Source organism: Anser brachyrhynchus (genome assembly GCF_964034855.1).
Source record: "Anser brachyrhynchus genome assembly, chromosome: 17".
Classification (NCBI taxonomy): Eukaryota; Metazoa; Chordata; class Aves; order Anseriformes; family Anatidae; genus Anser; species Anser brachyrhynchus.
In genome coordinates, this window is record NC_137710.1 from 16,028,989 (window position 1) to 16,315,626 (window position 286,638).

At 45.9% G+C, this 286,638-nt stretch overlaps 3 protein-coding genes and 5 long non-coding RNA genes across 14 annotated transcripts; 4 read left to right on the forward strand and 4 right to left on the reverse strand.

Annotated features, from left to right (window-relative positions):
* The first annotated feature begins 503 nt into the window (after nt 1–503).
* MORC2 (MORC family CW-type zinc finger 2) lies at nt 504–51,844 on the forward strand. Of its 4 annotated transcripts, none has more exons than XR_013940376.1 (26): nt 504–763; nt 6,359–6,412; nt 8,541–8,575; nt 9,073–9,141; nt 15,653–15,743; nt 17,488–17,596; nt 18,846–19,005; nt 19,088–19,199; nt 20,527–20,652; nt 27,748–27,827; nt 32,760–32,842; nt 33,772–33,857; nt 37,265–37,405; nt 37,940–38,094; nt 38,245–38,373; nt 39,618–39,723; nt 43,810–43,942; nt 44,281–44,355; nt 44,479–44,859; nt 45,256–45,396; nt 45,490–45,544; nt 46,337–46,431; nt 46,827–47,018; nt 47,118–47,211; nt 49,994–50,182; nt 50,897–51,844. XR_013940376.1 is itself a non-coding variant. In XM_080559622.1 (26 exons), the coding sequence occupies exons 1-26, from the start codon at nt 696–698 to the stop codon at nt 50,963–50,965; spliced, it is 3,075 nt and encodes a 1,024-aa protein (XP_080415748.1). In that variant the 5' UTR covers nt 507–695; the 3' UTR covers nt 50,966–51,844. The 4 variants fall into 4 exon arrangements, 3 of the variants coding, with proteins under 3 accessions (XP_080415748.1, XP_080415749.1, XP_080415750.1); XM_080559622.1 differs by having other exon boundaries at nt 507–763; nt 46,337–46,478; XM_080559623.1 differs by lacking the exon at nt 504–763 and adding an exon at nt 832–2,711 and having other exon boundaries at nt 46,337–46,478.
* An 11,076-nt stretch (nt 51,845–62,920) lies between these two features.
* LOC308179491 (apelin receptor A-like) lies at nt 62,921–64,375 on the reverse strand. The gene has a single exon (XM_080559732.1). It carries the CDS (start codon nt 64,244–64,246, stop codon nt 63,170–63,172), a length of 1,077 nt encoding a protein of 358 aa, XP_080415858.1. The 5' UTR covers nt 64,247–64,375; the 3' UTR covers nt 62,921–63,169.
* A 3,886-nt stretch (nt 64,376–68,261) lies between these two features.
* On the forward strand, nt 68,262–189,534 carry MAJIN (membrane anchored junction protein). Its single transcript, XM_080559625.1, has 21 exons — nt 68,262–72,764; nt 78,541–78,598; nt 78,710–78,861; nt 81,150–82,011; nt 82,516–84,054; nt 84,401–84,523; nt 88,201–88,246; nt 89,952–90,027; nt 93,475–93,600; nt 96,163–96,194; nt 97,008–97,117; nt 106,844–106,867; nt 109,607–109,679; nt 111,584–111,728; nt 113,975–114,047; nt 128,659–128,863; nt 139,103–139,197; nt 175,283–175,363; nt 179,233–179,442; nt 186,606–186,970; nt 187,865–189,534. The coding sequence occupies exons 5-16, from the start codon at nt 83,975–83,977 to the stop codon at nt 128,693–128,695; spliced, it is 945 nt and encodes a 314-aa protein (XP_080415751.1). The 5' UTR covers nt 68,262–72,764; nt 78,541–78,598; nt 78,710–78,861; nt 81,150–82,011; nt 82,516–83,974; the 3' UTR covers nt 128,696–128,863; nt 139,103–139,197; nt 175,283–175,363; nt 179,233–179,442; nt 186,606–186,970; nt 187,865–189,534.
* On the reverse strand, nt 122,749–129,912 carry LOC308179454. Its single transcript, XR_013940382.1, has 2 exons — nt 129,043–129,912; nt 122,749–123,004 (listed from the first exon to the last, which is right to left on the reverse strand). It is a non-coding gene; the product is annotated as an uncharacterized lncRNA (long non-coding RNA).
* LOC308179452 lies at nt 146,428–153,981 on the reverse strand. Of its 4 annotated transcripts, none has more exons than XR_013940377.1 (3): nt 151,737–153,981; nt 147,622–149,985; nt 146,428–146,749 (listed from the first exon to the last, which is right to left on the reverse strand). It is a non-coding gene; the product is annotated as an uncharacterized lncRNA (long non-coding RNA). The 4 variants fall into 4 exon arrangements; XR_013940378.1 differs by having other exon boundaries at nt 147,622–150,682; nt 151,557–153,981; XR_013940379.1 differs by having other exon boundaries at nt 147,622–148,497; nt 149,360–153,981.
* A 49,192-nt stretch (nt 189,535–238,726) lies between the features above and the next one.
* On the forward strand, nt 238,727–239,582 carry LOC308179686. The gene is made up of 2 exons (XR_013940488.1): nt 238,727–239,132; nt 239,241–239,582. It is a non-coding gene; the product is annotated as an uncharacterized lncRNA (long non-coding RNA).
* A 2,683-nt stretch (nt 239,583–242,265) lies between these two features.
* LOC308179684 lies at nt 242,266–264,456 on the reverse strand. The gene is made up of 6 exons (XR_013940486.1): nt 264,090–264,456; nt 263,545–263,712; nt 263,062–263,206; nt 258,677–261,312; nt 247,582–247,689; nt 242,266–246,745 (listed from the first exon to the last, which is right to left on the reverse strand). It is a non-coding gene; the product is annotated as an uncharacterized lncRNA (long non-coding RNA).
* On the forward strand, nt 255,344–263,506 carry LOC308179685. The gene is made up of 3 exons (XR_013940487.1): nt 255,344–255,479; nt 256,422–261,308; nt 262,008–263,506. It is a non-coding gene; the product is annotated as an uncharacterized lncRNA (long non-coding RNA).
* Nucleotides 264,457–286,638: the final 22,182 nt, after the last annotated feature.

Consider the following 286,638-nt stretch of genomic DNA (forward strand, 5'->3'; position numbering starts at 1 on the left):
GAGGCCGGCCCCGCCGCCGCCGTTTGCCCACCGTCCCGGAGGGGTTGCCGCGAGCCGCGGGTCCCGGCGCCGGGCAGCCGCCGAAGCGCGCCCGCCCTTCAGGCAGGCCGCAGCGGCTGCTGCCGATCCCCGCGAGGCGCTCCCTGCTCCCGGCGCGAGGCGGCGGAAGCGCTCGGCCAGAGGCCGGGCCGGCAGCGGGGCCGCCACTGGAGCACGGCCGGGGCCGGGGCCGGGGCCGGGGCCGGGGCCGGGGCCGGGGCCGGGGCCGCACACGCCCGCCCCCGCGCCGCCCGCCCTGCGCCCGCGCCTCTCACTGGCCGAGGCCGCCCGTCACGCGGCCGTGAGGAAGCCGCGGCGGCCCCCGCCATGGCTCCTTCGTCACGCGCCGCGGCCTGCCCAAGGGGCGGGCAGCGCGCCGGCCCCGCCCCGCGGGGGGGGTGGCTGCGGGAGGCGGCGGAGGCGGCGGCGGCGGTGGCGGAGGGGCGCGGTCGTGACCGCGGCGGAGACAAAGCGGGGGCGGCGGGGCGGGGAGCGGTGCCCGGCACCATCGGCCGGTGGCCGCGGCCCTGCGGGGTCCGTGCGCATGGCGCCGGCCTCCCGGCGAGGGCGGTGACCGGCGTGGGGGGGGGGGGGGGAGGTGGCGGGCGGGGAGGCCTCGAGGGCACGCGGAGCGCGGCCCGGGCGCGGCCGCCGCCATGTCGTGTGTCAATTACAGCAGCCTGAACCGGGCGCAGCTCACCTTCGAGTACCTGCACACCAACTCGTGAGTACCGGGCTGCGCCGCCATGGGCCTCAGCTGCCGCCTCGCCGTCGCGGCGGCGGGCGCGGGGCCGCCGGCACGGCGGCGGCGGGGCGGGCTCCCGGCGCAGCCCGTTGGAGGCCGCGCCTCAACCGCGCTGCGGCGCCCCGGGGCAGGTAAGTGCGGCTGCGGGCGGCCGAGGCCCGGAGGAGCAGAGCGCAGAGCCCGGGGCGCCTTCGTGAGCAGCTCTGCGGCTCGGTCGTCCGCACGCCCCGAAGCAGAGCTGCGTCTTTAACTTAGACGGTCTGCGGTTTTAGACGGGAACCGGACGGCGCAGGTCTCCTGAGAGGAACGCGATGGGGGGAAGGAGGGCATAGCCTCTAGATCTGCCTTACTTTTGCATCTGCATCTGTCTCCCTTTGGAGGAACCTTGTGTTTCCGTTGACTGTCATGGCTGTCATCTTTCCGTGGCATCTCATTTCATTCATGCCTGAATGTCTTGTGGAAATACATTTCAAGCAGGATTATGAGAATCTTCAGATGGGCTTTTTGAAGTAGCTGTGACTTTTTTCACTGTAGAGTCCCCGATACAAAATCTCCTGGGAAGAGACAAAATTTCACCGACTTTAAAATTTATTGCTTCTGAATGCATATCTAGAAAATGAGAAGTGCCACTGGGAACGGCTGCTTAACATGGTTAAGCATCCACCTGAGACGTGCCTGTTGGAAAAAAAAACCCACAAAACACAACAATATTGTTGTGTCATAAACAGAAGAGCTTAAAGAAAGAGCTTGCTTTGGCCAAAGTGTCTTGGAGAAGAAACGTGAACCACATTTGGCATCTCTTCATTTTGATCAACTGATGACCAGTGTCAGGTTGTCTTCTAATGTTTTGTGGAAGAGTTGACTCTTAATGTTACCATCAGTAGAAGAAGATATCAAGTGCCACCTCATCTCTTGCATGCTTTTTTCAATGTGTGAAGGCAAGTGTAGAACGAGGGGCCTCAGTGGTCTGCAGCATTCTAAGGACTACTAATGCACAAAACTGGTCAGCTTGGTTTTGAAGCAGATCTGACTGTTTTTGTTGGTAATGCAAGGTATGGCTACAAGAACAACTACTCGGACAAATCTCACATGTGCCAAGAACGTTATCAAATTCTTTTCGCTATCAGGAAAGTAAGGGGTTCTGCACAAAAGAGTAAGATAGCAACAGCCTGATGTCACCCTTGGTTCCACGTCCAGTGGTTTTGCTCTCTGGTTTGGCCTGTAGCAGTTGCACGTGAAGCAAGCAGTCTGGTGCCTGAAGATGATAAGATATTGAGTCAAGTTCCTGGTGCTGTTGCTGCCTTGTGAAATTCTCATGTCTGGTTGTGGAAGGCATATATTTGTATGTATTAGAAAGCTCTGACATTGCTCTGGTGGTGGCTTGTATTTGCCAGTAGGACAACAGGATTGGCTGTGCTTCATAAGAAGATAAAGTCGGTGCCACAGAAAAGACCGACAGTGTTGTTCCTGCCCTAAAGTAATAAAGTCACTTAGTATTGCCACTGTACTTCCTGTCCTGCATACGCTGCTGGTCTACTTGTAGTGTGCTGCATTATAAAATTGTTAGGAGGAGTTGGAGGCTAACGATCATGAATAAGCCAAAGCCAGGGCTTTTCATCCACTGTGAGCGAAGAGCCTTCTGAGATCATGGAGATCAGCGCGTAAGCCAATACTTCCCTAAGAAGAGCAGTGGAAAACAATGGAAATACTTTTTAAAATCAAAACCAAACAAACAGAAAATAAACAGCTTCTATCTTTACCCAACAAGCCAACCAACAAAAATAACCAACCCAACATACAACAACCTAAGAACAGCATAGGGTTTTTGATAATGGAGGCTTGTCTTTCAGACTATTGTTGCTCTCTGAGGAAAACCATACCATCTCAAATTTTGCTGCAGTGTCAAAAGATGTTTCATAACATGGAGGTAGAATTTCTTTAAGTTGTAGTTTAAAGTCAGCCATCAGTGTTGAGCAGCAGAAGGAAACCATGACTTGTATTTGTTCCTTTTTTAGGCTCTTTGAAGGAGAGATAAGTTGTGATATACCTAAGGGTATGCTCCGAAGTGCATTTCAGGAGCCAGTTTATCTGGTCCTCAAACTTGAGGACTTACAGCTGATATTTTGAATGCTTTCTTAATGCTTCCATGCGTCATGGCAAATTTCACGGGATGTACCTGAAGCACTTCAGTTGCTTTTTTATTTAGTTCTCAAATAACACTGATGTTATTCCAAGTGCTTTTATGGAACTTGAATAATTGAGCGATGTGAAAGTTCTTGTATATGTGCTATAATGAAAGCCTGAGAGCATAAGCACATGAAAATTACCAGTGTATTGTCTTTATGGTGACTTCCCAAAGCTACCTACCTGTCTTAACAATGATTGGGATTTTTTCCTTGAAAATGAGATGCTGCCACTTTAAGATGCTTCCAGGGCTATTCATTGAGATGATAACAAAAATGCATCTCATCTCAGCCAACTTTTTTTGTATATTTTGAATATTTGTAATGCACGATCGAAGGAGCTTGTTAAAATCTGAAGAGCGGAAATTGTCTTCAAACAGTGTTGTATAGAAAGAGTTAACTTGTGATTGAACTTGAGTTTTTTTTTTTTCTGTAACTAGAATTCCCCTGTTAAATACAGCTTGAGTAGAAGTTCACTCAGATGAAAAGATTTCAAAATAACTGAATGGTGGACTTGAGGAATACTAGTAATAGACAAACAACATCTCCCCACCCCTCAAGCCCTCAGGTTTCTTCTTGTGGATGTTCTGTATTCTGGCTTGAAACAATGTAGTAACAAGAGGATAGCTCTTGTTTCTGACACAGATGCCAAACTTCCAACTTAAATATTTTCCCAGATGTGTCCTCCTTCAGAACAAACATAAAGTCTTACATCTTTCATTAGTTATTAGGTACTTGTCTGACTATGTAGGATTGGAAGTCCAGCTGGGTTCAAACAGGAACGATTCTTGAACTCAGAACATAAGCTGCCTTTTTTTTTTTTTCCTTCCCACCCCTTGGTATGCTACTCTAATTGGTTTGTAGACATGCTTGAAATTGGTCATGTTTTATGGAGTTGTCTGACTTGACTTTTGTAACCCATATTTGAATAAATATACTGGCAGCCTTAGATGTCCCTGTTCTGTTGTTCCTTGCCCAGTTTGGCCTCCTGCATGGATGGAGCTGTATTGAATGAAAGGTAGAAGTTGTAAGAGGGTTCAAAGTCAACCCACTTATGCCAAGTTTTCACTGAGGCTGCAGATTTTAATAATGCTTTCTTCCTGACTCCCCATGTTTCATTTAATCAGTCTTATGACCAGTAATGGTTGTATTTCTAGTGCTTTGATTGAGGTTGATATTGCCTCTGATGATGATGATCTAGCTTACGCTTAAGTATGTCCAGGTTATGTACAAGCTTGTACAGCCTCAATTTTACCAACAGCTTAGCGTATGTTTTTGAAACTTATGTTGCAATAAAATAATCCTTTTTTTTTTTTTTTTTCCCCAGAAGGTGGGGAGAGGATTGCTACCAGTTGATAATGATGGATGTTAGGTATTTTAGGCACACTTGATTGTAAGGCGAGATCATGGTTTTTGTTAGGCCAAGCAGTACGTGTGACTTTAATTAGATATTGACAAGATAATTCAGGACATTTCAGGAGTCTTAGTGTTGAGATTAATATACCTTAATACAAGGTAATTATAGTGTATACACGTTTTTGTTAGTGGTAAATAGCTTGAATTGATTTCGCTTGCTTGTAGCAAGGTTTCACTTTACCTGGTCAGCACAAGAGATTCCATTTTTGGTAGGTGTTTAAGTTGGGTATGGTGTCGTGTCATGCTATTTAGAAATAATTTTTTCTCTTGCGTTTCTTATCTTCCGATGATTTTTCAGCTATTTTGTTCCAATATCTTTCTTTGGAAATCCTTGTTAACATTTTTCCTTGATTTTAAGTATTCTTTAAATTGTAGAGTGAAAGCTGTTTACGAAGTATAGTTACTAGCGCTACTGTATCCATTTGTTTGTGTTTTTTCCCCTGACACAGGTTAATTTTAAATGTGTTTCTGGAACGCTGATTTGTAGAGTTAAACTAAATGATAGGGAGCACTTGAAATATGTGCACAGGAAATCCTGCTCAAATGAAGGAGTACCAGGTCTGAGCTTCTGATAAAGCTTTTTGACTGGTATGATGGTCTTTAGAACACTCTTTCCATTCTGTCACCTGTTTCTTTATGGACAAGTGGAAGCTTAGAGAGATGGAAAGCTCCCTTCTTGTAGTTCTAGCGATAACTTTGAAAACTGATGTATTTTATCTCAACTTGGAGCTACATTGATGGGTTAGAGTTCATGACGTTGAAGATGAATATGAAAATTTGTTTTGTAATTATTGACATCCTGGACAGCCATATATTTTATGTGCAGGAAGTACCTTTGTACCTGTTCTTCTAAAGCTGAAAATCTGATTTTTAGGTATAATTTGTTTGGCCTTTTTGTGTAGTAGTGAAAACAGGTTGTATGTGAAGAGGTTTCATGCAAACTGAAATATGTAGATAAAAACATCTTCTGAGGGCTATGTCTCTTCATCAGCCATTCTAGAGAAAAAATAAACTGCATAAATCCTTGTTGGGTAGATTAAATTATTTGGTTCAACAAGATCAACTGTTTCTTCAGGTATTGTAGCTGCAGTTAATATTGGGGTAGATACGTCTCATCTACATGTGAAATAATTGTTGGATTTTGAAAATGCGTCAAGAAGTTGGGCTTTCAGTGGAGATACTACATTAATGTTGGGGGCAACATATTGGAATCATTTTACTAGCTCTAATGTTTCCTCACTGTGGTTTTTTTTTTTTTTCCAAGGTTAAGGTACATAACTAAAGCCTTTTTAATGGGTGCTGCTCATAAAATGTGGTAATTAAAAGGCTAGAAGCTAAACATAGCTTTCGTGACTGTGCTAGTGGCAGCTGTCTGGGTGATTTTAGCATTGAGTTTGGAAGGTGGTGTGGTACAGTGGTAGCAGAAGACTGTCTTTTTTCTGAACTAGGAGCAGCTGCATTTATTGGAAGTCTACCAGGATCTGGAAATTTCTTCATGTTAGAAATAACTTTTGCTATGTGAATATGTGCATGGTAGAGACGGACCTTATCTGTAATATTAATCTGTCCTTATTTTACATATAGACACTGTTTAGTTGCCACAAAGAGACTTGGCAATGTGGTGAATAATTGAGGATTTATATGAATTGTTTTCTTGTTCATAGGCAATGACTTGTTCACAGGTCACTAACTTTCTCTGCTATGTCTGTTAAGAATGCGTGAGTTTACCACGCGATGTTTTTCAGAACATAAAGAGAATCAGGTTTGCTGAAACAGACTCTCCATTGGGCAGCATTTCTGCTGAGCATCTGCTCCCAGCAGATAGTAAAACACTAATTTTTAGTCTTGTGTCAGTAGAAGGCATTGGTATTGTAGACATATGATTTGACTTGTTTAAAATATGTTTGAGATTAGTGTTTATTTAAAGGTCTCTCTTCCGTGTCAGTGTAACCCTGCTGATTCTGTTTTTTTGCAGAACTACCCACGAGTTCTTATTTGGTGCCCTTGCTGAACTTGTGGATAATGCCAGGTATGTTTCTGAGACTGCCTAATTCCCAAGGGAGATTCAGTAAAGATTTAATTAGTCTGTCTGTTTAGGAGATCTTGAGCAATTTTCACTTCTAGTAGACTTTAAGAAAAACAAAAATAGAAAACCTCATTATAGCTTAGTGTAAATGTCAATAGCAGATTATGTAAACCATTAAGGTTGGAAAAGACAAGATCATCTGGTCCAATCATCACCCTACTACTACTGTCACCCACTAAAGCGTGTCCCTGAGTACCACGTCCAATCATCACCCTACTACTACTGTCTCCCACTAAAGCGTGTCCCTGAGTACCACGTCCAACCTTTCTTTAAACACCCCCAGGGACAGCGATGCCACCACTTCCCGGGGCAACCTATCCCTATGCCTGACCACTCTGAGAAGAAATGTCTCCTATTTTACAACCTAAACCTCCCCTGGCGCAACTTGAGGCCATTCCCTTTTGTCCTATCACTAGTTACCTGCAAGAAGAGGCTGACCTCCAGCTCCCTATAGCTTCTTTTCAGGTAGTTGCAGAGAGCAATAAGGTCTCCCCTGAGCCTCCTCTTCTCCAGACCAAACAACCCCAGTTCCCTCAGCTGCTCCTCACAGGGCTTGTCTTCCAGGTCCTTCACCAGCTTTGTAACCCTTCTCTGAATGTGTTCCAGGGCCTCGATTTTTTTTTTTTTTTTTTTTGTAGTGAGGGGCCCAAAACTGAACACAGTGTGTTTCAGTTGGTCCTCTTATACTGCCACATTTGACCCCTAAAAAACAAAGTAGTATTCCCAACAAGGTAAGTTTGAATCAATCACAGAATAACTAACGTTAGAAGGGAAATTGTTAGAACACTTTTTTTTTTTTTTAAGGAAAAAGTAACTCTCCCTTTTTGTTTAAAGAAATTGGTAAAATAATAATTACTGGAGTTGGGACTTTAAGATCCTTCAATAATCTTTGGCTCCTGGTAGTTATAGGATGAAAATGAAATCAGAAGTGGGATGTTGAAAAATAGAGCAAGAACAAGTAGAGCAATTGTGAAAATTGAGAGAGTTGGTACTTGGAAATTAGAGGTTTTAGGCCACATCTCTCATATTGCAGTCTATAGCTGCATACCAAGCCTTGCATATTTATTCCTTCAGCTTCATCAAATATTATGATGTGATATTGTGGAAATATTTTGAGATTACTTTCTATCAAGCATGAATTGTCACACTATGCAGTTAGTAATGTAAGGAGCTGAACTGAAAAATTTCTTTGGAAAAAGTCTTCGTAGGAAGCTAGCCAGGACTCTGTGCCTATGTATTGAACTGTGTTTTAACTCAGATCAGCAGCTGTTGCTGTTTTCACTTTTTCTACAACATAATGTAGCTTATTTTAGACTGAGGCTTTTTTTCTTTTCAAACTTCTTATCTCTCTTTTCCCAGAGGAGGAATTGTGCTTATACGTTGTTAGCCTTCTGGGAAAAGTAGTTTTACTTGACTAGAGATACAAGGATGAAATAAAGTGACTTGGCATTTAGGAAGTAGGGTTTTATTGCAATAGCACAACTGCACTCTTCTGATCAGTAAACCAAAGATATGTGAAGGTCTATATTGCACATAGCAAAAAATAAAATAAAATAAAAAAATTGGTGTGAGAAGCAGGCAATAGTGCTATATGTGCTACTTTTTCCAATATAGAGGACAGAGCATATGAATGCCTTTAATTAAATGATCTTTTAATGACAGTTTCCTATGACAAACGTGAATGTATTTGGATGGACTTTTATGCAGAAGTTACTAAGCTTTTCATAGGCAGCTTGACAGAAAAAATTTAGGTGTTGATTGCATACAGGAAGGAGCTCAGAAATGTGCTTTTTTTTTTTTTTCCTTAGCATGACTTTTGTTAAAAAGTCAGTGATATTCACTGTAACTAAGTTTAATTATGTATAGTAGCAATGTTTTTCATTTGAGTTTGGGTTCAAATAGGCAAAAACTGGAACAATGTGTTTCTTACCTGTACGTTAGTGCTGCCTGCTAGGCCTCTGGACTTTGATCTGTGCAGTTGGTTCATCTTGGAAACTATTGCATGTGTCTGCCTTTTAGCTTCATTTCTATTTGACGTTTGAATACTGACTGTGTTTTTATTGCTTTGTAGAGATGCAGATGCCACAAGAATAGACATTTATACTGGTAAGTCACTCCTGTTGCTTCATTGCATGTCATCAGCCAAGTCACAAGTTAAAACTTGGATTTAGACCGCAAATGTGTGTTGCGACTGGTAGAATAAGAGTGAAGGTGTTTATGCCTGTTGGTTTTTGTCGTGTGCCCCGATGTCTGTTAACTTTCAAAAAGTAGTGCCATTACAAGTGACTCAGACAAGTATGCTAGATCAGTTTTCAGCTGAGGTTAGATAACAAAGTGAACAGCAATTTGTACTGGGTGTTTAGGAAACCTGCTTTTACAATACACTGTTGTAGCATATATTTACATAGAAGTTAAAGTGTAGGAGAAATTAGTCATTCTGTTATTTAAAAAAAAAAAAGGTGCCTTTTTTAGAGCATAGCTGTACTAAGTTTATGGAAGTCTAGTTTATTGCGTTACTTTTCTCATGAACACTGTTTAGTTTGATTCCATTTTATGAAGCTCAAATTTCTGTATGGGAGTATTGAATAATTCTTCTCTCATAGAACAACGAGAAGACCTGAGAGGTGGATTCATGCTGTGTTTTTTGGATGATGGAACTGGAATGGATTCAAGTAAGTGACACAAGTTACGTTTATATTTTCAAGATGAGGTTTCATTTTATGGCTGAAACTGAATTAACAGCTTGGTCCTGTTGAAAGAGGGAAGTTTTGTGCCTGGGTATGTGTTCCTGCCTCTTCACTGTCACGCTGTATCACTTATCAAACTCTTCACCTCTTCAGTTTGCAGAAAACTTAAGAAAATTGTTGTGCTGCATCATAGAGATGAGTCAGCCTGGTCTGTAATTTTCCAGCATACCAAAGTTGGCCTTGGGGCTGGAGGGAGAATAATGTAGCCAGAAAAGGGAAAAGGTTTCTGAGCATGTTAGGGGCCGCTGAGTGATTAGTTTATCTTGTCTCTAGTATGAAAGTGTGCCATGACAAAAATTTCAAGCTTGACTTTGAAAGCATTTTTCTGTTCTTTCATCATTATCATTGTGGTAGTGATCAATATTTGATAATATAATATCTTAGGAGCATGAGAAGAATATAATAAATGCAAGTCTGCCTCATCATAAGAACTGATGTAAATCACTGTTGGATCTAGCAGAAGTAAAGCCTTCTTGCAATGCTTTAGCATCGTTGAACGGTACTGTTAATCCACACCACCTTCTTTGCATCTTGAAGATGGCAGCTCCTGCTTTGAGGAGCTCTCTGCTTGGCAACGTTTGTACTTAAACTGCAGCCTTCCTATCTTATGCTGTAGAGTCAAAAAACCTTCAAAATATTTGAGGATTCAGTGTCATCATAGTACAGATAATTTTTAAAAAGCAGTGCATCTCGCAGGGAAATATGAAGATCATAGCACTGGTTCAAAAGTTAAGCTTTTTCATGGGAGACTAAATATGAGTCAATTAGAAAACCAAACTCTAGATCTTATGTTGCATATCTCAGGTTGAGATTTCTCATATTATCAGTGGTGTCATTGCTGAGGATACTTAGATTTGAGAAATTTAACCTACTGTTTGGACTCAAGGTGTTGCAAGATTTTAATGACTCAAAAACTGTTTGTAGATTGAAGTATTATAACTAATTTAGGAAGTAATCTGTAATTCTATTATCTAAATGACAGAAGCAAATGAGTCTTTAACTTGCTTTTTATACCAGCTCTAGTAAGCTTAAGCTATATTTTGAAGTTTGGGAGCTCAAAAGTGCTTTCGTTTTACTGGATGCAGTTAACTACTAAAGTCTTGATTACTTTTTAGATCTTGTATTTCTTCAAATATTATGTATTCAAGGCATACTTTGGTGAAAAACAGTGTTTAAATGTATTTGGGATTCTGGCACTCTTTAAAAGCACACATACATGCTTTTGCGCGTAGTCAATGACACTTAGAGGACCAGTGTCAGAAGAGTGGCCTGCATATTTCTAAGGGTAAGTGTGTCTACAGGCTTGTTAGCACACTGAAGTTTCCTCTTGTGTTGATGGATTTTTGAAATAAATCTTGGGTCTCTATAGGAACTTGTATGAAACTGGTTCCTCAATAACTAGCTGTGCTCAGTCATTTCACTTAGATAGTTGGTTTGTATCTGTAGTTGTTAAGGTAATGAAAGATCTCAGAGCTTCTTCCCCGTTTTCCACTGTCCCAAGGAAAAGTTGACTGGAAATAATCTTGCTTTAAGCTGATTACCTACACGCAATAAGAAAGATACTTTGGATGTGAGATGTTTGTTTGAATATGTTGTCGTTAGATGGAGTACTTGTAGTAGAAATAATGTGAATACAGAGGGTGATTGTATGGAGAAGGCAAGAAGGATGACTTTCTGTACTCAGGTTGTATGCTTAACTGGAGGACTCAAAAATACAGGAGGACCTTTCTCAAAGGTCCTAATGCCAGAGGCTTTCCTGAGGAGCCCTGAGGCTGCAGATGAAGTCAGAATAAAGGGGTAGTTTGCCTTGGTTGATGAGGGCTGGGTTAAGGACCAATTAAGCAAGCTGGACTTCTGTAAGTCCATGGATCCTGATGGGACGCATCTGCGGGTGCTGAGGGAGCTGATGGAAGTCATTGCTAGACCCCTCTCCATCTTTGGTAAGTCATGGGCATTGGGAGAGGTGCCTGAGGACTGGAGAAAGCAAATGTCATTCTGGCCTTCAAAAAGGGCAAGAAAGAGGACCCGGGTAACTATAGACTGGTCAGCTAAACCTCCATCCCTGGTAAGGGGATGGAACAACTTATCCTTGGCATTGTCTCTAGTCATATCAAGGATAAGAGGGTCATTAGGGGCAGTCAACAAGGCTTCACCAAGAGGAAGTTGTGCCTGACCAACCTGATAGCCTTCTATGAGGATATAACTGGGTGGATAGATGACGGAAAGGCAGTGGACGTGGTTTATCTTGATATCTGTAAAGCCTTTGACACTGTCTTCCACAGCATCCTCACAGCTAAACCGAGGAAGTGTGGTCTGGATGATCGAGTAGTGAGGTGGACTGTAAACGGGCTGAAGGGAAGAAGCCAGAGAGTTGTGGTCAATGGGATGGAGTCGAGTGGGAGTCCTGTATCTCGTGGAGTCCCTCAAGGGTCGGTACTGGGACCAGTGTTGTTTAATATAGTCATCAGTGACTCGGATGAGGGAATGGAGCGCGCCGTCAGCAAGTTTGCTGATGACACAAAACTGGGAGGAGTGGCTGACACACCGGAAGGCCGTGCTGCCATCCAGCAGGACCTCAGCAGGCTGGAGAGGTGGGCGGGGAGAAACTTACTGAAATATAACGAGGGCAAGTGTAGAGTCCTGCATCAGGGCAAGAACAACCCCAGACACCAGCATAAGTTGGGGACTGCCCTGCTGGAGAGCAGTGAAGGGGAGAGGGACCTAGAGTCCTGGTGGACAGCGGGATGACCATGAGCCAGCACTGTGCCCTTGTGACCAAGAAGGCCGATGGCATCCTGGGGTGTATCAGAAGGGGTGTGGTTAGTAGGTCGAGAGAGGTTCTCCTCCTCCTCTACACTGCCCTGGTGACAGAACATCTGGAATAGTGCATCCAGTTGCGGGCCCCTCAGTTCAAGGACAGGGAACCGCTTGAGAGAGTCCAGCGCAGAGCCATGAAGGTGATTAAGGGAGTGGAGCATCTCCCTTACGAGGAAAGGCTGAGGGAGCTGGGTCTCTTTAGCTTGGAGGAGACTGAGGGGTGACCTTATTAACGTTTATAAATGTGTAAAGGGTGAGTGTCAGGAGGACGGAGCCAGACTCTTCTCTGTGACGCCCAATGATAGCACAAGGAGCAATGGGTGCAAGCTGGAACATAGGAGGTTCTGCTTAAATATGAGACAAACTTTTTTACGGTGAGGGTGACAGAACACTGGAACAGGCTGCCCAGAGGGGTTGTGGAGTCTCCTTCTCTGGAGACTTTCAAAACCTGCCTGGATGTGTTCCTGTGTGACCTGATCGAGTTGTTCCAGCTCTGGCAGGGGGATTGGACTAGATGATGTTTCAAGGCCCCTTCCAATCCCTAACATTCTGTGAAAGGGTGAAGCCAGGTCTGTCTGCAGTGACTGCCTTTTCGTAGAATTATAGAATGTTTTGGGTTGGAAGGGACCTCAAAGATCACCTAGTTCCAACCCCCCAGCCATGTGCTGGGAAACCTTCCAGTAGATCATATTGTTCAAAGCCCCATCCAACCTGGCTTAAAACAGTTCCAGGGATGGGGCACCCATAGCTTCTCTGGACTTCCTGTTCTAGTAAATCATCGTGAAGAATTTCTTCTGAATACCTGATCTAAGCTTGTTGTTGTTTTCTGTTTTTGTTTTTTAAAGACCATTACCCCTTGTTCTATTACTACACTCCTTAATAAAAGAGTCGTCTCCCCAGGTGATGCAAGCCACTTTGCAGATACTGTTTTGTTGCTACTTGCACTGACATGATGCATCTCAAACAACAGTCCCAGAGAAGCAGTGGGGAGGTCTGGTTTGTGAGCGATAGTTGGTGAGCTCTGTGCCAGACAGCATGCCTACTGTAATAGCATGTCATTCAGAAGGGTTTTCTGTTGCTGTCCTGGAGGAACAACACTCCAGAATTAAACAGCTCTATCCCCCAGTTCTATATCCCAGCTGTTTGATGTTTCTTATTAGGATTTTTTTTTTAATTTAGAATTATAGAATCACCTAGGTTGGAAAACACCTCCAAGATCAAGTACGAATCTTTACTTAGCACTGCTAAGTCTTCTAATAACCATGTCCCTAAGCACCACATCTACCTCTATTTTGAATACCTCCAGGGATGGTGACTCAACCACTTCCCTGAGCAGCCTGTTCCAACACCTCACAACACTTTCAGTGAAGAAATTTTTCCTAATATCCAACCTAGACCTCCCCTAGTGCAACTTGAGGCCATTTCCTCTTGTTGCATCACTTCTTGCTTGGAAGAAGAGGCCAATACCCACCCTACTACAACCTTCTTTGAGATAATTGTAGAGAGTGATAAGGTCTCCCCGAGCCACTTTTTCTCTACAGCACCAGTTCCCTCAACGACTCCTCGCAAGACTTGTTCTCTAGACCCTTTACCAGCTCTGTTGCCCATCTGTGGACACACTCCAGCACCTCAATGTCCTTCTTGTAGTGAGGGGCCCAAAACTCAATGCAGTATTCAAGGTGCAGCCTCACCAGAGCTGAATACAGAGGGACGATCACTTCCATAGTCCTGCTGGCAACACTATTTCTGATACAAGCCAGGATGCTGTTGGCCTTCTTTGCAACCTGAGCACACTGCTGGCTCATATTTACCTGGCTATCAACCAATACCTCCAGATCGCTTTCTACCATGCAGCTTTCTAGCCGCTTTTCCCCCCGGCCTGTGGCATTGCATGGGGTTGTTGTACTCCTAGTGCAAGACCTGATTCCTTTTCTTGAGCTTTGAATATCAATCTGCCCTCTTCACTGAATTCCTTCAGATTGTTTTTTTTTTTTTTCTTGTCTGTTTGGCATAGATCACGTCAACCCTCTTTTTGTTGCCAGGGAGTTTATTTTTAAAGTCTAGTAACTCTGAGACACAACAAAATGCACACAGTGTGACTAAAATAGTTATAAGTGAAACTCCCTCTAGAGCCTTAACTAAAAATTTGGAAAACAATAAATTATACCTTGGTTTTTGGGAGGAGGGTAAAGACTAAGTCTCTCCCAAAGACAAACTGTAGCAGAGAGGGAAGCTCCCTCACCCTTCAGGAGTCCCTTCTTCTGGGCATTGTTTATCCTTCTCTTCCCAAGAAGAATCACCTTTTTAGGGTGGCTTTAGGTCTCCAACCCTGAATGATAAACCATATGTTCACCTTTTCTGAGTGAGGAAATGCTTCAGGCAATTACTCCTTTCCTTTTTTAGACTTCTGAATTTTTTCTTAAAAATAGCTGTTGATACAACTCTTAGTATAGCAAAGGGGGGGGGGCAGTAATATTCTCTTCTTATAATATCCCATATACCCCTGTCTGACTAGGCTTGAAAACTAACACAATAGTAATAATAAAAAAGTCCAGATCTCCAAATATGAGAGAATCTTATGTTTGCTTTGGCTGGCAAGAAAACACCCTAGTAGGCTGAGGAAAGGGAAGAAGTACTGCAATCCTGTCAAAAGTTGTGTTTGAAATAGTTGTCCCCTCCTCCCTTGCAGCTTGTATGTGCATTGAGGGCAGTAATTGTTGTTAGCCTTCCTGTTTGAATGATTGTTCCTGTTAAGGCACTTTGTGTTCCCTCATCTCTGGAATTGTATTTAATTTTTCCCAGTAAATTCTATGGTGAAACGATTGCTATCTCTTGGCAGAAGGGAGTACAATTGTTCTGTCCTATGGATGATATTAAAAGGCTTTATACCTTGAACAATGGAAAGGCTTGAACTAAAAATGACAGACCCTCTCATCTGTAAAACTATCATATCCTTTTGTTTTGTCCTGTGCCAATAAAATGCTCTGACTTCCTGTGGTAGTTGCTAGTACTACTTTTATACTCGTAGCTGTCTTGCTGTCAGTTGTCCAGGAATCTGCTGCAAAAAAATAGCTTTTGTCTTACTAGTGCAGTAATTGGTGGTAGTGTTCAGCTCAACTCCATAAAGAAAATGTACTCAGTTTATTCTGAATTCAAGACCTTTCTGTATTAGTGACTTATGCCCGAGTACCAGGGGTTTTGAGTCTGTGGTGTTAGTAGAACCAGAGCTGCAGTGTCCCAGGGTTGGATTTTGGTTTATTTATGAGCACATTGGTAATTGTGGTTAACACAACAGATCATCTTGTTGACTTCTTTTTTTGTAAAAAGAGAACATCTTTACCCAGTTCAGATGGGGTACTGGTCTAGTCTGAAACTTAAAACTCCTTTTGTCAGCGTAACAGCATCTGTACAAAACTTCCGATGTCAGTGCCATTGACCAGTGTAGTTCTTATGGGGCTGGATGGCAGAGCTTCAGGGCAAGACCTTGGCTTGGACTTCAGGCCTCTTCCTTGCAGCAGTCTTTCTGTGCTATTTAAATACAAACTTATTCATCATTGTAATATGTGCCTCTGTGTATATTAAAACAAACTTTGGATTTGCTACCTGTCTCTCATTCCAGATGAAGCTGCCAGTGTTATTCAATTTGGTAAATCAGCCAAGCGATCACCGGAGTCAACTCAAATTGGGCAGTATGGGAACGGCTTGAAATCGTAGGTATTAAAAGCTAGCTTCGTGAGATTATGGAGGTTAGAGATGAGATAGCAAACGTATTTTTTGCTTGGAGGTGTGTATCTTTTTACCAGAAAAACGCTTGGAGATGAAATCTAAAGAAAGATACCGTGTTTTGGTGTGCAGGAACTCTATGAACAGAATGAGTAGAGAAGCGTGTTCAAACTGATGACAATGTCTTCCATTATATTTAAGTGATTCAGGGGAATGGATCAGGTGGAAAAAATGAAAGCAGGAAAAAAAACGACCTTAATATGTCAATATCATACAAATAGTAAAATCAAAACAAAATAGTGCTGCAGCCTTTCTCTAGGAAGGTTGTCTGGTGGTGAGGCACTGGAACCGGTTGCCCAGAGAGATTGTGGATGCCCCATCCCTGGAGGTGTTCAAGACCAGGTTAGATGAGGTCCTGAGCAACCTGATCAGTGGGTGGCGTCCCTGCCTATGGCGGGGGGGTGGAACTAGATGATCCTTGAGGTCCCTTCCAACCTAGGCCATTCTATGATTCTATGAATTGCACAGAGATGAAGGGGAATGATGGTAGGAATGAGGGGAGGGGTGGGATTTAAGTGACAGATGAACAGAAGTAAATCTTGCTGATTGGAACAGATTTGATATGAAAGAGAAAAACCATTCACAACTGTAAAACCTGTTTGAGAAAGTTGGAGGACTTTTATAGATTACTCTGATTGTCTGTTCTGCCTTATGCTTCTGGTCTCCATGTGGTTTGTTGATGTATGTTCATCCTAGTGGGAGAATCTGTGTGATTCAATAGATATCTGGGGGAGAATAGAAATCAGGGTGGGTTGAAAGGGGTCTTGAGATATCATCAATCCATCTTCAGTGTAGGACAGATCTCAGATTCTACCTGTGCTCTTCCAGGGCAGAACTCTCACCTGTTCTTAAACTTGAGTGAGGGGCATACTATATTGCAGCTAGGAATTGCAGACTGAAGCCTAAATGTGCAAAGGAGATGTTTGCTATTACATTGGTCTAATCTAAAGAGAAATAAACCGACAGAACCCCTGATCCAGCTTTTGATGAAATGTTAATTTTTCTCTGTTGAGGGTTTTTGGAGGAGTTGGCTGATAGGATAAAAGAGAATATTGGGAAGGAAGGTCTTAATGGGAATATGAGAGTTAGGAGGAGGAGGACTGTCCTTTTTGTGATAGCTAGCTGATAAGTTGAATTGCTGAGTTGCTAATGTTCCTGTCACATTGGAAAATATATTGTCTCCCAGAAACTTGTCTACTGCTATTCATTTGTGTGTACAGCGAAATGAAGGCTGCATTCATTATCTCACTGACTTACATTTCTGCTCATATATTTGAAGGTTATTATCACATCTCACTGTTGTCAACTTTTTCAGATTTAGAAACAAAACCTTTGTTTTAAACTTTCTTCATAGTATGAGTTTGGAAAGCTCCATTTTGCACTTTTTAATTGTGATTAGTGTTAATCTTTTAGGGAAAGAATTTAGAGAGCTCCATTTCTTCCTGTGAAAATGTCCAGATTTAGATGTTTTTTTGGAAGGAATGATGGAGAGAGGGTAGCTGCTGTTTAAGCCTTTTTACCCATCTTAATCTGTTTTTGGTGTCTCATACTCGAACATAGTGGAATGAAAACATAACTTGGTCTGTTTTTAAAGAATTAGCGTAAATTGTGCTAATTTGCTGAAACGTATTGATCATCAAGTATAACATGCTGCCTGAAATCTGTCTCCAGGGGTTCCATGCGGATTGGGAAAGACTTTATCCTTTTCACAAAGAAAAACAACACCATGACTTGCCTTCTCTTGTCACGGACATTCCATGAGGAAGAAGGCATTGATGAGGTTTGTACATAAAATATTGTAACGAAGTAATATGGTGAATACTGTCTCATCTGAACTTCACCCAGCTCTTGAAGGAGAGAGTCTGTGTCAGTATGGATTTCCACTATGTTTTGTTCAGTGTATGGTTTTCTCTTGGGGATACACTGGTAGGGGATCTGCAAAGTCATGACTGATTTTTCCTTTTGGTTTTAAATCTGTTCAAGAGGTCTCTCTAAACTACTGTGGGTTTGTAGGGCTTAGTATCACTTGATGTTGCTTATGCTGAGCTCAGGCTATGTCCAGACTTTCTTGTGTTTTCCTTTCCCACAAAATCTGATTTTGAGATGTATTTAAATTTATTGTTCATATTTGATTATCTGTAGAGAATTAAAGGTATGATTGAAGATGCTCCCCATAGGTCAGAAACTCCAGATGCATCTCTTTGCATCTCTTTAAGTCATAAATCAGTATGGTTCTAACTATTGAGAACTTGTATATCTTTAACAGATAGTTCAGATACCATTCTGTATCTGAACTCTTAACACGGAAGTATTTTTGTGCTCATGTGCAAGTATTTTTAAGGCATAGCCAATAATGAGAAGTTATGTTTTCGCACTGGGATAGTATGTAAGGATTTTCCATTTTGATAGTGGAGGGAGCTGTACAGCAAAGCTGTTGAGGGAGCAGTGCTTGTTAGTGGCTAGCTAGCAGCAATGTAGTTCCCATAGTGCCTCTGGAGCTAGAAGTTTTGGTTTGAGCTTACTTCTAAAATAAGGAGAGGACTTGCTGTCCTTGATACACAGTTGCAGTCTGTAATTCTATCTTTGTTCATGTTCTAAACAACACAAAGCTAATCTTGTTAGAATCCTACCAAGAAGAAAAAATGAAATCAGAAAAATAAGCGAAGAACAATTCTTCAGTTCAAGAGAAGAGTTGAGCACAGAGGTTGATGCTTTTTTTTTTAAGAAGCAAAACTTGTGTTTTTTTTTTTTTTTACTGTTAGATGAAAGTTATTACAAGAGGTAAAAATGATGTTGGTTGTGTTAACATTGAGCAGCCAAAACCACACAGATTACTTTGAAATGGTTTCATATAAGACTAGATGTTCTAGAAAAGTAACTTGGAGGCTGGAAAAGAAAGGTCCTTGAGCATTTGACAGTTGTGCAAACCGCTGACAAGTTAGGAAGGGCTACTGCTCAACCTCGTTTCACGTAAATGGCTGACTGGAGTGGGTAGGTCTGAATTGCTCCTGGTGTAATGCTATTTGCAGGTCATTGTTCCACTGCCCACCTGGAATGCACAGAGCCGAGAGCCTGTGACTGACAACATGGAGAAGTTTGCTATTGAGACAGAGCTCATCTACAAGTATTCCCCTTTCAAATCAGAACAGCAAGTGATGGAGCAGTTCAATAAGATCCGTGGTGAGAAAGGTATGTATCTCTGGTGCTGGTCATGGGCAAGGAATTTGAGGGTTTGGGTGGGATTCACCTGATCAACTTCTTGCTTGCTTAGGCACCTTGGTGATCATATTTAACCTCAAGCTAATGGATAATGGAGAACCAGAGCTGGATGTGACTTCTGACCTCCAAGATATTCAGATGGCAGAAACACCCCCAGAGGGAACGTAAGTATGACTGATGTTACAGGCCCTTGGATTCTGATCTAACTATATTTTGGGGTTTAGCTATATGCTGTGTGCATATGTTTGTTTTCTTCAAAGCTTCTCTTTCTGTGGTGAGTAGGAGAATTTAGACGTTCTTTAGTTCTTCAGCAATTTGGAGTTCATGCATGTAAATAGCTCACAGATGTTATGCTTGTGTGTTTGTTGTGAATTTCTGCCTTGACTCGTCTCAGCTTAGTCAAAGCAGCAAACTCAATACCCTTCTTTAATTATCTGTATTAAGGGGAGGAAGCCCTCAGCTATAGGTTTAATTTTCTACAGTCAAAGATATTTTTGTCAGGATGGCAGCTGGTAATGACTCTGTGCCACTGTCAAACTGATGTTCAATTTGATTAAATGAACGGCAACAAAATATTCTGTGCAGGTCAGCCTCGTTGACCTGCACTGCGCATGCTGCTGAGCTTTCATGATTACCACTGATGAATGGAAGGAGCTGCTTCTTCCATGTGATGCTATTTCTGTGTTTGTTCAGTGCAGTTTCTGTTGGAGCATGCTCCTAACTAACTCAAGGGCAAGAGAATGCGATAGCAAGCGGGGCAGTTAGTGTTAAGTGGTCCAGTTCATAGATTTGACTTTTATTATCTAATTGTATTCAGAACAGCCTTTTCAAGCTACAGTAATGTGTACAGTAACAGCATTTATGGTAGTGTTTTGTAACAGAATTTAAAGTACACAGCTTGGTAGGAAATCACTGCAGAAGACAGGCTGAAAAAGTAAAAGAAGAACTTCATTTAATTTACCTGAAGGGTGATTAAAATGGAAAGAACCTCATTCTCTTTGTTGAGAGGTAGGTTATATCTTTGGCATGTTTTGGAGAAGATGCCTGTGAGATGACATGGTAACACAACTGAATGAGGTGTGAATCCTGCTGAATAGGTGCCAGGATATGTCACAGGATAGTGAAAAGTAGTGTGGGGAGGTGATTCTGTTGGTCATTTGGAACCTGGGTAGCAGTTTCTTGGGAAATAAGAATCTTACAAATGTTTTCAACAGAGAAACTTGTTCATTTGGTTTGGGTAGAGGACGAGACTATGACAGTAGTATGTGATGGCTGTTTTTTAAGCAGAGAATAATTAAGGGGAAAAATTGTGAAGGAAAGAGGAGGGACAAGGATGAGCACTCTGACAAATAAGACATTGGTTATTCGGGTGGTAAGTTGATGGGGTCATCTTTGAGGTATGTGGATATAATAGGGAGAATGTCTCCAGGTAGTCCTGCAGTGAAATGCTGAACAAACTGATTAATATCTGTAAACATCCATCTATTACAGAAAGCCTGAGCGCCGTTCCTTCCGTGCCTACGCTGCTGTGCTCTATATTGATCCTAGAATGAGGATATTCATAAACGGACACAAAGTACAAACCAAGCGACTTTCCTGCTGCTTGTACAAGCCAAGGTAAGTGTTAGACTGGAAGTCTGCATATGTGTGCAGGAGTTTCCTTACAGAAGAGGTTTAGCATTTTGCTCTCTGTGTGTATCCTGCATAACTCCATGTTAAAGCCACAGAAACAGATCACAAGATTATAGGATGTGGGGTTGACATCATGGAAAAACAGGAAGATAATGGAAAATCTAATGCTTTTGTAAATCAAAAGTAGCTTGTGCAATTTGTCTCCCTTTAAAAGTAAACACAGAATCATAGAATGGTTTGAGTTGGAAGGGACCTCAAAGACCACCTAGTTCCAACCCTCCTGCCATGTTCAGGGACGCCTCCTACTAGACCAGGTTGCTCAAAGCCCCATCCAACCTGGCCTTAAACTCTTCCAGGGATGGGGCATCCACAGCTTCTCTGGTCAACCTGTACCAGTTGCCTCACCATCCTCATAGTAAAGAATTTCTTCCAAATATCTAATTTAAACCTACCTTTTTTTTTTGCTTGTTTAAAACCATTACCCCTTGTGCTATCAGTACACTCCCTGACAAAGAGTTCCTCACCAGCTTCCTTGTAGGCCCCTTTTAGGTACTGGAAGGTTGCCATAAGGTTGCCCCAGACCCTTCTCTTCTCCAGGCTGAACAGCCCCAGCTCCCTCAGCCTGTCTTCATAGGAGAGGTGCTCCATCCCTCTGATCATCTGGCCTTTCTCTGGACTTGCTCCAACAGGTGCACGTCCTTCTTGTGCTAGGGGCCCCAGAGCTGAACACCCTACTCCAGGTTGGGGTCTCATGAGAGCAGAGCAGAGGGGGACAATCACTACCCTCACCCTGCTGGCCACGCTGCTTTTGATGCAGCCCAGGATATAGTTGGCTTTCTGGGCTGAAAGCACGCATTGCTGGCTCATGGTGAGCTTCCCGTCAACCAGCACCCCCAGGTCCTTCTCCTTAGGGCTGCTCTCAGTCCATTCTCCGCAATAACACCGGACCCAATACTGACCCCTGAGGAATGCCACTTGTCACTGGTTTCCAGCTGGACATTTTGCTGTTGACCGCAACTCTCTGAATGTGACCATCCAGCCAAGTTCCTTACCCACCAAGTGGTTCATCCATCAAATCCATGTCTCTTCAATTTAGAGACAAAGATGTCATGCAGGACAGTGTCAAATGCTTTGTACAAGTCTAGGCAGATGATATCAATTGCTCTTCTCTTATCCACCAGTGCTATCATCCCATCTATGGTGATTTGTGAGGTGTGATTTGCCCTTAGTGAAGCAATGTTGGCTGTTGCCTGTCAAGCTCATACTTACTCAGCTTCTTAAATTAAAATTTGGAAAGTGGTATCAAACTTCACAGAAGTCACAGGAGATTGCATCCCTTGCTCTCCCCTTGTCAAAATAGTCAGTCGTTTCATTTTCAGAGGCAGTCAATTTGGTACAGCATGACTTGACACTGTAAATCGTGGTTCGCTGGGTTGAGAGTATCTTGCATGTGCTACTTCATCAATTGCCACAGTCCAAAACAGTACTATGCAAGGGAAAGCAAAAGAGGGCACAAGTTTTTATCTCATCAGAGACCAGCTTCTTGCAAGACTCAAAGACAGGATGTCCTCACTACGTATTTTTTGCCAGCATTGTAATGACAATACTGGCATACCAACTCACTCCAGATGTTGATCTGCTTCAGTATCTTCTTTTTGCAAATGGTCAGTAGTCGATTCCTGAGGAGGGGTAAGACTGATTCAGTTCCATCCAAAGCCACTGGACTGTTTTCTGTTGAAAAGAGTCACTGTTTAGACAATTTAGGCATCAGCTATTCTGGATCCCTATCACCAATTCTGTACAATTCTCTCTCTGCTCTTCTTTTTTTTTTTTCATTTTTTTTCTTGGGAATAACATATTGCTATGTGGCAGCTGGAAAGACATTTACATTTAAAATACCCACTTCTGCAGTTCAGAAGCAAAGACTCCAAACAAGGCTGCCTTATAGAACACAGTGTAGATCTTTGTGGACATGGGGCAATTATAGCCTTTCTTGAAGAAAATGTCCAAACTGCTTTCTTCTTGTATCGTGCTCCTAATGCCAGGCATGGATTCCAGAAGCTGCATGTCCATTGGGATGACACATTAAAACTTTCATTGTGGGAGCCAGTACAGCCCTTCTGGTAGGCATCCACCTTATGCCATGGACAGGCTGTGAAAATTGATCTCTTACCTTCAGACACCTTAGTAGAGCCTATTTTCTCTCAGGTGGCTTGCTCTTGAGGGGCCTGCTTAAGGAAAAACAATAGATTAGTCTTTTCTTAGATTGTAGTTACTGTTTTTACATCTATTGGGGATTTTTATTTCTACCAACCTGCTGAAAAGGTGCTTGTGCCCTGGATTTTCCCTTTAGAGTTGAAGCCAGAGGTCATGGATCCCCATTTATTTACTGGGTTTTGAGTGTTCTGTAGTTTAACACTGCTTTCCTGAACTTACAAAATGACTCTGGTTTGTATAGGTGCACAAAGGGGGCGCATACCAATGTTAAGGCATTCCTTTAGAGTTCAGTTAATGCTGCAGTGCAGCTCTGTGCTTCAGCATAGCTGTTTGTTGTAGTGCTTGTCCAGTCTATGCCAGATTAGTATTGTACTTTTTTGGTCCAGCAAACAAATGTGTAGCAGGTAGTGAAGGTTCTCCTGGATGACAGCCCAAAGAGATGGTTTGCTGTGTGTTTATATGTAAGGGCTATTTGCTCATCTTTGGGGAAGAGTCATGATGCCTGATTGTTAATTTTATGTCCTGATTAAAGGCTAGTGAACTACTGTGTTGCAATGGCATTCATCCATTAGCATAAACACACATCTATCCATTTATATTCCTGGATTTATAAGAAAGTCCGTTATAAACCAGCTTGCCATGCAAAGAGCATTACTTGATGCTGATCTAAGGAGTGACTCCTGAGTGTAGTCTTTTTACATCCCTCTTGGTGAACTTCTGGCTAGGTGTTCTTCTGTTTGAAGTGATCATTTTATGCTTTACATCAGGTCTTGGTAGGTACAGCATTCTGCTTGCAAGATCTGCTTAGGAAGATTGTCTTCAGGAGGCAGTGTGTTCTCTCCTGTTTGTAGGATTGCAAGTCAGCTTGTCTTCATCTCTGAAGGAAAAGCATTTAACAGTGGCTTGTCTGCAGGTTAATTTTTTGGTGTTAGAGAACAAAGAATGGAGATTTGTCACCGGATTTAGCGTGTTTAAATGCCTTTACTGTGTAAATCCAGGTTTTACTGCCGTTACAGTGTTCTTCATCAGGAATAACAGCTTGTCTCTTGAGCAGGACACTTATTGTCCTTTTGTCACTGTTCTTTCTGGAAGCTATGTTTCTGTGGGTTGTATAGTCAATTACTAATACGACCTTACTGTTCAGGTGAAAGGATATCCAAGATATCCAGGATATCCAAGACCATGGAGGAAGTAGTTTCTCTTCCCAGAAGAGCTCCAGTTATCTTCTACCTTTTGCTAGAGATCAGTGAAAGGCTTAGAATCATAGAATCATAGAATATCCTGAGTTGGAAGGGACCCATAAGGATCATCAAGTTCAACTCCTGGCACCACACAGGTCTACCCAAAAGTTTAGACTGTGTGACTAAGTGCACAGTTCAATCGCTTCTTAAATTCAGACAGGCTTGGTGCAGTGACTCCTGGGGAGCCTGTTCCAGTGCGACCACCCTCTCAGTGAAGAACCTCTTCCTGATGTCCAGCCTAAACTTCCCCTGCCTCGGCTTAACACTGTTCCCATGGGTCCTATCACTGGTGATAACAGAGAATAGGTCACCTGCTTCTCCACTCCCCCTCGCGAGGAAGCTGTAGACTGCGATGAGGTCTCCCCTCAGCCTCCTCTTCTCCAGGCTGAACAGGCCAAGTGACCTCAGCCGCTCCTCGTACGTCTTCCCCTCTAGGCCCTTCACCATCTTCGTTGGCCTTCTCTGGACACTCTGCAACAGTTTAATGTCCTTTTTGTACTGTGGTGCCCACAACTGCACACAGTACTCGAGGTGAGGCCGCACCAGCATGGAGCAGAGCAGGACAACCACTTCCCTCGACCGACTAGCAATGCCGTGCTTGATGCACCCCAGGCTATGGTTGGCCCTCCTGGCTGCCAGGGCACACTGCTGGCTCATATTCAACTTGCTGTCAACCACAACCCCCAGATCCTTCTCTGCGGGGCTGCTCTCCAGCGTCTCATTGCCCAGTCTGTATGTATAGCCAGGGTTGCCCCACCCCAGGTGCAGGACCCAGCACTCGCTCTCATTAAATTTCACGCGGTTGGTGATTGCCCAGCTCTCCAATCTGTCCAGAGCTCTCTGCAAGGCCTTTCCACCCTCAGCCAAGTCTGCAACTCCTCCAAGTTCGGTGTCATCAGCAAATTTGCTCAAAACATCTTCTAGTCCTACATCCAAATCATTTATAAAAACATTGAAGAGGACTGGCCCTAAAATGGAGCCTTGAGGGACCCCACTAGTGACCATCCGCCAGCCTGATGTGGCCCCATTTACCACAACCCTTTGAGCCCTGCCCGTCAGCCAATTGCTCACCCATCACATGATGTTTTTGTTTAGCTGTTATGCTGGACATTTTGTCCAGTAGGATCCTATGGGAAACCATGTCAAAAGCTTCGCTGAAGCCCAAAAAGATCACATCAGCTGGTTTCCCTTGGTCGACTAGATGGGTGATCTTATCATAAAAGGAAATCAAATTTGTTAGGCAGGACCTACCCCTCATGAACCCAGGTGGGCTGGGACCAACTGGGACCAACTTCTCAAAACCTTTCGGGAGCCTGTAATGTCCAGGAGTCAGGAGCAGGCTGGTTTTGTGCAAATCATTCAGCAGCATTTGTAGGCATGATACCACAGTACCAGACTCCCTGGAAGCTGCTTTCATCTCTTAAAGGGTTACTTCATCTGCTTCCTCCCACAGTTGCTGTTGGAACTTGTTCAGCAGTGCAGGCTGTACAGCTAGAAGTAGGCAGGCAGTTTTGCATGTCAGTTTGTATGGAAGCCGTTCGAATGGCCAGTGATCACAGCAGACATCTGGTGTTGGTGGCTGCAGTAGTAGTGTGTGCTGTTTTGCTTTCTTTGGCTGTTACTGTGAACCAGGTGTTACTGAACCATGTGCAAGGAGTTTACTTTTATGAGGGCACTCTAGGATGATTGTAGAGAACCTTTTGAAGACGGCTGAATATGTTTTGCTATCATATCATCTGGATTTCTTGTCTATCGGTCTTACATATGTCTTTGCTAGATATGATGTTCCAGACCATTTAAATGTCGGCTTTCCTGGCTGTGGCCAAAGTCATTTGGCATTGGAAACTAAAGTGAAACATAATGGCTGGCTGGTTTCTTCTTTCTTGAAATGGTTAGTCTCTGGGACAGTTTATCTGGAACCAGATCTGAGTTCCAGTGGTCCTTGGTTTGCTTTTGGTATATTGAACACTCCTGCAGGCACCTGAAGCTCGTACGGGGAGTAGGACTAGGGAGGAGGGCATAGAGTTGGGATGACATCCTTCACTGCCTCTCTGGGTTGTTCCACAGCTGTGCTCTGTGTGTCCTGTTGGAAAGGTGAGGTGTACCTCACTTTCTAAAGCAGTCTGTCTGTGGTCATGCTCAGGTACTTCTCTGTCTTAAGAGCTGCGTGTGTTGAGATAATTCAGCTTCACCCTGTTCCCTCCCACCCAGCAAAGTAAGGCAGGATGTGGATGAGGTAATGTAATTACGCCAGCATGTTGAAGGTAGTTCTGGTTTTGAGAGTATGTTCTGACTCTTTGCTTCAGGTAGCTTAAATTACCTTTTAAGTGGATTTGAAGAGACTGTGCCACACAAAACCTTATCTGCATCTCCTGGTTATTGGGTGATTTTCTGGAAGAGTTAGTGTGCGTCTGCTTTATCTGCAATGAGGAGGTCCTTATGAGTAGCAGCGAAGGAGTTTACTAGATGCAGAAATGTATTTAAGTGGACTGTGCTTGTGTTTTGAGTTTACTGGATTTGAGAATAAAGGATTTCTGTTAGACTGTTTCTGACATCTGAGCACATAGGTGCTAACCCACAAAAACATATATAACCAATCTTTTTCATCTGTGCAAGGTGATTTCTCATGGATCTTGATAGACTATATTTCACTTGGGGGAATCTTATCTCATTGGGACTTAAATGTGCTTCTTCCTACTTTAATGAGCTGGTCAATCAAGCTCTAAGTCCTTACATTTTCCCATATGTAAAAACAGCATTTTTGTGGCTTTTACTTTTGGCTAAATGCTGGAGAGTTTTTTTTTTTTTTTTTTTTCCCCTCCATAAAAATGTATTTTAGACAGGATTTTCCTTTGGATACTTCCAAAACCTTATGTCCAAGGTGGCTTGAGTTCTTGCAGGCTCTGATCATCCTTGGTGTCATCTCTTTCCCCAGTTATACATCTCTACGTAGAAGTGACGCATACTCATGAGCTTTTGCCTCTTTTACTCTGCAATAGTCATAGTTAGATTGCAATCTGCATTTGGCATTTTATGCTACAGGGAAGGTAAAACAAGTCACTGCAAATCAAACACACTTTACAAGGTTGTGAGTCACATGTGTAGCATATGGTAATGTCCTGAAATTTTGAAGCTGCAGCTTGAAGCTGTGTTCATACAATTCCTATACTACTTAAAGGCTTTGAGCTAGCCCTGCTTAGAGACGTGAACTGTGAAACTGCATGTGTAGATGGCCATTTGCAGGAGAAAGGAAGGGGTGTTTATGTAGAATGGGAGGTTTTGGAGAAGTTTTATAAATATGTTCCGTCCTCTTTTTCACTTCTGAACTTGTTCCCCTTAACCTGGGGATTTCTTCCAAGAATATGGCATATGTTGCACCTCCACTGGATAATGTAGAAGGGGGTATTGTGGTTGCAGCTACAGCTAAAACATCTCTGACTTAAAGGCATGTCCTAAGTACTCCCCAAAATGCGCAGTTACTGATATGTAAACTTCCTTCATTTATTCAGTCTGTTGAAAAAAGTAGAGTAGAATGTGAAGATCTTATTCTCCAGGAATACAGTGATGAAATCTTGGTTTGACCTTACTGCTGAGATTGCTAATTAAGTTTTGATCATCACAGGATGTACAAATATACTTCAAATCGTTTCAAGACCCGTGCAGAGCAAGAGGTGAAGAAAGCAGAGCATATGGCAAGGATAGGTGAGTCTTTGGGTTCTGCATGCACATCCTGATTTTGCTGTAGCAAAAGAAAGGAATAAAAGAGGCTATTTTGCTGGATATGACCTGGATTGCTTGTTTCTGTGATCACGGTGGTTGCTCAGGCAGTTAGTTATTACAGTGATTACAGGCAATTGAGACTTGCTTCCATGCAATGGAGGAAATTTACATAATTCCCTAATACCACTTCCTATAGGGAATACAGGTACAGAATAACCCTTTAAATGCACAGCTCTCTGCTTGCTCCACCTGAAGCCTCGCCTACTTGTTATCCCATTGTTCTGCTCTCGCCTTTTTGCATATCTTTAGCTTTTTAGTTCTCTTCTCCCTCTGTTTCTTTCTTCTAGAGGCAATTGTTCGAACACAGATTTTTATTCTCTCACCTGATATATAGTGATTGATCTGGGTGTTGATTTTTTTTTTCTTGCTTCAAGACTACCTTTTGTGCATTTAGTCTGCCCTTCTTATTATGTCTTGTCCTCAGGAGAAACCAGATTTGACAGTATTGGACATTCAGGATATAGAAATAACATAAACATGTATATAGCGTGTATCTTTGTTAAATTTCATAAATTTAGCATACAAATCAGTCATCCCAACCCATGTTGGGGAAAACCCATAGTGAACAAGGAATCTTGAACTTGTACGACATGTTAACCTATGTTTTCTGGTTTCTTAAATAAACTTGATGTTGCAGTGACCTCTCCCTTCATAAGAGCTGCTCTAGGTACATTACATGGGATCAGATCAGATATGGATCGCTGTCAGAAAATGACAGTGCCACATTCAACCTCTGTAGCCATAAAGGGCAGTGCAATTTTGACAATGCCAAAAGCAATAAAAGGAAATTATGTAAATTGCTGTGTTTCCTCTTCTTCCTTTTTTCCTTCTACAGTCTGACATGAAAGACTGGCAATTATAGGGTTTAAGCAATTTATCCTGTGCCTCAGTCCTCATAGATGAATTTATTTTTTAGTTTGCGTCCTATAGACAATGCAGGTGTTCAGCATACACTTGTGTTCTGTTCAGAAAGGTACAAGTATCGTGATTTGGTAAGATTTCTTTTTTGCAGCAGTCCATGAGGCCGTCATGTTGTTTAAAAAGTCATCTTTCGAGTCTTGACAGTGAAGAATGTTGCCATTCAGTGTCCCAGTGCCAAGAACGGATACCATTACTGAAACGGCTATTGGCATGTAAATGTAAGCTTCATCACCAGAGCTAGCTCCCTGTCCCCAATAGTGAGGTGGGTGCTGAACAAAGGGCTTTGAACATGGTGGTGAAAGCTCAAGGCAGACATCAGATTATGTAATCAGTTCTTACGGAAAACAAAGCTTTCAGGACTAAAACATTCTTGTAGCATTCACCTCAGCTTCAATGGCATAGATCTTGTTTCTTTGCTTTTAGGAAAATCAGTTTCATCTATAGTGTACTATTTAATACATAGTGCTCTTTTTCTGCTGCTGATAGAGAAGACTAATTTCTCCTTATTTTCAGCATATGATTTCTCTGAGGATGCACACCACTCTTAACAGGGATCTTCACTAGGGAAAGATTTATGTTTTTCTCTTTCTTAACTAGAGGTGCATTGTGAGAAATAGCGGGTCCCAGCTGAGCTAACCCCTGATTTCAGTGTGCCGTGGCTGCCTATTAGGGATGCATTGGAATCCATCATACTGTAGATCTCTACTAAGGGACTGATAAGACTTTGATAAATAACTACTGCCCCCTTCCACAAAACCTACCAAAACTAACCAAACAACAAAAATATATAAATAAAGGCAACTATGATTGTTAATGACATGGCTTTAGGAATTGGTATCCCAAAAGAATCATAGACCAGGAGTGAGACGTGCTTGTATTTTAGATGAGGGAAAAACACTCCTTATTCCCTGAGAATCAACTTTTCCTGCTTCTTGTGATAAGCTATAGCATCCAGATCTCTTAGTGAGCAGAAGGACCTCTTCAGCTGTTCCAGAACACAAGTACCATGCCTGGTAAAGATCGTTACAAAAGGCTGTCAGCTGCTTTCTCTGCATTTCTGAGTGGAGATTAAGTACTGCATTGAGACATCTAGGTATTGCCATTGCCTAGTTTCAAGAAATCATTTTACGAAGTTTGAAAAGCAACCAAACAGAAAAGGTAAAGAGTTATGCAGGTACCCAATACTTAGTCATTGAGCTATATTCCACACTTAGTATTACTCTAGAGTATTTTAGAGTGTTCAGTGAGTTGACTGGCAGTAACATTGGTGTGCTGTTCCATGTCTGTTGTCCCCTTGATGGACACGAATGCCAATTCTAGCTTCTACATGCTTTTCTGTCAGGCTTAGGACATGTGTTTTTGCGTGTTAGGGCCTCAACGCTCAGACTCGTAATTGAATCATTCCCTGTGAAATGTGTCTTCTCAGCTGTCACTGCTTTAGTAGAACAGGTCTGACCTGTGCCCTTACAGACATCGTTGTGTTCTTCCCTTTAGACTCAGTTGTGTTTAGTTTGCCAGCTTCTATGATACAAGCTTTGATATAAACAGAATACATAAATGCATGTAAGTGTTTCAAACTGTCTCCAAAGTCTGTTTTTATGCTTAGCCAAGCTGTCTCTTTGGGTGATTAAGTCTGTCACACAGTGCAGTTAAGCTGTTGCTTGCTTGGTAAGCTACTGTGAACCTCTGTGCTTTTCTGTGAACTGGTGTAATGGCTTGGTAGTCTCTAAGAGACAATTGCAATTGTGTGATCTCTTGCCTCATCTCACGTATCTCATCTAAATCTTAGGCTAAGTTGCTACTCCACTGTTTCATTTTCTTGTTTTGAGTATCTTACAAGGCAGAGCCTATCTCCCTGTTGGGAAAACGGGGAGAGAAGTGGCTTATACAGTGTGCTGAAACTTATTGCCAGCCTCCTGTTACTGGGGCACAGGCCTGCTGCTCGTCTTACTGTGAGATGCACCATTCCTCAGTGCATACTGGTTTTATTTCCAAATCATGTCTATGCTTGCCAGTATGTGCCATTCTTAACAAGTGCTTTGCTTTTTCTTCTAGTGATCTTGCACATAAATATTTCCACACATACTTTTTTTTCTATACCTGTCTATTTCTGGTAGAAGTATCTACAATTCATAAAGGCTGCAGCGTCACTTAGTCTGCTCTCGGAAATTTCTGCTCTTGGAAGCTGACACAGGGAGTATTGCAGTAATATCAGTCTTGCATCAACAGCTGCAATGTCAGACTGAGATTGGCGGTGCTTTCAGTACAGGTGGCAGCTGGAGCTGGAGGCTCTAACTTTCCCTGTACAAGTAAGGCATTACTTGTCAGTACACGTTTACCATGACCTCATAGTGTATGGGTTGGAGAAAGTTTATGTGCTCAAAACAAATAGTTCTTCGTCAATACAGTTGTAAGCACAACAGCCTTCTAACCTGAGAGGATATAGTGGAGAATTGTGTATTGTATATTAGAGGGTTGAATTGTATATTATGTATTAGAGGATTGTAGCCAATGTGCTTTTGGATGGGAGAGCATGCAGATGCAAGATATGGGTTGCTAATTGCGATGGCTTTACCTTGCTGGGCAGCTAAACTCCACCAGAACTACTCTCTCATTACCCATCCTCAGAAGAAGAGGAGGAGAAGAAAGTGTGCTGGAAAGAAAACAAAACAAAACAAACAAAAAACCTCAGGTGTTGAGATAAGAATGATTTAATTAAAGAGAAGAGGAAGAAGGAAAAAAATACAACAAGCAAAGGCTGCACGAAAGCACAGAGGGAAAAATAATTATTCTCTACTCTTCCCATCAACAAGCAATGTTTGCCCACATCCTGGGAAGCAGGGCCTCAAAATGTATATTGGTTGTTTGGGAGGACAGATATCTTCATAATGAGAGCCCCCTTTTCTCCTTCCGCTTTCCTAGCTTTTATTGCTGAGTCCCATCAAATGTATGGAATGTCTCTTTGCTCGGTTTAGGTCAGCTGCCCTGGTGATGTCCCCTCCCCACTTCTTGCCTACCACCAGAATATTGGCTTCTGGAGGTTTGGAGAGAAACTTGGTGCTGTGCCAGTACTGCTCAGTAATAGACAAAACACTGGTGAAATATCAGGGCTGTTCTAGCTGCAAGTGCAGAGCACAGCAGTATATGGGCCACTGCAGGGAAAGTTAACTCCATCCCAGCCAGACCCAGTACACTAATTTAACAAAGCTGCTTGTGTTTCCATTTTAGGAAGGAATTTCTCTGCTGAAAATGAAATTTTTGGAATGAATGTAAAGTGATATAGGATGGCGTTTACCAATTGCCAGATAGTCTTGGTGGTAGTATGGAAGAGAGGCAGGAAGGGAAATTTCTTTTAAGTGATGAACATTGGGCATGTAAAGAAAATCAGACATAGTGGTAGGTTTTCTTTGTCCTATTTTGTGTATAGCACAGATATTTTTTTTTCTCCAGGCAAAACTTAGTGAATATCAAAGATGCACACATTTCCAGGATTATTGCCACAAAACAAAAACTGAGTTCAGATTTGAAAAAGAATTACAAAGAGGTAATTTACTTGTGGAGCCAATGAAAAGGCAATGTGTGAGTTTCTCAGCTTTCGCACTTTCTGTGCAGACCAGGCAGGGACACTTATATCCTTATTCTTTCCAGTTCCTCACTAACTTTCATGCAGATCCTTCCCATAAATGTACTTTGGCAGAGTTTAGTGCTGCCATTATGCCAGTATTGACTGTGACTGCTGATCAAGTTTAAGATGGCTTGTCAATGGTATCCTCTCATATGTAAGATTTTCTTCTGTACCTTTTTATGCTACTTTTTCATCTCTCCGTTGTATATGTTAATCCTGTCTTTGGAAATCTCTTACCTCAGGTGAATGCCCGATGATAAGATGTCTGTACTAAACGGTTAATACTGTTCTTTCTCCTTGTGTTTTAGCGGAGGAGAAGGCTCGAGAAGCAGAGAGTAAAGCTCGTGCACTTGAGCTGCGCCTCGGGGGGGATCTTACACGGGAGTCTAGGGTGAGACTTCTATCGTTCCAACAAGTTGGATTTTAAGTATTGAGGGGGAAGGTTGAGAACTGTGCTTTTGGAGCAGAGAACTGGCTGATTAGCATCTCCTTTTAGCACTTTGGTATGTGAAGCAGGTGGTGAATTCTGTTGGAGATAAGTTGTCAGCAGTGTTCAGTCCCGGGCAATTGTGTGGTGTCGTCACCACAGGACATGCTTAAACGTGTATATTTTCCAGTCTGAGCGAGAAGCATGCTGACATTCCCATGCATACTGCATACACTATCAGGTGGGAAGGCGATGCCTTGTTTGAGTTTTACTGTGAAGGTGCTATATTTTATGTTCTCTGAAGAGTCCGGGTGAATGTTAAGTATTTGAACAGAAGTAAAATTGTTTTTTTTGGCTATTCTCTCTTATTGCCCTTGCAGTTTGCTCTTAAGTTTTCTCAAGCTGTTGCTAGAGAGTTCTTTGTTTCCTTCTGAATGGTACCTTGTGAAGCCACAGCTCCCGTGCTGAGACTGGGGGCTTTTTGAAAGGTGGGTAAGGCCTAGGCCTAGCCAGCACCTAGGTAGAAAGAGGATTTGTGGGAAGTGCCAGCAGGTGATATTAGCATAAAATTACTTTCCTTACTAATGACATCTAATGTGGGGAAAAAAAAAAAAGCATTTGAGTAGTCTATCTATTTTCATTTTGTGTCCAACCCTTTACCCTGTGGTTAGTTACATTAGACATTTAGTTGCATTTGGATGTTTTCTTCCAAGCAGCTGTGTAGCTACTTAACCAAGGCAGCAACTGGTGCTACCCTAAATGTTTTGGTGTGCTAATTATTGTCCTCCACAGCTGGTGAATTCTTTGAGATCTTTTGAAGGGGAAAAAATGTAGAAGTGAGTTAATTTCATGAATTTCACAGCAGAGTTTCACTGTGAAATACCTATTGGCAGGTGACATTACGTCAAGTCCAGAACTCTGCAATAACCATGCGCCGGGAGGCTGATGTAAAGAAAAGGATTAAGGACGCAAAGCAGCGGTGAGTAAAAGGCAGTTGAAAGCTCTGATCTTCTCAGCCTGTTCACTCCACATGCTCTGAGTGTTTCTTCTGCTTTACTTCATGTGGTGGAGCGAGCAGTTCAGCTCAAAGCTTAAATATCTGTGAGTATCCTATATGTCCTGGCTGTTTAACCGCAAGTTTGCTCTTCTGGTTGCTTCTGCTATTCCCATCTTGCTGAAAGAAGTATTTAAATTTGGCTTTTTTGTTGTGGTTGGTTGGTTATTTTGGAGATATTTACCTGGTTTTCACATAAGCTTTTTTCATTGCTTTGCTTATCTGTTTTTCATTTGCAGGTAAGATTCAGGGAAATACACAAGTGTTAGCAAGTAACAGTGGAAATGGCTTTTAGAGTTGTAGGGTGTCTCCTAAAAGCTTGTTGAATTCTGTTGTAGTCTCTGCCATGAAATCCTCAAGATATTGTTGCAACTTAGCTCTGGTTACAATTAAAGTTATTATTTAACCACAGGAATATTTCTCTTTGTATATCAGTTCTCTGCAAATTTGTCATACGCATTTGACAAAAATGAAGATTTTCCGACCTAGTTTGACTTGCATGTTAATTTTCCATCCCAGACTTGTTGCCAGAGATGAATCTAATGTATTTGAAGATCTTAAATTAATAAATGTTTTTAATTCAGGAGTAGTAGAGCTGTGATCTGAAGAATGCAGAAACTCTATAGAGAAGCCATTTTCTTCAGCTTCTATGTAATTTTCTGTGTACAGCTTGTCTTTTTACAGCGTCTCTTAATTCTTGGTTTTGACAACATCAGCGTATGAAGTAAAATTTTGTGAATGGGCTAGCCTTTCTTTCAATGGGCAAAATAATTTTTGCTTTTAAAGAGCTGAGCAACAAATATAGAACTTAAAACACAGAAGTTAGCTTCTCTGTAGTGATTAGTTGGAAATGAGAAATTCCATATTTTCTTCAGTAACTTTCTTCTTTAGTCAGAGAAAGCTGTAGTCAGGTTTCAAATATGTGATGATGAAGAAAAACTATATTACAGTTAGCAAACAACAGACAAAAACCCCTTTTCTCCTGATGCCAGTATAGGCTTGCTTGTTCTTTTCCTGAGCAAGAATTACCAAGTGTGCAGTCAGCTCTAGAGTAGCATATAGCATCTTTTATATACCTGCATACATCACTGGAAATAAGAGACAGTTTAGAGGGTCAGGCTTTTCCATAACCTTACACTTAATCCAGGAAACAGAACAAACTCCTGAAAAATGTGTATACTCCCAAAGCCTGTGTAAGGTCCAGTTACAAATCCAGCAGACAGGACAGATACAAGAGCCCTAATAATAAAAGGTAATTGGCTGGGCTTTAGACAACCACTTAGTTTTCCATGATTTGAATCATACTTTGACTTCTTGTGCTCTCTAATAAAAATGAGGAGATGTCCTTCCTAGTTTGTAGGAGCGCATACTTTTTCACTTGAAATTCAAGGCCCTACATCCTTTTCAGAAGATAGAAAATTAATCCCTGAGATAAGAGTGAGGGGTCTGCTGTTTTGCCACACCCATTTGTGTTCTCAAATCACAGTTGTCCACCTGGATGAACTGAGACCAAAATGGTAATAATGCTGTAGCTCTGCTTCTCTGTTGATAATGTTCAGAACATCTTTTGGCAAATGTTTAGTTTTACAGTTTTTGAAAGCTCCTATTCTGGGTGTTTTTCTAGTAGCTCATTTTAGATTGTCATCTACTAAAAATGATCTCTGAGTCTGTAGTTACCTGTAAAATGAGTGATTGTGTCATGGTTAGAGAAGTATGCTTTTGATAACGGAACAGGTATTCTCTGTCTGTTATCTAAAAACATTGTTGTAAACCAGCACATCAGTTCTGCTGAACCAAGCGTACCTTTTTAAAACATTGCTGTCTGCTTCATATGTAACGTGGAAGTCTGCAAACACCTCTGATGGCTTTGCTTTGAAACAAGGGGAATCTCAAAAGCTGACAGTAGAGTAGGAGAGAGATTGCTGATACCAGCTTTGGACCATGTTAGACTCTCGTGTCCCATTTAGGGCCCTTGTGGGAGCTTCCATTCAAAGGAAGGGGTGTTACAGGTTATGTATACATTTGCGTGAGGAGAAGGGTGACCTCAAGAAAACAGAAAAGGGGCAAGAAATGTGATGCTTAAAAGTTAAGATAGTCTTTTAGTTGTGTATTATTACTGCATAGTGCTCATGAATGCACAGCTCAGGTTCTCTTAGTATCTGATGGTAGTAGTAGACAGTTAAGAGATCTTTAAGACTTTAAACTTCAAAGAATTCCAAGTATCTTCAACTAACCACTTAGAGAAGCCAAATGACTTAAGTGAGACAATGCACATTAGTGCTTAAAAATTTGATGAGTGGAGGAAAAATAGGGGAGATCAAAAATCAGAGGAATGGGTAGGACAGTGGTGTAGACTATGCCTTTTAATTGTTAAAAAATTTGGCCTTGTTTGATACCTTCAGCCTGAAACAGGTATCCTCATTATGAGAAACAATCAGTGTGGTTTTCATGAAAGCTGTGGAATCCATTTAAGTTAGTCTTCGAAGACCAATAATTCTGTTAAATAAAGAGGTTTTGTTTGATTTTACAACACTGATAAATCTCTTGAGGCTTTCTGCATCACAGGAAATACAATTCATGATAATCAAAGATTCAGATTCAGAAAATCTGTATGTGCTCACAAAGGTAGTTGACGCCAACTTCTGTTGAAGTCATCACAATAAGATAGAAACCATGCAAATTGCTATCCTGTCATTTCCAGGCAAAAAAAAGTCCACTTTGGCTGTGTTGTATTCTCCAGCTTTCGAGCTTTGAGTAACATTATAATAACATTATTTGAATTTGAATAACACTATAAAATTCGTAATTACAAGAACTTTCCAAGAATCTGAATATCAAAACTGTAGTTTTGTATTAAAATCTTAATTTTCATGCTTGATTTAGCATTTATTTCCATCTAGAAGGTACAAACCAAAATCACATAAAGGACCAGTCTGTGCCTAACAGTACGTTCAGAAGACTCAACTGCAATTTCTTTCAAAAAGTGGATCTGAAATAAAAACCAAAATCCATTCCTATAGGAGAAAACGTATCCAAATGAATAATTAAATTGCCTCAACAGATACTGTCCAGCCTAAATTGATGTCTGTATTGCAAAGTCATTTTTTTTAATTTGTCTTCAGTTGTAATGTGATTCAGTATAATGTTTCAACAAAAACATTTTTTTTTTGTTAGAAATAGCTGAATATAGGGCAAGTTTTTAGCAAAACCTTAATGCTCAAAGGTGCTGGAATTTTCATGCCCTTTGTCTAATAATGAATAATTAGCAAATAATTTTGATTCCAAAATCTTTATTTTTAATATTTCAAAGGTTCTGTTTCATTCTTTTACAGGGCATTGAAGGAACCAAAAGAACTGAATTTTATTTTTGGTGTGAATATTGAGCAGCGTGAATTGGATGGCATGTTCATTTATAACTGCAGTCGGCTGATAAAGATGTATGAGAAGGTGGGCCCACAGCTGGAGGGTGGCATGTGAGTTTTTGGAGATTTTTCAGCAATAGTTTACTTAAGTCTGGCATGTTCCCACACATAACTTTGGCCTTGCTATAATCGTTCTTCATGAGCGTGAGACCTTTTCATTTTATCAACCTTCAGTTTGGATTCTGGCAAATAAAACGTATTTTTATATTTCTCAGTATTTCCCTAGCTTCCCAATTTAAAAAAAATTCTTTTTTATGACCACAAATTTTGGTCATACCTAGAGCAGTATGAGGCTCTTATGCTTGGTGTTGATGTTTGGGGCTAACAGATGAATACTGGTAGCAATACTACTTCATTCTAGGGACAGGGAGAATAGGTCTTGAAAGCAAATACAAATATTTGAGCCCACCTTACTTTTTTCAGAATACCAGCTCTGAGTATCAAGTCCGATTTAGAAAGCTAGTAAGTTCAGAATAGTACTACTGCAGGAACATGTGTGTCTGTAATCCACTATTTTCAATATTGCTTGTCTGAACACTGACCTAGTAGTTTAATGATGTTCATAACTGTATGTTCCTCTTTCAGGGCATGTGGTGGAGTAGTAGGTGTAGTGGATGTGCCCTATTTGGTTCTGGAACCAACCCATAATAAACAAGACTTTGCTGATGCCAAAGAATATCGACACTTGTTGAAGGCCATGGGAGAGCATTTAGCTCAGTATTGGAAAGATGTAGCTATAGGTAATAAAGCTTCACCAGCTGCTTTTACCAGCTGCTGGAAGGGGAGACTTTGGTGGCTGGAAAGGAGCTGAGGGGGAGGACAACCAAGACTGAAGGTGGTGATTTTTGTGATAATAGCTCCATACTGAATGGGGGCTTCTTGTTTTCCAGCCCAGAGGGGTATCATCAAGTTCTGGGATGAATTTGGTTATTTGTCAGCAAATTGGAACCAGCCTCCATCTAGTGAACTGCGCTACAAACGCCGAAGAGCCATGGAGATTCCTACCACGATTCAGTGTGGTGCGTCTGACCAGGCTGCAATCAGGAGGCTGGTCCTCCCTGGGAAAGGGCGAGAGGGAGGGAAATCCTGTCTGCAGTTGGGGAGCAGCTAAATGGGTAGGAGCTTTGAGGTGACCTCCTCTATCATTGCTCCCTTCTGGGGCTTGTCTCCTTTTGTGAGTTGCCCTTGCTTGCATCTGCTGGCACACTTTTAAACATCTTAAAGTAAGGTTTCTTTCCTGCACAGTCTTCAGGTTCTTCTTCAGGTGCACTTACAGAATGGGACTGGTGTGGTCAGTAGCAGAATTGAGAATGGGCTTCAAAACGTCACGTGAACTGGAACTGACCAAAGCCACCCATCCCAACAATGGGATAAGATCCAAAACTTTTTCCAATAGGCAATGGAAAGTAGTCAAATAACTCTTACTCTGATGCACTGGTCTGTAAAATGGCTCTAGGTATCATCACAGAAAGGAACCATTTACAGTCAGCTTTTAAACTTAATGCAGATTTTCTTTTGTGCACTCACGAATGGTTCTGGCTAAGCCCTTGTTACAGCTGGAAGAAGGGAGATCTCAATATAAGCACTTTCTCTTTTGATAGAGGGCCATCAAACTTCCCGTATAGGAGGAGCTTTCCTATTGTTCTTCTTGACCTTTTCTGTTGACATCTGCCAGGGCCTGTGAAGCCTTTCCAGAGACTGATTTAAGAATACTTGCCTTTTCTTAGCAAAATGTGATTTTTAAGATGTTGATTTTCTGGTAGTCCAATAATGTTCTGGAAACCAAATCTAGTACATCTGGCTCATCTAAAATGTATTCAATTATTATCTAATTTTAGTGGATACATCTCCTAGGTGTTGGGTGTTGTGTGTTGATACCAGTAAGGGAAAGCCTGCCTTCTGAGATGAGCGGTGATTTCAGGACAGGCTGTTCAGTTTCATTTGTAAGTGCTATCATTACAGCAGTGAATGTGAAATGCTCTAGTAGTAGTTCATGCTAGGCTTTATCAGATTATTGTTATGGTTGCTTTGTTTACCAGATTTGAGGTCATCTTCAAAGTACTTTGTGAACATGGAGCAAAAATTGACTTAGTATATCTTGTTTGTTTCTTTTTTTGCCACTGGTCTTAATTGCCATTGGATATACTTAGGAAACTGGTGTGGTCCTTGGACTTTAAATAGGCTTGAGAAGTGCTATGGGGTAAAATCTGATTTTATGGCTTAAGATGTGTATTTCTGACTTGCAAAGTGTTTACCTTAACAGATGTGTGTCTGAAGTGGCGAACACTCCCATTCCAGATGAGTTCAGTGGAGAAGAATTACCCTGATAGCTGGGTATGCTCTATGAACCCTGATCCTGAACAAGACAGGTAAGAATCGGTTAATATAAAGAATTTTCTGTGGTGTGCCTTATTTGCACTTTTTTTTTCCCAGTCATGGATTCTTTGAGAACTATTGGAAGGATAGACAGTAATTCTATACCTGTATGATACACCTGTAAGCTGTGCTCAGAGTCTGTGAATGCGTAATGATGGCATACCTATTTGGAGTTGACACATGGATGGACATGGCAAATGTATTGTGTACCCTCAGCCAGTTTGCTGATGACACAAAACTGGAAGGGTGGATCATATGCTGCAAGAAGGGCAAAGTTTCCCCCCTCCTGTTGGGTGGGGTGGGGGTGGAGGTTCAGGAGAGGGGACAGCCTGAGTCACCAGGACATATTGGGAGAGCCCAGCTGAAAACATCTCTGCAGAAAAAGACCTTGTGGTCCTCGTGGGCACCAAGCTGAGCATGCTTATGCTCAGCAATGTGCCCTTGTGGTAAAGATGTCAAACGGTGTCCTAGGCTGCATCTGGAGGAGTGTTGCTGGCAAGTACAGGGAGGTTGATGAGGTGAGGTACTAATGAGGTCAGTCTTAGCAGTCTTAGAGTACTGTGTCTGGTGCTGGGCTGCCCAGTACAAGAGACATGCACATACTGGAGAGAGTCCAGTGACGTACCACAAAATGAAAGGATTGGAGCACCTCTGCTGTGAGGAAACTCAGAGGGCTGGGACTGTTCAGCCTGGAGAAGAGGAGGCTCAGAGGTGATCTCACTAATAATTTATACGTACCTGAGGAGAGGTGAAAAAAGGATAGGGCCAGGCTCTTTTCAGTGGTGCCCAGTGCCTGGACAGGAGGCAATGTGCACAAACTGAAACAGAAGCTTCCCCTTGAATATCAGGAAATTCAAGGTCACTCACCATGACAGTGATAGTAGGCATAGGTTGTTCAGAGAGACTTTGGAGTTTGCCTCCTTGAAGTATTCAAAAGCTGTCTAGACATGGCATTGGGCAACCCGTTCTAGGTGTTCCTGCTTGAGCAGGGGTGTTGGACCAGATGGTCTTGAGAAAGTCCTTTCTAATGTCAGCCATTCTGTGATTCTGTGAAATTTAGTTCCTTTGTAGTTTTTCTGCACTGCTATTGGAGATATGATTGTAGCTATAGTTTATGCATGTTAGCTTTAATATAGGTAGCAACTGAAGAATAGTCCTAAGTGGAGGCCGGGAGCAGCATGGGTTCAGTGCTCAGTCTTTTCAGGTGTCTCTATTGCTACTGTTGCTCCAACTCATTAGGCACATAAGCTGGAGCAACACCTCTGAGTTGCAGTGAACACAAGAATGGCATTTTGTGCACTTGAGGGAGCAGCGCTTTGATTCATATACCAAAGGTGTGTTTCATGATTATAAGATTAAGCAGAGTTCACTACTTTGAATAAGAAAAATGATTGCTCTAGGCTTCTCCTTTCTGTCTGTGGAGAAAGACTGCTAGAATTTGATTCTTATCCTTGTTGTATAATGAGAGAAGCTGATTAGGCTGTAATTCAGATGCCTTGGTTTAGTGTTTTAAATACAAATGAATCCAGGTAGAATCTGTTAATTGGAATCAAAACCTTAATATATCCATAACCAGAAAAGCTACAAAAAGTGTTTATGTTGATATTGGGAAAATACTGATTTTCTAGCTTCTTCTTTTTGGCACTTGTCATTTGAAAAATATGGGAGATAACATCCCTATAGCTCTGTGTGTTCATGCTGTGATGTAGTTGTAATGGGGGCTGTTTCACGGAGGATGGATGTCCTTAGATGAAACTCCTGGGGGCAGAGACAAATCTGCAAGACCAACAAGAGGCTGCCACATCTCCAGCACCCCAGGTCAAAGCAGTAGCATGGCTGGGAATGTATTCCCAGTAGACAGACACAGATATACCGCACATGGCTGGCTATACAGCTCAACACAGGCAGACACTCTCAGCACTCAGACACAAACACAAAGCACACCAGTAACCTCATCCTGTTCTTTCTCCTCTGATCAGGATGAGGACCATCTGTATCTGCTGCCCCCTGCAGCCTGTCTTGATAGTTACTTGCAGTGGGATATATGGGGCCTGAACTCCCACAGACCCCCTCGTGTGGACATATGTAGCAATCACCCCCCTGAAACACACACACACTTGCACACTATACACCCCACAGTTTTCCACCTTGGACACACTGTCCACTCAGTAGCAGATCCTGGATCTTTGCTCTTCACTGGTGTCTCCTGCCTAGAGACTCCCACACCTCTACCTACAATCCCACACCCCTCTGCAGCAGTTGGTCAGGACTCCCCGTTCCCTCCAGTAAGCATTCCTTCTGAGGTCTTGCTCCCAGGCCAGCTCACCTCCTTGTTGGCACGTCTGGCCCAACGTTTGCTGTGGAGCACACGTTGCCTTGCACACCTGCACTTGCTGCAGCTGGTACACCCCAGGCACGCGGGCCCCTCTGAGCTGTGGTCCCACTTGAGCTGCTGGCACTCAGACCCCCATACACACACATGCACACAGAATAGAGCCCCTCACTCAAGAAAATAGCCAGAAATGGAGTTTAATGTGAAGATGGGACGGTGCTGATCAGGTGCAGGGCATGGCCGGACATGTGTACTGACCAGCCTCCTCTTTACATGACAACGATCCTTATTATCCTTTTATCTCTTTGTTTTCCCATGTTTATTCCTCCCAAAATCATCTGAATCCCCTCCTTACCCTGCCTTTGGTTTCTCCCCTTGATCCAAAAGATGCTTTGGAGAGCTATTCCCATTGACTGGACACTGGGGCTGAGGCTGCCCTTGGACAGCCCTGCCAGAGCCCAAATGGGGTGCCTGTTCCTCTAAATATTTAATCTGGGTTCCTTGAAGTGCGTTTGGGACTCCGTGCATGTGGGCATGGGCCTTGGAAGGGCTGGTGACTCCTGTGATGGCCTGAGAGTAGCCAAAGCAAGGGTGTTATTCAGGTTTCCCCCACACTTGCCTTTGTGCTCTTTTGCCTATGTGCAGACAAGCTCTTTTATCAATTAACCTGACAGAAATATGAATTAATAATAAATGAAACTTCTTATTTGCAGTATGTTGAAAATTTGGAATGGTGTGGCTGCACATTATATGAAAACGTGTTGGAATTTCAGTTGGAGCATGAGTTGGAATTCTTTTCTTTTCCACAGGGTGCACATGTCCTGTATCCAGGGGGGTGGGAAAGAGCAGGCAAGACTCCTTGGAGAGGTGATCCAAACTTCTGGTCATTTCACCTTCTTTGAAAGAAATCTCCCTCTGGAGGGATAAATAACTCGAATATTTTTGTATTGAGTAGGCTCACTTGCCCTTTCTATCAGTGAGTGCCATTGTGTCCTTTTACATGAGACAGGTTTTCTGTCTGAGAACTCCTTTGCCTTTGTTGGTGCCAGTAGAAAGCAGGGTGTGCTTGCAGTCCCTGTATTTTTGACCTTGCCTTCCAAGTGCTCTACTGTCCGATGTTTCTTCCCGTTTTCTTGTGTCATGGATTTGGACACCCTTACTGCTGTATTTTGGCTCCATCCCCCAGCTATTCTGTTCCAGGTATTTGCATGGTCTGAGGGATGACCGAGGATTTGGGAAGCACTGCTGTTGCCAGCATGGGTCAGGGGCCTCCAGCTTGTGTGCCATGAGGATTGCTGCCTTCGTGTAGATCATGGTGATCATCCTGTAGCTAGCGTCTAACTTGGATCACTTTCCTACAGCCTTTGCACTCCCCAAGAACCTATATCACAAGTCTCTCTCAGGGCAAGCTAGAAAGAGGTCCTTGGTATGGTGATGCAGTCAAATTGTTACCTGTCTTTGTATTGACCTGTCAGTTCCTAAACTTTGTTTACTATGGCTCCAGGGCTCTGAACTGGTAATTCCCAGTGTAAATGGCTTGTTTTTTATTGGTTGTGGTTTTGATCCTTAAATCATATATGTGTTTCCTAAGGAGAAAACAGCTTTCTTTGGGATTGTGGCCACTGCAAAAAGGAAAGGGGGGTTTACTGCTGCACTGGGAATGGGACACAGGGATGGTGCTGTGTGGGAGAGATGGTGCAGGTTCTGCTGTCTTTGTTGAGGTTGTCTTACATTTCTTTGGTCCTAGATGTGAAGCTGCAGAGCAGAAGCAGAAAGTACCACTAGGAACTCTGAAGAAAGACTTGAAATCACAAGAGGAAAAGCAGAAACAACTGACAGAGAAAATCCGCCAGCAGCAGGAAAAACTGGAAGCTCTGCAGGTAAATTGGAAGGTCTCCTGCTAAGCATAGCAGGCTTTCAGGGACTTCCTAGTGCAAGCAGATGATGCTGAGAATGAAGTCTGTCTCAGCCTGTAATAGCACATATGCCATGTGGCATTCATGGGGTAGGGGTTGTTTTATTAAACAAGCATCTTAGATTGCATTTCCTGTTAGGAGGATGTGGGTGACTGCTGGATTCTAGGTCTTGAAAGACAGCAGAAAACATCTGCTTTGCAATTACTGATTTTTAAACTGGAAGACTGTTTGCTAGTATGGGTTCATGCAGGTTCTGACAGCTTTCAAAAATAAATTTTCTGATTTTTTTCATTTTTTAATAGAAAACCACTCCAATTCGATCTCAAGCTGACTTGAAAAAACTGCCTCTGGAAGTGACTACACGGCCTGCAGGGGAGGTAAACGGGATACCACTGTAGGCTTTGTACTCTCCTGTGTTATCCTAAACTGTTATTGAAAAGCAGAACCTGATTTTTTTTTGTCTCCTCTCTCTGTACCCTAATTTGTTTTGGAACACCCAGTCACTGACTCGACTTCAGCGCCCCCGATCTCCTCCTTTACCTGATGTAATTAAGAATGCTCCCAGCAGACCACCACCAGCTACGCCTCTTCCCAGGTCTGTCAGTCAGCTGAAAAAGAGCTCTCCAGCTTGGCCAACTGTTAGTTCTCCTAAACTGGCAAGCATTCTCTGCAAGGAGGAGGCCAGTACTTCCAGGACACACCACCATACTGTGACAGCTGGAAAGTCTAACAGCACTTCAAAAACTCTTGCCAAAACAGCTGCAACAACAAAAGCATCCACTGCTGTCCTGCAGAGCCCCAAAAGCCCACGTGAGATACCCAGCTCAAAAACTGCCAAGGCGCCAGCAGTAAAGAAATCTGCCACTATCAAATGCCCACAGGTGAGATTCAATGGGATGAAAACTATCCTTACCTACTTTTCTGCATAACCCATATTTCTCTGTCATGTGGGATTTGTGCTTCATTCTCTGCATAGGACAAGGTAACTCCTATTTTATTCTTGGCTTACAGTGCCATTCTACACCTCTAATAAAGGCTTGTATCATCTTTTTCCTGTTAGACCAGACTATTTCTCCGGACAAAAAAAAAGTGTGGAATGGTAGGCTTGAGGACTTATGTTATCATATGGCACCCTCTAAAGCCTTCTTGAAAAACCGATTAAGGTATCAAATGAAGATAGTGGGTGCTGAGCTTTTTTAAAATTTTAAATACTTCTGTAAAAAAGATTGTTTGGTAGCATACTTGAATTATAGCTAGTGCTTTTTTGCTTCCTGCAGGCCTCCACAACCCGGAAGAGGACCTTATATACCACAGAGGAGGTGTCTGAGGAGGAAGGGGAGTATAAGAAGGAGAAGACAAAACGGGGCAAATTTGTGGCAGTGAAAGAGGAGAAGGATTCCAGTGAGGTTGTGGTAGAGGTGAGAGTGCACTGGAGTGCACTGGTTTCCCCAGCAGAAGATATTTGTCAAGTGTTTATAATTTTTGAGCTAATCTGAGCTCTCTGCTTACAGCTCACAGATAGTGCAGGAGAAGAAGAACTAGCAGAACTGAAGAAAGCTCAGAAAGGTGAGAAATGAACCCATGAACTCTTTTCCAGTATATAACATAATGAAAAAGAGCTCTTGCAGAACTAGATTCATTGGTTAAACATGTCATTTTGTTAATGAGCTTTTTAAAACAAAAATTCGTGTAAATTTGGATACCAGACCATGAGATGACTCTAAGTGAAACAAAATTTCAGGACCCCTTGATTGGACAGGAGGCAATTATGGTGTAGGAAGACCCATAATCTGAGAGCTGCATCATCTTAACTGTTGTGCTGTTTGGCTGCATAGTGTAGATGGATGTCATGCTCATCCTTCCTAGTTGAAAGGATCATGTAGTTATATCAGCAGAGAAATACTGAGGGTGTTATCTAGACGTGCTGCGCTACTGTGAAAGGAGAGGGGCAGAGAGACCTGTAAGAAAAATTATAGCCAGGATGGTGTTGTACCTCTGCCAGAGCAGTTAATTTCTGCAGCTTGTTCCCGAGGAGCTCTATGGAAAGCAACCCACTGGGAACCCATAGCAAATCATCCTAGTCCAGTACAAGCCAGAACAGCATGCGTCAAACAGCCCAGAGTACAAGAGAAACAGTATCTGAGAATGCCATATCATTTCCTTGCATATTAATGTTTCTAAGTAGGAGTTGAACTGTGTGAATGTGGTGTTTTTATGGTTCATGTACCACTTGAAAGAATTGTCACAGCTGTAGGTTTGCTCACAGATGAGGGTGGCTGTCGTCTCTAATGACCACACAGAAGGTGCCCTCCTGCATCTGAATGTTTGCAAACATCTTTACTGTCGTCTTCCCTTCAGATAAAGGGCTGCATGTGGAAGTGCGTGTAAACAAGGAGTGGTTCACAGGCCGTGTCACAGCTGTGGAAATGGGCAAGCATGCAGTACGCTGGAAGGTGAAGTTTGATTATGTTCCTACAGACACCACACCAAGAGATCGCTGGTAACTATCTTCAGCTACTAGATTTTGGAGGCTTGTTCTGCTTTCAGGAGAAAGACCTTGTTTTACTTACACAGATGCTGAAGATAAAAATATGTTGTTGTCATATCAGGGAGAGTGTGTGTGCTCAGGACTGTCCATCTGCTTTTTAAAGAATGAATGCAACACACTCAGTACAGTCTGCTCATCACTTCAGTGTGACCTTCCTGTGGAGGCAGCTCTTGTGTAATCTAGAAGTCTCAGTGACAGATGTGTACAGGTTCTGATGAAGCTAACAGTATTTCAGATATGGCTGATATAAGAAAAAAACATATGTATCCCCTTCCCCCCCCCCTTTTTTTTTGTCTTCAGGGTAGAGAAGGGCAGTGAGGATGTGAGACTGATGAAGCCTCCGTCTCCAGAGTATCAGACTCCAGATACACAGCAGGAAGAGGGGGTTGTTGTGGCTGAACCTTCTACCTCAGACTGTGTCAGAATTGAGCCAGACACCACTGGACCTAGCAGTAACCAAGAAACAGTAGACTTGCTAGTTCAAATCCTTCGGTGGGTTCACAGTGCTTCTTGTGAGCTGCTGCAGCCTGATTGAGATTGAGATTGAAGGACTAAAGCAAACTCTGGCTTTGCTTTTTCTTTCCTGCATAGGAATTGTTTGCGATACTTCTTGCCTCCAAATTTTCCTGTTTCCAAGAAGGAGCTGAGTTCCATGAGTTCAGAAGGGTTGCTGGCATTTCCCTTGGTGAGTTCAGTACATCTAGAAAAAAGTTTTTTTTTGTTTTTATTTCACTACACATTCCATTCTTATGGCGAGCCTGCATCCTATGGAAGTTATTTGTATCCTTAGCATGATTAATGTAGTGGAGAAAAAAAATGAGAGTTCTTGAAGTGTGCCTCAGTCTTTCTGAGAGAAGATTTTGATGAGGATTTTTTTATTACCATACATCTGTGTGAGAACCCTATTGGCTGCTACAGTCTGGAGTTCTTGTCCATTGCTGTTAAGCTTTTAAGAAGAGAGGCCAGGTTAGAGATGCATAGAAATGAAATGTAGGCACATCTGTTAGTTATGCCCCAGTCTTAAAAGTCCAACTTATGCAGAGAAAATCTGAAAAATAAGAACGTGGATGCCAGCGCTCCTTGTACTTCTCCAGATGACCAGGCTCACAAAAATAGAGCAGAGTTTAAAGATTCACAGACCACCTGTGATGCTTCTTAAGGCTCTTGGTGTTCCTTCCATTTAAGAATGGAGGAATTCTGGGAAGGAATGTATGGAATTCTGCGTAGGGGTCAGTATTTCTTGATGTATGTACTCATTTACCTGGACTTGTGCAAAGCATTTGACATTGTCCCCCATGATATCATTGTCCTTAAATTGGAGAGACATTAATTTGACAGATGGACCACCCTGTGGGTAAGGATGGTTGTGCTAAAAGAGTTTGTGGTCAATGGCTCAGTGTTGAGGTGGAGATCAGTAACGAGTGCTGTTCCTCAGGGGTCAGGATTGGTACTGGCACTATTTAATATCTTTGTTGGTAACATGGACAGTGAGATTGAGTGTGCTCTCAGCAGGTTTGTTGATGACACCAAGCTGTGCGGTGCAGTCAACACACTGGAGGGAAGGGATGTCATCCATAGGGACCTGGACAGGCCTGAGAGGTGGGCCCACAAGAACTTCATGAATTTCAACAAGGCCAAGTACAAAGTCCTGCATCTGGGTCAGGGCAATCTCAAGCACAGATACAGGCTGGGCGGAGAATGAATTGGGAGCAGCTCTCATTGGATTGAGAAGGACCTGGGGGGATGGTTGACAAGCTCCACGTAAGCCAGCAATGTGTGCTTGCAGCCCAGAAAGTCGACCGTATCCTGGGCTGCACTGAAATCGGCATGGTCAGCAGGGTGAGGGAGGTGATTCTACCCCTCTCTTCTGCTCTCATGTGCTCCCTGTGTTCAGCTCTGGGGCCCCCAGCACAAGAAGGACACAGAAGTATTAGAACAAGTCCAGAGGAGGGCCCCAAAGATGATGAAAGGGCTGGAGCACCTCTCCTACAAAGACAGGCTGAGAGAGTAGGGGTTGATTCAGCTTGGAGAAAAGAAGGCTCTGGGGAGACCTTAGAGCGTCATTGCAGTACCTAAAGGGGGACTACTGCAAAGCTGGGGAGGGACTCCTAGGGAGCTTAGTGAATTGACAAGGAGTAATGATGATAAACTAAAAAGGTAGATTTAGATTAGCTATAAGGAAGAAATTCTTTACTCAGAAGGGGGTGAGGCACTGGAACAGGTTGCCTGGTGAAGTTGTGGATGCCCCATCCCTGGAAGTGTTCAAGGCCAAGTTGGATGAGGCTTTGAGCAACCTGATTTAGTGGGAGGTGTCCCTGCCCATGGCAGGGACATTGGAAATAAATGATCTTTGAGGTCCCTTCCAACCTAAACCATTCTATGGTTCTGTGATTCTATGTACTAAAGCTGAGAAGACATGCTGAAATTCTCTCCAAGTGTCCCACCAGCAGGCTAGCTGAAGAAATAATACATTGTTAACTGTTCTGCTTGTTATGAGTCAGTGCTTCTCTGAGCTGCAGCACTGTGTTATGTTCAAGAAATACTTCATAAGCTCTGCAGGTTTTGCCTTTCGCCTTAGTTTGAATGACTGGAAGAATGCCCCCACGGAATAACTATGTAGATTTCCTTCCCTGACCCAAAGGCATAAAATCTCTGAACAATTTCAGAAGTGGTGGGAGTAAACCAGCAGGGATGAAGTCTTCTGCTACCCAGCCTGTCTTCCCTTTGGTGTCTGAGCCTGCACCAGCGTCTGTGTAGCAATGCGGGCTGAAGTGTGGAGAACTGGATTCTCTGACTTGTCTCTTCTCTGACATACAGACAAAGAGCTTTGCAGTAGGAGTCTGTAGGTGACAAAAACCACCTAAAAAAGACAATGTCAAAAACCACTGTTTATATGATAGTCTCCAATGTGTCCTACTCCCTCACTCACAAGGCGTGTACTTCAGTGTCTCTTCCTCTTTCTGTCAATTCAGTTTTATGTGAGTCATGTGTGTCATGCTGCTTCCATGTAACAAGTTGGTGTTGCCTGGAATGTTCTGTGAGAGTTGACATCCCATCCTCACAGTAATAAGCTGTGCTGTCCAAGTGGTCTGTACAGATGAAATTAACTGCATATGGAGGCTGTCAGATCTATCTACAGTGTAACTTGCTTTTAGGCTTTTTAAAATCTTGCATCTTTAGTCTGAATTCATTCTGCTTTTTTTGCATTTCTGGTCTTGGAGGAATGTGAAGACTTGTGATTTTTTTTTTTTTTTTTTGCTGCATGCAGTAGGCAAATCATATATAAATGTGAACATGATAACGAATGCAGCCAGAGAACACAGAGGAGTGCTGTTCAGCTTGTGCTGTTCAGTCACAGTATGTTTGTAGCTGGATTCTTCTAGAAGCTGCAGGTGCTGTGGTTTTCTTTACAGCTGGTGCTTTTTTTTTTTTTAAGGTACCATCTGTTGTTTTTTTGTCTTCTACAGAAAGAATATTTCAAACAGTATGAAGTGGGTCTGCAGAACCTGTGCAATTCATATCAGACACGTGCTGATGCCCGGGCCAAAGCCTGTGAAGAAAGCCTGCGCAACTCAGAGAGAAAGCTGAAGGAGACAGAGGAGAAACTGCAGAAGCTGAGGACTAACATTATGGCTTTGCTGCAGAAAGTGCAGGAGGTAGGTGAGGAAGGGGTGTGAAACCAGAACAGCACCACAAGTAGCAACCTTCACCAGACCAAGGCCAGTTCAGGCACCTGAGATGTTTTAGTCTACGATTTAGCTGTGCTTCGGTTCTTACTCAGTTTGGTTCAACTTGGGCCCAGACTGTCAGAAGCTACTAAGTGCCGCTGTTGCTGCCCACCTTTCAGGATCTAGGCCTTAGTGGCCGTGAGGAGTGTTAACTTTTGTAGTTGGAATCTTCGTGTTGTGTACATAGCACACAGTTTTTATTAGTTTCTGCTTTGTGCTATTAAACATGGCACTGCAGGATTTTCTGTCCTATTCTTGTGCAGGAAGCTGGTGTTAGATTCTGAATCTCTTGTATAGAAATGCAAGGCTTTAAACAATACTTCAAATAAAAAAACTTTGATTAAATATATTAAATATACTATCAAATATTAAAACATTATTTAATGTAATATAATGTTAAAAATACTAATACTTTTAAAGTCTGCCAGGCTCTGAGAAGGGAAGTTGGCAATGCTTTCACAGCAGATGTCTGCAGCTGTGCACTCCTGGAGAGTGCTGGCAGGCAAGATGCAAAGGATGATCAGGACAAATGTTGCAGAGGATGCTGTGCTGCCGTACAAGGAGGCATTTTGTTTTATTCATTCTTGCACTGCTCTTCAAGATTTACTTTTTCACTAGTATTTCTTGTGCTTCTGGTTTCAGGACATTGACATTAATACAGATGATGAACTGGATGCATATATCGAGGACTTGATCACAAAAGGAGACTGAATGACCCCATTATACATCCAGGGAAGTGCAGAGGAGCTGGTTTCTTCTACGGAGATGTGGATTCCTGCAGTGGAGGACTATGACAGCTGAGAGGAGAGGGTTTTTAGACAGTACTTCCTTTGTATTGGTGTACAACTCGTTCTTGTGACTTTACATGAAAAAGACATTCGTGCTTTTGGCAGGAAAGTTTTTAACATTGTAGTTCTTTGAATCTATTACTTTTGTTTATAAATATTTATTTTTAAAAGAAATGGGAACTGTGCCTGGTATGATGGGAGGGTTGCTGTATGTTTTTAGTGAGGTTAACATGTGGGTACCCATTTTCGCATCTGGGGCATATGCTAAACCTGAAAGACCAGAATATCATGCCTAGCACATTGTCTCTAATAAGAATCTGACAGCAAATTAAAATTAGGTCTTGAGTTGTGGAAGAAGTCAGGACTCTGACTTCCAAGATGCTGACCTGGGGTGAGAGAAATCCAAGCTAGGAACCTGAGCAACACAGAGGAGATCAAAACAGTCTCTGTGGGAGCATGGGTAGAAGGGATGAAATCTTGAGGGTTCTGGCAAAGCTATGTGTGGGGGTAGGGGATTGGCATTTGCCAGTGCAATGAGGTTGCTCAATAAGTCTCTGTAAGTAGGTGGAGTTGTCATGATGCTAACAGCTCAGAGGGTGAAAATACTTTTAAAAGAGTGTGGCCTCGTAGGTGACTCTCAATGGATTGTGATCATTAGAGAGAGAAAGCTGGAGTTCAGATTGCTTTCTAGCAGTCACCTTTTTCCACATTTTTGTTTCTGTTTCTTTGAGACGTAACTGGAATGGCAGAAGAACAACTTGACCAGCTGAAAATAAACTGACCCTCTGTTCTGTTGTCACTCCCTCAGGTTTGTGTTGCTTTGCTCCAATTGCTCTTCCAGGTAATTTTAATTAGAGTGCTGTAATTTGGAGCCCTGCACTGATGAATTGCATCTGGCCATGGGTCAGCAACAAGGACAGTGTTTTTCCAACTTCCTTCCAGCTAGAGGCTGCACTACAGCTCCTAGTAGACCACTTGTGGCACAGATGACTTGGTTTGAGTTCATTGGTTAGCCATCGTCTCAGGTCTGCTAGGACAGGATGCCTATGAACTCAGTGCTCAGAAAACTGAAATCTACAGCCTAGTGGCTTAAAGAACACAGTGTGACCAAGATGTTCTCACCCTCAGGAACACCAAATGAAATGGGCCTTTGGAGTTGTTCTGATGGCTGAATGTGTAACAGATGTTGTAGAGAAAAAAAAATTAAACATCTGTTGCACGAAAAATCTCAAGCAGTACTAATATATAGTACTAGACAACTCCTCTAAGTTTTACATACCACAGGAAAAAAAAAGCAGAAGAGGAGGTAGATATACTTATTTGCCTGCATTTCAGGTCAAGAAAGCATATTACAAGAATAGCATACAATTTGAGACTGATCAGTTTCTTTCAGAATGTGTGGACCCTACTTCTTAGTATAAATGAAGGTAAGAAGCATCCCCCCAACTACTCTACACATTCCTGGGTGGAGGGGCAACATTCCTGAAATGCAGGAGCAAGCTCATGGTAAAGCAGTGGACGTGGTGTATCTTGATTTCAGTAAAGCCTTTGACACTGTCTTCCACAGCATCCTCACAGCTAAACCGAGGAAGTGTGGTCTGGATGATCGAGTAGTGAGGTGGGCTGTAAACGGGCTGAAGGGAAGAAGCCAGAGAGTTGTGGTCAATGGGATGGAGTCGAGTGGGAGTCCTGTATCTCGTGGAGTCCCTCAAGGGTCGGTACTGGGACCAGTGTTGTTTAATATAGTCATCAGTGACTCGGATGAGGGAATGGAGCGCGCCGTCAGCAAGTTTGCTGATGACACAAAACTGGGAGGAGTGGCTGACACACCGGAAGGCCGTGCTGCCATCCAGCAGGACCTCAGCAGGCTGGAGAGGTGGGCGGGGAGAAACTTACTGAAATATAACGAGGGCAAGTGTAGAGTCCTGCATCAGGGCAAGAACAACCCCAGACACCAGCATAAGTTGGGGACTGCCCTGCTGGAGAGCAGTGAAGGGGAGAGGGACCTAGGGTCCTGGTGGACAGCGGGATGACCATGAGCCAGCACTGTGCCCTTGTGACCAAGAAGGCCGATGGCATCCTGGGGTGTATCAGAAGGGGTGTGGTTAGTAGGTCGAGAGAGGTTCTCCTCCTCCTCTACACTGCCCTGGTGACAGAACATCTGGAATAGTGCATCCAGTTGCGGGCCCCTCAGTTCAAGGACAGGGAACCGCTTGAGAGAGTCCATCGCAGAGCCACGAAGGTGATTAAGGGAGTGGAGCATCTCCCTTACGAGGAAAGGCTGAGGGAGCTGGGTCTCTTTAGCTTGGAGGAGACTGAGGGGTGACCTTATTAACGTTTATAAATGTGTAAAGGGTGAGTGTCAGGAGGACGGAGCCAGGCTTTTCTCTGTGACACCCAATGATAGGACAAGGAGCAATGGGTGCAAACTGGAACATAGGAGGTTCTGCTTAAATATGAGACAAAACATTTTTACGGTGAGGGTGACAGAACAACTGGAACAGGCTGCCCAGAGGGGTTGTGGAGTCTCCTTCTCTGGAGACTTTCAAAACCTGCCTGGATGTGTTCCTGTGTGACCTGATCGAGTTGTTCCAGCTCTGGCAGGGGGATTGGACTAGATGATGTTTCAAGGCCCCTTCCAATCCCTAACATTCTGTGACTCTGTGGTATTGGAGGTTAATTGCAGTTTATTGGTTAATTGCAGTTGCACACTGGTACATCAGGTGATGTTTTGTAGAGCCTGAATATTATGTTAAGGTCAAAAGAAATCATGTCCTTTTCAGGTGACCAGCAGGAATTCCAAACTAGATTTCATTAAAATACAGCTCAAAGATGATGCAGCTTGCAATCTTTATTTCATAACACCAGGGGGTATGCCAGTGTGGAACCTATAGTCCTCACATGTTTCTTAAGCTTCATGAAACAGTTTGATCCCCTACTCTTCCTCTCTCCTCCTGTTAGGAAGGTGTTACACAATTTTATTCCTCTGTTCTCTGGGAACATCTCTTTTACAGTTTTAACTTCTCTTAAGGCATTTCATCTTTTTGTTCTCACACCAAATATTTTTGATTGAGTTATATTTCTTCCCTGGAGTTACTTTCAACAGTGCAACTGATGTGTAACTGTCCCCTCTCAATTTCAATGTTGCTAGGAAAAGGAAGGCAAGAGTGCTTTTTTTCATTAGCTTTTAAGTGCTAATCAAAACCATTCTCAAAACCTTTCTGCTCATCCTTCTCTGCATCTGTTTAGAATATTTTTTTAATAACCTTGGTAACTAGACCTATGTAGAGCATTTGATTTTTACTAATGCCTTTAGAAAACAGGAACGAAGTCTAAATAACCTTCTGCTCCAAGCAGGATGTACTCAAAAGCTGTATCAATTGTTCAAGGCCTTCTCTGTCTGTCCTCATAATGTTCAAGGCCTTCTCTGTCTGCCCTCATAAAATCTTCAAGGGTAGAGGTTGCACCAGTTTTCTGCATCACATACCTTTCCAGTGATGGTGGTCTACCTTTGCATCTAACAAGTCTGTCCCTGTCTGTCCCTGCTGGACCGATGGGCTGAGGTCAACTGCATGAAGTTCAACAAGGCCAAGTGCCGGGTCCTGCATCTGGGGCGTAACAACCCCAAGCAGAGCTACAGGCTGGGAGATGAGTGGCTGGAAAGCTGCCTGGCAGAGAAGGACCTGGGAGTATTGGTTGATAGCTGAATATGAGCCAGCAGTGTGCTCAGGTGGCCAAGAAGGCCAACAACATCCTGGCCTGCATAAGAAACAGTGTGGCCAGCAGGTCCAGGGAGGTGATTGTCCCCCTGTACTCGGCTCTGGTGAGGCTGCACCTCGAGTACTGTGTTCAGTTTTGGGCCCCTCGCTACAAGAAGGACATGGAGGTGCTCGAGAGAGTCCAGAGAAGGGCGACCAAGCTGGTGAGGGGTCTGGAGAACAAGTCTTAGGAGGAGCGGCTGAGGGAGCTGGGATTGTTCAGTCTGGAGAAGAGGAGGCTCAGGGGTAACCTTATCGCTCTCTACAGGTACCTTAAAGGAGGCTGTAGCGAGGTGGGGGTTGGTCTATTCTCCCACGTGCCTGGTGACAGGACAAGGGGGAATGGGCTAAAGTTGCGCCAGGGGAGGTTTAGGTTGGATGTTAGGAAGTACTTCTTTACTGAAAGGGTTATTAAGCATTGGAATGGGCTGCCCAGGGAGGTGGTTGAGTCACCATCCCTGGAGGTCTTTAAAAGGCGTTTAGATGTAGCCCTTAGTGATATGGTTTAGTGTAAGACTTGTTAGTGTTAGGGCAGAGGTTGGACAAGAAGATCTTAGAGGTCTCTTCCAACCTAGACGATTCTGTGATTCTGTTGCAGCTTTGGAGGCTTACTGCTGCCTATTGAAAATATCTCACCTGCTGCAGCCTAGGCAGCTAGACTTTGCTGCATTTAATCATGTTGTTATCATATGTATGTTCAGTTCCCTCAGTCTTCTTGGCTTTCAGCTGAGTCTTTTCTACAGCAGGAATACTTAGAAGTATATGAGTTGTATTTTGTACAACATCCTTCCTCTTTATAAGGCCACCTCCCTCTTTGTAAGACTAACTTTGTGCCCATAATTGCAGTCAACCATTTGGGAAATTATTCCCACAGCTGTCACCTAGAGTCTTCATAGCATACGTATTTCTATCAGTAAAGTTGCAAATTCATATATTTAATAATGAAGCAGGAAAATAACTTTTTAAACATGAATTTTGGTGGTGTGTGTGTTTTTTTTTTAACAGTTATTGCTCCAGGTCAGTTTTGCCTTAAGAGGCAAAAGAAAAGACCACAGCAGAAGGAAAAACCTGAGTGAGCATCTAAGGGAGCTCCTTTACAGGGGCAGCACTGTTTGGGTGGTGTTTCTTCAGCATCCTGCAAAGCTTCCTAGCCCATGCAAGTGCCAGTAAGGGTTTTGCACACAGCCTTGTTCCACTAAGAGCTGTGGTCCCTGTGAGTGGAGCAGAGCTGGGTCTCTGCACAGAATAACTGTCAGCTGCCTCTTCCTCTTCATCAGTGTTGTGTTGTATTGTAATCCCCTTCCTACTCTTAAATGAGCATTTATACAGGGCCTTCGAGCAGTCCATCTTCATACCTACCTACTGTAGTGCACAGTGCTGGGGAGCTCCTGTCAGCAGAACTTTAATTGTCCTTGCTGCTTCCCTTGCTGAAATGTCAGGCTTATCTTGGAATCTGAAGTCTCTGTCAGTCATCCTCAGGCTCATAAAGATTCACTCAGTGCTTTGCAGAGAGTCCTTGCAGCTTGGACTTGCCAACTCTGAGTTGTGTGTAGGTATGTGCAGTACTGTGTGTGCAGCCCCTCATTGTTTTTGAAGTTCTGTGTATCGCTACTGTTCCTTAAGTAGAGGCTTGAACCTCCATGTTGCCAGCAGCAGATACAGGGTTTGATTTACCGTAATAGGATCACCATCTTCCCTTTTTTTTGTTTGTTTTTGCAAGTGCTTCACGCTGCCTGCAGCAAGTACTGGCTGGGCTGGGTTTTGGGGATGCAGTTTGCTTTCAGCTATCTTTCAGGACTATTCCTTCTCACCCAGTGAGGTATACGAGTCTCTTCTTCTCTTTCTGCTGTTGCCTTACTGAAAAGGCATAGGAAATGTCTGCCAAGAGTCTTCCTGGCCTCTACCAGGTTATCTTAATCTACTCAGAGTAGCCAGTTTTCTTGAAAATCCCTCTCAACAAGATCTTAATTTGTTTGTGGTCCCAGGGTCCTGTTCACATGTGACTTGCACTTGACCAGTTCCTTCTATGTGGGGTGAGATCTGACAGGCAGACACCTCTTGGATGATCTTACTATATCCACTTTCATAAGCAAAGCTGCACCGGCACAGCAGGATTGGGGAGACCTTCTAATCCTGCACTTGGTCCATGGGCCATCCTTGTGCTTTCAAGAAAAGTAGCTGAGGGAAATGTTCCAAGAATTTCTTCCACACCCAGTGGGAGTCCTGGAGGCCTCTAGGTACCTGCAACCTTGGTAGAATGAGGGGTCAGGTTCATGGGGATTTCAGGGAGCCTGGGTTGTGTGTCCAGGGCGCCCTGCAATTTCATTGTGCGTAGAAACCAGGCACTTTGGGCTGCTCCAGCCCTCAAATGTTTCCTCTTTCCCCAAGGTGGCAGTTTTCTGTGCAGAACAAATCATGACATCACCATGCCCTCATCCTTCCAGGAGCCCTATGTCTCTGAGTCCTACCACTGTGGTAGCCCAACAAGGTGAGGGGGACAGGGCTGGGGGTAATAAGGCCCTTCTAAGGATGATGTTGTTACTAAATCCTATGAGCAAAGTAGCTGGTGTATCAGGCTGTGTAAAGTACTGGGTGCTGCAGAGCCCATCACTCTCAGGGGGAAGGTGGTAGCCAGACTGCCAGTGTCACAAGCAACTGGGACTTCAAACAAACAAACAAAACAACCATACATAGGAAGCCCTGTCTCAGCCTGGAAGAAGGGAGAGTGTCCAGAATGTTTGCATAGTGGGTTGAACCCACAACCCTTGTTTTTGCTGTCTTACCCTTCCTGAGAAGAGTGTGGAAGGCAAGGGGGGGGGGGGGGGCGGGATCCAGGCTGCTGGAGGGAAGGAGCAGCTCTGTGTGACCCTGTGCCCCATGGCCTCATGCAGGTACTAGTTTGGGCCCTAGCCTGGCTGTGCTGCATGGGGCTGCAGGGAGCTTGTGTAGAGTCAGTACTGCCAGGCTAGCTCCAGTTGCTTGTGGCCACAGCTGACCACAATCTGTGGCTTTGGCCTTGCTTGCCAAGGAAAGCAGGGGCAGCTCTGTGTGGTGCTGCAGGTCTGGGGTTCACATGCCCTCCCTACCCAGTGTGGCTCCAGTACTGGGGCCATTCCCCTTCCACTTCCCCCGAGCCTCGGTTTGCCAGGCTGAAAGGAAGCTGCCAGCTCAGCTGCCAGGTGGGGACTGCAGGCTGGGAGCCTCTGAGCAGGCACTGCCACAAGCTCATGAAGTGTCACATTGTCTGCACGGGGGCTGCCAGCGCCTGGGAACGTGGGCACGTGTGGATGTGCCAGCCCCTGGTGCTGCCCTGTCTCCAGGGAAACGTCTCATGATGGTAGAGGCATCCCCAGCCACTGCTGGGGCACCCCCAGCCTGACCTTGGCTCAGTTGGCTCCGCAGTGTTTGTCTGGGAGAAAAGAGAATGAAGTCTTCCTTTTCCTGGCAGCCATCAGCTCCTGCTGCAGCTGCCTGGAATTGGCTCCCTTGTCATGAAAGGGTCAGTTTGGCAGCTGCCCCAGAGGAGAGAAGGGAACCACTGAGCATCACCACAAGCCCTGGGCCAAGGTACTGCAAGGCCCAGGGCTGCCACCTTGCTGTGGGTGAGCACACACAGGGCCCTTGTCACAGCTACCAGAGCGGCTGACAGCTTCTCACCTGCCGTGCGGTCTTCTGGCAGGATCAGTGTCTTTGGCCCCACAGGGAGCAGGGCAGCCTGTGCCCAGCCCAGCTGCTCTGGTTGGCCCCGGGAGGGCCAGGAGCTATTGTGGTGGGGCATGTTCCTGCTGCCAGTGCACCCCAACTGCAGCACTGTGGCTGCTGGGGCGCACACTCTGGCTGTGGCCCCCCCTCCTTGGGACTCCACGTGCCCTTATCCTTCAGGGCCACATCACCCCTTGTTTCCTCTCAATTGCCTCTGCCCCTCTTGTCCTTTCCCTGGCTCTACCTGCCTTGTGCAAGCCGCTGCCCCATCATATCTGAGCCAGGGGACAGCCAGAGTAGGATGGGTTGGTTTTTAATCTTCCTCCACCCTGCAGTTCTTGTGCGAGCACAGGAGGTTTCTCACATCCACAATTGTAGTGGGTTTATGTGGCAAGGTTTTGGTAGCAGAGGGCCATAGGGGTGGCTTCTGTGATAAGAATCTAGAAGCTGCCCCATGTTAGGTAAGGGTCCTGCTGCTGAGCCAATAAGTGATGTTGTCTGCACCTCTGTGAGAGCAGATTTAAGACAGGGGAAAAAAAAAAAAACAAAAACAAACAATGCTGCTACACAGCAGCTGGGAGAGTGAGAGGAGTGAGAAACAGCCTTGCCAGGTGCCAAGGTCAGTGAAGAAGGAGGAGGAGAGGTGCTCCAGGCACCAGAGCAGAAGTCCCCTGTGGCCTGTGGTGATGACTGGTGAAGCAGGTTGTCCCCCTGCAGTCCATGGAGTACCATGGTGGAGCAGGGTTCCATCCTGCAGCCTGTGGAGGAGACCACAGTGGAGCAAGTGGACCTGCACTGACAGAGGCTGCGGCCTGTGGAGGACCCCTGCTGGAGCAGGCCCCGGGCTGGAGCTGCAGCCCGTGGAGAGGAGCCCACACAGGAGCAGGGGGTCTGGGGGGAGCTGCTGCCCGTGGGGGGCCCGTGCTGGAGCAGTTTGCTCCTGATGGATGGACCCCGTGGTACGGAGCCGTGTGGGAGCAGTTCTTGAAGAGCTGCTGCTTGTGGGCAGCCCCCACAGGATCAGTTCTGGAAGGATGACATCCTGTGGGAGGGACCCCACAGCACAGGGGAAGAGAGTGACTGAGAAGCAGCAGCAGAGACGAAGTGCTATAGACTGACCGCAGCCCCCATTCCCCTCTTCCCCTGCGCCACTTGGGGGGAGGAGGTGGAAGAGGGTGGATGGGGAAAGGCATTTTTGGTTTCTTTCATTTTTTTCTCACTTCTGTAGCTTGTTAGTAAGATTTATTGCCTATTACTATCTCCCTACTCTGAGTCTGTTTTGCCAGTCACAATAATTGTTGAGCGATCTCCCCGTCCTTACCTCAACCCTTGAGCCCTTTGCATCATATTTTCTCCCCCTTTCCCTTTGAGGAGGGGGAGTGAGAGAGTGGCTGTGGTTGAGCTCGGCTGCCCACCCAAGTAAAACCACCACACCCTTGCACCCACCACCAGCCAAGCTCCCTCCCTGGAGCATGATGGCACAGGGACGTTCTTTTGGGGTGCCAGGGGAGGCAGCTGCAGAATGACTTTTCCCATGGTATGACTGAGCGTTCACCACAGGGAGTGGTGCTGGGGTGAGCCCTCTTCCTACGGGTCACCTCCTTCTCCCTTGTGTGTTTTGGCCCAGCTCCAAGCTGGTCCTCCCACCTCTTACCTCCTTCTCACTTGCATGAGCAGCTGCTGTTGTTCCTTTGGTTTACATGGGACTATGGACTGGTGACCTTCTGCTCACAGCAGCCCTCCACTCGTCAGTGCTACCCAGCTTCATTTGGGTGCAGTGGCAGCTGGAGAGGGGAGCTGCTCTGTGCAGCAGCATGGGCAAGACCAGCTTGCTGCCTCTGTGTTTCCTCCAAATCCATCTTGAAGCTCCAAACCAGATATTGCCCAGTGAGCCTGAGCAGCTGGAGCACGTTTAGAGGCTGGATGGAGTGCCCAGCTCTTCACCCTGGCCGTAGCTCCCACTCTTCCCCCATGAGCAGTGGGAGTCTCTGTACTCATCTTCCGAGTACAGAGCAGTAGATGTGCATGGAGCAGAAATCCTGGAAAAACACCAAGCTGTCTCTGCTCCTTCTCCCCCCAAGGGGCTTTCACCCTGGAGCAGCAGGGAAGGCACGTGTCCTCACTGGTGTGGTCACCCCTTAGCCTGGAGGGTGGTGAGGGTGAGAGCAGAGCCTGCTCTGCTCAACTGTACCAGCACAGGACGTGGGCCCTAGCCACAGGTTTGGCGTTGAGCTGGTGCTTTGGGAGCAGGCACAGTGCCAGTGAGCAGGGGCTGGTGGATGGTGAGCACCTTTTGTGCCAGGATGAGGTACAAACAGCGAGGCTTCTTGGGAGGGCCTTGGGATAGAATGAGTGACCAACATGGATGTGAGCATGTGGGGCCACCTTGCTGCAGCCAGGGGCCTTGGCTTTTGCCAGGACACAGGAGATGCCTGAGGCCCTGAGGGACAGTAGGGCACTGTGCTATGAGCCCTTCCCTCTTTTCCAGTCTTCCTTCCCAAGGAACGCAGTGCCTCATAGCAAGGCCAGCTCCTGCCCTGCCACCCCCATTGCCACCAACTCCTCTCTGCTGCACTCATGCTGAGGAGGGAGGCTGCAAAGGTCTGCATCAGGTGCCTACTGAGTCCTGGACTGCCCTCTGTGACTTAAACGCTTCCTCAAGACATCTTACTAACAGAATTCATGCTCTCCTTTGTATGGTCTGGAGCCATGCCCCGTGGCTGCCCTGGCAGGTCCTAGGCTGTCACCTCCCCATGGAGCAGGGGCATGTGGCTGCAGGGGCCTAGGGCCTTGCTCTCCACACCTGCATCCACTCTATGCTGGTGCCCAGGCTGGCACAGGGCATGGAGAGGAGTGGGAAGACCATGCTGCTGGAGCCAGCAGCTGTCCCAGGGGAAGCAGCAGCACAAACTGCTAGAGAAGTAACCTTTTACTTGGTTCTGGGGGACAGACAGTGCTTACAGCCTGCATTTTGCTGCCCTGATGTCCCATGATAAGCGGGTCTGAGGACCTCCTGCTTACATCATGTCGTGTTCTTCCCAATGCTCCTCCATTCCCTCTGGGAGCACAGCTCTGAGGTGGGACAGCATACCACCCAAACAGACTATGCAGGTCTCACTTCAGTCTGGGCTTGGTACGCTGCATCTGCAGAGGTGTGTGTGTGTGTGTGTGCTGAGACAGAGTGAGAACAAAAACACAGAAGGTTTTGCAGAGCCTGGGCTTGGAGGAGAGGACATCCACCCTTCCATGCATATGGTGCCATGAAGGGGGGTCTTGTCCACTCACTTCAGACCCAGCTTTCTCTCTGGTGCAAGTTCTCCAGTGAGAGAGCATCCCTACACTGCAGTCTTGGCTGTCGCTGTTCCATCTCCCTAAGAGGCACCATCAGCAGCTGCACCCTCTGAGAAGCTCATCCCTAAAAGGCAGCCATCAGCCATTTGACACCACAAAAGGGCTGCCCTTTCCCAGCAGGAAAGAGGTAACTAGTCTGTGGCATTCCAAAAGTGAAACCTCAGTACAGCCCAAAGAAAGACATGCCCATGCTTATGGTAGTGCAGCAAGTGTAACTCCTGCCCAGTGCAAGCTCCCCAAAGACTCTGTGCCACCTGCTTGGCATCAATTCAACATGCAGACACCCAGAGGCCCTGGTGTAACCCCTTGGATGTGGAAAGTGTTTTCTTAGAGGAAAACACTTCCACTAATATGTTGCACCCAGGGAAATGCTGGCTCATCTGGGTTCAAGGAAAACACACTGAACTCCTGCTCATGGCAGGCTGGGCCCAACAGACTGCAGACCCCCCTCTGGGATGACCATACCCTGGAGACAGCAGCACACCCATGTCCTCAGCCACCAGTCCAGACACAATCTTTGACAGCCCTTTGAAGCTCAAGGAGCTTCTGTGGTGGGGAGAAGAGCTGAGCCTCCAGCCATGGCAGTGCACAGATGACACGAGCCCAGGATAGACCAGGCCAGATGGGCCCAGGACCTGGCTTGGAAGGAAAGCAAGACAGCGGGGACAGTGACTGGACGGCTGTGAGAGCAGTCATTTGGAAAGGTGACAGCTGCCATGCCAGACACCCCTCGCCGAGGGGAACCACCGGGGAAGGGGGCACGTCCCTGCCTCACTGTTAACCCCGCGGGCGATGGCTGCAGCGGCCTGCTGCAGGGACAAACAGGACAATCAGTCCCGGGACAAACAGGCGGCAGCGGCACGACCAGCGCGGTGGCCTGCGCACAGCGGCCGTGCCCGTGCTGTGCAGAGCGGCCTGAAGCATCCCCACGCACGGCAGCGGCCCCGCTGGGACACACCGGCTGCAGGGGACGCCCCCGGCCAGGAACGCATGGCCCGAGCCCCGCGCGGAGCAGCCTCAGCAGCCGGCACCGTACGGGGGCCGGTGGGGGAAGGCTGGCGGAGCTCCCAAGGCGACCCGAGGCCCCCGGCGCGGGGCCCCGACCGCCCCGGTCTCAACCCTCCCTCGGGAGCTCCGGGGCCGCTGCCTGCGGGGAGCGGAGGGGGAAGCAGCCGGGAGCTGCGGGATGCCGGGCAGGACGCGCGGCGCCGGGGCACCGCCCGCCAACCCGCCCCTTCGGGCGGAGCCGAACGAAGAACGGAGCAGGCTACGACCGCGGAACGGGCGTTTATTGGGGAGCGGCGGGGCCGCGGCAGCTACACCTTGGTGCCCCCCGAAGGCACCTCGGAGCGCTGAGTCTGGCCGCTGAGCGTGGAGGAGGCGGCGGCGGGCGGGCGGCGCGCCCCGCGCAGCCCCAGCAGCAGGCGGCACTGGGCGCGGAACCGCCCGTCGATGAAGGCGTAGAGCAGCGGGTTGAGGCAGCTGTTGAGGTAGGCGAGGCAGGTAGCGTAGGGGTGCAGGCGGGAGATGAGGCCGAGCAGCGCGCACGGCAGCTCCAGCAGCCCGGCGGCGGCCAGCACGAAGAGGCTCTTGAGCAGGTGGAAGGGCAGCCAGCAGCCGGCGAAGACGGCCACCAGCGCGGCGATGAGCCGCAGCAGCCGCCGCCGCGCCGCCGCCTCGGCGCGGCGCGGGCGCAGGTGGCGGCGAACGGCGGCGCCCACGCAGCAGTAGCAGACGGCCATCAGCAGCAGCGGCGCCGCGAAGCCCAGCGCCGTGGTGCCCAGGCTGAGCGCCGCCGCCGCCCGCGCCGCGCCGCCCAGCTCCAGGTCGCAGAGCGTGCGGTTGCGCGGCCCGCGCCGCGCCTCGCGCAGCAGCAGCGCGGGGAGCGCCGCCGCCGCCGCCGCCGCCCAGAGCGCCGCCAGCGGGCCCAGCGCGGCGGCGGGGCGGCGCGGGGCGGCGCGGGGCGGCGGCGCGGCGCGGGCCACGGCGCGGTAGCGCTCGGCGCTGAGGCCGCCCAGGCAGAAGGCGGAGGCGAACATGTTGAGCAGCACCAGGTAGCTGCTGAGCTTGCAGAGCGCCGCGCCGAAGGGCCAGTGGAAGCGCAGCGCCGTGTAGGCGGCCCAGAGCGGCAGCGTCACCACGAAGGCCAGGTCGGCCAGCGCCAGGTTCCCGATGTAGGCGTCGGCGGAGCGGCGCTTGGCCCGCGGGCCGCGCCACACCGTCAGCAGCACCAGCCCGTTGCCGGACAGCCCCAGCACGAAGACCAACGTGTAGAGCACGGGCAGCAGCGAGAAGGACGCCTCCCAGTCCGCCTGCCACTCGCACGCCTGCCCCGTCTCGTTGCCCTCCTCCTCCCCGTAGTAGTAGTCCGCTTCCTCGCCCGCGTACTCCATGGTGCCGCGCTGCCCCCGCGCCCCGCCGCGCTCCTATAAGGGGCCGCCGCGCACCGCCCCGGACCGCCCCCCGCGACCCCGCACCGGGCGGCCCCGCCGCGACCCCCGCCCCCCGGAGGCGCCGGGACCCCCGCCCCAACCCCGCCCCGCCCCGGAGCTGCTCCGCGCCCCGGCAGAGCGTCGCTCGCAGCCCCCTCCGCAGGGCGGGGCGGGGCGGAGCAGGGGCAGGAGCAGTTTGCTGGCCGGAGCCCCCACTGGCTGGAGGGGGCCGAGGGCGGTGGGAGAGGAAAGGCACGGGTGGGAAAATAATGCTGTAAATTCCGTGATGCCTCTTGGAATGACCTACGTGGGTGTCACCAGCACACCCCAAATCCCTGCCAGCCTTCAAAGGTGAGCATGTGCCATACGCTGTGGCAGAGCCGGGTGCCGGAGCCAAGTGCCAGCAGGGACCTGTAAGCCAGGCTAGAAACGTGCAGGATGAGCAGGGAGGGCAGAAAGTGAATGCTGCAAGAGCTTCATGGTGAGCGCAGCAGGAAAATGGAGCAGTGCTCAGCATAGGGAGCCTGTGGGGGTCCCTACTCTGGGCGTGTTGGCACCCCATCCTTGCACAAAACAATTCCATTGCACTTGTTGGTGATGCCAAGCCAGAGCACAGCCTTGGATAAGTAGGACTAGCAGGTCTAGGGGAAGAAGATGAAGCAAGCCCAAGAGCATCCTGACCTTGTGAAACACCATCCCTCACCTCCCCATCGGTAACTCATGCCTTCCTCCAGCATTTCTCACACAAAAAAGTGGGAGAGAGGTGGAGGGGTGTCCCAGGAGACCTGGACATTTACTGTCGTTTCTCAATGGCAGAACTGAGTTTGTTTTATCTGTCCTGGCCAGTGTTGTGTGACAGTTGTCGGGCCCTCATTCCCAGATGATAAGGAGAGTGGCTACTTCCTGCAAAACAGACTGCATGCATAGTGTCCGGGAGGAGAACGTGCCTGTACTGGAGCAAGTGAAGGAGCTCTTAGCACGGGTTGTTTCAGGTGAGGGGGAAGGATGGGATGACACTATGGCTGAGTGGGACTTTGTTATTCTTGAAGTCATGGCTTGGCTAGCTGGATGTGTTGGATCAGTCCCTGTCAGCAACATTCAGTGGCAGCAGAGCCCCTTTGTCAGGTGTTTACACATTCCCCAGTAGGACTGGGCCTGCTGCACCCATGGAGCATCCTCATACCCCCCAGCTGGGCTCAGGGTTGGGAACAGGCAGGATTGTAGGCAGGATTGTAGGCAGGAGCCCTGGAGCCAGCAGCATCTGCAAAGTCTCCGGAAGCAAAATTCTCTGTCCGCTGGGCTGGTTTCCTGCTGATCCCAGTCTCTGTATTTCGTGTCTGTTTTTTTTCTTTTTTCCTTTTCTCAGACATGCCATAAAGACGTCCTTGTTCGAGGAGAGCCTTGCAGAAGACACTTCCTCTGTGTTGGTCCTGAGGGTGGCATGTGGCCAGCTGCAGCTCTGCCAGGAGCAGGGAGGGAGCGCTAGGCTGTGGTGGGCTGTTTGCTTGCAGCAGAGGTTTTTCCCCTCACTGGGATAGAGGACGTTCCTGTTCCCTGGCTGTTTGTTACTGCAGCATATCAAAGCAAGTTCAGCATGTGGAGTCTGATGCTTCACTGGCCAGTGGTTTTTGACAGGGTGAGACTCTGCAGCTAGGTCAGCCAAAGCTTCTCCTGAGTCACCACTGTACATCTCCACTGTTTCTTCCACTGCAACAGGGCTCCTTGTAGGGGCTGCATCCCTCAGAGTGGCCGAGGCCTGTGGCCACAGTGGGAAGTGAACAAACTGAACTCTGAATCAAGATCAGTAAGTACCTGGCAGCCAGGAATCATGTCTCCCAGGGCAGCAGGGCCTTTCTCTGTCTCCCCCATTCTCTGACCAACACCATAAAGCCTTCCTTCCACCTCAGCTACCCTGCTGTGCTAAACCTGGCATCCCAGGGGACTTCAGGGCAAGCAGGAAGGGTGCCCCACACCTGCTGCAGCTTGTAGTAATGCAGTGTTGTCTGCGTTGGGACACGGCCAGGGAGATGAAGATGTTAGATGAAGACGTTCTTCACTGAGAGGATGGTTGGGCAACAGCACAGACTCCCCAGGGCAGCAGTCACAGCCCTGAGCCGGCCGGGGTTCAAGAAGCATTTGGACAACACTGTCAGATACACAGTCTGATTGTTGGGTGGTCCTGTGTGGAGCCAGGAGTTGGACTTGATGATCCCCTGTGGGTCCCTTCCAACTTGGGATGTTCCATGAGTCTTTGATTCTATGGTTCTATGCCTTGGTGCCAGCGAGGAAGTCGTGGGGCTGTGCTGCACGTGCAGCCAGGAAAGCCTCCCTGAGCTCACCTGGCTATGGGGTGATGAGATGTATCCTAGGTGAAGATGGAAATGTCTTTGGTCACCACCTGGATCTGTGCTGGGAACAGGGAAGGTTGTTCTCTGAGGAGGGGTTGTTTCACACCACTGCAGCCCCCCTGCCTAGGACAGTGCTGCTTTGTGTCCAGGCCCCGATGCTCTCTCTTGCCCATGAGAAGTAGGCGGGTGCTGGGTTCCCATTCCTCCCATGGCTGTGGGGTCAGGAGCAGGCTGTCTCCCAGCAGAGCTGCACTGTGCTCCTCTCAGAGGTGTGGGGCATCTGGCTTCTCAGTTGTGGCAAAACGATGCCCTGGACACCATCCCCCTCCTCAGCTGGGTGCAGGTGAGGTCCCAGAGCTGGGATCTGAGGCACACCATGGGGCCAGGCTGGGCTATGGGGCTTCCCCTCACCTGGAGGAGTGGGGCAGGGCCCATCCCTCCTGCAGCAGCTGGGAGCCAGGGCTTGTTGGGGCAGCAGGGCTCTGCCTGCAGCAGTGCTGTGTGGTGCTGCGCATGGTGTCAGGAACTGGTGTCAGGAACTTGGAGCAGTTTTTCTGAGAGTGGTGAAATGCTTGGGATAAACCTGTAGTGGGAGCTTTTACAAAAGTCCCAGACTGAACTTCAGCTGAGTTCTGAACAGAAAAAGATATCCTGCTTTTCTTTCTCTTCCATTGTCCACTCTGTGAGATAGCTGAAATACTGTGAGGAAGTTTATTAGGCTGCTTTCAGAGCAGCCAGTCTGTGAGGGCCACAACATCTCATGACTTTCCTTCTGACCCCAGGCAGTTGAATGGGATGTAGAGGCAGCCAGGTGGAGAGGACCACACTCAAACTTCAGCTCCACACTGTTGGGGTTCCTCCAGGACAATCCCTTCCTGGCCACCCTCTCCTGGTTTTGGCTGGGGTAGAGTTATTTTTTCTCCTAGTAGTTTGGATGGTGCTGTGATTTGGATTGGGAAACCCTGGCCGGTGAGGAGGCCGGGGTTGCACAAGAAGCTGTGAGGGGATGCAGCCAGAACAGCTGACCCCCAACTGCCCAAAGGGATATCACATACCATGTGATGACACGTGGAACAATAAAACTGGGGAGGGGGGCTGCTGCTCAGTGATAGGCTGGGCATCAGTCAGCTGGTGGTGAGCAATTATGCTGTGCATCACTTGTTTTGTATTTCGGTTTTGTTATTTCCCTTCCCTTCCCTTCCCTTCCCTTCCCTTCCCTTCCCTTCCCTTCCCTTCCCTTCCCTTCCCTTCCCTTCCCTTCCCTTCCCTTCCCTTCCCTTCCCTTCCCTTCCCTTCCCTTCCCTTCCCTTCCCTTCCCTTCCCTTCCCTTCCCTTCCCTTCCCTTCCCTTCCCTTCCCTTCCCTTCCCTTCCCTTCCCTTCCCTTCCCTTCCCTTCCCTTCCCTTCCCTTCCCTTCCCTTCCCTTCCCTTCCCTTCCCTTCCCTTCCCTTCCCTTCCCTTCCCTTCCCTTCCCTTCCCTTCCCTTCCCTTCCCTTCCCTTCCCTTCCCTTCCCTTCCCTTCCCTTCCCTCCCCTCCCCTCCCCTCCCCTCCCCTCCCCTCCCCTCCCCTCCCCTCCCCTCCCCTCCCCTCCCCTCCCCTCCCCTCCCCTCCCCTCCCCTTTCTTTTCTTTCTTTCTCTTTCTTTCTCTTTCTTTCTTTCTTTCTTTCTTTCTTTCTTTCTTTCTTTCTTTCTTTCTTTCTTTCTTTCTTTCTTTCTTTCTTTCTTTCTTTCTTTCTTTCTTTCTTTCTTTCTCTCTCTTCTTTCTTTCTTTCTCTCTTTCTTTCTTTCTTTCTTTCTTTCTTTCTTTCTTTCTTTCTTTCTTTCTTTCTTTCTTTCTCTCTCTGTCTCTTTCTTTCTCTCTCTCTTTCTCTTTCTCTCTCTCTCTCTCTCTTTCTTTCTCTCTCTTCCTTCCTCCCTCCCTTTCTTCCCTTTCTTCCCTTTCTTCCTTTTCTTTCTTTTCTTCCGTTTCTTCCTTTTCTTTCCCCCTCTTCCTTTTCCCTTTGATTAAATTATCAATTTTCCTTATCTCAACTGATGAGCCTTTTTTTTTCTTTGCAGCATACTTTCTTCTCCCCCTCTTCTTCTGAGAACAGGTAGTGAGAGAGTGGTCGTGGTGGAGTTTAGTTGCCCAACAGGGTAAAACCATCACAGAGGCCAACACTGTAACATGACACTGAAGTCTCAAGGAGAGACCAGGGTGTTCTCTGGCCAGATGGACCTATGGGAGCTGGAGAGTTGCAGCAGAGGCTGCATGGCTCAGGGCTTCTGCAGGTCCAGATGTGCAGGCACTGGGAATTGCCCTCTGTCCAAGCTCCTTCACAGATGGGTTGGCATGATGGACCTTGCAAGACTCCTCATGTCCAAGCAGGCTGGCAGGGGTCTGCATACACACAAGTAACCCTGTCCTCTTTGTGCCTCAGTCTCCCCATGTTATCAAAGAGGACAGCCAGGCACTGCATACCAATCCCCTTGCAACATGTACTTCCAGAGCTCTTCACAACTGCCTGTACATGAAGCTCCTACCCAAACAGCACTTGCCTCTTCAGCAAGATGTATGCAATAGCTAGACATGACTTGTAAAGTGTTGTTAGCTCCCTAGGTTGTCTTAGACACTGTGGGAGCCCAGCGCCATCAGTTCCCAGGCTGCAAACCCAGTCTGATCTATGGGCTTTCCATCACAACCAGCAGGCCAGCAAATAGACTATTCAACAGATACTTTGTTGGCTGATTTCTGGACTGCAGAAATCTGAGGTGTGAACATGTGTGGATGAGCCTGTCCATGCAGCTACTGCAGGATGTCATCTGTTGTGGTTTAAACCCGGCAGGCAGCTCAGCACCATAGAGCTGCTTACTCACTATTCCCAAGTGGGATGGGAGACAAAATTGGAAAGGTAAAAGGGCAAGAACTTGTGGGTTGAGATAAGGACAGTTTAATAAGTAAAGCAAAAGCTATGCACACAGGCAGAGTGAAACAAGGAATTCATTCACTACTTCCCATTGTCTTGCGGATGTTCAGCCACTTCCAGGAAAGCAGGGCTCATCAGGTGTAATGGTTTCTTGGAAAGACAAACATCATTCTGAATATCGTCCCTTCCTTCTTCTTTACCCCAGCTTTTCTGGTTCATCATGACATCATATGGTATAGAATATCCTTTTGGGCAGTTGTAGTCAGCTGTGCTGGTTGTGTTCCCTCCCAGCTTCTTGTGCGACCCCGGCCTCCTCACCGGTAGGGTGGTATGAGAAGCCGAACAGTCCTTGGCTTAGCGTAAGCACTACTGAGCAACAGCTAAAACACTGGTGTATTATCAACACTATTTTCATCCTAAATCCAGAACACGGCATCATACCAGCTACTATGAAGAAAATTAACTCTATACTAGCCAAAACCAGGACATCTTCCATTCACAGTGATGCACCCAGCACCGTCTTAAGATTGTCCAGTCCCTGGGAATCCTGTTTGTACTGTGTGCTTTCCATTGAAAGGCTTTGTACATAAAGGCAGTCTGCCCTGTACCAGATAGGGTGCAAACTTCCAAACTTCCCAGTTATGCTTGCAATTTGCAGGTTTTCTTTCATTCCCTTTCTAGGGTCTTCCACAGTTACAAAGGCAAGTTAACAATAACTGGGTACTTAGATCTTGTTGTCTTCTGCCCCATACTACCCCTTGCTTATCTAAACATCTCTTAACATCCTCTAGGGAGGGGCACAGGTAATTCCTTCTCATCTTCACAACTCACAGAGGTGGATTGGAATGCCAGCCAGGCTAAATACTGTGTGACTGGCCCCCATATCTGTATGTGGGGACAGCCTGCTGCCCATCTAGTGGTCATGACTTGATTAACTGCAACCACAGGCTGTCCTGCCTCAGGCCAGCCAACCTGCTCTGGACAATGGAGTGACAGCAGGCACGGCAGTCTGGGAAGGAGCCAAGCCCCATCTAATGGAGCAGGGACCTCCCCTCCCACAGGCTGCCGTCAACCATGATCAGAGCAGAAAACCCCATCTACATGCTCTGGAACCTGTCAGGCTGTGAGGTCCTCTAGGACGGTGTCCCTGACAATGACAACATCCCTGTGCTGCAGTGACTCTGTGATGCTGTGTGTCCTGATACAGTACTTCTGTTACTTGCCCTGGCTACATTCATTCTCCTTTTTTCCACAAGGTCTGCTGGGATCCCTGGGCTTTGGCACCATCTCCCCCAGAACATCCTTAAACTTCACCACCGCACTTCCCTTCACCATGGAATCTCTTGTCTGCAATGCCCCAATGCACCAGGCAGTTTCATTTCATGCTTTTCCTTCACAGCAGGGCTTCACGCAAGACCAGGGTGATGAAGGGAGGAGAAGGGAGAGCAGTGTTATTTTTCGCACTTTGTACCCTGCATCTCCTTACTGCTCAGCACTCAGTGCTGGTTTCCCAGGCTGCCTCTGCCCAGGGGTGCCAGGTCACAGTGCTAAATGCTCTGGAGGAGGACTTACCTTCCACCCTGCACCTGAAATCAGCCTGTCTAGTTTGTGTTCTAATGGATGGCCTGGGAAAACAAACCAAAACTCAGAAGGCGACAGCAAGAAGAAAAGACCACTTTGTAGAGAGGGATCATTATCTTGGTCCAACACCTTCTTCAGCTATTTAGAGGAGCAAAGAAAACCAATGTCCTTGACAGATGAGTTAGAAGCATCTTCCCTTTGCCCCATCCTGCTTGTGTTGAAGGCATGGCCAAGACAATGCTTCACACAGGAAGAATGGGGACTGGGTGAGTGACCAGGGGCTGGAGCAGATGGGGAGCCAAGGTCAGGCAGGAAACAAGTTCCTGGAAGATGTTGTTTACATATAAAGCATTGTGCCAAGGCATGTCAGGCTCAGCTCATCATGGATCAGCTGGCCCAGCCACAGGCCTGACCCTGGCAGGAAGCAGTCATGGGAAGCAGTCACGCTTGTCCCAAGCCCCGTTGTGGTGGGGGAAAGATGCCAAAGGAGAGTGGTTCCTGCTGGGGTAGGGACCTGCTTGTGTGGCCTCAGAGAATTATGATGTGGTGTTTCCTTGCTTTATAAATGTTATTGTGTAAGTCCACAGGGCCACCAGTTACAATAAGATGAGTTCAAATTACCTGGTTGCAGTACAGCCTGGCTAAGGTGATAGGCTGTAGAAATGGGCAGCAGAGAGTGTGTGCTGAGAAACAGAGGTTGCCTATGCAAAGTGTAGGGGGAACCTTCAGGGTGGTCAATGCAGCACACTGAGCCCTGCACTCATCTCAAACATTGATCTCCTGGATGTGCCTAAGAAATCCCATAGAGGTCCAACCTGGAAACGTCCTTGTCAAATGTCCTGCTGGGGACAGCTGAGGGTGCCTTGCCTGCATCATATGAGGACACAAGAGGTTCAGGATGTTAGTAATAGAAGAAGAAATAATACAATATTGTTTAGTATGTTACATTTGCGATGTACTGTTCCGAGGCTGCGCTTGGAAGATACAAAATATATGTGCAAGGGTAACATGAGAATGCACCAATTCATGATGAGGAGAAAGGAGGATTAAAAGAATGCTCAATTTGCAAGACATCTAGATAACTGGGGCTTCTTGGACTCTGGGAACTGGGTCAAACCAACCTTGCGGTTTGGACTGAGACCAAGGGCTCAGAGAGCATGCGTGAGAAGGAAAGGTTAAAAAGTTCAACTCTGATGAAGACATCTTACTTCATCCCGACGACCACCCGGACGACCACCAGAGAGTAATACGCAAGCGCAGAAGGACTGATAAGATAATTAGCATACGAAGCGAGGCTAGGCGGAGCTAGGAAATGAATATGCATAGATGAGTTGTGAAACCTAATGCATATGTAGTATCTTAGGAGATAAAAGAGAACTAAGAGAACAAATCAGACAAAGTTAGATTTGGGCAGGCATGCCCCTAACTTCCGGCACCTAATAAAGCACCTTCATATAATCACTTTGTGGATTATGTGTCTTCATGAACGCTAACAAGGAGTTTGGGAGTTGCTCCTGCAATTTTTTTTTTTTTTTTTTTTTTAGGCATCTGGCTAGAGTATGGGAGGACTGGGCTGGCTGGCACTTGGCATGCTGCATCCTGGCTTTCTGATCAGGATGTTATCAGTTGTCAAAGGCTGGGCAGGTGAGTGCTACTCTTACCTTACTCTTACTTGCTCCAAAGGGAAACTAATTCCTAAGCAACTGAAATGGCAGCAGGTTGAAAAAAGATTTTCAAGCCAGGAAATCCAACTAAAAGGACTTTGGGAGGTGAGAGAAAAAAAAAAAAAAGCAAAAAAGCACCACATCATTTTATTTCACACGCTTTGGCACAATATCTCCAGCAAACAAGACTGCCATCTGGGACAGCAGAAGCTCGTTTGTCCTGATCCTGATGTGCTGGCATTTATTTTTTTATTACTTTATTTTATTTATTTATTTATTTATTTTTGTAGCGGTGGATAATTCTGGTGTCCCCCTAGTGGTTCTAAAATTCAGTATTCTGACCAGTGCAGTGTCTGTAGCCCAGCTGATTTCCAACAGTGGCAGACAAATCACATATACTGTGAGGCACATATTTCCTCCCAGTGGTCCACATTTCAGTCTCAGGTTGGACTCATTCAGGAAGAAGGCCGAATACTGTAACCTCCCTATGAGCTTTCTGCCTAAATCATGTTTGCCTGTCTTCTCCATTTCTCTTTCAAAAGTATTCTTCATTTTCTTGGTCCTTTTTGAACTGCCAACCAGCCACCTAGACAACCAGCCAGTGCGGCAGGATTTTGTCACTGGTGTGTGGAAAAGCATCCACAGGAAGTGTCACTTTCTGTCTCCTCCCTCCACAGATTTCTTCTGGTGCTGTTTTTTTCAGCAGCAGCTGTACCTCCAACGAGCTTTTCATAGAGGCTCTTCAGTCTTTCTCTTTCCTTGAGATTGTTGTTTTACAATAGACTGAAGATGCATGAGCAGTTTTTTCTTCCCTTTATAATATCCTTGAATTTTTATCTGGACTATTTTGCCAGAAGTGAGACGTAAACAGCCTAATCTACCTATAAAATGGTATATCTCAGTCTCACACACTCTTGGCCCTGGGGCATTGTCAGCTTTATCCACCTATCTACTAAGGAGAGCAGTCCTGTTAGAAACTAGGAGGAGAAGGAGCCCTTGGGCAAGCCTGAGTGCTGCAGATCCAGCCAGGGCAATACCAGAGAAGAAACAGTGAAGGTACTGTTTCACTGCTGATAGGCAAAGCAGAAGAAATGATGTCTTACTTTCCCAGGGCTGCTCTGATTCTCCAGGGCAGATTCTGTTACAGAGACAGGTTTGTCAGCTTCATAAACAAATATACAGGCAGTACAGTTAAAATCTGGGGGCAATTACCTGCAAATATCATGAGAACAGTTTACAAATCATAAGAACAAAAGCTAAATGGTATTAATTTTGTTCTTGGTTTATAAGCCAGCAATTGTCTACAGGTGCAAGGCTTTTTTCAAGCATATAGAGAAAATTTCTCTGAAGGAAAAGTGAGTACTGAGAGTCTTAAATGTCCCCAGGGTTTGAGGAAAAAAAGACATCAGATACTGTATTATCTGCCTACCAAAGTTGGTATTGCTCAATTTTTTGAAGGTATCTGACAGGGCTGGGGTTCTCTGTTTTGGTCTGAACAGATTACTTGTCATACAAAGTTCCCACAGAACAAAATTCACCTTTTTCATGCTTGGCCATGAGAGGATTCCAAATCTGCCTGGCCAGTGCTAGGCAAATGCTGGAAGATAACTCTTATCAGAGGCTCTGGAAAGCAAGACTCTGAGCAAAGCAAGCAGCAGTTTCTTAGCTGGATAGGAACTGTGCTGGGTCCCAACACAACGCTGATACTGCCAGTAGCTACCTGAGCACTGAACAATCCTGGGACTTTTTTTTTTATTTTCTTTTGATTACCGTGCTGGCTGTGCTGTATTGTAATCTACTGCTGGAGATTCATGTGGGAGTCCCTCACCCTGCTGAGGTGAGAGCCAATCCTCTGTTCACCAGAGCTTGCAGTGGAGATTGCAGCTATCTGGTGACTGCTGCTCTTGTAGCTACTGTTCTGGATGCAGGAGCTGAGGAGCGTCTTGGTTTTGGCTGCATGGAGGATTTCCAATAGGGGGCACCCAGGGCTCTGTGATACTGCTTTTTTTTTTTTTTTTTTCCTCCAGTAGAATGCTCAGACCAGTCAGTCAGAAACTTTGGCCCATCCTTCCCACATTTGCTAAGCCATGATTCTGAAACAGTGATTGATCAACTTCTACATGAAACTTCTATACTGCCTCTTTGTTTACCCAGCAAACTAATAGCAGAACATTTAGGATTCCTCCTGGGAACATGGCAAATGTAAACAATATGCAGCAGACTTTAATTCTAGCTGCTGTGGGACCTACAGGAGCAAGCAGGGTCTGGAAGGTGATAATGCTTTGCAGACCGTTAGGACCCACATGACAAGGCCACACCTTGCAGGAGCAAACCACATGGAGAAGCTTTGGGGATATCTTCAGTGCAACAGTGAAAGGAGCCTGGTGAGCTGGGCAGATTGGCATTGTCTGATCTTCTCTGCAGTAGGGCTGCACTTGGCTGCAGGATATCCTGGAGAGCAGGACAGAAGGTCCAGCAGCAGCACTGAGGAATGGACTGGAGCTGGAGGAAATGGCTGTCAAGCCCATGTAGCCACACTCAAGTGAATACTCTTGTCCAGTGGCCTGGGGAAAAAGGGAGTTCCCCTGGCACACACTGTCAATTTTCAGAAGCACATCAAAATCGTACACATTTTTTACTGGGGTTTCAAATGCAAGTCTGAAGGAAGACACTTTCACACTTTCTGTGGTGCCTTTCTCCACTGTGGTGCCTTTCTCCACCACAGCCAGCAGATGTGTCTCTCCCTAGGTCAGGAGGGGCAGATGGGGTGGCACACTAATGAGGGAAGGGGAGTACGAGGCTGCAGGACGTTCCGGGGGCCTCCTTTGTCTTGGCAAGCAACTGTGGTGAAGACTAGGACACTGATGCAAAGGGAATGAGAGGATTCTCATTGTTTCAGCGCTCTCTTGAGGCATAAAACTCCAGCAAGAACACTACTCCAGACTGCCTTCCCCTTTGGTGTAAGCTTCCAGCACCTGGCTGGGGAAATATTTTGCCTTTTACACAGCGCTGCTGGCTAGCCCAACCCTGCAGCTGGGCTTGTTAGACGGCCCACATCCCCGCTCGGGGACAGGGCATCCTATGGGAGAGATGTTGCCGGGGCTTCTTTTTGCCCTGAAGGTGAAGTAGTTCTGGAATGTTTTCCTGCTGCTGGTGCCCAGTCCTCGTCCTCGCACTGTATGCCGCTGTTTCTGTCTGCTTGTCTCTAGTCCCTGGTGCTTTATTTTCACCAGAAAGGCAGCCTAATGCTGTTTCAGCAGACACTGGGACAAAACGTGTGGTGGAAGGTGTGGCTTCAACCTGAGGGTGAGTGCTGTGGGACAGTGGGGACAAGCCTGGGCACCAAGCAGTCATAGGCTGCAGCTGCTTCCATTGTTTTCAGTTGCCTCCCTGCCAGTGGTTTCGCAGTGGGTGTGTGATGCCATGATGAGACAGGCTGCTGCGGTGATTTGTGTGCCTACAGATGTCTTTGAAGCTGTTGCAGCATAGTGGGAAAGTTGGGTAGAATTGCAGGGATCTTCAAACGTACCTCTGTTTATTTGTCAGGACTTGGCAGAAAACTTGAAGAATTGTATTTAAAAATTATTAACATATTTTGTTGTCCATAAACCAAACATATTTGGTCTTGTCAAGATTTGTGCTCTAACTTCAAGTTGCATTTAAGTTTATATTGAATAAGCTTTTTTCCTGTGCTGCAAAGATAACACTGGCTTTCCTGTAGCAATTGAACAAGAATCTTTTCTGGAGCTGAAAACAGAAACTTTTTTGTTTTTTCTTTTTCTTTTTTTTCCAGATTTTCCTAGCTTACTCCTGCCAGCATCCAAGGAGAATATAGATTCCATCAAGCACTGTAATGATATTACTTTCAGAGAGTGTATTCATTCCTATTTCTGGACAAATATGTTGGCATGATTTTCTTGAGTAATGCATATTTTTTTCTGAAATTGTTGTTTTCCTTGACAGGCTATGCTGCTGATGTTATATACCAATTTGAGTGAGCAGTCATGTGACCAGAGACACTGGAATTTGAGAAAGAGCTATAGTTACCTGTCCTTGTGTGATTAGTGTGTTCATAGTGATAGGGACTGTCCTTTGATTTTGCATTTGTGTAGACCCTGTGTGGGAGCCCATAGTTGGCATAATAGCAATGAATAGATCTGTGTGTGTATGTGTAAGGTAATGCTGTTCACTTGTAGTTTTGTGCAGAAATTAAAAGGCTCTGTTTTGAGGAAAGGGGTTAGAGCAGATGATCTTCAGAGGTCTCTTCCAACCTTATTAATTTAATGATTCACTTGCTCTGGAAGGTATCAGCTCTCTGTTTCTTCTCTTGCTGACTATTTACAGGGACCTTGGCCCTTTGTCCAATTGCTTCCTGAATATTCTGACAAGTGAGGTAAATAGTGAGGAGTGTGGCTGACTCCTCCAGCCACTCCAGCCCAGCACTGCTCCAGTCTAGGGTCCAGCCCGGTGTGCCCAGGATACTGTGGTCTCTACCCAGGCTGGGGACATGGCTGCTGCTTTTCCCTTGGCAGGTTCTTCTGGTAGCAAACCTGAGCACATATCCCAGTGTGCTGGGTCTGGCTGGGATGGTGTTAACGTTCCCTGCAGCAGCCCATACAGTGCTGTGATCTGCACTCGTAGCTAGAACAGCACTGGTATCACACCAGTGTTGTGTCTACTGCTGAGAAACACTGGCACAGGATCAGGACTCCCTCCAACCCACCCAGGAGCCAGCAGGCTGGGAGTGGGCAAGAGCTGGGGAGGGGACATCACCAGGGCCAAACCAACCAAAGGGACATTCCATACCATATGGTGTCACACTCAGCAAGAAAAGGGGGAAAAGGGGAAGGAGAGAGAGGGCTCTCGTTATGAAAATGTCGATCCTCCCAAACAACCGCTACGTGTATTGAGGCTCTGCTTCCTGGGACGTGGCTGAACATCGCTTATTGAAGGGAAGTAGAGAGTAATTACTTTTCTCTCTCTCTCTGTGCTTCTGCGCGGCCTTTGTTTTTTATTTCTTTCCCCCTCTTCCTTCTCCCTTTACATAAATTATCTTTTTCTCAACCTGTGAGTTGTTTTTATATTTTATTTTTTTTCCTTTTCAGTATACTTTCTTTTTCCCCTCTTCTTCTAAGGAAGGGTAGTAAGAGATTGGTTGTGATGGAGTTCAGCTGCCCAGCAAGGTAAAAACCGCCACACCCAGAGACACACAGATGCAAACAGAGACAGGATACTGACATGACTGATCACACAGGCTGCCCCAGCCAAGGGCTGCCTTCAACAGAACTTACCCATAGGACTCAACGTAAAACAGACACAGACAGCTAATAGCCCTTCCTTCTTTCTGGCTAGTAGAGACTGAAGTTCACTCGTGCAGGCACACAGAGAACTCTCTAGGTTTACTAACACACACACACATTCATGGATCCTCAAGTACCAGCACAGCCCCTCTTTCAGCCCTGTATCCCCACATGGATCCCAGGCCCCCTTACCCAGTTCATGGGTCACCAGCTAGTCCAGTCTGAAGTTCACAGGTCTCTTGAGTACTGGCACGGCCCCTCTGGCTGTCCAGTACACTGGAGTACCTGCATGGCTCTTCTGTCTTCTCCAAAGTTTTCCAACATATCTCATTTTGCCCTTTTGTGTCTCAGGAAATGGCAGAGCCCAAAGCACCAGTCCCATGCTGACAAACCCTCAGTCAGTTTGACTATCTAAAAAACCTTTGACTTGTTTCTTTTTTCCTCTTCTCATTTCAGAGTGTCCAAGTAACAAGGCTGGGACCATTCCATGTGCTTAACCGTAGAAACATAGATGGTTTGTGTTGGAAGGGACATTAAAGCTCATTTAATTTCAAACCCTTGCCAAGGGCAGGGACACCTTCCACTAGACCGTGTTGCTTAAAATCTCATCATTGAACACTTCCAGGGATGGGGCATCCAGAGCTTCTCTGGGCAACCTGATCCAGTGCCTCATCACATGAGAACCATCTTGCAGACAATGAGGCTTTTACTGCTCAGAGACCCATGTTTGCTGTGTCCAAGCTTGTTCACAACAACATGCTTATGTTGATATTCCTGGTAAGTAGAAAAATTTGCTTCCCTTTACAACATTTCTGGAGTGTACACTAATTGCTGCTTACAAGGGCCTGAGAAAAGCCTAGAATTCCTCCAAAAAGTCCTGACAAGATGTTCAGCTTGTCAAAAACAATTGGTATTATATGGATAGGAAACAATCCCAACAATGACACCTGAAGGCCTTAGCTGAATTCAGGCCCCAGTGGGCTGACTGCTGCATGTTGGAACCATCAGAAGTGTTCCTGGAGGGGCCTTAAAATCAAAAAGGCCAAAGAGATTGCAGAGGTTTTTGCTTTCCCCTGTCTCTGGACAGGATGTAGGATCACAGACACCGAGACAAGAGACTTATTTCTTGCTGAGACAAGAACCCTTTTGATGCTGTTGTGGGCTAGTTGTCCATATCAGACCTTCCTGGGCTGTCTGAAGCCCTGCTGATGTGAAAGGGCTTTTCCTGTCCCAGTGTGAGCACCCATCCTGCTGCCTTTGATGGCCATGATATATCACAGATATATCATCAGCATGATGCCCTTTCATAGCTGTCCATTATGGTTCTGTCCTTCAATGTGAGCTTTCAGGAGTCTCCAGAAAGCTGCAGTGTAAAAAGCAATCAGCTGCCCCCTTCATTCCCTCCAAGGACTAAAAAAAATTCTGCAGGCAACACCAGAAGGCTTTAACAGAGCCTTTTATCCCAGCTTTTGTTTCTTCTTGCTATCTTCAACTATGGAATCTTGTCACTGGGTTCCTTGGACTATAGGCCTTTTCCCAGCCTTTACTTCAGTGGGTCCCACATGAGAACCCTGCAATGCTGCTTTTACGCCTCTTAGCTGCTTGGCACTCCTAGTTCTTACACACTGCAAAGGACCAAAAAGGGCTCTGTCTTTCTGTCCCTCCAGGCAGCAGGTGCACCCATTTGAGTCTTTGCAGAGCCTATGAGGCTAATACCACATTTGAAACATTTGCAACCATCATAAAAGCAGTCAAACAAGAAGAAAGACAGAAACCAACAGCCAGAAACCCAGTCTAAGAAAACTGTTTCCCCTGTGCTTTCATAAGCAAACAGAAGGGTCAGAGTAAAATTCAAAACGATGGTGGCAAATTGGAGAAAAAACAGATAGTCCTTTCTTCATGGATGTGAACATTAACTGACAATAAAAGATGGGCTTCAGTGGCAGGAGGGAAGATTTCTGTAAGAACAAACCTTGCAGCAAGGATAGTGAAGCAATGGACCAGGGTGATGGAGACGCCTTTGTCCCTGCAGACTCTGTAGTTCTTGACTGTGTCACTTGGTTTCCTAATGGAGTCCTCAGGGATGTTGCCTATGTGGCTTTACAATAGCTCTCAAACACCTCTGTGACCACATTTCAGTGCAAGCTTCAGTGCCTTCCCTTCAAACTAGTTTGTTTCCAGGGTCAAGGTGAAGGTAGTAGCAAAAAGACAAGACATGCACAAGGAAGGGATTAATGATGACAGTTACACAACAGGTAATGTAGCAGCTGACATCTGAGAGGGGTTTGTTCATTTTACTTCTGTCTTCCTGAGCAGGTCATGAAAGCTACATGATACCTGGGTTAATTGAATGCACCTTTTGTGACTCATTATGGTAAATCCCAAGAGATTTGTTGTGGAACTCAGGGCAGCCCAACACCCTAAAAAGTAACTCAGTCTATGAGAGACCAGTATAGACAACCAAGGATATATTCCCCTCATGTGAAATGATTACTCCTAAAACAGGCTCTGTGGGGTCACTGGTATCTCTGAGCAAGCAGTAATTGTCAGAATATGAGCTCATAAATGCAGCAGGAATAAAAATAACCCATGACACTGTGTTGTCAAAATTAGTAGTAAGATAAGATTTAATGTTAGGAAAGGCCTAAGACCGCCTAGAATACCTGGCACCAACAGAATCAGAATGACACTTCAGACAACTTCATTACATGTGTAAGCAAATCTGCACATCGTTCTTGATTGAATGGTCAGAGAGTCACTGTTTTGAAGAGCTTTCCCATTTCATACTTAGAAGAATTTTTTCATTCCTGCACCCTATTTACCTAGAGAGGCTTTCTCCAGTGAAATTATCTGATAAAATGCTGGAGAAAGACAAAGACAAAAAGTATTCTGCCAGTATTCTACCTGTGCTCTTGTAACTGCATGAATGAGTTGTTTTGCATACTGTGCCTGTGTTGATTCTAAAAGGTTGCTAACACTTTTTCCTCAAATGATTCATGTTTTCTTGCTCAATGGCCAAAAACTGTTTCTTGATGGCTTCATTTTAGTTCTTTTCCTGTTGCCAGGATTGACACCAAGATCACTGGAAGATCTTTAAAATCCACTGAGGAAAAGGAAGTGGAAAAAGTAGATGTTGATAAGGCCAGATAGATGACTACAGCTGAAGTTATAGCATGATCCCTGACATAGTGGAAGGCACCTCTTGTGATCCTATTTACCCATCATGGCAAATCTTGTTATTATTGAACATGGTCTCAGTACAGCCCAGCACTTCAAATTGAAGTTGGTACTGGTGAAGGAGTTTCCCATGTGGCCTCCATTCCCTAGTGTACATTACAGACTGCTCTTTCACTTGACCAGTCTTTGCAGATGGTTGTTAAAATTGAGGAAAATTCCTTAGCATTTTGGGTAATAATTCTGCCTGAAACTATTAGTGTTTGAGGGGCATACGTAGCTCAAGGAAACACTTTGGTTTAATTGGATGAGAAAAAATCACCTGGGAATGACTGTCAAAAGGCTGCTAACCTGTAATAAAACATTACTCCTTTTTGAAATCTGGGAATCCCAACCCTTCTTTTATAATTGCTCATAAATGTTTTGGAAATGTCTTTGAGTGGAATGTGCCTCAGTAGTAAGGCTGTACAGACAAGTATAGAGAATGTCATAACACACCACTGCCTCTCAGGAAGGCCCAATTTTCAGAATATGGACTCAACAAGACAACATGAAAAAATACCCCAGGAAATTAAAAGTTGGACAATAGCCAGTGTTAAGAAGGGCATAAGTGCCTTTTTAACTCCAAAGGGTTACTAACCTTTGTCAGTGAATCATGCCAGGGAAGGTTACGGAATAGATCATATTGAGAGCAATCACAGCATGTGCAAGACAACTGGGGGATCAAACCCAACCAGCATGGGTTCATGAAAGGTAGGTCCTGCCTGACCAACCTCATCTCCTTCTAAGACCTGGTAACCCATCTGTAACCCATCCGATAGGACAAGAGGGAATGGCCTCAAGTTGCACCAGGAAAGGTTCAGGCTGGAAATTAGGAGACATTTCTTCTCAGAAAGAGCAGTGAGGCATTGGAACAGGTTGCCCAGGAAGGTGGTGGATTCACCGTCCCTGGGGGTGTTTAAGGAAAGGTTGGACGTGGTGCTTAGGGATATGGTTTAGTGGGTGATACTGGTGGTAGGGGGACAGGTGAACTAGATGATCTTGGAGTACTTTACTAACCTTAATAAAGTCTCCTTGTGTAATGGTTGGAGAGTAGCAAGTTTTTATGACTGTCTACTGATTCTGTTAAGATTGTACAGGTCTTTTTGATAACTAAATGCAAATTGTTATTCCAGAAGCTTAAGACCTTCTCATTCTGTGTATGTGTATAGATTGAAATGAACACTATCACTATCTTTTTTTTTTTTTTTTTTTTAGTGAGAACAGGTTTTGGGGCACACAGCTTGTGAGCATAGGATGGAGAATAAACCTTCCTGCATTCACACTAGCCACTCCCTGGTACATTTGCAGTCTGCTTTCACTATGCCTAGGCAGTTTCCCCAGGAGGGAAGCAAACACAAACTTCTCCAGAGGACTACTTTTGGATCTGATTTTTAAAGGAGATTACTCTGTATTTCTACTGTACCTTTTTGGCATGTGCGTTCTCTTGAAACATACAGAAAACTAATCTGGTCTTTGTTTTTCCTACAAATATAACCTGTAGGCTTTCATGGGGTAATAAGTATTTCCTTTTTTGATCATTGCTTTGTTAGGTCATTGGTTATTACAGCTTTTCAGTTGTGTCTGTAAAACATGGTTGTCAGAAAGGCTCGAGTGGTCATTTCCCTTAAAACAAAACAAAACAAAATAAAAAACCTGATGAGACAAGACTTCTGCTGTAGCATTTTTGTCACCCTCCAAGGAAGCACACTCTGTTTATTGGAGGAATGAAAAAATACCTGGGAATCTTTGCATGAAGAGTTCCTAAAACAAAAGACAAAACTGACATCATTGAAATTTAGAAGAGAAAGGGCAGAGCTGCTGTCAAGGGTTTGTCATTAGGCACCAGAGTTAATGTTGCATTGAGAAACCTAGGCAGAACCCACACTCCTTTGAAAATGGTTTTAAGACCTGGCACAAGATAAAGGGGCAACAACTCCTCTGATGCTTTTGTTTCACACTGGAACACAAACTGCTACAAGCAACTGCTTCCAGTAGCAAAATGCCACTGGCTCTGAAATTCAGCAGCATCTGCAACCAGTGCAGAACATGATGTGGCTGTGAGGGAACTGGAGCTGAGGCCAGAGCCAGCCCAGCTGACCCAGAGCCCGGACTCTGTGGCAAGGCAGAGGAGACAGGGAGAAAGGGAAGAGGAGGTGCTGCGGCTGGGAAGTGACCCCGAGCCTCCCCCGAGGCAACTCAGACGTCTCCTGCGGCTTCCCTGCTATGCGCCACGGGGACAGCGTTGCCAGGCGCCTCACCGCTTCCCCTTGACACTCCCGCGACAACCATCTCGTGGGGCGGGCTGCCAGCGGGCCGGTGTCCCGGGGCGGCGCGGGTCGGCCGTCCTGCCAGGCGCCGCTCATCGTCTCCTCGTGTGGAACCTCACGCCGGGAGGCGGCCCCAGCGCCCGCTCCTCTCCGGCCGCAGTTCCGACCCGCCGCTGCGAAGGGCCGGTCCGGGCCGCTGCGGGCGGCTCCTCCCGTTCAGCGAACGCTGCGGCCGAGGTGGCGCTGGGGCAGGCGGCGGCGAAGAGGCCTGCTGGCACTTGAGGGGGGCTGCCGGGCCGGGTGCTTCGGTCTCTACTCTGCTCTCCGAGGCGACGGCACGGGTGGGCACCGCGCAGCCCCTCCCAGGGCAGACAGCCCCCTCACTCCGCTGCTGGCCCAGAGCCGGCATGGTGCCTGATAGGCCTCTGGCACCCGGGAGCAGGCTGTCAGCCCCTGTCCCCTGCGGAAAACTCTCTTGGCAGGACAGGTGGAGGTGGTGTCCCCGCGTCAGGGTTGCCCAAGGGGCCTGTGACACCCTGTTCACCTAGCAGGCCAGCAGGGAGGGTGAGGAGGAGGAGGGCGATGGTGTCTCCCCTCTCAGCAGGCAGGAGGGCTTTGGGCTTGGCATCTTCCGCAGGCCCCTTCCTTCCACTAGAAGGCTTTGCTCCAGAACCACCTCCAGTGCTGGGCTGTCCTTCCATGCTCCTGCCCTTTGCCAGACTCCCTCTTCCTCCCGTCCCCACTAGTTGCATGTAATCTTTTCTTATACTGTGACAGAATGAAATCTGGTTAAGGGTTTTAATAATTTACCTTTAATTCTTTTGCTTCCCTAGGTGTACACTGAGGAAGAAAAATATGTCATTAAAACCATTTACATATCTGTTGCCTGAAACAAGGTTTCTTCATGCAGGCAGACTTGTGTATAAGTTTAAAATCCGTTATGGTAGCTTCAAAAGGTAAGAAAGTTAAAGCTGAAAAGTCAACCTGCAGCTTGATAATCATTTGTAGAACTGAGTTAATATGAGAATGTCAATACAAATTTTGGGGGCTCCTCATTTCTTGCCTTCTTTCACTATGAAAGTTGTCACTTAAAAGCTGCTGTTGCGCTTTAGTTTGTTGTACACACTGAGCATTGGCATGGGAGAGTAACATGAGCCATAAAAAATATTGTATTTCATTTCCCTGTATGGATTTCTTGCCTCATTGGAAAAATAGTCTATTTTTACTGCCAGTGTTTTGAAATTTTGTTTTTAATTTAGAATCATAAAATCATTAAGGTTGGAAAAGATCTCCAAGATCATCTGGTCCAACTGTCCCCCTACCACCAATATTACCCACTGCAGAATCATAGAATCAAATTTAGAAGCTGTAGAACCTTGGAGCTCCATACTCAATGTGTACTTATTTATTAGGCTGTCAGTTGTTAGCAAATTGCCTTTTGCTGGTCTTGCAATAATGCACTCGTAGATATATGCACAGTCTTTAGAAACTCTCCCTGGCACCTGGGAGTAGTTTCTTTTACTCTCAGGATTTTTTTCTCTGAAGGTTCCCTTTCCACTGCCACTCTTATTTCAAATGTTTAAGACAAACTTGTTGTTTTGAAACAACAGCATGCCTTTCCTGCAGGTAGAGGAACTGAGGAGGACTTCTTTGATAACTGCTTCTCTCAATTTATAGAAGGTATCGTAGTGACAAGCCTGAGAAATGGTAGTGAAAGGACAGTATTTTAGTCTGTCAGTGTTGCTGGCATTCAAGGAAGAGAAAGGAAAATAGCCTTTGGGTGTGCAGAGGATAATGAATGAATAAGAGTTGTGGGAGGTAATGGTTGTGTGGTAAGCCTCAAATAGGAAGTTACAGTTACTAGACAGCAAAGTAACTTAATCGCAGTGTGCTGATTAGTCTGGTCAGATGGGGAAGATGTAAAACAAGAAAGGAGGTTGATCTTTAAAAGGTGAAAAAATAATATTCCCTGAGGCTATTGCCTTGGAGGAATCTGCTTGTGTTTGCTAATTTAGACATGCAGATATGATAAACAGATCCTTTTGTGAGTGAACAAAGCCTTGACCAACCCACTCAAGAAGTTTTTGGAGGTTTTAATTTGAGAGGGGACTCAGTCCTTGAGGCTGTGGGCTCTAATCATCATAGAAGTTTAAGCTGTTCTGGCAAAAGGAGATACTACTGCTCAGGTTTAAGAATAGCATTCAAAACCAGGTGTTTATAGATTGTGTTCTGCCACAGGAGTGTTCTGTATATCTGAAACTTGGTCTGAAACTTTATACTTTGTTACTGTCAACTTCTGATAAACTATATTAATAGTTTAGTATGTTAGTATAAATGTTAGTATAAATGTTAGTATTCATAAACATTAATAAAATTAAAATAAGCAAAACCAGTGGCTCTATTAGCATAATCTGTCTCTTTGTGTACATCCTTCAAGGCTGTGATCATCAACAGACAGCAGTTCAAGGGTGATGCCCTCAAAGGCTTTTGGAAAGTCTTGTAAAACTGTTGAGATTATATCTCTTTCCAGATGATGACAAGCATACAGGAACTAAGACTGAGGTCCTTTTGGATCAGCAGATATGCTTGCATCAAAGAAACAGAGAAGCCCTGTGCCATCATAAAAAACCTGTTTTTATGCAGCAGGGCTAAAATTCCATATGGAACAACTCCCTTGAGTTTCTGTCTATAAGAGTGGTTTTCTCAACAAAAGTGAATTTCCTTGGGTAATCATATACACAAAGACATTGCCAGAGCCTGGTTTTATTCAGGAAGTAACTGTTATTAGGCTGAAGAAGACTTAATGTGTTATGAATTAGATGATCTTGCCTTTAAGCACTGGAGAGAATAATCAGTGTATCTGATCTAGCAGTAGCTCAGAGCACCTGTGATCTTCCTCTTCAGAAGGCAGAACTCCTTTTGCAGATGTTTCTTGAATTAAATTTGGACTATTTTCAAGATCTTTAATACCTGGCAGAGATTCTGAATGTAGCTCTGAAGCTGGATGAGAAACATGAGAAACAACTCAAAAATCTTTTTTCTTCACTGTCTCTTTGCTGTGAAAGTCACCATATTCATGCACCAGGGACAAGAGATGTCTGTGGAAGATATACAGCCCTTGCCACAGTGTCCTTCTTTGCCACACTGAAATGAAGTGATAGCAAAGCATCTGATTCATTCCTAATTCATAAAAGAGAGTAAAATGTAAAATTGTAACTCCTACATGCATATATAGTCATGTTCAGAGAAACATTATCAGCCAGCCTTGGGATTTGGGAAGTGAAACTCGTTTTCCCCGCAATAAGATTGTGACCACTCTCAGGATAGATTTCCAACAGAAACTTGAAAGAGTTGATCCCAGCTGATCACAGACCTGATTGTGACATGTGCAGGCTTTTGCTAGTGTGAAGTCATCTTCACTGAAAGTCTTCTAAATACCTAGGGAAAATGAGGTAACAATAAAGGTTCTTTCTTTCTTTAAAGTCAGAAAGATGACTCCATTTTTGCATCTCTGCATTCCACGCTTAAAAAGAAAATCACCCCTTCCCAGGTGCCCCCAAATCCAGCCAAATGAATCCCCTGCAATCAGATAGCAAGTCTGACACCTGTGCCAGGAGACCCTGGAATGTTCCTTGCTTTCTTCCACTTCTTTCACCTTTTTCTCCTCATCACCATGACGTAATTCCTTACTGAATCTTTCATTTTTCTGCTGCTTAATGAAGTCATCATGACCACAGTGTAAGACTTGGATGGGTGATATCAATTTCCTCCTATTGTGGCATGTTGTGCAATTCCTTTCATTAACTTGTTAGTGTCAAACAAGGAGAGAGCATTTCTGAAGAGGAAGGAAAGTTCTCATCTCTGACCAAGTTCTGACTAGGGACCCTGAATGTGTTAGATATAAAAATGACTGCACTACCAAACCATAAATCAGAGAATACTTGCATGCCATGATTACTTATATTCCACTTAATTTACTTATTTCCAAGTAACAATTATGTGATTTGTTTACTTTTTAATGGATTCTGATTTTTTTAAAGACCTTATTTCTCACTGTATATTTTATTGTTGGCTGATACCTAGCAGCAAGCAACGTTTGAGAAGATAGTTTACAAAAAATGTGTTTAACATTGTGAGAGCAAAGTCTGATGTAGGCAGTACACAATTACCAGCATCAAACGGCCCTACTTCAGTGATGCAAAGCCCATTTCTTCAACGGTTCTGCATTGTGGATGGAATTAAGGGACAAGTTCTGATGGCTTCTTTTTGTCTCTTGACTAGAATGTAGAATGGATAATTGATAGGTTGGAAGACAGAAGTGTTAGTTTGAGGCCACCTTGTCGAAAAGAAATCATAATAGTTAGTGGGGATTGACTGAAAAGATCTGACCTCTTATTTGTTCTATGTGCACACAGTATACAAATGGACACAAATCAAAAGAAACAATCCTTCTGAAATAATAGAATTTTTAAGAACAATATTTTAAGAATTCAAATTCCTGCTAAGTATTTCCTCTATGTAGTGAGAATATGCCTTATTCATGATGTTTTGTTGTCATTTGAACTCTGCCAATGAATGTAATTCCATTGTTTTGTGACTGGGGTGGGACTAATTCTCTCTGTTTGTTTCACAGTGCTTCTGAACTAGATAACACTGAAAGTGCTGTCAAGGAGTTAGAGGTAGGACTAGGATATAAAGCAGGTCCATGGGGCCTTAGCTGAATGTTCAGCTGTGTAAATCTTTTATTCATTACGGGGCTGTGAACATCATGTTAAATGAAACATTTCTAAATAGAATAATGGAGAACTTGGGAAAGTACAAGGGTGAAAAAATACTTCAAATAATTTCATCAAAATGCACAATTGGCCTGGAAAAAAAAAGAATAATGCTTTTATTTGAAATATTTCAAATAATCTAATGAATTGGATAAATGGAAACTCATGTTTGTGGAGCCAGTTACACACCATTCCGTTCTGATTCCTGTTCAGATTCATTCTGAAGTAGAATTTTCCCATGGTTTCACTCTTGGTGTAGGACCTGACCACTACTTTTAACTTCTTAGGCTTCATTAGCTGTGAAACACTCCTGTTTTTTAAGGAGCTGTGGCAAAACTAGATTGACAGAGTGCTTTCTTTCTAATGCTAAATTGCATGTGCTTTGTTTGCATGTGGCAAAACTGGATTGACAGAGTGTTTTCTTCCTAATGCTAAATTGCATGTGCTTTTGTCGTAACTGTGGAGCCAGTGCAACCAGTGGATGTTCTTGTATTGATGCCATTACTTTGCAACCATGCTTGGTCATAGCTGATGAGATCTCCTCATCTTTTCCCTATTAGAGACAGAAGAAAGACCCTTTCATTCCCAAGGAAATGAGGCAAATATGTTGCTTACTTAAAAAATACTCCTATTACTTAATTTAAAAAATCTTCAGAGTATGGTAATAGTATTGTAAATATTGTTGAAGACAATTTGCTGATTTTGATATGGAAAATTATTATTTGTTGTCTTTGAAAAATAATTAACAATAATACCAAAAAAAAAAGCTTTCTTTTTGTAAAACAGGATTTTGTTGGGGCTGAATTACAGTTTCTCTGTAAATGAATTGTTACAACTAGAATCATAGAATATCCTGAGTTGGAAGGGATGCACAAGGATCATCAAGCCTAACTTCTGATTCCACATAGTGCAAACTAATAGTTAAACTATACATCTAAGAGCATTGTCCAAACACTGCCTGAATACAGACAGGCCTGGGTCCATGACCACTTCCCTGGGGAACATTGTTCAGTGCTTGACCACACTCTCAGTGAAGAATCTTTACCTTGTATCCAACCTGAACCTCCCCTGTCACAGCTCCATGCAGTTCCCGTAGGTCCTGTCGCTGTGATCAGAGAGAAGAGATCAGTGCCTGCCCCTCTGCTCCCCTTCATGAGGAAGCTGTCAATAGCAGTGAGGTCATCCCTTAGTTTCCTCTTCTCTAAGTTGAATTGGTTCAGCATTCAGAGAAAGAGGAATATTCTTATTTTTGAAATAAATAAATACCGAATGTGTTTTGCTGAAAAAAGGAAACTTCGTAAATTTAAAAGCCCATGTTCTTCAGAAAAACAAGTGTTTCTATGTTAATTTAAGAAGATGTTCATTCACGTCAACTTCTATTAGTGTTACTGCAGTGCACTCAAGGTGAAACAGAGGGAGTGGGGAGAAGAAGGGGAAAAGGATAAGCAAAGCTGTATGTATCTAGAATGTGCTTTCCACAACTCATGCAAACTGTAAGGTTATTTTAAATTTTTCCCACTCCTTGAAACTGTACTTCACAATGGAATTGTGGTTATATTGTTAATGTTTTTCCCTCCTTTTTTTTTTTTTCCATCTTCTCTATCTCCAGGAAGCAATTCGAGTAATCCTTGGAAATCTTGACAATTTACATCCATTTTCTACAGACCACTTCACTGTCTTTCCCTGTATCCTTTCAGCCTCATAAAAATAAATGATTCAATGAATATGTTGGGCATTACTTAATTCAGCATTCACATACAGTACTTTGCAGATCTTTAGTTACTTTGAGCTTCACAACTTCATGTTAGCCGAGGACTCACCTCAGTTGTTGCCTTCACCAAAGAATTGATTTCAGAAGGGTGTTTTGCATTGTTTTTAGATTAATGATCTTGCATTCCAAGTCAGATCTAGTCAGACAAAACAAAAGCATATATATGAAGTCATAGTAAACTCACCAAATGCAGTTGCAAACAAAGCTAGTGCATTGTTTAAAACTGTTAATGAAATGTAAAACGTTCCTTACAGACTCAGAAACTTTGGCTCACTGGTAGAAAAGACTACAGTAGTTTTCTGGTAAGGTACATTAGAATTAAATCACAGTCATGGGATTCTGAGGGAGGATTGCTTCTGTAAAGCTGGCTTCAGTCTGTTCAGGAAGAAGTTTGAGCTTGACCTCAGGAGAATAGGGTAGTGTTCTCATGAATTCTTACGTTGCCTAGATGAACGTTTAATACAAAAGCTGTTTCTTGGGAGGGTGCAAATGTGAGTATATGCTTGCATACCCACTGAGAGCTGAGAGAAGTGAAAAATACCTGTGGAGTGAGTTTTACAAGGAGAGGTAATTATGAGTTAGAGGTAGATCTGAGATAGCTGGAAGACTAGATTGGGTTTTGAACACATTATACCTATAGGGTTGTCATCCAGTTATTCTGTTCACATCTTCAATATAAGCTTTGAAGTATAGAAATAAAACTAGAACAAATGAATTCATCTTATTTTGCTCATCCTATTTATTCCTTTGTGACCAGCGACCAGATTTTTTCCTTCTTCCCTGAAGTTTACAGAGGCATTTAGTGGCTCAGCCTGATTTGCTATCAGAAAATAATGTAAAAACTCTATGCCATTGCAGAGTATAGGCATATAGAAGTTAATATTAGAATATTCACATGTACTGGTTTTGTTGAGTGTTATTTCCTGGGGATTTCGATTTTGGTATGTAAATTCTGAAGCACTTGAGACTGGATTATTCTGGCTAGCAGCTCAACTAGAGGCTCCTTCTTCTTTTAGATTTTTTTTTTCATCAGAGTGCACTAGCCTTTATTTCTTTCTTGCACAACTTGATATAATTTAGCTATGTCTGCTGCGTATTCCACATCTTATACATTTAAATTGACAATAATTAAATGACAAGCATTAATTAATGTTTCTATTCTAGTTGGTTTGGTTTAAAAAAAAAAAGAAGTCCTGTTGCTCTTGTTTAAAATAAAAGTAAGTCAATTTAATGAAAAATTTTTTTTGATCCTAAGGTGAGTCAATTTTTGAATGACATTATGGCCTTTGGCATCACCTCCTATAGTTCTGGATGCCCACAAATAATGAACACCCATGTGTTTCTGCCTTCAAGGCATTCCATTTCAGTCTTAGAAGACTGCAGTATTGCCACACTTCATATGAGCAGGCAAAAGTGAGATCATCGTCTTTTTCTCTGTCAGAACCTGATACACATGATCACAACTTAGTCCTGTTACTGCCAAGAAGATAAAGTAGCCAAGAGCATCATCAGACATGAAATACTGAAAGAAATACAAATTGTCTGCCGTTCCTTCAGTTCTCTGAATTTTCTTGAGATGCAGAATTCTTGAGACATTTTTATTGGAACTAGAATACATGGTTTTCACAGAGGATGTTAGCTGTAGTTTCTGTTTATTCACATTCGTATTTCATGGATATATGAACTGATAAAAGGTCTTCCACCAGTTTCTTGAAAATCCCCATGGTTTTGGAAAGCTGAGACAGAATGATGATTAACTAGCAAATTATTGTTTGATAAATGTTAACCACACAACCATTTCAACAGCACTTCTCATGCAACTTTCCATAGCCATGTCAAATCTGATGGATATCACCCAGAAGTTGCTGCAGGTTATGTACTCTTTATCTCCATTTTGACAGACATGATCATTTGATTGTTGCTCCTAAGAACTGCTTCTAAAAGTCTAAGTGATGGTGTTTGCTCATGGGGCTTTTTAACAGCCTCTGTGCACTCTGAGGGGTGTGTGTGTGTGTGTCTCTTACTCATTTTGTTCTGTCTGTAGGGATCAATTTCTAACCTTTGCCAAGATGTTCTTCAGCTCATCTCTTCATTAAATGGCTTTTATTTTGTGACAGTCATTTTTTGACAGCAGAGTGTGGGATTAGATCTCGTTTGTATGGTCAATTTGTGCAAGATTCTGTAAGGGTAATGTGTTCCTGAGACTTATGCAAGCATTGGTGTGAAATTAAACCTGCACATTCAGATACCATTCTGGAATTGTTTGTATGCCATGTTTGACACTTTGATAAAGTCCAGCTGCATGACTGAGGTACGTGAAGAGCATTATTTGGTAATACTAGTGGGAACATAAATCTTTCCCAAGTTGCCCAGACTTTTGAAACAACATAACTGGGATCACAGAGGGTAGCTCTCCTCATCTAGGATCTGTAGATAAAAAAATCTAGCCTTATTGTTGGTTTACTTCAGTAAAGCCCAGCTAGCCTTGCTTGCATGCTTGAGGAGTCTTTGATTCACACATTTATATTCTAGAACTTGGAAGCCCATCCACATTACACGCTAGCACTGTCCTTGATGACAAGTGCAATCTCAGAGGGCTACTGTGTTAGATTATCCTGTAGATAATCCTGTAGTTATGTGTAGAACTCCTAGCTGCAGCATAACTTGTAGTTAATCACCAGCTGTGGAAGTCCTTGAAGAAAAACTCAAGTGAGCGATTTCATACCTTAAAGGAACTGATCGTGTAAGTGTTTCATTTAGGCAAATCTTGGTCTCCATCTCCACTCCTCAGGATGTTAGTTTCAGCTAGCAAATAGGCTAAAAATGTTCATTTTATCTGTTTCTTCTTTGTATCAGAAGCATGTAAGGAAATTGCTGTCTAGAACCACACAATCTTGCATGTATGAGCTCATAGGTGCTGGCTGTCATGTCAGTTATCTTTTCTTTTTCCTCACTTTGAACTATGAAGTAGATGTAGTGATGCTACTCATATGAATCCTAGTCCCTTTTGATTTCTAAAATAATTACCTTATAGTTAGGAATGCTGATTAGGTTTTATTCGTAGGGTTGGAAGAGCCTGGCATGTTGTTGCTTGAGGGAGAATGTCAGGACTTGAGCCAAATACAGTTAAGGAAACACAACATATTAATACAAGCTACTGATGGAAGAGTATCACCTGGATGAGTGTTTTTTGTTACGTGTTACTAGTGTTTTTTCACAAAGTTAGTACCCACAGATTGTATTTGCTGCTTTATACATGTGTTCAGTATAGTATGATTTTTGAAGCTTGTAAGGCATTCTCAGGACTCCTGTACTTTTAAAATGTTAGTGCTAGGTTCATAAGTCTTAACATCATTCTCAGATTTGCGTAAATGGGAGAGAGTATCAAAAATGAGATTCAAACACAAAAATGTACATCTTTTGCCTTATCCCTACATTTGTACTATGTATCTAGAACTCAACTCATTTCAGCAAAATTTATCTTTTGGTAAGTCTGTATGGTTATGTTTGGATAATTTTGGGAAACAAATGAGTATGTTGCAGCATGGTGCCATTATTGCTCTTAAATAAAAATATACTTTTCTACTCTGAAGTTAGCTTTTTCATTGAAACACTGGTGAAGTAATTCTGCTGCAGCTTTCAGATATATACATCTACATATGATGTTTGCCAGCTCAGTTATAGGCATATGAACAGGAAGTCTTCTAGCAGCATCTGCAGAAAAAAAAATAATTCTCTGGAGATCTTGCCCATGGCATACTCAGAAGGTAAATACTTCTGTCTTCACTGATAAATCCCTCTTCACCTTTTCCCATCAGAAAAAAAAAGCTTAGGAAGCTGCCTCTAGCTTTCACTTTTCTACAATAATGCTTCTAGAATCGCTGCTGCAGGCTGCTTTTCTCTTTTGTGTTATCTCATGCTGATTTTAAGAAGCTAAGTATCTTGGGATAGTTTTTCGCTAACTCTGGGACTCCCAGATGATAAAGCAGATCCTGAAACTTCTCCAGTGAATTTCCTTCTTATCCTCAAAAGTGTTGAGGACATATTTAAAAATCATGGTGAAGCTGAAGGTCTTTTTAAAACTGTTGAGTTGTTGAACAAATATTGTCCCATTCCAAAATGACAGGAATGACATACCCTGTCACAGGTTCATGGAAAGCATCAACTACCACAGTACAAAACATATTGAAGGCTCAGAGGAGCAAGTCTGAAGCTGTATGAATAACCTTCCTGGCTCAGCCTGAAGATCCAGCTAGCCAGAATTTAGCCTTTGAGTGTGGTTGATAACAGATGCTTTGGGTTAGTATATAAATCCCCGTGCATACAAAAATACTTTTTGCAGGACAGCTCACCAGTCTCCATCAATTCACACTGGAAAGGCTTTACAAGTCAATTTCTCTCTCTATTTGTTCTCATGAACTGTTTTTCCCTGAACTTACAAAGTTGCTTTTGGAACCTTCTTTTCCATTTTGGCACTGCAGCATCACATACAATGAATTTCAGGGTGCACTGCCTGAAAAAGTCCTGCTGGTTGTTTTTACACTTGCTGCTAGATCATTGCATTTCATGCCCCTTTCTTCTTATTCGAGGTAAGCGCAATAATAACAATTCACCTTCCCTTTCTGTGTTCTCATCATGAATTCATATCCTATGACTTTTCAGTTATGTTCTGTTCGAAACTGAAAAGTTCAGGTGTGCTTAGACGTCCTTGAACAGAAGCTTTTCAATACCTTGTTCTGCTCTGCCCTTCATGTCTACCATATCTTTAAAGTAGGGGGAGCAAAACTGCATTCAGTATGACTGTACTATAGATTTGAAATTGGGAATAACGATGTATTCTCTTTTGTTTTGTTTTACTTTGCTATAATTTACTGGATTTCTATTTGCCTTTTCAGCCACTGCTGACTTTTCAGCTAGTATTTTTATGAAGTAATGACCAGTGGCTCCCAACATTCACTGCGTAATGTCAGTAACTGGGTTGGAGCCAGTACTGCATATGGACAGCATTTTTTAATTCCTTGTACTTTACAATGCTTGCTGACATTGAACTCCACCTGCCATTTCATCACATTCTTTGTTGTTGTTTTTATAAAGAAAGAATGCTTTTGTTTCTCTGAATAATGATAGTAATAATGGAAATGTCTTTTGTTTAACTAGTAAATGTTGTCACCTCACGAGTGTCTCATTTTCCACATTTTCTACGAATTCACTGAACAGGCTCAGGCCCCAACTAAGGTCTGTGTGGGACTTAACATTTATCCTTCTCTGTTGTGAAAAAATAGTGTTTATTCTTACAGTTTCTTGTTCTAACTTGTTACTGGTCCCCAAGGAAAGCTTCCTTTTTTTGTCTTACAACTGCTAATTAGATATTCTAGTCTTCTTTCATTTATAAAATGAAATAGTAATCTCTTAGTCTCACTCATTTGCTTGTGTTGTAACATCCCCTGCCAAACATAACATGTTTTGATGTAAAAACTTCTAAACATGGAGAACTCTCTCACTTCCCTGTACACCTTACTTACTCCAGTATTTAACTGCCCTCCCCAGATATTTGTACAACATTTCTATTATAAAAATATGTGCAGCATAACATGCCGTAAATTTCAGGCACCAATGTTTCTGGTTTCTGTTCACGGGGATTTTTCTTCAGGAAACTATGTATGGATCTCATGCATAAGAGGTCAGATGGTCAATATTTTCTGGAGCCTATGCTCCAGATGTCCTTGCATCTTCTATCTGATGCCAGATCACAGTGTGACGCTAACAGTTCTAAAGTTCATTCTTCTCTTCTGAAGGCTTCTTTCACTTTTTCAAGAATAACAATTGTCCCCATTGCCATCAACGTGTGACATTCATTGGCAGGAATTCTAATTCTACAGCTGTTCTAGAGTTGTATTTACAGTTTTTCAATTTCAGCATATCATATGCAAGTTCAGCACAGTCTGCCTTGTTCTCAGAAAGTGAGGTACAATGCAAAAATTTACTTTTAAGTTGGTTAAAGAAACTCCAGTGTAAATATTCACCAAATTTTGTAATTCCTCTGTTACAGGTAAAGAAGTAAACAATGACAGTTATGAACTTGTAAGTTGTGTGTGTGTGTTTTGAATTATATTTTAAACAGTCTGTAGAAGCAGAATATATATATAGAGAGAAATTCCAAATTACAGCCAAAAGTATTTAAATATAGGCAATTCTATAGTTCTCCAATTCCTAGGTACCAGTCAGGCAATTTCAATTGGCATTCAATTCTCAGCTAAAACCATTCAAGTCAGGTGAAATACTTACGTTAATTCCAGTGGACTTTAAATGAAGTCCTGCCTCAGGACCTTAGCACCTTCCTGGCTTTAGTTAAGTGTACTTTCTACAAGTCTGAACTGACCTGTCCAATATCCTCAATGTAAAAGTCTGTATGAGGTCATTTCTGAATAATTGTTTCCTAAGTAGTGTATATGTCATAAACAAGAAAGTTAAGCTAATTTGGAATGCTTTTGTTTAATGAGAGCTCAGGATGGGTTTGTTTTCAATATGGATATGTATCTGAAGATGAAGTTAGTGAAGATGTCCTGTCCAAATTCTCCCAAAGAAATCCCACTATCTCTGTTAGAACTACACTCCTACTAAAATCAAGGCACTCTTCTAAAGACAGAGAAAATATGATGCCCTGAAAGCACAATTTTGAGCTTAAAACTGTTGAGCATAATTTTCTGGATGTCCTCTCTGCTTATCAACCCTTTGAATAAAGAAGCTAGTAGTTTATTCATGAATCTTTTTGTTTTCATTACATATATGTGAACAATTTTGCTAAATTTAAATGTATATTTACTTTGAATTTTGTTATAAAATAGACAAGTCAAAATCAAATGTTACCAATGCAAAGTTTGCAATGTTTTGAAGGTCAAGAGAAGAAATGAGATGTCAGAAAGTACTGAAATCGAAGAAACAGTGAAGAGGAGAAGACTTGAAGGTCAAGCAGAGACCTCATACCCAAAGTCATGTATCAACAGGTCAGTTGACTACAAAATATTCTTCCAGGGTGTATGTAAATATTTTTCATGTGCCATTGACCATCCTCATACGTCATTGCTGTGTAGCCCTTTGCCCCATTGTTCTTTTTCATTTTCTTCCTAGATGAAAGAATTTAAGCAGTATTGCCCTTATTTGGAGAAGACTTATCATATGCTTTCAGGTTCCAATGCCATTTAATAGGGGACATAAATCTTCCCCTTTAACTCCTTTGTCTTAATGTTGTATATAAAATTACAGAGGGATGAGAATTAAGAAACTACACAAAACATTGTATTGGCTTGCACACCTGAGCCAAAAATGACAAGGGGAAAACTGGGAACAATTTTCTATTCTGTTTCTGTGAGTCAGCTAATGAATGCTGCCTCTCAGCCTAAGATTGATGGCAAAACACATTTGAGCTTATTATTTTCAAAGTGCTTTAAAGTCTCACAGAATGTACATGTGTTGTGTTTGCACACATCTTTCAGTTCAGATTGCTTGGTAACTGAACTACTGATGGTTATTCCAAAATGTGTCTATATCTCTGGATTTCACAGAATGATTGAAGGTTGGAAGGGATGTTTGAGACTGCCTAGTCCATGGTCCAATGGTCAGCTAGAGCTGGTTGCCCAGGACCGTGTCCAGTGAGGTTTTGAATAAGTCCAGGGGTGGAGATTCCACGACTTCCCTGGGCAACTGATTCCAGTGCTTGACCACAACTGCACACACAAAAAAGTTTTTTTTCTTACATTCATATCAATTTCACATTTTTCAGTTTGTGCGCATTGCCTTTTGTTCTGTCATTGTACACTACTGAAGAGAGTACAGCTTCCTCTTCTTCATTCCCTCTCAACAAGCATATGTTGATAAGATCCCACCCTGGGCCTTCTCCAGGCTAAACAGTCACAGCTCTGTCTGCCTGTCATCATATGAAAAGATCTACAGTCCTGTAATCATCTTTGTGGTCCTTTGCTGGACTTGCCCCAGTGAGTCCAAGTCTTCTCCTGGGGAGCCCAGACAGAACACAGCACACAGATGTGGCCGCATAAGTCCTGAGTAAAAATAAAGAACCACCTCCGTCCACCTGCTGGTAACATTCCACCTAATGCAGCTCAGGATGTTGTTGGCCTCCTTGACGACAAGGTGCAACACTGGTTCACCATGGCTAATCTCAAACTCAATTCTTTACTGTCTTTCAGAGACAGGCACAATATTAATAGTCTAGAAAGCTTCTTTACTCTCTAAAATATATCACCTTATTATCTAGAGTTTAGCTTTAAAAATAAAATAGTGCCTGCACTTAATATTTGCAAATACATGACAGACTATCCCAAATCCAGTGTTGGAATCTGGTGTTTATGCTCACCTTTCTCCTTCCTTGGTAGCTTACAGACCATGTCAAATCATTTCCCTTTTTACTGTATAGTCTAACCAATTTCCAAATTTGTTTCATGCAGAAATTAGAACAGGTGAAGACTGAAGCCAGTTCTTTTCCTGTTCATTCAAAAGTAATCCTTTCATTTTTTTTTGCCCAAGTGTTTCTAGAGATAATAACTGTTGCAAATTTGTGAAGAATGAGAGCAGGATCTAGAATACTTTTTAAACTCTTTTAGCCAACATGTGAGTTGTAGATTCATTTCTGTAGAATCAGAAGTGGATTCAATAGCCGTTTCTGACCTTTACCATAAAATACATACTCAGAAGTAGTTATTTCATTATCTGGCAGTTTCCTCTTAATCCTGTATCTTGACCCAACAGTTACACTATTGCAGAAGAACTTTAAAACAATTAATCATTTTAAAGTCTATTTATTATTTCAAAACGAAATTGGTGAGGCGTTGACTTCAAGTCATTTACCATTTTTTCTGATTACTTTGTTGGACTGAATTGCTTATTCATTCTGAGTGTTTCCTACCCTAGGAAGGTGTTTTTCCACTGCAATCATACCAGCTCTTGATTTTTTTTTACTTCTTAGACAAGGTGTTTTAAACCTCATGTGTTAAGTTATTTCTCCCTTCCTAAAAACACTGCACTTCTCTGAACAGCATTCCATACTTCTATCTCTTTTAAAGTGGTGACACCAAAATTATCACAGAATCGTCTAGGTTGGAAGAGACCTCCAAGATCACCTAGTCCAACCTCTGCCCTAACACTAACAAGTCCTACACTAAACCATATCACTAAGGGCTACATCTAAACGTCTTTTAAAGACCTCCAGGGATGGTGACTCAACCACCTCCCTGGGCAGCCCATTATGCACAGTGTCTCACAACAACTCTGCAGATCTGCAAATGAATGCAATGCAGACCCTCTTACCTGAATAAAATGTACAATTCTGTACTTAAGTCATATATAGACCCCTGCTTCCCCAAGTTTGGTTGTAGTTAAACTACAAGAAAGAAAAAATTATGATTTGTCAACTATTTTGACAAACCCATCTCTCAATTTGTCAATTTGAGATTTTTGTTTTGTGGGAGGGGATACTGTATGTGCCTTAAGAAAAAGATTATGGAAATAAAAGATCTTAACCTGGGAACCCACCCAGTAGTTCAGACCAAGGGTCTGTCTAATTTCCTGTCTTTAGCATGTGCCAGAAATAGATATCCAGGTAAGAAGAGGAACAGAGCAAATGTCTGTGGTACCTTCTAAATACTCTCCCAGTCTTTAAGTGTTGTCAGTTTAGAGACTTTCCTGAAGCTAATGCAGTTTGTCAAGTTAATAACCCTCAGAGGATCCCTCTTCCTATATGCAATTTTACAGTCTCCCTTTGCAGCCACGTCCATTTTTTACTCATATTTTAAAGGTCTTGGGACTTGTTAGTCAAGGAGTTCCACTGGTCATCTACTGTTGGAATGAAAAGTCTCCTTCACTTGCTCATTTTGAGCCTAGTTCCCATTAATTCAATTGGCATGTCTCTTGTGCTGGAGAGACGGTGAATGCTAAGTCCCTTTCCACTCTCCTCTCCTTACTTGGACTTTGTAAAATTCTTATCCTCTCTAATACTTTCTCTTTTCCCGTCTGTTAAGTCTTATTTGTCTGCTCAGTTGTTCCTCAAAGAAAAATGATTCTGTATGTTTGATAGCTTTTGTTCCTCTTCTCTGAGCCTTTCCAACTTACAGAAAAGGAGGAACTCTCCAGATTCCCCATCTAATGCTGGGGGACCAAGCCAGCACATAGTATTCTTGAGGTGTGGGAGAGCCTTGCCTTTGTACAGTGCCATAATCCCATTTTTCAATTTTGTTTTCTGTTCTTTTGCTAGTAATTCCTCCCTTTTCCTAACTTTGGATTTTTTTTTTTGAGGGTACTACCAAGTGTTCAGCTGTCAGAATTTCTATCCCCTAATAGGGATAGAAATGTAATTATTAATTATCTCCATAGATAATATTTTGTATTATCTATGTTGATCAGTTTAAAGCGGATTGTTTTTCTCCACATGCATCACTTCATACTTCTCTATACAATTTTCTCTGCCATTGTATTCCTCCATGTACAAGTCTTGTAGGACCCTTCTACGGTTCTTTGCTGTCATCCCTTTTCTTTATGTCGATAACCTTGTATGATTTGCAAGCTTTCTGAACTCACTGCTCATCACCTTTTCTATGCCACTTAACACTTCTGTTGTCTTTAAGTGCTTTTTGTTTTTTCTAGAGAAGCAGAAAGCTTCTCTACTGGAAAACTTCTCTACTGTAATGTATCCGTATTTTCATTTTTTAAGTGAAAATTTGAAATATGAGTACAAATATATATTAAGGGTATATATATCATAGGCTAGAGGTTTATAATAACATACCTAGGTGGCTATTTACATGTTTGCTTCTTTTTTGTAATATTTGGTTTATTTTTAGACCTGGAGCTGAGAACGTTCATCATATAATTAAAGCAAAGCATGGATTTGAAATGGTAAGCTGCAGAATACTCAGAAAGATGCAACAGCATTTGTTTAGTCCTTGATTCTTAAAATGGCAAGCATAAAAGTGCCTTCAGGTAATTTTTTTTTCACTTGCATCTGTGATAGAGAACATTTTTGATTGCTTCTTATGAAAATTAGTCACATGATGAGTTTTACAGAGAGACTACATGCGCTTTTCTGATTCTCAAACTAAGAACAATAGGGGTAAGCTTAGCCTCTCAGAGATGAACCTGACGAATGCCTTACCTTGACTTCAAGACTCTAGTTGTGTTCTTTTACCTCAGATGCCTCTTCATATAGGGCCGCATAATGGGCCTGCAGTAGGTGCTGACCTTGATACAGACTTCAGTGTCAATACTTACTGGTCACCACACACTACTCTGTGTAGATGGCCTTGTGGGCATCTACTTCCTCTTTAAACAGTATCACGAGTTTTCTCACTATGTCATCAGCGGTCAGGTTTACAAAGTAATTATTCCAGAAGGAATAATTAGAAGCAGTTGCTTCCTAAATCTATGGTTCTCAAAAGACCTTGTCAGAAGGGGAAGATTCTCTCTCTCCTAGCCGTCAAGAATCAGTCTGCAAAAAAAGCTGCTTTTACAGAGCTACCTTTGGGCACACCCTTTAGGGAATACGTTCCTCCCTAACACTCCCATTTTCCTTCTGTTATGTGTTCCACATCCTTCTAAATGTCACAGTGCACTTGATCTATTTCCAGGATACTGATACTTATTCTAAATTTAGTTCAAATTCCTGCCATACTATCACCTTCCTGGCCTTTCTTAATCCCATGCTCTTAGGGGAGTCTTTTCAGAGTAGGTAAACTACTTCCTCATCGGATTGTCCACAAAGGAATTTGCCTGGTAGTATCAAAGGAACAGATTCAGCTCCTACTGTTCCTTGTGAGGTGAACACTTGAATCAAATACCTGGATTTCTATGTGTTTCTGTGTAACAACATGATGCTCCTATGTCCAGAACCTTTTGGAACTCTGTGGTGGATTTACTCTGATGGGTAGCTGAACTCCACCACACCATTCTCCACACACAAAGGTGCAATACAATCATAATTTTTCTGGAGTGATATACAATAGCTTGCATTTTCAGGTGTTAGCAGGTTGCATGGTTATCTTCAGCCTGCACAGATTAAACTCTGATATTGAAACAACCCTTACCTTTTTTGTAAGCCCCAAATATTCTTTCAGAAGAGGGACTTTTGACAAGTTTGTCAGCTTTTTCAAGATAGTAAAGAGAATGCCTGTTACTCTTTGGGAGCAGTCAGTATAGAAGAACTTCTCTAAAAGAGGCAGACTTACTTATCTCCGAGGCGATCAGCTCTGGGGCAGACGCGTTCTGCGGCAGAGCGGGGGATCGAGGTGAGCAGGGCTTTTTTTCTGGCATTGAGACCACTTGATGCAGCCGAGGGAGCCTCCAGGACCTGGCAGCCCTCACAAGGGAGGCTGACGAGGCGTAGGCGGAACCAGCAACGCCCCTCTACCCTGATGTTCAAAAGCAGCCCCTAGGGAGCACGAGCGACCAGAAGCGTGGTGACCAGGGGGGTCAAACAGGGCGGAGCGCGTCAGAAGGGTGGGGCACGGCAGTTTGCGCAGCAGTGTGTGCAGGCAGGGCGCGCTCAGGCAGGGCAGAGCGTTCCGTCCCGCCCATAAGAACAACTCATCTACTGGCTGTCTACCACTAGCTAGGCCGCAATGGTCTACACTAGGCAGAGAGCTCTCTCTGGAAAGTCTGTAACCACCCAGACTGACTGCCTGCTCAAAAATATGGCAGTTCAGGTCTCTGGATGCAGGGAGTGTCTGAGCCTGTTGCTGCCATCAGAGAGAGGCAGAGATACTGTGTGTGTGAGGTGTGAGCAGGTGGATGACCTGGTCCGCCTGGTGGCAGAGCTCAGGGAGGAGGTGGATAGGTTGAGGGCCATCAGGGAGTGTGAGCGGGAGATAGACTGGTGGAGCAACTCCCTGCAAGGCCTGAAGGAGAGGTACCAGGGTGAGACACCCCAAATGGGGGTGGACCCCCTGCCCTTTCGCTGTTGGGCTGAGGGAGGGGACCTAGGAGTCGAGGAGGAATGGAGACAGGTCCCTGCTCGACCTCGCAGGCAATGCCCCCCCCCTACTGTCCCCACATTCCCACATTCCCTTACACAACAGATTTGAGGCCCTGGAGCTTGAGAGACCAGTGCGTGAGGATGAGGTAGAAAGTCTACCCAGGAGGATGCCTAAGGCGAGGAAGTCGACTCCATGCCTCAAGACTGCCTCCACCAAGAAAGAAAGAAGGATAATCGTTGTAGGCGACTCCCTTCTCAGGGGAACAGAGGGCCCTATTTGCCGGCCTGACCCTACCCGTAGGGAAGTCTGCTGCCTCCCTGGGGCCAGGGTCAGGGACATTGCCAGAAAGCTTCCTAACCTGGTTCGCCCCTCTGATTACTATCCTCTTTTGATAGTCCAGGCTGGCAGTGGTAATATTGAAGAGAGAAGCCTGAAGGTTATCAAACGGGACTTTAGGGGACTGAGAAGGTTAGTGGATGGAGCAGGAGTACAGGTGGTGTTTTTGTCCATCCCTACAGTGGCAGAGAGGGGTTCAGAGAGGACACAGAAAGCCCACCTGATAAACAGGTGATCAGAGGCTGGTGCCAACACAGAAATTTTGGGTTTTTTGACCATGGGGCGCTTTACTCGGCACCCAACCTGATGGCCGCAGATGGGTCCCACCTATCTCTAAGGGGAAAACGGATCCTAGCCCAGGAGCTGGCAGGGCTCGTTCAGAAGGCTTTAAACTAGGTAAGAAGGGGGATGGGGCTGAAATAAGGCTTGTTAGAGGTGTGCCAGGGGGAACAATGGCAAGGCCGTGGGAGAAGGCAATGGCCCAACTGAAGTGCATCTACACTAATGCACGCAGCATGAGTAAAAAACAAGAGGAACAGGAAGCCATCATGCAGCAGGCAGGCAATGACTTGGTTGCCATCACAGAAACGTGGTGGGACCACTCTTGTGACTGGAGTGCTGCAATGACTGGCTATAGGCTCTTCAGAAGGGACAGGCAGCACAGAAGGGGTGGTGGTGTGGCTCTCTGTATTAGAGAGTGTTTTGATGTTGTGGAACTTGAGGCTGGGAATGATAAGGTTGAGTCCCTATGGGTTAGGATCGGCGGGAAGGCCAACAAGGCAAGCATCCTGGTGGGGGTCTGATATAGACCGCCAAACCAGGATGAGGAGACAGATGAGGAGTTCTACAGGCAGCTGGCAGAAGTTGCGAAATCATCAGCACTTGTTCTCGTGGGGGACTTCAACTTCCCAGACATATCCTGGACATGCAACACAGCCCAGAGAAAGCAGTTTAGGAGGTTTCTGGAGAGTGTGGAAGATAGCTTCCTGACGCAGCTGGTTAGTGAGCCTAAGAGGGGAGATGCCCTGCTAGACTTTCTGTTCACAAACAGAGAAGGACTGGTGGGAGATGTGGTAGTCGGGAGCTGTCTTGGGCAGAGTGACCACGAAATGGTAGAGTTCTCTATTCTTGGCAAAGTCAAGAAGGGGATCAGTAAAACCACTGTCGTGGACTTCCAGAGAGCTGACTTTGAGCTGTTCAGGACACTGGTTGGCAAAGTCCCTTGGGAGGCAGTTCTGAAGGGCAGAGGAGTCCAGGAAGGCTGGGCGCTCCTCAAGAAGGAAATCTTAAAGGCTCGGGAGAGGTCTGTCCCCACGTGCCCAAAGACAAGCCGGCACTGGAGAAGACTGGCCTCGCTGAAGAGGGAGTTGTGGCTAGAGCTTAGGAGAAAAAAGAGGGTTTATGATCTTTGGAAAAGAGGGCGGGCCACTCAGGAGGACTATAAGAATGTTGCGAGGCTGTGCAGGGACAAAATTAGAAAGGCCGGAGCTCAATCTGGCTACTGCCATTAAAGATAACAAAAAGTGTTTTTATAAATACATCAGCACAAAAAGGAGGACTAAGGAGAATCTCCAACCTTTACTGGATGCAGGGGGAAACTTAGTTACACGAGATGAGGAAAAGGCTGAGGTGCTTAATGCCTTCTTTGCCTCAGTCTTTAGTGGCAAAACCAGTTGTTCTCTGGATACCCAGTACCCTGAGCTGGTGGAAGAGGATGGGGAGCAGAATGTGGCCCTCATAATCCACGAGGAAATGTTTGGCGACCTGCTACAGCACTTGGATGTACGCAAGTCGATGGGGCCGGATGGGATCCACCCGAGGGTACTGAGGGAACTGGCAGGGGAGCTGGCCAAGCTGCTTTCCATCATTTATTGGCAGTCCTGGCTATCAGGGGAGGTCCCAGTCAACTGGCGGCTAGCAAATGTGACGCCCATCTACAAGAAGGGCCGGAGGGTAGAGCCGAGAAACTATAGGCCTGTTAGTTTGACCTCAGTGCCAGGGAAGCTCATGGAGCAGATTATCTTGAGTGTCATCACGCGGCACTTGCAGGGCAACCAGGCGATCAGGCCCAGTCAGCATTGGTTTATGAAATGCAAGTCCTGGTTGACGAACCTGATCTCCTATGACAAAGTGACGCGCTTGGTGGATGAGGGAAAGGCTGTGGATGGGGTCTACCTTGAATTCAGTAAGGCTTTTGACACCGTTTCCCACAGCATTCTTCTTGAGAAACTGGCTGCTCATGGCTTGGACTGGCGTACGCTGCGTTGGGTTAAAAACTGGCTGGGTAGCAGGGCCCAAGGAGTTGTGGTGAATGGAGCCAAATCCAGTTGGAGGCCGGTCACTAGTGGAGTCCCCCAGGGCTCAGAACTGGGGCTAGTTCTCTTTAATATCTTTATTGATGATCTGGATGAGGGGATCGAGTGCACCCTCAGTAAGTTTGCAGATGACACCAAGTTAGGTGCATGTGTCGATCTGCTCGAGGGTAGGAAGGCTCTGCAGGAGGATCTGGATAGGCTGGACCGATGGGCTGAGGCCAACTGTATGAGGTTCAACAAGGCCAAGTGCCGGGTCCTGCACCTGGGGCACAACAAACCCAAGCAGAGCTACAGGCTGGGAGATGAGTGGTTGGAAAGCTGCGTGGCAGAGAAGGACCTGGGAGTACTGGTTGGTAGTCGGCTGAATATGAGCCAGCAGTGTGCTCAGGTGGCCAAGAAGGCCAACAGCATCCTGGCTTGTATAAGAAGCAGTGTGGCCAGCAGGTCTAGGGAAGTGATTATGCCCCTGTACTCGGCTCTGGTGAGGCTGCACCTCGAGTACTGTGTTCAGTTTTGGGCCCCTCGCTACAAGGAGGACATGGAGGTGCTCCGAGAGAGTCCAGAGAAGGGCAACGAAGCTGGTGAGGGGTCTGAAGAACAAGTCTTACGAGGAGCGGCTGAGGGAGCTGGGATTGTTCAGCCTGGAGAAGAGGAGGCTCAGGGGCGACCTTATCGCTCTCTATAGTACCTTAAAGGAGGCTGTAGCGAGGTGGGGGTTGGTCTATTCTCCCACGTGCCTGGTGACAGGACAAGGGGGAATGGGCTAAAGTTGCGCCAGGGGAGGTTTAGGTTGGATATTAGGAAAAACTTCGTTATTGAAAGGGTTGTTAGGCATTGGAATAGGCTGCCCAGGGAAGTGGTTGAGTCACATCCCTGGAGGTCTTTAAAAGACGTTTAGATGTAGAGCTTAGTGGTATGGTTTAGTGAAGGACTTGTTAGTGTTAGGTCAGAGGTTGGACTAGGTGATCTTGGAGGTCTCTTCCAACCTAGACGATTCTGTGATTCTGTGATCTCTAAAACTTGTGTCACTTTTTTCTCAGCTCACCTTTTTAGTACTAGTGACAGGTATCTACTCACTGCCCTCTCTGTTTTCTTTCTTTAGGTATTTCAAACGCTCTTTTGGTGGGTAAGAGTCATCCTCTGAAATGTGCTTTTTCGTTCCTCACTTTGCTATAATCACTGTCCTGAGAGTGCCTTCCGTCCTTGATGGTAGCTGAATTTCCCAAACATTAGAACCCTTGAACACTGGAACTCCAGGTTAACTTACTGGGTCCTTAGAAATTGTGTTAGATGGCAGACATCACCATAACCTCACCCTGTATTAACTAATGTGGAAGGGCATAGCCTGAGCTATTCCCAATTCAACTTCAATTATGGTGAATCATCAGTTCAGTGAATACCAATTCAGGTGAGAAGAACGTGGGAGTAACCCTTCTCCAGAAAAGATGCTTATGTCACCATGACTTGTGCCTGTCATTTGCACTAGTCAGGGCACTGTTATATCAAGAGTGATGTTCAGTCACAAACTGTTGTTTTTATGAGTAAAAGACCAGATGTCATGAGTACTGCATGAAATTGTGGGCAGATGATCTCTCCCTTGTGTGCATTTTTTTAGGAGATGCATCTGTTACATGCTTTCCATTTGGTTTCTTTTGGTGTTCAGAATAAGAAGAAAGATTATTCTTAGGAAAAAAAAACACGTATCTGTAGCTGTTGTACTTTCTCAGTACCATGATGTTCCCAGCTGGCTAGAGAACTGTGGAGAATCTAAATGTTCCTCCAGGGTTCTTGTTCTGCTTATCAGCAGTGTATGATTTTGCATCCAAACCCACTCAGTGTTTTAGGATGTATCTCAAAAAGTGAAGGATCTTCTTAAATATGAAGAACTTATGTCTACTAAGTACATTTAGCATTAACTTTACAACATCGGCTTTCAATTCAGAAGGAGTATGGAAGTGTCACAGTCACACACCTGTTAAATAGGTTGTATTTACAGCACTCATCCAAATACCTCGTAGGCCTTCAATTTTGACAGTCAGCTGTCTGGTCAGGATGACTGGAGTCCAGCCTATGCACCTTTCTGCTTACCAAGGGCACTGGTAGAAGTTGAACAAAGAAAGAAAGAGAACTGACAGACCATCAGCCTGTCACTGAAGATAATTTTCCTTCCTGTACTGGGTTTATGTGGCAAGGCCTTGGTAGCAGGGGTGCTGCAGGGGTGGCCTCTGTGAGCAGAGCCCAGAAGCTGCCCCATGTTAGAGAAGGTCCCCCAAATAGGGACCTGACGCTGGCCACAGCCAAGCCAGTGAGCAATGTTGATTTTGCCTCTGAGAGCAGATTTAAGAAACGGAAAAACCTGCTGTGGAAAAGCAGCTGGGAGAGAGGAGTGAGAAACAACCCTGCAGAAACCAAGGCCAATGAAGAAGGAGGAGGACGAGGTACTCCAGGTGCCAGAGCAGAAGTTCCCCTGGACGATGGTGGAGCAGGCTGTCCCCCTGCAGCCCATGGTGTACCACAGCAGAGCAGATCTCCACACTGTAGCCTGTAGAGGAGCCCGTGGTGGAGCAGGTGGATATGGCCTGAAGGATGCCACAGGAAGCTGGAGCTGCAGCAACTGGAGAGTAGCTCATGCAGAAGCAGGATATCTGGGGGGAGCTGTCACCTGTGGGAGACCCCTTTTGGAGCAGTTTGCTCCTGAAGGATGGACTCTGTGGTGTGGACCCATACTGGAGCAGTTCTTGAAGAGCTGCTGCCTGTGGGAATCCCACACAGGATCAATTTGGGAAGGATGGCATCCTGTGGGAGGGTCCCCACACTGGAGCAGGGGAAGAGTGACTATGAAGGAGCAGCAGGGACGAAGTGCTATAGACTGACCATTCCCTCATTCCCCATTCCCCCATTCCCCCATTCCTCTGCACCACTCAGGGGGAGGATGTAGAAGAGGGTGGATGGGGGGTGAGGTGTTTTTAATTTGTTTTTAGTTTCTCACTGCTCTAGTCTGCTAGGGATAGGCAATAAATTGTATTGATCTCCTTATGCTGAGTCTGTTTTGCCTGTGACAGTAATTGTTGAATGATCTCCCTGTCCTTATCTCAATTCTTGAGCCCTTTCCATCATATTTTGCTCCCCTCCCCCAGCTTTTTCTTTGAGGAGGGGGAGTGAGAGAGCTGTTGTGGTGGAGTTTAGCTGCCCAGCAGGGTAAAAACACCACACTTCCTTACTCTGAGACCAAACTGTAAAGATCTCAAGCCATCTAAAGTTTAAATCTTGCTTGAACCTGAGGTTAGTGCAAGAGGCAGTAAATCTATTCTTATATTATCAAGAGGCAGTAAATCTATCCTTATATTATCTTCTCTGTATGACAAAGTTATTTCACTCTCTTTTAAATAAGCATACATGCAGATTCTGTTTTTTGTGGCCCTTTTTATTTCTGATATTCTTGCTCACTTCCTGCTTCTGACACTTTTCACTTCTGCCCCTTAACTGTCTGTCACTCTATTGACTACTACTGTGAATGAGCAGGTCTAATGTCTAGGGGTCTGTTTTGTCAAGTGGCTGTTATTTCTCACAGCACCTCATTTAAAAAAAAATCTCTATCTATACCATACCAGCCGTTACTCTTTTAGTATGTAATATTTTAAAGTCTACTAAATGAATTACAGCTTTACTTTAGGTCTGTGAGTGTCCTGGAGACGGAGGGGTAGAAATATATTGCTGAGGAAAGTTGTCATACTAAAAGTAAAAAATTAACACAGAACAAGAGTAGACCTTGCCAAGTTCTTAAAGCAAGCAAATAAACAAAAATTGCATTTAAAATAGAATTTTGTATTGTATAACACAATTTATGGGTTGCTTTTCTTTTCAGAATTATTCCAAAGAAATTCAGTGTGAGCATAGTCCAGCATCCTTTACCATGGGCTGTAACCAAGAGAGTTTATGTAAGTAAGAAGTTCCTAGATTCTTACATGTTGCATTCATGTTGTTCATCTTAAGTCAAAAACTACAATATATTGGTTTTCTTATAATAAGAAACCAATTGGTTTTCTTTTCTTATTTGTATTGGTTTTCCTTTAAGAATCGTGTTTGGTATTTTCTAGCTTGTAGTCCACAAATTATTTTGGTTGAGACTCCCATCCAACATAACAAATTCCCACTCACAGACATAGGCTGCATAGCTCTTTCAGGACTGGACTGTGAGATGGAAATTTACCTCACAATCTGTATTTATTGAAGTCGTTTGAAGAGGAGCGCTGCTGGATCTGGAAAGGAGTGCTGCTGGATCTTGTCCTCACTAACAAAAAGGAGCTGGCTGAAGTAGTGAAGGTTGAGGGCAGCTTTAGTTGCAGTGACCATGAGATGATGGAGTTCAGGATCTCATGTGGCAGGAACAGAGTACTGAGCAGAAACACAACCCTGGACTTGTAGAGCTGACTTTTTAGCCTTTTCAAGCATTTGCTAGGGGAAATGGGACAAGGGACAAGGTACTTGAAGGAAAAGGGGCCCAAGATAGCTGGTTAGTGTTCAAGGACTGCTTCTTCCGAGCTCAAGAACAGAGCATCCCAACAGGCAGGAAGTCAGGAAAGAGAGCCAGGAGACCTGCATGGTTAAACAGGGAATTGCTGGGCAAACTCAAGTGGAAGAGGAGAGTCTACAGATCATGGAAGGAGGGGCTGGCCAGTTGGGTGGAATATAAGGCTGTTGTCAGTATTTAGGGAGGCAACTAGGAAAGCTAAAGCCTCCTTAGTATTAAACCTTGCGAGAGGGGTCAAGGACAACAGAAACAGCTTCTTCAAATACATTGCAGATCAAACTAACACTAGAGGCAATGTAGGCCCACTAATGAGTGAGGTGGGTGCCCTGGTGACAGAAGATAAAGAGAAGGTGGAGTTACTGAATGTCTTCTTTGTCTCTGTCCATAATGCCAGAGGCTCTCCTGAGGAGCCCTGTATCCCTGAGGCCCCAGATGAAGTCAGAATAAAGGAGGAGTTTGCCTTTGTTGATTAGGGCTGGGTTAAGTACTGATTAAGCAAGCTAGACATCCATAAATCCATGGGATGCATCCGCGGGTGCTGAGGGAGCTGATGGAAGTCATTGCTAGGCCACTCTCCATCATCATTGGTAAGTCATGGGCATTGGGAGAGGTGCCTGAGGACTGGAGAAAGCAAATGTCACTCTGGTCTTCAAAAAGGGCGAGAAGGAGGACCCAGGTAACTATAGACCGGTCAGCTCCACCTCCATCCCTGGTAAGGGGATGGAACAACTTTTCCTTGGCATTGGAGAGAGTCCAGTGCAGAGTCACGAAGATGATTAAAGGAGTGAAGCATCTCCCTTACAAGGAAAGGCTGAGGGAGCTGGGTCTCTAATTTGGAGGAGACTGAGGGTTGGCATCATTAATGTTTATAAATATGTAAAGGGTGAGTGTCAGGAGGACAGAGCCAGGCTCTTCTCAGTGACTTCCAATGATAAGACAAGGAGAAATGGGTGCAAGCTGGAACATAGGAGGTTCCACTTAAATGTTAGATGAAACTTTTTTACTGTGAGGGTGACAGAACACTGGAACAGTCTGCCCAGGGGGGTTGTGGAGTCTCGTTCTCTGGAGACTTGCAAAACCCCTCTGGACATGTTCCTGTGTGACATGATTTAGGTGTTCCAGCTACTGCAGGGGGATTGGACTAGATGATGTTTCAAGGTCCCTTCCAATCCCTAACATTCTGTGATTCTGTGAAACTTCTTAGATGTCAGTCAGTGCTTGTACATATCAGTTTCAAGGTCTGTCAGTCAGTATGCAGTGAGTATGGAAAGAGTGAGTTCACATTTTTGTTCTTGATCCTGTTTGTTACAGGGGAACCTGCGGAATATAATGTGGAACAAAGTACAGAAACCAGTCAGGCTGAAGGTGAAATGCAGCTACTGCAGCAGATGGACCAAATCAGGAACAACAGAATTGTGCAGTCAAAAGGAAGAGGTCTCTCAAAGTTCTGGAGAAGGTACTAACACTGCACCTATGATCAGATGTAGTTCTTACTGAAAGCTGCCTCATAGTCCATTATTTGTTTTCCATTAGTTGAGGTTGAGAACCTCCTGTTCTCATATTTCCTGATTTTTAAAAGAGACCTGTTTCTTCTGGTGGGTGGATGTTTTTTACATAAAACATTGCAGAGCAGAGATACAACAGAAAACAATAAATGAACTAGCTTATGTATGAGAGGAAGCTTCAGCTGTGATAGGGTTGTGTTAAAGGTTAAAGTAATTGGGAGTGATGCCCAATTAGCTGTTTTACGTCCGGTCACGTTCAGGGTACTGAACTATCATGATTATGGATTCACAAATAACGTAAAACACCGTCAACCTAGTTGCGTTCCATGAACTACCACGGCCATACTTGAAGAGTTCAGTCACATTCAGTGAGAACTATCTCAGATCAATTAATGAGTAGTGCAATTTATTAAAGAAACAGGTACACAGGTTCTTTGGATAAATAAATTCACTGTCTCCAAAGCACATACAAATACGAAAAGTATGAGTAACACAGCCTGGCTATAAATGCGTTAAAAGGTATAAAGCGACTCTATAGACTTCTAAGTTTCCCGGGGAGGCACTTAGTATAACCAAGTGTTCAAATCTTACCTAAAGGCATCCCATTGGAGGGGGGGGGGGGGGGGGGGGGGGAGAGGGGGAGAGAGAGGAGGAGAGGCTCAGACTGTCGACTGATCCCAGAAGTCAGAAGGTATCCTTCATTGTGGTATCTTCCCTGACATCCTCTCTCTCTTAAGCCAATTTATATTATTTTCTGTCTTGTAGGTGGAGCTTGAGTAACTCTAGTCATGCATATCTTGGTTACGATTGGTGCAAATTTTTCTTGCTTTTTTTTAAAGTTATAGGCTCAGAGAAACTCAGAGTGTGTGATCAGTGAGGGGTGGACGCACCTTGGATATGGGTAGCCTTTGGGATGGACGTGTGTGTTGGTATTATAATGATATTATAATGGGCAAAGTTCAACAAAGTACAGCATTTTGTCAAAAACATGACAGGCTGTTGGCCCAGGGTAGCAAATGTGCAGCTTATCGGTTCCAGTGCGCACAAGAACAATCAAGTTCCCATCTTATCACAGAGCCTGGCCATGGCGTCTCTGCTCCACTTCACACCCCTTACAGTTCCTCTTAGAGTCAGCACACCAAGTTCCCCTGGTGTGGTCAACATCTAAGGTTGGAGGCCTGGGGAACTTCCATATAATGCAGTTACACTTCAGCCTGGAAGCTTCTTCAGTGCTGTACCTTTTCTTTAAAATGTGAACAACAGTTTAATTTCCAAGTCACCTCCAGAAATCATTACACAGATAGTAGGGAATAAATATCATGTGAGCTAATTCACTTACATGAGAAGCCACTTGTGCTGGCTATGTCCTTGCTGTATCTGTGGCTGTTTGATTCTGGACATGCAGGTGATTCTACATTATCTTGAACAGTAGATACACCTTTTCTGTGGTTAAACTAACGTCTTCAAGGTAAAGAAACATCCACTCGTGCTTTATTCTTGTAGAAAGGTGCACATTCCTAATAAATGTCCCTTTTCTTATCTGTCTGTGGGAAAAAATCCACAGGGGATACTGACTTCAATCACTGCCCTTGTATCACATAAAGAGTGCCATCTACAACCAGATTTTTAAGACTTACACATTCCCCCTTCTAACAGGGCCTTCCAGGCCCTGGGAGTGAATGGGACTGAAGATCAGTCCCATTAAGGTAAGTATGACCTTTATTTGGTCACTTAGCAACTTTGGCCTTTGTAGTTTTGACTCCAAAATACATCATTTTAAATAGAAGGTAAAGTGACCATATCAAGTAATCATGCAAACAGTGACCATGTAAAGTAACTGTGCAAACAGTGGCTGGACATTGCTAAAAGTGCTCTAAAGCTGTAGAAGCTGCATAGCATAAGAGTATTCTATTCACTACACACCGCAAGTCCAACAACCACAGTAATAGGTAGGTAACAGATTTGGAAGAAATAAAAATCTTTATTAATCATAATGTATGTCAGTCCCTTTAACTATTGAGACTAAACCATTATGGCATGAGTTATTCTTTTATTCCTCTCTTTTTTTTTTCAGTCTTCTTCTGAATAGTTTTGTACTTGGAGTTATGTTATTCTAGTGCAGAGAAACAACCTTGTTATTACAATTCTCAGAGAAGTATTATAAGTGTAATGTGCTCTTTTGTTTTTGTTTCCCTAGCATATTCTTTTCTCCACTACAGCATCTTTTTGGTGGAAAGAACTGAACTTGAAGTATTAATTGTTGTGGAAAGGTAAACTTCTACTGTGAATGTCAGATTGTATTGTTTCTTTTGTAATTCAGCTTTTCACATTGCTTGTCTCAGCTATTAAATGCTTTAAATTAAATTATCCTTTGTTTACATTTTAAAATTAGTGTACTGAGGATGTTGGGTTAGAAATAGTATGTCTTCACATCCTATAGTTTTTGGAAAAAGCTTTAATATTTTGATCTTTAAGTGTGATAAGTATTTTTACATTTTAAACTCATTATATGATCTTCTAATAAAACAAACATCATCTTGGAACTGTGTGATATTTTAATCATCCTTGCCCAATCAGAAAAAAAAATGTTTTCCAAGAGCTAGCAGAATTAGATTTACATGACTCTAATGTAGCAGCAATTAAGGAATTGTTATATACCTTTATAGCAAATAACAAAGATTATATTACTTTAATAGCACTTAATCAGCATCTAAGTATTAGTCAATTAACACAATGATCTAAAGAAATTTGCTGCAATAGAAACAGTGACTTAGTTAAAGGTTTGTGAATGGCAAGGTTCACCCAAGACTTACTTGCAGGGTCCTGTGGGGGGTTTGAAGTCCAGTTGCATGCTTCCAAAATATCCCCTAGAATGAATTATTCACCCTACTCCCTCGTCTGTGTTTGTCCACAGACAAGTTAGTTCTTTGAAGGGTTAGCTCTGACATACACATCCTCTCAGGGGTACCCTCAGAAGCATCCCACCTCAGGGGGAGATCAAGGGTGTAGCCCATTGTGGTTTCTGGAGAGTTCCAAGAGTTCTTGTTTGGGATCATTACTTATAGGATTGTGAGGCCGTTGTCTTTTGATCAGTAATTTTCTGGAATTCAGGTCTTTGCCAATTTGTTTAGGAATCAGGTTTGCAGTCCACCTCCCCTTAGCACTTAATCATGTCATTGTCAGTTAGTAACACCACAGGGCCCAGATTTGATCAGAGGGGAGGCCTAGTTGTATAAAAAACAGGTGTTAAAGGGAGTGAGTCAAGAAGTCGGACTTCACCAGACTCCACAGATAACAGAGCAATGGTGTGAAGATGACTCTTCCTTTGATTATGGAGAAGAAAGAGATGAGGCAACGTATTTATCCCATAAAGTGACTGATTTGTAGTCAGTTTCTGTTTCCTTCATTACTGCCCATGAGAGATTTCATGAGAATGAGCTCTGCCTGGGACCCTGTTGCTAAGAAGTTGACCAGTTCAAAGAAAGATCACACTGAGGCCTAGTGTGGTTCACATGCCTGTGCAAGACTTATACCAAGCACAGGAGCAGGGTGTACCCACCACACAAGAAGCAGAGGTTTCTAGTATTAGATGAATTCCTGTACTGTGGTTCACAGAACTGAAGAGGTCAAAAATGGTGGAAATACTCTGGAGGAGATTTTTACCACTACAGTACAACTTGTGTAATTATTTATGACTAAACAATAGCCTAAGACATCATTACCTTTATCATCATATTTGCTATAAAGAATTAGGCCATATATCTATATATAATTAGGCCATATATATTTATATTAGGCCATATATATATATATAATTAGGTCATATATATATATATATATATATAATATTCTTTCAGGAATATACTGAGTTCATGTTCCTTTAAAGGTTAATGATGCCCAACTTGTAAGTCTGGTCATGTTCAGTGTACTGAACTATCAAAATTATGGATTCACAAATAACATAATACAACCTCAGTCTAGTCACGTTCCATGAATTACCACGGCCACACTTGAAGAGTTCGGTCACGTTCAATGAGAACTATCATAGCTAGATGAATGAGTAGTGCAATTTATTAAAGCAACAGATACACAGGATAAATAAATTCACTGTCTGCTAAGCACTTGCAAATACAAAACATATGAGTAACACAGCCTGGCTACAAGTGAGTTAAAAGATATAAAGTGACTCTATAGAGATTTTTAAATTTCCTGGGGATGTACTTGGAATAACCAAGTGTTCAAATATAACCCAAACGCATCCCAGTGGCTAGGGGAGAGAGGTTCAGCCTGTCAACTGATCCCAGAAGTCAGAAGGTATCTTTATCTTTCCTTACACAGTGGTATCTTCCCTAACATCCTCTCTCCCTTAAGCTAATTTACACCATTTTTTATCTTTTAGGTGGAGTTTGAGTGACTCTTGTGTTATAGTTAGATTCCGGGGGCTGAAGCTGATTGGTTCAGCTTAGCAAGGAGCAGACAAGAGCTACATATCTATATAAAGTAAACAAGCTTTTTTATGAGCTATTTACATAAATACTGACACCAGGGTGATGACAATGGTACATATGAGCACGGTGCTTTTCCCAGTCATTGGTGTCCTAAGAGAAAGGAGTCGCTAGGCACACTGCTTGAACGGGCATTCCTGTTGAGGCAACGTAGACCTCGGTTGTGCATCTTGCACCTCTCCTCTGGGGAAGTCCCAATTTTATCCTCTCCTACCCAGTAACTGTTCTGACATGTGGGGCCAACACATGTCACAAGGGCCACCAGACTCCTCCTTGGTGTTGTATAAGCATGTCTACAAATGTGCATGTGCACCAGTTGAGTTGGGGGATACACTGACTCTACAAGGGTTGTTACTTCATCCATCATTGTCTTTCTCTGCTGCCCTTTGGCCAGCTTTTCCAGATGCAAGTGTCATGGGCACAAGCCAAGCTGCAAAGTTTCACCAGCCTTGACACAGTCCCACCAGCATTGTCTCAAGGCTTGGTTAGTTCTGCATTTTTCTTCCTCTTTTCCTCTGCTCAGCAGCTTACACCCCCTGTGCCATGTGCTTAAGGATGAGCTGTTCCACAACAGACTAAACAACATGGTCGCAGTCATAAGATCCCTATGCTCTTACACATCTAGTTATACAACATGCCTTTGTTACAATTGCTGTGAAATTTTCTCACTTTGCTTTTAAAGGTAGAGACTAGAAAAGTTTAAAGTGCAAGCTGAAGTGTGGTCGCACCTTGGAGGCAGGTAGCCTTTGGGATGGAGGTGTGTTTTGGTATTATAATGATATTATAATGGGCAAAGTTCAACAAAGTACAGCATTTTGTCAAAAACATGACAGGCTGTTGGCCCAGGGTAGCAAATGTGCAGCTTGTCGGTTCCAGTGCACACAAGAACAATCAAGTTCCCATCTTATCACAGAGCCTGGCCATGGCGTCTCTGCTCCACTTCACACCCCTTACAGTTCCTCTTAGAGTCAGCACACCAAGTTCCCCTGGTGTGGTCAACATCTAAGGTTGGAGGCCTGGGGAACTTCCATATAATGCAGTTACACTTCAGCCTGGAAGCTTCTTCAGTGCTGTACCTTTTCTTTAAAAATGTGAATATAAGTTTGATTTCCAAGTCACGTCTGGCAATTAGTCCATAGCTCACTGCAGAAATTTCTAAATGAAAAAAATATGGTTTTCCATATGTAGTGGGATAAGGCCGGGAGTTAAAAATTCAGAAGCCTAGGGCTTGCTGAGGCAGCTTTTTGCCAACATACTAGTCTATTTACAATAAACTGTCGTTCTTCTACTATCTCCTGAGCTGAGACACCATAAACACATACATGCACAATGATAGTCGAATACATAGCACTGACTGGCTGTTACGTTGCCATTAGGAATATGCTGTCATTTAACTGTCTCAGTGGTAATTTGTCTGGACAGAATGAGGTAACGTATGTTCTAAATGAGTCAGATAATACATCACAGTATTTGCTTTATTTGTTTCCACCCTGGTCCACTGATTATCCACCCTAGATACCTATGTATTCATTCCTGGACTCCCATGTGGAGTGAAACAATGCTTTCCTTCCAAGAAAAAATGGAAACAGGTGTGGAAAATTTGTTCAATTTATCCTGTTTTCCTTTCTTGTGTTCTACAAACAGCAGTGAAGGCTTCAATACAGGATTCGACCCCTACCACTAGGGGATTGTACAATGAAATGGACAATGGTGAGGACCAGAAAATGAATAGAGTTGACCAGATGAATAACAAAGTTATAAAGAAGGGAAGATGTCCATCAATGAGTTGATCTTTAGCATTGGTTAAGTCAAGAATATGATGTCCCAGTTTTCCTGAAGTTATTGCATGCAGCTGCATAAAAAAGGGCCTTTGCCCTATAAGACCTGGGAATGTTCAGTCTGGAGAAAAGAACTGCTTGGGGGACCTTAACAATGTGTACAAACACCTGAAGGGAGACTGGGAAGAAGATGGAGCCAGTCTCTTCACAGGGGTGCCCAGTGCCAGGACAAGAGTCAATAGGCACAAACTGGAACATAGGAAGTTCCCCCTGAACATAACGAAATACATTTTCACTGTGACGGTGAGCAAGCACTGGAACAGGTTGCCCAGAAAGGTTGTGGAGTCTCCTCCTTGGAGATATTCATAAGCCACCTGAGCATGGTCTTGGCTAACTGGATCTGGATCTGGGTGGCCCTGCTTAAATGGGGAGGGTGGTGGACCAGATGACATCCATAGGTCCCTTCCAGCCTCAGACAGTCTGTGTTTCTGTGATTTTATGAATATTTTCCTAGGGAGTTTAAAAGCAGGATTCATGTTAGCTTGGTCATCCAGAAGCTGCAGATTCCAGCTGCCAGCATCCTTTTAATAAAGCTTATGTAACTGTGCCCCATAATAGCCTGCTAGGTAAGTTGATGAAGTACAGGTAGAAAGGTAGACAGTGAGGTGGACTGAAAACTGGCTGAATGGCTTGGACCAGAAGGGGTGTGAGAGGGTGCGGCATGGAGTCCAGTGACTACTGTGTACCCCAGGGGTGGATACTGGGGCCACTGCATATGTTTGCAGCTAAAACAAAACCACGAGAAGTAGATAAGACACCAGAGGGCTGGGCTGTCATTTAGAGGAACCTGAACAGGATGGACAGCTGGGCTCTCATGAAGTTGAGCTAAGGGAATGTAGTTGGCATAAGGGGGGGAATAGTTCCATGCACCAGTACACACTGGAAGCCAGCCAGCAGGAGAGTAGCTCTGCTGACCTGGGAGCGCTAGCTGACAGTAAGCTTGCCATGAGCCAGCAGTGCACCCTGTAAAGGCAAAAGTGGTGAACTACATCCTGAGATGCTTTAGGGAGAACATTGCCAGCAGATCCTTCCTATTTACTCATTATGGATGAGACTCATCTGCAGTGCCGTGTCCAGTTCTGGGTTCCTCAGTACAAGAAAGATTTGAACTCATTGGATCATCTTTCATATGAGGAAAGACTGAGAGGGCTATGACTGTTCAGTCTGGAGAAGAAGGATCCAGTGTGATCTTTTTGATATTTATGTACGTACCTGATGGGAGAGCTAAAAGAAGAGGGAGTCAGTGTCAATGTCCAGCCAGTGACAGGACAAGAAGCAATGAACACAAACTGAAAAACATGAAATTCCATCTGACCACAAGTAAAAGCATGCTTACTGTGAGAGTGGTCAAACACTGGCAGAGATGTCCAGAGATGTTATGGTATCTCCATCTTTGGAAGCATTCAAAACCTGACCAGTCATGGTCTTAGGCAAGCTGTCCTGGATGACCCTGCTTGAGCAGGGCAGGTTGGATTAGATGCTCTCAAAGATCATGTTCAACCCCAAAGATCCTGTGATTCTGTGACCCACTTCAGAGTCCCCATCAAACTCAGATAAGTTAGAGGCTTTAAAGAGACCAAAGATGGTCTCAAAGATGGTAACAAATAGATGCTCCTTAATAACAGCTAAGATAGATGACTGGAAGATTGCCATTGAACTGCTACTCCTCATGGTAGTGATACATCTACAAAACTCTGTTGTCTTAATCTTTGGGCTGATGTAGATCTCTAAGGACAATTCCAGTGGGAGCTTACTCATCTTGGTGTTAGAAAATTTTAATTCCTTCCAGTATCTTTTATTGTAGGTATTGAGAAAACCTGACAATGTAGTCTTGCTGCTAGCTGCAAAATAGTGTTAGTACATACCTGTTTGGTAGAGACAAACCTATTTTATTTGTCAGTAATGTGAACTTGGTAATGTCTGTTAGTCTCTTCAACTCATCTGAACTCACGACCAGCTGAGGTTTGGGAACATCTGCAACTACTGCATTTGGATATCTCACTTAATGAATTATCAGGTGTGAGAAAGAACTGTAGTAATCAAAAAAGCCTGTCCTTTGCTTATTTCCCTGCCAGTGTTTACAGAGGAATAGCCTCCACTGTCTCCAGTCCTCTTGAGAAGTCTATCTATAGCACTGAGAGACTTGGTGGTTCCCAAACAAGGAAAGCTCAAAAACATAAAGGCTTCATCTGACCTTTATGGATCAAGGAGTAGGAAAAGAACATCAGAAACAGCAACATTTCTTTTGTCATGTTAAGAATGATGACCAAGCACCATCAGTCCCTTGGGGTGCACTTGTACAAAATAAGTACCAGTCGCCGTCATCGTCGTCTTCTTCTTCTTCTCCTTCTTCTTCTCCTTCTCCTTCTCCTTCTCCTTCTCCTTCTTCTCCTCCTTCTTCTTCTTCTCCTCCTCCTCCTTCTCCTCCTCCTCCTCCTCCTCCTTCTTCTTCTTCTCTTCTTCTTCTTCTTCTTCCTTCTTCCTTCTTCCTTCTTCCTTCTTCCTTCTTCCTTCTTCCTTCTTCCTTCTTCCTTCTTCCTTCTTCCTTCTTCCTTCTTCCTTCTTCCTTCTTCCTTCTTCCTTCTTCCTTCTCCCTTCTTCCTTCTTCCTTCTTCCTTCTTCCTTCTTCCTTCTTCCTTCTTCCTTCTTCCTTCTCTTCTTTCCTCTTTTTCCCTAGGTTGCATCCATGGTCTGAGGGTACAGCCACTAATCAGGATGGGTGGAGTGGCACAGTGTCAAAGGAGGGTTTGTGAGCTCCCAGCCCAGCACAGAGTCACAGTTGGGTGTTGTCACATGAAGGCTCAGTACTGTGTCAGAACAGGGTATTGTGACCTTATGTCCTGCAACAGAATCACAATAAAGTGTTGTCATACTGTGGTAGAGGACAGAGTCTCAGATGGGAATTGTAACTTCATGTCCCTGCAAAGAGTCTCAGCAGTGCTTTTTGACATCACCACTCCCATCACAGAGACAAAATGGGGTGGTATAAGATTGTGGCCCAGTACAAACATACAGTACGTTCTTCTGACCTCAAGACCCAGCACAGAGTCACAGTTTGGTGTTGTAACATCATAGAATCATAGAATTATATAGAATGATAGAATCACAGAATCACGGAATCATAGGCTCAGAGGCTTGGGTTGGAAGGGATCTTAAACATCATCTAGTTCCAAACCTCCTGCCATAGGCCACCTACTAGATCAGGTTTGCCAGAGCCTGATCCAGCCTGGTCTTGAAAATCTCCAGGGATGGGGCATCCACAACTTCTCTGGAAAACCTGTTCCAGTGCCTCCCCACCCACTGAGTAAAGAACTTCTTCCTAACATCTAATCTAAATCTCCCCTCTTTCAGTTTAAACCATTCCCCCATGTCCTATCATTATCTACATGGGTAAAGAGCCTCTCTCCATCCTTTTTATAAGAACCCTTTAAGTATTGAAAGGCTGCAATGAGGTGTCCCCGGAGCCTTCTCTTCTCCAGGCTGAACAGCCCCAGCTCTTTCAGCCTTTCTTCATAGGAGAAGTGGTCCAGCCCTCTGATCATCTTTGTGGCCATCCTCTAGACACGTTCTAACAGGTCTACATCTTTCCTGTAGTCCCCAGACTTTCCTGTGGTCCCCAGATCTGGTCCCCAGAATTTTTTTCGCCAGAAACAAGATTCAGCAGAGGGGTCAACTGTTTCTTTAGCTTTGAGGATGCTGTAATTGTCCCTGGCTTGAAAAGAACTGCTTCCCAGCCTGTCTCTAAAAATAGTTGCTTAGGGCTAAAATCTGAGTTTCCTTTCTGTCACGTGAACAGAAATTCTGATGCGGGGGGAAACTTAGTGATGAGAGATGAGGAAAAGGCTGAGGTGCTTAATGCCTTCTTCGCCTCAGTCTTTAGTGGCAAAACCAGTTGTTCTCTGGGTACCCAGTACCCTGAGCTGGTGGAAGGGGACGGGGAGCAGAATGTGGCCCTCATAATCCACGAGGAAATGGTTGGCGACCTACTACAGCACTTGGATGTACGCAAGTCGATGGAGCCGGATGGGATCCACCCGAGGGTACTGAGGGAACTGGCGGGGGAGCTGGCCAAGCTGCTTTCCATCAATTATCAGCAGTCCTGGCTATCAGGGGAGGTCCCAGTCAACTGGCGGCTAGCAAACGTGATGCCCATCTACAAGAAGGGCCGGAGGGTAGAGCCGGGAAACTATAGGCCTGTTAGTTTGATCTCAGTGCCAGGGAAGCTCATGGAGCAGATTATCTTGAGTGTCATCACGCGGCACTTGCAGGGCATACACTTCTGCAGAAAGTTGGCCAAACTTGTGGTGTCCCTACCCTGAAGGGCTTTGCAGCTGGTACCCAGAGCTAAATGTTTCTCAGGCAGAATCCCAAACATTTGCAGAAGCTTCCCTGGAGGAGGCAATGGTAGCTAGCAGGCATGCAGCTACCTCCAAAGTAGAGCCAAAATTGTGAGGGACTTAACGCGTAGAGGTCTTCAGCTGTTACTGACAAGCAGTTGTGTATTTGGAGCTAGCCCAGAAGGTTTTCAAAAGAAGATGAGCGAAGGGAAGTGAAGGTACCCAGGCAGGTACCTCCCTCCAAAATTGGCCAATTGTCTCGGGTACCTAGCCTCAAGGGGTCTGCGGACCGAATCCACAAGTCCCTCTCTCTCTGGAAGAGGCCCAAAAATTTCACCAAGTATGCCTGGGAGGAGGAACGGGTAGCTACTGGGCATGCACGTACTTCCCAATTTGGCCAGACTTCAGGTAGATACCCCATACGGGTATGCTGCTTTTCCAGAACTTGTGCAGGTAACACAGAATTTTTCATAAGTACAATGTGGTGGAGGCAAAGGTAGCTACCGGGCATGTAGCAACCTCTGAATTAGGCAAAATTCTCTGTTAGCTAGCCTAGAGGGATCCGAGTTTAGGATCCCCAAAGAAAAAACTCTCTCTTGGAGGAAGCCAAATCTTTTTTCTAGAAACATGCCGAGGTGAGAAGGCAAGGGTAGCTACCAGGCATACACTTCCCTGTAAACTTGGCCAAACTTGGAGAAAAGAAGTGGGGTACCTCCATGCAATTTCAGCTAATCTGTGACAGCTACAGGACATGCAGAGGAGCAGGTAACAAAGAACAGACGGGTATGCTGCTTTTGCTAGAACTACCGCCTAGCGAGGCGCTAGGACCCGGCAGCCCTCGTGAGGGAGGCTGACGGGGCGTAGGCGGAGCCAGCAGCGCCCCCTCCCGGGCCGTTGAAAGGCAGCCGCTTGGTAGCGCGCGGAGCAGGGCAGGCGGACAGGCGGGGGCGCGGCGCGGCAGTTTGTGGGGCAGTTTGCGCCGGTAGGGCGCGCTCAGGCAGGGCAGAGCGTTCCGCCCCGCTCACAAGAGCAGCTCATCTACCGGCTGGCTGTGTATAGGTAAAGCGCCATGGTCATCACGAGGCAGAGAGCTCTTTTTCGATAGTCTGTGGCCATCCAGAGTGAGTGCCCGCTCAAAAATGCGGCATTTCAGGTCTCTGGATGCACGGAGTGCCTGGGCCTGTTGCTGCCCTCCGCGCAGAGACACTGTGTGTGTGAGGTGTGAGCAGGTGGATGACCTGCTCAGCCTGATGGCGGAGCTCAAGGAGGAGGTGGAGAGGTTGAGGGCCCTCAGGGAATGCAAGCAGGAGACAGACCTGTGGAGCAACTCCCTGCAAGGCCTGAAGGAAAGGCACCGGGGTGAGACACCCCAAGCAGTGGTGGACCCCCTGCCCTGCAGAGCAGAGGGAGGGGACCTAGGAGATGAGGAGGAATGGAAACAGGTCCCTGCTTGACATCGCAGGCAACCCCCCTCCCTACCGGCCCAGCCTTCCCAGGTGCCCTTACACAACAGGTTTGAGGCCCTGGAACTTGAGAGACTGGTGGGTGAGGATGAGGTGAACAGCCTACCCAAGAGGATGCCTAAGGCGAGGAAGTCGACTCCATGCCTCAGGACTGCCTCCACTAAGAAAGAAAGAAGGGTAATCGTTGTAGGCGACTCCCTTCTCAGGGGAACAGAGGGCCCTATTTGTCGGCTTGACCCTATCCGTAGGGAAGTCTGCTGCCTCCCTGGGGCCAGGGTCAGGGACATTGCCAGAAAGCTTCCTAACCTGGTTTGCCCTTCTGACTACTATCCTCTTTTGATAGTCCAGGCTGTCAGAGATGATACTGAAGAGAGAAGCCTGAAGGTTATCAAATGGGACTTTAGAGGACTGGGACGATTGGTAGATGGAGCGGGAGTACAGGTCGTGCTTTCCTCCATCCCTGCAGTGGCAGAGAGGGGTTCAGAGAGGACTCAGAAAGCCCACCTGATAAACAGATGGCTCAGAGGCTGGTGCCTACACAGAAATTTTGTTTTTTTTGACCACAGGGTGCTTTACTCAGCACCCGGCCTGCTAACTGCAGATGGGTCCCACCTGTCTCAAAGGGGAAAACAGACACCAGCACAGGAGCTGGCAGGACTCATTGAGAGGGCTTTAAACTAGGTAGAAAGGGGGGCAGGGACCAGGGGAGGGAGTAAGGCTCGTTAGAGGTGTGCCAGGGGGAACAGTGTCAGGGCTGGGGGAGCAGGCAATGGCCCAGCTGAAGAGCATCTACACTAATGCACGCAGCATGGGCAACAAACAGGAGGAGTTGGAAGCCATCGTGCAGCAGGCTAGCTATGACTTGGTTGCCATCACAGAAACGTGGTGGGACCACTCTTGTGACTGGAGTGCTGCAATGACTGGCTATAGGCTCTTCAGAAGGGACAGGCAGCATAGAGGGGGTGGTGGTGTGGCTCTCTATATTAGAGAGTGTTTTGATGTTGTGGAACTTGAGGCTGAGACTGGGAATGATAAGGTTGAGTCCCTATGGGTTAGGATCGGCGGGAAGGCCAACAAGGCAAGCATCCTGGTGGGGGTCTGATATAGACCGCCAAACCAGGATGAGGAGACAGATGAGGAATTCTACAGGCAGCTGGCAAAAGTTGCGAAATCATTGGCTCTTGTCCTCGTGGGGGACTTCAACTTCCCAGACATATCCTGGGCATGCAATACTGCTCAGAGGAAGCAGTTTAGGAGGTTTCTGGAGAGCGTGGAAGATAGTTTCCTGACACAGCTGGTTAGTGAGCCTAGCAGGGGAGGTGCCCCACTGGACCTTTTATTCACAAACAGAGAAGAACTGGTGGGAGATGTGGTGGTCGGGAGCTGTCTTGGGCAGAGTGACCACGAAATGGTAGAGTTCTCTATTCTTGGCGAAGTCAGGAGGGGGACCAGTAAAACTACTGACTTGGACTTCCAGAGGGCAGACTTGGAGCTGTTCAGGACACTGGTTGGCAGAGTCGCTTGGGAGGCAGTTCTGAAGGGCAGAGGAGTCCAGGAAGGCTGGGCACTCCTCAAGAAGGAAATCTTAAAGGCTCGGGAGAGGTCTGTCCCCACGTGCCCAAAGACGAGCTGGTGTGGAAGAAGACTGGCCTCGCTGAAGAGGGAGTTGTGGCTAGAGCTTAGGAGAAAAAAGAGGGTTTATGATCTTTGGAAAAGAGGGCAGGCCACTCAGAAGGATTATAAGGATGTTGTAAGGATGTGTAGGGACAAAATTAGAAAGGCCAAAGCTCATCTGGAGCTCAATCTGGCTACTGCTGTTAAAGATAACAGAAAATGTTTTTATAAATACATTAACACGAAAAGGAGGACTAAGGAGAACCTCCATCCTTTACTGGATGCCGGGGGAAACTTAGTGACGAGAGATGAGGAAAAGGCTGAGGTGCTTAATGCTTTCTTTGCCTCAGTCTTTAGTGGCAAGACCAGTTGTTCTCTGGGTACCCAGTACCCTGAGCTGGTGGAAGAGGATGGGGAGCAGGATGTGGCCCTCACAATCCACGAGGAAATGTTTGGTGACCTGCTAAAGCACTTGGATGTACGCAAGTCGATGGGGCCGGATGGGATCCACCCGAGGGTACTGAGGGAACTGGTGGAAGAACTGGCCAAGCTGCTTTCCATCATTTATCAGCAGTCCTGGCTATAAGGGGAGGTCCCAGTCGACTGGCAGCTAGCAAATGTGACGCCCATCTACAAGAAGGGCCGGAAGGTTGACCCGGGAAACTATAGGCCTGTTAGTTTGACATCAGTGCCAGGGAAGCTCATGGAGCAGATTATCTTGAGTGTCATCACGCGGCACTTGCAGGGCAACCAGGCAATCAGGCCCAGTCAGCATGGGTTTATGAAAGGCAGGTCCTGCTTGACAAACCTGATCTCCTTCTATGACAAAGTGACGCACTTGGTGGATGAGGGAAAGGCTGTGGATGTGGTCTACCTTGAATTCAGTAAGGCTTTTGACACCGTTTCCCACAGCATTCTTCTTGAGAAACTGGCTGCTCATGGCTTGGACTGGCATACGCTTCATTGGGTTAGAAACTGGCTGCGTAGCAGGGCCCAAAGAGTTGTGGTGAATGGAGTTAAATCCAGTTGGAGGCTGGTCACTAGTGGAGTCCCCCAGGGCTCAGAACTGGGGCTAGTTCTCTTTAATATCTTTATTGATGATCTGGATGAGGGGATCGAGTGCACCCTCGGTAAGTTTGCAGATGACACCAAGCTAAGTGCGTGTGTCGATCTGCTTGAGGGTAGGAAGGCTCTGCAGGAGGATCTGGATAGGCTGGACCGATGGGCGGAGGCCAACTGTATGAGGTTCAACAAGGCCAAGTGCCGGGTCCTGCATCTGGGGTGCAACAACCCCGAGCAGAGCTACAGGCTGGGAGATGAGTGGTTGGAAAGCTGCGTGGCCGAGAAGGACCTGGCAATACTGGTTGATAGTCAGCTGAATATGAGCCAGCAGTGTGCTCAGGTGGCCAAGAAGGCCAACAGCATCCTGGCTTGCATAAGAAAGAGTGTGGCCAGCAGGTCTAGGGAGGTGATTGTCCCCCTGTACTCGGCTCTGGTGAGGCCGCACCTCGAGTACTGTGTTCAGTTTTGGGCCCCTTGCTAAAGGAAGGACATAGAGGTGCTCAGGCGAGTCCAGAGAAGGGCAACGAAGCTGGTGAGGGGTCTGAAGAACAAGTCTTACGAGGAGTGGCTGAGGGAGCTGGGATTGTTCAGTCTGGAGAAGAGGAGGGAGGCTCAGGGGTGACCTTATCGCACTCTACAGGTACCTTAAAGGAGGCTGTAGCGAGGTGGGGGTTGGTCTATTCTCCCACGTGCCTGGTGACAGGACGAGGGGGAATGGGCTAACGTTGCGCCAGGGGAGGTTTAGGTTGGATATTAGGAAAAACTTCGTTATTGAAAGGGTTGTTAGGCATTGGAATGGGCTGCCCAGGGAAGTGGTACAGTCAATCCCTGGAGGTCTTTAAAAGACATTTAGATGTAGAGCTTAGTGATATGGTTTAGTGGAGGTCTTGTTAGTGTTAGGTCAGAGGTTGGACTAGGTGATCTTGGAGGTCTCTTCCAACCTAGATGATTCTGTGATTCTGTGGTACCTAGAGCTAAATGTCTCTCAAGCAGAATCCCAAACATTTGCAGCAGCTTCCCTGCAGGAAGCGATGGTAGCTAGCAGGCATGCTGCAGCTACCTCCAAAGTAGGGCCAAAATTGTGAGAGACCTAAGCTTATCTCTCCCAGCCTGGCATGACAATGAGCGTAATTTGGGCAAAAAGTTGAGTATTATAGTCTTCTATGTTTAGCATGTACTTCCTTAATCTCATTATCTCCTTAAGAGTTAACTTGAATGTTTATTTTATAAGGAGTGAAGAAAAAGGTTTCACTTTGGGCACCGCAGACTTCAAGATTCTGTTCTGATGCCCAAAGAGGGTTTGTCACAGCCTGGGTATGCTGCTTTTGTTCAGAACTAAGGCATGTAGGCCCAACTTTTCCAGTGTGCTCCAGGCACCTGTCAGGACCCCCTGGGGCAGGACAGCCCAGCCGTGAGCTTGAGAGATCTGGGCCATGGATGTCCTGGCTGTGGAGCTTCTCAGGGGCAGAGGTATGGTGGAACCAAAAGAGAGTGTTCATCTCCAGGGGAAAGAGAGAGAAGTCCACCCTGTGGCACTTGGGGACTCCTGGACTCGCACATCCAGCACCTCGCTCAGGACCAAGCATGGGGACGCAGCTCCTTGGGAAGCCAAGGACAGGGACTGTGACCACATGGCAGCCCTGTGCTGTCAGGGGCAGTGCATATTGTGACCCAGAGTGGTGCTAGGCAACCGCCATGTCCCACTGCAGGGCTGACAGGCACAGCCTCAGTCACCCCCAAGGCAGAGCTGGCCCCAGCCCAGACGTGCGGCTCCCAACAGGGTCCTGGGGCACCAGTGCAGGTGGGCTCGAGCTGGATGGTCTTTAAAGTCCCTTCCAACCCCAGGCATTGTAGGATTCTATGAGGGAGGCAGTGCACAGGGAAAATGGGGTGGGGTGCTGATGTCTGAAAAAAGCAAAGAAACAACAAAACTAAGAGGAGGATTCAAACTAACAAAAGTGGTAGGATTGAAGGAAAGACCAAAGAAAGAAAAGGTCATAATGAAAAGAAACAACCAGACAAAACAAAAATCAAACAAAAACTGTCTATTCCATTGTTGCAGGGTTGGGAACGTACACCGATGGACACAAACGAATTAGAGCAACAGCCTTGGAGGAGTTTGAGGCAGCAAGCCGAGGTTTCAGCTGTGTTCAGAGAATGCCAAAAGGAAAGGCTGAAAGAGATGCTTGGAAAGAGCCTTAAGGGTCAAACAGGAGCAGACCTCAACAAATGGAGAAAAAACCTGGGGAAGCTCCATGCAATTTGAGGTAATCCGTGAGAGCTATAGGACATGCAGACACAGGCAGGTAACAAATACCAGACAGGTAAGCTGCTTTTCCAGAAGTAACGCAGGTAAGGCAAAATTTTCCCTAAGTACAATGTGGTGGAGGCAAAGGTAGCTAGTGGGCATGTACCAACGTCCAAAATAGCCCAAATTCTCTGTTACCTAGCCTAGAGGGATCCGGGTTTAGGATCCCCAAAGAAAAAATCTCTGTTGGAGGAAGCCAAATCTTTTTTCTAGAAGCATGCCGAGGTGAGAAGGCAAGGGTAGCTACCAGGCATACACTTCCCTGTAAACTTGGCCAAACTTGTGGTGTCCCTACCCTGAAGGGTTTTGCAGCTGGTACCCCGAGCTAAATGTTTCTCAGGCAGAATCCCATACATTTTGAGAAGCTTTTTTGGAGGAAGCGATGGTAGCTAGCAGGCATGCAGCTACGTCCAAAGTAGGGCCAAAGTTGAGAGAGACGTAACGTGGAGGGGTCTTCAGCTGGTATTGACAATCAGTTGTGTATTTGGAGCTAGCCCAGAAGTTTTGGAAAACAAGATGAGCGAAGGGAAGTGAAGGTACCCAGGCAGGTACCTCCGTCGGAAATTGGGCAAAGTTGTCAGGTACCTAGCCTGAAGCGATCTGAGGGCAGGATCCCAAAGTAAATCTGTATGTGGAGGTAGCCACAAAGTTTTGGCAACCAAGATAAGCGGGAGGCAAGAGAAGCCTCTTGGCATGCACCTCCGTCGAAAATTGGCCCAAGTTCTCAGGTACCTATCCTGAAGGGTTCTGCGGACCGAATCCACAAGTCCCTCTCTCTCTGGAAGAGGCCAAAACATTTCAGAAAGTATGCCTGGGAGGAGGAACGGGTAGCTACTGGGCATGCGCATAATTCCCAATTTGGCCAAAATTCAGGTAGCTACCCCAGACGGGTACGCTGCTTTTGTCCAGAACTGCCGCAGGGAGGCGAAACGTTTTGAAAAGTACAATCTGGCAGAGGCAGAGGTAGCTAGCGGGCATGTACTAACCTCCAAAGTAGCCCAAATTCTCTGTTACCTAGCCCAAAGGAATCCGAGTTTAGGATCCCCAAAGAAAAAATCTCTCTTGGAGGAAGCCAAATCTTTTGCAGAAGCATGCCAAGGTGAGAAGGCAAGGGTAGCTACCAGGCATACAGTTATGCATAAACCAGCGAAACTTGTGGTGTCCGTACCCTGAAGGGCTTTGCAGCTGGTCCCCAGAGCTAAATGTGTCTCAGGCAGAATCCCAAACATCTTGAGAAGCTTTTGTGGAGGAAGCGATGGTAGCTAGCAGGCATGCAGCTACGTCCAAAGTAGGGCCAAGGTTGAGAGAGTCGTAACGTAGAGGGGTCTTCAGCTGGTATTGACAAGCAGTTGTGTATTTGGAGCTAGCCCCAAAGTTTTGGAAAAGAAGATGAGCGAAGGGAAGTGAAGGTATCCAGGCAGGTACCTCCGTCGGAAATTGGGCAAAGTTGTCAGGTACCTAGCCTGAAGCGATCTGAGGGCAGGATCCCAAAGTAAATCTGTATGTGGAGGTAGCCAGAAGGTTTTGGCAAGCCAGATCAGGCAGAGGCAAGAGAAGCCTCTTGGCATGCACCTCCCTCCAAATTTGGCCCAAGTTCCCAGGTACGTAGGCTGAAGGGTTCTGCGGACCGAATCCACAAGTCCCTCTCTCTCTGGAAGAGGCCAAAACATTTTACAAAGTATTCCTGGGAGGAGGAACGGGTAGGTACTGGGCATGAACCTATTTCTGAATTTGGCCAAAATTCAGGTAGCTACCCCAGATGGGTACGCTGCTTTTGTCCAGAACTGCCGCATAGAGGCGAAATGTTTTCAAAAGAACAATGTGGCGGAGGCAAAGGTAGCTAGCGGGCACGTACCAACCTCCAAACTATCCCAAACTCTCTGTTACCTAGCCCAGGGGAATCCGAGTTTAGGATCCCCAAAGAAAAAATCTCTGTTGGAGGAAGCCAAATCTTTTTTCTAGAAGCATGCCAAGGTGAGAAGGCAAGGGTAGCTACCAGGCATACAGTTATGCATAAAGTTGGCCAAACTTGTGGTGTCCCTACCCTGAAGGGCTTTGCAGCTGGTACCCAGAGCTAAATGTGTCTCAGGCAGAATCCCATACATTTTGAGAAGCTTTTGTGGAGGAAGCAAAGGTAGCTAACTGGCATGCAGCTATGTCCAAAGTAGCGCCAAAGTTGAGAGAGACGTAACGTGGAGGGGTCTTCAGCTGGTATTGACAAGCAGTTGTGTATTTGGTGCTAGCCCAGAAGTTTTGGAAAACAAGATGAGGGAAGGGAAGTGAAGGTACCCAGGCAGGTACCTCCGTCGGAAATTGGGCAAAGTTGTCAGGTACCTAGCCTGAAGCGATCTGAGGGCAGGATCCCAAAGTAAATCTGTATGTGGAGGTAGCCACAAGGTTTTGGCAAACCAGATCTGCCACCTGTGTGGCATCCAGGGCAGCATTGATAGCACAGGCAGTTTGTATGTGGTCTTGGAGACTAGCAAAGTGTGTCTTTATGCTGTTTGGGAGGCTACAGATAAGGGGGAGTGTTGTGGTTTAACCCGGCTGGCAGCTAAACACCACACAGCCGTTCGCTCACCCTCCCCCCTCCCTCTCTGGGATGGGGGAGAGAAACGGGAAAGTGAAGCCGGTGAGTTGAGATAAAGACAGTTTATTAAGACAGGAATATAATAATATAAGGAATATAAGGAATATAATAATAACAATAATAATAATAATAGTGATAATGATAATAGTATTAACAATAATAATGTGTAAGAAAACAAGTGATGCACAATGCAATTGCTCACCACCCGCTGACCGATGCCCAGCCTATTCCCGAGCAGCCGGCCCCCCCACCCCGGCCAGCCACCCCTATATATTGTTTAGCATGACGTCAGATGGTATGGAATACCCCTTTGGCCAGTTTGGGTCAGCTGTCCTGGGTCTGTCCCCTCCCAGCTCCTGCTGCACCCCCAGCCTGCTCGCTGGCAGGACAGAGCGAGAAGCCGAAAAGTCCTTGGCCTGGTGTAAACACTGCTCTGCAACAATTAAAACATCAGCATGTTATCAGCGCTCTTCTCATCCTAATCCAAAACATAGCACCCTACCAGCTACTATGAGCTACTTAACTCTGTCCTAACTGGAACCAGGACAGATATCCACCCCTTATTCCATACCATTTATGTCATGCTCAGGTTACACTCTGTCCAATACATTCTAATTAATCACCATTTTCATCTATGATATATAGCAATCATGGTAGTGATGACATACATTATTATATAATAATTAACATACTACAATTCAACTCATGGGCTATTCTCACCCAGTATCAAATCCCCTTGAGGTACACACCGGACCTCCCCATTCTTTTGCATTACCCACCAAGTGCATCCAGGTCCCTGAGCAAAAGCAATTCCACGAATGGGTTTGCCTTTTCCTGAGGCAGGAGTAGCCCAGACTGTTTTACCCAGCATGTTTCTTACGTGCACTACAGGAACTTTATCCCCTTCTACAGTGCGTAACAGGTTTGATTGGGCAGGTCCAGCTCGGTTGGCAGATCCCCTGGTATTGACGAACCAGGTGGCCTTTGCCAAATGTGTATCCCAATTTTTGAATGTCCCAGCACCCATTGCTTTCAGTGTAGTCTTCAACAGTCCATTGTATCGTTCAACTTTTCCAGAGGCTGGTGCATGATAGGGGATGTGATACACCCACTCAATACCATGTTCTTTGGCCCAAGTGTCTATAAGGTTGTTTCGGAAATGAGTCCCGTTGTCTGACTCAATTCTCTCTGGGGTGCCATGTCGCCATAAGACTTGCTTTTCAAGGCCCAGGATAGTGTTCCGGGCGGTGGCATGGGGCACAGGATATGTTTCCAGCCATCCGGTGGTTGCTTCCACCATTGTAAGTACGTGGCGCTTGCCGTTGCGGGTTTGAGGGAGTGTGATGTAATCAATCTGCCAGGCCTCTCCATATTTATATTTCAGCCATCGTCCTCCATACCAAAGAGGTTTTGACCGTTTGGCTTGCTTGATTGCAGCACATGTTTCACAGTCATGAATAACCTGTGCTATAGTGTCCATGGTCAGGTCCACCCCTCGATCACGAGCCCATCTGTAGGTTGCATCTCTACCTTGATGGCCTGAGGTGTCATGGGCCCATCGGGCTATAAATAATTCACCTTTATGTTGCCAGTCCAGGTCCACCTGAGCCACTTCAATCTTAGCAGCCTGATCCACCTGCTGGTTGTTTTGATGTTCTTCAGTAGCCCGATTCTTGGGCACATGAGCATCTACATGGCGTACCTTTACAACCAGGTTCTCTACCCGGGCAGCAATATCTTGCCACAATGCCGCAGCCCAGATGGGCTTGCCCCTGCGCTGCCAGTTGTTCTGCTTCCATTGCTGTAACCACCCCCACAGGGCATTTGCTACCATCCATGAATCAGTATAGAGATAGAGAACTGGCCACTTTTCTCGTTCAGCAATATCTAAAGCCAGCTGAATGGCTTTCACTTCTGCAAACTGACTCGATTCACCTTCTCCCTCAGCAGCTTCTGCAACTCGTCGTGTAGGACTCCATACAGCAGCTTTCCATCTCCGATGCTTTCCCACAATACGACAGGACCCGTCAGTGAACAAGGCATATTTCTTCTCATTTTCCGGTAGCTTGTTGTACAGTGGGGCTTCTTCAGCACGAACCACCTCCTCCTCTGATGATATCCCAAAGTATTTGCCTTCTGGCCAGTCCATAATCACCTCCAAGATTCCTGGGCGACTGGGGTTTCCTATTCGAGTTCGCTGAGTAATCAGTGCAACCCACTTGCTCCATGTAGCATCAGTTGCATGATGTGTAGAGGGGACCCTTCCTTTGAACATCCAGCCTAGTACCGGCAGTCGGGGTGCCAGGAGGAGCTGCGCTTCAGTACCGACCACTTCCGAAGCAGATCAAACTCCTTCATATGCTGCCAATATCTCCTTTTCAGTTGGAGTATAGCGGGCTTCAGATCCTCTGTATCCCCGACTCCAAAACCCCAGGGGTCGACCTCGAGTTTCCCCAGGTTCTTTCTGCCAGAGGCTCCAGGTGGGACCATTCTCCCCGGCTGCGGTGTAGAGCACATTCTTTACATCTGGTCCTGTTCGGACTGGCCCGAGGGCTACTGCATGAACTATTTCCTGCTTAATTTGTTCAAAGGCTTGTCGTTGCTCAGGGCCCCATTCAAAAGCATTCTTCTTACGGGTTACTTGGTAGAGCGGGTTTACAATCAGACTGTAATTTGGAATATGCATTCTCCAAAACCCCACGACACCTAGGAAAGTTTGTGTTTCTTTTTTGCTAGTTGGTGGAGACATAGCTGTTATCTTGTTGATCACATCCATTGGGATTTGACGGCGTCCATCTTGCCATTTTATTCCTAAAAACTGGATCTCTCGTGCAGGTCCTTTAACTTTATTCTGTTTTATGGCAAAACCGGCCTTCAGAAGGATTTGGACTATTTTCTTCCCTTTCTCGAAAACTTCTTCTGCAGTGTCACCCCACACAATGATGTCATCGATGTACTGCAGGTGTTCAGGAGCTTCCCCCTGCTCCAGCGCAGACTGGATCAGTCCATGGCAAATGGTAGGGCTGTGTTTCCACCCCTGGGGCAGCCGATTCCAAGTATATTGGACTCCCCTCCAAGTGAAAGCAAACTGTGGCCTGCACTGTGCTGCTAGAGGGATGGAGAAAAATGCGTTAGCGATATCAATTGTGGCATACCACTTGGCTGCCTTTGATTCCAGTTCATACTGGAGTTCTAGCATGTCCGGCACTGCAGCACTCAGTGGTGGCGTGACTTCGTTCAGGCCACGATAGTCCACTGTTAGTCTCCACTCACCATTAGACTTTCGCACTGGCCATATGGGACTATTAAAAGGTGAATGAGTCTTGCTGATCACTCCTTGGCTCTCCAGTTGACGAATTAGCTTATGGATGGGACTCAGGGAGTCTCGGTTGGTGCGATATTGCCGCCGGTGCACAGTTGTGGTAGCGATCGGCACTTGCTGTTCTTCAACCCTCAGCAACCCCACAACAGAAGGGTCCTCTGAGAGACCAGGCAAGGTAGACAACTGTTTAATGTCCTCTGTCTCCAAAGCAGCTATGCCAAAAGCCCAGCGGAACCCTTTTGGGTCCTTGAAATATCCTCTTCTAAGATAGTCTATGCCAAGGATGCACGGAGCATCTGGGCCAGTCACAATACGGTGCTTTTGCCACTCATTACCGGTTAGACTCACTTCAGCCTCCAATACAGTTAACTGCTGGGATCCCCCCGTCACACCATAAATACAGATGGGCTCTGGCCCTTTATAGCTTGATGGCATTAGAGTACATTGTGCACCGGTGTCTACCAAAGCCTTATACTTCTGTGCGTCTGACGTGCCAGGCCATCGAATCCACACAGTCCAATAAACTCGATTGTCCCTTTCCTCCCCCTGGCTGGAGGCAGGGCCCCTCTAGTCCTGGTCAGAATCTTCGTTTCTGTGTCTAAAGGACTGCCTGCTGGAAGTTGGAGCAGCAAACTTTTCAGAGAATTCCTTTTTCCCACTTGTTTTCCTTTGCAATTCACGTACCCGTGCCTCTAGGGTTGCAGTAGATTTTCCATCCCATTTTCTCATGTCCTCTCCATGGTCACGTATGTAAAACCACAGGGTGGCGCGGTGTGTGTGCCCACCATATTGTCTTCCTTGCATAGATGAACGTTTACCCCTAATAGCTGAGACACTGGTTTGTACAGGTGGGGAGGAAAATAATCTCTCTTCAAGCTGGTGGATCTTTTCAGAAAGTTTCTCCAAAGTATTCTCTTTTAGCTGGTGGACACTGGTTCGTTCAGGTGGAGGGGAAGATAAATTCTCTTTAAGTTGGTGGACCTCTTCAGAGAGTTTCTCCACAGCCGAGACACAGGCCTGTAGGGAAGAGGAGAGATTTCCTTCGTACTGCCGGAGTAATTTAGCCACTTCATTCACTGGGGGATTCTCCTCCGCTTTCCAGGCTATTATTGCCAATGAGCTGGCATATGATGATGGTGCACTCCGTACAAACTTTCGCCACATAGGTGGTGTACACTGGACTGCATCTGGATCTGCGGATGTTTGTGCGTCGTCTAGGGCCTTATAAATTACTTCCCGTACGGCCAATTCCCTCAGGTACTGAATTCCCTTCTCCATGGTGGTCCATTTGCCTGGTAGACATACAAGTTCTTCCTTGAAGGGATACCTTTCCTGCACAGCTGACAGGAGACGCCTCCAGAGACTGCGAGATTGTGCTCCATCTCCAATTGCTTTGTCAATGCATGCATCCCTAGCAAGGGATCCCAGCCGCCTGGCTTCCTTGCCCTCTAATTCCACATAATTGGCTCCAGTGTCCCAGCACCGGAGCAGCCAGGTGACAAGCTGCTCGCCTATACAGCGACCAAAATCTTTTCGCACATCTCGTAGCTCACGCTGGTATAGAGTCCGGGTAGTTACTGTTGATTTTTCGACACCCTCATTCTCATCTTCAGTCTCCTGCACCTTTGATGGCTGGTGTAGAGTCCGGGTAGTTACTGTTGATTTTTCGACATCCTCATCCTCATCTTCAGTCTCCTGCACCTTTGATGGCCCAGCCTCGTCTTCACTATGCCCAGACTTAGCAGAAGACTGTTTGCGTTGTAAACGGCCTGAGCCTCTATACCATTTCTTCACCTTGTCTACAGGGGCAACTTGCACTGCTACAGCTCGTTTCTCTAATCCAGACACAGGGTCTGCCACAGGGGTTGGAATACCCTCTGCGGGGTCAACTTGCACTGCTACAGCTCGTTTCTCTGACCCAGACACAGGGTCTGCCACAGGGCTTGGAATACCCTCTGCGGGGTCAACTTGCACTGCTACAGCTCGTTTCTCTGACCCAGCCACAGGAGTGGGAGCAGCTGCAGGAGCTGGAGCTGCTGCAGGGGCTGGAGCGGCTGCAGGAGCTGGAGCTGGAGCGGCTGCAGGAGCTGGAGCTGGAGCGGCTGCAGGAGCTGGAACTGGAACGGCTGCAGGAGCTGGAGCTGGAGCGGCTGCAGGAGCTGGAGCTGGAGCGGCTGCAGGAGCTGGAGCGGCTGCAGGAGCTGGAACTGGAGCGGCTGCAGGAGCTGGAACTGGAACGGCTGCAGGAGCTGGAGCTGGAGCGGCTGCAGGAGCTGGAGCTGGAGCGGCTGCAGGAGCTGGAGCTGGAGCGGCTGCAGGAGCTGGAGCTGGAGCGGCTGCAGGAGCTGGAACTGGAGCGGCTGCAGGAGCTGCAGCTGGAGTGGCTGCAGGAGCTGGAGCTGGAACGGCTGCAGGAGCTGGAGCGGCTGCAGGAGCTGGAACTGGAACGGCTGCAGGAGCTGGAGCTGGAGCGGCTGCAGGAGCTGGAGCGGCTGCAGGAGCTGGAACTGGAATGGCTGCAGGAGCAGGAGCGGCTGCAGGAGCTGGAGCTAGGTTGCTAGTAGCATCAATTGCAGCTCGATAGGCACAAGCCAGACCCCAGCACGCTACAGTGATTTGTGTCACTTTGGAACTGCCAGAGTCATGACACCTTTTTTTCAAGCATTCTGCCAGCTTTTTAGGATTTTGCAGTTGTTCAGGGGTGAATGTCCAAAACACTGGAGGTGACCACTGCTCTAGAAACCTGCCCATATCCTCCCACACTCCCTGCCACTCGCAGCTATCCCGCCTCAAGACAGATCTCCGGATGAGATTCCTAAGTAGTTGTTTAACCCTCCACAAAATCTGAAGCGCATTCAGGAGACATAACAACAAGAGCAGGCTGGTCTGAGTATCCCAAGGATATTCAACATCTCGGAGAACCACCGTAACTAACTCGGGGGATAAGAGGGTGGTGGTGAAGGAGAAAGGGAGAGTGAACAGGTAGGGAAACATGTCTTCCCCTGTCCCCTTCACAGATTGGCTCCCTAACGAAAACAGGCAATAGGTGTAATTGCTAATAGTTTCCGAGATATGGGTTCCAAAGTATAGAGTCGACGTCAGTGCTGAGTACAAATACCAGGTTAAAGTCGTGACCAGATATTTCATCATTTCATAAGCCATTGCTACACCGCACAGTACCATAACAATCTTAAACCAGGGCCCGGAAAGGATAAACAGTGCAACAGGGAGCACATACAGAAAGTAACGCACCATAAAACTCAATTTGGAATACAGGTACAGCAGACTGGAGATTAAGGCAATCAACATCGTGACTAGCAACTATTAAGCAGGTCCAATACTTATACCAATTTTAGTTTAACACACTCTGGTCAGATTTGTCGATATCTCAACCCTTCGTGCCCCACGTTGGGCGCCAAAAGGACTGTTGTGGTTTAACCCGGCTGGCAGCTAAACACCACACAGCCGTTCGCTCACCCTCCCCCCTCCCTCTCTGGGATGGGGGAGAGAAACGGGAAAGTGAAGCCTGTGAGTTGGGATAAAGACAGTTTATTAAGACAGGAATATAATAATATAAGGAATATAAGGAATATAATAATAACAATAATAATAATAATAGTGATAATGATAATAGTATTAACAATAATAATGTATAAGAAACAAGTGATGCACAATGCAATTGCTCACCACCCGCTGACCGATGCCCAGCCTATCCCCGAGCAGCTGGCCCCCCACCCCGGCCAGCCACCCCTATATATTGTTTAGCATGACGTCAGATGGTATGGAATACCCCTTTGGCCAGTTTGGGTCAGCTGTCCTGGGTCTGTCCCCTCCCAGCTCCTGCTGCACCCCCAGCCTGCTCACTGGCAGGACAGAGCGAGAAGCCGAAAAGTCCTTGGCCTGGTGTAAACACTGCTCTGCAACAATTAAAACATCAGCATGTTATCAGCGCTCTTCTCATCCTAATCCAAAACATAGCACCCTACCAGCTACTATGAGCTACTTAACTCTGTCCTAACTGGAACCAGGACAGGGAGTTAACCTTGCCAGATCAATCAGGGCTAGCCTTGGGGATCTCCGTGAGATCCTTCTCCTGCATCGCTTGTATGCAGGCTGGTTTTTGAACAGATGCAGCCAAATGGGAGAACCCTGAGTTCTTCATGACACGGGATTGTACTCTTTCCTGTGGGTCTATTCCACTGACCCGATAGGCAGCTAAAATGAATCTATGCCCCTAACCCAATAGGCAGTTAATATGTTTATTTAATGTATAAATTCTATCGCAGGTATTCCTCACCAAAGTGAAGGTGAAGGTGCAGAGCTTACCAAGGAGGTGTCCCTGTCTTGGTGGAGAAGGAGCACAGAACATCGACTGCCTCTTGTAGGTTTTGAATTTTTCTTCTCCCCCCCAACCCCCCAGCTCTCCCTTTTTTCCTCACTCTAGGGTTTTGCTGTCATTAACTTTTTTACCACTACCTCCTAACACTTTTATATCCTAAGCTTATCTGTCCCACCCTGGGATGACAACGAGCATATTTTGGGCAAAAAGTTGCGTATTATAGTCTTCTATGTTTAGCATGTACTTCCTTAATCTCATTATCTCCTTAAGAGTTAACTTGAATGTTTATTTTATAAGGAGTGAAGAAAAAGGTTTCACTTTGGGCACCGCAGACTTCAAGATTCTGTTCTGATGCCCAGAGAGGGTTTGGCACAGCCTGGGTATGCTGCTTTTGTTCAGAACTAAGGCATGTAGGCCCAACTTTTCCAGTGTGCTCCAGGCACCTGTCAGGACCCCCTGGGGCAGGACAGCCCAGCCGTGAGCTTGAGAGAGCTGGGCCATGGACGTCCTGGCTGTGGAGCTTCTCAGGGGCAGAGGTATGGTGGAACCAAAAGAGAGTGTTCATCTCCAGGGGAAAGAGAGAGAAGTCCGCCCTGTGGCACTTGGGGACTCCTGGACTCGCACATCCAGCACCTCGCTCAGGACCAAGCATGGGGACGCAGCTCCTTGGGAAGCCAAGGACAGGGACTGTGACCACATGGCAGCCCTGTGCTGTCAGGGGCAGTGCATATTGTGACCCAGAGTGGTGCTAGGCAACCGCCATGTCCCACTGCAGGGCTGACAGGCACAGCCTCAGTCACCCCCAAGGCAGAGCTGGCCCCAGCCCAGACGTGCGGCTCCCAACAGGGTCCTGGGGCACCAGTGCAGGTGGGCTCGAGCTGGATGGTCTTTAAAGTCCCTTCCAACCCCAGGCATTGTAGGATTCTATGAGGGAGGCAGTGCACAGGGAAAATGGGGTGGGGTGCTGATGTCTGAAAAAAGCAAAGAAACAACAAAACTAAGAGGAGGATTCAAACTAACAAAAGTGGTAGGATTGAAGGAAAGACCAAAGAAAGAAAAGGTCATAATGAAAAGAAACAACCAGACAAAACAAAAATCAAACAAAAACTGTCTATTCCATTGTTGCAGGGTTGGGAACGTACACCGATGGACACAAACGAATTAGAGCAACAGCCTTGGAGGAGTTTGAGGCAGCAAGCCGAGGTTTCAGCTGTGTTCAGAGAATGCCAAAAGGAAAGGCTGAAAGAGATGCTTGGAAAGAGCCTTAAGGGTCAAACAGGAGCAGACCTCAACAAATGGAGAAAAAACCTGGGGAAGCTCCATGCAATTTGAGGTAATCCGTGAGAGCTACAGGACATGCAGACACAGGCAGGTAACAAATACCAGACAGGTAAGCTGCTTTTCCAGAAGTAACGCAGGTAAGGCAAAATTTTCCCTAAGTACAATGTGGTGGAGGCAAAGGTAGCTAGCGGGCATGTACCAATGTCCAAATTAGCCCAAATTCTCTGTTACCTAGCCTAGAGGGATCCGGGTTTAGGATCCCCAAAGAAAAAATCTCTGTTGGAGGAAGCCAAATCTTTTTTCTAGAAGCATGCCGAGGTGAGAAGGCAAGGGTAGCTACCAGGCATACACTTCCCTGTAAACTTGGCCAAACTTGTGGTGTCCCTACCCTGAAGGGCTTTGCAGCTGGTACCCAGAGCTAAATGTGTCTCAGGCAGAATCCCATACATTTTGAGAAGCTTTTATGGAGGAAGCGATGGCAGCTAACAGGCATGCAGCTACGTCCAAAGTAGGGCCAAAGTTGAGAGAGACGTAACGTGGAGGGGTCTTCAGCTGGTATTGACAATCAGTTGTGTATTTGGAGCTAGCCCAGAAGTTTTGGAAAACAAGATGAGCGAAGGGAAGTGAAGGTACCCAGGCAGGTACCTCCGTCGGAAACTGGGCAAAGTTGTCAGGTACCTAGCCTGAAGCGATCTGAGGGCAGGATCCCAAAGTAAAACTGTATGTGGAGGTAGCCACAAGGTTTTGGCAAACCAGATCAGGCAGAGGCAAGAGAAGCCTCTTGGCATGCACCTCCCTCCAAAATTGGCCCAAGTTCTCGGGTACCTAGCCTGAAGGGTTCTGCGGACCGAATCCACAAGTCCCTCTCTCTCTGGAAGAGGCCCAAAACATTTCAGAAAGTATGCCTGGGAGGAGGAACGGGTAGGTGCTGGGCATGCACCTATTTCTAAATTTGGCCAAACTTCAGGTAGCTACCCCAGACGGATACGCTGCTTTTGTCCTCAACTGCCGCAGAGAGGAGAAACTTTTTCAAAAGTACAATCTGGCGGAGGCAAAGTATGCTACCGGGCATTTACCAACGTCCAAAATAGCCAAAATTCTGTTACCTAGCCCAGGGGAATCCGAGTTTAGGATCCCCAAAGAAAAAATCTCTGTTGGAGGAATCCAAATCTTTTTTCTAGAAGCATGCCAAGGTGAGAAGGCAAGGGTAGCTACCAGGCATACGGTTATGCATAAACTTGGCCAAACTTGTGGTGTCCCTACCCTGAAGGGCTTTGCAGCTGGTACCCAGAGCTAAATGTATCTCAGGCAGAATCCCATACATTTTGAGAAGCTTTTGTGGAGGAAGCAGAGGTAGCTAGCAGGCATGCAGCTACGTCCAATGTAGGGCCAAAGTTGAGAGAGACGTAACGTGGAGGGGTCTTCAGCTGGTATTGACAAGCAGTTGTGTATTTGGAGCTAGCCCAGAAGTTTTGGAAAACAAGATGAGCGAAGGGAAGTGAAGGTACCCAGGCAGGTACCTCCGTCCCAAATTGGGCAAAGTTGTCAGGTACCTAGCCTGAAGCGATCTGAGGGCAGGATCCCAAAGTAAATCTGTATGTGGAGGTAGCCACAAAGTTTTGGCAAACCAGATCAGGCAGAGGCAAGAGAATCCCCTTGGCATGGAACTCCCTCCAAAATTGGCCCAAGTTCTCAGGTACCTAGCCTGAAGGGTTCTGCGGACCGAATCCACAAGTCCCTCTCTCTCTGGAAGAGGCCAAAACATTTCAGAAAGTATGCCTGGGTGGAGGAACGGGTAGCTACAGGGCATGCGCATAATTTCCAATTTGGCCAAACTTCCGGAAGCTACCCCGGACGGGTACGCTGCTTTTGTCCAGAACTGCCGCAGGTAGGCAAAACGTTTTCAAAAGTACAATGTGGCGAAGGCAAAGTTAGCTAGCGGGCATTTACCAACCTCCAAAGTAGCCCAAATTCTTTGTTACCTAGCCCAGAGGAATCTGAGTTTAGGATCCCCAAAGAAAAAATCTCTGTTGGAGGAAGCCAAATCTTTATTCTAGAAGCATGCCAAGGTGAGAAGGCAAGGGTAGCTACCAGGCATACAGTTATGCATAAACTTGACCAAACTTGTGGTGTCCCTACCCTGAAGGGTTTTGCAGCTGGTCCCCAGAGCTAAAAGTGTCTCAGGCAGAATCCCATACATTTTGAGAAACTTTTGTGGAGGAAGCAGAGGTAGCTAGCAGGCATGCAGCTACGTCCAAAGTAGGGCCAACGTTGAGAGAGACGTAACGTGGAGGGGTCTTCAGCTGGTATTGACAAGCAGTTGTTTATTTGGTGCTAGCCCAGAAGTTTTGGAAAACAAGATGAGGGAAGGGAAGTGAAGGTACTCAGGCAGGTACCTCGGTCCCAAATTGGGCAAAGTTGTCAGGTACCTAGCCTGAAGCGGTCTGAGGGCAGGAACCCAAAGTAAATCTGTATGTGGAGGTAGGCACAAGGTTTTGGCAAACCAGATCAGGCAGGGGCAAGAGAAGCCTCTTGGCATGCACCTCCGTCGAAAATTGGGCAAAGTTCTCAGGTACCTAGCCTGAAGGGTTCTGCGGACCGAATCCACAAGTCCCTCTCTCTCTGGAAGAGGCCCAAAAGATTTCAGAAAGTATGCCTGGGAGGAGGAACGGGTAGCTACTGGGCATGCCCATAATTGCCAATTTGGCCAAAATTCAGGTAGCTACCCCTGACGGGTACGCTGCTTTTGTCCAGAACTGCTGCAGGGAGGCGAAACTTTTTCAAAAGTACAGTCTGGCGGAGGCAAAGTATTCTACTGGGCATGTACCAACGTCCAAAATAGTCAAAATTTTGTTACCTAGCCCAGAGGAATCCGAGTTTAGGATCCCCAAAGAAAAAATCTCTGTTGGAGGAAGCCAAATCTTTTTTCTAGAAGCATGCCAAGGTGAGAAGGCAAGGGTAGCTACCAGGCATACAGTTATGCATAAAGTTGGCCAAACTTGTGGTGTCCCTACCCTGAAGGGCTTTGCAGCTGGTCCCCAGAGCTAAATGTGTCTCGGGCAGAATCCCATACATTTTGAGAAGCTTTTGTGGAGGAAGCGATGGTTGCTAGCAGGCATGCAGCTACGTCCAAAGTAGGGCCAACGTTCAGAGAGACGTAACGTGGAGGGGTCTTCAGCTGGTATTGACAAGCAGTTGTGTATTTGGAGGTAGCCCAGAAGTTTTGGAAAACAAGATGAGGGAAGGGAAGTGAAGGTACCCAGGCAGGTACCTCCGTCGGAAATTGGGCAAAGTTGTCAGGTACCTAGCCTGAAGCGATCTGAGGGCAGGATCCCAAAGTAAATCTGTATGTGGAGGTAGCCACAAAGTTTTGGCAAACCAGATCAGCCAGAGGCAAGAGAAGCCCCTTGGCATGGAACTCCCTCCAAAATTGGCCCAAGTTCTCAGGTACCTAGCCTGAAGGGTTCTGTGGACCGAATCCACAAGTTCCTCTCTCTCTCTGGAAGAGGCCAAAACATTTCAGAAAGTATGCCTGGGAGGAGGAACGGGTAGCTACAGGGCATGCGCATAATTTCCAATTTGGCCAAACTTCCGGTAGCTACCCCAGACGGGTACGCTGCTTTTGTCCAGAACTGCCGCAGGTAGGCGAAACGTTTTCAAAAGTACAATGTGGCGAAGGCAAAGTTAGCTAGCGGGCATTTACCAACCTCCAAAGTAGCCCAAATTCTTTGTTACCTAGCCCAGAGGAATCCGAGTTTAGGATCCCCAAAGAAAAAATCTCTGTTGGAGGAAGCCAAATCTTTTTTCTAGAAGCATGCCAAGGTGAGAAGGCAAGGGTAGCTACCAGGCATACAGTTATGCATAAACTTGACCAAACTTGTGGTGTCCCTACCCTGAAGGGTTTTGCAGCTGGTCCCCAGAGCTAAAAGTGTCTCAGGCAGAATCCCATACATTTTGAGAGACTTTTGTGGAGGAAGAAAGGTAGCTAGCAGGCATGCAGCTACGTCCAAAGTAGGGCCAACGTTGAGAGAGACGTAACGTGGAGGGGTCTTCAGCTGGTATTGACAAGCAGTTGTGTATTTGGAGCTAGCCCAGGTACCTCGGTCCCAAATTGGGCAAAGTTGTCAGGTACCTAGCCTGAAGCGATCTGAGGGCAGGATCCCAAAGTAAATCTGTATGTGGAGGTAGCCACAAGGTTTTGGCAAACCAAGATAAACGGGAGGCAAGAGAAGCCTTTTCTCATGCACTTCCGTCGAAAATTGGCCCAAGTTCTCAGGTACCTATCCTGAAGGGTTCTGTGGACCAAATCCACAAGTCCCTCTCTCTCTGGAAGAGGCCAAAACATTTCAGAAAGTATGCCTGGGAGGAGGAACGGGTAGCTACAGGGCATGCGCATAATTCCCAATTTGTCCAAAATTCAGGTAGCTACCCCAGACGGGTACGCTGCTTTTGTCCAGAACTGCTGCAGGGAGGCGAGACTTTTTCAAAAGTACAATGTGGCGGAGGCAAAGGTAGCTAGCGGGCATGTAAAAACCTCCAAAGTAGCCCAAATTCTCTGTTACCTAGCCCAGGGGAATCCGAGTTTAGGATCCGCAAAGGAAAAATCTCTGTTGGAGGAAGCCAAATCTTTTGCAGAAGCATGCCGAGGTGAGTAGGCAAGGGTAGCTACCAGGCATACACTTCCTTGTAAACTTGGCCAAACTTGTGGTGTCCCTACCCTGAAGGGCTTTGCAGCTGGTACCCAGAGGTAAATGTATCTCAGGCAGAATCCCAAACATTTTGAGAACCTCTTGTGGAGGAAGCGATGGTTGCTAGCAGGCATGCAGCTACGTCCAAAGTAGGGCCAAGGTTGAGAGAGACGTAACGTGGAGGGGTCTTCAGCTGGTATTGAGAAGCAGTTGTGTATTTGGAGGTAGCCCAGAAGTTTTGGAAAACAAGATGAGCGAAGGGAAGTGAAGGTACCCAGGCAGGTACCTCGGTCCCAAATTGGGCAAAGTTGTCAGGTACCTACCCTGCAGCGATCTGAGGGCAGGATCCCAAAGTAAATCTGTATGTGGAGGTAGCCACAAAGTTTTGGCAAACCAGATCAGCCAGAGGCAAGAGAAGCCCCTTGGCATATAACTCCCTCCAAAATTGGCCCAAGTTCTCAGGTACCTAGCCTGAAGGGTTCTGCGGACCGAATCCACAAGTCCCTCTCTCTCTGGAAGAGGCCCAAAAGATTTCAGAAAGTATGCCTGGGAGGAGGAACGGGTAGCTACTGGGCATGCACATAATTCCCAATTTGTCCAAAATTCAGGTAGCTACCCCAGACGGGTACGCTGATTTTGTCCAGAACTGCCGCAGGGAGGCGCAACGTTTTCAAAAGTACCATGTGGCGGAGGGAAAGTATGCTACCGGGCATGTACCAACCTCCAAAGTAGCCCAAATTCTCTGTTACCTAGCCCAGGGGAATCCGAGTTTAGGATCCCCAAAGAAAAAATCTCTGTTGGAGGAAGCCAAATCTTTTTTGTAGAAGCATGCCAAGGTGAGAAGGCAAGGGTAGCTACCAGGCATACAGTTATGCATAAACTTGGCCAAACTTGTGGTGTCCCTACCCTGAAGGGTTTTGCAGCTGGTCCCCAGAGCTAAATGTGTGTCAGGCAGAATCCCATACATTTTGAGAAACTTTTGTGGAGGAAGCAGAGGTAGCTAGCAGGCATGCAGCTACATCCAAAGTAGGGCCAACGTTGAGAGAGACGTAACGTGGAGGGGTCTTCAGCTGGTATTGACAAGCAGTTGTGTATTTGGAGCTAGCCCAGAAGTTTTGGAAAACAAGATGAGGGAAGGGAAGTGAAGGTACCCAGGCAGGTACCTCCGTCGGAAATTGGGCAAAGTTGTCAGGTACCTAGCCTGAAGCGATCTGAGGGCAGGATTCCAAAGTAAATCTGTATGTGGAGGTAGGCACAAGGTTTTGGCAAACCAGATCAGGCAGAGGCAAGAGAAGCCTCTTGGCATGCACCTCCGTCGAAAATTGGCCCAAGTTCTTGGGTACCAAGCCTGAAGGGTTCTGCGGACCGAATCCACAAGTCCCTCTCTCTCTGGAAGAGGCCAAAACATTTCAGAAAGTATGCCTGGGAGGAGGAACGGGTAGCTACTGGGCATGCGCATAATTCCCAATTTGGCCAAAATTCAGGTAGCTACCCCAGACGGGTACGGTGCTTTTATCAGGAACTGCCGCAGGGAGGCGAAACTTTTTCAAAAGTACAATGTGGCGGAGGCAACGTTAGCTAGCGGGCATGTACCAACCTCCAAAGTAGCCCAAATTCTCTGTTACCTAGCCCAGGGGAATCCGAGTTTAGGATCCCCAAAGAAAAAATCTTTCTTGGTGGAAGCCAAATCTTTTGCAGAAGCATGCCGAGGTGAGAAGGCAAGGGTAGCTACCAGGCATACAGTTATGCATAAACTTGGCCAAACTTGTGGTGTCCCTACCCTGAAGGGCTTTGCAGCTGGTACCCAGAGGTAAATCTCTCCCAGGAATAATCCCAAACATTTTGAGAACCTCTTGTGGAGGAAGCGATGGTTGCTAGCAGGCATGCAGCTACGTCCAAAGTAGGGCCAAGGTTGAGAGAGACGTAACGTGGAGGGGTCTTCAGCTGGTATTGAGAAGCAGTTGTGTATTTGGAGGTAGCCCAGAAGTTTTGGAAAACAAGATGAGCGAAGGGAAGTGAAGGTACCCAGGCAGGTACCTCGGTCCCAAATTGGGCAAAGTTGTCAGGTACCTACCCTGCAGCGATCTGAGGGCAGGATCCCAAAGTAAATCTGTATGTGGAGGTAGCCACAAGGTTTTGGCAAACCAGATCAGCCAGAGGCAAGAGAAGCCTCTTGGCATGCACCTCCGTCGAAAATTAGCCCAAGTTCTCGGGTACCTACCCTGAAGGGTTCTGCGGACCGAATTCACAAGTCCCTCTCTCCCTGGAAGAGGCCAAAACATTTCAGAAAGTATGCCTGGGAGGAGGAATGGGTAGCTACTGGGCATGCGCACAATTCCCAATTTGGCTAAAATTCAGGTAACTACCCCAGACGGGTACGCTGCTTTTATCCAGTACTGCCGCAGGGAGGCGAAACTTTTTCAAAAGTACAATCTGGCGGAGGGAAAGTATGCTACCGGGCATGTACCAACGTCCAAAATAGCCAAAATTCTGTTACCCAGCCCAGGGGAATCCGAGTTTAGGATCCCCAAAGAAAAAATCTCCGTTGGAGGAAGCCAAATCTTTTTTGTAGAAGCATGCCAAGGTGAGAAGGCAAGGGTAGCTACCAGGCATACAGTTATGCATAAACTTGGCCAAACTTGTGGTGTCCCTACCCTGAAGGGTTTTGCAGCTGGTCCCCAGAGCTAAATGTGTGTCAGGCAGAATCCCATACATTTTGAGAAACTTTTGTGGAGGAAGCAGAGGTAGCTAGCAGGCATGCAGCTACGTCCAAAGTAGGGCCAAAGTTGAGAGAGACGTAACGTGGAGGGGTCTTCAGCTGGTATTGACAAGCAGTTGTGTATTTGGAGCTAGCCCAGAAGTTTTGGAAAACAAGATGAGGGAAGGGAAGTGAAGGTACCCAGGCAGGTACCTCCGTCGGAAATTGGGCAAAGTTGTCAGGTACCTAGCCTGAAGCGATCTGAGGGCAGGATCCCAAAGTAAATCTGTATGTGGAGGTAGGCACAAGGTTTTGGCAAACCAGATCAGCCAGAGGCAAGAGAAGCCTCTTGGCATGCACCTCCGTCGAAAATTGGCCCAAGTTCTTGGGTACCAAGCCTGAAGGGTTCTGCGGACCGAATCCACAAGTCCCTCTCTCTCTGGAAGAGGCCAAAACATTTCAGAAAGTATGCCTGGGAGGAGGAACGGGTAGCTACTGGGCATGCGCATAATTCCCAATTTGGCCAAAATTCAGGTAGCTACCCCAGACGGGTACGGTGCTTTTATCAGGAACTGCCGCAGGGAGGCGAAACTTTTTCAAAAGTACAATGTGGCGGAGGCAACGTTAGCTAGCGGGCATGTACCAACCTCCAAAGTAGCCCAAATTCTCTGTTACCTAGCCCAGGGGAATCCGAGTTTAGGATCCCCAAAGAAAAAATCTTTCTTGGTGGAAGCCAAATCTTTTGCAGAACCATGCCGAGGTGAGAAGGCAAGGGTAGCTACCAGGCATACACTTCCCTGTAAACTTGGCCAAACTTGTGGTGTCCCTACCCTGAAGGGCTTTGCAGCTGGTAAATCTCTCTCAGGAATAATCCCAAACATTTTGAGAAGCTTTTGTGGAGGAAGCGATGGTAGCTAGCAGGCATGCAGCTACGTCCAAAGTAGGGCCAAAGTTGAGAGAGACGTAACGTGGAGGGGTCTTCAGCTGGTATTGACAAGCAGTTGTGTATTTGGAGCTAGCCCAGAAGTTTTGGAAAACAAGATGAGGGAAGGGAAGTGAAGGTACCCAGGCAGGTACCTCCGTCCCAAATTGGGCAAGGTTGTCAGGTACCTAGCCTGAAGCGATCTGAGGGCAGGATCCCAAAGTAAATCTGTATGTGGAGGTAGCCACAAGGTTTTGGCAAACCAGATCAGCCAGAGCCAAGAGAAGCCTCTTGGCATGCACCTCCGTCGAAAATTAGCCCAAGTTCTCGGGTACCTACCCTGAAGGGTTCTGCGGACCGAATTCACAAGTCCCTCTCTCCCTGGAAGAGGCCAAAACATTTCAGAAAGTATGCCTGGGAGGAGGAATGGGTAGCTACTGGGCATGCGCACAATTCCCAATTTGGCTAAAATTCAGGTAGCTACCCCAGACGGGTACGCTGCTTTTATCCAGTACTGCCGCAGGGAGGCGAAACTTTTTCAAAAGTACAATCTGGCGGAGGGAAAGTATGCTACCGGGCATGTACCAACGTCCAAAATAGCCAAAATTCTGTTACCCAGCCCAGGGGAATCCGAGTTTAGGATCCCCAAAGAAAAAATCTCCGTTGGAGGAAGCCAAATCTTTTTTCTAGAAGCATGCCAAGGTGAGAAGGCAAGGGTAGCTACCAGGCATACAGTTATGCATAAACTTGGCCAAACTTGTTGTGTCCCTACCCTGAAGGGCTTTGCAGCTGGTCCCCAGAGCTAAATGTATCTCAGGCAGAATCCCATACATTTTGAGAAGCTTTTGTGGAGGAAGCGATGGTTGCTAGGAGGCATGCAGCTACGTCCAAAGTAGGGCCAAGGTTGAGAGAGACGTAACGTGGAGGGGTCTTCAGCTGGTATTGACAAGCAGTTGTGTATTTGGAGCTAGCCCAGAAGTTTTGGAAAACAAGATGAGCGAAGGGAAGTGAAGGTACCCAGGCAGGTACCTCGGTCCCAAATTGGGCAAAGTTGTCAGGTACCTAGCCTGAAGGGTTCTGCGAACCAAATCCACAAGTCCCTCTCTCTCTGGAAGAGGCCAAAACATTTCAGAAAGTATGCCTGGGAAGAGGAACGGGTAGCTACAGGGCATGCACATAATTCCCAATTTGGCCAAAATTCAGGTAGCTATCCCAGACGGGTACGCTGCTTTTGTCCAGAACTGCCACAGGTAGGCAAAACTTTTTCAAAAGTACAATCTGGCGGAGGCAACGTTAACTAGCGGGCATGTACCAACCTCCAAAGTAGCCCAAATTCTCTGTCACCTAGCCCAGAGGTATCCGAGTTTAGGATCCCCAAAGAAAAAATCTCTGTTGGAGGAAGCCAAATCTTTTTTCTAGAAGCATGCCGAGGTGAGAAGGCAAGGGTAGCTACCAGGCATACAGTTATGCATAAACTTGGCCAAACTTGTGGTGTCCCTACCCTGAAGGGATTTGCAGCTGGTCCCCAGAGCTAAATGTGTCTCAGGGAGAATCCCATACATTTTGAGAAGCTTTTGTGGAGGAAGCGATGGTTGCTAGGAGGCATGCAGCTACGTCCAAAGTAGGGCCAAAGTTGAGAGAGACGTAAGGTGGAGGGGTCTTCAGCTGGTATTGACAAGCAGTTGTGTATTTGGAGCTAGCCCAGAAGTTTTGGAAAACAAGATGAGCGAAGGGAAGTGAAGGTACCCAGGCAGGTACCTCCGTCGGAAATTGGGCAAGGTTGTCAGGTACCTAGCCTGAAGCGATCTGAGGGCAGGATCCCAAAGTAAATCTGTATGTGGAGGTAGGCACAAGGTTTTGGCAAACCAGATCAGGCAGAGGCAAGAGAAGTCTCTTGGCATGCACCTCCGTCGAAAATTGGCCAAAGTTCTCGGGTACCTATCCTGAAGGATTCTGCGGACCGAATTCACAAGTCCCTCTCTCCCTGGAAGAGGCCAAAACATTTCAGAAAGTATGCCTGGGAGGAGGAATGGGTAGCTACTGGGCATGCGCATAATTCCCAATTTGGCTAAAATTCAGGTAGCTACCCCAGACGGGTACGCTGCTTTTATCCAGTACTGCCGCAGGGAGGCGAAACTTTTTCAAAAGTACAATCTGGCGGAGGGAAAGTATGCTACCGGGCATGTACCAACGTCCAAAATAGCCAAAATTCTGTTACCCAGCCCAGGGGAATCCGAGTTTAGGATCCCCAAAGAAAAAATCTCCGTTGGAGGAAGCCAAATCTTTTTTGTAGAAGCATGCCAAGGTGAGAAGGCAAGGGTAACTACCAGGCATACAGTTATGCATAAACTTGGCCAAACTTGTGGTGTCCCTACCCTGAAGGGATTAGCAGCTGGTCCCCAGAGCTAAATGTGTGTCAGGCAGAATCCCATACATTTTGAGAAGCTTTTGTGGAGGAAGCGATGGTTGCTAGGAGGCATGCAGCTACGTCCAAAGTAGGGCCAAGGTTGAGAGAGACATAACGTGGAGGGGTCTTCAGCTGGTATTGACAAGCAGTTGTGTATTTGGAGCTAGCCCAGAAGTTTTGGAAAACAAGATGAGCGAAGGGAAGTGAAGGTATCCAGGCAGGTACCTCCGTCGGAAATTGGGCAAAGTTGTCAGGTACCTAGCCTGAAGCGATCTGAGGGCAGGATCCCAAAGTAAATCTGTATGTGGAGGTAGGCACAAGGTTTTGGCAAACCAGATCAGGCAGAGGCAAGAGAAGCCTCTTGGCATGCACCTCCGTCGAAAATTGTCCCAAGTTCTCAGCTACCTATCCTGAAGGGTTCTGCGGACCGAATCCACAAGTCCCTCTCTCTCTGGAAGAGGCCAAAACATTTCAGAAAGTATGCCTGGGAGGAGGAACGGGTAGCTACTGGGCATGCGCATAATTCCCAATTTGGGCAAAATTCAGGTAGCTACCCTAGACGGGTACGGTGCTTTTGTCCAGAACTTCCGCAGGGAGGCAAAACTTTTTCAAAAGTACAATGTGGCGGAGGCAAAGGTAGCTAGCGGGCATGTAAAAACCTCCAAAGTAGCCCAAATTCTCTGTTACCTAGCCCAGGGGAATCCGAGTTTAGGATCCCCAAAGGAAAAATCTCTGTTGGAGGAAACCAAATCTTTTGCAGAAGCATGCTGAGGTGAGAAGGCAAGGGTAGCTACCAGGCATACAGTTATGCATAAACTTGGCCAAACTTGTGGTGTCCCTACCCTGAAGGGCTTTGCAGCTGGTTCCCAGAGCTAAATGTGTCTCAGGCAGAATCCCATACATTTTGAGAGACTTTTGTGGAGGAAGAAAGGTAGCTAGCAGGCATGCAGCTACGTCCAAAGTAGGGCCAAAGTTGAGAGAGACGTAACGTGGAGGGGTCTTCAGCTGGTATTGACAAGCAGTTGTGTATTTGGAGCTAGCCCAAAAGTTTTGGAAAACAAGATGAGGGAAGGGAAGTGAAGGTATCCAGGCAGGTACCTCCGTCGGAAATTGGGCAAAGTTGTCAGGTACCTAGCCTGAAGCGATCTGAGGGCAGGATCCCAAAGTAAATCTGTATGTGGAGGTAGCCACAAGGTTTTGGCAAACCAGATCAGGCAGAGGCAAGAGAAGCCTCTTGGCATGCACCTCCGTCGAAAATTGGCCCAAGTTCTTGGGTACCAAGCCTGAAGGGTTCTGCGGACCAAATCCACAAGTCCCTCTCTCTCTGGAAGAGGCCAAAACATTTCAGAAAGTATGCCTGGGAGGAGGAACGGGTAGCTACTGGGCATGCACATAATTCCCAATTTGGCCAAAATTCAGGTAACTACCCCAGACGGGTACGCTGCTTTTGTCCAGAACTGCTGCAGGGAGGCGAAACTTTTTCAAAAGTACAATGTGGCGGAGTCAAAGGTAGCTAGCGGGCATGTAAAAACCTCCAAAGTAGCCCAAATTCTCTGTTACCTAGCCCAGGGGAATCCGAGTTTAGGATCCCCAAAGAAAAAATCTCTGTTGGAGGAAGCCAAATCTTTTTTCTAGAAGCATGCCAAGGTGAGAAGGCAAGGGTAGCTACCAGGCATACAGTTATGCATAAACTTGGCCAAACTTGTGGTGTGCCTACCCTGAAGGGCTTTGCATCTGGTCCCCAGAGCTAAATGTGTGTCAGGCAGAATCCCATACATTTTGAGAAGCTTTTGTGGAGGAAGCAGAGGTATCTAGCAGGCATGCAGCTACGTCCAAAGTAGGGCCAAAGTTGAGAGAGACGTAACGTGGAGGGGTCTTCAGCTGGTATTGACAAGCAGTTGTGTATTTGGAGCTAGCCCAGAAGTTTTGGAAAACAAGATGAGCGAAGGGAAGTGAAGGTACCCAGGCAGGTATCTCCATCCCAAATTGGGCAAAGTTGTCAGGTACCTAGCCTGAAGCGATCTGAGGGCAGGATCCCAAAGTAAATCTGTATGTGGAGGTAGCCACAAGGTTTTGGCAAACCAGATCAGGCAGAGGCAAGAGAATCCCCTTGGCATGGAACTCCCTCCAAAATTGGCCCAAGTTCTCAGGTACCTAGCCTGAAGGGTTCTGCGGACCGAATCCACAAGTCCCTCTCTCTCTGGAAGAGGCCAAAACATTTCAGAAAGTATGCCTGGGAGGAGGAACGGGTAGCTACTGGGCATGCGCATAATTCCCAATTTGTCCAAAATTCAGGTAGCTACCCTAGACGGGTACGGTGCTTTTGTCCAGAACTGCTGCAGGGAGGCGAAACTTTTTCAAAAGTACAATCTGGCGGAGGGAAAGTATGCTACCGGGCATGTACCAACGTCCAAAATTGCCAAAATTCTGTTACCCAGCCCAGGGGAATCCGAGTTTAGGATCCCCAAAGGAAAAATCTCTGTTGGAGGAAACCAAATCTTTTGCAGAAGCATGCCGAGGTGAGAAGGCAAGGGTAGCTACCAGGCATACAGTTATGCATAAACTTGGCCAAACTTGTGGTGTCCCTACCCTGAAGGGCTTTGCAGCTGGTACCCAGAGTTAAATCTCTCCCAGGAATAATCCCAAACATTTTGAGAAGCTTTTGTGGAGGAAGCGATGGTTGCTAGGAGGCATGCAGCTACGTCCAAAGTAGGGCCAAAGTTGAGAGAGACGTAACGTGGAGGGGTCTTCAGCTGGTATTGACAAGCGTTTGTGTATTTGGGGCTAGCCCAGAAGTTTTGGAAAACAAGATGAGGGAAGGGAAGTGAAGGTACCCAGGCAGGTACCTCCATCCGAAATTGGGCAAAGTTGTCAGGTAACTAGTCTGAAGCGATCTGAGGGCAGGATCCCAAAGTAAATCTGTATGTGGCGGTAGGCACAAGGTTTTGGCAAACCAGATCAGGCAGAGGCAAGAGAAGCCTCTTGGCATGCACCTCCGTCGAAAATTGGCCCAAGTTCTTGGGTAACTATCCTGAAGGGTTCTGCGGACCGAATCCACAAGTCCCTCTCTCCCTGGAAGAGGCCAAAACATTTCAGAAAGTATGCCTGGGAGGAGGAACGGGTAGCTACTGGGCATGCACATAATTCCCAATTTGGCCAAAATTCAGGTAGCTACCCTAGACGGGTACGGTGCTTTTATCAGGAACTGCCGCAGGGAGGCGAAACTTTTTCAAAAGTACAATGTGGCGGAGGCAAAGGTAGCTAGCGGGCATGTACCAACCTCCAAAGTAGCCCAAATTCTCTGTTACCTAGCCCAGGGGAATCCGAGTTTAGGATCCCCAAAGAAAAAATCTTTCTTGGAGGAAGCCAAATCTTTTGCAGAAGCATGCCGAGGTGAGAAGGCAAGGGTAGCTACCAGGCATACACTTCCCTGTAAACTTGGCCAAACTTGTGGTGTCCCTACCCTGAAGGGCTTTGCAGCTGGTAAATCTCTCTCAGGAATAATCCCAAACATTTTGAGAAGCTTTTGTGGAGGAAGCGATGGTTGCTAGTAGGCATGCAGCTACGTCCAAAGTAGGGCCAAAGTTGAGAGAGACGTAACGTGGAGGGGTCTTCAGCTGGTATTGACAAGCAGTTGTTTATTTGGAGCTAGCCCAAAAGTTTTGGAAAACAAGATGAGCGAAGGGAAGTGAAGGTACCCAGGCAGGTACCTCCGTCGGAAATTGGGCAAAGTTGTCAGGTACCTAGCCTGAAGCGATCTGAGGGCAGGATCCCAAAGTAAATCTGTATGTGGAGGTAGCCACAAGGTTTTGGCAAACCAGATCAGGCAGAGGCAAGAGAAGCCTCTTGGCATGCACCTCCGTCGAAAATTGGCCCAAGTTCTCAGGTACCCATCCTGAAGGGTTCTGCGGACCGAATCCACAAGTCCCTCTCTCTCTGGAAGAGGCCAAAACATTTCAGAAAGTATGCCTGGGAGGAGGAACGGGTAGCTACTGGGCATGCGCATAATTCCCAATTTGTCCAAAATTCAGGTAGCTACCCCAGACGGGTACGCTGCTTTTGTCCAGAACTGCTGCAGGGAGGCGAAACTTTCTCAAAAGTACAATGTGGTGGAGGCAAAGGTAGCTAGCGGGCATGTAAAAACCTCCAAAGTAGCCCAAATTCTCTGTTACCTAGCCCAGAGTTATCCGAGTTTAGGATCCGCAAAGGAAAAATCTCTGTTGGAGGAAGCCAAATCTTTTGCAGAAGTATGCCGAGGTGAGAAGGCAAGGGTAGCTACCAGGCATACAGTTATGCATAAACTTGGCCAAACTTGTGGTGTCCCTACCCTGAAGGGCTTTGCAGCTGGTTCCCAGAGCTAAATGTGTCTCAGGCAGAATCCCATACATTTTGAGAGACTTTTGTGGAGGAAGAAAGGTAGCTAGCAGGCATGCAGCTACGTCCAAAGTAGGGCCAAAGTTGAGAGAGACGTAACGTGGAGGGGTCTTCAGCTGGTATTGACAAGCAGTTGTGTATTTGGAGCTAGCCCAAAAGTTTTGGAAAACAAGATGAGCGAAGGGAAGTGAAGGTATCCAGGCAGGTACCTCCGTCGGAAATTGGGCAAAGTTGTCAGGTACCTAGCCTGAAGCGATCTGAGGGCAGGATTCCAAAGTAAATCTGTATGTGGAGGTAGCCACAAGGTTTTGGCAAACCAGATCAGGCAGAGGCAAGAGAAGCCTCTTGGCATGCACCTCCGTCGAAAATTGGCCCAAGTTCTCAGGTACCTATCCTGAAGGGTTCTGCGGACCAAATCCACAAGTCCCTCTCTCTCTGGAAGAGGCCAAAACATTTCAGAAAGTATGCCTGGGAGGAGGAACGGGTAGCTACTGGGCATGCACATAATTCCCAATTTGGCCAAAATTCAGGTAACTACCCCAGACGGGTACGCTGCTTTTGTCCAGAACTGCTGCAGGGAGGCGAAACTTTTTCAAAAGTACAATGTGGCGGAGTCAAAGGTAGCTAAGGAATAATCACAAAGATTTTGAGAAGCTTTTGTGGAGGAAGCGATGGTTGCTAGCAGGCATGCAGCTACGTCCAAAGTAGGGCCAAGGTTGAGAGAGACGTAACGTGGAGGGGTCTTCAGCTGGTATTGACAAGCAGTTGTGTATTTGGAGCTAGCCCAGAAGTTTTGGAAAACAAGATGAGCGAAGGGAAGTGAAGGTACCCAGGCAGGTACCTCCGTCGGAAATTGGGCAAAGTTGTCAGGTACCTAGCCTGAAGCGATCTGAGGGCAGGAACCCAAAGTAAATCAGTATGTGGAGGTAGCCACAATGTTTTGGTAACCAAGATAAGCGGGAGGCAAGAGAAGCCTCTTGGCATGCACCTCCGTCCCAAACTGGGCAAAGTTCTCAGGTACCTAGCCTGAAGGGTTCTGCGGACCAAATCCACAAGTCCCTCTCTCTCTGGAAGAGGCCCAAAACATTTCAGAAAGTATGCCTGGGAGGAGGAACGGGTAGCTACTGGGCATGCACATAATTCCCAATTTGGCCAAAATTGCGGTATCTACCCCAGACGGGTACGCTGCTTTTGTCCAGAACTGCCGCAGGGAGGCAAAACCTTTTCAAAAGTACAATCTGGCAGAGGCAAAAGTAGCTAGCGGGCATGTACCAACCTCCCAAGTAGCCCAAATTCTGTTACCTAGCTCACGGGAATCCGAGTTTAGGATCCCCAAAGAAAAAATCTCTGTTGGAGGAAGCCAAATCTTTTGCAGAAGCATGCCGAGGTGAGAAGGCAAGGGTAGCTACCAGGCATACAGTTATGCATAAACTTGGCCAAACTTGTGGTGTCCCTATCCTGAAGGGCTTTGCAGCTGGTTCCCAGAGCTAAATGTGTCTCAGGCAGAATCCCATACATTTTGAGAGACTTTTGTGGAGGAAGAAAGGTAGCTAGCAGGCATGCAGCTACGTCCAAAGTAGGGCCAAAGTTGAGAGAGACGTAACGTGGAGGGGTCTTCAGCTGGTATTGACAAGCAGTTGTTTATTTGGAGGTAGCCCAGAAGTTTTGGAAAACAAGATGAGGGAAGGGAAGTGAAGGTACCCAGGCAGGTACCTCGGTCCCAAATTGGGCAAAGTTGTCAGGTACCTAGCCTGAAGCGATCTGAGGGCAGGATCCCAAAGAGAAACTGTATGTGGAGGTAGCCACAAAGTTTTGGCAACCAAGATAAACGGGAGGCAAGAGAAGCCTTTTCTCATGCACCTCCGTCCCAAATTGGCCCAAGTTCTCAGGTACCTAGCCTGAAGGGTTCTGCGGACCGAATCCACAAGTCCCTCTCTCTCTGGAAGAGGCCAAAACATTTCAGAAAGTATGCCTGGGAGGAGGAACGGGTAGCTACTGGGCATGCACATAATTCCCAATTTGGCCAAAATTCAGGTAACTACCCCAGACGGGTACGCTGCTTTTGTCCAGAACTACTGCAGGGAGGCGAAACTTTTTCAAAAGTACAATGTGGCGGAGTCAAAGGTAGCTAAGGAATAATCACAAAGATTTTGAGAAGCTTTTGTGGAGGAAGCGATGGTTGCTAGCAGGCATGCAGCTACGTCCAAAGTAGGGCCAAGGTTGAGAGAGACGTAACGTGGAGGGGTCTTCAGCTGGTATTGACAAGCAGTTGTGTATTTGGAGCTAGCCCAGAAGTTTTGGAAAACAAGATGAGCGAAGGGAAGTGAAGGTACCCAGGCAGGTACCTCCGTCGGAAATTGGGCAAAGTTGTCAGGTACCTAGCCTGAAGCGATCTGAGGGCAGGAACCCAAAGTAAATCAGTATGTGGAGGTAGCCACAATGTTTTGGTAACCAAGATAAGCGGGAGGCAAGAGAAGCCTCTTGGCATGCACCTCCGTCCCAAACTGGGCAAAGTTCTCAGGTACCTAGCCTGAAGGGTTCTGCGGACCAAATCCACAAGTCCCTCTCTCTCTGGAAGAGGCCCAAAATATTTCAGAAAGTATGCCTGGGAGGAGGAACGGGTAGCTACTGGGCATGCACATAATTCCCAATTTGGCCAAAATTGCGGTATCTACCCCAGACGGGTACGCTGCTTTTGTCCAGAACTGCCGCAGGGAGGCAAAACCTTTTCAAAAGTACAATCTGGCAGAGGCAAAAGTAGCTAGCGGGCATGTACCAACCTCCCAAGTAGCCCAAATTCTGTTACCTAGCTCACGGGAATCCGAGTTTAGGATCCCCAAAGAAAAAATCTCTGTTGGAGGAAGCCAAATCTTTTGCAGAAGCATGCCGAGGTGAGAAGGCAAGGGTAGCTACCAGGCATACAGTTATGCATAAACTTGGCCAAACTTGTGGTGTCCCTATCCTGAAGGGCTTTGCAGCTGGTTCCCAGAGCTAAATGTGTCTCAGGCAGAATCCCATACATTTTGAGAGACTTTTGTGGAGGAAGAAAGGTAGCTAGCAGGCATGCAGCTACGTCCAAAGTAGGGCCAAAGTTGAGAGAGACGTAACGTGGAGGGGTCTTCAGCTGGTATTGACAAGCAGTTGTTTATTTGGAGGTAGCCCAGAAGTTTTGGAAAACAAGATGAGGGAAGGGAAGTGAAGGTACCCAGGCAGGTACCTCGGTCCCAAATTGGGCAAAGTTGTCAGGTACCTAGCCTGAAGCGATCTGAGGGCAGGATCCCAAAGAGAAACTGTATGTGGAGGTAGCCACAAAGTTTTGGCAACCAAGATAAACGGGAGGCAAGAGAAGCCTTTTCTCATGCACCTCCGTCCCAAATTGGCCCAAGTTCTCAGGTACCTAGCCTGAAGGGTTCTGCGGACCGAATCCACAAGTCCCTCTCTCTCTGGAAGAGGCCAAAACATTTCAGAAAGTATGCCTGGGAGGAGGAACGGGTAGCTACTGGGCATGCACATAATTCCCAATTTGGCCAAAATTCAGGTAACTACCCCAGACGGGTACGCTGCTTTTGTCCAGAACTGCTGCAGGGAGGCGAAACTTTTTCAAAAGTACAATGTGGCGGAGTCAAAGGTAGCTAAGGAATAATCACAAAGATTTTGAGAAGCTTTTGTGGAGGAAGCGATGGTTGCTAGCAGGCATGCAGCTACGTCCAAAGTAGGGCCAAGGTTGAGAGAGACGTAACGTGGAGGGGTCTTCAGCTGGTATTGACAAGCAGTTGTGTATTTGGAGCTAGCCCAGAAGTTTTGGAAAACAAGATGAGCGAAGGGAAGTGAAGGTACCCAGGCAGGTACCTCCGTCGGAAATTGGGCAAAGTTGTCAGGTACCTAGCCTGAAGCGATCTGAGGGCAGGAACCCAAAGTAAATCAGTATGTGGAGGTAGCCACAATGTTTTGGTAACCAAGATAAGCGGGAGGCAAGAGAAGCCTCTTGGCATGCACCTCCGTCCCAAACTGGGCAAAGTTCTCAGGTACCTAGCCTGAAGGGTTCTGCGGACCAAATCCACAAGTCCCTCTCTCTCTGGAAGAGGCCCAAAATATTTCAGAAAGTATGCCTGGGAGGAGGAACGGGTAGCTACTGGGCATGCACATAATTCCCAATTTGGCCAAAATTGCGGTATCTACCCCAGACGGGTACGCTGCTTTTGTCCAGAACTGCCGCAGGGAGGCAAAACCTTTTCAAAAGTACAATCTGGCAGAGGCAAAAGTAGCTAGCGGGCATGTACCAACCTCCAAAGTAGCCCAAATTCTGTTACCTAGCTCACGGGAATCCGAGTTTAGGATCCCCAAAGAAAAAATCTCTGTTGGAGGAAGCCAAATCTTTTGCAGAAGCATGCCGAGGTGAGAAGGCAAGGGTAGCTACCAGGCATACAGTTATGCATAAACTTGGCCAAACTTGTGGTGTCCCTATCCTGAAGGGCTTTGCAGCTGGTTCCCAGAGCTAAATGTGTCTCAGGCAGAATCCCATACATTTTGAGAGACTTTTGTGGAGGAAGAAAGGTAGCTAGCAGGCATGCAGCTACGTCCAAAGTAGGGCCAAAGTTGAGAGAGACGTAACGTGGAGGGGTCTTCAGCTGGTATTGACAAGCAGTTGTTTATTTGGAGGTAGCCCAGAAGTTTTGGAAAACAAGATGAGGGAAGGGAAGTGAAGGTACCCAGGCAGGTACCTCGGTCCCAAATTGGGCAAAGTTGTCAGGTACCTAGCCTGAAGCGATCTGAGGGCAGGAACCCAAAGTAAATCTGTATGTGGAGGTAGGCACAAGGTTTTGGCAAACCAGATCAGGCAGGGGCAAGAGAAGCCTCTTGGCATGCACCTCCGTCGAAAATTGGGCAAAGTTCTCAGGTACCTAGCCTGAAGGGTTCTGCGGACCGAATCCACAAGTCCCTCTCTCTCTGGAAGAGGCCAAAACATTTCAGAAAGTATGCCTGGGAGGAGGAACGGGTAGCTACTGGGCATGCACATAATTCCCAATTTGGCCAAAATTCAGGTAGCTACCCCAGACGTGTACGCTGCTTTTGTCCAGAACTGCCGAAGGGAGGCAAAATTTTTTCAAAAGTACAATCTGGCGGAGGCAAAGTATGCTACCGGGCATGTAGCAACCTCCAAAGTAGCCCAAATTCTCTGTTACCTAGCCCAGAGGTATCCGAGTTTAGGATCCCCAAAAAAAAATCTCTGTTGGAGGAAGCCAAATTTTTTTTATAGAAGCATGCCGAGGTGAGAAGGCAAGGGTAGCTACCAGGCATACAGTTATGCATAGACTTGGCCAAACTTGTGGTGTCCCTAATGTTAGTGTTGGGGAGAATCGAATGGATGTTTTATAATTAAGCATTGCCAAATGTACTTACATTATCAATTAATCTATGTACACTGGAAACTTAGGGAGTACACTGAACATTTAAAGGAATCGTTGAAGGGGAACCCTGGGAGGGAACAGGTACAACCTGACCTTGGATAAGGGCCTGGAAATGCTGAAATGAGTTGAAGCAGAACCAAGGAGCGGAGGGAGCATGCGTCGAGTGAGAAAGGTGAAAAGTTTAGCGGAGAGGAAGACTCCTTACTTCATCTGGACGACCACCTGGACGACCACCAGAGTGCGCCACACATGTGCAAAGGGGAGGGGAGCTAATTAGAATGGAATGCGAGGCTGATGTTGCAACCTGTAATGAATATGTATACCTTACGTAATGTTGGATGTATAAATAATGGCTGGGAAGTAACGGGACTTGAAGCCAGATTTGGGCACCTGCCCCGGCTTCCAGCGCTGAATAAAGCACCTTCATATAATCACTTGGTGGTTATGTGGTTGCTACGCTAACACTACCCTGAAGGGCTTTGCAGCTGGTACCCAGAGCCAAATGTGTCTCAGGCAGAATCCCATACATTTTGAGAAGCTTTTGTGGAGGAAGCAAAGGTAGCTAGCAGGCATGCAGCTACGTCCAAAGTAGGGCCAAAGTTGAGAGAGACGTAACGTGGAGGGGTCTTCAGCTGGTATTGACATGCAGTTGTATATTTGAGCAAGCCCAGAAGTTTTGGAAAACAAGATGAGCGAAGGGAAGTGAAGGTACCCAGGCAGGTACCTCCATCGGAAATTGGGCAAAGTTGTCAGGTACCTAGCCTGAAGCGATCTGAGGGCAGGATCCCAAAGTAAATCTGTATGTGGAGGTAGCCACAAGGTTTTGGCAAACCAGATCAGGCAGAGGCAAGAGAAGCCTCTTGGCATGCACCTCCGTCGAAAATTGTCCCAAGTTCTCAGGTACCTATCCTGAAGGGTTCTGCGGACCGAATCCACAAGTCCCTCTCTCTCTGGAAGAGGCCAAAACATTTCAGAAAGTATGCCTGGGAGGAGGAACGGGTAGCTACTGGGCATGCACATAATTCCCAATTTGGCCAAAATTCAGGTAGCTACCCCAGACGGGTACGCTGCTTTTGTCCAGAACAGCCGCAGGGAGGCGAAACGTTTTCAAAAGTACAATCTGGCAGTGGCAATGTATGCTAGCGGGCATGTAAAAACCTCCAAATTAGCCCAAATTCTCTGTTACCTAGCCCAGAGTTATCCGAGTTTAGGATCCCCAAAAAAAAATCTCTGTTGGAGGAAGCCAAATCTTTTGCAGAAACACGCCAAGGTGAGAAGGCAAGGGTAGCTACCAGGCATACACTTCCCTGTAAACTTGGCCAAACTTGTGGTGTCCCTACCCTGAAGGGCTTTGCAGCTGGTACCCAGAGCTAAATGTGTCTCAGGCAGAATCCCAAACATTTTGAGAAGCTTTTGTGGAGGAAGCGATGGTTGCTAGCAGGCATGCAGCTACGTCCAAAGTAGGGCCAAAGTTGAGAGAGACGTAACATGGAGGGGTCTTCAGCTGGTATTGACAAGCAGTTGTGTATTTGGAGCTAGCCCAGAAGTTTTGGAAAACAAGATGAGCGAAGGGAAGTGAAGGTACCCAGGCAGGTACCTCCGTCGGAAATTGGGCAAAGTTGTCAGGTACCTAGCCTGAAGCGATCTGAGGGCAGGATCCCAAAGTAAATCTGTATGTGGAGGTAGCCACAAGGTGTTGGCAAACCAGATCTGCCAGCTGTGTGGCATCCAGGGCAGCATTGATAGCACAGGCAGTTTGCATGTCTTCTTGGAGACTAGCAAAGTGTGTCTTTATGCTGTCTGGGAGGCTACAGCAAAGGGGGAGTTAAACTTGCCAGATCAATGAGGGCTAGCCTTGGGGATCTCCGTGAGATCCTTCTCCTGCATTGCTTGTATGCAGGCTGGTTTTTGAACAGATGCAGCCAAATGGGAGAACCCTGAGGTCTTCATGACAAGGGATTGTCCTCCTTCTTCTGGGTCTATTCCACTGACCCGATAGGCAGCTAAAATGAATCTATGCCCCTAACCCAATAGGCAGTTAATATGTTTATTTAACGTATAAATGCTATCACAGGTATTCCTCACCAAAGTGAAGGTGAAGGTGCAGAGCTTACCAAGGAGGTGTCCCTGTTAGCGTAGCAACCACATAACCACCAAGTGATTATATGAAGGTGCTTTATCCAGCGCTGGAAGCCGGGGCAGGTGCCCAAATCTGGCTTCAAGTCCCGTTACTTCCCAGCCGTTATTTATACATACAATATTGCGTCAGGTATACATATTCATTACAGGTTGCAACATCAGCCTCGCATTCCATTCTAATTAGCTCCCCTCCCCTTTGCACATGCGTGGCGCACTCTGGTGGTCGTCCAGGTGGTCGTCCAGATGAAGTAAGGAGTCTTCCTCTTCACTAAACTTTTCACCTTTCTACTCGACGCATGCTCCCTCCGCTCCTTGGTTCTGCTTCAACTCATTTCAGCATTTCCAGGCCCTTATCCAAGGTCAGGTTGTACCTGTTCCCTCCCAGGGTTCCCCTTCAATGATTCCTTTAAATGTTCAGTGTACTCCCTAAGTTTCCAGTGTACATAGATTAATTGATAATGTAAGTACATTTGGCAATGCTTAATTATACTGTATGTCCCATTACCTAAGAGACATTAGTAAAACATCCATTCGATTCTCCCCAACACTAACATCCCTGTCTTGGTGGAGAAGGAGCACAGAACATCGACTGCCTCTTGTAGGTTTTGAATTTTTCTTCTCCCCCCCAACCCCCCAGCTCTCCCTTTTTTCCTCACTCTAGGGTTTTGCTGTCATTAACTTTTTTACCACTACCTCCTAACACTTTTATATCCTAAGCTTATCTGTCCCACCCTGGGATGACAATGAGCATATTTTGGGCAAAAAGTTGCGTATTTTAGTCTTCTATGTTTAGCATGTACTTCCTTAATCTCATTATCTCCTTAAGAGTTAACTTGAATGTTTATTTTATAAGGAATGAGGACATACAGTATAATTAAGCATTGCCAAATGTACTTACATTATCAATTAATCTATGTACACTGGAAACTTAGGGAGTACACTGAACATTTAAAGGAATCATTGAAGGGGAACCCTGGGAGGGAACAGGTACAACCTGACCTTGGATAAGGGCCTGGAAATGCTGAAATGAGTTGAAGCAGAACCAAGGAGCGGAGGGAGCATGCGTCGAGTAGAAAGGTGAAAAGTTTAGTGAAGAGGAAGACTCCTTACTTCATCTGGACGACCACCTGGACGACCACCAGAGTGCGCCACGCATGTGCAAAGGGGAGGGGAGCTAATTAGAATGGAATGCGAGGCTGATGTTGCAACCTGTAATGAATATGTATACCTGACGCAATATTGTATGTATAAATAACGGCTGGGAAGTAACGGGACTTGAAGCCAGATTTGGGCACCTGCCCCGGCTTCCAGCGCTGAATAAAGCACCTTCATATAATCACTTGGTGGTTATGTGGTTGCTACGCTAACATTTTGGCGACCCAGATGGGACGGCGTGGGCACTGCTGAGGCGGCTCGTGTCTCGGTTTCGCTCCAGCCGGCACCGAGGGATTCTCGGGGAGCAGTCGACCACGACCGACCTCCGCTGCTCACGACGTACCACTGGAGTGGTAAGCAAAGGTGCTTTCAACTTTGGGTATTCGGTACCGATTTGGTTGGGAAAGCCTGCCGGTCAGACGCGGCGAAAGCCACGCTCGGTTGGGCAGGGAGCTCCCGGGGTAAGCCTAGGCGCCGTCCGTTAGACAGAGCGAAAGCTCTGCAGGTTCGGCATTGGTGGTTTGGTATTGGTAATTGTATTGGTTTGTGCTGAAGGGTCAGCACTTGGTATTATTGGTATGTAGTAAGCACGCTGCTGTTCCGGCAGCTTCTGGGAAAGCGTGCTGCTGCTCCGGCAGCTTTTGGGAAAGCGTGCTGCTGCTCCGGCAGCTTTTGGGAGAGCACGCTGCTGCTCCGGCAGCTTTTGGGAAAGCGTGCTGCTGCTCCGGCAGCTTTTGGGAGAGCACGCTGCTGCTCCGGCAGCTTTTGGGAAAGCGTGCTGCTGCTCCGGCAGCTTTTGGGAGAGCACGCTGCTGCTCCGGCAGCTTTTGGGAAAGCGTGCTGCTGCTCCGGCAGCTTTTGGGAGAGCACGCTGCTGCTCCGGCAGCTTTTGGGAAAGCGTGCTGCTGCTCCGGCAGCTTCTGGGAGAGCATGCTGCTGCTCCGGCAGCTTTTGGGAAAGCGTGCTGCTGCTCCGGCAGCTTTTGGGAGTGTGCTGCTGCTCCGGCAGCTTCTGGGAGAGTGTGCTGCTGCTCTGGCAGCTTTTGGGTTTGTGTCATAAGCTCAAAATGAAAAAGATTAAAGGAATTCTGGGAAAAGATGTACCTATCCCGCGAACATCCCCACTGGGGTGTTTGCTAGCACATTGGAAAGAGGGAGGTTTTGGTCAAGAAATGCGGAAAGGAAAGCTGGTTGATTATTGTAATATCTGGTGGCCACAGTATAAACTAGAGGACCAAGAAACTTGGCCTGAGAATGGAACATTGCAATATAATACAATTTTACAATTAATGCTATTTTGTAAGTGGGAAGGAAAATATGATGAACTGCCGTATGTGGAATTATTCTTTTATTTGCGCCGAAAGCCTGAATGGCAGCATGCTTGTGGAATAATGGTGCTTGAAGTTTCAACTGAGGAACGTTGTTGTGCATGTACTAAGGAGGGACGCTGTATACAGCATCAGGCAATAGAGAATAATAAGTATTATGGGGAAATGAATAATGGAAATATTGATTTGGAAGTTGCGCCGTCCCGCCGGAAGAGCCAGGACAGGGAGGGAAAAGAGAAAAGGAAGATAGCAGTAGTGATGGAGAATCCCCGACTTTAGTCTCCCCTGTGTCACATAGGACCCGGCAACAGCGAAGGGCAGGAGAAACTATAAATGAACAGGGAGGGAAAATAATCGCTCCCCTCAGGCAAGGAGTGGGGACAGAAGGACCGGTATATGTTAAGGTGCCTTTTTCAGCTGGGGATTTAATGATATGTAAACAAGCAGCCGGCACCTACAGGGAAAACCCAGATAAAGTAGCCAGGGTAATGAAAATGATAATTAAAACCCAAAATCCCAATTGGGATGATCTCCAGGTGATCCTGGATACTTTGATGGACTCGACAGAAAAAGACATGGTATTGCGGGCAGCCAGAGAGAGAGCCCGAGAAGATATACGAAATGGATTAGTGCTTGGAAATCTAGATCAAAACTTCCCCACTGAGGATCCCCAATGGGATTATAACACAGGGGATGGAATAAGGAGGCTGAAGAGATATCAAGATTGGGTACAAGTCGGGGTACAGAATGCCATGCCCCGGACTTATCAAAGGACTTCCAGCTGTTTGTGCATGAGAGACAACGATTGGCATTAGGAGTACTGACCCAGCGACTTGGGAGCTGGAAAAGACCTGTGGGGTATTTTTCTAAACAATTGGACGCGGTAAGCGCTGGATGGCCCTCGTGTTTAAGGGCCGTGGCAGCCACAGTCCTTTCAATACAGGAAGCCAGGAAGCTCACATTAGGGAAACGAATTGAGGTGTTCGTGCCACATATGGTGACTACGGTATTGGAGCAAAAGGGGGGCCATTGGCTATCGCCCAGCCGAATGATGAAATATCAAGCTATACTAACTGAGCAAGATGATGTAATCTTAAGAACTACTAACTTATTAAACCCAGCAGTGTTTCTAGGAACAACTACGGAGGAAGGAGACCTCAGTCATGATTGCGTGGAGATCATCGAACATACCTATGCCAGCAGAACAGACTTAAAGGGTCAGCCTCTGGGGAGACCGGATTGGGAACTTTTCACGGATGGAAGCAGCTTTGTGGAAAATGGGACTCGTTATGCAGGATACGCGGTAACTACATCAAAGGTAGTGATTGAGGCAAATTCCCTACCTCCGGGGACTTCAGCCCAACGAGCAGAAATAGTCGCCCTGACACGAGCCCTGGAACTAAGCGAGGGTAAGAACGTGAATATTTGGACAGATTCAAAATATGCATTCGGGGTAGTTCATGTACATGGGGCATTATGGAAAGAAAGGGGAATGCTATCCTCACAAGGGACTAATATAAAAAACCAGGAAGAAATATTGAAATTAATAACAGCTGTACAGAAACCCCAACAGGTGGCCATAATGCATTGTAAAGCTCATCAAGGAGGGGTGTCAGAGATTGCAGAAAGTAACAGACTGGCAGATTTGACGGCCCGGAAGGTTGCGCGTGAAGTATGGAAGGTAATGGCTCTAATTCCATCAAAGGTAGGCCTCTCTTGTTTTAAATTACCTAAAGACCCAAAGTATTCAGCAGAAGATGAGAGACTTGCAAATTTGATGAAGGCCCAGAAGAATCCTGACGGCTGGTATGTGACTGCGACAGGACAACTTATAGTGCCTCCTATAGTAATGCGAGAAATCTTACAAATAAAACATAATGAATGTCACTGGGGTGCAGGAGCAATGGTGACCTATTTGAAACGAGGTGTCATCTCGGTACACATGTTAACAATGGCAAAGTCAGTAATGTCAAAATGTGAGCTTTGCTTAAAGAATAATCCGGTAGCAAGGAAACATGCTGAGATGGGAAGAACTAGAGCTGGGATAGAGCCTGGAGATTACTGGCAAATAGACTTCGTAGAACTGCCTAAAGCAAGAGGTTATAAATACCTATTGGTAGGGGTTGATACTTTTTCAGGATGGCCGGAGGCCCTTCCCTGTCGCACCAACCAAACAAATGAAACGGTAAAATGGTTACTACAGGAAATAATCTCTAGATTTGGTGTACCATTGGGTATTTCTTCAGACAGGGGACCACATTTCATCGCCAATGTGGTTAAGGAGGTTAGTAGGTTACTGGGAATCACCCAGAACACCCTATCCCACTTACTCCACCCCCATTCTATAGTACTAGCGTTAACAAGCAGGCATAGAGGAATCAATAAGATAGTAGACTAACGAAGATGCGTTAAGATTATACTTACTAATCTCTATATCAAGTTATACTCACTAACCTCTACTAACCTGATTCAACCTAATAGTAATGAAAATACTTGCTCTTGGTATGAGTGAAGTATTTTCAAAGGGGGGAAATGTTAGTGTTGGGGAGAATCGAATGGATGTTTTATAATTAAGCATTGCCAAATGTACTTACATTATCAATTAATCTATGTACACTGGAAACTTAGGGAGTACACTGAACATTTAAAGGAATCGTTGAAGGGGAACCCTGGGAGGGAACAGGTACAACCTGACCTTGGATAAGGGCCTGGAAATGCTGAAATGAGTTGAAGCAGAACCAAGGAGCGGAGGGAGCATGCGTCGAGTGAGAAAGGTGAAAAGTTTAGCGGAGAGGAAGACTCCTTACTTCATCTGGACGACCACCTGGACGACCACCAGAGTGCGCCACACATGTGCAAAGGGGAGGGGAGCTAATTAGAATGGAATGCGAGGCTGATGTTGCAACCTGTAATGAATATGTATACCTTACGTAATGTTGGATGTATAAATAATGGCTGGGAAGTAACGGGACTTGAAGCCAGATTTGGGCACCTGCCCCGGCTTCCAGCGCTGAATAAAGCACCTTCATATAATCACTTGGTGGTTATGTGGTTGCTACGCTAACACTACCCTGAAGGGCTTTGCAGCTGGTACCCAGAGCCAAATGTGTCTCAGGCAGAATCCCATACATTTTGAGAAGCTTTTGTGGAGGAAGCAAAGGTAGCTAGCAGGCATGCAGCTACGTCCAAAGTAGGGCCAAAGTTGAGAGAGACGTAACGTGGAGGGGTCTTCAGCTGGTATTGACATGCAGTTGTATATTTGAGCAAGCCCAGAAGTTTTGGAAAACAAGATGAGCGAAGGGAAGTGAAGGTACCCAGGCAGGTACCTCCATCGGAAATTGGGCAAAGTTGTCAGGTACCTAGCCTGAAGCGATCTGAGGGCAGGATCCCAAAGTAAATCTGTATGTGGAGGTAGCCACAAGGTTTTGGCAAACCAGATCAGGCAGAGGCAAGAGAAGCCTCTTGGCATGCACCTCCGTCGAAAATTGTCCCAAGTTCTCAGGTACCTATCCTGAAGGGTTCTGCGGACCGAATCCACAAGTCCCTCTCTCTCTGGAAGAGGCCAAAACATTTCAGAAAGTATGCCTGGGAGGAGGAACGGGTAGCTACTGGGCATGCACATAATTCCCAATTTGGCCAAAATTCAGGTAGCTACCCCAGACGGGTACGCTGCTTTTGTCCAGAACAGCCGCAGGGAGGCGAAACGTTTTCAAAAGTACAATCTGGCAGTGGCAATGTATGCTAGCGGGCATGTAAAAACCTCCAAATTAGCCCAAATTCTCTGTTACCTAGCCCAGAGTTATCCGAGTTTAGGATCCCCAAAAAAAAATCTCTGTTGGAGGAAGCCAAATCTTTTGCAGAAACACGCCAAGGTGAGAAGGCAAGGGTAGCTACCAGGCATACACTTCCCTGTAAACTTGGCCAAACTTGTGGTGTCCCTACCCTGAAGGGCTTTGCAGCTGGTACCCAGAGCTAAATGTGTCTCAGGCAGAATCCCAAACATTTTGAGAAGCTTTTGTGGAGGAAGCGATGGTTGCTAGCAGGCATGCAGCTACGTCCAAAGTAGGGCCAAAGTTGAGAGAGACGTAACATGGAGGGGTCTTCAGCTGGTATTGACAAGCAGTTGTGTATTTGGAGCTAGCCCAGAAGTTTTGGAAAACAAGATGAGCGAAGGGAAGTGAAGGTACCCAGGCAGGTACCTCCGTCGGAAATTGGGCAAAGTTGTCAGGTACCTAGCCTGAAGCGATCTGAGGGCAGGATCCCAAAGTAAATCTGTATGTGGAGGTAGCCACAAGGTGTTGGCAAACCAGATCTGCCAGCTGTGTGGCATCCAGGGCAGCATTGATAGCACAGGCAGTTTGCATGTCTTCTTGGAGACTAGCAAAGTGTGTCTTTATGCTGTCTGGGAGGCTACAGCAAAGGGGGAGTTAAACTTGCCAGATCAATGAGGGCTAGCCTTGGGGATCTCCGTGAGATCCTTCTCCTGCATTGCTTGTATGCAGGCTGGTTTTTGAACAGATGCAGCCAAATGGGAGAACCCTGAGGTCTTCATGACAAGGGATTGTCCTCCTTCTTCTGGGTCTATTCCACTGACCCGATAGGCAGCTAAAATGAATCTATGCCCCTAACCCAATAGGCAGTTAATATGTTTATTTAACGTATAAATGCTATCACAGGTATTCCTCACCAAAGTGAAGGTGAAGGTGCAGAGCTTACCAAGGAGGTGTCCCTGTTAGCGTAGCAACCACATAACCACCAAGTGATTATATGAAGGTGCTTTATCCAGCGCTGGAAGCCGGGGCAGGTGCCCAAATCTGGCTTCAAGTCCCGTTACTTCCCAGCCGTTATTTATACATACAATATTGCGTCAGGTATACATATTCATTACAGGTTGCAACATCAGCCTCGCATTCCATTCTAATTAGCTCCCCTCCCCTTTGCACATGCGTGGCGCACTCTGGTGGTCGTCCAGGTGGTCGTCCAGATGAAGTAAGGAGTCTTCCTCTTCACTAAACTTTTCACCTTTCTACTCGACGCATGCTCCCTCCGCTCCTTGGTTCTGCTTCAACTCATTTCAGCATTTCCAGGCCCTTATCCAAGGTCAGGTTGTACCTGTTCCCTCCCAGGGTTCCCCTTCAATGATTCCTTTAAATGTTCAGTGTACTCCCTAAGTTTCCAGTGTACATAGATTAATTGATAATGTAAGTACATTTGGCAATGCTTAATTATACTGTATGTCCCATTACCTAAGAGACATTAGTAAAACATCCATTCGATTCTCCCCAACACTAACATCCCTGTCTTGGTGGAGAAGGAGCACAGAACATCGACTGCCTCTTGTAGGTTTTGAATTTTTCTTCTCCCCCCCAACCCCCCAGCTCTCCCTTTTTTCCTCACTCTAGGGTTTTGCTGTCATTAACTTTTTTACCACTACCTCCTAACACTTTTATATCCTAAGCTTATCTGTCCCACCCTGGGATGACAATGAGCATATTTTGGGCAAAAAGTTGCGTATTTTAGTCTTCTATGTTTAGCATGTACTTCCTTAATCTCATTATCTCCTTAAGAGTTAACTTGAATGTTTATTTTATAAGGAATGAAGAAAAAGGTTTCACTTTGGACACCGCGGACTTCAAGATTCTGTTCTGATGCCCAAAGAGGGTTTGTCACAGCCTGGGTATGCTGCTTTTGTTCAGAACTAAGGCATGTAGGCCCAACTTTTCCAGTGTGCTCCAGGCACCTGTCAGGACCCCCTGGGGCAGGACAGCCCAGCCGTGAGCTTGAGAGAGCTGGGCCATGGACGTCCTGGCTGTGGAGCTTCTCAGGGGCAGAGGTATGGTGGAACCAAAAGAGAGTGTTCAGCTCCAGGGGAAAGAGAGAGAAGTCCACCCTGTGGCACTTGGGGACTCCTGGACTCGCACATCCAGCACCTCGCTCAGGACCAAGCATGGGGACGCAGCTCCTTGGGAAGCCAAGGACAGGGACCGTGACCACATGGCAGCCCTGTGCTGTCAGGGGCAGTGCATATTGTGACCCAGAGTGGTGCTAGGCAACCGCCATGTCCCAGTGCAGGGCTGACAGGCACAGCCTCAGTCACCCCCAAGGCAGAGCTGGCCCCAGCCCAGACGTGCGGCTCCCAACAGGGTCCTGGGGCACCAGTGCAGGTGGGCTCGAGCTGGATGGTCTTTAAGGTCCCTTCCAACCCCAGGCATTGTAGGATTCTATGAGGGAGGCAGTGCACAGGGAAAATGGGGTGGGGTGCTGATGTCTGAAAAAAGCAAAGAAACAACAAAACTAAGAGGAGGATTCAAACTAACAAAAGTGGTAGGATTGAAGGAAAGACCAAAGAAAGAAAAGGTCATAATGAAAAGAAACAACCAGACAAAACAAAATCAAACAAAAACTGTCTATTCCATTGTTGCAGGGTTGGGAACGTACACCGATGGACACAAACGAATTAGAGCAACAGCCTTGGAGGAGTTTGAGGCAGCAAGCCGAGGTTTCAGCTGTGTTCAGAGAATGCCAAAAGGAAAGGCTCAAAGAGATGCTTGGAAAGAGCCTTAAGGGTCAAACAGGAGCAGACCTCAACAAATGGAGAAAAAAGTGGGGAACCTCCGTGCAATTTGAGGTAATCCGTGAGAGCTACAGGACATGCAGACACAGGCAGGTAACAAATACCAGACAGGTAAGCTGCTTTTGACCAGAACTAACGCAGGTAAGGCAAAATTTTCCCTAAGTCCAATGTGGTGGAGGCAAAGGTAGCTAGCGGGCATGTACCAACGTCCAAATTAGCCCAAATTCTCTGTTACCTAGCCTAGAGGGATCCGAGTTTAGGATCCTCAAAGAAAAAATCTCTCTTGGAGGAAGCCAAATCTTTTTCTAGAAGCATGCTGAGGTGAGAAGGCAAGGGTAGCTTTCAGGCATACAGTTATGCATAAACTTGGCCAAACTTGTGGTGTCCCTACCCTGAAGGGTTTTGCAGCTGGTACCCAGAGGTAAATCGCTCTCAGGAATAATCCCAAACATTTTGAGAAGCTTTTGTGGAGGAAGCGATGGTTGCTAGCAGGGATGCAGCTACGTCCAAAGTAGGGCCAAAGCTGACAGAGACGTAACATGGAGGGATCTTCAGCTGGTATTGACAAGCAGTTGTGTATTTGGAGCTAGCCCAGAAGTTTTGGAAAACAAGATGAGGGAAGGGAAGTGAGGGTTCCCACTAGCCCCCAAAATACATAAGCTGTTGACTTCAGTAGACTTAAAATACTTTGACAGTTCCTGCGAAAAACGTGAAAGTTGGGTCAAATTTCCAGAGATTCTTGTTGTATAATGGAAAAAACTGCAGAGGGATGTAGGGAAAGCCACTGGTACGGCAGTGCTATAGTGTTTTATCCTCACTAATAAGGACCGTGGAAGAGAATTTCGATAATATTCTAATCAAGAAATGACTGTAGTTAATGATCCTTAAAAGAGCAAGAAAGGAAGAAAGCAAACTTAAAACTTTTTTAAAGATAGAGACAAAAAGTTCAGTGCGTGTATCCATAATAAAGACAGCTGATCAGAATAGGAGGTTCGGGAGGACTAATAGCTTCCTAGGTCAACTGATAGCAAGGGTGTAAGTGCAACTAATCCCTATAAGGAAAATGTCAAATAAGAACCAGGAATGACCAGCTTGGTTAAATCAGTAGCAACAAAAGCAAGAGAAAAAAGGGAAAAGTAGGTAATCTCGCTAAGCAGTGCATCACAAAATAGCCCAGATTACCAGAGAAAAAAATCAGAAAGATCAAGACCCAAATTAAATACTAGTAGTAAGGGACATAAGAAGTCAGGAGGAGACATACTGCAAACACTTCAGAAATAAGAGACAGACCTAGGAAAGCACCAGTTACTAGTCAGTAGGGAGGGAAAGCTTCTATTAACAAACAGGATTAATTACTTGAAGTAAAGTTCATCATCTAACAAAGGTATGAGATTGTTCATAAATTCTTTCAAATCATCGTGACCTAAGAAAAAAATCACTGCTTCAGCCACTTCTCAGAGGCCTGTAATCTCAACACAGTTTTGTGGTTTTCTTTGAAAGTAAGATGGAGTAGTTTTCAAAAGGATGAAAAATGGCAGACTGGGATCTCTTTACACATAAAATAAAGATGAATCAGAATTATAGACTTAACGACTCCTAGAGAAATGCAGATCCAAATACAAAATCATATATTTTTTTAACACCCAGAAGACAGCTAGGCGATAACAACGGCTAACAGATTTGTAAAGAAAAAATTATGTCAAACTAATGCAATTTCCATCTTTGACAGAGTAATGGGCTCTGTAGAGAAGGAAGATGTGGTAGAAATCATATATCTTGATTTTAGAAAGACTTCTGCCACAGGCTCATGTGATATTCTCATCAGAAAGTTGAACAAACATCTTCTGGATGAAAGCTCTCCTGAGAAGTTTAAAAGCTACACTCAGGGAGCAGTTATCAACAGTTTACTATTAAACTGAAACATTGAGTCAGATGGGATTTTGTGGACATTGACCCAGGCCAGATAGTAGTCAATATTTTTATCACTAACTTAAAAGAGGGAATGAACCGTGTGGTTATGTTAGCACATGACCTTAAGATAAAAGGGGCTGGAAACATTTTAGTAGAAGGGGTTGGAATTCAGAATGTTCTTGACAAGTTGGACCAATGGGAAAAAAAAATATGCATTTCAGAAAGGACAAATGCACAATTATAAAGTTGAGAAAGAAAAAAAAAACACTAATTGCCAAAAAAAAAAAAAACACTAGGGGAACAGTTCTGGAGACAGAGAAGTAAAAGAACTGGAAGGTAGGGACTGAGCTTGTAACCTCATGACCAAGATAGTTATCCTGTGGCCTATCTGAGGTCTGCAGAAGGACAAATATAACATATAAGGGTTGAGGTCTACAGAAGGTATATGTAAGGTGTATATATATATATATATATACACACACACACACACACACACACATATATATACCTCATATATATATATATATATACACCTCATGTAAGGTATGAGGCCTACAGAAGGACAAATATAACATATAAGACACATGCAATCTGTGCTGTAGACCACTTGCTTCCTATAATGTCTCAGCTGCAATAGTTGACTCTGTTTTGAGAACTTCTGTTGTGAGCATTGTTCCAAGAACAACGTGGAGCTATTGGAAAAGGTCCAGAAGCAGGAAATAAAAGGCCTGGAAACATGACCTGTGTGGGAAGTGTCCTGAGCCACCTTGCCTAAATTTGGTGTTTCTCTACGTTTTATGAAAGTCTAGATGAACCTAAAGGGATCTGGGGTCCCTTTAGTCTAGAGAACAGATAACTGAGAGCAGACATGGTAGTTGTCTTCAAATATACAAAGGACACTTAAACAAAGCTTAGGAATATTTTTGTCCTTGTTCAGTGTGGGCTGAAAGTGCAGCACAGAACAATGTGGTTAGACATTAGAGAGATCTGTCTAGCAGAGAAGCTCATAAAGTAATGAAGTAGGTTTTCCTAGGGAAAGTGCACATCCTTCTTTTCCATGGAATCTCAAGATTAGGGTGGGTAGAAATAACAGGAGTCACACCAGTTGCTCCTGCCTTTGTCAGGGAGGTGGTTTGGAGGAACACCTGAATCCCTTCTGTTCTAAGTGGTTTCCATTTTACAAAGGAATAAAAAGCTCATGTAAACTGTTTTGTTTGTTTGTTTTTGTTTTGTTTTTCTACAGCCATGATCCAGATTTGATTATAAAGATACTACCTTCCACTAGAACTGTTGATTTCTACTATGGCCCTGGTTTTCCTTCAAGGTTAGTAGCGCTTCATTACCTTCAAGCTTCATTGGCTTGTTTATTAAAATGTTCCAGTTGTGGATTCACTTCCACTACTCAGTATCTCTTACTGCTCCAATACTGAGGCATCCAAATTCATTTTCCATAGGCTGGAAGGGTAATGAGTGTCTGAAGTCATGGGAGACCATCCTCCCAGGTTCATTCAGGGTGCTGCAGTGGGAAGAAACACCAAGGATTACTGTATTGCCACATCCCTGGCAGCCTGCCACCTAGCCCTGAATAGAATGGCCTGCACCATTCTGTCGGGGAGAATTTCTAATTCTGTTAGGTTTTCAGTTTAGTTATGGTCTGATTTTTGTTTTGTTTAATTTTGGTTTTGGTGGTGTTTTTTGTTTGTTTCTTTGTTTTCTGAAACAGAAAAAAAACAGTATTTGAAATAGCTGCACAAAATGGAATCACTCTTCCACTTAGAGTTTCCCCAGAACAGAATAAACCCTTCTGGTTTGTTTTTGCTGGAGTGGCTGTATCCAAGCTATGTTAATTGAAGATTGCAGTTTTGCATACCTCAGCTGGCATTGCCATGCCACCATACCTTCAAGTTCAGAGTGAAGGGTAGCACAGGCAGAGGCACCATGATCTCAGCTGGTTACTCTGGAGTTTGCCAAACTAGCTACTAATAACCAGGGCCAGACACTTCTTGCACCAAAGGGCTTGGGAACCATACCCCAGATGGTTCTGAGCTGAAGCAGTTAGTTTCCTTCTGGGCTAGTCTTTTTTCTCCCTAGGAGTCTCTGCTTGATGGGACCAGACTTCTCTGATGGCCCACATGACATCCACAGTGGTTCAGTGAATGCTCATTTCCCCTTTTCATCTTGAAAACACTTCCTTCAGGATTGTTGAAGATGCAAGTCACTTGTTTTAAGAGCCTGTGAGACAGAAAAAGGAATAAAATCACTTTTCTTTGGGATGTTTTGAAGTTCCTGATGCAGGGAAAGGAACCGGCTTCCTGCTGGTGCCTCTTGAAATTGATCAGCTGCACTACTGGTGAGGAAAGCCTGGAGTCTCTGCTCCACTTTCTTCTTTGTGATCAGAGTATCTTTTAAGACTTACAACAAATAATGCTGTCAGGAAATATTCTTCTGTTCAGCATCAGGACATTGCTGTTCCATATGGGAGAGCAGAGCTGCCTGTTATTGGTCTCGGAGAATAGCTGATTTTTCAGTTTGACAGCAAAATTGAAAAATCAAGTGGAAAAAAAGGTTTTACTTGGATCACACTGGAATGTTATTTATCTTGCTAAACCAAAAAAAAAAAACCAAACACAGTGTTCCATTCAGCATGAAATATTTCATGCATTCCCAAATGAAATGTTTTATTTTGTGCACTTGTAAAAAAAGCAAGGAAAATAAAAGGAGAGATTCACAAGCATGGTATCTGCCTTGCGCCCAAGGACTGTAACCATTACTGAGAATGGGAGAGATCCTGTTCTTCCTTTGAAATGTCTTACCTCCCAGGAGCACAAAGCTATCACCAAAATTGCACTTGAAATCCAATAATGATCATCACCCAGCTCTGCAGTGCTGAGTGTAAATGATGAACTTCAGTGTATCAAGAAAATGGCCCCAGCCCTTACTGGTTGCTATTTTTAAATGTCCTCAGAACATCATTCCATCTTTTGGTAGAAGCTGGCACATTAGCAAAGAGCTTACAATTCAAACATATATATTTTTTAGCCTTTTAATTTAAGCACATAAACATGAATGAATTGATAAGGAAGGCAGGTGTCTATAACACTTTAAACTTTTTTTCAATTTGTATAACTAACCAGAATACTCCATAATAAGCAGAGAGCCATCGTGTTGCTTGGTGAACTTTTGAACCTCTCTAAATGCAAAATTCCTTAAACTATTAGGAAAGAAAGAAGATAAAATCATGTCTTCCAGTATGAACTTTACTCTTAGCTGGGAATGCCAAGGACAAGAAAGAGGCAAGAAAAGTGTCTTCTCTTAATCCTAACTGGCAAAGCAATATATTTGTATTCAAGCCAGTTGAACAAGTCCAAGGGCCAAGTTTTTGAAAGATAATTAAAAGCTACAGTATGCTAATATTGTCCCAGTCTGAAAAAGAAATAATCAATAAGAGAAAATAACAGCTAGAAATATGGGGGAAGGGATACTGTAATACAATCACAAAGAGAGCTGAAAAAATTAGAAGTATTCAGAAGTGCCCCAAGAAATGGCAGCGTGTATCTGTACCTCCAAAAGGGATAAACCTGAACTATTTCTCTGCACCAGAAGGTGTTGTATGCTATTCTCTGTACCACAGGAAATTAGTAACTATAGGTGTAACTACTGTCTTCTGTTCTTAATTCACAATTTAAGAGTAACAGAGGTGTCCTTTTTAAAAAAAAAAAAAAAAAGAACAAAAATATCACAAAATAGCAGCAGCACAGTCTCAATGACGTGAGGCAGACCAGTGCAGAGGAGTCCTGGAATTCTAAACAAGACAAACTTGGCTTCCCACAAGCAGATGGGTAGCACACTTGTGACAACTGGTGCACTGCATGCATCAGGCAACAGCAGAACATCAAATAGACATCATTTTCGAGGATGTTGTGTGTTTACCTGACCCAGCATCACAAATAGTAGCAGCAAACTCTCCTCTGGTGTGGTGGCCTTGCACAGTGAATGGTCATTGCCAGCCAGCAGTGCTAGGAATGCAGCTCTGAGGGACAAAAGAAAAGGATGGCTTCTACAAGTTCTGGTCATAGACTTAGAGAATGCTACAGATTGGAGGGGAACTGGTGATCTCTGGTTCAGCCTCTGGCAAAAATCATTTCGTAGAATCATAGAATGGTTTGGGTTGGAAGTGACCTTAAAGATCATCTAATTCCAACCCCCTGCCATGGGCAGGGACACCTCACACTAGAGCAGGTTGCTCAAAGTCCCATCCAACATGGCCTTACACATTTCCAGGGATGGGGCATCCACAGCTTCTCTGGGCAATGTGAGAAGTTCAACCTGCATGTGTGACGTTCTTATTAAGAAATCCACCAGCAATACAGTGTAAATTAGCCTATATTTATTGGTTTAATGCTAAAACAAAGAACATAGTTCGAGGGGAAAAAAAAAGAAAAAAAAAAAGAAAAAAAAATCTGTGCTTAAAAACACAAGCCCTAGCCCTGAAATAGTGGTGCAAGGAATCTGCACATGGTAAAGGCTAGGCCACTGCTACTAAGTAGTGCATTGTATAATCCATAAAAGTTTTAAGCTACGTTAGAACACATTTGATTTTTTCTTCCAGTTGTTCTGATTAGGAGATTATTCCAAAGCACCAGTCATCTTCTGCTTTCTTGCCTACATTTGCTCAAAGTTAGTTTTCATCTATTAGTTCTTGTTTCAATAGAATCTTGTTTAGCTTCTGTCTCTGGATATTTATTTGCTGACAACTCTATAGCCAGCAATCATATCTTCCCTCAGCTTTCACTTAGTCATACCAAACAAGCCATATACTTCTCATCTCTTCTCGTATAATAGTTTCTCCAATCACTTACTCATTTTGGTTGTCGTGTGGTTCTCAGGGTACACAGGTAACCAGTTACACGTATAGTTCCTAGTTATGGCAGTAATGTCAGACTGAAAAGTATTAATACAGAAAACCATTAGGACAAAATATAACGTTATAAGGAAGTCATGCAATGTAGAGCCATATGTTTTGTGCAGTAATGCACATAATTAAGGTGATCACCAGACTGCTGATTGACTTTCATATTCAGAGTCCCAGTACAGAGGCAGAAACCTAAAATCTTCATTCAGGGATATGCCCCTGCAGTATTATTACTATAGTTTTTGTAGTGGGAAATCCTAATTGTTTGTGGCTTCTGTCAGCTCCTCCCTCTTCAGAAGAGCTAACAAGTTGGAGGAGCTGCTGTGAGCAGTCACCCAGCAGGAAATCTCTTCAACAAGAGTCTGCAAAGGTGGACAGCAGGGCATGTCTTGTGGCAGAGAACAGGACTGCCCTAGAAGCAGCTTGGAGGACCGCTTTTCCCACCTCAACCCGAAACAGTTTATTCAACTCCAGTTGCTTCTGGAGCCCAGGTATTACATCTCCCACATAAGCAACACAGAAACACTGCTGAGGGTGGGCAGGGAACTCATTTGCAAAGCGTTTTCTGATGGAGTCTGGTCTGTGTGGAGATGACAAGGCCGCACAAAGCACACTGAGGAAAAAAAAAACTTATCAAACAGCTCACAGAACAGTATTTCCCATGGGCTTGAGTGGAGACACAAATGCATGATAGGTCCGGGACCCACTGCAGACCTGTTAACCGTATTTCCTGTCTCCCAGCAGGTCAGTCCTTTGCACTAAGCCTAGGTGAGAGTACAGATATAGTCATACTGAAGTTATCAAGGCACCTTTCTACCTGCTGATGAAAATAATTCTTCATACTTAGCTGCCCTTTGGGAATGGTGTTAGGGCCCAGAAGCATACAGGGAAAGCTTTTGCTTTCCTGGGCTATTCCAAAAATGGGCTGGTCACACACAGATGCTTTTCTTCTTGGAAAACTGCCCTGTGAGAGAGCATACACTGTAAAGGGAAGGGGGAAAGCCCTCCTCAGAAAGGCAAAGAGCTTTCACTTTCTCTACCAACCCTGATGAAGCCTCAGAATCCAGTGACCAGTACAGGCTGCCTAGCAATTTCCAACTAATACACAAACCATAAGGATAAGCCAACATATGGACCTTACATTCTGCTATGGTTTAGCAGAGCTTAATTGGATCATCCATTTTTGCAGTATTAACATATCAGGGCTGTGGCTAATCCCTCAGGAAGTCCTGTATGTTGCAGATTAAAGCACTTTTCACAATCTGCATGATATGGTTGGCTAAACAATATTAAGAAACTAAGTCTCCAAACACTTAACTGCTAATTTAATGCAATTTCACAAAGGCTGATGCTTTCTGGAGGTGCTATTGAGATGCATGAACCCACAAGTAAATTCATCAAGATAATCTACCCAAAAAAATCCAAATGTTCCAGGGGATGCCTCACTTAGTTTAAAATACTGCTTCCTTACTGCAACTGGAAGTGCATCATTGAGATTTATTCTAGCAGAAAGAAAAAAAAAAATCTTTGAAGTATTGGTCCCTTTCTCAAATTGTACCTACACTGTTTACAACTGGCTGCATTTTGAGGCTGCTTCTGGATTCTAACCAGTAACTACTAATTCAGTTTCTTGGGTCTACATCCTCACCACAAACAATTCTTTATTTAAAGACTGAGGTTTGTATCAAGATTTCCCCAAATTCATGTATATGGCTCTAGCCTTCAGATCCATATTTGGTCACTGTCAGACAGCAGCGTAAGGTCAAAACTGACTCCACTGTATGACAGAAACTGGTCAGGTCATCAGACAGTGTTAATAGGCAAGGCCTGATGAAAGTCGGCTTAATCCATTTCTACAGTGCAGAAAATTAGCTCAAAATCTAGCTACTTCCTTAAGTTCAAGAAAAATGCTGGTGATTATCAGTTGTTGAAAATGGTCCTAGATAACCAGTAAAAAAAGAAAAGAAAAAGCTTTGATAAAAAATGCAAATTTGAAACTGCTAGTTGTGGTGGTTGAGGCCCATAAACACTCCAGTGCAGGAAGGAAAGAAAATAAAATTTCCGTTTGAAATTAAAAAAAAAAACTCACAAAAGAATGTTAATAATAAAAAATATTTTAAATGACTCAGGAGATTAATGAGCTGGTCACTGAGGGGAATCCAATACTCTAAGAATTTAATTCTAATTACTATAGATTTGTAGCATTAACTAGTCATCTCTCCTCCATCTCAAAGTGTATCTTTGCTACAGATAATTACACTATGATAATTGCAAAGATTCCTCATATTAACTCATGTGGGTCTCTGCAGGGAAAACAGTAGGACAGGAAACTAATATCATGACCATGCTGCTTTAAATACGTAGGATAATAAGGCAGAAGAGGATGCAGTTTAGTAACACATATTCAACAGCCTTGTGTTTGGTAGTCCTTAGTATTTTAGATATATATCTAATAAATCATCATGTGAATCTTCCTCCAGTCAACATGGCACAAATAATAAATGGATACAGTACCCTTGGCTAATCTCTGCATTGCCCTGAGCAGAGTAGAAGAGCTGGACTCCCAGGGTAGGGTTTCTTCCTCCTGACAGTCACTGAAGAATGCTTCAAGAGAAGAATCCAGTGAGAGATAGACAAAAGATAGGGATTTTTCCTCTGTCAGTAATCAAAAAAGTAAATCTTGCTAAGTCAGAAATGAGTGGAAAACAGTACAGAGAACAACCTCATGCTACTGTGGAAATCCATGGTGTATTCACTTCTTGAACATTTTCTGCAATCCTGATCTCCCCATCTCAGAAAGACTTGTAAAACTGCGAAGAAAACATAGAAAAGGGCATCAGAGATGATGAAAGGTAACAAATGACATCTGTGTGAGAAATAGATAAACAGACCATGAATCTCCAGCTTGCAAAAGAGGTGACAATTGTTTGCCATTTCTTCCAAGAAGCATTCTGCATCTGTCAGACGGCAGGCTCAAAAGAAGCAGGAAAAAAAAAAAAACAGTCTATCCATAGAGTGTGTAAATTGTCTGTGGAATTTGCCACAGATTGTTTTCAGTGCTGGAAAATAACATATTCAGAAAGGTTTGGATGGATACATGGAAGAAGAAGAAAGATCGGCTGGTCCAGCCAGGCAAAATGAGTCCTGAGACCAGGCAGCAGATACGCAGCCAAGTCTGGGGTATGATGGAAGGGAAAAGGCTTTTCCTGATACCACACAATACCATGTCGAGTTTGTTTGCAATCCATGAAATTTAAAAGGTTGTTGGAGTGAAGGCAAGCCTGAAGGTAAGCAAACAGAGGTGGTTTTTTTTCCACCTGAAAGCTCTGTTTGACCTGGATTCCTATCACAAGCTCTTAAATCTTTCAAAATCAAGCTTCTTGCCTCTCTTCCACTAAGCATCCCACAGGATGACCCAACCAACAAATGAATCATATTTTAGAACAATATCTTTGGAACTTTTAAAATTACCCTCAAGAAAATCTGGGAAGCCTTCTACTACTCATGGAAATGTACTGTATAACCATTCTAAAGGCTCCTGCACAAAGAAACTGTTTTTGCTCAATCAACAGGTCATATCTGTACCTTCCTTCCTTCTCAGCATCTTTCCAGACACCAACAGTAATTGAATTAGCCAACCCCCACAGTGGATCCAAAATAATCATGGCAATAGCTTAGAGGGTCTGGGGAGACATACCAAAAGATGGGTATTTGAGAGCACAGTGAGCAACCAGATTTTTTCAGTAACCACTGAAAGTTGCTTAGCAGATCGCAGTTGGTCCTCCACCCCTACCCAATATCTTTGTCAGTCTATACTGAACTTTTGCTGGTCTATACAGACTTCTTGTATGACTACTCCAGGGCAAGAAGAATGGCCAGGTAGGCAAATACTTTATTTTAGCAGGGGACAGGTGAACTTGGCTGAAAACATCACACCTGAAGAACAGACCTAGTAGCCAGAAAATATGACACCATCTTCAGATTGGGAAGAGATTTTGCTACAGCCCCACCAAAAGCTTCCTCAAAAATAGAGAACTTTCCCATTCTGTCCGAGAGGTGACAGCATCTGTCCCCTTGGACATGGCCATTCTCCCAACCCTGGTCTGGCATAGGATCCTGCCATGCAGCTCACCTTCCCTGTGCAGTCTCCCGCTGTCCCAGGTCTCCTTCCTGACCCTGTGCTCGCTGAAGCACTGCCTTGTCCAGACCTCACCAGCAGAGAGAAACCACCCAAGGGGGTTGCTGGTGGATTCTGCTCACACAAAGGTGGAGGATCTGTTAGAGTGAGGCCTTTGGATAGGGCAGCAGCTGCTTGTGTGCATATGCACCGAACTTGGGAGTGTGAACCTCCCTGCTGGGCAGCAGCCTCTGAGTAGGGCAGAGCAGAAGACCACAGAAGAGCCCAGGTCCCAATGTGGTTGCCACCACCCAGCCCTTGATTTAAGCCATTTGAGCCCCACTTCCTCATTTTTCATCCTCCCTGCCACACTTCTAATATGAACGCCATGTTGCGTTCCAGGGAAATGTGCTATGTTGAACAAAACAGTGAGGGCCCACGTCTGGCCACAACCTAGAACTGGGGAAAGAAGCCTGAGGGGAATCAGGAGTGCCAGGACAGCCAGAGGGAGACCTTTAGCTCCTCACCACTCTGTGCTGTACCTGCTGCCTTTTGCCAGACAGGCTCTCACTTGCACATAGCTCTGCCTCTGCACAAGAGGGCAGCCAGATCCCATGGCAGCTCTGGGATCCCTTCCCACAGCAATGATGGATCAAGTTCAGAGCAAGTGCCACTCCTGAAAGGCCTCCGTCTGTCAGGAACATTGATCTCCTGCAGCCTTTTGATTTACTTGTTTAATCAAATTGAGCTGCTGGAGACGGGGCCTCAGTGAGACTATCTGTGTCCACTCCAGTCATTTCCCCTTCAGACATGTGACTTCCCAGCATCTGGGGGGCTGTGCACTGCTGAGACAGCATCACTGACATTAGGCAATAGGAAGCTGCATTATTAATCTGACCTGCCAGGCAGGGAGACAAATAGCATGAGTCGGAACCTCCTCAGAAATTCTCTGTAACTTCTGGGGCTGAAGAAGCCTGCTTATCATTTTTACAAATTAACTCTACCAAGCCGTCATCCACCAGGCCTCTGGAAACACTGATAGAGAGACAGCAGAACTGGAAACCAGTGACAGAATAGAATTAGTCACATGCACCACTGCCACTGGGCTGTGGTGTAAGTACCAAGTCAGAGTGGAAGTGCACACAGTCCTTGTAGAACGTTGCTGGTGTATTATTCTGTGATACTGTATAATGACAGGTGAGATAAGGAAATGTCAGTCACTGTCAAAGAGACTGAACGAACTAATGTATTCACTGGAATTTGCAGCTTCCTCACTGGGCAAGATGCATTTCAGATGGAACCCAGGCAAGATAAACTCCTTTTGTCCTCCAAACCCTCCTGTATGGATCCTGGGTGGTGCATGTGATTTTATAGCATTTAAACAAAATTCTCATAGAAAATGGAAGCTGGAGAATGTCAGGATCTTCAGGATCTTCCAACCCTTTCACTATGCTGCACTCAGAAAACAGGCATGCTGCAGAATGCTCTGTTCATCCTGACCTTAACACGTAATCACCAGCACTGTGTCCTTCCCTGCTCTGAGGACAAGCCTGCCCTAGCTCCTCCAGGATTTCATACCCATGTATGCTTTATTCTCTCCCCATCTCAGAGACAGCGTCCCTCGGGAACGTTGCCTTGCCGAGGTCATTCATGGATAAATATTTTCCATTCCTCTGCTTCCCGAGGCAACTCTGCTACTGAACAAACAGAAGAGGAGAGTAAATTCCCCTATTTATCAGCCAGTAGGGAAGTTTCATCTGCACCTGGTAAACAGGCAAACAAGACTATACAGCCTGAAACAAGCGCAATGCTGATACTTACAGAAAAAGAAGGGAACATTATAATCTTTTGGTTGAATGCTCTGCACAGCACAAACCAGAAACAGGCTCCCACCACCCCTCAAGTAAATTCCAACTTTAAATATTTTGTGAAACCATATTGTCCATTGAATCCTGTAGTGCTACCTTATTGCATGATGTTCTCTCTGTCCACCTCCTGAGGTTGAAAGCCCCTAACCATTTTATTTCAGGATGCAGAGCTCTAGACTTTCAGTGTTATATGTTCCTTCAGGCTGGACGTTGACCTTGTAATGGCCACTGTTCTTCAGGCACTAAATTGTAGGCTCTTTTTGAACATGGTATGGCTTGTAAATCCTGAAGCTGGGAAATTTTGTACAAATGAGCCGAAGCCCATCATGACATCTCATATTTTTGGACTTCATCATTCCCCTCCTGGGCTCCACAGGCTTTTTGTAGCCCGAGGTGTTCTGCTGTTCCTTACTGAGCACAGCTACTTCTTTGCATCCTGCGAAGTCATTGAGCTGCTCTAGTCTGCTCACTCAGCAGGGCAGTGCAGCACACCAGGCACTTTTCTTCCCCCCGAGGAACTCGTGCTCCAAGGTCCTGGCCAGTGACGGTCCTCTAAGGTCCACATCAGTGACAGTGGCTGTGAGAGGACAGCAGGAGGACTGTCTGCCAATGCAGCATCAGATGTTAAATCACCCTTCCATACTGGAAGGGGGAAAGCATCACACAAGCAAGCTGGAACAGGTTGGGGTGATTAAAGTTATTACTGGGCCACTCAAAAGAGCATGGGGATTTATCAGCTGGCAGATGTTGGATTAGGAGGTCTCAGAGTTACCCGCTCCATGCCAGGAACCTCTCAGGCCATATGCCTAAAGGACTTGGGCAGAGAAGGATTAATTGAAATCAGGCGTGTGCAGTACCTTCAAGTGAAAAAAAAAATCACTCTATAAATGAGAGAAGATCCCAGGGACTCTGCAGAGTGATTATAGGAGCTGGTGCTTAGACTTTAATTCAACAGATTTGGGATTTTCTCTTTATTTATAAGGCTAAAACTACCCCTCCTTTCACCATGAACATGGAGTAAATCAAAGCTGCCAGAACCTGTCAAAGCCTGGAGCAGCCCAGTTAACCCTTCGGTATGCATGTCAGGGGTTAGCCCTGGGAGACACTGCAGGTGCTGGCGGCTTGAAGGGCTCAGGGACGTTTAACAATCATCAGGTTGGGAGGTTTCTGAGCATTTATTGGTTGTAGGAAACTTGGCCAGAAATCTCACAAGCACTGTCATTTGCAGCGGGTTGACTTTGGCTGTGGTTAGATAGAAAGGGGTGGGGCTGGGAGCTACAGACATGTATGGCAGAGATTCCTGGGTCCCTGTAGTCTCACTTCCAGGCTGTGTGCTGGTCTGTACTTGATAGGAATGATTTCTTGCTTCACATTGCCAAATCCGATCCAATTGTCCAGTCTACACTTTTCCTGAAGACTGTCCCATTCTGGGGGGCCTTGGGGTGTTTTTTTAGAGGGAGCGGCCAATTTGTGCAAGAATCCGGTGCCATTGTAGCACTGCATTTACATATCTGAAGCTCAACTCACTGCAGTAGCATGCATGGCAGTGGCATAGATGCATTAAGCAGCACGTGGCTGGCTGAAATTGGACCAGCTTTAGACATGGTCTTTAAACTGACATCCACAGTTTCTTCACAGCTGGAAATGATGGTGTCATCTTGATTTCCAGAGAGTTCATGAAGGACTGGAATGGAAACCCTGATCCCTCTGGAATCCCTGCAGGCTCTTTCAGTGAAGCAAGACTCCAGAGCTGAGTGGTGGAAAAGTGAAAACACTGATAGATAAGCTCAGCTCTGCAGTCAGAGAGCTTCAGCAAAGCACTGGAGGAGGAGTATGCACAGGCTTTGACAAAGAGCATGTATTTTTTGTCACTGTCAGCCCTCATCTGGGATGAGCAGATCCTGAAGATCCTGGAGCACAGAAATCTTCCCTACTGCAAGGGCCTGCCAGAGAGGATTTGGATTAGCTCAGAGCAGTGAACAGTCTCTTCATTTCCAGGGAAGATGGCCTTTTTTTCAAGCAGAGGATGCTCAGGTGAACTCATTCTCTGCCAAGCAGGGAAGTGCAGCAGAGCCCCCTGGTCAGGGACACACAGCCCTAGGAGACACAAGCCTCTGGCGGGGTCTCCTTCCAGCACAACTACTAGCATGAAATCCGTAATGCCAGACATAACCACTGACTTTATTTCCCTCTCCCTTGTGCTGTCTCAGCTGCAATGCCAGGCTCATCACCGCTCACCATCCCCTACAGCCTCCAGCTCTGGCTCCATGGAGTGGCTGCAAACCCCGGGCAGGATCTGCTTCTGCAGTCCTCTGCTTCTACGCCGCTTCCCAGCAGGGGGAGGGGGGTCCATGGTTAGGCAATTGCATCAAGGCAATCACCTTCCCATCATTTAGACAATTGCAGACTAGCCCATGAGGAGGGTGAGGCAGGCTGCGGGACGGTGTTATGCTGAAACCACCCACCCTGACATCCCCTTTCTTCTAGTTACCTTCCCACAAAGTGCTGGAAGCACTGCCCTGCTTCATCCCTGCAGGAAAATCAACGCTTGGTCTCAGCCTTGCAGCTTTCACCCGTTCCCCTATGCATGGTAATGTGAAGGTTACAGCAATGGAAAGATCATTACTCCATGCTGAGCAGAGCGTGCAGAGTGAGGTGCAGAATAGGGTGAGCAGGATTAGGCAGTGGTTCAACCACCCTTCCTTTTGCCAGCTGACAGGCTTGGTAAGCTCTATCCTCTGCTGAGTCCCTGGGCAGGCTGCAAAAACCTTCTGTTAAAGGGCTTTAAAAAGCACCACGTGGAAAGATTTTGCTTTATTAAACTAGAGATTTAGGTCAAAAAGAGTCAAATAACTAATTCTCAAAGCTCTCTATCCTCTTATTGGACCCCTGCTTTTAATGCCATTTGTCTCTCCCTTTCTATTTTAGCTGGGCGTCTCGACATTTCTGATTACACAGGGATCTCTGCTTCGAGGCATCCTTTCAAACATCCCTGGACAGAGTTTCTAGAATGCAAAATGGAATCAATCCAGCATTTTTTTTCAGTGAATGAAAAACCCAAGGGGCTTTTGGGAACATTTTAAAAGGTTTTGCCCCTTTTCTCATAAATGAAGTAGTGAAACCTTTGGAGGAAGATAGTGTTTCTGAGCTCTGACAACATAACTGGGAGCACAGCAACATCAGCACTGGACTCCAGAGTAACTCTGTAGGAGAGCTGCTGCCATAAAGAACTGCTATCTGGTTTCTCAAGGCAATTTGTAGCTCTGCCACTGGTCTCCTTGGATTTTGCCCTTTAGGTCGAGCAGCCTTGTGATGCTGTGTCTGCCTACAGGTCTAGGCCGGGGAGGCCTCTGAGACATTTGCACTTCTTGTTTTATACTTAAACCTTATTGCAGGTGGTGAAAAGTCACTTGGAGGCCTAGAAGGAGAAAGAAGAGTTAAACACTGTTGTTCTGCATCCCAGCTACTGCACAAACCCTGAAACTTTCTGCAGGTGCTAGGTGGGCTTAGCTGCAATAAGAATGTTCCCACGCCTTTTCAGATGTCATGGACAAATGAAGATCCTGGCTTTTGAGTCTACAGGGACACGCTTCGCCTTCCACTCAGGCTGTAACACCTCCGACAACTGTGTGAGCATGGGAGGTGGAGGAGGACTACCAAAACCCACCTGCTTCAGCTTTTAAACCACTTACTCACAGCAAAGCTAAACTCGGCATTTGTGAGAGAGCTGTGTAGGATCAATTTTCTAGTCCCTAGAACATGTTCCCAGGTTTTGTACCACTCTGCTGCAGCTCTCTTTCATCACATATTTTGGCTTTACAGGTCCATCTGTATTTTCAGACTACTTTCCACTTTCTAGAAGCTACTGTTGGGACTGCTGGGTCCTTCTGCTTCACAGATTTGTACATCCAAGAGCAGGAAGACCTGCTCACACTCTCTGAAACTTCACAGCTATGATCTGACAGTTCTCTGGGAAAGAGCCAGCTCTGAGGTGTGCCTGTCAGACACAAAAACAAGGTGTCCCAGTGAACAACTCATGGGAACTGAAATACAGAACTGTAGCACAGCAAGAGTCCAAGTCCATAAAGACAGCACAGGCCACCACAACCAAGAAAGTAGCATAAAAACGAACAAAACAAACAAACAACAACTGTATAAATGTAACCAGAACATCAATATGGCTATAGTAGATAAGATGCAAGATCCCCTTTAAGGATGTGACACTGAGCATTAATGAGATGGACGATGCCTGGGTGCGGGGGCAGAGGGGAGGTTATGCACAAGGCCCAACTTTGGCTTTTTCTACCCAAACATTGTTCAGCCCTGATGATTACTGCAGCCATGAAAGCCTTCAGAGGATGAAACCCCTATGTCCAGAGCTGTCACTTCTCAGTGAGTTTTAAATGTCCGTGGCAGACATTTATTCCCCAAGAATCTGAAGATTTTTCCTCTTCCTTCTCGTCTCCATACTCCCCACCACTACCACCAAATTCCAAACAAAATAACAAATCTATTGGGGGTGGGGGGGGAGCAACAAAATGTATCTTCTAATTCTGCTTCTCTGGTAATAGTATGTAGTGGTAAAAGTGATGTTACATAAGTGTCTTGCTCATCTGATCTTATTTTTCTCTTTATTATATCACATTGTCTGCTCATCTAGTTAATGCTGTTTGAAATACGCCTGATCCTGGGAGCTAATTGTCGTAGTGACATGAAGTTTGTGGCTCACACAGCAAAATGTATGATTTCAGTATTTGCAGGAATAACATAAATCCCTGCACACATTTCATACTAAGGGCTGCAAAATCTGCTTGCAGTGTTCTTATCTCTGTGGATTAGTGAGTTATCAGGGAGCGTCACTATCATCTGAATGGAGATAAGGTGCAGCAAATCCTTCCCTTCTGCTCTGTGACACACAATATCAGTGCCAAATAGGAAGCCTAAGAGCACAGATAAATCAACAGCCCTCTGGGGACCCTAAGCTAAATATGAATGCATTAAAGCAATATTCAGCTCCCTGTACAAAGGCAGAACAGCAGTACCTCTATTGCTCTGTAAGGTAGGCATTGTACTGGGTATTAAGCTCTTAGCTGTCAGGAAGGTGCATGTGTAATGCAACGTATTAGCATCTTACAAGAGCTGCTGTCAAGAAAAGCTGTGTGAGAACAGATCTACACTCAGCACGGTAGACATCTTCCACACCATGCACTAGGTTGCTTTGGAGACTGGTGCTGGTCTTCAAAACAGAACATACTGGCACAGAAATGAGACAGCCCAGATGGCTGTTAACAGCCAGGAGAAGCCGTACTGCTTGTCAGTCTTGTGCTTAGAGCCCTTTAAAGCATGCAAAGTATATTAATAATGAATGCAGTAACTACTGGAAAAGCTAAAAGCTGACCTGCCCTGTGGAAAGACATTTCCAGGAGTGAAGTCTTTTGCTTTTTTCAGGCACTTCACAGACAAAGCTCAGGGCCCACTTATGACTGCAGTTACATTTGAAAGCCTTTGACTTAGGTTCCCTGAGATGCAACCCAAGATAAATGAGCACATAACCCTGCAACGTGCAAACGGGTGCCTGGCAGTCTGTGGGGGCCAAAAGAACTAGCAGCAGCCACCTACGAGATGGAAGTTACTGTCATGGGCTTGCTCTCCAGTTCTAGCCAGGCCCTCATTGCTGGATCTGTGCTATCCCCAATTCAGTCTCCTAATTTCCTTTCTTCAGCTGTTAACTACGTCTCCTGATAATAAAACTCTTCTCATCTGAAACTAAAGAAGAACTAAGTACTTGCAGCTTTTCCTTCAGCTGGTAGGCCCTGGTCAGGCTGGCAAGACAACTTACGCTTCGTTTCAAGACGTACTTAAAACAACTTACTACCGCACTTTCCTACTTATAACCAGCTGCATATTTCTTTTACTTCTAGTACTATATGAGCTGTCATTATCATGATTACTGCACTGCTGCAGCATAAAGTTTTTCATAGTCAGTGAAAACAGATGGCCTCTGAACTTTCTACCATACCATATGTTTTCATGTACTCTCTGTCAAAAATCTTAGTCAGACCTTAGACTTGAGGGTTATTACTATCTTCTTTATATCTGTATTCACTTATCTCCATCCCCCAGGGATCAGGCAAAGGCTGGCTATGAATTTGTACTTCTGTAAGAAGTTTATTTTTGTGGCATTCAGATTTTCTGCTGAGCAGTGGTATATCACAGAATCACAGAATCACAGAATCGTCTAGGTTGGAAGAGACCTCCAAGATCACCCAGTCCAACCTCTTACCTAATACTAACAAGTCCTCCACTAAACCATATCACTAAGCTCTACATCTAAACGTCTCTTAAAGACCTCCAGGGATGGTGACTCAACCACTTCCCTGGGCAGCCTATTCCAATGCCTAACAACCCTTTCAGTAAAGAAGTTCTTCCTAATATCCAACCTATACCTCCCCTGGCGCAACTTTAGCCCATTCCCCCTCATCCTGTCACCAGGCACGTGGGAGAATAGACCAACCCCCACCTCGCTACAGCCTCCTTTAAGGTACCTATAGAGAGCGATGAGGTCGCCCCTGAGCCTCCTCTTCTCCAGACTGAACAATCCCAGCTCCCTCAGCCGCTCCTCATAAGACTTGTTCTCCAGACCCCTCACCAGCTTGGTCGCCCTTCTCTGGACTCTCTCGAGCACCTCGACATCCTTCTTGTAGTGAGGGGCCCAAAACTGAACACAGTACTCGAGGTGCGGCCTCACCAGAGCCGAGTACAGGGGGACAATCACTTCCTAGACCTGCTGGCCACGCTGCTTCCTATACAAGCCAGGATGCTGTTGGCCTTCTTGGCCACCTGAGCACACTGCTGGCTCATATTCAGCTGACTATCGACCAATACTCCCAGGTCCTTCTCTGCCAGGCAGCTTTCCAACCACTTATCTCCCAGCCTGTAGCGCTGTTTGGGGTTGTTACGCCCCAGATGCAGGACCCGGCACTTGGCCTTGTTGAACTTCATACAGTTGGCCTCAGCCCATCAGTCCAGCCTATCCAGATCCTCCTGCAGAGACTTCCTACCCTCAAGCAGATCGACACATGCACCTAACTTGGTGTCATCTGCAAACTTACCGAGGGTGCACTCAATCCCCTCATCCAGATCATTGATAAAGATATTAAAGAGGACTGGCCCCAGTACTGAGCCCGGGGGGACTCCACTAGTGACCGGCCTCCAACTGGATTTAACTCCATTCACCACAACTCTTTGGGCCCGGCTATCCAGCCAGTTTTTAACCCAATGAAGCGTACGCCTGTCCAAGCCACGAGCAGCCAGTTTTTCGAGGAGAATGTTGTGTGAAACGGTGTCAAAAGCCTTACTGAAGTCAAGGTAGACCACATCCACAGCCTTTCCCTCATCCACCAAGCGTGTCACTTTGTCATAGAAGGAGATCAGGTTCGTCAAGCAGGACCTGCCTTTCATAAACCCATGCTGACTGGGCCTGATCGCCTGGTTGCCCTGCAAGTGCCGCGTGATGACACTCAAGATAATCTGCTCCATGAGCTTCCCTGGCACTGAGGTCAAACTAACAAGCTTATAGTTCCCCGGGTCTACCCTCCAACCCTTCTTGTAGATTGGCATCACATTTGCTAGCCACCAGTCGACTGGGACCTCCCCTGATAGCCAGGACTGCTGATAAATGATGGAAAGCGGCTTGGCCAGCTCCTCTGCCAGTTCTCTCAGTACCCTCAGCTGGATCCCATCCGGCCCCATTGACTTGCGTACATCCAAGTGCTGTAGCAGGTTGCCAACCATTTCCTCGTGGATAGTGAGGGCCACATCCTGCTCCCCATCCCCTTCCACCAGCTCAGGGTACTGGGTATCCAGAGAACAACTGGTTTTGCCGCTAAAGACTGAGGCAAAGAAGGCATTAAGCACCTCATCCTTTTCCTCATCCCTTGTAACTAAATTTCCCCCCGCATCCAGTAAAGAATGGAGATAATCCTTAGTCCTCCTTTTGGTGTTGATGTATTTGTAAAAATGTTTTTTGTTATCTTTAACCGGATTGAGCCAGATTGAGCTCCAGATGAGCTTTGGCCCTTCTAATTTTGTCCCTGCACAGCCTCGCAACAGCCTTATAGTCCTCGTGAGTGACCCGCCCTCTTTTCCAAAGATTTTAAACCCTCTTTTTTCTCCTAAGCTCGAACCACAACTCTCTGTTCAGCCAGGCCGGTTTTCTTCCGCGCCAGCTCGTCTTTGGGCACGTGGGGACAGACCTCTCCCGAGCCTTTAAGATTTCTTTCTTGAGGAGTGCCCAGCCTTCCTGGACTCCTCTGCCCTTCAGAACCACCTCCCAAGGGACTCTGCCAACCAGTGTCCTGAACAGCTCAAAGTCAGCCCTCTGGAAGTCCAAGACAGCGGTTATACTGGTCCCCTTCCTGGCTTCACCAAGAATAGAGAATTCTACCATTTCATGGTCACTCTGCCCAAGACAGCTCCCGACCACCACATCTCCCACCAGTCCGTCACTGTTTGTGAACAGAAGGTCTAGCGGGGCACCTCCCCTGGTAGGCTCTCTAACCAGCTGCGTCAGGAAGCTATCTTCCACGCTCTCCAGAAACCTCCTAGACTGCTTTCTCTGGGCCGTGTTGTGCTTCCAGGATATGTCTGGGAAGTTGAAGTCCCCCACGAGAACAAGCACTGATGATTTTGCAACTTCTGCCAGCTGCCTGTAGAACTCCTCATCCATCTCCTCATCCTGGTTCGGTGGTCTATAACACCCCCACCAGGATGCTTGCCTTGTTGGCCGTCCCTCTGATCCTAACCCACAGAGACTCAACCTTATCAGTCCCAGCCTCAAGTTCCACAACATCTAAACACTCTCTAATAAAGAGAGCCACACCACCACCCCTTCTGTGCTGCCTGTCCCTTCTGAAGAGCCTGTAGCCAGACATTGCAGCACTCCAGTCATGACAGTGGTCCCACCACATTTCTGTGATGGCAACCAAGTCATAGCCTGCCTGCTGCACGATGGCTTCCGGTTCCTCTTGTTTGTTACCCAAACCCATATAACAGCCTTCACTGCGTTCTAGCTGGAAACATGATGGTTCTTACTCCACGCCTTGTATCAAATGTCCCAAAAGCAGTGCCTGCCACAGGCTCTTCTCTATTCCTACTGTGTCTTGGGCATATGGGTCTTGAGCCATGCTTATAGCATGCTTCTTTGACGGACTGGAGAGATGGGCCAAGAGGAACCTCATGAAGTTCAACAAAGGCAAGTGCAGGGTCCTGCACCTAGGGAGGAATAACCCCAAGCACCAGTACAGGCTGGGGGCTGACCTGCTGGAGAGCAGCTCTGCAGAGAGGGATCTGGCAATCCTAGGGGACAGCTGGCTGACCGTGTGTGGTGGTTTTACTTGGGTGGGCAGCCAAGTTCCACCATGGCCACTCTCTCACTCCCCCTCCTCAAAGAGGAATGGAGAGAAAATACGATGAAAAGGGCTCAAGGGTTGAGATAAGGATGGGGAGATTGCTCCACAATTATCATGACAGGCAAAGCAGGCTCAGAGTAGGGAGACAGTAAGATTTATTGCCTATTACTAACAAGCTAGAGAAGTGAGAAACAAAGGAAAGAAACCAAAAACACCTTCCCCCCCATCCACCCTCTTCCACCTCCTCCCTGCGAGCAGTGCAGGGGAACAGGGAAATGGGAACTGCGGTCAGTCTATAGCACTTCGTCTCTGCCACTCCTTCTTGGTCACTCTCTTCCCCTGTGCTGTGGGCTTCACGAACTGATCCTGCATAGGCTTCCCACAGGCAGCAGCTGTTCAAGAACTGTTCCACATATGGGTCCATACCATGGGGCACATCCATCAAGAGCAAACTGCTCCAGCCTGGGTCCCCCACTGGCTGCAGCTCCAGCCCAGAATCTGTTCCGGTGGGGGTCCTCCACAGGCCACAGCCTCCGTCAGTGCAGGTCCACCTGCTCCACCATGGTCTTCTCCACAGGCTGCAGTGTGGAACCCTGCTCCACTGTGGTACTCCATGGGCTGCAGGGAGACAACCTGCTTCACCATGATCCTCACCCCAGGCCACAGGGGACTTCTGCTCCAGCGCCTGGAGCACCTCTCCCCCTCCTTCTTCACTGACCTTGGCACCTGCAAGGCTGTTTCTCACTCCTCTCACTCTTCCAGCTGCTGTGTAGCAGCGTTTTTTTTCCCTTTCTTAAATATGCTCTCACAGAGGCGCAAACAACATCACTTATTGGCTCAGCTCCAGTCAGCAGCAGGGCCCTTATCTAACATGGGGCAGCTTCTAGATTCTTCTCACAGAAGCCACCCCTATGGCCCCCTGCTACCAAAACCTTGTCACATAAACCCACTACACCGTGAGCCAGCAATGTGCCCGTGTGGCCAAGAAGGCCAACGGTACCGTGGGGTGCAGTCAGAAGAGTGTTGCCAGCAGGTTGAGGGAGGTGATCCTACCCCTTTGCTCAGCCCTGGTGAGGCCACACCTGGAGTATTGTGCCCAGTTCTGGGCTCCCCAGTATCAGAGGGACACAGAAATACTGGAGCGAGCTTAGGGGAGAGCTATGAAGATGATTAGAGGACTGGAGAACCTGTTGTACGAGGACAGGCTGAGTAGCCTGGAAAGGAGAAGGCTGAGAGGAGACCTCATCAATGTACATAAATATCTAAGGGAGGGTGTTGAGAGGCTGGAGCTGGTCTCTTTTCAGTTGTGCCCAGCTACAGGACGAGAAGCAACGGGCACAAACTGAAGCACAGGAGGTTCCGGCTCAATATGAGGGGGCACTCCTTTACTGTGAGGGTGATAGAGCACTGGGACAGGTTGCCCAGAGAGGTTGAGCAGTCTCCTTCTCTGGAGGTATTCAAACTCTGCCTGGATGCCATCCTGTGCAACGTGCTCTGGGTGATCCAGCTCAGCAGCAGGGTTGGACTAGATGATCTTCAGAGGTTCCTTCCAACCTCAGCCATTCTGTGATGCTGCGGTTCTTTGATATGTGTAATTGCTACAGTTTAGGTGGAAGATTCCATGTGCCTGCTCTGTATTTGATGGCTGTTATAACTCAGACAACCAATTTCACTTAGGGGAAGATTTTACAACTCAAGAGGAAGATGTTCTGGGAGCAAAAGCCTGTCTTAAAGGGTCACTGAGTGCTTCTAGGTCCCCACCTGTTCCATGTTCATATAGGTGGAGTATGCTTTTCATCTCCCGTCCGTGCACAAGTAGAATTTGGACAATGGGAATTGACAGCAGCCTGCTTTTATCTATGTCCTGCTCCATGCTGCCACGATGAGCAGCTCAGCTACTGCAAACAGCCCAGTGTATTCCTGCAGAGTCTTTGCAGCAACACTTCCCCATCCACCTGCTATGTGTAGCTTTGGTGCTACACTGTAAGACAACACCTACTGCCCTAATTGGTCACCTCTTACCTTGAGTCTCTCACTTTTACAGACCAGCCACAGCCAGCCTGGCTTGCTGAATGATGGCGGTCTGCAGCACCCTCTCCGGGCTGTAGCCAACCTCTCTGTCCCTTGCTCTCTTTATGTTAATTCCTTGTATGTTTCAGAAGATAAGAATGGCTACAACAAAACCAAACACCCTCATTCAAGGATACTGGCAGAATGCTTGGACAATTAATTCAGTCCACAGACCCAAGAGCCCACGGCATGGGTCAAAACTGTTCAATAGGTGCTATACAAACACAAAGTTAAAAGATGGGTCTTAACCTGAAGAACAACCAGAAAATCTACACAGAAGCACTAGGAAGAGTATATATAATGCAAGAGGATTTCTATACAAATTTTTGCATGATGCTTTGTCAGATTGAGACATTCTCAAATTAGCTTTCCCAGGTTAAACCAAAAACCACTATCAAGTGAAGAAGAATCAGAAGATATGGTCACAGATGGGTTGTTACAGAGGAATGAACTTTTCACAGCAAGAACCAGCTACCCAACAAAATCAGGCTGGTTTAGGTAACCATGGTTTAGAGGAACACACAGCACAGTCTTCTCCCATGGATACAGGCTGAGGGAGTTGGGGTTGTTTGGCCTGGAGAAGGAAAGGCTCCAGGTAGGCCTTATAGCAGCCTTCCAGTACCTAAAGGGGGCTACAGGAAAGCTGGGGAGGGACTTTTTGTCAGGGGATGTAGTGACAGGACAAGGGCTAATGGCTTTAAACTAAAAGAGGGTGGATTTAGATTAGATATAAGGAAGAAATTCTTTCCTATGAGGGTGCTGAGGCACTGGAACAGGTTGCCCAGAGAAGCTGTGGATGCCCCATCCCTGGCAGTGTTCGAGCCCAGGCTGGATAGGGCTTTGAGCAACCTGTTCTGGTGGGAGGTGTCCCTGCCCATGGCAGGGGGTTGAAACTGGATGGTCTTTAAGATCCCTTCCAACACAAACCATTCTATGATTTCTGTGAAACTAGGCTGAAGTTCAGATCTGATCTGCTCAGAGTGAGGGCAACACATTTGGTTTGTCCATTGATCACTTCTTTAATGATGCAGTTTTGAGTTAATATGAAATTAAATACCTGTAGCTGTTCCCCGGCATCATCCAGTGGACAGAGCTTGTTTTCTCATGTACCCAACATTTTAACTGGTCTTCCTTCCACTGGTTTAGGAGGCAATAGCTTCTGGCACGTAGCCAATCTCACTCATACTGCCTCATCACAGGGGTGCTTCTCTCTCTTATGTTTTTAAACAAGCCACTGCAGTTATAGCTCATAAAACCAAGCCAGTTTGTTCTTGGGCTCTGAACTCTACTGTGGCTTACCGCAGTTCCCTGAATCTGCCATAGGAATGACAGCTCCTGTCTACATACCGTGCTCTCTTCTGTGCTGCTGCTTCTCTAGTCACTTTTGAAAGGAGCAGTCCTGAGGCTCAGCTTGGTGTGCTGTGGAGTGTATTTCATGCTAACTAGTTATGCTGACTCCATTAGGACCATTCATAAAGCTGCTCACTGGCCTGCAGATGGGTTGCACTGTCTGGTTTATAATTTGATCCCACAGTAACTCTAATTGTATGCCAAAACCACTGTGAGACCAAGAGAGTTAACCACCTACCTGCCTGAGCATTTTCTATGTCATGCACTCGTGGATGGTATTCAAAGCATCCTTTTCCATGTGCTTTTTGTTTCCTTCACAGGTGTATTTGTTTTAATTTTCTAGTCCTCTTCTATCCTATTCTACTGTATTCTGCTGTATTCCAGTCTAATCTATACTATTCCATTAAACTTCTGATTTCACACTACTTGCAATTCAGTACCAGCTGTTAAGAGTTTCAGGAAACCTTGGGAGACCATGTGCAGGTAAAAATATTGACAGTTTCAAGTCGATTCACAGTCCATCCAAATTAGTAGCCTACCTCTGATCACCCAGCAGGTAGACATGAAATAGGGTGCCCCGTGTGATGATCTTAATTGTAATCCTAAGAGTTTAAAATGAGTTTAAGACTAGAGGCAAGCAGTTTTATATCTGTTCCAAAATGCTCTTAACATCACCTGTAATAACTGTGGCTATTCCTGTTTTTCATATTTATTCCAGTCTCTGTTTGAATATAGTTTATCTTTTGCCTTCCATAACCTTTTGTGGAAATAAATTCCACGGTTTAATATTCCACAGAAAAACTCAAGTGACTAGGCAAGGTGTCTAACCTGAGCTGGCCTTCCTAGTCAGTCTTATTATCAGCAGACATCTAGCAGATACAGTCAGCAGAGCGTGAGGCATGGAGTTATCGCTTCCGCAAATGGATATTTGCATTTGGCCAGATGAATTGCTACTTGAAAATGCCTGTCTCCCCTGACTGTCTTAAAGAGAAGCCTCAAATAGCCAGTTCAGGTGCAGAGGTCTGTGTTTTAGATGTCTCTAGCTCGTGGAGCTGAATCCCACCTCACGGTGCAAAAGATAATGTCCTTTCATCAACACTGGATTTTCCATCTCTCAGTTTAATTGAAAATATGCTTCTGCCTGTGTCAGGAGGCTGAGAGGACTTATCTGTACCTGGCTGTTTTACAGGCAGTTAAACAGACGTTATTCATCTGCTCACCATAGGAGTACTTCCTAATCATTTCCACCTCGTTTCAGGGAGAGTTTCTGCAGCCCGTGATCGCATTTTGTGCCCTCAGCCCCCCTAGACCTTTTAAAAATCTTTTAAAAATCTTAAAAAATTTTAAAAATCTTAACTCTTTTAAAAAATCTTTTACTCCTTTTAAACTCCTTTTAAAAATCTTAACTCTGTCCTAAGTGAAACCAGGACATCTTGTTACAGTGCTACAATGACATCTTCAAGACCAAAGCTTTTTCAAGCATCTGCCCCTTATTTGGGTCTCTAAATGTGAGCTGTGCCTTTGAAATCTGACTCTGAACTTCTGTGTCTTAGCTCCCAGCACCCTGGGAGCCGATGTGCCTGTAAATTCGATGAGCTTCTCCAAATGTTGCAGTGCACAACTGAGCCCTGGCTTTTGGCTGAAGCACTTTGCATCCCGGCTGCTTTCTCCCCCCGCCTCGGTTTTGCTGTGCCTCCTGCACCCATCCTGCCCATGGGCTACAGAGGTCTCTGAGGCGCACAGCTGAGGGAGCGGGTGGGCACAGGACCTCACCAGCACCACTGGGGCTACCTCCTGCAGGCCATCTCCTGCTCTGCAAAATGGGTGCAAGCCCTGCCGGGGCAGCATGGGCCTCCGTGCAGCCCAGCTCGCTGCCACTCGGCAGGGGCACAGCACAGACACAACGTCAATGGGACTTGAGACAGCTGTGTGAACAAACAGGGAGCTTATTTTGCCATTAATATGCAAAAGGCCAGCTTTAACATGCCGCAGCTGAAACAGCAACACTGTCAAGACCCCTTTTTACAGCCTCACCCCCCGCCTTTGTCACAGACAAGCTACTGAAGCTAGGAGAGAGCCTTCCTTTTCTTCCAGTTTCTCCTGGTTCCATTTGCCAAGCATTGATTTTCTTTTCCTTACTACCAGTGAAGCTTGAAATTAGTAATTTCTATTTTATTTTGTCACTTATGTATTATCGATACCAGCAGGGCTGGACAATTGCACAAGCCCCTTCAGGGAGCTGAGAGCCAGTGAGGGACTTGGAAAGCCTGGACTCTGATCGCGGAGCAGACCTCGGCATTGTCATGGCAAGACGTGGGACATTCCTGTATGCTGATGATTTTAATAACTTCAAATGCTCCATTTATGTCCCTAAACTGGGTCTTTTGGGAAAACCTGCCAAGAAACCTGAATGAGCATTTCTGTGACCTCTGCTTTCTCTACATGGTCTACAACACTTCCTGAGGACCATGGGGTGCAGCACAGGACTCAAGAGGGCAGAATCCCACCCAGCTGCATGTCGTGCATGTCGACTCTGTTTACTTTTGAGATGGAGAGAATACCAGCCTTCCTGTCGCACCAGCTTCTACAGTTTTTCCACGTAAAAGGCTTTTCGACCAAATCTCGCGGATGCACGTTCTGCCATCCATAAAAAAATATTTAAAGCTTCCACAGCTTTATCTATAACAAAGAGGGAAGATGACTGGCAAGCAGGAAAGAAAGCAGAGGCTTAGCTGGATGCAAGTGCATGAGAGCTGGAAGTTGAAAGTGCTGACCACGGTCATTTTCTGTGTCCAGCACTGACTCCACGAACATCAGTTCTACATCTGCATGTAGACGGGGATTATGAATCCTCCTTCAGTCTCTGTGGCGACTGGAAGGGCCACATAGGAGCCACTGCCACATCTCTGGTAATAGGGACAGAAAAGGGTGGGGAGATGCTCTGTGAGGGGCAGTTTGAACAGCCCAAGACAGGAGCAGTTTGGCTGCTGTGCAGATATTGTCTTCTAAAGCACTGCTCCATCACTACAGAGCAGCAGCCTACAGATTCCCCCAAGTACCAAAGTTAACTCTCAAAGCTAACCTTTGTTAGACTCATTCTCTTAAAGGCATTTGTTTAGATGTTTTATCTGGAGCCAGTGAGCAATATTTCTACGCAAGCCGTGGGATATGTGAGGGCTGCTCAGTTTCCATGGGGGTCCGTGTATGTAAGAGCTGTGCTAAGAGCACACTGGACTCTGCTTGAACCTAGTTTTGGCCAGGTCTGTTGAAGTCAGGAGGGGTGCATGATTTCTCCGTCAGGCTGCTCCAGCCAGCGCCAAGCGCAGCTGCAGGAGCTGTTCAGGGAGCGGGTGGGGGTCACGGGTCTCCTGTTTGGCTCCAGCTGTGGGGGTTCTCCCTCCCACACAGCTGGCTGGCCGGTGCATAGTGGTGCTGTCTGGGCACAAGGCGCTCACGGTCCAGATCGAGCCTGGAGTCCACCTTGTGGCCCCAGCCCAGGAGGAGTAAAGGCCTTGAGGTACATGCCCTGACCCTCGCAGGTGGGCTGTCTGATGCCGTGAGTGCTGGAGAAGGGCTGAGGCAGGGAGGGGAAGGACATGGGGTGGGGGCAGGAGAAGGCAGGTCTTGGCTGCTGCCACGCAGTCTGCTCCCCTTGCCTGTACTTTTCTCTCTCTTTCAGCTTCTCGGAGAAGAGGCATTTTGTAGACAGCCTGCTCAGCAAATGCCAGAAAAAGGACGGGGATGCAGCTGAGCCTGCACCGTCGGCATGAGGATGTGAGCAGTGATGGGCGGCAGACCTCTGACAAGCAGTTAAGGCTGAATCTGTACTCGGGGTGGGTGTCCATGATGGTGCTCCCCCCCAGCCTGGTGCCCAGCAATGCATCCAGCCCAGATCCTTATTGCAGGGGAGGCGGCTCAGGCCCAGGGGTGGGGAGGAATCTGCGGCACATCTGAGTAGCCTGGGCAGGCTCCTGCAGGACATGCCAGAGGGCACTCTTGCCCCATGGCCCAAACCCAGTGAGGGAGAGCTTCTTTAGGGGTTCACCTACTGATGACCAGGCAATATCTAAGTAAAAGAGGAAAAAAAAAAACCCAGACAAACAATAGCAAAAACAACAAAAAAACACTGCATTTTCTGGTCTTTTCAACAACATCCATATGCTGCAGTAGAGTGGCTTAATGTTCTCTCATCTTACAGTTGTAGTGCCTGTCCAGCATTTTGGTAATAATATCTGGCTCTGCCTTTTCCCATAAAATGGTAGAGACAGACCAAACAGCTCCTCTTTACCCAAGTATTTATTTTTTAGATGGAGGTGCTCTGGGGCACTTTGTAACCCACAGGTGGATGAAAGGTGCACGATAAGAGGCTGGGTGTAGTCTGAGAATTTGTGCCAATGCAGAACTGGGACCAGTGCAGGACCAGGTCTCAGGGTAAGCATTCCTGGCTCAGAGGGGAGCACAGTTTTCTGTCCTCCTGCGTGAAGATGTTCATGGACTGAGCCTTGCTTGAGATCTGCGCTCTGCCTCTCTGTCATCACTGTCTCATTTCTCATCGACTTTTTCAAGAGATGAGATAAGAGTGCCCTTCATTTCACTGAGGCCACAGTTTCATGATTGTTAATAGTGGATCTGAGCACAGATGTGCACCTGGCACAGCAGACTTCAGACAGTTCAGCTCAGTGACAAGATCACATTTTGAAGGGACAATGCTGAATTAGTGTGAGCAGATAAAAGTTACTTGCTGCTGAAACTCAGCAGCCCCAACAGCCCTGGCAGAGGAGCTCAGTTTCACTGATGCTTCTCCCAATGACTTTGATTGCCCCAGCAATGATGACTACAGCTTGTTCACAAAAAGAGGGAAAAGATTTAGGGAAAACAAAGTGCAAAACTCATATTATCCTCCTGATCCAAGCCTGGGCACCCCAAAACCTGTTCCCAGAAACACTGACTGACCAAATCTCTCTCAAGCAGAGACTCAGAAGATGCAAACAATTTCTGTCATTGTCCTGAAATGATTTTCTGTCAGCATAAAGACCAGTGTGATCAAATCAGTTGCATTCTGAATATGGAGCCATTGTTCCATCTGCTCTTCTCTCTGTCTGACTCACGGAGTATCAGCATCACATAACAGCCTGCTGTGCTAAACTCCATCCCTCACTGCCCTATAAACTACACTGATGTTCATGGGGCACAGGTAGGATGAGCCAACATTTGATTCAGGAAAAGCATTCCTCTGGGACCCATCCATGTCAGAAATTAAAGAGCTGCAGATGACTGGACAGAGGAGCAGTAAAGGTGCCAGAACTCTGCCCTGCACACAGCACCTTCTGTCAGAGCACTCTGGGTGGCTGCAAACCACTTAACGGGTCATTACAATTCAGAGGGCAGATGAAAACTGACATTGCAGCACCTGGCCCTGTGACTCCATTTATATTCAGCAGTCAACAATATATGAGCAAACACGAACCAGAATTTGAGACTCCCCATTCAGAGGACTCCTTTCATTACAAGCACCACTGGTCCTCTAGTCTGTCCTGCTTCAGACTCCATGAGAGCTGCATTTTTGCTGCACATTGACACCAATTCAGCTGCCTTGGTGCACGCTTTGTTCTGTAACCACAGACATAGTAATCACAGCTAGCACCCACCCACATCTGCAGAGCTCTCCTGTCTTAGCATGCACATCCAAGCACAGCTGGGTCTGTGCTCTGCAGGAGCTTGCAGCTGTATGGTAGTTGGCTATGCAGACATGCTCACAAAGGCAGGTCCTTTGGACACAGGGGATGTTGCTGCTCTTAGACAGAAGCATCAGTCTCTGCCGTGATAGAGCAAATGGTGTGATTGTTGTGTACTGAATGAAAGGCATAGGATGAGTGATTTAAAAAACCCTGATGGGCCAGAAAGAGTATTAGCAACTACCCTAATCCATGATGTATTGCTTTCAAAACATTAAACAGGCTGTGGATAAACAAAGCAAATCCAAAGCCTTTAGGCTGATCATTCTGATCTTGCACACAAGGAAAGCTGAGGATCCTCAGGTGGACACATTGTGAAGGCTCATGGGATCCTGAGTGTGATGCACCATGTGCAGCAGGACCTGACCAGCATACCCCATAGAGCTCCCAGCCCAGATCATCCAGACAAATCTATTTGGACTGCTCAACAGTGTGGCTCTGACAGCAAGCATACTGTGCTGTGACTGCCACAGCACTGGGCAGCTGCAAATGGGAGGTAAAAGCACAGCAAAGCTCCAGAGCAAGTGAATAAGCCAGAAGCAGAAGTCTCCCAGTATTTTGTTGCTGTGCACTACCATCAGCACAGGTGGCAGAAGCACAAGTGCAGATGCAACAGTTATTGTTAATGTACAGGATCCCTTTATCCTCCAGTGTTTTCCCATGCAGTAAAGATATCCAAGAAAGTCAGTCGGAATTCCCCATGCTCCTTCCTGCAGACAAAGGTGACCTAGCAGGGAGGGTGGGTTAAATGGAGGGAGCTGGAATGGCACAGGGCAAAGCCACGCATGTCTCCCAGAGGATCTATGTCTCGTCCAGGTGTGAGACACTGCAGAAATCTAGGTGTGAACTTTCATCACTTTATACGAGTGAGTACAGTTTTAACCTTCAGGCTGCACTTCCATCTGCTTTAGACATGTTCTTCCTCTGCATCCATGAAGAGTTAGCCCTGTTTTCTTTTCCAGAGGAACAGCAAGCTTCAGTGGGAAAGGTTTCTTAAGAACAGGGGAGCAGCCTGCTAGAAGGGTTTGTCTGTGAATGGGGTACTTCTGGGTTTGCTGCTCCTCCTGCAAGCCCTTCTGCAAATGCCTGTTATTTTTAATAGATAAAAGTTTAAAGCAAACATTGCCCAGTAATAGAATTAGTCTTGACAAATCTCTGTCTGCAACACACCGTTACAGTATTTAGGGATTAATAGAAAAGAGCAAGCAGAACATGGTGTCATTTAGCAAAAGCAAACACATCTTTTAAAAACACAAAGACCTACGTTTCCTAATTATCCAACGCAATCGAAGACAAAGTGAGCAGTCTTTTCATCGGGGCACCTGGGTCTTCAAAGCTGCTGAACACAACTGTATCATTAAGACGGCATGTGCTGAAACACAGGACATTTTCCCACCACAAAGCCCAGTAATGGGATCTGCTCCCTTTGCCTTTTCTCAGCTGCTGGTTCAAACCTCAAAATCACCCTGCTCAGCACCTTCTCAGCTGCTAATCTGTCAGGCCTAATTGGTGCCTCTGCTGGAGCCCTGGCCATGGAGGGTTCTGAGGACCAGGCTGTTACTGGCTGCATGCTGGTCCTGCCTCACCCGGGGAACAGGCAGAGTGTATAAGCCAAATAGGGGTTGGAGACAGAAAATTAAGAAATAATCTGATCAAATGTTGTTGGAAGGGACTTCAGAAGGTTTCTGGTCCAAATCCCTGCAAAGAGCATATCTACAGCAGGTTAGTCAAGCTTCATCCAGCAAAGTTTCAGATATCTCCGGAGATGGAGACTGTACAACCTCTCTGTGTCCCTGTTTGAGTATTTGCCCACCCTCACTGTGGGAAATTTCCTTCCTGTATTTGGCTGGAATTTCACAACCATCTTGGGCTCAGTTCTTTGCCCCATCCCTGTGCACCTCTGTCTCTACACCCTCAAATCAGAGGAGTGAAGGCACCGATAAAATCTCTTCACCTTTTCATCTCCAGGCTTATGGGAATCCCTCTGCATCTCCCATCCTACAGCTCCTGACCACCTTGATACCTCCTCTGGACTCAGTCTAGCATCTCCATGCGTTGCTTGCACTGGGGAGCCTCAAACTGGACACAGCACTGCAGGTGGGATATCAAGGAAGGGCCGGAAGAGCCAGGGGCAACCAGAGAGTATAATCCCCGCACACATACATGCACAGGCATATGCACACACACCCACGGCTGTTGATTCTGAGGGTAGCAGTGCACATTGAAAAGGTGGTGTCTGCCACATTATGATGTCTGTCCCACTCGTTGGGAGGCATTGTCTCAGCTCACTGCTGAGTGCTGAGCCTTGCTGAGACCCCCAGATTTGTACCTCTGATATTGATGAAAGTGGCAGGGAGCCTTGTAGCCAGTAGAGCATGACATTATCCTTCTATTTAACAGGGAACACCAAGGGTGAGGCAGGCCCTGAATCAGCTTCCCAGAAGAGAGATGGCAGAAAGGCCCCTCTCAACTCAGCACCCATCTCTCAGAAAATAAATGGGTCCCAGGTCCCTGAAGGTGTGTTGACAGGGTAGGAGGGTGCAGGGAGTAAACTGTGGCATGAGCAAAGGAGAACATGCATGTGGGAGATAAGAGGGTCTGGGACTGAAGGATCCCAGGACTGGAACACATACTGGATGGGGCTGGGATGTGTGATGGATGTATTGGAGCGAGACTGGGAAGTGCATAGATGGGGCTGGGAGGTGGGCAGGGTGAAGGGGAGGTCGGAGGGTGGAAGGCTGTGAGATTTGGGAACCCATGAAGAAAAGCTCATCTCCTAAAGTACATTTTCTAAACCCAAAAGAAGACAAATGTGATTTTCTCTTGGTTATTGTATAAATTTACAAGCACACTGACACAGGGCAGAGCAAACAGCAGCAGTGTCAACCTCTAATAGAGATGAATGACAAACATATTTAATGAATTAAAAGATGATGAAGTATTACTGACAAAGCAAACACCCACACATTGTGCACGCTGTCACTGATCTATGTGACACAGCCCTCGAACAAAGACTGCTGTGGATCAATCTCAGCATGGCGAGCACACAGCAGTGGGTAGCCCCAGGAGTCTGTGAGATGCAGGGCAGCAGCCTGGGCAGAGGGGTGGTCTGGGGGCTTTGTGCACACTGCTGGTGATGGGAGCTGATGTAACATGGGATTACTCAATGCAGACAATCCATTAGGCTTGTTCAGCTCAGACTCTGAGCTTTTTAAGGTGGGATGTGCAAACTTTTGGTTGTCTGCATGATGAAGAGTCAAAGCTGAGCCAAGCTAGAAGTTCAGAGTAGGCAGGAAGAGATTTTCTGATCCTGAGCATCCTTGGGTCTGAGTGTTCAGCTGGGAGCTCAGTGTTGAGCTGTGGTGTTGCTGAGATCCAGGAGTACACAGCAAGGACAATGCAGCTTCATGGCCTGACTGTGTCTGCAAACTTAGGAGTGGGATTGTCCTGGACTTCACGGTTACAGACATGCCATGATTGGTGCTCATATTGGGTTGCTGTATGCTTGACAGCTCAAAATGAGGCTAAAACAGAGCTGGAAGCCCATTGCTGGCTTGTACAGTGGCTTGGTGCAAGGACTGAGCTATGCTGCAGTATTGGGGTTAGAGTCCAATTGTTTGTGCATGTAGGGATTTGTTGGGAGGGCTGGGTCACCCTGAAATTAAGTATTCAAGCTAGGCCACGGCAGCTACAGGACAGTGCATACCTTATATTGGGTGCACAGGGCTTGTTGGGTGTTCAGTGGCAACAGCTGAGGCGTTCTCAGCACGGGGGCTGAAGGTTGGTTGTGCCCAGGTCTGTATGTGTGCAGGGGGCTCTGGCCTCTTCTTGCTCAGCCACAGAGCTGAGCTACCAGTGCTGAGCTGCATCACCTGTGGTCGGGTTTCTGGTCCCAGATCAGGGGTAAAATTCCTGCTGAGTGCCAATACTTGCCGTGATTGCATGCTGCTCCTGTTTTGTGGCGTGGATGGCCCTAGGACCATCCAGCCCCTTCTATCCCAGTTCCTCCTCCAAGCCCTCACTGGCCAGCACTTTTTTGCTCTTCCCCTTGGGATAGATGACCCCATCTTTTCAGTGTGTTTCTGTCATGTCTTAGACCTTGTACACAGCCTGACCCACATATAATTAGAGCATAATTAGGCATCTAGGAGATGCGGCAGGGAACCCCTGCTGGGATAGGGGGATGGGAAGGGAGAGGCAGGCAAGCATCTGGGATCAAAAAGTCATTGCTTTCAGTGCTTGTGTATTGCAAAGCCTTAGTCTGGATTTCAGAGACAGGGTTGAGGAATCACTTCTGATTCTAATTTTTAATGGTTGCATGTGCGTACCTCCCCCTTATGTAGCAGTTCCATAGCAAGAGCTGCCCTGCATGGGGGTCGTTAACAGAAATCCCCTGCATCAGCTCTTCCTCTGCTCTCACGCCAGCGCAGGGTTTCAAGCCTGGGTCTGTAGAAGTCAGCACAAAACGGGTGTGCTCTCTGGAGAGAGCTGGAATACAAACGCAAGCAAAGTCCTACAGCCTCCTTCCCTTGCCCACCACCCTGGGGCAGCACATCGCTTTCTCAGCAGGGACACACAGACCCCATCCGGTGCCACCATGGACAGCAGGGCTGCACTTTGCTGGGGAAGGAGAGCTCTGCCAGCTGGGAAGAGGAAGCCAACCCCCCCAGCCCCTCTCCCTCCCCAGTGATGGAGCAGGGAGCTGAAACACCGCCTGGTTTCTTACCGAGGTGGCAGAAGGGGCTGGAGTCACAGCAGCAGCCCAGATGTTTGGGTGCAGTATGCAAGGCTTGGACCACAGGCACCGTGATGCTGCTCTGCTTGGTCTCCATTGTTTTGCTGCTGTAGATGTTTAGATCTGCTGCTGTAGATACCAGTATAACCTGCCAAGAGCTGAATTCTTACTGGAACCATCCAGAAACCTGACCCTGGGCTCCTGCATCAAACCCATAGCTGCTGGCTGAAGATGAGAGGAGCATTCAGAGAGACATGTCCTCTCCACTGCTGTATTATTCTAACATATCCTCTTGTCCCTGTTATCATGTCATCACTCAGTAATGTTGATGCCTCCAGAGCCTGCTGTTGAGAGGCTAGGTAGCACCAGGGCCTGGGAGATGCTGAGATGTTGCTCTTGCTGAAGTCAAAGGGAGCTGCAGGAGGCTCCTGGCTGACTCTGTGCAGGGGGACAGACCCTGAACCTGTCCTCCAAGTGATGGATGCTCCTGCTCAGAAAGGCGCCCACACTGTTCCTGTCCTTTTGTTTCCTCCTGACATTTTCTGTCTGACCAGACCAGGACAGCTTTTAAAGAGGACAAAGCTATACATCTGGGGGAGCTTTGCTTGCTACATCGTCAACATGGCATCGCTGGGCAATACAGATCTCTGCAGAGGACGTGGGGAGAAAAAGCAAAAGCCTTGGCTGTGATACCAGGACAGCCCCCATACCCATTTGCCCATGCCCCCATGAAGGTGATTTCAGTCCCAGTGCCACCAGACAGTCGCTGTAGCATTGGCAAGACTAGAGACAGCTCAGCATATGCTCCTCATCCCATTGATGTGGCTGTGACTCCTTCTGCATCAGCTCTTCAGAGACAGATTGTTTCACGGCACCTGTGATTTATTAAGCTGCCTATCTGAACACCGTGTTGCACAGATTTCCTGTGGCTGCCTGCACATCTGCTCAGGGAGAGCACTCAATAAAGGCTGCCTATAAATACAAAGGCCAGAGGGGAACATGCCCTGACAATGAAACTAAACAAAAAGGGGGAAGCTCTGGGCAGAGGAGACAAACAGACAGAAGCAGCGCTTCAAAACAGTGCTCAAAGAGCAGTCATCGCAGGTGTGCTGCCGGGCTGGCTGGGCACTGCACGTGGAGCCCTGCAGGGGTCAGGTTCTGTTCAGCGTTTTTATTAACGACATGGATGATGGACTAGCAAATGCACTTACAAATTTGTGGGTGAACCTTTGCTGTAAGGAGCAAATACTTTGGAGAGCAGGGCTGGAGTTCAAAACTAACCTCAATAAATAAGAGAAACGTTGCAAACTGAGTAAGAGAAAATTCAATGAAAACGAATGTGAAGCAGTGAGCTCAGAAAAGAGAACTCAAATGAGAAAAAACAAATGGGGAATACCTGAGGAGACAGTGATAAAGGGCACAAGGGGCCATGGCATTACTGCCAGGCTGTGATGTACTCTGCAGGTTTCCCATGGAAAAATCTTTTCCCCCTGCAAGAGTTAAAGGTCAGGCCCCACTGTTGCTCCATAGACTCACAAAGCTGAGGCCAGTTCTGCCCTGCCAAGCCTGGCCTGCAGGAACAACTTCTGTAGGCCCCCAGGGTGCGTAAGAGGCAGAGCAGTGCACATGCCCAAGCCTTCAGTCCCGCACTCATCCCCACAGAGACCCGCTCTTGGGGTCAAGGCTTGCATTTCGGTAACTGCATGCCCTTGCCAGTGGCGTGTTTGGGGAGGAGCTCGGGCCCCCGTGACCCACCAAGTCTTCCAAAGCGCCCTCAACTAAGCATTTTCGCCTCTGTATGGAGACAACAGGGCAAGGGGATAAGCTCAGCATCCCACACCTGCACCCTGCCATCTGTTGAGCCAGTAGCAGGCAGGGCAGCAGGAAGGAACGCGGAAGAAATACCGACTGTGTGTGAGTCCCTTCAAAGAGTGATTTCCCTGCTGTGTAATTTTAGCCTGCCTGAATGGGGACAGGCTCAGTGGTCCTGCTAGTCCCCAGTAACACCCTGAAGGACACTGAATGCCTTTTGGGGTGGCCGGGCTGCCGCAGACACTGGCCGTGGGGCTGCAGGGATGGCTGCACGCCGCTCTCCCAGTGCTCATCAGCTAGCAGCGACTGACGAAATGGATCTTGATGCACTGTCTGATCACAGAATGAAGGTGTCGTGCACATAATCAACATTTAAATGCAGTCCAAAATGAATCAGGAGAGTATTTCCAGCAGGGAAGCAGCAGCCTCTCTCTCTCCATCTGCTTCTCGTTGTGCCCTCGCTGCTCACTTGTGGTCATGAGGAAGGGCTCAAATTGAAGAGGGCATTCCTTGAATGATGAGCAATGGAGAAAAAACATGTTACGTGGTGAAAAACATAAAGAGTTTGGGGTGAGAAGGTGTTCTTTTTTTTTTTTCCTTTGTTTTTTTTTTTCCTTTTTTTTTTTTTTCCTAATCTAGCCCTGCTAGCAGGGATATTGCTCTCTATAAATTCACTGGCAGAAACTCCAAGGAGGAAGAGAGCCATTTAAGCTAAAAGCAATATTATCACAAGGATATGTGTCTATAAATTGACCAGACATAAATTTAGGCTGGAAATTGGAAGAATGCTCCTAACAGCTGGAGGAATGAGGCTCTGGCACAGCCTCACAGATAGCAGTGAGTAGAAAGAAGAAAAATAAAAAAGCAAGAAGAAAAAAAAATCAAGTTTTAAGATTGAACTTGCTCATGAAGGGGGCATATGTGTCTTCTCTTGGTACTCTGCTACTCTGTTTACCCCATGCAGGACAGGCAGATGTTTATTTTCTTTGTTCTAGATTTGTCTCCGATTTCATAACCAGAAAAGGGCTGCAAAGCTGGTGAAGGGTCTGGGACACAAGTCTTACGAGGAGCGGCTGAGGGAGCTGGGGGTGTTTAGTCTGGAGAAAAGGAGGCTCAGGGGAGACCTTATTGTACTTTACAATTACCTTAAAGAAGGCTGTAGCGAGGCGGGGATCAGGCTCTTCTCCCAAGCACCAAGTGATAAGATGAGGGGAAGTGGCCTCACGTTGTGCCAGGGGGAGGTTTGGGTTGGACATTAGGAGAAATTTCTTCACTGACAGGGTTGTGCAGCGTTGGAATGGGCTGCCCAGGGAAGTGGTGGGGTCATCGTCCGTGGAGGTCTTCAAGAAACACATCGATGTAGAACTTCGTAGCATGATTTATTGATGGACATGTCCATACTCAGTTAAAGGATAGACTAGATGATCTTAGAGGGCTTTTCCAACCTGAATCATTCTATGATTCTATTCTGTGATCTCCCATTATTTATTTTCCAGGCTTTTTCCTGTCATCTTTGTAAGTGTATTCACATTCATGAAAACCCATGTGTATGACGGCAGTCCTGACGCCAGCTCAGATACTGTCCACCTGAATTTTTTGACTGTCCACAAAGGCCCAGCCTTCCACCAGGTCTATGACATTTCTCCAGTTTAAAGAAATACGGAAATCAGTGTGTGAGCCATTTTACACATCCAGTTTCACTTGGTGGCTCAGATTATCAGGGAGGGAGCTCCTCTTGCAAGATGTTTGTTGGCTTTTTCTGATTATTTTTTTTTTCTGCTGGTTCATGCTCTTAGTAAGCATCATTTAAAAGTCGTTCCTGTGCTGAGACAGGAAACCGTGTGGTCAGGTCCTGCCCCCTACTTACTGGATGCACAGTTGGGTGTCCACCAGCCATGCCTTTCACCAGAAGCAGATAGGTCTCTAAACTAATTTACTGTAATATATATCTAGAAAGGCAGCGTATAAGAAAAAATGTGCCTGTTAGGACTGATTCACCGTGGCAGTTGTAGAACAAAGTTGGCAGCTGCCAACATACCAAGCTCTACAAGGAGTTCTAGGTGTGACTAAGGAGAAAAGGATGTAGATAAACAGTAATGCACTTTATAGACATCACTGTGGGCAAAAATTCCCACAAAACCCATGAGGTGCCTGTGAGGAGAGCAGTCCCCTCACCAGGGGACAGCAGGCAAGCTGCTCTGGAAGGTCAGTGGGACAGCTCTGATGGCAGGAACCTCCCGAGCCAAGCAGTACGGCAAGGGAGGAAACTGCTAAGGAGACAAAGTCCTCACAGAAGAGCTGAGTAGGGAGCTCTTGGGTGTCTATGAGCTCACCCTGGCACTGGGTCCAGGGGCTGGGGCATTTGCCCAGCCAGAGGAGACTGAGCCATCTACACCCAGGGTAGAGCCGTAACCACCAGCTCTGTATCACTGCCAGTGCAGGTGCACCTGTTGTAGGCATAGCAACAGCTACATTAGTGGTTTAATGCAGATGTATTAACATGGCCAGGCATTGCCCCCATTTTTAAGTTGTGCACGAGTATCAATTACCCACCCATCTTGTAGTCAGACCTTCCAAGAACAACGTCTCTGTCAATTGAGTTTTATAATGCACAACCAGTTTTCATTTTTCTATTTGCTCCTTCTGTCACAGAGGAGTAGGGCTAAATTATGAAGCAAACTACTCTTGAGTGGTGTTACTAATGTTCATAAGTGACTTTAATAGACAATAGTAGTTATGCTTTGAAACAGCAGGTTTAGTGTCACTTAAATGTATACAAGTTCTGTACCTGTGTGCTACTGCTTTCCTACTTTATTTCTCATACATAAAAAAGCAAAGGCAGTACTCTCCACTTGTGTTTTTTTTTCTTTACTGCAATAAATAAATAAATAAATAAATAAGAAGGGCTGAGTATTGAAGAGAGAGAATAGAGAGAATGAGAGCACAGTGTTTTATGTCCTCTGCAAAAAGCAGAATCCACTACAAGCAGAAAATGGCTGTAGGCTCAGCAGGCAGACAAAGAGATGGAAATGTAGACACTGGAAAAAGGGAAGGCACTGCAGTCTCAGATGATGTGATGATACAGAAAATGCTGGTTAAAAATTCTGCCTCAAATGTGTTTTGAAAGAAACTTGGGGTTTTGTCTAAACCAATTTTTTGTGTGTGTAAAATGTGCATATGCTCCATGGAAACAGTATGTTCTTGCTGAGCTCCCCACAGCTGAAATATTGCTGTGATATTGCCTTCAGAGCTGTAGCAGCTTCTTCATGTCTCCATGCTCTGCTGTGGTCGCAGCTCCTCCTGCCGCCTGGTGACCATGTCAGTGCTACGAGGGACTGCAGCTCCTCACCAGTGCCAAAATCTCCACGACCATAAGACCAACAGCCTGAGGCACACTCCAGTGATAGCAACTCAGGTGAGAAAAACACTGGACAAAAAAAAAAAAAAAGATTTAGATTTACATCAAAAATTCAAAATTTGCTATTGAATTTTGCTGGGGATCTTTTTTCTTTTTTTCATAATTTTCTACTGGAAGAGACTTATTTTCTAGCTGTTCAAATAATAAACTTTGTGTCTCCCACACCAGATCTTGTCAGTGCTGTTTGACCACACACAAAGTATTGATTTTGAGTCTGGCAAAGCCTCGTACAATGCAGACTGTACACAATGAATTCCCAGATAGATCTTGGCAGCTCATGGGAATGACAGACATCTAACATACTTCCAGAGCAAGTTCAGCTTTAGAGGTCAGCATTTCAGCCTCACAGATACTTGACAGGCATACTCAGCTAAACTGGTGAAATGATAACTCATATTTCAAGACACTTGAAACAGCCATCACCAGTACACATTCACCTCCCCCACTACTCTGCCTGAAAGATGGTTTCTTAATGTATTTTTCTATAATAAACTTCACTTCTTCGCATTTTATTTCCCAGTAGAGATCTAAATCATCTTTGCCATAAATGTAAAACAACTAAGCCAATTGTTTGGTAGTGCAGGTTTACAATATATCATTACAATAATAATTTAGAGAGCTGGGAAGTTTTCTTTGCTATAAATTTGCTCCGCTCATTACTGATACTATTGTACAAAACAAGTAGATTCCCACTGGAAAATGGGAGCAGTTGAAATCCGCCTGAGAGCCATGGGTTTATTTTTAGTGTTCTGCTACACTCAGAAAAAAAAATGGTTGTAACAGATACAGGATGGATGAACCACTCTGCATTACATGGGAAAGGTCCCAGGTGGGTCTGAACTGGCCAAGCCACCTGAAACAAGACCTCGTCTGACATGGAGTGAGGGAAGCCATGTGTATCATGCCCCTCTGAAGCCTTTGATTCCCAGACCTCACCCAGCACACAGCACCCATCGTGTGAATACCACGATGGAAAAAGAAAATGCAAACTTCAGGTGGGAAAACGAGTCACGCAGAAGCTTTGGTACATGCAGCTCTGTCCTTGGTGCCACAGTGGGGAAGACAATGGAAGGCGGGACAAGTGGTCAGCGAAGAACAGGACCCACTTCTGAACAGGAAAATAAGTTGTTCTGGAAATAAAGGAGGGTGCTGCTGGGATCCTCTAAGCCTAATTGCAAAGGGGAACTCAAGATCAACAGCTGAACTTCAGAAGAACAGAAAAAATAATGGAGACAGAGGAATATTTTAGACATTAGACTTTTCTTTTTTTTTTTTTTTACAAAACCAGGAGGCAGAAACTCCACTTGCTTCATTCACTTCGCTATTCATTATTAGCTCTCAAACTTTTGTTGTATTCTAGGGTGTTAATAAATAAATAGCTATTGTTAGTTTTAGTTAGTAACTGAGCCAATATTTGCACAAAGCATTTAGAGGTTAAAATAAGAGAGCTGCAACCAAGCTTTGAGTTCGAAACGGGCTTCATGAATTGATGAGGGGGAGGCATGGCTCCAAGTCTGTCAGTCTCAGGCCTACCTGGGATGATGCTGTAGCCCACTCTAGGACCATGCTTCCCTTGTAGGAAAAGGAGAAATATGAATGAGCAAAGTCCAAGCTTAGACAAAGCAAAATTAAAGGGAGCCGTGCATGGAAGAAGAGCTGAGCATGGAGAAGCTGGCAGCAGCTCAGGCAACATCCCACTCTTGAAAGGACCAAGACAACAAACCAGTACACCTAACTCTCCTGTGATGAAGGGCTGAGAATTCAGAATGAATCTCAGTTTATACTGGGCCAGGAGCATGTATGACATTGCCACTTTGATTCCTTCCCAGTAGTCCTGAAACTGTTCTTGTCATCATCTGTCTGTAGCTGAGAGGAAAGATTGCACATTGCTGCAGTCCCTTCGCCTTCCCCAGCCTTCCCACTGCCACCGTCAGAGCACAAAAGGAGCTTTTGTCTCCCCATCACTCACCTGCCAACCCAAATGTGCCAGCAAAATGCAATCATTGCTGACTGAGGAGCAGTGAGTGCTCCTTTGCTGAGGCAGCAGGAGGAGGATGCTCCACTCACAGCTGCTTAAGGGCATCCCACAGACGGGATGCTTTGCTCAAGAAGTGTGCAGTGTATACAAGTGCTGGAGGAGAAGGGATGTGAGATTCACAGATGACAGCTCCAGCTCCTTTGATCGGTTGTTCCTTAATTACGTGGTGCCTGTGTGTTGCTCTTGTGCCACATTAGACAAGGGTATGAGCTACGGAGATACAGGAAACAGGTGACCCCACTTTTAGAAACCCAGCTCGGCTCCATGTGAACGCTTCAGGAGGGGGGCCAGGACTGCCTGAACTCAGGAGGAAATGTATGAATTGTTCCCAGCAGGGGGAAAGTGCTACCTTAGCTCATTTATGCCAATTTTCCTCTTTCCTTGATTCCTTTCCCCTCTCCAGATCACTCCTGGGATAATCAGGACACAGAAGCTTAGGCTTATGGAGATCCTCATGCGACTTCAGAGATGCAGCTGGGCGTCGCTGTTGCTCCCAAACTAGACCAGGTGAAGGGGCTGGGATCCTGGCCTACCAGACCACCTACAATAACCATTTCCCAGTGAGAAAGACGAGCAGACAGCACCCTCCTACTGCCTTTTGCGGTTCCATTTTTTTCACAGGATCTTCAGGCAGGTGGCTGCAGAGCCTCACCCCTTTTTGGTGTGTGGGGACACCGTGTCTCACTGTACACGTGGTGAAGAGCCACCTATGGACATGCGCTGCTGAATGCCACTGACAACCAGACGTTGAACAGGCTCCCTGTGGACCTGCTCCAATGCAGACAGTTTTTAAATCAAGGACCTGGGGCTGCATCCAAGAACTGATGCCTTAAAATGGTACTGGCAAAGGGTAACCACTGCTGGAAACACAAGGCTGAGAGTTACCAACCGGTCTCAGTCCAGTGTTCTGCAAGCACAGGCATGCTTGCAACAAAAGCTTAACCCAGAAGGGTCTCTAGAACACCTCTTCAAATGCTAGTTCTCACCAAAGCCCACAAAACATCTCGCTTCAATGCCCTGCAGATTACAAATGCAGTGTAAGAAAGCAAACGCATCGCTGTCAAACTTCGCAGCAGAGACCAAGCCATCACCAGCCTCCTGGATTCCTGAAATAGCAGGGAATTCAGTTAGATTAATTTCTCAGAAGTGATACTAAGAAATGGACCATTTCATTAATAAAATAAAATAAAATAAAATAAAATAAAATAAAATAAAATAAAATAAAATAAAATAAAATAAAATAAAATAAAATAAAATAAAATAACCTGAAATCCCAGCTCTTGACAGAGGAACTCTTTCCTAATCCCAGAGATGAAGATCACTGTAATCCTGCCTATCACGTGGAAGGCTTTCCTACTACCGTCAACCAGAGGAGCACCCTGCTCTGAACCCACCCTTTGTGAACAGCACTTGCAGTGATTCAGAGGAAGGCTAAAACAGGGCCAGAAGTCAAGTGGCAAATTGAGGAGTGAACAAGGATTCCTAGACCACGCAAGTGACCAGCAGAAGACTGAAATCTGGGATTAATGTGATATAAATATAGCACAGGCAAATGCACTTGGCATGCAGTGATCAAATCTCCATCCAGTGTAATAGCAATAAATCACATGCCCAGGGCCTTTAGCTTCCAGCCCTGGAATTATTTCTACTCTATCAAACAGCTCCTTTCATCAAGAGCTCCATCTTCATATAATTTATGTTCCCTCCTTCCTGCCTCCCCCTCCTCATCTCCATACAGACAAATGGATTTTGGAAAGCATTTGAGAATTTCACTCTTTGGATAGTTAGAAATCTTCTAATTTCCAGTTTCAGTGTACTCATGACTGGTTTATATCTATTTGATCTATTTCCATGTTATCCCTTAATAGCTTTTCCACATTTGATATTATCCCCCAGATGTATTTATAAAGAATCATCACCCAACTTCTCAAAGTCATTTTGCTATACTGACAAAGCAAAGCTTTCAAAGTGTGTTTTTCTAAGACAGGTACTCCACTCCCCCAAACAGCCTGATTCAACAGCCTTCCTCTTTCCTGACGCAATTTAAAACTAATTTTTTTTACTAAACCCATAAGCAACAGTTCAATCAAATTCTTACTGATATTTCGTATAGTAGGCTACTACTTCTTTAACTTTGCTGAAAATATTTCAGAAGCATCCCCAAATTACAGCAACTGCTTTTAGAGCTCCATCCCTCCATCAATCCATAGTTACACTAGTGCTAACCAACGCGTACTGTTGCTGACCTTTCCCCTCTTTCATTATGTCTAATTAGTGAATCCTTAGTTCAGAGAAAAAGCTCCTCCTGTTATCCCAAAGGGCAGGACTTTGCCTTTTGACCTATTAAGTCTAATCTCTTTTCTATTTTTCCAGTTGGTTAGATAATCCGATTCTTCATGTGTGATGATCTGCTCATTGTCTGGATGAGCAACGCCTTCAGCTCTCAAACAATACAGTCGTGAGCAGCTCCGTGCCCCTCATTCTGCTGTGCTAATTGCTGCGGTTGGTTCCCGGGAGTCAGCACCCAGAGGTGCTCCCTGCGCGGATCTCAGTGTGTCCCTCGTACAGGAGCGTCCCCACGCCTCCCCACCTGGTCCAACCATGCCCTCCCAGTGCTGCCGGCTGCTCTCATGGTGCATGGGTGAGTGAGGAAACAGCTGGAAAGAGGGAAAATAACAGGATATAGAAAACCAAAATGTCTGCGTATAGCCCAGTGTCTGGGTACTCCTGGCATTGTGAGGACCCTCCAAGCCCCGGGCCCTCTAAGGGCTGCTGACTTCGGCATCTGTGGCACAAGCACAGCTCGTGGTGACAAAACAGATCCTTACTGTCCCATCTCCACTGAAGAGCCATCTCTGGTGCCAGGACAAAGACCATCCTTCCCACGCTGCTCTGAGACGCTGCCAGGGGTAAGTGCTCACACTTCGGTTTGGGAGTGGGCAAACAGACCCTCTGTGCCTGGCAGAATGGGGCAGAAAGTGAAGTAAAGATTCTGCCATTGCCTGCAACATGGAGAGGGAAGAAAAGGAAATAAATCAAGGAGAAATGCATATTGTGAGGAAAGGGACTGGTAAAGGGGGGAGGGACAACACAACCCCACACTGGAGGAGGTGAGAAGAAGAGGAGGCTGTAACTGTGTGGTGGGCAGAGGGTAAGAGTCAAGGTACCTTGCTGCCCCACGGCAAAGTAAATCTGAAGAAAAGATAAAGCACTTTCTGGCATGGAGAAGGACTTCACTCCTTGCACCTTGCAAATCATATTCTAATCCCCAAAAAGCTGTCCATTTTCAGGGCATTTCACCCTTTGCCAAGTGGCTGCGATGCTGGGCATTGGCACCCTGCTCTCCCAGTCCAAGGGCAGCAGCTTGAGGTGGGGACCAAAGAAACCAGCTTGTGGGTGGGTTGTTCCTGTGCAGAGGGGAACAGGAGACCAACATCATCCGGCCTCCTCCTCCTTAACCTTGCCTCTATCTGTAGCCCAGTGTGGCTGTAAATTCCCAATGTTTGACCAGAAAAGGAGTAAAGCTGTGTCTGGTAGCTCCTAGCCAAGTCAAAGGCACCTCTGTATAGAGTCATCAGCAAAAGCAGAAGCTGGAGCTCCTTGTGCATAACAGAAAACACCGTACTTATCCCATCTTCCAGGTCTTCAGCTGTGCAAGATCTTTTTGGATGTGGATGAAGTAGGTGAAGCTCTGTGTAAGGAGCAGAGAAGCTGTGGGAGGGGAATGGCTGCAGCAGAGCCTTGGCACTGCTCTCACGTCAGGCGAGGCCAGCAGGAGAGCTTCTGCCTCTTGCCCAGGTCTTGCATGTGTTTGGCTCCCCTTAGGTGTGCTCTGCGCTTTGAGGGGCAGTGAGAGACCCCGCGAGGACCACGGCAGAGCTGAGGGACCTGAATTGCTGCACCACACCTGACGTCTCAGAGCTGGGCTTTCGGTGTGGACAGCAGCAACGTCTACGACCACCTTGGGTGTGAGCCACCGGCCTCGTTCCTCAGGAACCACTGAGCAGATAACCACCCTCCGTCGTGCTTCTCCAGGCAGTCCCTGTCTGCAGCCTTTGGGGCGCATACTCCCTGTTTACCTCTGGAGTAAAAGGCTGGATGTGCTGCTGCTCAGCACCAGACCACCTGGGGCTCTGCGGGGTGTTGTTTTTCTGATACCTTCTGTGTGAAGACTGAGGAGGTTGAGAACAAATTAGTAGTTTGGATTATTTTTTTTTTCCATCACTACGAAAATTTTTATCTGGAAATAAGGTCCCTGAGCTGAGTTTCAAGCTGCCAAATCACAGCCTCTCTCTTGTTTTCATCAGAGATGTCTTGAATATTTAAGAATGGTCAATTCATGAGCAATATTAGAGAGAAATTCCTAAGAGCACTTGACAGAAATTTGCAGAAGACCCTGTTCCTGCCTGCAAACCCTCCATACTGAAAGCCAAATAATTTGTGGAAGACTGTTCAGCTTTTAACTCAGAAGAAAAACTGAACAAAACCAAAATATTTTGGTTTTCTCAGAAAGGAACATTTTGTTTTCTTTTTCCAAATTAGATTTTGCATTGTTTATTTTATTTCAGATTATCTACAAAAAGCAAAAACCTAAAATTGGAATCAAACATTTTTATTTTACCAAAACAAAATAGTCTGGCTGATCTTTTTTTTTTTCTTTTTTTTTTTTTCTTTTTTCCTCCAGTGTGGGGACTTGAAAGTAAATTAATTTCCATCCCACTTTATGGGATCATGTACATGTGAATTAAATGAAGAAAATAAGTCTTCAGCTATCCCTGGCTTTTAAACAGAAGTGCTTTGGTTCCCTGGTGAAGTAAAAGGCATCCCTCTCCCGCAGAAGAGCAGTGTCATGGGGGAAAGAGGACAGATGTCCACGATGCAGCTTGCGTGGACAGGACCCCAGTGCCTTGCTGGTGTGGGCGCGAGACCAGCACAGCCTCATGGACCATGTCCGTGAGGTGGGAGAAGGCAAAAGCCCTTATTTACAAAAATAGTGTGACATTTTTTTACAGCAGACTCAATCTTTGCCAAACATGACTCAATTACTCACGCTGGGTTTATATTACCTTGCAGAATTTTTATTCCTTTTCCCAGGAAATCATTACTCTTCCTCACTCCCTGCGCTCCCAGCACAGATCTGAAGGCAGATGGGGAACAGTCGTACCCAGGTCCTTAGGCTCCTGCCTTCACAGTCCCTGTAAGCCCCACGCACCACATGCTCCTCCCAGGGCATTGATTTTTTCATCCTTGGCTGTGTGAGCACAGCACGTGGGACACCCATTCTGGCAGGACAGGCTGTGGACATTACCCTGGGGAACTTCTTCTTTTTCAGTCCTGGTGGGATTCCCAAGACTTTGAGCAAGTTCTCTGTCAGCCACCCTGATTTAAGGGTACTGAGCCAGGAGTAGCCATTCTCCTCCAAAATCCACCAGGAGACAGAAGGAAGAGGGCCCGGTCTGCTCTCGGCATCGGGACTGGGATGAAAGGAAAGGACAGGGCCCTGTCTGGACAGGTGTCACTCGTGCCAGTGACACCAGTCACCAGCGACAGATTAGCGCGAGCACCGTGCCTCCTGGGTCAGCTTGCAAGGACGAGAGGGACCAAATCAGTCCTGGGCATTGCTGGAGTCACGGACATAGCAAAATGCATGGCCTGGCCACACAAAAACAGGCCAAGGAGCAGCACCGGGGGTGAGTCTTTAATTGCGTCCTTGTAGGATGATGGTGGAGTAGACATGGTACAAATCTGCAGTCACAACATGAGAGGAGCTATGGGACTGCTGCTAAAGGTGGTGTCCACACCATCCAGCAGGGCAGCATTGGTGGCCAAAACCCAACCAAAACCTTTCCGGAAAGACAAAGGGAAGGCCACGTCTCTCCCTCCTGCCTTCCTGTCCAGGTCCTTGGGCGAAGGACCGTGATACAAGCCCATACAGCTCAGGGACTTTGCTGTGCCACTCTGAATGCGGAACCCCACTCAGTCGCAGGGTTTGATGCCACCATTGCAGGGACCGGCCCTGTTTAGAGTGGGTGCAGAGTCACAACCCCTGCCTAAAAACTGCAAAAATAATCAGAGAGTGACCAAAAAATCCTCTATAACTTTACCTAATAACCTTGCTAGCTCAGCTCCTCTAGCCTGAAAGAGCAGTGGCAGAAGCTGTTTTTGTTTCCTTGCTGCTCACCTGAACTTGCTGCCCACCATCAGCCTGGACTATAATGTGGTAAAACTAGACACTAATTACTATCAACCCATTTACAAATCATTCTTCTTCTGCCACATCTGTTCGGTGAAATCCCTGGGCACCCAGCAACAATCTTGCCATTATTTAGGGGCTGTCCCAGATGCTTTATTGCCTGTCCCCATGGAAATTTGTACAGACAAAACATTAGCTGTTTAAGTGTAAAATAAATTTCCATCCCACACAGCTAGCTTGCTCACATGAATTGCTTCATGGGCAACAAAAAAAAAAAATCTGCTGGAGACATCAGCAAGGGAAAATAACAACCACAGCCGTGGCTTCATAGGAGGGAGGCAGAAAAGCTCCATGAAATGGCCCAGTCCTCCCCTAAGGGCCTGGGGAGGGCAATCCTGCTGACGTTTGGGCTGCAGTGTTGCAGGTGATGGAATAACCTGCCCTTCTCTCCGAAATGAGTCCCACAGCCTGCGGCACCGTACTGCTGGGAAGTCCACCCCGGTGTTTGTTTTCCTCCTCCTTCTTAGAGAAATGGCAAACAAACAGACCTCCAGCCACAGCTATACATCCCTGGAAAATGGTTCTGCTCGTTACCTTGTTCTTGGTAAAAGAGTGTGTTTTTTTCTGTCCGTGTCCTGTGTATCAGCACAAAGAAAACCATTTCTTCTGCGGATGGATTCCCCTTCCCTCAGCCCAGATCAGTCTGTGTGCTCACCAAGCCAGACGCATCTGTGTCTTTCTCTCACCTCTCCCCATTTCCGTGCTGTGGGTGATGCTGGTCTGCAAATCCTCACCACTTTACCCAAGTCTCTTGCTAAGGCGATGGCAATCGAGAGCAGGGCTTCCCAGCAGGAGCCCCCCAGAGCTCTGCTGTCTCCGGGCTATTTACGCTGTGCTGGGACTGATCTGAGCACCGTCTGTCGCCATCTGCCACCTCTACCGTGCCACGCAGTCTCACCTTTAGATTTAAAGATGATCAAGCTGTTTTCTTGTGGTGCTTATTCTGCAAACACACCCATTTGCATTATACAAGCTGAATGCCATTGCATTTTCTCCCTTTGTTTCTGCACTTCCCTGTTCCAGCCTATTTATCTTTTATGGGATTTTCACCTCTTTCCAACTTCTAATTTAAAATGAATTCATGCACCTGTCCTTCCAGCAGAGAACTATTGAGATATGTTAACTAAACCCTTAGTTAGATGAAAGAGTCATTTTTTATATGGCTATAAACCATAGTCAAAGAGAAAAGAGTCAACGGGAAGCTTTAATGCAGAGTCACCCAGGAAGCCCTTTTTTCCCTTATTCCTGTGGAGAAAAATAGGAGATTTTGGACACTGACTCATCAGATCAAATGTAGCCAATCACCTTAATTGAAATTAATTGCACCCAGTCTCCACAGCTTATATTGACTCTACAGGAAGCGTCTAATGATGAACTCAGAGGGCCGCATTGATATTTAACCAGGATGAAAACAGATTTTCCCCACCTAGACCCCCCTGGGCTGGGCTGGGCTGGGCTAGGCGCTGCTACAAGGTCAGCAAATGAAGCTGGAGGCCGTACCACAAAATGCCTCACCCAGAGCAGCAGAGAAAGACAAAGAAACCTGAACAATGAGGGACTAATGAGTGCCAGCCATTAGGAAAGAGCACTGTTCCATGTCAGATGGGTCAGGGACACTGGAGGGTTATCAGTGTGCTGTTATCACCATTATTTCCACCTCTGCTCCTACAGAACTTCATGGGAACATTCTGGGGAGTTTCTCCCTGAAAGATGGAGAAGGAAACGGTCACCAAGGGTTGGGGGAAGAGGTTTAGAAAAGCTCAGAGAGTTGCAAAGGTGTCCTTCTCCCATGCTTATGCATTTACTAGCTGAGGCAGCCATGTCCTCTCATCACCCCTGCTTCTCACAGCCCTTCTTGTGCCTCCCCACTGAAGGCCAGGGCTTCCTTCTGCTGCAGAGCAGAGGTGGGGAACTCTGAGCTGTAGGGCAGATCTGAAAGATGGGTATCCTCTCCTTTCTGCTCCAGGGACTTCTTCTGCACAACCCTGCAAGCAAGAGCTCTTCCTCTGGCACAGCATCCCCAGCGGGGATGGGGGTAGAAGCAGGGCTGTGTGGTCCAGGTAAGGCTCACGGAGGTGCCTCTAACTGCTGTAGGAACTGCTTTGCAGACAAGCAACGTGTAAAGTGAGTAAACCTGGATAAATCAGCTGTGTTTTTCTTTGTTTTGTGAAGTGCTTCTAGTGTCAGAACAATCTTCTGGCTATTCCTCATGCTCTTCCCTATCGTCATCTCCTCTAGGTTCTCTCCAGGAACAAGTCCATATGAAGTAGTGCTCCTGTGAGTTCCTGTTCTGGCTTCAGACATCCTGCTACAAACCTCAGGATTGTTCTCCTGAACCTTCCAAATCAGTACTTGGTGTTTTTTGTTTTATTTTTTTCACCTTAGCAAGTACATTCAGCATCAAGACACTTTATGAGGATGAAATTCATTACCATCCCTCCATCCCTTGCTAGATTTCTTCTCAAGGTTGGCTCTTACTGTTTAGAAATATCAGTGGGCAACCTGAGATAATATAGAACTGTCAAGGACTATAAAATAACTCAGTTTTCCTACAGACAGCCCCAGCTATGTCACTTAATGAGGTAGCTTATCCATTGTTTGAAATAACTGGTTTCCCCAGGTGTTTCCTGAGATGGAGAAGGCATGCTGTTAGCCTTGGTCTTTGTTGATGTCTGCTGGATCTTCCAGTGGCACTCACGGTTTCTTCTGTCCAGTTCTTGGAGAGAAAACATTTTCCCAAGTTACTATGGAGATGGCTGCGATGCAGTCAGTGAGCACAAGGGAAGGAACAGTATTTGGAGCAGATGGATGCATACGAAGTAAGATCCTGTTTGCTCTCTAGCTGGGAGAACAAAGGAAAGTATAAAGATAGACAAGATTGGAACAGAACAAGAGAAATTATTTGTACAAACACTGTTGTCATAGGTGTGAGTGTGATGGTGTCAGTGAGGCTAAGGTGAAAAGAGAGGTGGTGGCTTCCAATAGACTGAGAGTGCAGATGGAGAAAAAAATGAGCCATTTGGGTCCCGCAATGAACAAAGGGTTTTTTGCTTGAAAACATCTCTGGGATTTTTTCCAGGTATATTGGATGGTCTAATTAAAGTGATTGATTCATTCCAGAAATATGTCATAATTTCTCTGGCCTTTCTTTGGTAAAATTCTTCCCGAGGTAAGAACAAATGTCACTCATCTCCCAGCTGAGGCTAATGAACGTGACGAGTAAATGATCCGTGTGCCTGATGGGGTCTTCTTGCATGGAGAAATTTTACCCCAGTTCTGCAACACTTGGTCTCCTCCATTACAGCTGCTGAAGCCCTTTTGTCTAGAAGCAAGGGCTTGGCATAAGGGTATATACATGGCCAGCTGGCAGCAGTGTAGCAGGATGCATCCTTGGCCAGCGTTGATTTACCTAACATGTAAAACACTGTAGGAACATGGGTGTTTGCCCCCAAAACAATCTACAGCACTAGTGTCTGGCCATTTCACTGCCCTGGGTGTATTTGTAGCTAATGCCAGAGTGACAGAGCAGTGCTGCTGTCCCTGCTGCCCAGAAGAGAAATGCCCCAATGGTGAGGAGATGCGGAGCTCCGTGTGGCTGTGCCTGGGAGCGGGGACCAGGACCAGGACCAGGAGTGATGTCTCATTGCTTGTTGAGGACTGTGTGTTTCACAATGGGACCCAAAGCACCCGTGCAGCAATCAGAGACATCCAAATGAGCCATGGGGAGCACAGCGCACCTGAGAGTACCGCAGTACAGCACCCCAGGGTTATCACCAGGGGACAGCCGTCCTTCGGGAATTGCCCAACTGAATCTTCTCTTTGCAGAAAAGTGTGAACTTTTCCCTTTTCCTTCAAGGATCTTTTTACTTCCCTACATGAGGCAGGTGTGCATGAGAAGGAAATGCAGTGTTTTTACTTTGTTTGTTTTATTGGTTTTTTTTTTGTGTGTGTGTGTGCATGAAAACAATCTGCAAAGCTGCCCTTCAAAAAGTCACAGAGGCTCTCTAGAAATGCTGACTGTGATAGCATAGGTGGGCATCGCTAGCAGGGATGGGGTGAAATGTCCGTGTTAAAAGACAAGTAAGCCTAGTAAGCCTGAGTAAGGCAAGTACCTGTCCTGGGAGCTGTGCAATGCTATTGCCCCTCATGCTCTGTCACCACATGCCCCTCTCTTATTTCAGCCTGCACAGTCACTGTGGAGCTGGGAATATGTCTGACAATGGATTTATGCAATAGCCAGTGCAATGAGACCATGACCATGTTAACCCTGCCAAAGAGAGACCAATTAATGTGACAGCTGACCCTGAAATTTGTGTTTTTGCTCCACATTATGCAGCTGCTCTGAAGCATCATCACAAGCCTGTCATCATTCTATGCCTTGGTTTTCTGTAAAATTGTGTGTTTTACCCTCTTTTGAGTGAATATTTTAAGACCTACTGATGCACAGAGCTGCTTATTATTATCACCAGTGTAACACATTAAACCAGTGTCATAATCTGGTGTGCTTAACAATGAGAAAATCGCTAGAGTTGTTAGAAGGCAGGAAAGTTGGAAATTACTTGTTCCTGAAAAGGTAACGTGTGAAGTACTGATCCTGCCTTCTCATCTATATTCATCACAGCAAGTAGTGACTGCTAAGGCCTTCCCAGTACAGAAGAGCAAAGCCCCAAAAGTCTGGGGACTCCATCCCTAAATGCAATACAAAGTCAGGAATCAATAAGATCATTATGTTTAATACCAAATCTTTAATAACAAAGGTAGCAGTGAGATCGTGTTTCATTCCGATACGTATAATCAGTTTTACTGGAAACAGCAAGTTGCCAGCCTGGTGCCAAACCCCTGTGAAAAGAAACTCAAGAAACTGTTGTCTTTGGGTACCTTCAGGATACATGTAGGAAAGTGTTTTTTGAAAGGTGTGAGTCAGACTGAGTTTGCAAGACGTAAATCATGTCAGACAAATTTGATTAATTTCTTATCAAATAACTATCAGTCTCCATAGAGGAAGACTAATATATTCCATAAATCTGGTGTTTTTTTTGTCTGTTTGTTTGTTTTTAAAAAGGCTTACCTTGAAGTGGTATCACATGATGAATTTTTGTAAAGCCTTTTAATCCTGGCTTGTAACTGAGGTTTGTAGTGCCATGTTGCTGCCTCACAGAGCCTGGGCAAGGGTTAGGGGCCAGGTACCCCAAGAGGTGCCATCAAGTTTTCCACATCCTGTGCTGGGTTTCTCCATCCCCTGAGATCCTGCTCCCCGCCGGCATCACAAGCACCCCAGGACAGTCCCTTCATACACACCACAGGCACCAGGATGGCTTTCGTTTCCAGTGGGAACCAGCTGGAGGAATTTGTTCAGAAAAGTCCAGTTTTTCCAGAGTTAAACTGGTGACTCGCCACCTCATGGCTCTCCTTATGATGGAGCTGCCAGTCACAGCCTTCAGAGGACATGGTGAGTAAACAGTAAATCATGATGGAAAACGCTGCCACGCCTGCCATTGGGACTTTATGCAGAACCAGTGTTTATGTGTGGTGGGCTGTTGTGCTCAAAGCAAAGGCCAGGGTGAAGTAGTGTAAATCCTAAAAGGAGGGGGTCTGCCCTTAACAGTAGACCTGGAAATAGCCTGCTGAATGCTTTGGCACAGACTCATAAATGAAGGGCAGAGAGATGTTGGTGTTGTTTCAAGCCAAGTGTTGATCACATTGAGTGATATTACTTTCCTGGGGCACAGAGCATCATTTGGAATCAGCCCTCATCAGGGGCTTTGGACCAGGCTCTCATGAACCTAATGTACACAGGTTTATCTATCAGTGTAAAGAAAGATCTCATTAAAATGAGAATGGGACAGCCCAAAGCTGCTAAGTTAATGAGCAAAATGAAAGGGCTTGTGGGGAAGGATGAAAGAGATGTTATTAGATGCTGGAGGGAGAGGAGCTGAGCCTGAATTATGACACCAAAGACTACTTTGTGCCTTTCAGCCTGACTTGTCCCAGTGACCAGGAGACACCTTCCTCTGGGAAAAAGCAGACGGTTCTCAATGGTTTTGAAAATAAAATAAAAATGGATAAAAACATATAGAACTTAACAGATTTTATTCAGTTATTCTGTATGACATTGACAGCCATACACGTTCTGCCACTCTATTACTGCTCTATAAAATAATAGTATTAAAATGAAGGCCCTATAAAGTGAGATAAAAGTGAGACAAAATTCACATTGTGAAATGTGGAATTTTGAGACAATTTTAGATGTCTGAAACTCAGGCATGTTCCCAAAAAATATTTTCTTTTGGTAAGGAAGGAGGAGAGAAACAAAAATTGTTACTTGACTGCCACCCACAGAAAGCTAGTGTTATAAATTAGTTTGGTAAAAATCATTCCCGACACATCATGGGTAAGGTAGACCGAATTTTAATTTATTTGAGCAATTCAGCAAGCAGCGATAAATAAAACAGCGCTGGGCGGCCGGGGAGTCTCCTGCTCCGCCAACGGCGCGCACCCCTAAGCCCACCAGAGTCTCGATTTATAGTCTTGTGGTTCCGGGTTTTTAGTGGCACATCCTGGTGTCTTCTTACACTGCAAGGCCTGTTGCTAGGGGGTCTTCGTCAGTCCTCTGGTGGTCGTGAGGATGAAGATCGTCGTCTTCCTCTGCGTTGGGGTCGTGACTTTGCTGCTGATATGTGTGTTCCCACGCAGGGGGGGGAATGCCATTGTGCCCCTTCCCTTTTTTTTTTTTTTTTTTTTTTTTTGGAGCTGGTTTCTACTGCAATTGTTAACTTAACAGGAAATTCCTATACTTGTTTTTTCCTTCAACAGGATATTGGGGGTATAAGCAGTTAATCGTTGAAAACCTTCCCATCAGCAATATTTAATGAACAAACAAGGCTTTAACCATTACAATTCCCCCTTTTTCTCTGTATCATTTTGTTCATTAAATCTATTTAGTTCTAATTGACTCAGGATTAATGTTTCCTCTAGTAGGGGTCTATCATTTATCGATTCGTACTTTGTCCTCATAAGCATCAGGTGAGCAGCCTCCAGTCTCCCTTTAACAATAGCTATGACTTTGTTAAGGATACAAGGACCAAACGTTAGTCCTAGGGTTAATAAAATCAGCGGGCCAGCTATTGTTGACAACAGAGTGGTGAGCCACGGCGAGTGATTATACCAGGACTCGTACCAGCTTTGTTGGGCCTCCCGCTCTCTTTTTCTCTTTTCCAATCCTTCTCGAAGTTTGGTCATGGTATCTCTCACAATTCCAGTATGGTCAGCATATACACAACATTCCTCCTTGAGTGCGGCGCACAACCCTCCTTGTTGTAAATACAATAAATCTAGTCCTCTGCGATTCTGTAATACTACTTCGGATAACGATCTTACAGATTTTTCTAAAGCACTGATAGATTTTTCAATTCTGGCTAAATCTTCATCCACAGCCGCTCTCAGAGAGGTGATCTCTTTTCCTTGTTTGATTAATGAGGCAACCCCTGTGCCTACCCCTGCACCCCCCCAAATTATTAGGGTAGCCACGGTCAATGTGGAAATTGGTTCCCGTTTTGTCAAATGGTGTTCTTGATTGATCTGATTGTCATACATAAAACTCTCTGGGTGGTAGAGTATCTTTGGAATAATTATTACTTGAACACAGAATTCTACAGACTCATCGAACAAGTCCAGGGATACACAAGGGGTAACTCCCGTCTTTGAGCATACCCACCTAGCATTCTCTGCAGGTAATAACCATTTCGCCGGTTTTTTTATACTTCCGACATTAGTTTGATTTGCACACAAGTGCATTTTATCGGGCGGGACTTGTCCCACGCATCTCCCCTTCCCAGTTACTTGGGTCATCGTTATGCCCTGACTCTCTTTCCCCCACGTACATTGCAAGGGATTGGATCCATTTATCCGCCGGGCCTTCTCATTGACCCCTACAGCTTCATAAAAGGGCGGCCTTACCCCATAACAGAGCCAGCACCGCTCAGTCAGATTAGGGCTGGTGGCGTTTAACAGCTGGTAGCTTACCTGCATTAATTTCCACAGGGAATTTTTCCCGTTGTCGTTCTCGAGACTCTGGACAATAGGGTCATTATTAACAGTGACATTCCTGGTATTATTCTTGATACCCTCTCTATCCAAACTTGGGTTCAATACCGGGTTGGGTCCCATCGATTCAGGTTCCGGTGGTACAACCTCCTTTTTTATAAATATTAAACCTCCTCTATCGGCTCCAGGTTCCCAATATCTCACACCCCACGTTTTCCCTGTAAACCAGGCTGGGTCAGTTGGATTCGTTATATTAACATACAGTTGTTCACAATCTCCATAGGGCATTCGGATCCCTCCACTCCAGTCTCGGCTCGGAGGCCTACATCCATAGGGTCCATATCCTACAGTTAGGAACTTATCCCTCCCCGCTCCAGGACTCCAATCTGAAGCAATTGTTTCACAACCCCAATAAGCACAATAGTAGGAGTTGGGATAATTGCAGTATCCCCTTCCTGGGTTCGAGCTAGGGCAGAAGTAGAAACCTATTTGGTTCAGACACGGACTTATGGGTGCCAGTTGACAAAGGGATGTGAGAAAACTGGGTGCACCCGCCGTAGTTACTTGTTTAATGATAGTTTGGTCCTCCCACCTAATTAAACTCCACCTAAAGGGCTGGTGCAAATATCCCCCGTCAGCTCCAGCTGGACAGGGGATATTCAGTAAGAGAGGTAGCACCAACATACACCAGAAGGGCAACGTCCATTTATAATTCTGGGGAGGTTGTTTCGAGTCACGGTGGGTACCAGGGCAGTTCATTCGGCCAGATCCCATTATCCAAAATAGAGGTGGGTACCACATAATCTGCCCCACCATTGTACCCCTCTGCCTCGCCCGCCTACTTGGTTGCCTCAAGCAGCGGGGTTACTTTCTTCACGGCAGCAAGAGTAATCTTCAGGGGCCTAGGTACCGTCTTTCCTGTTCCAGCCACTCCCAGTCCCAGTTACTCACTCCTCCTTAGGCACGTTACCCTACTGATGTATGGGGTTTGGCACATTAAGGAATTTCCCCTCCCCTACTTCCCAGTTCCCATTTACAATGAACCTGTTTATTCCTTAGAGAGGGTTATGAGTCATACGATCGCGAATTCGCCCATCAGTCCCTTTTTGCAGGATCAGCTTCAAATCTCCAGGTCGGCTGGTCACTCTCCACCGCTCCTCCGGTATTGGTCCTTTAACTCGGCTGGCGTGAGTCCATCCTTTCTCTGCTGTCCGGATAGCTGTGTCTGTGGTAAGTAGAACAAGGTAGGGTCCTTCCCAACGAGGAGTTAAGGAGGCCTCTTTCCAGGACTTTATCAGAACCTGGTCTCCTGGTTTGATCCTGTGTATGGTCATCTCTAGAGGGGGGCGTTGTACCACTAATCCCTTTTCGCGCAGCTGCCTCCTCCTAATCATAAGTGGTACTACATATGATTGTATTTGGGACTCTTCCAGCTGAGGGTGATCGGCTGGGAGCTCTAAATCATATGGCATCCCGTATAACATCTCAAAAGGGGAGATTCCTACATCTGCTCGGGGCTGGGTTCTTAGGTTTAGTAAAGCCAATGGAAGGCATTTTACCCATGAGGTTTTTGTTTCTATCATCAACTTGGTTAATTGTTTTTTTATTTCCCCATTCATCCTCTCTACCTTTCCCGAACTTTGTGGATACCACGGGGTGTGATATTCCCATTTGGTCCCCAGAGAGGAGAGAGTGTTTCTGGCTAATTTTGAGACAAAATGCGGCCCCCTGTCAGAGTCTATTGCCTCAATCAATCCATATCGAGGGATTATGTTCTCCAACAGTATCTTTATCACCGTCTGAGCTGTAGCTTGGGCTACTGGAAAGGCTTCCACAAAATGAGTTAGGTGGTCAACCATTACCAGTAAGTATTTATATCGTCCCACCTTTGGCAGCTCTGTGAAATCTATTTGAATTCTAGCAAATGGTCTATGGGCTAATTCTCTTCCCCCTAAAGGCCTCTCTCTTAGTTGTTGCTTATTTACTCTTTGGCAGATCATACATTCATTAACTATTCTCTTAGCGATATTGTATATACCAATACACATATACTTCGTAGCAAATTGGTCCACCAGCGCTTGAGTTCCCCAGTGAGTTTTTTCGTGGAAGTTCTGCATAACCCTCAGGGCCAAAGATTTCGGGAGAACCTCTCGGCCATCAGGGAGTTCCCATTTACCTTCAGTTATTTCCTTCACACCCATTTGAGTTAATTTGTCTTTCTCTTGCACAGTAAAGCTGAGGATGAAATGTTGTTCCCCATGGAGATGGCAGTAGCTATATTGAGGGTTGTTACATCTACAGTGCACTGCCTCTGTTCCATAATCCTTCCAACAATCATAACAGGGGAACTCGGTTAAATCCTTCCCACAAGATGGGCAATCTTTCTGATTCTCCTTGGTATATATCATCATCAGCGCTGCCCTTTTGGCTTCCTGATCAGCTAGGTTGTTTCCCCTAACTAGTGGATTCAATCCCTTTTGATGTCCTCTCAAATGTACTACTGCTATTCCTATTGGCCCTCTCAAAGCCTGCAAAATTTCAGTGATCAATTCCTGATGAATCAATCCCTTACCTTGAGAGTTTATTAGGCCCCTTTCTTCCCAAATTTTTCCAAAAGTATGCACTACCCCAAAAGCATACTTGGAATCAGTATATATGGTTCCAATTTTACCTTTTAACATTTGTAGGGCCCTTAATACTGCATATAGTTCGCATGCTTGGGCCGACCAACTGGGACTCAGAGGTCCTGACTCTATTACAAAGAAGTTTTCTCCATTGATAATTGCATATCCTGACCTCCTTTTTCCCTCGACCACCCTGGACGAACCATCCACAAACAGCTTCTCCCCTTCGGCCAGTTCCTCCTCCTCTAGGTCTGGCCTAATTTTTGTCTGTTCTTCTATATTACGCAAGCAGTCGTGGGATATGTCTCCTTTTGGTTCCCCATATAAGAATTGCGCCGGGTTTTGTAGAGCTGTCGTTTCAAGCTCCAATTTAGGTGAGGAGATTAAGATGCCTTCATATTTCAGGAGCCGTGCATCAGTTATCCATTTGTCAGCCTTTTGCTGCAGGATCCCCCTTATATTGTGAGGTGACAATACTCTTAATTCGCCCCCAAAGGTGATTTTATGTGCTTCTTCCACCAAGAGCGCAGCCGCAACCACTGCCTGGAGACAGGTGGGCCATCCCCTACTCACAGGGTCTAAAAGTTTAGAAAGATATCCCACGGGTTTCTTTTTTCCCGCCCAGTCTTGAGTTAAGACCCCGAACGCTGTCCCCTCCTCTGTGTTAATAAATAGATAAAAGGGTCTCTTCACATCGGGTAAATTTAACACGGGAGCGTTCACTAAATCCATTTTTAAGTCTATCAGGCTTTGCTCATCGCTTTGGCTCCATTTCATTAATCCTTCCCCAACCAGTTTCTGATACAAAAACTTCACCTTACTACTATAATTTTCAATCCATTGCCGACAATATCCTAACAATCCCAGCAGCTGCCTAACTTGTCTTTTGCTTTTTGGCGCTTGTAGTGACAAAATCCCATTTACTCGTTCAGGGTCTAGTTTCTTAGTGCCTTTACTTAGCCAATGTCCTAAATATTTCACCTCTTCCTCCGTAAATTGTAATTTTGACTTTGATACTTTTAGTCCCTTTAAGCTCAAGAAGTTTAGTAGCTTGATACTTTCTGTTCTGACTGCCTCCTGACTCTCTCCTGCTAACAACAAATCATCCACATATTGGACTAAGGTTACTTCAGGATTCGGTTCATAGTTCTCTAATACTTGTTCTAATGCCTGACCAAATAGATTTGGTGATTCCGTGAATCCTTGGGGAAGCACAGTCCATCTTAATTGTTGTTTCCGATGGGTTACAGGGTCTTCCCACTCGAAAGCAAAATAATCCCTGCATTCCCTTTTTAAAGGACATGCCCAAAACGCATCTTTTAGGTCTATGACACTATACCATCTCTGCACTGGGGACAGCTGGCTTAGCAAAGTATGTGGGTTAGCTACTACAGGAAATCTGGTTATTGTTCTTTTATTGACTTCTCTCAAATCTTGGACTAGCCGATAAGAGCCATCCGGTTTCCTGATAGGTAATATAGGAGTGTTATGAGGTGACATGCAAGGCTCCAGTAATCCCTGTTGTAGTAACCTCTTGATTACTGGGTGCAGCCCCTCCCTGCCTTCTTGAGACATTGGGTATTGTTTTACCCTGATGGGAATCTCAGGATTCCTGATAGTGACTTCAAAGGGACTAATATTTAAGCAGCTTACTGATTCGGGGGAATACCATACCTTGGGATTTATTTTTGCCTCATCCTCTACTGTGAGGGCATATAATTTAACTTCAATCCCTTTATTTTTCACCTCCAAATTAATTTTTAGCTTAACCATTAAGTCTCTTCCCAACAGGTTATATTCAGCTTCTGGTACTAATAAAAAGGATCCTGTGCAACTTTGGGCTGGGGTCTCTATTTCCACCCCTTTTATTACTGAGACCCTAAAGGGCTCTCCTTTTGCTCCTATCACCTGTAATTTCTCCGAGGAAGGTTGACATCCCCGGGGTACCATTTGGACAGTCGATCTTTCTGCCCCAGAGTCCACAAGGAACTCCACTTCTTGATGCTGGGGACCTAACTTCAATTTTATCAAGGGCTCCGTTATACCAGAAGTCCCCAGCAGATGGAGCCCCTGACTCCCCTAATCTTTAAACATTCGCTCGTCTTGTAAGCGTTTTCTGCAGTCCTTTTTCACATGTCCCTTATTTTGGCAATAAAAACATTCTATTTGTCCTAGATCCCTCTGATCCCTCTGGCTCCTCGGGGGTCTTTTTCGTAGTAGCGGAACACCCATCGGGCAAGGGGGGGACCCTTTTTGTCCTTCCCGGACCGCTGCCACTAGAATCCTGGCCTGCCTTTTCTGAGTCTCTTCTTCTCTGCGCACATATATCTTCTGAGCTTCTCTCAGCAGTTCATCCATCCCTCTATCCTGCCAATCCTCTAATTTTTCTAATTTCCGCCTGATATCCCCCCCATGATTTTGCCACAAATTGCGTTTTTAACAGGGCCTGTCCCACCGGTGTACCAGGGTCCAGTCCCGAATAAAGCTGGAGATTCTTCCTTAATCTCTCCAGCCATTCTGTGGGAGTTTCATCCTTCTTCTGATATTCACTAAAGGCCTTATTTATATTTTGTCCTCTAGGGACTGACTCCCTTATACCTTGTACAATAATAGTCCTTAAATCCTGCATATGAACCCTATCTTGTTCATTTTGGTTATTCCAGTTAGGCCTCTGTAGGGGCCATTTAAGGTCTCCTGCAGGACCCTGCTGGTGTTGCTGGTCCCATATTCGCATTCCAGCCCTCCGGATCATGTTCCTCTCTTCTGCAGTGAATAATATACCTAAAATGGCCTGGAGTTCTTCCCAGGTGTAAACATTAGGCCCCAAGAACTGGTCTACTCGCTCAGAGACTCCAAGAGGATCTTCTAATAGATTTCCCATTTCCTTCTTGAATTCTCTGACGTCTCCCGTATTTAGGGGGATGGAGACATATCCCATGCTGGGCTGGGGCCCTCCCATTGCAATCTCTCTTAGGGGATATAGTCTACCCCCATCTTCTCGATTTCTAGTTTGGCTCCGAGTTACCCGTCTAGTACTCCGAGGGGTGTCCGTGGTCAAATCAGAATCAGTATGGTAATTCGGAGCCGTAGGGGGAGTTGGAGGTGGAGAAGGAGATAAATAAGGAGGGGGTGAAAGTGGGACTTCCTCCTCACTTCGTTCATTCCTTTTCCTCCCCCCTTTTTCTTTTAATGGGTACAAATTGGCTCGGGTCTCAGATCCTATCCATAAGTGTGCATACTCACTCTCCTCTAGGCTGAAAGGCTCCTTCGAATTCACATAAATGTTTAGAGCCTGACAGATCCAATCCTCAAGGGATCCAAACACTGGCCAATATAATGGGTCACTCCTAATTCGCTTCCCACCCCAAACTTCCATACAATAATGTATCATCTTAACTTTGTCCTTACCCCGCCTAGAGGGGTAATCATTCCAATGTTTAATCATTAACCCTAACGGGCTTTCCAGTGGTATCGGGGGCAACCTAACCTTAGGTTCCGACCCACCCATGGGACCAGAAGACTTGCTCTTCTTCTGTCCCATCTTCCAGAGTGCCTTCACACGCACACACAGACTTCACCTCCCGTTCGTGGCCCAGTCCCTCGCGGGAGGTGGGAACCGCACTACCAGGGAGTCCGCACTCGCTTCGTCCTTGATTGGACGTCTCACACAGGCACACTCTGGGATTCCCAACCCCAACCGAACGGATAACCGGCCTATACTTACTCACTCCTGAGTCTTCGTTCGGAGCTTCGTGCACAAAGATTAAGGGGTTACCGGTTGTTTATTTACTTGTCGCTGGAACTTTAGGTTCGTTGGTAGAGGTGCGTTGGCTTGGGGACCTCCAGACAGGGACCGCAGAATCAGCGGGGCGCGCCTCCCCTGGGAGGGATCCAGCCAAGCTACCACTATCCGAGTCACGGCACCAATTTGTTATAAATGTTAAAAATTCTGTATGACATTGACAGCCATACACGTTCTGCCACTCTATTACTGCTCTATAAAATAATAGTATTAAAATGAAGGCCCTATAAAGTGAGATAAAAGTGAGACAAAATTCACATTGTGAAATGTGGAATTTTGAGACAATTTTAGATGTCTGAAACTCAGGCATGTTCCCAAAAAATATTTTCTTTTGGTAAGGAAGGAGGAGAGAAACAAAAATTGTTACTTGACTGCCACCCACAGAAAGCTAGTGTTATAAATTAATTTGGTAAAAATCATTCCCGACACATCGTGGGTAAGGTAGACCGAATTTTAATTTATTTGAGCAATTCAGCAAGCAGCGATAAATAAAACAGCGCTGGGCGGCCGGGGAGTCTCCTGCTCCGCCAACGGCGCGCACCCCTAAGCCCACCAGAGTCTCGATTTATAGTCTTGTGGTTCCGGGTTTTTAGTGGCACATCCTGGTGTCTTCTTACACTGCAAGGCCTGTTGCTAGGGGGTCTTCGTCAGTCCTCTGGTGGTCGTGAGGATGAAGATCGTCGTCTTCCTCTGCGTTGGGGTCGTGACTTTGCTGCTGATATGTGTGTTCCCACGCAGGGGGGGGAATGCCATTGTGCCCCTTCCCTTTTTTTTTTTTTTTTTTTTTTTTTTGGAGCTGGTTTCTACTGCAATTGTTAACTTAACAGGAAATTCCTATACTTGTTTTTTCCTTCAACAGGATATTGGGGGTATAAGCAGTTAATCGTTGAAAACCTTCCCATCAGCAATATTTAATGAACAAACAAGGCTTTACCCATTACAGCTAGCAGATTTTTTTAGCGAAGAGCATTGACAAGCTGATCACAGGGTCACTGCAAGATGGAAGAAATCACAAATAACATCCTCTGCTGTGATCTGTGCTCATTCTCTGCTTTGTATGTCCCTTGTGCTCCTCACACAGCTTCAACTCTCTGCACAGTTTAGTCAGTGGAAACACACATTTGAAAAAAGTATCAAGAAAATTGAGACACCACACCTCTGTTTATCTGAACTTTCTCATTTTCAGAACAAATCATAATAGCAACAGCCTCATTAATTATCATCTGCAAAGTGTGAGAGAAAAAGCTGATGCTCTGCCCAAACAGCGGTGCATCCTGAATCACAGTGCATCCGGAATCTGGACCTAAAGCAGAAGGCAGGATGCTGCTGCAGAAGCAGGCAGCCTGCCTGCAGAAATGCGTCCCCGGGCTTGCAATGCCACTTTTGGCCGTGGAGCGGGGCACAGCTTTGGACAACCAACATCTCCCCATGGCTCTTCCCATCTTTGTGAACTGGTATTCCAGTGAGACTGATGTTGACAAGAAGGGATGTTCTGAAACGAGCCCAATTGGCACATGAGAGCTGTGCGTAGACCTTGTAATTAGGGGACATAAAGTGCAGGCAGGGTGGAGAGGGTCAGAGAGTCTCTGCCAGCTTTGGTAATCCGTGTGGGCACTAGCCCAGAAATGTCACTTCAAACAACACTTTCCCAATGACTCTACTAGGCTGAAAGTCAAATGCCGAAAGAAACCCCTAAGAATTGATCTTTACGCATTCAACAGTCAGGGTACCTCTGGTTCTTTTAGTTAAGGCAGCCCTGCAAGGCAGTGACATGCAAGGCTGAGGCCTGGATGGCCAGAAAGTACCAGCTGATGGGAAGCCAGTCCGTCAGTGCTGCTGACAAAGCATGGGCATTTTGGCAATCAAAGTTCAATTACGACAAATCCAATTTGTACTTTTTACTGGAAAAATGTCCATTCCAGTACACCCACCTCAGCCTCATGAGGTCTTGCCTGATCAGCCTTGTGCTTTCCCACTGATGCTCTTGATAATCTCATCCCTCTGCCTCCTGTTTTTCGTGAAGTTTGGCATTATGGACTGGGAATTTCTTCCTTGGGGAGTCAAGCAAAGAAGAACAAAGACTGGCAATGGCTTTCCTGGAGAGGAAGGGAGGGATGTAACTGGTGAGAAGAAGAAAGAAGTGCCAGGTATAAATATACATGCAGGGCTGTCTGCGTGTTTTCAGGCCATGTTTGCAAACCCCTCTGGCTCAGCCTCTGATGTGCTATTTGCAAATATTTATGTCAACCGGTTTTGTTTGCTGAGGTATTTCGGGAGTGGCTGTTTGCTTTTATTCATTCATGAATTGTGGTGTGTGTGCGCGCACGTGCATGCGTGCCTCACCAAATATTTGCTTTTCATTATTCATTATTTGCAGTTCATATGTTGCTGTTGGTAATTTGCTGTCCTCTGTTCTCATTTAAAAGCTCCACTCTCTGTCCTCAGGAATTGAAGACAATTCTGGGTGCCAGGTTTTGCACTCTATATCAAGCAGCTGCAAACAAGGGAATTTATTAAAGAGAGCTCAGAAATGGCCATGAAATGATAAACACTGCAAGGAAAAGAGGGAGGAGGGAACATAACATAAGACAGTGGCCTTAAAGTATGCCTGATAAGTAAGTTTTCATGAAAAAAAGAAAATAACCTTAGGGAAAAAGCACTTAAGAGGCTTGGTAATACCACAAGTGAATTGTATTAGGTGTGTTGAAGCACACCTTCCCAATGCAGAGAAGTTGCTCAGAGAAAGTGGAAACTGGGTCAACTTGGGGGGGGGGGGGGGGGGGGGCAAGTGAAACAATAACAGGAACATTTGCAGGTGTGAAAAGAAAAGGCAGGGCAGGAAAGGAGAAACAATCAGCAGGGGACACCAAGAGCAGGAGATGCTGCTCTGTACACACATGTAAACTGTGAGAGGCAGTCCAAGGAAAAACCTGGCCTGGTGCACAGCGGGCAGGGAAAGCTCCCAGGAGAGGACACAAAGCAAAGCTCTTAATGCCTTTCCTCTGTCTTTGCAGAAAGCCAGACTGCTCCAGCAGCTAACAAGAGTGGCAAAGCCGTGGGAATGGGGCTGAAATGGAGAAAGAAGCAAGCAGCGAAGAGTTATGAATGTTTTCCTACTCTTAGATTGTCTGAATCCAACAAAATTCAGCCCAGAGTGTTTCAGGCTGATTTGAGCAGTCTCAGACCTGATGATCCCCATCTCCAAGAGCACATGGAGAAGGAATGGATTGTGGAGGCCTGGAAAAGACGAAATCCATGGCCTTCCGTAGGGCTCTCTTCCTTGGGAAAGAGTTTCTAACAGGCAGGGCAGTCTGAATATCTTTAAATGGGCAGTAAGCAGTAGTGAACACTTAGATTTGTTTGTTATTAAAACCTAAAACCAAGTGATGCATCCATCAGAAACAGATTAAATTGCAGAAAAAAAAAATGCAGCTCTCTCTCCACCCAAAACAGCAGTCCAGGTGTTTTTTGTTTTGTCTTTTAATTTATTTTGCAAACTTTGTAAACAGATACAAGGTCCTTCTCGACTGCAGCATGCTGTGCAGGAGGCAGACCTGCAGACAGCATGAGAAAGCCTTTCAGAGGTGATAATTTACTGCAGGAATCACTGCTCACGTCTCAGGCATTTTGTTTTCCTAAGCATCAGAAGTCGCCTGCCTTGCTTCCCTTTTAGCGACAGTTTGTTTCACAACAGTGATAAGAAAACAGGGAAGGTCCTCCGTCTGCATCCTGCTGGGACTGCCTCCAGATGCTCCCTTCAGTAGCAGGAGCTGGCCACCGTCCAGCCTGTGAGGATTTCTTCTGAAGTGAATGAGCTTGTAAAAATACAAGCAGCTGGTGCAGATTATCCAATTTCCATCCCCCTTTCATTTAGCAGCCAGGATCTCTGTCAGCCGGGCCTCCTGCCTGATCAGTTGTAGGAGCTTTGAACCCCTTTAATGACCATTTGGGATGCAATCTGTACTCTCCCTTCTACTCATCTTCTGCCCAGCTTGGTCCACTTTATGATTTAGGCAAATGCCCTCTCCTGCCCCAGTATGATTGTCATGATTGTCTAACCTTGTTTGCTGCCAGTGCGGGGGTCCCAGGGTGAAATTACTCCTTTTACCAGTAGGAAGCACAACTTGTCAACTTGTGAGTACTCTACAAACTCCTTCCCAGCTCTCCATCCTGACCTGACATCAACCCACTGGCCTGAGCAGGGTCTTGTTCTTTCATGCCTAGGCTATTCTATAACACAAGAATTAACTGACACTATTGCAGCAGGGTGCAATCAGAGCTTTGGGACACTGCAGCCGTTCCTCCTGGCCCCAAGGTGGGCTTCAACATCCCACACTGACCCACACAGAGCAAACAGCCCCCCTCTCCTCAATACCAGTGACCCCGGAACCTGCTCATGTATGTTTATGGATGCTGCAGGCCTGCTGCTGGCCTGCAGCTTGAGCACAGCTGATGGGATTTATCATCCTGCCCTCTTCCACCCACCAGTACTGCCTGTGCTTCAGCACCTTGTCTACATGTAGTATTGCCTTCACAGGCTCCATCAACTTTTTTTGATCTCTCTCTCCTCTCTTTCAAGGCACAGAGCCACACACACAGCTTTTTGAAGTTCATTTTCGCTCCTTACCTATTTAAGGAACATCTCTGCAGAAGAGAGAAATGCAAGAGCTCCCGAACACAGGAGCGGTTAAGCTTCCATCCACTGTGTTTTATAGCTTGATGCTGGCATGGGCCCATTCAAATATATTTTGACATACAACATGTTATTCTTTCCAAGGCAGTTGGGTCTCTTTATTTATTTAGTTAGAGTGAAGGATTCATTCCCCTGCTGACTAACAGGAGACCAAGGATTCCCACATGCAGCTGAGCCCCTGCACTTCATTCTCTGCTGGTGAAATTGTTTTCATCCATTCTGGAGCTATTACACTTCATTCCTCACCAATATATTTTTATTTGTATATAAAATAAAAATCTGACAGCACATGGAAAGTTAAGAAGTGGATAAATTCATAAATTACTTTTATACTGCAAAGCTGATATGGCTGTATTCCTCTGGACTTAACTGGTGCACAACCAAATAGATGCTAAAGATTAGTTTCAGGGATACACTACACCCTTCCAGAAGGGCTGTATGAAGCATGTTGAGCTTTCTCTTTTCTAAAAATTGTTTCCTGCCTACAGGAGACCACACACCTATTATTCTTGGGACTGACAATTTTACCCTTGGAGGCCTGCCAGGTTTGGGGAGCACATTGAGGGGACGCCCAGCTCCTGGCATGGAGAGAGCCATCAACCATCCCATGCCTCCACATCTTGTAGGCAGAAGTGGAAATCACTTAGAGGTGTTTCTGCAAGGCAGGACAAGTATTCTGCTTTAGAACTGGAGCCTTGGCAAGGTGTGATGGGACTGGTGGGACTGGAGACCCTTCCTGTGCTGGCACTCAAGCTCTGAGCCCAGGTGGTGGAAGGGGCAGGGGGGAGTGAGCTGAAGGCCAGGAGAGACCCTCCCTGCAAGCAGAGCTGGGCTGCCCTCTCTGCGTGGGTGAAACAAGGGCAGCCCTGTCCTGGGGGCTTCCAGCTGCTCCTTGCCAATGCCTGTCCCTGCCATCAGGGGTTGTGGAAATGGATATAAGGGAGGGCTGCAGGAATTTCAGTATTACAGCCATTTTTTTTTCATTAAGTTTAAAAACTATAGACCTAGTTTTCATTAAATATATGTATTACATTATTTGAATTCATTTTCTGTACTCCGTGATAAAAACATGAGACCTCACAAGGATTGAGAGAGTGGGCAAACATCACACAAGCTCACCTGTGGTCCAAACTACACCTCTGCAGCTTGTTCTGGATGGATGGTCCTTGAAATTAAAGCCCTTGTTTCCACCTGGCCAGCACTCTCCAAAAGCATCTTCTACCACCAAGGAAGGACACAGGACCTGCCTTGGTGGTCTCTGCAGGGATGGGAGCCATCCTGGCTGGTGCTCCTGGGCTTGGTTTCCTCACACTTATTTCACCCGCTCTTGGGATCCCTGAAGAAGAAAACACCAGATTAGAGGGGTTTTCTGTAATCTCCATCTCCTGTTGCTGGATATGTTTCCAGCATTTTGGGGTGCCACTGTGGGCAGTGCCCAGCCTAAAACCCTTAATGTATCACAGGGAACATGAAAACAGGGACCAGCCTCTGAGTCCAAAGACAGAGTTACAATGCAAGGCTCACAGCTGCCCCAACAAGATTCACTCATCACCCAGGTTTCCTAGAAACCTCTTTTCATAAGATTCATAGTATTTGCAAGGTGGTAAAATCAGAGCTTGTTAACTCTAAATCAAAGGCAAAATCAAGTCCTGGCCCAGCTGACTCCACTCACTCCATCTGTGAGGAGCCCTGTTTAACAAGCTCCTGGAACACGAGTTTCTGCAAAGATGCTGTGGGTCTTGTGGTCCCTCATGGATTCACCTTGTAAGGTCCAGAGAAGTTAACAAGCCAAACAGCTCGGAAGCTAATTCAGTGCTGGATCAGTGGGAAGTCTCCAACCTGCTCTCCTTTTCCTCTCTTCTGGGAAAGAGCTGCAGAGATGCACACTATGGAAGCATTTGGGTCCAGCTGGAGCCCCAAACTGTGCTTCGCCATTTTCTGGTCCGTGTTAGCTCTGCACAGCCGTGGTGCAGGTTCTTTGGGGGAGCCACAGGCACTACATCCTGAGCTGCTCCGCAGCTGTGCACAGCCTGAGCAGTCCAACAGCAGTGCTGGAGAACTGCCTTTATTTAATGACTGTCACCACACAGGTCACTGGGAGCATCCATTGAGGAATTGTGCTGTTTTCATACTGCTGTGTTTTTGCCAAACACTTTTTCCAGGGTTCATACAGTACATTATGGTGTCGAGTGCTGAACAAAAGGCATTGTGGATCATTGCTGTTTTATTTTGCAGAAGCAGTAAACCTGCACTCACACGGTAGCTCTTGCTCCCTGGGCATGTTGCCGCAGTGCCAGCATGGAGCAGAGGTGCTCCGTGTGCTTGGTTATGGATCTGGCAGCCACAGGAGAAGAGTGGGGATTAGAAAAAAAGGGGAGAAACTACCCTCTGTATGGTACTGTGCTCTTAATACTGAGCAGGGAAGGGAATGGGGTAGCAGACAAATGGGGTGTGCCTGATTTAAATCCCAGCAAAGATACCAGGAATCCATCCCAGCAAAGTAGAAGACTGTCAGCAAGACAAGTTCATAACCCTGGAGAAGAAGAAAGAGCCCATTAGTTCTCACTGAAACTGATGAGGCCATAGCTGACCCAAGGGGATCCTTGAGAAATCAATAGTACTTTGGTAGACTTCTCTGCAGCACTGTACACCCCTCCGGCCCAGAAGGACTCTGGAATCTTTCATCAGTTATTCCTCCACAGCTCATGCACACATGTCTGAGTGGCAAAGGTCAGACGTAAATACTACAGATGAGGAAACAACAGGATCTATAACTGAGATGAGGAGGCAGGATCCTTGAGGGACACAGAGTTTGCGAGCAAGTTCTACAACACGCCTGCAGCGCAGCATCCTCTTGGCCCCCGTGCTGCACGGAGGTGTGTGATGCAGCACGGGCTCAGGGAAGACCCAGGGAATGCCCCATGCAGGGGGCTGCAGCCAGCCCCACTGGGGTCATTGTGCCTTTCAGCCCCCCAGGAGCAGAGCACAGATGGTCTTCCACAATGTATTCATGTCAACATCCCTCTGCAGCCCCTGCAAAGGGGAACACGGGGCACGAAGAGATCAGGCACCTGCATCCCGCTCCACATGAACAAATTTAGATGGATCCTGACGACCAGCAAGGCACTTCACAGTTTGGATACAAATTGTAATGCCAGAAAAAGGATTTATTATGGATGTAACAAGATTTATCAGTGGTCCAGAGCTAAGCCTTCTCGCAGCAGCCACAGCCCTTGGTGAGACACCTTAGGGATGCAGCTCAGGCACTAAGCCCAGCAGCTCTTGCTGCAAACTACACAGCATGGCTGTGAAGACCATGTGAGTTAATGCCCAAGGACCACAAAGCAGGTGGGACTTGCCCAGAGCATGATCTGCTCCTAGTCTGGTGATGCACTAACTCTACCCACAGCTGGGCTCCCAGTACAGCTCTGAAAGGGTCACAAGTGTCACTGCCTGTAGTTAATCACACCCTGGATTGATTAGCAGTCATGAAGAGCTGATGGCTCTGCAAGAGCTCTGAACCTCTCCATTTAATGTTTTACTCTCGTAATTCATGTGCAGGAGCCCTGAGCAAGTAACCAACTTTAATGACCATATCATCATCATGAAGTCGTTAAGAAGGGATGGGACACGAGGGGATCTCAGCTATGAATAACAAAGGAATGTACAATATGTGTTCCTTCATTACCATGATTAGCCCGTGCCAAGGCCTGTCTGCCCACCACCCCTGGGTGCCTCCAGGCGCTCAGCCTGCAAAGCACTGAAGGGTCTGTCTGCATGCTGACACCTCCCGTCACAGCCAGGCTGCTGACATCCTTCGGGGCATGTTTGTCATCCTTCGGGGCATGTTTGTCTCGTAGGGTGATGGATGAGATAGCAGAAATACAGGCTCAAACGGCAGCTCAACACATGGTCCTAAAACTGAATGATCATTTTAGAATTAATTGATGTAACGGTCCTATCAAAGTGCCATTATTTAACAGTCTGGGATTGATTGCTCCTGGTTCCTATTATTCCATTTCCTACCCTGCCGGGAACAGAAGGAGTCGATGACTTTTAAAGCCATAACAAGTGCCACTTTTTGTCCTCTTTCCTGGGAGTGCTGCGGAGACAGCAAGTGTGACTCTGGACTGCAGTGGTGTTATAAATGACTGAGTCCCAAATAGGATTACAATCAAAGTTTACAATTTATTAAATGAATAGAGGCAAGCAAACAGCGCTGGGTGCGCCGGGAGTCTCTGCTCCACCAGGACGCATACCTGTTACGTAAGGCGGCTGGTTTTTATGCTCCTAGGCTAATACATATTCATTACTACTTCTAGAAGAGGCAGGGTTATTATAATTGGTTTCCCGAATCCGAAGTCCTCCCAGGTGCGCCTGCTTATCAGTCTCTGTTAGTTTCTCGGGGGCCGCTCGGACAGGGAGGCTCATATTCTTCCTCCTTATCTAGTGGTCTGTTGGCCGGCTGTCAGAAGTTACTGCACGTCCGTGCAAAGTCAGCAGTTTTTCTCTGAAGAAATCCCTTTGTTCTCTTCTCGCCTAAACCCAGGCCTCAATGTTAACCCTTCACACCCCTTAGTGGCACGAATTGCTGGACTATTCCTTACAATTCCTCCCTTTTTTTTTAATATCATCAATTCGTGTCTCTTCTTCAACTTTTGTTAGTAGCAGTTGGATTTCATCAGTCAGTTCTCGGGGTGTCCATTTCTTAAGCATCATTATCGACACATCACCTTTTCTCTCCCAAAGTCATCACAAATTGGGTGCTATTTATTATCTGCCGTATCAACAACGTAAAGCAAGGTATCATACAAGGTATAAACAATAATGTCATTACACCACATGAAAATAAAAATAGCATTCTTTTAACCCATGGTCCACCGGGCAACCATGAAAAGAAATCCCAATCCATACCCTTCCAAGTTTGTACTGGGACGTGGGCTAGCTTTTTAATTTCTTTTGTTATCTGCTTAACCACTTTTCCATTATCATCAATTTGTAAACAACAATTAGAATCGTTCAGTTTTCCACACACTCCCCCTTCTTCTGCTAGTAAATAGTCTAAGACCATTCTACGTTGAAAGATAGCATTCCTCATCTGAGTGGATTGATCAGGCAGAAGATCCAAGGTTGTCGCTGTTTGATTGGTTACAACTTCGAGGATAGCTTGCGACCTAATTATTCGGTTCAAATTATAAATAGGTTCTTGGGCTCCTGATACCAACTCATTCGGGTTCCAGGTAGCTGGCCCATAATGCTGTATGATTCTTTCAGGAGGCCATTCATCCTTTCCCCATTTTAGGGCACTATCCCCAGATAAGGAAGTATCAATAGATCGTTTTACTCTGTTCAGGTCATCATATAATCTTATTCCTAAATGATTTCCTTGTGTTTGTGACAATAAAAAGAACAAGGGTCTTATGTACCCCACATAGCATATTCCCGACCAGTTTCCGGGTAGCCTCTTGTAAGCATGTTTGCCACACACCCAATAATGTCCCTTTAGGGCCCACGTCCCGTTTGGAAAATGACCATCCCATCCATCTTTACCCTTTGGGGCGTGATAATACAGAGTGTCCTTGTTACCGAGTGGTCCTGTTACAATGTCTGCCCCGTTTGTACTCGTATATGCATGCTTCCAAGCTCCCACGTTGGGTTTCCACTTACAGTCACAATTCAGTTCTCTTTGGCGACCTGTCATATTATAAGCCTTTTTCGCCGTCCAATCTTGAGAGTGTGGGAAGCGCCTTCAATCATGGGGTTGGGCCCGCTTTCAGAGCTTGTGTTACCATTCAGCCCTTCAGGGTGATCCAGCTCCTGGAAAAACTAATCACAATTTTATTATGGGTTTAAAAGGTTCTCATGTTATTTTTCTCAGGACAAACTGATCTTGGTGTGGGAGAAGTCCGGTCGAGGCACTCTCACTCGGCGGTCAATACCCATAAGGGTTGCCTCCCTCGGTAGACCATACACGCCGCAGTGGAGGGTCCTACCCCGGTCTTGCCTTCTCCCTTTCCTCCCTTCAGCCTTGTCCTCTTTATCCAGTGCCCTTAATTCATGCAGAACCTCATTGCTGGGATATCAGTTCCTCTTTAGTCTCAGTTTCAGTTCCCCAGGAGTGGACTCAACCCTCCAGGCTTCGGTAGTTATTGGTCCTTTTATTCTGGATGCGTGGGTCCAACCCCTTTCTGCTGTTCTCACAGCTGTTTCAGTAGTAAGTAAAACAAGGTACAGTCCCTCCCATCGGGGGTTCAATGATTCTTCTCTCCAGGTTTTTATTAAGACCTTGTCTCCTGGTTGTATTTTATGAATAGCAAATCCTAAAGGTGGTGTCTGAGTCATCATCCCAATTTCTCTTATCTCCTGTAATCTCCTTCCAATGGTAATTATGTATTTCTGGATACTATGATCCTCAACTATATTGTTCCCTAGGGGCATCCCTTGAGAATAAGGCATACCATATAACATTTCATATGATGATAATCCAGTCTCACTGTGTGGTTTAGTTCTTATGTTTAAAAGTGCCAATGGTAAGCATTTCGTCCAGGGCAGCTGTGTCTCGATCATTAACTTAGCCAATTGTTGTTTTATTGTTTGATTCATCCTTTCTACTTTCCCTGAGCTTTGTGGGTGCCACGGAGTGTGGTATTCCCACTGAATACCTTTCAAGGGGTACATCCTTCAAATCTTTGTGGCTGGCGTATGTTCGATTATTTCCACACAATTGTGTTCTAACGGTCCTTCTTCTGGAACGGTTCCTAGAAATACTGCTGGATATAACAGGTTAGTCGTTTTCAAGGTTATGTCATCTTGTTCAGTTAGGATTGCCTGATATTTCATCATCCAGCTGGGTGATAACCAGTGCCCCCCCCCCTTTGTTCCAAAACGGTTGTTACCATATGTGGTCCAAAAACTTCAATACGTTTTCCCATTTGAAGGCAAATAATTTTCTACTATCTTTATCAAGAGGTATGCAAAAGAAGGCATCCTTTAAATCTATCACGGTAATGTGAGAAACACTCCATAGCCAATAACTTAGGCTCAGGCGAGGATCTCAGTGAAGTAGTAATTTATTCGCGATTGCAATGGCGGGCGCCCCACAAGCAGGAGAGCGCACCCACTAGTTCCAAAACACAGTTTATATACTTTTTGATGACAGGACCCTCCCCTGTTTCCCCATTGACTGGGTAATCCAGGTTCACAATCTATCTGATGCTTCACAGACAATGCCTGGCCTTCAGTTGCTGGCCTGTTAAATTTTTCATCACTTATCTGATTTGACTTGACACCGTGATCTTCACCTAATTGCTCTAAGGAGTCCGGCTGTCTGCATTTTACAAGGTTTTCTGTTAAGCTTTCTTATCACTGTAAGCATATTTCAATACCACATTCCTTCCTTCTATACAATGTAATACTGCAAAAACAACATTTCCATTCCCACAATTCCCCCCTTTTCTCTTTTTATAATTTGTTGATTTTTGCAAAATTTTGCTCTAAGATGTAATTTGGTAGATGTCTTCCTCTTCTTCACTTTCTTTGCTTTCCATTTCCTCTAATATCATCATCTTATCTGAGTAGGGTGGTGGATCCATGGTCATTTGTTTCGAAAGTGCAGTTTCAATTAACCGTTGGACAAGTCCCCTTACACAGGGGATAATGCAACAACCAATGGCTGTCAAAACTCCTGCTACTACAATCAAGGATGTAAATATGGACACTACCATTCCTTTCCATTTACCAAACCAAGATTCCAACCATCCTGTGATGGAAGTGTCTGTTCCTGAGTTTTCTGCCAATTCATTGGCAAGGGTGGTAAGCCCTTGCAATGCTCTAGTTACTGTGCCATCCGGGGCAGTATTGTTAGGGATAAAAGTACAACAATGGTTGCCCAGCATCACGCACACACCACCTTTCTCCGCAAGAATCATATCTAATGCTATTCTGTTTTCCCAAGCCATTTTGCTGGTGACATCTAGTTGTTCAGCGATTCCTCTTATCGCATCTCTTGTATAGTTTATGAATCTCTGCTGATTATAATAGATATAATTAATCCAATCCACATTTTTATTAATTGTTACCCACCAGAACAGTGACTCAAACCCTGCAGCAATTTGATTCCTGGCTTTATGTTCATCAGGAACTCCTCTAGGCACCCCTATAGAATCTATGTATACTCTATCATCAAATGATATTCCTAAGCCTCTTTTACTTCTTCTGGGTATTTGTGATGTTTCGCTTTCAAATGCCAGGGTGAAGGGTATAGCTAATTGAACAAGTGCACAAGTGCCTCCCCAGTTAGATGGTAGGGTGGACCGTAAGATCTTCCCTCCACAGTACCACCAGAGATCTGTCCTAGGGATCTCAAGTCTTGAATAGTTTCCCATCAAGTCCTCGGTAGCATTCAAGGTCCTCGTGCACAAGGCAAATTCTCCCAGATGCCAGGTAGCACTCACACCCTGCCGTGAGAGGCAAGCTGTATGGTTACCTATAGCTGTGGAGAATACAGGGGGAACCCTGATATTGCTATCATGCGAGGAAGGGAACAGCAAAGAGAGAGACTTACAGGCCTCATTTCCCCAGGCAGTCTTCTCTTGGTACAATGCAATCATACATCGCATTCCCTGGGAATCCTCGGTCCACCCCAATGGGCAGGGCACTATCTGGGCAATCGGTCATCCCGAGGCACAAGCATAGCAATTGCTATGGTTGAGACTCTGGACAGTATATTTGACCCATTCTATCCAGGCATTCACATCCCCGTACCCTGTTTCAATCTCAAATGTTTGAACTGCCGCATTTCAAAGAGGGCCTCCTGTTTTCTCTCCTGTTTTCTCCTTGAGTTTCTCCCTTTCTCTGATGGCAATAGAGGATCGTTTCCATACAGCTATTCTCAATCTGGCTGTTGGGTCTCTACCAGTTATTTGTTCCCTCTGCTCAATTGTCGTTGGGCATTTAAATCTCCACAAGCTAACACCTCACAAGCATCAAACATGGCAGATCGTGGTACATAACCCTCTGTCACATTCACCCATATTTTTATGGGGTATCCCATCTTACTATTATCTGGTCATGCCTTTTCCAAGTTGCCAATTGACCAAGGCTTTCTCTGAGGCCTATAATCACTAAAAACAAAATTAATAATTGATTTTTCCCTGTCATTATTTTTAAACCTTAGGTTTCCAAATAATTATTAATACAAAGAATAAGATATACACTACTACCATAACAAACCCCCCTTGGGAACACTTCAATTCACTATAGGCCAGTCCTTTCTCTCAATCACAAGTCACACTCACTAGTTACCTGTGAAAATAAAAGGTTAGTTTACAATCGCAAGCTCTTATCCCGCTCAGAGTCCACTATGAGATTTTTCTCTTCGATTTCAGCTTCCAACAAGTCTTCTGTAGGAACAGCTTCCCAGGTACTAGGGTCGACGGATGCCTTCACTCGCGTATAGTGAGTCCAACCTTTTTCCGCAGTTCCTATGGCTGTTTCAGTGGTTAGTAGTACTTGGAAGTGTCCTTCCCATTCGGGCCGGAGTTGATCCTTTCCAGGTCTGAATCAGGACCCAATTTCCCACGGGTCCTGAGAAATGACAAAGAAGAGGACAACCCCAGAACACAGTTCTTAAGAAAACTCTCTTGTTTCGAATTGTGGTATCTCATCCCTTCTGCCCAGATAGGGTAATCCGAACAGCATCTCATACGGTGAAATTCCTATATCGTTTCTTGGTGCTGTTTGAACCTGGAGGAGTGCTAAAAGTAAACATTTTACCCAAGGAAGTTGGGTTTTTAACACTAATTTAGTTAATTGCTTCTTTAATGTCTGGTTCATTCGCTTTGCCTTCCCAGAAGAGGAGGGGTGCCAGGGGGTGTGAAAAGCCCACTCAATCTCTAAGGCCTGCATTAACCCTTGCAGTACTTGTGAAGTGAAATTATTTCCTTGATCTGAATCAATGTTTTCAGCTATCCCATATCTAGGGACTATTTGCTCCAGTGATACCTTAGCCACCATGTTTGCAGGGGCAGATACAGAGGGGAAAGCTTACACCCATCCAGTCACGTGGCCAATTAGGACAAACAAGTACTTAAATCTCCCTCCTTTACGTAACTCAGTAAAGTCTACCTGTATACTTTGTAAAGGTCAAATCCCTGGCTCCCGTCCCCCTCTAGGTTAGTTACAAATGACCTTTTTATTTGCCTTTTGACATATGGTACATCCTCTGCATATTTGCTTCACTAAAGTGTATATTCCTACACAGACATACTTTCTTAGCACAACATCACACATTGCTTGCATCTCCCAATGACTCTCTTGATGTAAAACATCATATTTGCCTCATTGGTGCTTTATTCAGCATTTCTCTCCCATCAGGGAGTATCCATTTTCCCTCAGGCTTTGTGGCTCCTGATTCCTTAAAGAAATCTCTCTTAAAAACTTTTTAGTTCTTTCTTAGTTTTCAACAATTCCCTGAATCCTCTCTGGATTTATTCTCAGTTTTCCCTCAGACATTAGATGCCTTAAATACCTGACTTCTCTTTCTACGTATTGTAATTTATTTTTCAATACTCCCAAGCTCTGCTTTCCCAGAAAGTTGAATAACTTGTTAGTAGCTTCCTTCACAACTGTTTTCTCCTGTCCTGACAATAAACAATCATACACATTTTGTAACAGAAATTCCTCCTTGGGAGGTTGGAATTGCTCCAAAATCTGTTCTAGAACTTTGCCCAAATTAATCAGAGGCCCTGTAAACCCCTGAGGTAAAACTGTCCATATGTATTGTTGCTTCCGCCCCCACTTCAGAGTCTTTCCAGCCAGAGGTGAATATATCTTTGCTCTCAGGGCCTGAGAGCACTCCATTAATACCACTGTTATTCCAGTCTAACAATTTACTATTTGAATGCCCAATTTCATCATCAAATCCCTTCCCAACAAGTTAGTCCCTGCCTTGGGTACATACAATAATTGCCCAGAGATCATTTTATCCCCTAGTCTCAGCTTGGTACCCCCCAAAGGTGGCACTGTTACCCCAGCCCCTTCTACCCCCATCACTCGTTAGGGTTTCATTAGTTAATTTAATCCCTGATACTTTACAGGCCAGCAATGACCTAGCTGCCCCTGTGTATTGTGTTTGATGGCAAGGTTCGGGAGGGGGCTGCAGTGGCAGCCCCCACGAGGAGAATCCAGAAACCGCCCCGTGGCAGATAAGGGACAATTTCATCCGGCCCCAGAGGGGCCCACCGCTGCCCAGAGCCAAGCCATGAGCAACACAGTCCGTGCCTCTGTGAGAGCACATCCACGAAAACAAACAAACAAACAAACAAAAACCTGCTGCTCAACAGCAGCTGGGAGAGCAAGGAGTGAGAAACCTCCCCGCAGACACCAAAGTCAGCACAGAAGGAGGGGGTGGAGGCGCTCCAGGCACCGGAGCCGAAGCCCCCTGTGGCCTGTGGAGAGGCCCCTGGTGGAGCAGGCTGCCCCCCCCTGCCCCCCCCCCTTCTCAATACTTGGGAAACTGACCAAACACCACAGCAAATATACCAAAACTTCTAGACTGTTACTTAGATAATGCCTACATCCTCTTTCCCTGCTCATTCAACTTTCCCAACTCATTCAAAAAACCAGCTCTGTCAAACATTACATACCACACCTTTAACACCTTCAATAACTCTTTTTAACACTTCTTCCTATCTTTCTCCAGCCTGTACTTTCTCCAAAGTCTCAGTCATTAGCCAACTTAATTCCATACCTTTCTCCCTCATCCCATTTTCCTTCTCTCCTCCTTCTTCCACTCCGGATATTCCTACCTGAAGTGGCCAGCCTGCCCACACTTAAAACATCCCATCAAAGCCTGTCCCTGCTAAGATTCAGGCCACAACACAGGTAGCTTTCCTTGCCTGCCATTCCTTCATCTCTCTTCCCCTCTTTTCCATCCTGGCCCTGACTCCCCCTGAAGATTTTCTTCCTCTTTCTCCAACCCTCTGCCTGACTACCTGCTACACTGTCAATACCATTAGTTTCACTCTCTGCTTTTCCTTCTCATCTCCCCTCTTGACACACACGTTCAGGGCCTCCCACAGGAGGGCCCCCCAGTGACTGTTCACTACATCCCCCCACCTTCTGGAGCATTTTCTGTGCATCTTGCCAGGCTTCAATCACAAAATGAACTTTCAAGAGCCCTTGGGATACCGGGTCCTCAGGATTCATCCCCGAGTACTTTCTCATTCTGACCCCAAGTCTCTCATATGATTTCTGTGTTGCACACTATTATTCTTCCAGCCAGGATCGGCAAGTGGTTATTTCTGCCCTGCCGGTATTACCCCTGGTCCTGGAGGATGAGTTCTTTCCCATTTTTGTATTGCAGCTCTCCTCCTGATCATTCCCATTTCTTTCCCTGTAAACAACATATTTATATACATAATTCCCCCTCCCCAAGAGTATAAGTTAGGTCCTAGGAAACTCCTAACCTCTCTGCTGGTAAGGAGGGGGGGAAGTTCACTTAAGAGGATACACAGTTAGTGTTAGTGCTGTTAGTATCAGGGAAGGCAAAATTTTCAGTACCTCTTCTACCTTGTTCTAATTCTTTTACCAGTTTGGGGTACCTCCTGTTCCCAGAGCTAATGTTATCTATAGTTCCTGTCTCTTCTTTTGGAGGAACTGCTACAGCAGCCGCTGCTGCTGCAGCAACTTGGGGGTTATAAGGAGGAGGTAAGTTATCCAGAAGGTCCCATTTATCACTTGTCTCTTCCTTTTTCTTTCCCTCTTTATTCTGATTTTGCTCAAAACCAAATTTATTCCTTGTATCCAACAAGCTGCATACTCAGATTCTTCTTCAAAATGGAAATTTGTTATTAACATAAAAATTTAAGGCCTGACATACCCAATCTTTGTCAGACCCGTATTTTGGCCAAAATACTGCAGCTCCTTTAATTGGTTCTTTCGTCCAGACTGATACACAATATTTAACCATTTTCTTCCTATCTTTTTCCTTAGTTTTGGGGTTATTCTTCCAATTTCTCAACATCCTTCCTAAAGGACAGTCGGGAGGCACTCCCCCAGGGATATCTCCCTGTCCCCTGGAACTCATATTTCCCATTTTTCCTATCCTGGAAAATGGGGGTGTACTGCCAAGCACTTCCCCGTGCAAGGGCTACCGCACACCTATGAGTTTACCAGATTCCCTGGTGTACTTCCGAGCACTACCCCGTGCAAGGATTACCGCACACCAAATTTCCCTGGTGTACTGCCAAGCACTACCCCGTGCAAGGCTTACCGCACACCAAAATTCCCTGGTGTACTCCGAGCACTACCCCGTGCAAGGATTACCGCACACCAAATTTCCCTGGTGTACTGCCAAGCACTACCCCGTGCAAGGCTTACCGCACACCAAAATTCCCTGGTGTACTCCGAGCACTACCCCGTGCAAGGATTACCGCACACCAAATTTCCCTGGTGTACTGCCAAGCACTACCCCGTGCAAGGCTTACCGCACACCAAAATTCCCTGGTGTACTCCGAGCACTACCCCGTGCAAGGATTACCGCACACCAAATTTCCCTGGTGTACTGCCAAGCACTACCCTGTGCAAGGCTTACCGCACACCAAAATTCCCTGGTGTACTCCGAGCACTACCCCGTGCAAGGATTACCGCACACCAAATTTCCCGAGACTCTTCCTTTCTCTCCCTTATCTCACGCTTCGTCCGTCTCCGGCCGCGCCCCTCGCGGAGCTACGGAACCGCGGATCAGGACTCCACACTCGCTTCGTACAAAAGTACGTCTCAATCACACATCACACATCACACAGAGTCTCACCCGACCCCCGAGGCAATACTTAATATTTCTTACCTTGGTCTGTGCACAGAGTTACCGGATCAATTCTTAAAACCCTGAGTGCCTACCTTCTTCCTTTTCCCCACTACTTCACGGATCCTGCCTCTTTAATCAGTCTCGGGCCCTCTGTCAGCTCTCCGCAGAACCGCCACCGTCGATGCACAGGACCGCTGAAATCAGCGGGGCATGCCTTCCTGCTGCTGCGGCGGTGGGGCTCCCCGGTAGGTGACTGGATCCCGGACGAGCCCCCAAATTGTGAGAAACACTCCATAGCCAATAACTTAGGCTCAGGCGAGGATCTCAGTGAAGTAGTAATTTATTCGCGATTGCAATGGCGGGCGCCCCACAAGCAGGAGAGCGCACCCACTAGTTCCAAAACACAGTTTATATACTTTTTGATGACAGGACCCTCCCCTGTTTCCCCATTGACTGGGTAATCCAGGTTCACAATCTATCTGATGCTTCACAGACAATGCCTGGCCTTCAGTTGCTGGCCTGTTAAATTTCAAGCTTCTTTTGACTTTTTTACTGTTTGAAGTGGTAATGTTTCATCACTTATCTGATTTGACTTGACACCATGATCTTCACCTAATTGCTCTAAGGAGTCCGGCTGTCTGCATTTTACAAGGTTTTCTGTTAAGCTTTCTTATCACTGTAAGCATATTTCAATACCACATTCCTTCCTTCTATACAATGTAATACTGCAAAAACAACATTTCCATTCCCACAGTAAACCATTTATATTTCCCTTTCACAGATGTTAACAATGTGTAAGGATTAGCTACTACCGGGTGAATGTCCTTTGTTATTTCATTTATTGCTCTAAGATCTTGTACAAATCTATACTCGCCATTCGGCTTCTTTACTGGAAAAATTGGAATATTGTATTCCGATTTACATTCTTCCAGAATCTGATATTTGAGAAATTTGTCAATAATTTTCACCATTCCCGTGCCTAGCTTCTATCTTAAGTGGATATTGTTTGATTCAAACAGGTTTGGCTCCTTCCTTTAATTCCACCTTTACCAGTTGTGCCAGTTTCGACTTCCCTGGTACATCTGTTTCCCATACTGTTGCTATAACTGCATTTTCTACTTCTCTTGGAATATTAACAAAGGGTTTATCTTTGATCATTAGGATTTGTCCTACTTTGGACTCAGGTACCTTCATTATTAATTCTCCATCCTCAAAGGTTATTGTTGCATCTAATTTGGCTAATAGATCCCGTCCCAAGAGTGGCATCGGGCATTCTGGTACATACTAAAATTCATGGGTTAGTTCCTTACCCCCAAAACGCAAATCAAGGGGTTGTAAGAATGACCATTCCTCCTCTTTCCCTGTGGCTCCAATTATTGTAGTTGTCTTAGTTCCTAATCGTCCTTTTAAACTATTTAACACTGAATATGTTGCTCCTATTACATTTACAGACTAATTAACACAGAGAAAGAAGCTCCCATAACCAACAAAAAATTCAAGCCTCTGTCTTCGTTTCCTAGCTTTATTTCAACTAGTGGACCTGCTAGGGTAGATGCCCCAGGTCCCCATCATTCCTGACTGTTGTAAGTTTGTCCTGCAGCCTAAGACAATTTCTTTCTGATATCAGGGGCTGATTGCCCTGGAAAGAGGCTAGCCAGTTGCCTCTCTCTCTCTCTTTTTTTTTTTTTTTTAAAGCCAGGTCCATTTTTTTTTTTTTTTCATTGCATTTCAAAGTTGGTCCAGAAATTCAAAAATTCCATAAATTCCATAGGGGTTTCTTTTGGACCTTGTTGGAACAGATTCTCAATTCCCAATAGCCAATTTAACCAGATTTTAGTATTTACATAATTTCCGGGGTGATTAGGGTCTCAGTGAGGGGGTCGGTCAGGGGAATGCAATCGTTGAAAGTTCCCTGAGCGGTCCCATTGGCAACCTGAGCTCACACAGGAACTCAGGTTGTTTCAAGAGTTAGCTGCTTTTCTGTTTCCACGACAACTCTCTCGGACCCGTCACGGTCCCCCTGCCCCAGAGGGCTCACACCCGCGATTTAGAGATCTCAGCCTCGGGTTGAGACGGAACTATTAACATTCCTACATCCTCTTTCCCTGCTCATTCAACTTCAAACAGCTCTGTTAAATACTACATGCCACACAACCTTTAACACCTTCAACAATCCTTTTAACACTTCCTTTATCTTTCTCCAGCCCGTACTTTTCTAATGCCAACACCAAAGGCTCAGTCAGGGGCCAACTTAATTCCAAACCTTTTCCCTCCAAGATGCTGAAACATCATATCAGTATACAACATTTCATCCTATTTTCCTTCTCTCCTCAAAAACATTAATTGCAAGACACTGTTATAGTCGATTGATCCATAAAGTGGCCATTTAGTTTATATAGTGGCCACCATTGATTGCAATACTTAGTGAAAGTCCTCTCGCTTTCTGTGCCCCCATTTCTAACAATATCCTTCCAATGTGCCAATATGCACCCAAGGAGGCTTTTTTTTTTTTTTAGGACGTCTTTTTTTTTTGGATTTCCCCTTTTCCTTGATTTCCCATTCCCTTTTATTTATTTATATTAGTTACTGTCCCTTGTTTCAATTTCCACGCAAACCTTTTTATTGCAGGTTTTTACTATCTTTTCCTAATCTTCTTCCCAAATGTCCCAATTCTCTGGGATTAAACTCTTCTTTCCACATACAAACTTTACTATTTCAGATTATTAATGAGCCCCATTCCAATCATAAATCCGCAGGACTTCGGAAAAACACCTGAAGCACTCAGCCTTCTGTCTTCTAGACAAACAATAACACCTTTTCCACAAAATTTACATTTCAATAAGACCGAATTTCAAGCCAAATGCTAATTTTTCTCATGCACTTTGTTAGTAAGCCTACACAAAACAAGGAATCACTCCTGTGTATCCGTCAAGATGGGGGTTTAAAAAGGTATTGAGGCCTAAATAAATTCGCTCTCCCCCTTCTTACCAAATTCCCAGGGCTCAGGCCCAAACCACCAAAGAAGTGACTCTCCGTTCTACCACTTTGATAATCAGTCAGCCCCCCTCCCCCGATACTTGGGAAACTGACCGAACACCACCGCGAATATACCCAAACTTCTAAACTGTTACTTAGATAATGCTCCCACCTTCCTCCTTGACACAGTCAAAACACTTAAGAACAAAACAGGATTACAAGATGCACCACCGGGGGTGGATTGTTAGGATATAGAGGTGGTAGGTTATCCAATGACTTCCATTCATCATCTTTTTCTTTTTCCTTTTTTTTTTAATTTTTTATTTTTTTGTTCTCTTCTTCGTCAAACTTCTCGTCTGCTTTTAGTGTAGATATTGAGGCTGGAAAAGGACGTGAGATCCTGATCCATAATCCTGCATAATCACTTTCCTCCTGGCTAAAAGGTTCCTTTGAATTAACATGTATATTTAAGGCCTGGCAAACCCAGTCTTCAAAGGATCCGAAAACGGGCCAAAAGACATGTGGTCTTAAAGGCTCCTTTGGCCATTCTGTCATACAATACTGAACAATTTTTAATTTACTTTTTCCCTTTTCTGGGGCCCCTATCGTTCCAATTTCTAATCATTATCCCTAATGGACTTTCTGGTGGTATGTCTGGTAATTTGCTCCCTTTTCTCTGGTCCCGGGTCTTCAATTTTGTCTGACCCATCTAGGAATTTTACTGTGGCAATTCCTACAGCCCTTGGTTGCCTTAGTGAGAGTGTCTTGCAGGGGGTTTAGGACCTATCACCCACCCACGAATCCTATAGGAATCGCTTCGGTCCTTCACCAGCCAAGTCCCTCGCGGGAGATTGGAACCGCGGTTAGAAGACCTCCACAATCGCTTCGGAACTACGTTCCGTCTCAGTCACACTCTCACACACACAGGCAACTGAATCCCACCCAACCGAACAGTATACGCCTTAAATACTTACGACTCCGTCGTCTTCGTTCGGATCTTCGCGCGCAGAATTACGGGCAAAATATAGTGCTGCAGCCGGCAAAGGGAGCTCATAAAAAAATCTAAATCTTTGCTTGCCCTTATTCAGGTTCAAGATGGCATTAGCCCCGACCTGACTCGAACAGGAGCCACCAAATGGTGGGGGTGCCCCTCCTAGATCAAGTCAGAATTCAGGAACCAAGACCATCCCGGACGAGCCCGCAATTGTTATAAATGACTGAGTCCCAAATAGGATTACAATCAAAGTTTACAATTTATTAAATGAGTAGAGGCAAGCAAACAGCGCTGGGTGCGCCGGGAGTCTCTGCTCCACCAGGACGCACACCTGTTACGTAAGGCGGCTGGTTTTTATGCTCCTAGGCTAATACATATTCATTACTACTTCTAGAAGAGGCAGGGTTATTATAATTGGTTTCCCGAATCCGAAGTCCTCCCAGGTGCGCCTGCTTATCAGTCTCTGTTAGTTTCTCGGGGGCCGCTCGGACAGGGAGGCTCATATTCTTCCTCCTTATCTAGTGGTCTGTTGGCCGGCTGTCAGAAGTTACTGCACGTCCGTGCAAAGTCAGCAGTTTTTCTCTGAAGAAATCCCTTTGTTCTCTTCTCGCCTAAACCCAGGCCTCAATGTTAACCCTTCACACCCCTTAGTGGCACGAATTGCTGGACTATTCCTTACAGTGGCACTGGTGTGACAAGTACCCCTCATCTCCTCCATCAGATCGGGGGGGCTGAGCTCCACGGAGAGCCCCCCACACACAGCCCCTCTGCAAGCGCAAGCTGCTCCAGTCCAGCCTGGGGTAGAGGACAGCTTACATGCTGATAAATAATTGACTGAGGTGGTGATTAATGGAAGCGACACAGAGCACAGCAACCTTGTGCAGACGATCCCGAGGTCTCTGCGGGGATGAAGCAGCAACAAATCCCTGGCAGGCCCATAAGGGGATGGGGGCCCTCATCTGCCCCACGGATCCCACGGTGCACGTATCCTGCACCGCCCACACCTGGAAGGGTTGCGTTAGCTGAATCGTGCTTTTAGGTTCAAGCCAAGCCCTGAGGATCCTTTTGGTTTAAGAGTAAAAATAACTCGTGTGTGTTTAGCCTGGGCCTGTTACTGTTTCTTGTTATTAAAATAAGTGCATCCATCTTGGCTTGGCATCATTTTAGTTGTGCCCATTTAAATTGCAGTTCATAGCAGCACACCCTTCAAGTGCAGATAAGGCTTTATATAGACCAAGGTCCTGGCCCCTGTTGATGCGTATTTGCTGGATGGGCACAAAACTAGAACTAAATATGATTTGGCTGACCTGTGGCCAAAGCAGTACTGAGGAAACCTGCTGTCTCCGCAGCAGGGAGCTCAGGACCAGGGGTCAAAGGGTTTTTGCTCAAGGTGCATCCTGCAGGAGACAGAAAGATGATGGCCTGGGTACTGTCAAATTCCCAGCTTGGAGGTGTAAGGCCGATAGAGTAACGATAAAGGTGACCTCAGGTGGATTATTAAGGGCAGATACAAAAGGGGTGAACAGGTAGGGGAGGAGTCAAAGCACCATCAGCACAACAGGACATACGTCTAGTGAGGGATGTAAAGACTAACAATGAAACTTCCTATAATGAAATAAGTACTGGGATAAAGACAAAGACTCCTCCCTGTCCCACTGCTACTGCAAGGGGCTGAGGAAGACTTGAGTGATGATGCCACAGACAAAAGACATTTGTCTGCTGTTGTTTCAGTCCTCACTAAAAGAGTTGGTGACAATGATATGGTTAACACAAACAGCTCTAGTGACAAAGGGTCAAGAATTTACTCCGCAATAGAGGAAGAATGGGTGAGAGAGCACTTAGGTACATTAGAGGGTTTCAAATCACCTGGGCCTGCCAGCATTTGCTATATGGTGCTCAAAGGAGGCTGAATCAATCTCAGAGCAGTTGGCTTTTATCTTTGAGAGTGTGTGGAGAATGGATACAATTTTGGAGGTCTGGAAAAATAAACGCAAAGCCCATCTTTAAAAAAGGAATGATGAAATGGGGATCTATCGACCAGCCAGCTGCCTGAAATACCTGGAAAAGAAGGAGAAGATATTAACAGACAAACCACTTGTGAGCACCTGGGAGATAACGAGCCAGGGAATTACAGCCAGGTTTGATTTGTCAAGAACAAGTCACATAAAATCAATTTAATATCCTCCTATGGTAGCAAAACAGGCCTTACCCTTAGATGAGCAGTGATGGATGTCATGTGTCGTGATTTCAAGGCAGAGGAAAAATCAACTGCCCAGAGACAGGGTGGGGAGCACCCAGCACTGCAGGAAACTATCCCAGGGAGCCTAGCAAAGAGGAGCCCATGGCATCACAGTGTGGTGGGAAGAGAGGGACACCCATCTGCAGTGTGGCACGAGTGTGCTTGCCTGCACAAGTGACTGCTTTGCTCAGCACCTGTTAGGCTTTGCCAGAAACCTGGGTCTTGATGTGTCTGTTTTGTTCAAGAAGAAGATGGATGAGTTTGGAGGGCAGAAGCAAGGCAGTCATCAGTCTAGAAGAACATTTGGCAGAACTGTCATCACTGGAAGAGGTGACTGAGGGGAGACATGATGCCAGCTGTAGTTGTCCAAAAGGTAGCTGCAGAGATGAAAAAATATGTTGTCATTTATGTTTAGGAAAAGAAAGAAAAGGGTGGAATTGCAGCTAGTGGATATATTTAGGATAAATATTAGGGAAAACTTCCCATAATGAAAGAGGGCAAGGGATTTTGCTTTGGGAAGTGATGAGATCTCTTTCACTGGATGTTTCAATGCAAAGGTTAGGGCTGATGGGGGTGGAATTATCTCGGCTGAATTATTATTATTATGAGCTGAATGCTACCAGGCAGTTCCTTCCAGCCCTATTCCCTGTTGTCTTGTGACTCCCTTTGCACCACGGGAGGACCTGCCTCTGACACAGGTTACATTTGAACACAGTAAAATCCAGTGGGTTCATATTTCTAGGAGACTGCAGGCTGCTCCCAAAGGCCTGGGAACCATTCAGAAGTCTGCAAATGGTATTTGTTTCCTGCACCACCCTTCCGGGTGTTTCACTTCAGATTTTTTTCCTTTTCTACTTTTTGCTCAGAAATGTTCCTTTTTGGCATCTATCATGCTGGTAGGTCAGGGGCTCTAACACCAGCTTTGCAATATGCCCCAAGTCTCTGCCCAAACACCAGCGTTTTAGCTCACATGTTCTTGATTTTTAGTAAGTCATTCTATTGTTTCTATTTGAAAACCCCAATGCTTGCATATCTGTGTAAAGAAATAATTCAGCTTTTTTTTTTTTTTTAGATGGTTTTCTGGGTTCAATGTAAGTTCATTGCAGATAAAGATAAGCCCTTGGTCTGTAAGAACAGCTCTGTACCTCTGTACCTGGGAATCATAGTGCTGGACATAGCCACAAATGAGTATACGAGCACTGCAGGGGTGCACAGTTCCTGTCTCACATGTCTGGGAACTCCTGGGCATCTTCTCTCCTACTGCTCATCCTTGCTTGTGCATGCTTGCTGTTACTTGGCTCATGGGCCAGAGGCCATGGAACAGTCCAACTACTTCAAGTTAATGGAGTGGCTTTTGCAGCATGGCTGAAAAAGCAGGAATTTTCTCTCAAAGCACCAAAACAGAAAGCAAGAAATAACATAGAGAAATAGTGGTATATGAGTGTGAGATGAATGCATGAAAATGGATGAGTCACTAGGTCTGATTTGCTGCTATGCTACACCGCTCATTTCAACTCCAAAACTGTCAGCACCATGAAGTCAGAATAAGGCAGTGCCAGACTCAGATGTGCTTAACCACGGGTGAAGGAGGAGGGAAGAAGTGGAATGAGTCCACAATGAACACAGCACTGCTGCAGTGCCATGAAGTGGAAGAGGAGGGTGATTCCTCTGCTAACCAGCGAGAGGGGGAGGCAGAGGCATGCCCAGGCAGTCCCAGCCATCCTCCCTCTCTGATGCCCTCCATGCTGTGCTGCACAGCTCTGCCTTCTGTCCCTGTCCGTCTCCAGGCTGCCATTCCCTATGTGGCTGCACAAAATGAGGGTGTAGTCAGACTGAACATCAGCAAGAAGTTGGAATCCAGACCTCATTTTTTAAGGCAAGCTTCTGAGTCGTTCTTCACCCTGTGTTGTAATTTACTTTTGTAGCTAGAAGGTTAATTGCGTGCTACATAGAGCTGTGGGCTCTCTGATTGAAGGTGCTGTTGATAGCTAAGTGTTGGTGTAGCTCTGATTTAGTCCTGCTTGCCAGAGTGATAAATTATGGGTAGGTTTCTGAGAGAGGACTGTTGAAGTTCACAGGCTGCTGAACTTGGACCTGCTCTCCAGGAGGCAAAGCCTGGTGCTTACCTAATGCTGCAACTCGACGCTGAGTCAGTATTTCTCTGGGAGTCTGCCTGTCATCCTCTGGGTTTTGTGCTGTGACTGAGCATCTCCTTCCTTTAGATCCAGTCCCCAGATTTTACCAGCACTGATGATGGCTACAATCCCTGTGCTGACAAGTGCCAATATTGAGGGCAGCAGTTTGATCAAGAGGATGGGTTCATGGCATTGCACTGTCAATTTCCCACATCACATGTACTGCAAACAAGGTTGTGGTGCCATGATTGCAGCCACAGCCCCTGGGTACAGTCTGTGACATCCGACGTTGGTTTTCCATCTTCATTTTGTGCTGGCCCCATACATCTCAGTGCTGTGTTCGGCACAGTGAGGATAATGCCATTCCCCCAGAAAAATGTGATTACACGCCCTGCTGCCAGCTGGTGCCTGAGGCTTCACCATCCCCACTCTGTCCCCACATCAGGCTCAAGGAAACCCCCCCCAAGCCCTTACCTGTGCATGAAACAGGGAGAGGCAGATGCAGGGCCAGGCCAGCAGCAGGAGGCACTCAGCGGCTCTGCCAGAGGCTGTTTTCAAACTGCATCTTCTGTCCTTTAATGACGGCTCAGAGATATTCCCGTAGGTTGGGAATGGTGAGGGATCCTCACCTGCTCCAGGCAGCTTAGAACAGAAATTAAATGGAAAAAGTGGATTGTAGTTAAAAACAACACTTTAGATTTAAACAGAGGAGCAGAGATGAGGCTGGAGCCTAAACCAGGAGCTCATGACAGAAAGGGAGCAGTGGCACAAAAGGTGTACACCTCGTTCTGGGGGCAAATCCTCACCTCTGTGCCCTGGTGATGTTGAGCGCCAGGCATGTCTGAGGCCAGGCAGTGGATGTTCGAAGCCCCATAGCTGGGTGAGACCTCCCAGAAACATGGGACCACAGCAGTGTCCATAGCCCACCTGGAAGTGCCTGTTTTAGCCACGGGGATCAGGGATCCATCCCTCCTCCATCCCTGCCAGGCAGGCACGGAGCCAGGACGGCCAGTGCTCACCTCTTCCCTGCAAGCATCGCTTCCCTCCTTCCCACGCCCTGCTCAAGGCTGGCAAGGGGCTGGCCGAGGGACCCTCAGCTTGTCCTGTCGTCTTGCAGAAACTGCTTCCCTTTGCCCTGCGCAAAATGGCCCTGAGTTTGGAGATCTGCAAAGGAGCCTGCACTTCACTGCATTATAAATAGCAGCAACCACAAAATTCCTGCAATGCTCCGTGTCAGCTCCTGGCGTCACCGAGGAAAGCCTTAAAACTGTTTGTCCAGAGGCAGTTAAGATTGGTGAGAAGGAATAGTGACAGGCTGGGTGAGCCAGGGGCAGCAGGACCTTCCCCAGGCATAAAGTGGATCTCATTTACTCCCTAAATTAACCAGGGTCAGTGACTGGGAGCATCCCTGCTCCCCGCTCCCTCCCTTTGTATCTCAAATGACTCCGGCATCTTCTTAAGCCCTGTTTAGCACCTAGAGAAACCATCTGGATACACAAAAGGCACTTGATAAAAGCCTTCCTCTTTAATACAGAGCAGAACTATGTAGGAAAAATGTGCTCTGAATTGGTTAGAGACGTGTAGAAAAGTCCTTTAACAGCCAGCACTTTCTGCAGAAAGCCCAAGAGAAAAATCACCACTGCATGCCTTCCTGAGAAAGGTATTTTTTATTTAAGATACAAAGCATTATTGTGTTTGTGAGCTCCCCTTCATCTGCATTACTCCACTTAAAATCCCATTTAAAAAATATGAAATAACTCTGTTTTCTTTAAAGATATATAAAACCTGTTCCCAGAGGGATAAAAGAGCGACATAAAAAAAGGGACAACTTTAGTAAAACAGCACTGCCAGGGGGCATAATAAATACATAAATTACTCACAACCAGCAAGGCATACTCACAAACTGCAGAACAAGCTACTGGAGTACAGAAATGTCTTAGCAGGCTGCAGAGAACCAGTGCAGTGATGCAGTGCCCTGCTGCCTGGAGCTGCAGCCCCTCTGCTGCCCAGCGGCAGTGGTCTCCAGGGGTCACAGCAGTGCCGATACTGCCAGTCTAGGAATTGCCTGTGGGTCTCTAATCCTCAAATATTCAAACCTGTGGCTTGAAAGAAGCTGCAATGCTTCTGGAGCACAACATCTGGAGCCCAACAAGCTCCTGTCCAAGTACAATGGCTGTCCTGGTTCCAGTTAGGACAGAGTTAATTTTCCCTCATAGTAGCTGGTAGGGTGCTATGTTTTGGATTAGGATGAGAAGAGCGCTGATAACATGCTGATGTTTTAATTGTTGCAGAGCAGTGCTTACACCAGGCCAAGGACTTTTCGGCTTCTCGCTCTGTCCTGCCAGCGAGCAGGCTGGGGGTGCAGCAAGAGCTGGGAGGGGACAGACCCAGGACAGCTGACCCAAACTGGCCAAAGGGGTATTCCATACCATCTGACGTCATGCTAAACAATATATAGGGGTGGCTGGCCGGGGTGGGGGGCCGGCTGCTCGGGGATAGGCTGGGCATCGGTCAGCGGGTGGTGAGCAATTGCATTGTGCATCACTTGTTTCTTATACATTATTATTATTAATACTATTATCATTATCACTATTATTTTTATTGTTATTATATTCCTGTCTTAATAAACTGTCTTTATCTCAACTCACAGGCTTCACTTTCCCATTTCTCTCCCCCATCCCAGAGAGGGATGGGGGAGGGTGAGCGAACGGCTGTGTGGTGTTTAGCTGCCAGCCGGGTTAAACCACAACAATGGCTCATACCCCTCGCCACCCTCTGCGATGCGGCAGATGGGGGAGGCAGTGGCACCGCAGCTCTGTGGAAAGGGGGATGTGTGGAGTAGGGGTGCTCAGGGAAGCCTCAGGAAGCCTAGCAGCCTCCTGCCATTCACCCACAGGACCTGAGGACCACAGGCTGGCACCCACATCACTACGGGAGGCTTGTTGTGTCTCCCTCTGTTCCAGCTGTTCTCTTAAGCTTGTTGGTTCCTTTTCCCATCACTCCTCCTGCTCCTTATTCTGTTCCACTCCTCTGAGAAAGGAAAAAGTTATACATCTCAGTCCTTGTCCTCGAGCTGCTCACAGAGAGACCATGGAGATGCCGTACTGCTCAGACGGTGCTAGGGAAGGAGAGGAGGAAAGAGGTTTGCAGCTCACAGAATTTCCTATAGCCAGCACTGGGAGGTGACAGCAGCTAGCAGGCTGGTAAGTACGCATCCACTAGCTGCTTGTGTGCTGTTCTCCAAGGCCGACTGCTGAAGTTCAGGTGATGGGGCTAACCAGCAGCTCCTCTGATGTGCTCACACCTTGCCCAGGTCCCAGCAGGCAGGTAACCATGCTGCCGCTCACAGCCCGTAGGCCTCCTACACCTGGGGTCAGGCTTGGTGTAATAGCAGTGGTCATGGCAAAAGCTTCAAGCCCTGGGGCAAGACCATCAACCAGCCTTCCTCAGCTACTGTCCCCAGTATCATCTCTATGACAGCTGGCCTCATTACAAATGTCTGGCTCTGATGAGTGTCTTGCTGTTTATTCGAGTTTGGGATCAGGAGGAGGTGGGAAGGAAGAGGGAGCAGCTGTGGAGGACTTCTTAGGGTCCCATAATCCCCACAGCCCTGTCTTACATTGCACATATAACTAAGAACACAGTTTACTTACACATATTGCCAGATGCATTTCTGCCTAATCAGTCTTACGTATTCTAACCTACTATCTTTGCAACAATGATTGTAATACAAGTTATCCTGTATGTGGGAATCTGATGAATGTATATCCACTAACCACTAGTTGTAGAAATTCTTGTTGGAAAGGCCTCTGGATGTGGCTACAGGCAGTTTATCTGTGTTTGACATTGAGAAACCATTCATTTTGTTTTGAAAGAAGATAGCCAGGGCACCACACCTTCCCAAAGGATCAAGAAGTAAAGAGCATTCCTACTCTATTGTCTGTGTTAATGACTATTGTCCCTTGTTGTATCATCTGGGTTCACAGAGAAGAGTTTGGCTCCATCACCTCTGCAACTCTCCTTCGGGTAGTTGTACACTGCAATCAGATCACCCCTGCACCTCCTCTTCATTAGATGAAGGCATCCCAGCTTCACAGTTCCTCCTTGCAGGACATGGGCTCTAAGCCCTGGCCCACCCTGGTGGGTCTTCAGCAGATCCCTTCCAGTCTCTCAGCATCTCTCTTGAACAGGGGCAGCTCAAAACTGGGGACAGTGTTGCAGGCGGGCTTTCCCCCAGTGCTGAGTAAAGGGGCATAACAGTTTCCCTCAGCACACTGGCCACTCGCCTCCCAAACAAAGCCCAGGGTGCCGTTTGTTTTAATTGCAATGAAAGCTCACTGCTGGTTCATATTCACTCTGGCATACACTATAACCCCCAGGCCCTTTTCAGCAGGAACAGTGTATCAGCAAGCAAGCGGTGCATAGCATGGTCCAGCTTCTCAGCAGTCTAAATCCAATGAAACTGAGATAAGGTTTCTCATTAGAGATACTGAAATGGTCCCTTATATACTGAATTATGCATTCATAATGGCAATTATCGTCCATCATGGCTTGTTATGCTCTTTTTAATTGGTTAATGATTTTATCCGTACACTGAGCACACACTAACATTGTAGTTATTGTTAGCGCAGTTCATCCCACTTACTTTTATAAGCTATATTTAGATATTTTCTGTCCTGCATTTCTTTCACCATGCGATACCTCAGGTGTCTTTTGAGTCTCTTCATTGTCCTTTGAAGGATTACCAGCATCACTCCCGCTGATTATTACCTGCGTGCTTATCAGTTGAACTCCTGAGTTCCCCATTAACTCAGTTGCAGTTAAAATAACCAGGCATTTTTTCAGGCCTATACAGCATTTTTTTAGCCTGCTCTTTTCACCACTGGAAGTATTGGCTTTTTCAGATCTGTCTCTTAATATATCTTATGCACTTAAATAAAAGGACTGGAGATAGCCTATACCCCTATATCACACTTATTCTGTAAAGTAAAATACAGAGGCAGGGCCTGAGGAATGCCCATGTGGGTCGGTAGTGTTAAGGCAAAGAATATGCAGAGGAGAAAGCAGATTCCCCATGAGATGCTGATGTCTCCAAAGTGCCTACAGGGAACCTGCCTCTTTATTTATGGTCAAGCACCAGGTCACCTCATATGCAGGGGAATAATATCAACCCTAATGGGACTGCAGCCGCTCTTGCAGCACCAGCATTGCAGCACCAAGGCAGAGCTGGGCTTTCTCCTGCATTCATGAAACCATACACCAGGAGGAAAGTAAAAGTGAGGAGAGTATCTTCTCCACCCTCCGCAGACAGTGGGACTGCACACATGGGCTGGCTGAAGAAGCCACAGGAATGGAAAAGGCTCAGGGAGCAGGAAAGCTGGCCCCTGAAAGGGGTAGATGTGCAGAGCTGCTTCTCTCCCCTCTCCTCTGCTGCTTTCTGCTCTGTGTTCTCCCAGCACAGTTCAGGATATCCTCTTAGCATGTTTGTTGGAGCTTGTTCTGACATTTCAAAGCATCATTTTGGTGAGATTACTGCATTACATCCTTAATGCAGCAAGCACAAATTGAAGAGTCAGCAACTCCAAATGTTAACTTCCAGGGAGCATGCTTTATTATTATAAATTCCTAACCACCTTCATTCATTTTTCTTCGCTGTCATCTCAATTGTTCTCTTCTCTTTCCACCCTTCTATTTAAGGTGTTTTGTTTTTAGCAGATCCACCTTTATGGGCTTCTGCACTCTACTGCAGCTCCAGCTGTGCCTCACCTTGTAGCTGGGCTGGGCTGTGGAGGACCAAGACAGACAACATCTTGCAGACAGCAGCAGAGAGTAGTCCTCTATAAAAGCTGCACAGAAAACAAGGAACATGAGGTTTGAAGGCGTGACGGACCACTCACGGGTCATAGGCCAACTGATGAACCTGATTTCTGCTGGCATGATGCCTGCACTGGCCCTAAGGCAGGGCCAGGGGTGGTTCTGCATGGAAAAGGACATCCAGGTCACCTCATCTTCTTATGCAATAAAGGGAAAATGAAATTTGTGTATGAAATGTGATGAAAATAAAGGAGACATATGATTCAGAGCACCACTCAGGTCAAGGCTAAGGGCAGTACAATGTCTCCTTTAGCATGGCACAGTGCTGCTGGGCTCCACAGTATCTCCGAAGGCTTCACCATGTGCTGTGGCAAAAGCCCATGGATTTGAACACTGGAGCTACTGAAATTCAGCTGTTTCCATTAGGGAAATTTCTGTTCTGACCCATAGTTGTAGAAGATGCTTTTTTGTTTGTTTGTTTGTTTTTTGTTTGGTTGTTGTTTTTTTTTGTTTGTTTAGCATTAGTAAGCAGTTCCTAGAAAGCAAATGAAGCAGTCCAATTACATCTGGCTTCTCCCAGGAGGTCTCTGAGTTAGTAAAGTTAATTAATTAAGGAAGGCAGCAAACAACCTATCACAAGGGGAATACATTACCTTCCTTAGCTGACATTAAAGTTGCTTTTGTTCATCCTGACTCTCCTGACATTGAGTCTGGTCAGCAGAAACTAAAGAAGGGACACCCAAGCAGCAGAGGGATAAGAAAACCTGAGACTTCGAAGGGGAAAAGCATATAGCAAAAGGAGTTTACTGATCCAAAATACTAAAAGCTGCCTCCTGCACTTACCTGCCTTGCCACAATTTCTACCCCATGGGCTCTGTCAGCTCCTTGTCTTCACTCAATGCAGCACTAGTGCATCTTTGAGCATTTTCCTTTCCAACACTCATTTTCTCATCCTGTTCCTGTATTCCCTGCAGCTTGGCCTATTTACAGCTGTCCTTTAACCATTTCATGAATTAACCCTTCTGTCACTATATATTTTTACATCCACTTCCAGAAGATATTATGAACCCTTCTCCAAAGCCACCTGTGCTATGACAGTCACAGAACCACTGACCATGGTCTTCTGCCTGCTACATTAGTGCTCATTTGCATTCTCAAAGCATATGATTTGATGGCAACTTTTTTGGAGCGTAAACTGTCCAATCATCAGATATGTACATGGACTCCACAGTGGTAATCAGGGCTTTATGAATCTCCACACAATAATGAATTAATAAGATAGCAGTTTATCAGCCTGACATCTCTTCGTCTAACAGGAATAAGAAACAAGGCGAAGAAAATGGTTGCTGAGCTTTTCCCCAGACTGAAGTATTTGTGCCTGGTGCTAGTGAACCATAAGATAAAGCAGCATAAAGGTTTCATGGGCTCTTTCACAGCCTGGTTGTGCTATGCTTACAGATTTCTTCCTAGCCCAGGGTGTTCCAAGTCCTGAACCCTGAGTCAGTGTAATTTTCAGCCCCTGAACCTCTGGTTTTACTGCACTGAAGATGTGCAGAGCAGAAAGCCTTTCTGCTGGAGCCTGGCACAGAAGGTCTGGCCCTGCATTTTGATACCTGCAGTAGGATGTACTCTGCTAACCAACTACAAAGAGCAAGGAGGATCTGAAGAGACACCAGTGTTGCCTTAGAACAAATAAGCCCCTCAGCTGGATCTGTTTATCACAGGACGTAGCTTAAACAGGAATGCATGTAGGAAGGCTACAGAACAAAATGATGAAATGGCAGGATCCCTCCCCAGAATCAGACAGCGTTCCCGCAGGTGTCCTAAGGGAACTCCAGGACGAAATAGCTCTTACAGGCAACCTCTGGCTTAAAGCCACCACGGGATTAGAGAATTTTTGCAGGTTTTGCTGTTTTAACTAATGACAATTCTAAAAGACCAGAATCTTCAGGCATTTGTAGGGAAATGGCTAACGCTCATGTATTGGGAAAGAATTGATGCAGCTTTTCTCAGGGGAAGTCAAGCCAATACCAGCCTCTACCAAAGGAGCCCACAGTCACCTTCCAGAGGAGACCTGGTTGATACTGTCTGCTCATAAAGAGCACATGGTGAGGTCCCCCACAAGAGGCTTTTAGAGAAATACGGCTGCCCAAAGAATAAAGATAGATAATAGATAAATAGATAGATAAATATATGGTTAAAAGGCAAGGTGCTAGGAGTGAATGGGCAATGGAGTGGAGTGGAGGGAGGCCAGCAAGGAATTGCCTGGGTGTCTGTGTAGCATCTGTGCTGCTCACCTTACTCATAAACCACCTGGAGAACAACGTGAGTGCTTAGGGGAACAGCTAGCTGCTGAGGCACTGTGGCTCAGGGGGCTAAGGATGGATAGCTATAAAAGCACAGTGTGATAAAATGGAAGGTGAAGTTTACTGTAAATAAAAATATAAAGTCAAGTGCATGCGAAAAATACTAATTACACATCTCCAGCGATGGTCTCTGAGTTTATTACTGTCATTCAGGAATGAGGTAGTAAGACTTTAACAGCTAGTCCCATGAATGCATCAGCTAGCACATAAGAAAGCAAATCAAATTATAGAAATAACAGGACAAGAGTAGACAGATACATAATATATATATATATGTGATACTGATAAAACCATGATAAACCTCTACCCAAATACTGCATAGACTTCTGGTGCCTCTCATTTGACAGGAGATGTAGAAGAGCTGGAAGAAGGTGGAGAACATTGCAACAAGGTGAATGAGGTCATGGGAGGGCTTCTGTTTGAAAAGCAGCTGAATAGTTCAGGAGATTTCAGAAAGAAATAGAGGTGACTGTAAAAAATATCATATGATTTTATAAAATCCTGTATACCTTAAGGGAAGTGTCTAGAGAAGAATTGCTTGCTCTCTAACGCTAGTTTAGCAGGCATCCTATGAAACCTGCAAATAAAATGTATGAAACAAGCAAAAGGTGGAATTCCTTCACACAGTATATAGTACAGCAATGGAACTCCTTACCTCAAGATACTGCAGGTACTAAAATTTAAATACATTGAAAAAGCCACTGGACAAATTCATGTAATAAAATTCTATCCTAGTCTAATAAATAAGAAAGTTCTGTCAGAAACAGCCCGGGCCACTCGCTGCTGGTGAAGCTTTCTGGAGAAGCACTGCTCCACGCTCATCCAGTTCCCCCAGCATCACCATGGCACACACCAGTGCACAGTGGCTCTGCTTGAGCCAAGAAAATGATAAGAAAAAACCCTGCCCTGAAAATAAACTATACCTAAACCTAAATCTCTTCTGGAAATGGAGATGAGGGAAAGAGGGGATCAGAACCAGGGAAATTAGGTTATTGCAGGGGCAGGGGGTGAAAAAACACATACAGTGGAAGGTTACACACTGCATACAGGAAGAACATAAACTGTGGAGATAGAGGGATAATGGCTCTTTCAGCTACAGCAACAGGGTATTTCAACATCCTCCTAGGAGGGCTGGGCAATAGGCTGACACTAGCCAAAATATCAAGCCTTCCCCAGAGAGGAAAGGGCTAGAGGTAAAAAGGGTACAGGGGAAACAGACAATCCAGGAAAAACAGGAAAAGGCTGTGGAGGTGGCAGGGCTGACCAGAGACAGACAAGAAGAACAGCAGAGATTGGCAGCTTGGTACAGCAGCTCTCCCAGAAAGCACTGAGGACCCTCTGGACATGCTCCACAGCATCCTGCTTGGAGCTGTGTGCAGAGGAGAGGAAGTGGGCCCTAATGTCACTGCAACCTCCTCATTCATCCTGGTCATATGGGATCTAGTTAAACGAAGACGAAGTCTTACAATTTAGTAAGATCTCAAAAGGGGAGAGGACAAAGCCTGAAAACTTCATGGCTAGGATTAAAATAAACAAAGGAGAGGAAACTACCACAGGTCAAGGGCTGTGGAGCAGGACAGGAAAAGGGGTCAGATCTTGGAGGACATAGAGGAGATAGCTACCTTACAGAGGAGATAAATGGGGCCAGTGCTTCTCCTGTTACGCTTTATAAAGAGGTAAGAAGGGAGATATGGCTGCTCTGAGGGTTAGAGAAGGATGAAGATGAAAGATGCAGGGAGCAAAAATCATTTGCTGTCTTCTCTCAAGTCTTGTCTCAGACCAGCTCATGGGAGACTACAGAGGGCAGGAGCAGCAGCAGGACAGGGACCTCCTCCTGCTCCAGGTTGCAGGGAGGCAGGATGCTACTGTGACCTTGTACAGCCACTCTCTTTCTCTCTGCTCTACAACCTCTTCATATCAAAGCAGCAGTAGAAGATTATGGGTGATAGAAGGCTCTGGGTGAGAGACAGGAAAGTGAGAGCACAAGTGTCCAGCAAGCACAAACCTGGCAACCCTGACAGCACTTCATTAGAGAAGTCAGATAACATTAGTGTGTTCACCCACTCCTCTGAACAAAAGGAAGCTCTTCTGCACGCATTAGAAAGGCAGGGCTGCATGGCAGAGAAATCCTGTCCCAAACTCTTTTAGCCATGGTTTCGAAGTGCTGCAGCTCTGCTGTCAGCAGCTGTCCTGCTGGTGTGCCTGCAGGCAGCTGCAGCTTTATGCTTGTGGAGGGGCCACACAGTGGCCCTTAAAGCACAGAAATGCAGAGCATTTGGTTTAATTTCTAATGCCCAAGTATTGTGAAACTGTGTTGTAAGATCTGTCATTTAAAATCCCTGTCTGTGGAGTGGGACAGTTGGATAAAGGCATGGAGGAAAACTGCCTTCTTAGGATCTCAAACTATGCAAGCCTCCCAGTAGCCCTGAGGCGGTCATTAGGTGCTCCTGCCACAGTTGTAACGTGGGCTTGATCAAAACAAGCTGTTCTCCTTTTTGACACTGACTGGTTTCAGCAATGACAGACCTAACTCCCTGGACTCTGGCCTTCAGTAAAAAAGGCCTGAGAGGCACTAATAAAGATGAGCACTGTCTGTTATCCATGTGGCAAGCCTGCCAGAAGATGACAGCACTAAAGAAGGGACCACATCTTTAGACTACACATGATCTAACGCCGGGCATGCTGGCACCCTTCCAGAGAGGAAAGACGATTAAATTCCAGCCAAAGTAGTTCTATACATTTGTTTTTCCTCGCAACAGCAGTCAGGGACCCATGCCACCAGAGGGATATCTCAGGGAAAGGACAACCAGCAGCTGAGCTACCAATCCTAACAGCAAGTGAAATCATTATCTTGGAACCGTTTCTGATATCCCCAGCTGCTCTGAGCCAATGACCTTTTCAGCATGTTCCTCTCCAAGGGTGAGTGAGTGGACGCCTGCCACATGCAGGCACAGCCTCGCTGCTCCCCTCTGCCCTTCTGCTGCACGGCTGCATTAACCGCAGCCACCATCCAGCTGGGCGATGCATGCCCGCCCGTTGGCCGCAGGGTGCTCTTCGACTCACTGACCGATGCTTGCTCTGATCCTCCGGCTGGGGAGAGCTCACGGCTCCTTCAGACCCTACCTCTGAGTCACAAAATAAGCGGGGTCAGAAGAAACCTTTGCAAGTCTCTGTCTCAACCTCTAATCAAAGCAGGGCCAACGACACCAGGTTGCTTAGGGCCCTCTGCTGTTGGTGTCTGAATACCTGCCAGGACAAGAGATCCTGCAGCCCGTGGTCTTCATCACCATTTATGTTGTCAGCTCCCTAAGCTGTGACAGTCTCCGGATGCTCGTGCCCACGACTGCTAAACTGTGCCCCCTTGGCACTCGCAGTCTGGACCAGTTTCAATGCTGGAAGCAAAATCCTCTCGTGTTTCTCCTGGCAATAAGAGAGATGTCACCTCAGCTATTTAATTTGGGGTGAAGCATAGAGTTAATGTCTCACTTTCTGTACAAATTAGCTTTTCTGCCCTGAAGTTCTGGTCAAATTCCAGTGAAGGTAATTACACTGAGTTCACCTAATTCCCCTAAAGCCTGAGCTGAAGACATTATTAAGGAATAATTATTTCTTAATTTGCTTTGTACAGTGTCAAATAGTTGTCATGTGGTACTGCCAGCGTGGCTGTGTTTTCACCATGGTCACAAAGCAGCTGATGACTCTGTAATATTTCTTGGCTGTTTCCATGATGTAGCATTTATACAGCAGATTTGGAACTAAAATTTAATCCATTATGGCTGTAAACAACACACTCCAATGTGAAGCAGGTGTAACCTATGCTGTCTGCTGAAAATATGAAATAATAACTCTGAGAAAATGGTGAAAATCTAATAGTCTGTCCAGCTATTTGTCAGCATGTAATGTCCCCTGCATGCTGCTGTTACGGGGAGGGTTGGTCTCTCTACATATGTGTCCCTCTGCAGTTGCTGGAGCTTTCATCTGCATAAGCAACAGAGCCCACATCACCACCTGTCTTGTCCTAAAGTACATGTCCAAAATAGGTCAGATGAACAGTGCCTGAAGGTGCCTTTTTTTCTCCAGATACTACAAAGGGAGCCCACAAAGATGTGATCAGACAGAGGCATTTAAAAGTAGGAGGAATAAATCCTCCAGTGGATATCTTACCATGTATTTGAGCATCCTCACTGATCTCTGCCTAAGTTTACTCCAAAAACTAATGGAAGAAGACAGGGACACTGCTAACTCTGTCCCTATAGATGTTCATCCCTTGCATGTCACGTTCTGCAGTGTTCACATATGACTTGCATGTTCATTCACATCAGCTATGAACTGACACAGTGACACCACCACCAGGTAAGGCCTGGTAAAGTTGTCCATTTACCTTTTCCCAGTCTGAACACAGACCTGTGCCAAGCCTGTGCCCTTGGACAAAGCTTGCCTGGTCTCTGCTTCTATCTCAGGGCAAGTGGGGATTGTCTTTAGTCAACCGAGCACCTTGTATTTATTGGGGCTTGATGAGTCCTGACAAGTGGGAAAATGTGGTCCAGGTAATGCTGAGTGGTGAGAAACTAAAGGGAAATTTTGCAGTGTCTGAATCCGGTGTGTAGAAGCAAGTCCTTTTACCAAAAGGGAAGGTGGTGAGCAAAACCAGGCAATCCCCAACCCCATCCCCACCCCTGCCCCATACACAGCTGACTGGAACCCTGGAACAGTCATTTGCTATCCCTACTGACCCCACAGCCCACTTGAGATCATCAAAGGCAACAGAGCCCATTTGTCTATCCTTAACTCCTTCTGAGACAGCATGTCCAGAGAACTATTCTCTTACAGGAGCTTTTCTATCCCGTAACAAACTGCATTCAGCATAAAAGCAATTCTATCCAAGAATAAGCTGCAGGCTGTATTTCTTCTAACACCCTAATCTCTCTGAGAACAGAAATGGGTGGCAGCTCGGGAGTCTGGGGAGTCTAGAGAGGAGTTCGGTTTATTGCCTGGAACATAACCCAGCATAAATGGAGCCATGACGTATACATGGAATTTATTCCAGTGAGACAAGGACAAAGGCTATTAGGAAAATGAGCTGGACCTTTCTGATAAGCTGCTACTTTCATTTCTACTGAGCATAAATCACAGCCCCCCTGTGAACCTGAACACATTTAATTTCCCTCCCTTACCTTCTCTCAGTAAGATCTGTCCTGTCCGGGGCTTCGTAAGGGTCCAGAGGCATCAGTTTCCAGCTTCACAGATAAGACCGTAGGAGAAAAGTCCATAGAAAACAGTTTATTAGAAAGTTGGCAAATGGGCAGGATGGGGGAGTTCAAAGAGGAGAGTGCTGCAGACATGTACCTGGATGCAAAGCAATGCGTGCTCTGGAAGAGATGAAATGGGTAGTTGTCACCCCCATCCTGGCTTGTCATCCCCTCTCCTAGCACAAAGGAGGCAAGGAGTAAGAAGTAACTGCATGGAGAAATGAAAAAGCAGAAATATGTTTTGTTTAGACGCAACACACTAGTAGTCCTAGGTACTCACTGCAGCAAAATGTGGGACAGAACAACTCCCAGAATCATCTTTTTAAGTAGCAATCAGACAATAAGAAATTCACGTGAAAACACATCAAATTAGATCATTGGCTTTCACATTTCACCTTTTGTCCTGACAGTAGAAAGCTGTTTCTCCTCTCCTAGCCTGGTGTTTTCTCACCATGTATGATGCAGGGCTGTGTCAGGCTGGGGTCTGGAGCTGGACGCAGGTCTCAGTGGGTGGTTCACCTGCTGAGCTTGGTGCTCAAGGTTGGCTCCAGCGTGGTCTCGCACCTTGAACCAGCGTTAACGCAGTGGCGTGCTGCTGGGGCATTAGCCACTGGTTATACAGACCTCATGACAAGCCTGCTGCCTCAGTAAGGACCCAGCAAGCCGGTCCACCCTGGGCTGGAAACTTGGATTTTTTTATTTTATTTTATTTTATTTTATTTTATTTTATTTTATTTTATTTTATTTTATTTTATTTTATTTTATTTTATTTTATTTTATTTTATTTTATTTTATTTTATTTTATTTTATTTTATTTTTTATGTGTATTACTACCTGCATCAGTTAGTGAGTGCCAGCTCCGGTCAAGCTGGGCTGCTGTAGCTGTGCCTTTCTTTTACCACTTCACTTTGCTGGAATAAACCTGTCACGGCATCTCCTTTCAAATTTTCTGGGGTCGGTGGGGAGTCCAGGTAAAGCAGTGTGTTGGTGATCCTGAAGGCAGGATCCAGAAGGGGTGAAGGAGGCTGGCAGGCTGCAGGAGAGCCCTTATGCACCGCACTGCGACATAAGGCCCACTCCAGTAAGGCCTGCATGAGTGAGGCCTCGAGCACGCCCCGGAGCAGCAGCCCTTCGTGACCAGTTCGCCATGACTGGGTATAGGTCATGGCTTCATCTCCTGGCTCCGGAGGCGGCTGGAAGCAGTATCTGGCACAGCACTGCACAGGCCACCGGCCGTGTCGGGGACAGCGCCGAGCAGGCCCGGTCCTTCTGGCAGGAGCCACCACGCGCCGCTGGAGTGACAGCCAGAATTACGCTGACTTCCTGCCCTTCATTTTAAAGGCCAATCCCATCTGGTTTTGGTTTGCTCTTTGGGGTGATTGTTTACTCTTTCTTGAAAGAGGTGACCCCTATTTCATTTGTCACATGAGTTGTAGGGAGTCTGTACCAATCAGTCAGTGCCGCTGCTGATTAAACCTTGTTCTCAGCAGGGAATTCAGCCTGGGGGAGCCTCGACTTTTAACAGAAATTAATCACAAAGTTAGGGTGAAATACAGGTTTGTCTCTTGTGTTGCCAAAGACCGTGTTCCCTGTGCACCCTCACTGAAAATCATAGATACAGTGTTGTGTTCAAGACTTTGCCTGTCAGACATGCTATTATACCTGGCCTTTGATTCTGCACTTGTCAATCAGGCCGGGAAAAAGCATACAAAAAAGTCTTCTGGACAGATCCATTGAGACAAAACAGCAAATGTTCAGCCTCTGACACTTTATTGCAAAGATTTAGCGAGTCTAATGAGTAGGACAGGGCATTGAAACACCATGCAAGATCATCGCTCTCTGACAGGGCCTGAATGTTAGAGCCCAGCATGCTAAAAATCTCCATTCCTGGTGGGCAGCTCGGGGCAGGGTAGGTCTCCTTCTCCTCTGCCACTGCTGGGGTGGCTGGAGACTCAGCAGGGGGCTTGAGAAGAGGTGGGTTCCGTCCGTGCTCAGGCCCTGCTGTGTGTGTTTCTCCTCCAGAGCAATTTCTGAATGGCTGAGCTGCAGTTATCTTTATTGAAAGCCATCTCACTTCCCAAAATGTCTGGCTCTTTGGGGTCAAGTTCAGCATGCTTCATCCCCAATACTATATAATCACATCTACGCAGAACCTTGAAAACCAAATGGCTGCTACAATGCTTATAGGGCATTTTCCAGGAATTATTCCGCTTTCCGCTGATGTGTAATGGCATGTTTGAAATATGTGGTTACAGGATTTTAGTCTAGAGCTGCGATAACACTACATAGTCAATCTTTTCTCAGTATAGGGATTTTTTAATCCATAAACACATCGTGTTTAAACACTGGCTGGCAGAGGCAGGTCTCTGCAGTCTGTCAGCTCACTGTAGAGGGGGCTGGAGGCAGGCAGGGTGACGAAGAGCTGTGCCTGGGTCACAGCACAGCGTCTGCGCTCCACGAGGGTGGTGACCACAAGAGTGACTGCAGCGAGTCAAAATACAGCCCTAGAAGGAAAGCAGTCTTCGGTTTTCCCAATGGAGACGGTCCCCCAGGGATCACCAAATAGAGAAATAATTTCCATGAGCCTTACTGGAGTTTATATGGAAGTAGGTTCTGAATTGCTTAAGGTGGGTAATCAGATATAAGCCATTATGCAAATAAAGCAAATGCAAATGCTAAAATTATGGCATTAGAATTCTATAGAATATAATTATAAATTTTAATACATATAATTATAATATATATAATTACAGGGGAACTCATAAGAGCAGATCTCTTGAAACTTTTGCCTAAGGAATATGAAAATATTGAAAATGACAAGGTAACTGCTGTAGAAACAAGAGCACATCACAGCATTATCAGTAATCATTAATATAGACTTTGTGATTGTGATAACAAATGAAACCCTGTTGTTTGTCAGGCTTCACTTACAGAAAAAAATAACAAATCTTGGTAGGGCAAAAAAGTACATATACTGTCAACAACACATTGTCACTCCTTCATGTGAGGAAAATTGTTAATAAAGACCATGTGTGTTTTTCCTCACTGTTGACATGTAATGCTGTGGAAATAACATTAAAATAATATGTTATACATTGTTATCTATTTGATTATTTTCAATATAAAAAAGACCATACGGTATTTCTGATACTGATTTTTCAGAATATCAGAAAAAAAAGTAAAAAAAAAATTAATCTTTTGATTACTTACCTTCATTTATAGATTCTATGCTAACATTAACTGTGGTAGATACCATTGACTACAAATTAACAGGAAATGAGAATGGGTATTTGCCCTACCAGCTTACATAACTACCAGCTTACAGATAACAAAAATAACAGGGTATGGCACGTATGTGTCATCATTTTGTCTTGAAAATCATCAATAAATAATGTCAATCACTCTTAATTTAAGAAAAGTCTTTCAGCACCACAGAGATCTTTCATTTTGGCAGCCCTGAGCATGTAGATGCACTGAGGTATATCCCCACAAGACTTTTCTTCTCTCTACTGTGCAGCTGAAGGGATCTTTAAATTTTTTCCAGTTATTAGAGGTTAATTCTATGCATTGAAGGAGGACTTTTCACATTGCATTTTTTAAGTTATTAAACAACAATAAAGCTGGTGATGCAGAGGCCCTCTTTATAATAAAGCAACGCATACATGTATATTTATTCATTTCTTGAGACACTAAAAGCTTTTCTTTTTATGACACAGCTAATTAAAACAGTCTCATCCTGTGTTCTGTTTATGAGGTATTTGCAGACCTCAAAGTGTGCAATAAAAGAAGAAAAAAAAAAGAAATGGTGACAGATTATTTGGCCACAAATAAGGCTCCTATTCGAAACTCAGACAGTGGCAAAGTGGAAAGAAGCACAGGAGTTTCAGCCCATTGCATATAAACATCTCAGGGCAACAGGGTGGGTGAAGAAGAATTTTTCTTTTTCTTTTTCTTTTTCTTTTTCTTTTTCTTTTTCTTTTTCTTTTTCTTTTTCTTTTTCTTTTTCTTTTTCTTTTTCTTTTTCTTTTTCTTTTTCTTTTTCTTTTTCTTTTTCTTTTTCTTTTTCTTTTTCTTTTTCTTTTTCTTTTTCTTTTTCTTTTTCTTTTTCTTTTTCTTTTTCTTTTTCTTTTTCTTTTTCTTTTTCTTTTTCTTTTTCTTTTTTTTTCTTTTTCTTTTTCTTTTTCTTTTTCTTTTTCTTTTTCTTCTTTTCCTTTTCCTTTTCCTTTTCCTTTTCCTTTTCCTTTTCCTTTTCCTTTTCCTTTTCCTTTTCCTTTTCCTTTTCCTTTTCCTTTTCCTTTTCCTTTTCCTTTTCCTTTTCCTTTTCCTTTTCCTTTTCCTTTTCCTTTTCCTTTTCCTTTTCCTTTTCCTTTTCCTTTTCCTTTTCCTTTTCCTTTTCCTTTTCCTTTTCCTTTTCCTTTTCTTTTTCCTTTTCCTTCTTCTTCTTCTTCTTCCTCTTCTTCTTCTTCCTCTTCTTCTTCTTCTTCCTCTTCTTCTTCTTCCTCTTCCTCTTCCTCTAGGAGGTGTTTGAGAAGTTTTAAGTTGTTTTGTCTGCTTATAAGAGGACTGTCATGGACAGAAAATCTCAGTACAGTGTGTGTGAATGGTCCAGGAGTCTGATATGTGGAGAAGTCTGAAGTTCAAGCTTCAAATCTCAAATCCTTTCTCTTCCAAATTCTTACATCAGAGGTGTGCTGTCCAGATATCAGTGGAAAAATTTTCTTGGATAACTAAATATGAATAGACTGAAGCAATCTATGAAATATTGATTCTGTTAAGGCTAGCCTGCAAATTCAAGTTAATCCTGTTTGTACATATAAAGAGTGCTTTACAATTCATTAAAAATAGTATGGGTGCCCCAGAATGCACTAAAGGTGATTAATATGTACCACTTTAAATAATATACCAGAGTTTACAAAATTTGAATCATTTATGAGAGCAGTAGTAACATCTAGCGGAAAGAAAATAAATGAACAACTAAGGAAAACAGCATTTTTCTAAATGTTGCTTAACGTAAAACAATATTTCCTCCCTTCCAGTTGGTTGTTCTTCATCTTTGCAGAACCTCAGAATTGCTAAAGTTGGAGGCATCTCTGGAGATATCTCATCGAACCCTCTGCTCAAGCTGGCTGCCCTGGGCTACATCCAGTCAGGTTTTGAATATATCATAGGATGGAGACTTCACAACCTCTCTGAACAACTTGTGCTAATCGAAAGCTTTTTTCTTAGGTCCAAGTGGAATTTCCTGTTTTTCAGTTTGTACTCACTACCTCTTGTTTTGCCTCTTGGCATTAAAAAGAGCCTGGCCCCATCTTCTTTGCATCAGCTATTGGTACACGTTGATAAGATCCCCCTGACCCTTCTCTTCTCCAGGCTGAACAGTCCCAGCTCTCACAGCCTCTCCTCTTGTGAAAGATGCTGCTGCCCCTTAGTAATCCTCTTGGCCTTTTGCTCCCATGGCACACAGCAGAAGTGCAGGAGGATCTCCAGTCCCAAGAGGAAAGGCACTGGAGGCTGTGGAGCTGCTTCTGAACACCTCCTGAGTCAGGGCAGATGTGTGCCTTGTGGCAATTGTTTCAAATCCAGTTTGGGGTCTGGAGGCATCATTAACTAAAAGCTCAACAAGATGCAATAAGAAGCAAAAGCTTGTCTATTCAGTCCCCGGTGCCTCACTGTCCCCATCCTAGTTAGTGTCTTTTGCCCACATTCAGCCACATGGTAATTATTTGCCCTGCCAGGTCTGCAGCAGCAGAGGCAGGATTTATCACTTGTGCAGCCACCTCCGGCAGCTGTTAGATGAAAATGGAAAAAGGAGCCCTCTGTTGTCCCCTGGGGACCCATCGAGACAGAAACTCCAAGCATCTGTTGTGAAGATGGACAGTTTTAATACCATACAAGAGCCCACAGACAGTTGCCCTGACTGTAGTGTGTTCGTCAGTGCTTACTTTGCTGGCACATGCCTGCTCTCACCTCTTGATATTTTTATTATTTTGCTGACAGTTTTTCTTTCCAGCTGTTTTATGAGCCAGAGTTTTCATATTGGTTAAAGCCCAGGAAGCATCGAGCAGGGCCAGGGTTAAAGGAGGTCAAGGAAGAACACAGGAATTGGAGTCTGCAGCTAGGACGTTTTATGTTTTCCCTACACCTAGCTGCCAGCTCCTCCTGCCATTGCCACATGATGGATTTGCTCTCAGCTTCTCACTAGACAGCTTGCATAGCAAAAGCACTGAGAGAGCAATTACATCCAGATGTGGGGTGGGTAGTTTTAGCAAACTGGCCACCATTCGTAACTCAACAGCAGCAATCGATACAGAGAGCTGAACTTGGGGTGGAGCGGAGAAGGTGGGAGCACATAGGTGAGGCTGCCCTGAAAGGACGGGCTGCACTGCTGGCTGCGGTCAGATAGCTCATCGGGTTCCTCACTTTAGGGTGTGAAGAAGGGGTGGCAGAAGGCGAGAGTCCTCCTTTGTTAGCCAGCCTAAAAAATTACCTGAACCACCAGTGCTCGGGAATATCTCCCCTTCTCAACTGAGGGTGGTGCATCACTGACGTCCCCATGGAAATGTCTTCTGGAGATCGGAAAGATCTGCTGGGCCACGCCCAAAACACAGGTTTGATTCCTGGGCAGAGAGGAATGATGCCAACCCTTCCCCTTATATGCTCTGCAGGATTCATCTGTGAGTTCACCACTAGAGGCAGATTTGGCCAAATTTTGGAGACCTGCTCTAGCCTGATCTTTGTCTTTCACCCTGCTCAGGATCATCATTAGCCTGTGAGGGATTGGGGCATAGTCTTCAGTCTTTCATGTGCTGTAAATCCAGTAGAGAAGAACACAGTGCAGAGGAGACTCAAGCCATCCAGCCCCACCCCGCCAGCACCCAAAGGGACCAGGAGCTCCTGTGGAATTGCTGATTCAGCTCACCTGCTCAGCAGGTAACCTCTGATGCTGTCAAAGTCTGGTCTCCTCTGGGTCCTTTGCATTTACTGTGTCGTCTCAAGAGAAAAGAAGAAAAGAATAAGTATTCTGCTTTTTGCCAGAGCTCTGCACTTTTACCGTTCTCCAGTGATATTTAGCAAAAACCACAACCTTGCAATGACGTGACATACAGAGAGACTTAAGAAGAGCAGCTATTCACCTCCTGGACAGACAAACATTTAGTGTCGTGACAGCTGTGAAAGAAATGACTAGACATTTCCAACAATGATGCTACACAAGAGAGCAGAATTAGGAAAGCCTGAAACATTCAGACAGGATATGTCGTATGTGAGGAAAAGGAAGGAGAAAAAACAAGTGCATCCCAGCTGCTCAGGGCTGGCTGACCTGACCATATCTGCTCTATCTACAAACCTGTCAGTAAACAACAACCCACCAGTCTCTTATGGCAGCAGCTGAGACCGGTATGCTGCTTAAACAACCTATTTCTTTCCAGTGGAGCTGTTGGTTTTGAACCACGCCATTGACAAAGTTGTTTCTCTGTTCAGCTTCTTATTATGACACAGCAATACCGTCATTAGCACTTCATATTTAGTGACAATATTCTTCGTTTGGAGACCGTTATATGAGATTATGTGGCAGCAATGATCAGAGTGCTTCTCAAGGAGGCCTGGCTACTGTGTCCAAAGAAACTTATGTTGATATTAAAACATATACTAGAAACACACAAGCTGTTCCCATCAGGATCAAAACCAAGCCCTTGTTCTGTACTGCCAGCCAGATCAGCTCCATACACACACCACTCTGTGTGGTAGGCACGGCCCAGGCACAGTATCAAAGCAATGAAACACTTTAGGGTCTCTACCTGCAACCCTGGTGGGTTTCAGCAGGCAAGATGGGAAGAGTTAGGTAAAGCAACGGGGCGACCTGTTCTTACCTCAGCATTCATTTGATCAAATTGCTGAGCACCTGCTATTGAATAAAAACAACCATTTCTGCTCCTGGACACATGTAGGGAGCAAGGCTGGGTGAATAATTGATTTTTCAGTTCAACTACCAAGTTAAAAAGTGAAAAAAAAATCAATTTGATCCAAACTAGAGCAGATTTTTTTTCACGTGTTCTTGCCAAAAAGAAAAATGAAACAATTCCACTTCAGTGATTAAAAACAAAGTTTCATTCCTGTTTGGGCCGTTTTGAGCAAAAATGGGATGTCCACAACACCTGCAGCTTGGAAACCAAAGTTTCCAAAACATCTTTTTACACCCAACAGCCTCTTAAATTCATCCTCAGCATAGCCTGGATCTGGGTCTCAGCCCCACGTTTCATGGTGAATCTGTTCCACTTGTGTTTTACTGACTGGAACGAAAATGGAAGGCGGATGTCTCCTCCACAGCCGTGACCCTCGGGGATGCAGGGTCGTCCTCATCCACCAGGTGACTGTTTTGGTTTAGGAAACACAGTCAGGGCATGCAGCGAAATCCACCTGCAGGTAGAGAAACTCAGCAGAGAGGCAGATCACCCCAGCGGCTTAGAGCTCTGCTCTGAATTCAGCAGAAAGTAGACTTAAATTGGAGAGAGCAATTTAACCTGCTAATTGAAGCAGAAGAAGCGGCTTATCTTCTTGAAACTCTTTCCTAGTTCACTTTTAATGGACAGGACTTTTTACAAAACAGTTACTCTGAAATGCAGATTAGAGCAAAACATTTTAGGTTGGTTCATTCTGCCTCTGAAGCTCACTTTCCTGAGTTGTCACTGGACTTCATGAAGACAGTCCATCAAGTCTCTGTGCCATTGCAATTTAGAAACTTGCCCAGTGCCCAAAATTGTTACTATTAAGTTTTAATTCAACCCCTGTAGTAGTAGATACCATTAATGGTCCTGTCAAGATAGGTAGAGCTGTTTCATTGGTCCACCTACTACCAGAAGACAGGACTCAAGTATATCTCCTGTCTTATCATTAGGTAGATGAATTGTATTATCTGCAAAGAAAGACTCATCAAGTCCTTCCTGAACATCGTTAAGGGAAAGGGATGTGGGGGACGTCAGGGAGAGCGGTGTGAAAATAGAAGCATAGCAGCAAGTGCTAACACTAATCAGCTTTTATTTTTTTTTTCCTTAAATCAGAAACATTAGCCAAGGCTGCAAGAAACCTAGATATTTATTTTCTTTTCTGCTTCAGAATATCCTAAGACACATCTCCTGCCTGCCAGACAATGCTCTTACTTCTTCTCAAGCAGCTCCTTGGCTAAAGATGACTGGGAGGGAGGGGGTAGCATCTTTTCTCTCATTTTGTGGAACCTGGTGCCCTAGAAATAACTCAGAGTTTAGGCTGAGGGATGAAACTCATTTTGCTTGCATGGCTGAATGCCTGGGGGGATGTCCTTACTGCAGGATGTTACTTTAGCACTAACAACAGGCAGTTTTTTCTCCAAAATACCTTCGGACATGGGGCCAGGACACCCCCATCCCACTGTCACTGAAATAACTGGAGTTACACTCCAGTTGTTGGACCACCAAATCTTGGTAGTTCTGCAGAAGCACAGGTCTGGCATTTGGGAAGGTGTCATTTCAGTGAGCTGAGAAGTTGAGAAAACCTTTAATACTTTTTCTAACTAGGGATGCAGATTTGCATTTTACACCTACATTTCATCCAAGTCTTTAAGCAAAAAAAAAAAATCTGAAAACATCTGAGACAGCAAATACACCTACACTGAGGTCTCTGGGACTGCAGCATTGACGTTACATGCATAATAACAGCAGACAATGGCAGCTAATGGAAATGATGCCATTCTCCAAAATGACAGGGAGGCACTCTCAGGGACTATATTGCAGAGTCACAGAAGCATCTGCTGGGTGCTACTTGGCCCAGCAGCTTTCCCTCGTCTGCAACTTGTGATCTCCTTGTCTATGTTCCTTCCCACCTCCATCCCAAAAATATGCCAAGGCTGCATTAACTCAGTCCATAGCATGACAGCTGCCAAGCAGCAGCAGAAAAAAGGCCAGACAGGGTACTGAGACCTAGCTGGCCCACATATCAGCCAAAGCTCGGCTCAGCAGAGCTGTGGGCTTGGCATGCAGCAGCACAGTGTGTCCCCCCAAGTGGGCAGGAGCTCTGCTGTCACGTTCCTCAGCACTCACCCTGGGCTCTTACACTGAACGGCAGTGCCTGTCGAGATTCCATCAATCCCACTCCCCACCTCAGCAATG

Excerpts from the sequence above, each read along its gene's own strand:
- MORC2 (XM_080559622.1), top strand. The coding sequence starts at position 696 with ATGTCGTGTGTCAATTACAGCAGCCTGAACCGGGCGCAGCTCACCTTC. Across the intron at positions 45,545-46,336 it reads ACTGAAGAAAGCTCAGAAAG|ATAAAGGGCTGCATGTGGAA; the intron begins GTGAGAAATGAA and ends TCTTCCCTTCAG. Across the intron at positions 47,212-49,993 it reads GGTTGCTGGCATTTCCCTTG|AAAGAATATTTCAAACAGTA; the intron begins GTGAGTTCAGTA and ends TGTCTTCTACAG.
- LOC308179491 (XM_080559732.1), bottom strand. The coding sequence starts at position 64,246 with ATGGAGTACGCGGGCGAGGAAGCGGACTACTACTACGGGGAGGAGGAG.
- MAJIN (XM_080559625.1), top strand. The coding sequence starts at position 83,975 with ATGGTGCCTGATAGGCCTCTGGCACCCGGGAGCAGGCTGTCAGCCCCT. Across the intron at positions 84,055-84,400 it reads AAACTCTCTTGGCAGGACAG|GTGTACACTGAGGAAGAAAA; the intron begins GTGGAGGTGGTG and ends TTGCTTCCCTAG. Across the intron at positions 111,729-113,974 it reads CTCTCAAAGTTCTGGAGAAG|CATATTCTTTTCTCCACTAC; the intron begins GTACTAACACTG and ends TTGTTTCCCTAG.